Here is a 287,682-nt window from a genome sequence, read left to right on the forward strand (position 1 = left end):
CCTGTTTGGTTCAAACCACTTAGATTGAGTAGCTTGACCAACTCTACCTCTTTCTCAACTAATTCAGTTTCATCTGACTTAGTCTGACCTCTCGAAGGAAGGCTCGAAGCCAAAGAAGCAACCTGGAGCCGTTTCTTCCACAATTTGAAGTAAGTTCGCTTCATTAATCCATCTCTCTCAAGTATTTGATTGTTTGTATATATCATATACTTTCTAAAGTAGTATCTTGCTTTAGTTCTTGATTAAGCCCTTTTTGGACACTTCAGTGTTCACCTGCTCGTCTCGTAACTATCATCGGATATATCTATGTTCAAATACGCAGTATATGCATTTTAAAAATGATATCTCACTCTAGTTCTTGGTTGAGCCCTTCAGAACACTTCAATGTTCACCCGCTTGCCTCGTAGCTATCGTTGGATGCAGATCTAGGTGTATATCTGTTGATTCTGCCGACGCGTCCTATATCGCACAGACTATGTAATTTACCTTTGCCATCGCGTTGTATGATGCCAAGGCTCATGTTTTCTGCAATTTATCATTTCTGCACTTTCGATTATGTATTTACTTATGCTGTCGCGTCGTATGATGCCAAGGCTCCTGCTTTCTGCAATGTATTTATTTACGTCGTCATGTTGAATGACACCAAGACTTCTGCTTATACTAAATATACGGCACATAAATGAGCGTTCAAATAGAGATCAACTCCAAATCGCCAATGTGATTCTCTGACCGCTTCTCGTTCAAGATTCTGCTTGATGAAAGAAACCCCTATTGGAAAGGCTTCGTTTTTTGGAAAAATGCTCTTTACGTAAAGACTAAGTCAATTACGTATGGCCTGGCTATGGCCCAGGGTTCCTGCAATCTTGATGGATGCAAAGTACGCACAACAGTGCGCATCCATTTCCCGAGTTAAGCGTAACGATTTTCTGCCAAAGAGGGGAGATGCCGCTGAAATGGTTAAAAGAAACGTACGCTTTCTTCGTTAAAGAGAGGAAATGTTGTTGAAATTTCTGAAGAAGCCAAGAGTGGCTCAGAAAGAACGTAGCAGGATACTCTGTCATACAGTAGAGTGCTACCCAGTTCATGGAATGCCCTCTACAACGTAGAAGGGTTCGTCGCACCACTGTCGATGGAGCAGAGGAGGTGTTGATGAAATGGTTGGCAGAAGAGCTGCTGGAACCAGTTGAACGACATAATAATGTTCGTTGATGGAACGATGCCAGAATGGCTCGTATCCCTGTGCCTACGAGGACACCTTGCTCGTAAGGGCCGCTGAGCCAGAGTAGAGGTTGTGCCTTGACTAGGTTTGGACTCGTTGCGTAAAAATACGTCGAGTAGCAGATCTATTTAGATCAAGTCATATGCATGCTCATTGAGAACGGTTACACAACCAGACTCGTAAGGGCCGAAGAGCCAGAGTGTGTTGTTTCCACCCAAAAGAGGTGTGATGCTCGCGGTGACCGTAGTGCCAAGAGCAGTGTTCTGCATGCATATGAATAAGACTTAAAGTCGCACATACCCCGCGGTTGAAAATCCTGTTAGGGGTACCCCCTCAGTAATGACTGTGTTGGGGCGGACTGAATGGGGTCGGGTACATACTCTCGTAGTGCTAAAGCACGGACTGCCTGAATGGCATGCTTATATTTGTCCAAGTAATTGTAAGACTGGCAGACCCATTCAGAAATTATGCTCACTGTGGAATGACAGTGATGGTACAACCTTGAGTGACACGTATTTTAGTTTGGACCTGATAGAGTTCACGATGGTCTCAATCACTCATGGGTTTTGGGGTCGTGGTTATCTTTAAGATCTAAGGATTGAACCCAACTACTGCAAGTAGAGGATGCATCCGAATATGGGCCTAGTAGGGTTCTCCCAGTTGAAACACACTGCCCTACTATAGATATGGTCAACAGGTCTCTGGGGTATCTAAAATACATAGAATAATAAACCCCCAGAACGTCGAGTTGATGCCCGGACAATTGCTTCACCCGCGTACCAAGGGTGGAAGAGGTTAATTATCGAAACAATGCATTAGCTTAGGTTCAGCGATGCTTGAATGTATGAGTGAATGATGTTGTTGAGTCATTCCTGCATAATCTTTGTGAAGGTGTCATGTTCAATATACGACTGGACCGACTGGGCAAAGTCCCATGTTGTATCCGCACAACTAAGCGAAGCTCGAGGAGCTGTCCTTAGATGCGTAGGATACGGATGTGCCAAGTATGAAGACTTGAGCTAGACATCCCTTTGAGATCCGAAAGAGGTCATGGCTAAGTCCTGGAGACTTAAGCGGTTATCCAAATCACAACCCTGAAAAAGCTTGCTCTAAGTCATGAGGACTCGATCGGATGTTCAACTCATAGCCCTGAGAAGGCTCTTACGATATACGCTAAGTCGTGGAGACTAGAGCGTCGTTATTACGAATTGCGACCCTCAGTGGTCATCGTATATACTTGAGTTGAATGGACGTATGATTGCATGCTTACCAGACCATTAGTGGTTCTGACCCCGTTTAATGGGGATTTCAGGTGTTGGACCTGCGTGGCGATATGCGGAGCAAGGCGGCATCGAGTTCCAGAGTTTCTCTAGGCAGAGTTGTGTTGCTTCCTTTTATTGAACCTATACTGCTTTTCCAAGCAGTGATGTTGTAATAAACATATGGTTGTCGATAAAATGAACACTTCGGTGGTCAATGAGTTGCTTGGCCACATACCTACAACGTGCTTGGAGTTTTCTAAAACCGACGACTCATTATCGTCTAATTCGGCTGCTAAAAGTTTTTCTAAGTTCCGCTGCAAAGAAAAAAAAAGAAATTCATGAAATTTTTTGCTTAGCCTTGTTTTGGAAATCTGGGGCGTTACACTGGGGATGTTTGGGTTTATGATGAAACATATGACATAATGAAAGGCCTTGTCTAGCATAGCTTAACACTATAATATGTATAGAGGGATTCGGTATGCTAGAATGTGAAAAATGTATTTGATCTAGGACACAGTGAGTTTCTTACCTGGCTTGTGCAGGTATACATTGTGTTATCTTATTATTTGTAGGTTTAAGCTATTATGATACACTAACCGGTACATAATATGCCTCCACTCCCTAAGCTCACGGGGCACACGATCTAGTTGCCAGTATGAATTCACTATGTTATTCACCATATGAACACATTCGATGTTCCTTCTTCTAAGATTTCTTCCCATCATGTGCGAGTGGGAGAATGTTGGGTTGGGTATCGAGTCCGCCCATGATGGGCGAGATCCAGACCCGACCCATCATTTGAGAAAGGGGCAGTTTGATAACTGCCCATTATCCCTTCTTCTCAGGGGATTTACAGATATGTGTGAAGGACTGAAAATCCAAAATGAGAGAAGAAAGAGAGATATACAGGAAGACACAAAGGCTGGGTTCTTTTGTGTGTGCTTAAGGGAAAGAGAAAGCACTGTGTACGCTGGTACACAGTGGGTGACCGTGCATTGTCTTTGAGAGAGAGAAATCTCAATAGAGAGATCTCTGCACAGTAGAAAGGCCGAAAATCCAGAGAAGAAGAAGACAATGAATTTGTCTTTGTGGTGAATCAAGGTAGTGAGCACTTGAATCGTGGATCTGTCGTTCTCTCCAAGTGAGGGTGCGCATCCGTTGAGCAAAAGCAAGTATAAACAATTCTCTCACGCTTCCGTTTCAGTAAAAAGGTATGTCATATTCTCTTCACCAATGAATGCTAGGATCTTTGAAAACCAAAGTACCAAGATTGTTAGCCCCAAGAGGTTTGGTGCAGTGGAGGGGTCCTTGGCCAGGTGGTCAGGGTTCCATTCCCATAAGTGTCAAACCCCTTGCGTTAATGAGAGCAAGGAATAAGCCCTTGCTCGACAAAACCAGCCCACTCCCTTGGGGCAAGGGGTGTGCCACAGGTTTACACCATCGGAAAAGTAACCCTAAGTACGGCAGGTTTGGCCAGCATGACTAGGTAGGGTGGTTTCCCATCCTTAATGAAAAAAAAAAACTAACAGGATTGTTGACAGTATATAGGCTTTTTAGGAGCCTTGCATTAAGATGGAATCACCATTTTCACGTGCTGCCAAAATATGGGTTTTTCAAAACGTAGCATTGAGGATGGAGTTACCAAAAACATCCTCTCGTGAACGGTGTTGAATTGTGGTGCTGGTGATGCCAACTCCATTGCCAATGTCGTGTTTTGGCAAACAAAACCACTGCTCCCAAACTGCCCAAGTATGAATGCACTCAGCAATACACCACTGATTCAAGGCTCCCAAACAGAGTGTTGTATATATTCAACTACAAAGCTATGAAGTCATCTACGGCATGTGACTTAAGGGTGCTTCTACATATGACTAATGATGTCAACAGTTCTGATTTGGATCGGGTACCTGAAAGAATCTGAATCTGTTTAGTCAATATGGTAATAAAACATCCATTTAATGGGTTCAGTTTACAGTTTTACATCTGAATCCGATGACACTAACATTATTTGAATGTGGCATCTCGAGGGAACTTCATTGGAGTGGGGTGGAGGACATCATAAGAAGCAAAAACGGAAATGTGTGCAGCTCGTTTACTTTCACATGGGGTAAGGATCAATCCGGTAAGATTTAATAACGTGGAGAGGCTCTTCAATAGCGTATTCCAGAATCCAGGGTTTCATTTGGATTGGCAAGCTCGAGGGAAATTCAAAGAGGCCAAGATATGTTGGTTCATTATCTCGCAACCAGTGGCGGAGCCATGGGTGGGTCGGTCGCCCACCCCAGAATTAGAAACCGAGTCAAAATATGATACGACTCGGGTCTTCTTCTTCATTCCGCACGATTTGGTGGTTGCATTCTTTCCTTGCGAATGCTTGTCAAAGAAGATCAGAGCAGGGTGGTGCAGGAGTGGAAATCAAGCCTCCCTGCTATACAGAGTACCCTATGGCACCCAGACGCAGGAGACGGTGGACATGGGATGGAGCCAGCCGAGGGAGTTGCTCCGCCTCATGCTGTGGCGAGGACTGTCCCCTCCGAGAGGGAGCTGAGGAGGCACCTCAGTTGGAAGACCTTCGGCTTGCTGCTGGATCACCACCGAGAAGGAGGTGGCTCAACTACCGAAACAGGCTTTCGATCTCGATCTATGATCTTCACCACCACGGAGGCTTCGAGCCATTGTGCCACCGATAGAGGTCGATCATCACCACCCGAAGTCTGCCCACCCAACGAAAAACTTCTGGCTCCGCCACTGCTCTCCACCATTGGTGGTGGGGGCATTGGCATACATAAACCAATTAGCTTGACGATAAAACCTAGAAATCAATCACTGATCCAATTTGAGTACCTCTACGGGATAGACCTCAACAGAAAACCGAAGAGTAACGACAGTATTAGACTTTAGAGATATGGTAATATGGAGAAGACAAATTTGTTTGAAGCATAGATAGTACCTGAAGTGCTTCATTTAAAAAAATAATAATGTGGCTACATGTTAAATGCATGTCTAATTAGTTATTTAAGCTAATCAGATCTAGATCCAATTGTATTATTTTCAATGCAAATTCAAATCCGACTCTGGATCCAGTTTGGCCATATCCGCTTATGTAGGATTGCGAGCTACACCCAGGAGTCGGACCCTTTCACATCATTTTATGACTAAAATGATGCTCTTATCATATAAAATACACATTCTGTTATACGGTGCAAAACTGTTCTGAAAAGATCGTGCGCCGTAGGCATGTGGATATTAAGATAAATATCGAGTAATAATTACCCCAAAATTGAGTTAAAACTACCTAAATATAAAGATGGAACTTAAGGAGCTTTACGTGAATGGCATAAAAAGTTGCAGTGATGATGATGATGATGATGATGATGATGATGATGATGATGATGATGATGATGATGATGATGATGATGATGATGATGTTATCCAACTCCCCGCCAAAGTTTTTTTTTTTTTGAAAAATTATAAAAACACACCAAACATTTTGCATAATTACAAATACATGACTATCTTGTAAGAATTTACAAATATGTGTGTAGGTTAGTTAAATAATTCTCAAACACCCGCCTCCTCTCAATAAAAAAGAAGGCTTGTTCCCCAACCTTGAACAATGATCCTATCATTGAAGTTCATCTCTTCATGGGTGTAAACGCACGCTTGGTGCTCTCTCTCTCTCTCTCTCTCTCTCTCTCTCTCTCTCTCTCTCTCTCTCTCTCTCTCTCTCTTCATTCTTCCTATCCATCCATAGTGATGGATGGGAGCAAGCACTTATGAGTGGAGAAAGGAACTGTTTTTTTTTGTGGGGTGGGTAGGCAAGAACCCTGTCTTTAGTTTTTTGTTTAAAAGGTAAAAAAAATGAGGGTAATACCATAATTTGATTATGACTAACCATGGTAAACTTACCTTAGTTGAAGGAAGAGGGTGTTTAAGAATGATTTTGCTTATTTAGGCATGCATTTATAAATTCATAAAAGATAGGTGGATTTGTAATTATGTTAATTGGAAAGCATGTTTTTCAAAAAAAAAATATGATGATGCTAGGGGATTAAGGCCCCTCTCTTCGGTACAAGCCTTACCGATGGCGATACAACAAAGCAGTTATTCAACCACCCATACCAGTGGTGTTTGAACTTACAACGTCAAATCAAGTGGTTGCTTGCACAAACTGCTCCTACAAAACAAACGGAGCCCCTATTGATATCTCTCGTCAAGGGTCTCTCCAAAACAAGGAAAAAGAAATTTATGTTACTTGGCAGCATCTTAGAGGGAGGTGGGGGGAATCTTGAGATAAGATCTGATTATTGTTTGGCTAGGGCTGGACAATGGGTGGGTGGGTTGCGCTGGCCTGGCCTGTTTAGTGGACAGGTTTGACCATTTCGTTGATAGGCCGGGCCTGGTCAAGCCTGACCCGTTGACCAATTGGATCAGGCCTAGGACTGGTTCGGGTCGAGCCCGGGTCCATGTGCCTAATTTGGAAGAGGTTGCAAGTCAGTGTATATTTACAATACTTCTCATTCATTTTCTTGAATTCTTAGGTTTTGTAATAAAAAATTAAATGGGACCATTTTTTTATTCAGATAACCCGATTTCTACACACACACACACACACATATATATATATATATATATATATATATATATATATATATATATATATATATATATATATATATATATATATATATATATATATATATATATATATATATATATATATATATACCACGGGTAGCCTGTTAGCTCTACAGACCCAACCTGAGATTTTGTCAGGATGGGTTTAAGAGCGGTTCGGGTCCGGCCTTCTTCTGAAAACTAAGTCCAAGCCCGACCCATTCGGGCCGGGAAACAGGCAACAGGCTGGCCGCCCGACCCGTTGTCCAACACTAAGTTGGAAATACACGAAGAGAATTGTGGTTGGTCTTAGAAATCCTCGCTTGCCCCGTGATATCATTGATATTATATGCAAGTGTCCCTTAGCATACACCCATCTTGGCATATGTTGAGATGACCAAAATGACCTCTATTTTAAAATACTGAGACTACGCTTGAATTATGCCCCTTACCAATTAATGCCCCATTATTTCTTCTACTAACAAAATCATTTGGTTTGGCTTTGTCAAGTTCTTGACTATCTTCCCGTGTTTCTTCCAATACCAAGAAATATGTCAAAAAAATTTGCATATATAAAATCATTGATTCAGAATTATTTAGAACATTTTACCCTTCACATGATATTTTCTACTGACCTCCCAACATTCACACAAATTCACAAATTTATCAAGTGAAAAAATTTACATGATATTTTGTGTGAACCTTCTCAAATTAGAACAAATTTACAAATTTCTTGTAAACCTCAAAAAGATTAAAATTTAAGCAAGGAGTTACATGATATTTTGTGCGGACCTCCTGACATTCACGCAAATTTATAAATTTCTTGTGAACCTCCTTTGAAAGATTAAAATTCAAATAAGAAGATTCATATGATATTTTCTGTGAATCTCCTGACATTCGCATAAATCTACAAATTTCTTGTGAACCACCTCCAAAAGATTAAAATTCAATTAAGGAGACTCACATGATATTTTTTATTTACCTCTTGACATTTGCACAAATTTCAAATTTCTTGTGAACCTCCTCAAAAAAATTAAAATCCAACTAAGGAGACTCATGTAATATTTTGTACAAAAATCTTGACATTAGCATAAATTTGCACAAGTTTCTTGCAAACCTTCGAAAGATTAAAATCCAACTAAGGAGATTCATATGATATTTTGTGTGAGCCTCCTAACATTCTCATAAATTTTCACATTTCTTACAAACCTCCTCTAAAATATTCAAATTCAATTAAAAAAATTTGCTTGATATTTTTGCATGAATCTCTCAACATTCGCACAAACTCATAAATTTCATACGAACCTTCTTCAAAAGATTAAAATCCAACTAAGAAAAATTGCACGATAATTTGTGTGGATCTCATGACATTCACATAAATTCACAAATTTCTTATAAATCACCTCTAAAAGATTAAAATCTAACTAAAGATATTTGCATGATATTTTCTACGGACCTCTTGACATTCTCACAAATTCACAATTTTCTCGTGAACTTCTTCCAAAATATTAAAATCCAACTAACGAAATTCACGTGATATTTTTTGCACACCTCTTGGCATTCACACAAAATATAAACTTTATGTGAACCTTCTTAAAAAGATTAAAATCCAACTAAGGAGACTCACTTGATATTTTGTGTAGACCTCCTAACATTAGCACAAATTCACACAAGTTTTGTGCAAACTTTCAAAAGATTAAAATCCAATTAAGGAGTTTCTTTTATATTTTTTGTGAAGCTTCTAATATTCACACAAATAACATGCCAATCTTTTTAGTCGGATTTTAATCTTTCATAGGTTCAGAAAAAAATTGTGTGAATGTCAAAAGATCCGTGCAAATATCATACAAATCTCCTCAGTTGGATTTTAATCTTTCTAAGGAAGTTTGCAAGAAATTTCTGAATTTGTGTGAATGTCAAGAGGTTCATAGAAAATGTCATGCAAACCTCTTTAGTTAGATTTGATTTTTTGAAGGAGGTTCATAAGAAATTTATAAATTTATGCAAATATCAAGAGGTCTGTAGAAAATATCATGAAAATATTTTTAGTTGGCTTTTAATCTCTCAAAAGTGGTTCACAAAAAAAATGTGAATTTATGCTAATGTCAAGAGGTCCACATAAAATATTATGTGAATATCCTTACTTGGATTTTATTCATTCGGAGGTTCACACAAAATTTATGAATCTCCTCTATTGGATTTAATCTTTCAGAGGAAGTTTGTAAGAAATTTGTGAATTTTTTCAAATGTCATGAGATCTTCACAAAATAACATAAAAATCTCCTTAGTTGAATTTTAATCATTCGGTAGTTTGTAAGAAATTTGTGAATTTGTGCCAATATAAGGAGGTCCATACAAAATATCATATATATTCTTGTTGAATTTTAATTTTTTAGAAGAGGTTTAAAAAAATTGTGAATTTGTGTGAATGGTAAGAGGTCTGCAGAAAATATCATGTGAATCTCTTTACTTGGATTTTAATCTTTTAGAGATTCACAAGAAATTTGCAAAGTTGTGCAAATGTCAAGAGGTTTGTAGAAAATACCATGCGAAGAGTAAAATAGTTCTAAAAAAAATTGGAATCAATGATTTTGAATATGTAGAGAATTTTGACATATTTTTTAGTATTTGCAAGAAAATATGCCAAATTTTAAGGAAGTGTCAAGAGGTCTGCAGAAAATATCATGTGAATATCCTTACTTGGATTCTATTCTTTCGGAGGTTCACAAAAAATTTACAAATTTATGCAAATGTCAAGAGGTTTGTAGAAAATATCATGCAAATATTTTTAGTTGGCTTTTAATCTCTCAAAGGTGGTTCACAAAAAAAATGTGAATTTATGCGAATGTCAAGAGGTCCGCAAAAAATATCATGTAAATATCCTTACTTGGATTTTATCCTTTCGGAGGTTCACAAGAAATTTGTGAATCTCCTCTGTTGAATTTAATGTTTCAGAGGAAGTTCGTAAGAATTTGTGAATTTTTTTGAATGTCATGAGATCTGCACAAAATAAAATACAAATCTCCTTAGTTGAATTTTAATCTTTTGGTGGTTTGTAAGAAATTTGTGAATTTGTGCCAATGTAAGGAGGTCCAGACAAAATATCATATATATTCTCGTTGGATTTTAATTTTTCAGAAGAGGTTAAATAAAATTGTGTGAATGTTAAGAGGTTTACAGAAAATATCATTTGAATCTCTTTACTTGGATTTTAATCTTTTAGAGATTCACAAGAAATTTGCAAAGTGTCGTAGAAAATACCATGCGAAGAGTAAAATAGTCCTAAAAAAATTTGGAATCAAAGATTTTGAATTTGTAGAGAATTTTGACATATTTCTTAGTATTTGCATGAAAATACGCCAAATTTTGAGGAAGTGTCGAGAGGTCTGCAGAAAATATCATGTGAATATCCTTGGATTTTATTTTTTCGAAGGTTCACAAGAAATTTACAAATTTATGCAAATGTCAAGAGGTCTGTAAAAAATATCATGCAAATATTTTTAGTTGGCTTTTAATCTCTCAAAGGTGTTTCACAAAAAAATTTGCTAATTTATGCAAATCTCAAGACGTCCACAGAAAATATCATGTGAATATCCTTACTTGGATTTTATTCTTTCGGAGGTTCACAAGAAATTTGTGAATCTCTTCTATTGGAATTAATCTTTCAAAGGAAGTTTGTAAGAAATTTGTGAATTTTTTCAAATGTCATGAGATTTGCACAAAATAACATACAAATCTCCTTAGTTGAATTTTAATCTTTTGGTGGTTTGTAAGAAATTTGTAAAATTGTGCCAATGTAAGGAGGTCCAGACAAAATATCATATATATTCTCGTTGAATTTTAATTTTTCAGAGGAGGTTAAATAAAATTGTGAATTTGTGTGAATGTTAAGAGGTCTACAGAAAATATCATTTGAATCTCTTTACTTGGATTTTAATCTTTTAGAGATTCACAAGAAATTTGCAAAGTTGTGCAATGTCAAGAGGTATGTAGAAAATACCATGGGAAGAGTAAAATAGTTCTAAAAAAATTTAGAATCAATGATTTTGAATATGTAGAGAATTTTGATATATTTCTTAGCATCTGCAAGAAGATAAGCCAATTTTTGAGGAAGTACAACCATTTTTTGTTCTTTTTAGCGTGTTAAATTTCTAAGACCATGTTTGAGGGACACTCTGTATATAGGATCACATATCTAGGTGACAGGACACAATCCGCACCGTGACACTATATGACAATTCGAAACATTAGTGTACTATTTTTAATAATTTTATAAATATAATTTTATATAATAAAATAAAAATATACTTCCAAAAAGTGTTGTTCTCATCCTAGCTTTCAAAAAAAAAACACATATTCGTGTTTGGCAGCTCTATGATGCCATTAAGTGCCCCCCATCATCTCGAAAAATATGGGAAAGCACTGATATTTCATGTCATTCAGTGCCTATCATGTCAAAAGATATGAAAAAGATAGCAATTTTCAGTCCTAAGGTTGGGGGCAGACGCTTTTCCTCGTGGGACATCTATGATTCTATTGCAATCTAATGACGGCCTCACTTCCTGTCGACTCAACAACTCACTCTCCTACTGTTAAGGGGGGCTGAATTGAGGGATCCTGACCTGTGTGTTCCAGCTATTCATGTAGAGGTGGGATGGAGAGAAGGTAGAACTAGCACAGGCAAGAATCACTGAAGGGGGGGGGGGGGGGTCGAGTCTTCCTCCCTCTCCTGATCGAGGGGCTCCGCCCAAGATATTGAATAACTTGTCTCAGACACTCTAGTAGGTGACTCCTTTTTTAGTTAGACTCTCTGATAATCATCTCATGCCTCCTTTCATTCTAAACTGGGAAGAAGAAAAATAACTGTCATGTATATGTGGCATAGGAACAGAAAATGATGGACGAAACCACCATGCAAGTATTGAAAGCTCCAGCATTCCTGAACCGTCCAAACATTTGAGGCTTCAAGAAATATTGAAAATCTTGTTAGTTTTTCAGTCAGGAATATCCCACTTTCAAGAATTGTCAGTAGCAAACTGGAAATGAATAAAAAAAAAAACTTTTTTCTCCCATGCTTCTTCTCTTAAACAAAAAGTAAATAAAAAAAAGAGAAGGAAACCGCACACCTTTAGGGACTTCAACAATCCATCGTAAACGTAAAAGCTCTGGATACCTCGTTTGGACTTTATGAGGATGAACGAATACTTTTAAATTTTCAAGAGACGATACAAGAAACCAAAAGGGACTCACGTTTTCCAATACCATCGATGTTGACATGAGGAGGTTCCTGTTTGACAGTTTTAGGAAAAGTTTGGTCTATATTTGGAATTTCAAAAACATTTGATCCATATGTGAAATTAAGCTCAAAAGGTTGCCCCCTAAATGAAATTTTCCCACAAACAAAAGTTAATATTATCACTAAACAGTCCTACATGCAAGAAAAAGCCAACACTTTCACACCTTTCACATGAAGAACCAGCTCCCGCAACCCAGCTGCGATCTGGGCTCCCAAATCAGGTCATGTATTGGTGGGGCGGCTTGGTTAGAAATAGGGATGGCAGTGGACCAGGGGAAACAGAGTCCCACCCGGCTTTATTCTGTTTGGACAAAGGATGGAGGACATGAAACGGGGATGGAGGTTAAAATCAAAACTCGTGCAGGGATGGAGAGGGGGACCCCAATCCGGCCTTGCCGCCCCATTCTCAATCTTTCTATAGAGATGACGGTGGATCGAGGGGAACAGGGGTCCCGTCCGGTTTGGACCGGGGATGGAGGACATGAAACGGGGATGAAGGCGGGGATGGAAGGTAAGATTTTGAGACGGGGCTGGGGTGGAGACCTTGTCCCGCTCACTCTCCCGGTCCACAGACATCCCTGGTTAGAAACTAACCTGGCAAAAAAATGAGAGCGAGGCCTTGGCCCCGATCCCCATATGCATTAATCCGGGAAGGGATCAACCCCCCCGGATCGAGAAGAGATTGATAGCCGGAAGAAACAGAAAATTCTCCCGAGGTCAGGGAATATTCGGGTTCTGAAATCAGATCATACCTTGCACCATTGATGGCATAGTACAGAAGATGATCGGCGTCGCCTCGAGGGTCCCAATCACAATGGAGAGCCAACCAGCTGATACTTATTAACAAACCCTCATTTCGTTGACATATAGCCCACCACCACTTGGCCAGCAAAGCAGTATTGCGGTGCCGTATCGATCGAACCCTTTGATCCCACAGCGCGGGGTAGGCAGCTGAACCTTGGACCAGCCCACCAATGACTTAGCGCGGCTTTCATTGGATCCACCCCCACAGGAATGAGTGAAGACGTTTTTCAATGTCCTCAATTTTTACCGGCATCTTGTAAACGGACATATGGTAGCATGGGAGGAAAGTAAGCAGGCCTGTTTGTGGAACTAGTAAAGCTAGAGCGGTTCAATGGGGATGACTTAAAAAAAACAGAAAAGAAGATATTATCCAGAAATCTACAATTATTTCATAGATCATTAACCAAGTAGCACATTCAACCGTAGCATGCTACAGTACAAATGGACAATGAAAATTACCCTCATGCTTTAATTTCTTTTGGCTAATGTTGCTAAGCCTACCAGCTCAAGATTTTCATCAATGACAACTTTCCTTCTCCAAAACCAGTCGGACAGAACTGTAATGGGTTCACTACAGGGTCTCTTCATATACAATTGGTGCTTGTGTCTCAGTCTAGGAGTACATCTCAATGCTATTTTCATCTGGGTCTCTTCATACACAAATGGTGTTTGCACGTCTGGGAGTTTTTCTCAAGGCTCTTTTCATCATATGCTCAGTTTGCCAGATTTATGCACTTCCAAATGATAGCTGAAAGCAACTTCCAGTTGCCCATTTATCAGAATCTTTTCCTACTTCAAGCTAGCTAAAACTTTTACCCATGTAATTCCAGAATGGAAGAGAGTATATTCAGGATTACTACAACTTTCATCCGCTGCAAGATTTTTTCTTTAGCAGGACTACTGTGCAAGACAAGATGCACAATTCTATAGTTTAACACCGATAAAGTAATGTAATGTAATGTAATGCCAAAAGAAACAAGTAAAATTCAACGAGTTGATTTTTGACATTGACAAGGTCATATAATAGTAATTGTAGAATTAGAAATTAATGATATCTCATATATATTATTTTAACAGCTTATTGACCTGATTCTAACAGGTTAATCGAGCGATTTAGAAGAATGAAGTTTAACGCAACAGTTACGTTTGTTACTAATGGAGTTAGTGATGGTAATTTCAATATCACATTAGTAATGCACTATTTATCAAAATAACACCATTTTCAGTCAACTATGGCGGCTGTAAGTATCATGACTTCATGACAAGATTCTCAAACATGAAGGATGCCACTGGACAAAAACTATAACTGGCAAAAGTTTATAATAGTTCAAAAACATAGGGTGATTTTGGACATTACTTATAAATTCATGGATTTATTTTCTAAAATTTGTAAATTATAAAATCTTCATTCTATAATAATATGTTAAAGTTCTAAAGTTCAATTTGCAGATGTCCTCAGAGAGAGAGAGAGAGGGTGAGAGGTGAGAAGTGGGTCCAGGAGCGAGAGAAACTTTAGACATACTAGAGAGAGAAGGAAACCAGGGAAACAATTAAGATGAGAATGAGGGGATTATAAGAGTTCAAAGTTTTAAATTTATGTTTTTACCAGTAAAATCATTTTAAAGATCAAATAGCTATCTCAAACAATTAATGATTTTAAGTTATGATTAACAACAACAAAAAACATTTTTTGTTTCACAAACTTACCCACTGCTTCCTAGACAAAAAATGGTTTCCATGGATGCATCTGCTCAATGAACTTCCTTTAACACCAACAGGACACTTCTCTGCAGTGTGGTTTTCACACGCTAATCCATCAGCTTCAAATAAGAGCTTCCTACAAAACGTTTGTTGTGCTTCTGAGATTTCTTCTCTAAGGGCTTTCCACTTCCCGCTTCTACTTGCTCAATTTGATATCCACCATGGAAGCTTTGTCACAAAATATATTCAGACATATTCTGGAAGACCTTATGCACAATAAACTGTCTATTACCACAAACGCATTCGCTGAATCCAATCAGCTTAGCTAAATTGAACTGAGATGAGATGGCAATCAAGAGGAACTGGGTAAGATCTTATGCATTTTTTATCCAAATATCAAAGTCCATCAAGATTTCAAATAACATGCTAGCATCTGTATAAGTGGCCAACAGTTTGATGTCTTCCAATGAATACATTGTGGGAATGGTGATGACTATCACCACATCAGCCCATAAGCGACTTCAACAATGTTTGCCACAAACTGTGAGGTCAGTACTCCAAAGTAGCATCCTGAATCTGAAAATAAAACTGTTGGCCATGTCTCCGAACTACAGAGAGAAAAGTGTAGTAACTTTGTCCGGTTAAAAAGCACATTGAAGATCGGATGAAAAGCCACAATTTTATTAGCATAACAGGTTATTTACACAAAATCCAGCTTTCTGATTTATTTTAATAAAAGATACCGGCAGGACAAAGAGACAAGTTGCCCAAGCATCAAAGAATAAAACAAAACTGGATCATGACAAACTGCAGAGGACGGAGCTTCCAGTCACCAAGCAGCAACATATGCATCAGGGAAGCAGTTAATACCTTCTTTTGTGCTTAAGATTACCTTTTGGAATGCAGACCCATACCCAGAGATTCCACTGCCTATCACGAGAAGAAATCAATATTCAAATGAGCATTTCATGACAAAAATGTAGGGACATAATAACTGTAAATATGTGCTTTCGTACCTCTGGAGGTATCAAGATCATAAGGCTGACAGCAAGAAGACCACCAGCTGATGAATCATTAGGACCCTTTCTTCTTAATTTTCTGTTTGATGGGGTCCAGTCTGACCTAGTTCCTGCTATCAGTGATATTGAAGTCAGCATTAGATGGATTCCAAGAACATCTCAGAGACTACAAAGTTATTGCTCAATGAAGCAAATGTAATACCTTTGAGTATCGTAGATGTCCATGATTAACATTAGTGGATTTGATGATGGTTTCCCACTTTGGATCAACAGGTGCCTTTATGGCAATTTTCTTTGAGCGGTATTGGAGGAATGACGAGGCATTTTGTGTTGAAACAGTAGGCAACGCACGGCAGAGCCATGATTCAGAAGGAGATTTAAGCAATGGTGGTGGAAGTGGAGAATGAAACGGAGAAGAATTTCCTTCACTGTCTGTTTCTAAACGGTTCATATTCCCACTAATTTGTTCTTTTGAGAAGTCTCTATCTAAACCATTATCACCACCATTAATCTGCTCCACTAATGGCATTGAAGTCCTAGATTCCTTGACAACAGTGTCATTGCCATCCACAGAAGCATCATGGTCCCTACGATTGTGATTCGATGTATCAGCACAAGATGGCAGTCCAATGCCAGGAAGCAAACCAGAATGCGTGTTGACAGGTTTTGCAGGCTTGGATTTCCCTAATTCTCTCTCATGAGTTAGGTCCAGCTCAATGTACTTGCTTACAGCACAAAGCTCCAGAATTAATTTCCCTTGTTTCTGCTGCTCTTCCACCCAAGTATTTGGTTCTTTGTCTATCACATGAATTAGCTCTTTCATTTCCACTTTGCTGGACTTTGGATCTGATGCCTCCACCGCACACACAGAATCAACATATACGGTCTTCTCGATTGTTGGACTCATCGACCCTGATGTTCCTTTACTTCTGCGCAGAGATGTGCCCCTCCTGGTTTCCAGTCCCTTTAAGTTCATGTCTGAGCCATCAGAACTACAACTCTTTCCCGATTTAGGAACACCCAGAAAACCTGAGCCCTCACGAAAAGGAGAACTGGATGGTTCATTTCTGTAAGGAGATATTCCACCTGTTGAACACCTATAGGATGATGATCCATCTTGTGTTTGAGAATCGCTCCAGTATGCCAACTGAGTGTTTGCAGTGTCTTCATATACCGAAGGAGAACTAGCTGACTCACTCAGCCTGCTCCCGCCATCATGAACTCCAAGGGATAGAACATTGCGGACCAATTTATGTCTATACACAGCTTCCCATGTCAGCTGGAGTAAAAGAAAAGGGTCAAAGATAAGGCTTATAACCAGAGACTCCAACTGAAATTTGCAGGCAATCAAACAGATATGGTGAACCAGGATAAATCAGTCTCTAAGTGAACCTAAAGTTAAACACCAACTCAACAGACAACTGAGATCACCAGCTAACAAAAGGAACTTATGGAAAAACATACAATGGCACAGATGAGTAGGCCCAATCTTTTGGACTACTTGAGTCTAAAGTGAGCCTTAACTACTACTGTGGTCACCTCTGGTAGAGTTGTCCAAGGCCTGAGCATGTTACCAGGTCATCAACAACCATACCATTTGGATACACGAACTATCCAAGTCAATCAAAAGAAAACATTTCCTATCAGGGACTATCCCCCAGCTTGACAAAAAAACTAAAATCAAAATAACACATTCTTAGATATGATGGATCATGTATAAGAGAAAAGAAGTGGTGTCCAAATGTCTTTCCAACATTTATTATTAACAAGGATGGAAGACACCAATGAAGAATCCAAAAAGAAGCGGGAAGTTTACTATCTGTCATCATATACAAGGTAACCATAGCTATCGTATGGACTCCCACATGTTTCTGTTACAAACTTCCTTTTCGTTCTTGGATTCATCCTTAATTTTGGAAAACACCACCATTTTTTCCTACAAGATCCATAGTGATATCAACCCAAATCCTTTTTTTGTTTGGGACTTGTCACCCTAAGAAACTCGACACTAAGACCTGGTTGCTCTGGCTCAGCCTGCCATAGGTATCGTGCCAGGCCAGCAGCATAAAACTCCAAGGTGGGGTTGGCGTAGTGGGGTGGGGGCAGGCAATCAAGGTTCGGTTCCCATCGGCGTGGCCCACAAGCCGACGCCCAGCATAGGCCCTGGGGGCAGGGGTCCTAACCTAAAACACAGCCAATGTAAACCTACAGAAAAATGCTGCGGCAGTAGCATACCTCATCACTCCCACTGTAAGATCCACTATCATTACTCTTGGCAGGTATGCTACCCTTCCGAGAAGCAAAAGGCATTTGCTTCTTAGGGATCATCTTTGGAGCATGGAACAATGGATTCGTAGGACATAACGAATTCTTCAAGCTCAAAGGAAGAAACCCACAAGATTTAGCCATCGAAGACGCCGCATCTTCATCATCTTCATCGTCATCATCCTCTTCTTCCTCATACTCCAGCGCAATCTGCTGGATAAGGTATGGCTTAGGCCGGTACGGAGATGACTCCCCATCTCCGCGAACCATGTTCACCTGCTTCACTGGCTCACGGGCCAAGGGCTGCCTTCTAGGAGCATATTGGGGCGCCTCCGAAGCCATTGCTCTCGCGGCCGGCAAGAACCGGTCCATCATGAAACTCCGGCCCTGCAGATAGGCAGAATTATCCGCTCTCTTCAATTCCTGCCCGTCCAAATCACTTACATCGCTAATACTACCATTAAACAAACTGAATTCACCCAGAGACAATGTTTCCAACGCATCCGAAAACGCGTCCAAATCATCTTCTTCGTAATTCCCCTTCTCCCTATCCTCCTTAGAGCAAGAACCACCATGAGCCTTCACAACCAAACTCTGAGACAAAACATCCCGGGGATCAACCGGCGCTCTGTCCGTGCTCACGGATTGAGCGACGCGATCTCTCTGCGGCCTCCCCACCTTCTCAATTTCACGATCCTCGTCTCCCACGGCCTTCACGCGCCCCTTTCTGCCATCAACCACAGTCCCAGGCGGCGGGTTCGGTGCGGCCGGCGGCCGTTCGAGCGGCTTAGCATCAGAATTAGGGCTGGGGACAGGGCCAACAGCCGGCTTGTCCTTCGGCCTACCGGGCACCAGCTCCCAAACGAACGGAATGGTGCCGGGGTTCCTCACCGACCCCGACCTCAGGTCGCTCTGATAAACAGGCGGCGACAACTCCTTCGCTGCCGCCGCCCCCGATCTCCTCCCCCCGGTCTCACCCCCTGGGCGCAACGTACGCACCGAAAAGGCAGCAGCAGAAGAAGAAGAAGACGCAGCAGCATTAAATCTCCTCACAGAAAGAAGCGGCGCATTGAAATCTAACTGTTTCTCCATCAATCACACCAAGAAACAAAAAGAACACCCAAAAAAGACCCTAAAATCCCATCAATTACACCAAACGCGTGCTTCTGGACGCAGGAGAGGGATCTGAGGAACTGAAAGAGGAGCGAAGCAGGTAGCAGAACGAGGCAAGTAAACAGTTCACGACCCAAGCAAAGCAAAGAAAACGAGAAAAACGAATCACAAGAGATCAAAACCGAAAATTCACCGGAAAACTCACTTGTTGCGGAATCAAGGCATCAAATTACACCAGAAAACGGGAAAAGGACGAAAGAGGAAGCTGATGGCGAAAGGAAGAGACAAAGATCCGGACTGAGCAGAGGAATCGAAGGAAAGAGACAACGAAGAAGAAATCGATTGTAACAATTTGCAGCGGTTCAACAAGCAGCAGAAAATCTGGCCACAAAAAAAGAACGGAGAAGAGAATAACAGAGGGATCAAGCGCGAGAGAGAGAGAAGAAGAAGAAAAAGACGTCCGGTTTTATACGCATCGTCGTCATCGAAGGAGGCGTCGCTCGCGCCGGAGTGGACTGGAGAGTCTCTCTAGATATTCTGCTAGTAAATTACAGTTATGCCTCTAATCTTTTGTGTAATTTCTGTCCGGTTCGCGGCCTTCACTTTCCTTTGGTTGACTCGGTTCGGTCGTGGCTCGGTCTTAGTCTTCCGGGTGTAGTACGGCTGTTTACGGATCGGGTTTGGTTCGGATCTAGATGGAACCAGACCCAAACCTAATTTGAGATTATGGAACCGGGTCTGAACTCCGATCTAATTGGACTCACCATAAGAGAAACCATACCTGGATCCTACATAAAATGGATCCAGAAAATAATATTTTTTATCATTTTTGTATTGAAAAATTGTGGATAAACTCAGGTGGAGCACGAGTCTGATATGAAATTTCACAAATCATACCCGGACTCATATATTAATCGGACCATTCAAGTCTGACCTGGATTCTAAGAGTAGACCCAACTTGCTTGGTTGTATGGGGAAAGACAAGATCTTATCTCTTTCCCTTGAGTTCCACATAAGAGGAAGAGGTAGTGTGACTTGTTAATTGGTGAGGTAATCGTTGGCCTGATGATCAGACTAACCCGATCAACCATCGTGTGTTGGGCAATGATGATTGGTTTGTAAACCAAAATTTGAGGAACAAGGTGTACCTCCGGCAAAAAGGTTTGGGCCTTTTTATTTATCACCAAACCCTGACCCTATAGGGTTTAGTATAGCGCAAACCCAACCGATTGATACTCCTACCGGGTAGGGATGTCAACCGATTGGATTTTATCCAATATCCAATCGAATCTCTAACTCCGATTAGTTAGATTTAGTGAGCCGAATTGGATTTGAATTTGGTTTAGAGTTTTACTACCTAATCCCCGGTGGATATCTAGATTCAATTTTGGGTAACTCGGTCCGAGCAAACATCCCAGTAATTTCTGATATGAAGTAAAACCGAAAGTTGCAAAAAACCAGTGAAACTCATCAGAGCGGTGAGTTTTGCATGTTTTCTTATTTTATTTTTTAATATTACATATATATATATATATATATATATATATTATTTAAATTTTTTTTGATAAAATATACAAAAAAACAAGTCATCGACGTTGAGTTGCCGAGTCTTGAGACCCAAACGATTTTGGCCGAGTCACCCGATGGGCCAACTATGGGTCAAGGTGACCCGCAGCCCAATTGTGGCAAGGACATACACATCCCTCTCTCTCTCTCTCTCTCTCTCTCAATTTCTTTGATTAGACAATTAGTTTTTTTTATTTTCTGTTAGAATAAATTTATGATTTTTTTAAGAATTAAGGTATTGATTTGAATTTTTCTGAATGACATAAATGTTTAATTAGGGGTTATTTTTTTTTGTTCTATTTCTTAAGAATTATTTGATAATAGCATGAATATTTTGATTTTAAGGGTTTTATGTGCTTTTTTATCATGATGTACGAGGCTTGTTAGGGTTTTTTATTTTTTAGTTTATTTTTTAAACAACTTAAATATTTAATTATGTTTTTAAGTTTTTTTGTATAATTTAATTAGCAATTTGGTATGTTATGAATGTTTGATTTTAGTTAGAAAATTAGGGTTTTTGTTTTTGTTTTTTCAATAAACATAAATCCATGAAATTTTCAGAGACTAGGGTATTGGTTAACATTTTTTTAAATGATGCAAATGTATATTTATAAATTTTTTATTTTTTGTGTTATTTTTTATATATCGTTAAGCAAGATTCTATTACTGAATGCTTGATTTTATTTATTACTTATTAAATCCTTAAATCTTTGATTTTTTTTAGAATTTAAGTTTTTTATTTGGTTTCAGAGCGGTGAGTTAAAAACCAGTGAAACTCATCAGAGCGGTGAGTTTTGCATGTTTTCTTATTTTATTTTTTAATATTATATATATATATATATTATTTAAAATTTTATTGATAAAATATACAAAAAAACAAGTCATCGACGTTGAGTTGCCGAGTCTTGAGACCCAAACGATTTTGGCCGAGTCACCCGATGGGCCAACTATGGGTCAAGGTGACCCGCAGCCCAATTGTGGCAAGGACATACACATCCCTCTCTCTCTCTCTCTCTCTCTCTCAATTTCTTTGATTAGACAATTAGTTTTTTTTTATTTTCTGTTAGAATAAATTTATGATTTTTTTAAGAATTAAGGTATTGATTTGAATTTTTCTGAATGACATAAATGTTTAATTAGGGGTTATTTTTTTTTGTTCTATTTCTTAAGAATTATTTGATAATAGCATGAATATTTTGATTTTAAGGGTTTTATGTGCTTTTTTATCATGATGTACGAGGCTTGTTAGGGTTTTTTATTTTTTAGTTTATTTTTTAAACAACTTAAATATTTAATTATGTTTTTAAGTTTTTTTGTATAATTTAATTAGCAATTTGGTATGTTATGAATGTTTGATTTTAGTTAGAAAATTAGGGTTTTTGTTTTTGTTTTTTCAATAAACATAAATCCATGAAATTTTCAGAGACTAGGGTATTGGTTAACATTTTTTCAAATGATGCAAATGTATATTTATAATTTTTTTATTTTTTGTGTTATTTTTTATATATCGTTAAGCAAGATTCTATTACTGAATGCTTGATTTTATTTATTACTTATTAAATCCTTAAATCTTTGATTTTTTTTAGAATTTAAGTTTTTTATTTGGTTTCAGAGCGGTGAGTTAAAAACCAGTGAAACTCATCAGAGCGGTGAGTTTTGCATGTTTTCTTATTTTATTTTTTAATATTATATATATATATATATTATTTAAAATTTTATTGATAAAATATACAAAAAAACAAGTCATCGACGTTGAGTTGCCGAGTCTTGAGACCCAAACGATTTTGGCCGAGTCACCCAATGGGCCAACTATGGGTCAAGGTGACCCGCAGCCCAATTGTGGCAAGGACATACACATCCCTCTCTCTCTCTCTCTCTCTCTCAATTTCTTTGATTAGACAATTAGTTTTTTTTATTTTCTGTTAGAATAAATTTATGATTTTTTTAAGAATTAAGGTATTGATTTGAATTTTTCTGAATGACATAAATGTTTAATTAGGGGTTATTTTTTTTTTGTTCTATTTCTTAAGAATTATTTGATAATAGCATGAATATTTTGATTTTAAGGGTTTTATGTGCTTTTTTATCATGATGTACGAGGCTTGTTAGGGTTTTTTATTTTTTAGTTTATTTTTTAAACAACTTAAATATTTAATTATGTTTTTAAGTTTTTTTGTATAATTTAATTAGCAATTTGGTATGTTATGAATGTTTGATTTTAGTTAGAAAATTAGGGTTTTTGTTTTTGTTTTTTCAATAAACATAAATCCATGAAATTTTCAGAGACTAGGGTATTGGTTAACATTTTTTCAAATGATGCAAATGTATATTTATAAATTTTTTATTTTTTGTGTTATTTTTTATATATCGTTAAGCAAGATTCTATTACTGAATGCTTGATTTTATTTATTACTTATTAAATCCTTAAATCTTTGATTTTTTTTAGAATTTAAGTTTTTTATTTGGTTTCAGAGCGGTGAGTTAAAAACCAGTGAAACTCATCAGAGCGGTGAGTTTTGCATGTTTTCTTATTTTATTTTTTAATATTATATATATATATATATTATTTAAAATTTTATTGATAAAATATACAAAAAAACAAGTCATCGACGTTGAGTTGCCGAGTCTTGAGACCCAAACGATTTTGGCCGAGTCACCCGATGGGCCAACTATGGGTCAAGGTGACCCGCAGCCCAATTGTGGCAAGGACATACACATCCCTCTCTCTCTCTCTCTCTCTCTCTCAATTTCTTTGATTAGACAATTAGTTTTTTTTATTTTCTGTTAGAATAAATTTATGATTTTTTTAAGAATTAAGGTATTGATTTGAATTTTTCTGAATGACATAAATGTTTAATTAGGGGTTATTTTTTTTTGTTCTATTTCTTAAGAATTATTTGATAATAGCATGAATATTTTGATTTTAAGGGTTTTATGTGCTTTTTTATCATGATGTACGAGGCTTGTTAGGGTTTTTTATTTTTTAGTTTATTTTTTAAACAACTTAAATATTTAATTATGTTTTTAAGTTTTTAAGTTTTTTTGTATAATTTAATTAGCAATTTGGTATGTTATGAATGTTTGATTTTAGTTAGAAAATTAGGGTTTTTGTTTTTGTTTTTTCAATAAACATAAATCCATGAAATTTTCAGAGACTAGGGTATTGGTTAACATTTTTTCAAATGATGCAAATGTATATTTATAAATTTTTTATTTTTTGTGTTATTTTTTATATATCGTTAAGCAAGATTCTATTACTGAATGCTTGATTTTATTTATTACTTATTAAATCCTTAAATCTTTGATTTTTTTTAGAATTTAAGTTTTTTATTTGGTTTCAGAGCGGTGAGTTAAAAACCAGTGAAACTCATCAGAGCGGTGAGTTTTGCATGTTTTCTTATTTTATTTTTTAATATTATATATATATTATTTAAAATTTTATTGATAAAATATACAAAAAAACAAGTCATCGACGTTGAGTTGCCGAGTCTTGAGACCCAAACGATTTTGGCCGAGTCACCCGATGGGCCAACTATGGGTCAAGGTGACCCGCAGCCCAATTGTGGCAAGGACATACACATCCCTCTCTCTCTCTCTCTCAATTTCTTTGATTAGACAATTAGTTTTTTTTATTTTCTGTTAGAATAAATTTATGATTTTTTTAAGAATTAAGGTATTGATTTGAATTTTTCTGAATGACATAAATGTTTAATTAGGGGTTTTTTTTTTTGTTCTGTTTCTTAAGAATTATTTGATAATAGCATGAATATTTTGATTTTAAGGGTTTTATGTGCTTTTTTATCATGATGTACGAGGCTTGTTAGGGTTTTTTATTTTTTAGTTTATTTTTTAAACAACTTAAATATTTAATTATGTTTTTAAGGTTTTTTGTATAATTTAATTAGCAATTTGGTATGTTATGAATGTTTGATTTTAGTTAGAAAATTTGGGTTTTTGTTTTTGTTTTTTCAATAAACATAAATCCATGAAATTTTCAGAGACTAGGGTATTGGTTAACATTTTTTCAAATGATGCAAATGTATATTTATAAATTTTTTATTTTTTGTGTTATTTTTTATATATCGTTAAGCAAGATTCTATTACTGAATGCTTGATTTTATTTATTACTTATTAAATCCTTAAATCTTTGATTTTTTTTAGAATTTAAGTTTTTTATTTGGTTTCTTAAATTCTATAAATATTTAATTAAGCATTTTTTCCATTTTTATTTTAATCAACATTAAATATATTTTCTTGAATACATGCTTGATTTTGGCTAGAATTTTAGGGGTTTTATGTTTCATTTTCAATTAACATATGAATTATGTTGTTAGAATTTAAGGTTTTGAATCGATTTTCATAACAATTCTGGGAATTGACTGATTCTGACCTGAATCGATATGAATCCGCCAGTTTTCAACCAGAGAATGACATATGTCAGTAAAATATTAAAAAATAATTTAAAAGATTTGTAAGCATTTTTAAAAAAATAAAGCAAAACAACCATGTTTTGTATCGATTTTGTGCATATACATGACGAGTTGACCGATTCCCATTGTCTAGATTTGAAGGATATCTGAATCCCATTACATGTGAAAAAATGGATTTAATATGAGCTTTTCCCCGTCAGAATCTGAATCCAAACAGGATTCTAATTAGCCAGTATCAAAGTAATATTGTGACGTTGCTGGGGAGGGATGCCATGCGATCGGATTTAACGAGAATATATCCAAAAAAACAATTGCCATTTACCTGGATACCCTTCCAGACCCGATTAATTAGATGGGTCAAATCTGATTTATGTTTTTGATGGATTCCAAATCCAAGTATGTCAAACCAAATCCAAATGTTTCTCAAACTTGGTAGTCAACTCAATTCGGCCAAGTTTGGTTCTGGTCTAGCAAGTTGGGCACCAGCTACACCACCAAGTAGGCTGCCAAACACACCAATGTGTCTAGATTTCCGTAAGTTCCACTACCCTAAAATCAGATTGTCAGGTGCAATTGCATTTTTTTAAACGGATGGGATCCAAGGACATCCAGATCTCAGTCCTAACCATGGATCTCTTAACTATCTCCCATGTATCCAAATTATAATCACAAATCTTTTTATCAGGATTTTCTTAACGAAGGAAAATGTGGCGATAAACTAAAAAAAATTGTTTGTCTTGAGAAAACCTTGAAAATGTCTATATATTTAAAATTTAAAAGTATATAAGAAAAAGCATTACAATATCAACACACAAATATCGTGTTGATAACGTGATAAGATCACGTTGAAGATAAGATATTTTCATAACAAGCAATATTTTGAAACAACGAGGTAGATAGCTCCTGCAAAAGTAGGCACCTTTTTTTTTTTCTTGAAAGGCAAGCTGGGGTTAGGCAGACTCCTACCAGATATCTCTTAAGCCCCATGTGGTGAAGGGATTCGAACCTGGGCCTTCAGCTTGAAACAGGACCCCGCTTACCAATCAAACCATTTTGTCTATGTTGTCGCCCAAAAAAACTAAGAGCCATGTAAGTGTCACCTAGAAAAATAAGGCACCATGTAATTTGCTACCTGAAAAAATCAAGTGCTATTTAAGTTGTCGCCTGAAAAATCAGATGCCTAAATGTTTAAGCGACAAAGGGGGAAAATATCAAGTAAATAATAAATTGGCCATGTTCGTTATACTTTCTAAGTTGCAGTTAGCAATGGTATTTCTAATAAAAGCGAGGGTCATCTACATAATTGCGTTCGTGATAAAATCGCAAGATTTTTCAAAAGATGGCCGATATTTTGTGATATCCAAGTCCAGATAAGAACAGCAACAGCCCATATCAACACCTAGAAAATTGGGTTGGATTCTCAACACGGTCAACTGTTGGATCAGGATCCAACCCATTTTACATTCGACTGACCCTAATCCATCCGAAAAAAGTGATATGGGTTGAATCAGATCCAACCGATATTGACGAGGCATGCACATGGTTCGAACCATTGGAGTCCATAACTGAACCATATTTAAAGTATGAAACCCATTTATTGTGCTGGTCAATTTTATTGGTAGGTTTGGTTTACTATATGAACAAAAAAACTAGCCGAATTTTACGAGTCAATGGCCCTCTCATTTTTATTCTTTCACTTTACGACTTTGACTTGAATTTTCACAAAGAGAAGTTTGGTACATTATTTTATTGTTTTCTAATTGACATGCACCAATGAGCCTCTTCAATTTAGTTAAGTGCACTATGGGCCAACTCAATAAATTAAACATTGCAAAATCAAATATTAAATAAAGTATTTTGTTTGCATGTTTGAATACAATACTTCAAGTGCCTAAGAAATTGAACATGGAAAAAAATAATAATTAGCACTAAGGTCAGCAGTTTGTTTTAGAAAGAAGGGAATTGAATTTTTCAATATCTTAAAGGGGAATACTTTCATGAGATGCATGTGATATGTAATGTTTGGGAATGGGATGTAGAGACCAATTTGAGGGAATTCAAAAAAAACTATCAATTGTTTTATCATGCTTGTATCTAGGGATTGGTGGAGAAGAAACTCAAAGGCTTAAGACATTTTAAAGTTCCCATAGTACCCCATTTTTCTATTTTTGACTGTGGGCTAGTAGCCAATTCCCCTCAAAATTCTCCTTTGAAAAGTTTACAAAAACATGCTTAACTTTTGGCTTATCTGCAAACATCTGCCTAACTTTTGAAATATTACAAATATACCACTAAATTTTGAGAATTACTTTGTTATCTAGGCAGCTAGGCATATGCATAATATCTCAAAAGTTATGTATATGCTTGTAAATATGCCAAAAGTTAGGTGTGTTTTTTGTAAAAAAAAAAATCTCTTCACATATCTTTTTTACTGTTTTTTACCCCAAAAAAAACTGCATCTCTCAGCACCATGATGTAAACCTTTTCCTTGGATAGAGATGCATGGAATTTCCCAATAGGATATATATAGAATTTGCAATTCCAAAAATTTCTTAGAAAAGCAATTCTAAAAATGCGGCAATAAAGTGAATATATCCATATACTTGTTTCTCTCAAGTACATTAGTATAATTAAAGATATGTACGAAGGAGTAGTAACCAATGCCCGCACGTGTGGAGGGGCGACAACCAATTTTCCTATAACGGTTGGGTTACATGAAGGATATGCATTAATCCCTTTCCTATTTGTTATAGTGATGAATGAGCTTATGAGATCAATTCAAGAAAATGTGTCATTGTGTATGTTGTTTGCTGATGATATTGTTTTGATTGATGAGTCTAGAGCTGGGGTTAATGCTAAGTTAGAATTATGAAGACAGACATTGGAAGCAAGAGGTTTTAAGTTGAGTAAGAGTAAGACAGAATATATGGAATGTCGGTTTAGTAAGCAACGAAGTAGTGATGGGAGTGTAGTGAAGCTTGGTGAGCAAGAGATACCGGTGGATGATTGTTTCAAATATTTGGGATCTATCATTCAAAAGTATGGATAAATTGATGAAGATATAAATCATGAGATAAAGGTTGGGTGGATGAAATGGAAAAGTGCAACTGGAGTATTGTGCGATCGTAGAATGCCATTGCGGTTGAAGGAAAAGTTTTATAGAACGTCAATTAGGCCCACTTTAATATATGGTACGGGATGTTGGGCTGCCAAGAAACATCATATTCAAAAAATGAGTGTAGCTGAGATGCGTATGCTTAGATGGATGTGTGAAAATACAATAAAAGATAAGATTTGAAACGAGGAGATACGTAAGAAGGTAGGCGTTGCATCTATTGAAAATAAGATGAGAGAGAATCATTTACGATGGTTTAGACATATTCGGCGAAGGCCTAATGATGCTCCAATTAGAAGAATGAAGAAATGAAAAAATATATTAGTTAAAAGAGGTCGGGGTAGGCCTAAGAAGACTTGGATGAAGATGATAGGAAAGGATATGAATGCTTTGAACCTCACCGAGGACATGGCATTGGATAAAAATGATTGGAGGAGAAGGATTCATGTGAAAGACCCAGAATGATTTTCTTTTTTGGTTCATATCGCCGACCCCAATTGTTTTGGGATGAAGGCGTAGTTGTTGTTATTGTTGTTATCCATATACTTGCCTAATAAAGTTGTTTGTTTTCTTCGAGAGGAGGATTGTCTTACCATTTGAAAAAAATAGAAAATGCAAAAGAGGCATCTAATGGGTCCATGCCCTATGAAAAAGTGAGTTGTATAGGCGGTGCCCTCGGCCATAATTCTCCCTAACTTGCATGCACATATATGCCTTGTCTTTTTTTATATAAATTTATCAAAGAGAAACTTCGGTTCAGGTGGTGGAGCCTATGAGAGAATGCCAACCTACCATATCGGGGTTAGATGGGGGTGCAATCACAGCAGTACATTTGAAATGTGCAATGTGATTGCACCTGATCTTTTCTCTACCACATCACCCATCTCTAAACAATACAAATCATAGCTTAAAAACTGGCTGGGTCAACCCAATGACTCTGCTCAGATCACCCAATCATTGGGTCGAAAAACTTGCCAAACTCGGTTTTTACAAAACTCAGCCAAGTTATGGGTGAGTCATGCATATAAATATAGTTATACATATATTGATAAAATTATATAATAAATATATTCTAAAAATATCATATAATGCACATTATATATAATATATTGATAAAATATAGATAGTATGTGCATATAGTTATATATTTATTATAAAATATAAAGTTATCATGACCCGGCCGAGTCACGAATCACTCAAGGGTGAGCCTATTAAAGAGTCCCTGGGTTTTAAAACCATGGTACAAATCTCTCAGCGACCCTCCTTGCCTACCAAGAAGCCTACTACTTTGGCTTGGTGGCAAGAATCGTGCACCCTGGTATCAAACTTTTGATGTCTTTTAGCTTGAATGCTTCTATGCCTTATCTTACAATGTGTCACTTTCCATGTCCTTGGCAATCTCTCTCTCTCTCTCTCTCTCTCTCTCTCTCTCTCTCTCTCTCTTATTCAAAGCATGTGCCTCTCAATTTCATGAAAAATATTTGGTTTTTCAAGTTATTCAAACAGCTTATAATATATTATTTTTCAGGCTAGAAAAGAAAATCATTCACTTGTTTAAACTTTAAATAATGGAGCACTCGTAAGTCTACATAATATTATAAAGTTTAAAATACTAAAATATTGAGTGAAGACACTTTTGTAATTATTTATTATTATTAACAAATGATATGATAATTCTTGGGGGGTGAGAATATAAACACATGCTTTATTCTCAATTGAAGAAAGAAGGTTTTCCTTGGTATCTTTCAATCGACATGTGAACTCCAATTGCACTCATGAGGATTTTTTGGCTTTATTCCAAACTTTATCAACACATATCCATGCACATTGGAGACTTAAAGTCACACGAATCAATAAAGCCACGTTAAATAAGGGTAAAGAAATGTAAAATGTCTTTAGAAAAGGGAAACCCACAAAATCTACCTATATCCTCAACTAACCAAAGGACACTTTGTATAATTCTAATAAACAAAATAAAAAATTTTGAGTAGATGATAAGTTTGTCTGCCATGAAACCCTAATATGGAGACCTGATTCAGTTATTGTTCCAAGGATTGAAAAATGGTCAGCAAAAAAATACATATAGAAAATATAAGAACTTATGGGAAGGAAAACCCTGCCGTAATACTAGTGAAATTTCTGGAAGATTGATGGTATCTTCATTTTAGATCTGCCAAACAGTGATCAAACTACATGGTTGTAGATCGATTTGAATATAAACCTTCACAGAGAGCAGATCCAGTAATCGGACCGAGTAATTTTCAAGGTAGACGGCCACCGGAAAAGCGACACGCGTACTCCTGCCTGATTGCACTGCATGCACATTTTGCTTCAATGGTGTCTTTTACAAAAATCACTATACTATCAATTTCCAGCAGAGTGGTTGTGAGGGTGCTGAGATGAAGGCACCGGATCAAACCCTGCAGGTGCATGGGCGTGTCCATAGCTTTTAGAGGTGGGCACGTAAGGTAGGGTGGTCGTGGAGCCCCACCCAAGGTTTTCTTAGATTCGGCGAGGGTTCCTTGTCATAAAAACAAAAATCACTATACTATCATTTTTCATCTTACTTTTCTATTGAACAATTTTTTCACAAAAAAAATTTATTCATACTTCAGCAATTTTTAGAACGAAATCACTATTATGTTTAACATTTAAAACATCATTTTTACATTTAGCAAAGTTTCAAAAATCACCAATATGTTCACTGATTTTTATAAAAGACTGTGTTAATGTGTGTGTGGCACCAGCAAGTAGGACAGATGTTGCATTTTGAATTGGGATCAGGTGCAATCACATTGTACAAATGCAGATGTTGCATTTTGAATTGGGATCAGGTGCAATCACATTGTACAAATGCAATTGTGCCGCTGCACCTGATCACCTTCCACAACTGTAATGTGCCGCTGCACCTGATCACCTTCCATCTGCTGTTGCAGCCCATGAAAGGTGATCAGGTGCAATGGCACATTACAGTATTTGTGCAATGTGATTGCACCTCCCTCTCGCATTTTTGGTGGCCAAGTACCTTGAAAAGTATTCTCAGTTCAATTATTGGATTCAGTCTTACCTTGACAAGGCAACATAACTAGGTAGGGTCTAAGAGCTCTGCCTCCACTTGAATGTGGGTCTGAGGGGGGGGGGGGGGGGGCTTAATTCCCCTTGGGGTAGTAGCCATTGGCAAACTAACTTGAAAAAGACTTTCATCTACTAATGCTTAGCTCTCACCCACTTGCATTAATGGTAGTCTAGATTGGTGCCCACAATTTTGTAAGAAAAAAAAATTAGGGCCATATTTATGATTCAAAAGCTCCAGTGTTATGCTTGTTATCTTTTGTATTATGGATAATGGCATATTTAAGACAATCGTAAAATGCCAGTCACAAAATCTAGTAAATAGTGCATATGGGTTTAACTCTGTTTTAATTTTGTAAAAGAGTTCGGAAAGGAACATGTATATGAGATTTCTCCTTGAAAATCTCAAAGACCCAGTGAAATCAGATCCTTCTTTTGAAGCAATGTTGTCAGGATCTATCAGACCCTGAATCGATTTTAAAACAATTCAAAGAATCAGGCGATTCAAATTCTGAACCGAATCTAGCTGAATTGGTCAATTTTTAACCAGCAGAGAACATGTGTCAGGAAAATATACAACAACAACAACTACACCTTTATCTCAAAACAATTGGGGTCAGCGATATGAACCAAAAAAAAATCATTTTGGGTCTTCCACATATCCTTTTCCTCCAATCATTTCTATTCAATGCCATGTCCTCGGTGAGGTTCAAAGCATTCATATCATTTCTTATCATCTCCATTCAAGTCTTCCTAGGCCTACCCCGACCTCTTTTAACTCCGCCTGTGTATAACTGTTTAGTTATACACTGCCGGTCCCAAGCCCGGATAAAGGAGGAGGGTTGTGGTAGGCCTGTGACAGCCAGCATAAAAACTTAGTCATACCCTATGAAAATGAACCAATGTGTCAGGAAAATATAAAAAAAAAAATTTATTTTTACCCTTTTTTAAAAATTATTCTAAAAAATTAGCCGATTCAGCTAGTTTCGTATCAAAAAAAAATTATAGGCAGATCCCTACCGGTTATACAAGTATGCCATTGGGTTTTGAACCAGCAATGTCCCGACACAAGGTAACGTGCACTAGCTGCTACTACTAGACTATCAGAGCCCCGTTAGTTTTGTATCAAATTTTTTTGCCAATAGATTATTTTAAAGTACCTTTTTAAGTATAACTTTCTCATGTTGTAAATATTTTTAGTTTTACCAACGGGCGCTCAGGAGCAGTTAGTGCACGTCACCTTGTGTTGGAACATCACAAGTTCGAATCCCAAATGGTATGGATGTATAACTGGTAAAAAAAAAGAAAGAAAAAAACATTTTTAGCTTTGCCAATAGCATGAAAAGGCTGGAGGCTCTTTTTTTCTTCTTGGTTTCAAAGTTTCATCTAATAAGACCTTTGAAAGAGTACAAGAACTGTGATCCCTTTGGAGCAATGTTGTCAGTATCGGTATTCGGCACTGTATCGTTTGGCCAACTATTCAGGTGAATAGTTCTGAATTGGCCAAAAAATAATTAAAACTATTGTGTGTCGTTCAAAACATGACACATGTTAAAGCCATCAAAATAATATTAAAAATAAATTTAAGTATTTTAACATTTATTAAAAAATAACCAAGGGGTAAAGCTTATCGATTTTCTGCCTAAACGATACTACTAACACAGGCCAATAAGCACCGATACTGGCAACATTGCTTTGGAGGGAACAGTGATCAGCTTTACTCAAAGCATTTTTTTTCTTTTTATTCCAAAAACTTGAACTTGAAGAAAGGCATCTTAGCATTTCACTTTGCTCGTGGCAAGTGGTGAGCACAGTAAAAGGGCTAATGTCATTTCATCCAAACTGGTTAAGTGCAGCTTGCAGCCATTGGAAATTACTAAGTGTACTGTTTGCGTGTCCAGAGTCTCAAGACTTGTAGTGCCAAGATGACTAGGGCTGAAGGTAAGCAGAACCCCTCATATCTAGGGATGGCAGTGGACCGGGGTGGGGGCGGGGGACAAGGTCTCCACCCCCGCCCCGTTTCAAAATCCGAACCTTCATCCCCGCACGGGGATGAATTTCAACTTCCACCCCTGCCTCCATCCCCGTTTCATGTCCTCCATCCCCAGTCCAAACGGGGGCGAGGCCGGGCGGGGCTCCGTTTCCCCTTAGTCTATAGTCATCCCTTAAAGGATTGGGGACGGAGCGGGGATTGAGACGGGGATGGGGCGGGGCAGGAAAAAGCTTAAGTCCGTCCCCACAAGGGGATAGATTTTAACCTTCATCCCCGCCTCCATCCCTGTTTCATGCCCTTCATCCCCAGTCCAAACGGGATGAGGCGGTGTGGAGCCCCGTTGTCCCCCGGTCCACTGCCATCCCTACTCATGTCTCAGCTTGTGTTTGGTTCGTAAAGAGCTCGTTCAAACTCTAAAATAGGCTGAGAAAGTTGAACATCAAAAATAGGTATTCAATTCGTATAACTCATTAAGCTATAATAAATATATTTTAGATATTTACATTATATAATACTGTGTGAAACAAATGATTGAACTATTTAGTTTTGCAAACTTTAGATTTAAAGATAAAATTCTCATTGCTTTCAACTCTAAAACAATGTATATTTTTGTAAGCTTTTACCTTCGGTAACTGCACCATATATTTTACCACGGAGGTGGTATCCCATGTGGTAAGTGGGACCGTGTCAACCAGAAGACTCAGGATCGAATCCTTGGGACACATGGGGCGGCTGTTGGTAAGGGGTCGGCCTAACCCCAGCTTGCCTTTCGAAAAAAAAAAAAAACTACACCATATATTTTGGTGAACTCAAACTTGGCTTGGCCTACCATACGTACGAGCCAACTTTGAAACACTTGAAACTCAGATCTTTTAGCTAGATCCCTAAAAAGAACTCTCTCTCTCTCTCATAGACAAATCTTTTTTAATTAGCATGTAGTATATAAACAATGAAAATTCATCCATGTTAGTGTGTTCTATTTTCTTTTTTCTTCTTTAAAGGCAAGCTGGGGTTGGGCAGACCCCTACCGGTTATTATTCAATCCCACCAATGGGGTTTGAAGTGAGGCCGGAGCTGGGAATCTAAACTAGGGTGGACACAAATGCCTAATAAAAAAATAAATCAAAACCTTAAATTCTAACAACATAATTCATATATATGTTAATTGAAAATGAAACATAAAACCCCTAAAATTCTAACCAAAATATAGCATGTATTCAAGAAAATATATTTAATGTTGATTGAAGTAAAAATGGCAAGAAATGCTTAATTAAATATTTATAGAATTTAAGAAACCAAATAAAAAACTTAAATTCTAAAAAAAATCAAAGATTTAAGGATTTAATAAGTAATAAATAAAATCAAGCATTCAGTAATAGAATCTTGCTTAATGATATATAAAAAATAACACAAAAAATCAAAAATTTATAAATATACATTTGCATCATTTGAAAAAATGTTAACCAATACCCTAGTCTCTGAAAATTTCATGGATTTATGTTTATTGAAAAAACAAAAACAAAAACCCTAATTTTCTAACTAAAATCAAACATTCATAACATACCAAATTGCTAATTAAATTATACAAAAAACCTTTAAAACATAATTAAATATTTAAGTTGTTTAAAAAATAAACTAAAAAATAAAAAACCCTAACAAGCCTCCTACATCATGATAAAAAAGCACATAAAACCCTTAAAATCAAAATATTCATGCTATTATCAAATAATTCTTAAGAAATAGAACACAAAAAAAAAAATAACCCCTAATTAAAAATTTATGTCATTCAGAAAAGTTCAAATCAATACCTTAATTCTTAAAAAAATCATAAATTTATTCTAACTGAAAATAAAAAAAACTAATTGTCTAATCAAAGAAATTGAGAGAGAGAGAGAGGGATGTGTATGTCCTTGCCACAATTGGCTGCGGGTCACCTTGACCCATAGTTGGCCCATCGGGTGACTCGGCCAAAATCGTTTGGGTCTCAAGACTCGGCAACTCAATGTCGATGACTTGTTTTTTTGTATATTTTATAAATAAAATTTTAAATAATATATATATATATATAATATTAAAAAATAAAATAAGAAAACATGCAAAACTCACCGCTCTAATGAGTTTCACTGGTTTTTGGCAACTTTCGGTTTTACTTCATATCAGAAATTACTGGGATGTTTGCTCGGACCTAGTTACTGAGTCAACGGTTTGACTGGAACGAGTTTACCAACTATGCCCTGACCCATTTGGGTCAAGCACAAGTGGTGCCCACTCTGACTCGGGGCAATTCCCACCTGCAATCTGGCTCAGGGTGGGCACTACCCACCTGCGCACCCACCCTGACCCATTTGAGCATTTTTTCTGGGTCAGGGTGGGCACGTGCCCACCCTACCCACCATCTGGCTCCGTCCCTGGTTTGAACCTGCAACTTCCCCCTGGCAGCTCCTACCATGCTGAAACTCATGTTTTATACGCATGTCATCATTTTTTTAACCACGTATCGTGATTATTATGCTGCTTGAACTTGTAATGTGTGTGGGTTTCTTTTGTCTCTTGCTTTCTTGTTCTTATATTCCTTCTTTTTAAGAGGAAACTTAAATGTTTTATATTTTTAACTATTTTTTAAATAAAAAATTTAAGTCAAATGAGTTAACTCGTCTGAGTCACGAGCTAGGCCCCAAACAGTCTTTACCCGTGTCACTGAGTTGGCCAATTATGCGCAGAAATACCTGTAAAGTCAAAAGTAAGCTTACCAAAATATGGGCGTAGCCAACAAGCATTTATGACATGGAGAAATGACCCTCAAGATCTGAGACTTAGTCGCGCTGCCTTGGCCTACCACTTACAACCATCATCTCCGTACCTAAAAACTTCCTGGCGCACCCCCTCGTCCCCTAAGGCTAAGGAGACGCCTTGCTTTCTCTGTTCAGGAGAGTGATGCCCAGAGGATTTGAACCCTGACTACCCGTCTAGCGGCCTAGGCCCCTTACCACTACGCCAAACCCTTTGGGTACACTCGAAGAAACAGCTTCAGGCGCAGAGACCTAGCGGTGCTGACTCAGCCTATCGTACTTACGGTCTTTGTCCATGTCAGCATAAAACTCTAAAGGCTTATAACCCCTTAACCCCGAGGAGTTGTCAAGCTTGAGCTTACGCAGCACTTTGATTCATATTTATTGTTAGAAAACCATACCCGAGTCATACCCGGTAAAATACTATTTTTTATTATTTTTATATTAAAAAATTGTGAGTCTTAATCGAAACACTGGTTGGGGCCCGGGTCTGGTATAAAATTTCACAAACTAAACCCGGATCCATGTATTAATCGGACCTTCATGTACGGACCCAGGTCTTAATTGGGTCATCTTACTTATCATCATACCCTGATCCTATAGGGTTTGGTACGGGTCAGGTCCGGATAAATCGGATTCATTGACACCCCTAGCTATTAGTAGGGGTGTCAATGGGTCCTGTTTGACACAAACCTGACCCATACCAAACCCTACAGTGTCAGGGTTTGGTGATAAATAAGAAGGCCTAATTAAAACATGTGTCAGACCCAAAGTGTCCGATTAATATATGAAGCCGGGTATAGTTTGTGAAATTTTGTATCAGACCTAGGCCCGACTCGAGTTCTGATTAAGATCTGTAATTTTTTAATGTAGAAATAAGAAAAAATATTATTTTACAAAGTCTGGATCATGTAATCCTTATAGAATCCGCGTATGTTTCTCTTATGGTGGGTTCGATTAGACTCGGATACGGACCTAGTACCATCATCTCAAATCAAGTTTGAGTCTAGTTCTACCTGAATCTGAACCAAACCCAACCTATTGACACCCTATAAGTGGTAATTGTAAATGAGAGTAGATCAGTTCCAACTCCAAAGCCACCCATCAAAAAGATGAGAGGCATCCGCAACCTCTCAAGTGCTTCAAGTACTTTTGGACGAACTTGGGCCGTCCATTTCTAAACTATTGATGCCACAACACAAATTTTTGTAGGGACCACTCTTTTTGATGAGTTCTTGTGGCCGTTCATCTTTACAATGGATGGCATCCAAGCCTTGGACCGAAAACCGTCCAAGGTGCCTTGGACCTAATCCCCCATCATCATAAACGCCACTACAGACCAAGTAGTAGCATTTCAAAAAATATCACTACTTTATCAAGTAGTAATTACAAGTAGGGTTTGTAAATGAACCAAACAGCTCATGACTCAGCTCTGGTTCGACTCACCACGAAATTGCTGGAGATCAGCTCGTATAGCTGGTGAGCTTAGCCATGAGCTGCTCGTTTAGCTTAAACGAGTCGAGCCTAAAAACAAGGTGTTCTGCTCGGCTTGGGTGAGCTCGTGTGTGTGCACGTGTATCAAGTGTCATAGAGAAAAGGAGGCATAGAAAATATACATGTAAAGTGTGAATTATTAAGTTAAATATATAAAATATATTTATATTTAAAGTGTAATATATAAAAATACACATTTTTCATATATAAATAACATGAATTTTTTTTTTTTACACATGCATCTAATTCAGGAACAAGCTGAGCTAAAAAGCTGGGCTTCGTTAAACATGCATAAGCTGAGTCACGAGTTCAACCCCGATCCAGGGATCTGGGTCAATATATAGAACATAAAAAGAATGAATATAAATACATTTCAGTTGAAAATTTTCACCCCAGCACTTGCAAGTTTGACCCATATGGCACTTTATTCATAACCCATTGATCACATCAACATTTATCAAACAGAAAATGCTGTAGGACCAAAATAATGTGTTTTTTGAAATACCTTATAATTTTTTAAATTTGCTGATCTTTTAAATTCGTAAATTTTTTACTGTAAAAGGATCTTACCTGAATTTCCTTTGAATATGAACTTCTTCCCGAATATCCAAATATGTGAATTTTCTTTCACATACATGAATTTCCTCCTAAATATGAGAATTTTCTCACATATTTGTTGTGAATGTACCTCTTATGCCATTTTATTAAAAAAAGGCATTTTGAAAACATTCACAACCATGAGTTACGAAGGTTCCCAAATGTGTGCAACTTTTTTAAATAAACATCCTCAAAAAATTAAAGATTTATATAAGGTATAAATAAAAATCCACACTCTCCCAATAGTTTGCACATTTTGAGGACCTTTGCAACTCATGGTTGTTACTGTATTTGCAAATGTCACGACATGTTAGGCAAAAGGTCTTGCGCTGGTATTTGTAAAAGTGTCACTAAAGGTAAAAACTCATGGATTGAACCTGAAACAGAACGCGGTACCAGCACCTTAAATCATATTCAGGTCTGGACCCACCTGAGTTGAGACCTTGACACCCCAGTCATAGTACACAATAAGGTGACTCTCCACCTAATCCAACCCACATCATAACCATGGACCCACCCATGAGACATGTGGATTGGTGCATCTAATGCTAAATTGTTAATATCTAATATCATACATGTTTCCCACTAAGTAAATCTTGGAGGGCACCTTTCAAGTTCAAACTATGCACATACCTTTAATTATACTTGTTTTTAACCTTCCAAGATAGCGCCATAAGATTGAGTTGAACAAATGTAGTCAGATCTGGGTCGTAATCAGTTTAATCCAACCCATTTTAGCTTTCCCACTTGTAAATCAAAGATTCTACTTGATAGCGGATCCAGTACATATTCTATCCGGATATGTAACCCCACTATGAGATCCAAAAATGTATCCGGATCTAGAATTGGGTTCACCTTTCAAAAATCAGATCTAGTGTTGGGTCAATCATGACCCGACCCATATCCTATCTCTTTCATCTCTATTCCCTAAGCCACTCCCATGTGCCAACCGAATCGGTTTCAATCCAGTACAACTTGACTCAACCCAATTCAGATCGGGTTCTCTCAACCTTTTGTTACAAACATTGCCGATAATTGGATCAACAGCTGTGGTATTTTCAAAATATTGCTTATTTTCAAAATATCCTGATTTTATCATGGTATAAACACGGTAAAAACATTTTTGCGGTAATTTATATTATAAGTCTTTTATTTTGTTTTCACATATATATGCGGATATTTTCTTGGGATGTTCCAAAAAAAACCTGATTTTTTCAGTCTCGCAAGATTTTCATAGTAACGCGAATTATGACATTGATCTCATCTACAATTATAAACCCAAACCCAGTTCCTTAAGTCCAAGTACCCAAAACTAAACATCATATCATTCGTACCGGGTCAGACATCCGAGCCAAACCCGTATCGATCTGGGCACCAGCAAGTAAACCTCCATCCAATTGTTTGGGGACAACTTTATTTAGATCCAATTTTTTTCCATTAATCTCAAAAAATGACCTCATGTTTGTGAATTTTGTTACCGTGGCTTCTAATTTTTCGAAATCTGCCAAACAGAGATCTATTCTTATAATTGACTATTAACTCTCGTTAAATCTCAGTTAAATTGAGTCAAATGAAAATAATGCTGTCAAAATGACTAAAATAAGCATTTTTAGTAAGTTTTTTTTTATAATCCAAGGGTAAAACCCGTCGAACTCACATTGGCTGGCCTCCATTTGGTAAAAGTAAAACCCTTGAGGTTCCCCTGCCACAAAGGAGTATACCCAGTTGGACCTTGTGGGGGAGAGACGCCATCCATGGGTTTCTAACTTGTGATGTCTCATCAACTTGGTAACATGGTTAATGTTTGACAGATTTCAGAAAAAAAAGGCGCATCTCAAAAAAACATCGAAAAAAGTGAGGCATCTTTTAGGATTATAAATAATATAAGATTGGACTAATTGAAAATTCCCCATTATTTATTTTATGAAGAGTCAAAACTCAAAAAGGGCAGCTGCAATCCCAAAACCTTTTTCCCATCTTCCAATAGTGAGCATTCTGCCATGACCGCACTCTCACTCTCCCTCATCCTCCTCTTCACCACCCTCCTCCTCCAATCCTCACATGCACACCCACTAAAAACCAAACTCTTAACAAATCTCATAGACCAACCAGACTCACAAACCCTCTACTTTGAGGTAACAAGGCCCATCCAAGTCCCCAAAGAGCCCCCCTGCTCCTCTCTCATCCTCCAGCATGATTTTGGCTACACCTATGGCCAACCCCCTGTTGAAGTCCCCTACACCCCTCCCCAAAACTGCCCATCTCCTGATTGGTCTGTGGTTGTGCTGGAATGGTCTGCAACAAGCAAGGGGAGACAGTTTGATAGGATATTTGGCATCTGGTTGGGTGGGGTTGAGATCCTCAGAAGCTGCACTGCGGAGCCCAGTCCCAATGGCATCTCCTGGAAGGTTCAGAAAGACATCACAAAGTTCTCCTCTCTGCTCAAACTGAACCAGACCCTCTCTGTTCACCTTGCCAATATTGTTGACAAAACATACACTGGGGTTTACCATGTCAATCTCACCTTCCACTTTTATCCCAAGCAAGATGGTGGGAAAAGGTTGGGTGTGGCCTCTGGTTTGGATTCCCCTGCTGATTTGATCCTGCCCATATCAAGACCCCCTCCCTTGAATGACGGGTATTGGTTTTTGGTGCAGAATTCAACTGATGTGCAGCAGAAACAGTTCAGAATACCCCGCAATGTGTATAGAGCTGTCTTGGAAGTCTATGTTTCCTATCATTCTAGTGATGAATTCTGGTATTCGAACCCGCCGGACGAGTACATTCAAGCGAACAATTTGAGTGGTATGCCTGGTAATGGGGCTTTCAGGGAGGTTGTGGTGAGTTTGGATGATATGGTGGTGGGTGCAGTCTGGCCTTTTACAGTGATTTATACAGGTGGTGTTAATCCGCTTCTTTGGAGACCGATCACAGGAATTGGTTCCTTCGATCTCCCGTCTTATGACATAGAGATCACGCCATTCTTGGGAGAGATTCTGGATAAACATAACCATACCATAGAGTTTAGTGTCACTGATGCTCTGAATGTGTGGTACATTGATGCAAATTTGCATCTTTGGCTAGATGTTGGGCGTGAGAAAACAAAGGGGAAGTTGTTGAGGTATGACGCTTCACCTGTGCAGCGGAGTCTGGTGTCAGAGTTTAAGGGTCTCGATGGCATTTTCGACACGAGCGCTAACCGGTATATATCGGCAACTGGGAGTTTGAAGACATCTCTTGGTAAGATTACTACTCATACCATTCAAAGATTTAGATATAGAAACTGGATGAAATTTGGGAACAATGGCAGTGCACAGACTGTGCATCAGACAATCAATGCTAACTATGGTGTTTACTTCACACTCCCATCTTCTGATCTATACTCAATTCAATCAATCCGAACATTTCCACTTTACCTCTATACTGATACTGTGGATCAGAGCAATGGAAGCTACATAGATGTTACAGACGTGTCGCTGGGATTCGATGAGAATTCGTTTATAGGCGAAGAATTTGGTTTCTCATTCAGTTCACTTAGAAATACACAGGATGCTCGTGGTTATATGTTTGTCAATGGGAGCTTGGTAACTGGCGGATTGGGAAGGACTAAAGAGGTCTACAGGTATGACAGCACTGAAGGATGCTACTTTAGAAATGTGAGTAGCAGCAACTACACTGTTCTCTATGACGACTCAAGCTACCTTTGCAGCCAAAGGTCATCATTAGGGTCGAGAAATGCCGTCGGTGGAGAACCACACTCTCCTTTCACGAGGGCCTCTTTGGCATCTTACAATTATCCTCTAAATGGTGGGTTAAATTTGCCTGTATAAAACTTTCCTTTTCTGCTTGAAAAGATTGGGAATTGCATTGTGTGCAGTGGTTACAACCCTGTTCAAAAGGTTTGGCAAGTTCTAAAGTTGGATTCAATAAGTACACCAATTGTAGTACAAGACATTGGGTCATTTAAATTTTATGGAGTTTCTTATGCTAATTATATGTGCATGGAGGTTCCAATTCTCCCTACAGGTTGCTGCTTGTATGCTTCATCTTTTATGATATCTGCTGTAATCATCTGATGGAGTAGGTGTCCCATATTTTGTCTATATGGTTGTGTGTGTGTGTGTTTTAATGAGGGGCCTAACACAGGATAGTTCGGCTGTAATAATCTTAGTTATGGTGTTTTCAGCAAACAGGGCTGCCTCTCTCTGTCACCAAGTATGCTCTTACATGGGTTTGAACTTTGAGATCATTTCATATGTCAACAAGGGCAATCCTGTAAAGGCCATGGGATGTAGCCACACCATCATGCTTGCACATGGAAATGTCAATGCCCTGTATGTACATTTTCAATGAATCAGGGGGAGTTGCCTTGTTTATGAACGAACAAATGTAGGATGATGCTCTTTCACTTCCTTACACTTGTATTGCTTGTGTTCCTTCTTCCTTTCTCCCACTTGCGCTTTTCTTGTATCTTCCCCTGAACATATTGGGATTAGTTGGATTTGAAGAGTTCATGTCAGCTGTTGAGTTTTTCAGTTCATAGTAGAATTTCTCTATCCTAACTGAGTTATAAAACTCATTTCCCCATCCTAAAATTTTAGTTACCCTTTAGTCGGTTGCCTTCCTCTTCTTCTCACCCTCTATTATTTTTAAACTCCAAGACCATCATCCCTTTCTGTGATTGCTGGATTCAGATAACCTTCAATATTATGATCTTGAGGTGATGATATTTATGTGTTAAATTCTCTTCTTATTTTCCTTTTTTGTTTTTGTCATGAAATGATTGATTTTTTATGCAGCTAAAGTTAGATAAATGCACAGGCTCTGTGTTAATTACTTGCTAGTTCGTTCGGATTGGGAATGAGCATGAGCTTTATGAAGCATAGTTACTGGATTTTGGGTTCCATGGAATATATTTATTGATTTTGTTTTCTGCACTCTGTCAATGGCCAAATTCATTTTTAACATTCTGGAAATCTTCTCTTTTATTTGGCCATGTAACTGACTTCTGGTTGGTATGATGTGAATCTTCTCTGAGATCACCTGTGGATTTGGCAAAAACTGTGGCCGCAGACAGAACAGGCATAAGAAGGCTCATATCTGATTGTCTATGCACTTATCTCATCTCTAAACCCTAGGTGCATGCATTGAGGCTAACAATCTCTGTAGGTCTATATTGCTTCATAAACTACCACCAAGTTTGCCAACTGTGTTTTTCTTGTATCTTTCCATCTACATGATGACCCAAGCATGATGTTGAACTTGAGACCGTCTGAAAGCCTGCACTTTCTGGCATCATGGACAATTGGCTAAAAGATATTTCCAGTATTGAATTTGCTTGTTTGCAAGTTGCATGGGCTGACCTATGTCACATCACGCATGAATGCTACGGGATATGGCCAGTTTTTTGAAGTTCCCAGTAAATGGATATGGAATGGCAGCCAAAATGGAGTATCCGTGTGATATAGGGGCTGACCCATAATATCTTCTTTTTTCAAAGGTGGTTGATGATCATATGCAAGAAAAGCCTTTGCTTGTGGCAGTTTTCAGAGAAGACAGGAGTGTAATCAAACGGGACTCTGTGGTGAACAAACGGGGCAAAACTATTTGATGGGGTAAGAATTGATTTGCTCTCCAAACGCATGGTATATTACTGTTGTACATAGTGATTGTTACGCTGCACCAGAACATGTTTGATAAGGCTTGACAAATGAAACCCCTTCTTTCCAGAATATAACTTTTCTCTAAAAGTATAGTGCCACGCTAGTTTTTCTACAAATTAATGTTCTCTTTTCATAATGAAAAAGACTGGTTAATCATCAAATGCAAGCAAAAGCCTTTGCTTGTGGAGGACAGCTCTTCAGAGCAGACGAGTGCTATCAAATGGGCTATGTGGTGAACCCTCAACTGAGGGCCACAACCATTTCATGCAGAAGAATTCATTTGCTCCCAATCGCATACTATTGTAGTCATTGTTATGTTGCCTCAGCTCATATCTGAGAAGGCTAGTCAAATGATACCCATCTTTTCTTTTTCAGAATCCAACTTTTGGCTGAATATAAGGTTTCAAGCTAGCCTTTCTACATATATTCTCTTTTCATAATCTTAGTGGAAATGACGGGTTGATCATCACACAACTGCAAGCCTATGATTTTATCATGATATAATATGCATATGAAATTTGTGTTATTCCATTAACTCATTGCATCAACCTACAACCTGTTTAGAATATGTGCACAGGATGTTGATATTTGGTATTGTTGTTAAGAGCAGTTTTGTTTACTGAAAGAGGCAAATTGATCTTCTAAGTTCCTTTTCATTTCCATGGAAGTATGGACCAAAATGAATAAAAGTTCCAATGCAAGATGAACTCAATGACCACTTTTTTGAGATGGAACACAGCCTTCAGATTATAGAAAGAGATACCTCGCAAATGAGGATATATTTTGAGATGGAACAACTCTACTATGTATTTAATGGAAAAGCTCTAGGAAAAAAATGTAGCGAAAAGTTATATCTCCCACCCATTGGCTAAAGATCTCGAGTTAGATTGCCTCTTAGCGCATCCTATCATTTATCTACACATTTATGTTTTTTTTTCTGATTAATGATAAAGGGTAATACCTGAATGACACTGCCTATCTGGGTTTAATCCTCGAAATAAATGTTTAGCAGTGCGTCATTATAAATATTCAAGACACCCCATGGCTATTTCCTGCTGACAAGGAGATGATAAATGAGATTAGATATTCTCTTTTTTGCTTCTTATTCCGTTGCCCACAAATTTTTTTATCACCCAAAGAAATCGCTTCTGTGCTCGAAGACCTGGTTATGCTGGCTTAGCCTGCCATACCTACGGTCGAGGCATAAAACTCCGAGGCTAGGACCCTCACCCCCCCTATGCTGGACGTTGGCTTTCGCAAGAAACTGATGCTCACAAGAATCGAACCTCGACCACCAGTCTAACAGCTTAGGACCACAATTACTTAATTGTAAACATTTCCAATTTCCAATTTCCAATTTCCAATTTCCAATTTCCAATTTCCAATTTGCTATTTGTGAGTGTTGGTGGTGTTGCCAAAACACTGCATTGGAATGGAGTTGGCAGCACCAACACCATTGACAAAAGGATATTTTCAAACACCACATTATAGCAAAATTACATTTTTGAAAAACATAAAAATATTGTTCCATCTCAATGCAAGGCTCCTAAACGACGCCTTAAAATTTGCAGCCAATTAGCACGTCTTTATAACCGTCACATGGACATGCCATTTTAGCTGTGTTCCTGGTGACACCAGCGGACATGCTTGGACACGCTGACTAAAACACAGACACGTATGGCATTATTTTAATATTTTAAAATAGTATTTTATTACATTATAATTTTGTTTCAAAAAAAACCATTTTAATGTTAAAATATTCAAAAATTAGCTTTTTATTGATTAAAAATTCTATGTTCTCTAGTCCTATTTTTGAAAAAATTTCAAAACATGTCCTCGAGTCCATGAATCATTGTGACAGCTTTATAAGAGTAGACGCTGCACATGTTGTTATGACTACCAGCTTTTTGATATCTGTGATGCTAAGGAGGTAAGATACAGCCAACGCAGTGTGCACAGGGACGAGCAAAGTTACACATCATAACCAACGGAAGCTCCGCTAGTGTGGCAGGAGCAGTTAGTTAACTTCACCTTGTGTTGGGATGTTGCAGGTTCGAATCCCTATGGTATAATTGTATAACTGGTAGGGTCTGCCTAACCCCAGCTTTTTCTGTTCAAAAAAATAAAAATAAAAAGTTATATTGAAGAGTGGGCATCCAAAACACCATGGTTGAACCTTGTTTTCAGCAGTTTTTTGCAAACTCTAGATGAACTGTGTTTTGTTTGTTTGATTTCCTCTGACATTGTAATCAATCTTGACTATCTGGATTTCAGGGGTTCGATTTTGGGTCTTTGTAATTTAGGGTTTCATTGACTGCGTTGTAGTGGAGTGAGGAGTTGGAAGTTTTGATGGAAACTATATGGTTGGGAGTTGAACGGATTCACACTAAGCTTATTAAAACATATGAGTCGTACGATTCAAAACGAAGTAATCCAGCCCATTATCCATAACTGTCCAAGTTGTCCTCACAGTGTCGTCAAACAATGGCCATTTGCAACACATCATTCAAGTACAGTCCAAACAAACGTTGGACTTATAGTTGTTACAAAACCAACAAAATTAATGTTCTCTTTTATCATTTTTGTGCATTTGATCCCATCCTGGACAAGCCCATCAAACATGCCCCTAAGGAGCCCCCTGCTTCATCTTGTTGGTAAACGAGCCAACTTGGGCTGTTTGAGCTCGGCTAATTAAGGGTACACCCCTGCTCGGCTCAGCTCATAAGCTTGACACGAGCCAAGACGAGCCCAAGCTAGTTATGAGGTGAGCTTTGGGAGCTGATCAGAGCTAACTTCTTTTACTATATATATGTGTGTGTGTGTGCAGTAATGCGTTCTTTAGGCCCCCTTTTTTTTAGGTCTCTTTAGGCCCTTTCAAAAAATCATAGTTTTATGTATTTTTCTCAATTCTAACACCGTAGATGTGATCTATAGGTTTTGTTTAGCGGGAACCGGCTTTTGGATCGCCAAAATCTGATGTGTATACAAGTCTTTTCGGTGATCCAAAATCAATGACTATGAAGGTAGCAATTTTTCTCAGCTCATAAAAATATATTTTTTATCTAAAAATAATGGTCCAAGAGCCTATTTCAAATAATTTGAGCATGTTAAACACATCTAACGGTTCAGATCCATCACAAAACACTTAAAACCTATGGGGAAAACAAGAAATGAGGCCTAATATATATATATTTATATATATAAGTGTTTTTTAAATTTGATCATATATAAAATATATATATACAAAATACATATAATATATGTATAATACATGCATAAAATATATATAATATACACATTATTTATCAAAAAATGAAACCCAATGGAAAACCCTCCCAAACCTCTCCGTTTTATTGGATTTTGGTGTTTTTTTCAAAATTTCAATGATATGCTTGTTTTTATAAGAATCAGCTATTGGAGCATTTGATTATGATGCATGGATAGGTTTTTATAAATTTTAAAATCAGCGGCGTACAATTTTCATAAATTTTTGAGGCTCCAAATTAATATCATTTTTCTATCCAAATTTCAATTTTGAACAAAGCACCAAGAATTTTTCATTGAGGCTTGGGAGAGTTTTCATTGAGAAGATTTTCATATGAGCCATGCTTGTCATGTTCGTGCTCGGTTCATTAACCTTGGCCCGTAACTCGGCTCTTCGAGCTCAATTTCTGAGCCAAACCAATCTTCTCACGACACCGGCCAAGACGAATCGTTTCCCAGCCCCAGATGTGAGTGCCCACATGCGTATTCAACTATTGGATCAGGACGCTTGATCTGGTTGTGCCTAATCAGACCCTCTGATACACGGCATAAATCCTGAGATCCTGTCATGTAATCTGACCCAGCCATGTTTATGACCTTCAAAGTTGATCCCAATCCACATGCACATGATCCGATCCATTTACGGCTAACATGGTTATTTTGGTCCTTTTCATCTAATATTGTGTTGGATATAGGGATGGCCGTGGATCAGGGGAAAGCGGGGGCCCGCCTCGCCCCGTTTGGACCGGGGATGGAGGGCATCAAACGGGGATGGAGGCGGGGATGAAGGTTAAAATTCATCCCCGTGCGGGGATGGACTTACACTTTCCCCCGCCTTATCCCTGCCCCCACCCTATTAATGATATTACTAAATTACCCTAAATAAAAAAATAAAATTACAAAACAACCACATTCATAAATACTCTTTTCTTACTAACCCTAACCCTAAATTTTATCAATCGAACTCATCGTCGCCATCGCCGTCCAGAGGAGAGAGAAAGAGAGAAAAGGTAACTGTTTTTTTTTTCTTCTCTTATACCATCTTTGAGAAGTTGTAGCCAAAAGGCAGATAGCATGCAGGCTTTTGCACTTTTCAAGTGCTCCGTTACTATAAGCATTTTGCAAAGTTCATCGTTTCCTGGGTTGGCTGGATATGGTATATCTGATTGTTTGTTGTTGCTCAGTTGTTTACTTGTCTGAGCTTTATTTTTAGTTTTGTGTACCCATGGACATGTTCATGCATAGGTTTGTCATGGTTGAGGGTGTTACCAAGTTTCATCATATCTGCTTTTGTTCATATTGTGTCAAGTAGCTTATGAAAAATATTTTGGCTTCTTTATCTCTAATGGGATGCAATGCAATCATCATGATTTAGCCATTGAAAGGATGCATATGAAATTACTCGTGCACTATGTGCATGTGAATGGAATGAGAGTGAGGGCCTTCAATTGGAGTTCAGATGGTCTTTTGGGACTAATTTGGTGCACAATCTGTTATTGACTGGGTTTGCTTGATGAGTCTTGATTCGTCTTCTGGTTGAGCATGGTGTGGTTGCTGGACCGTTGTTCAGATTGCATGGTTTCATATTCAAGACTCTTCTACTCAGATGCTGATAGAGGTGCTTCAATTTGCTTATCTTCTATGTGAAATGATAGGTCTTAGCGATCCGAGTGGTTAGTTTATGAAATTAATGACCAGATTCGAAGAGATCTTGGCAGTGATCCGAGTGGTTAGTTTATGAATTGGAAATGCATGCCATGTTTCTTTTTTCACAGTGCATGTCATGTTTTATTTTCTCCTATTGTTAGAAATCAATTTTTTTATCTCTTATTGCATCATTATCGTCATCTAAAATTCTATTATGTCTTATTACCATACTTCTATTATTTTTATTTTGAAGCAAAATTTAGTAAAATTGCTATATGTATGTCAATTTTTTGTGGATGTTTTATAGATCTATAACTATAAGTTGGTAGACAGTAATTTGATTTGAAAGAGAAAAAATCAATAAGCAATAAATTAATTTCTCAACCTTCAAGTTCACATAGTATGTCTGAAGCTCCTGTATCACCAGTTGATAGCAACCATGTTTCAATGAAAAATAACAAAGATCAATCAACTAATTGGGGTACATTGGCACTTGAACAGGCAAATAGGCATAAATCAGTTGTATAGAAACATTTAACTAGGAAAAAAATTAGTGAAAATGTTAAGTCATAGTGCAATCATTGTCATAAATGTCTTGTTGGTGATGCTAAGGCTGAAACTACTCATTTACATGATTATATTAAGATTTGTCGTAGGCTTAAGCATAATAATATTAAGCAATATATTTTGGCTACAAACAAAACTACAGTAAATACCAAAAAAGTAATAGAGAATTGATAATTTGTTCAAGATGCTGAAAGAAGGGATCTTGCTATGGTGATTATTCTACATGAATGTCCTCTTTGTATGGTTGATCATTATGGGTTTAGAAATATTCTAATGTTCTTCAACCCTTGTTCAAAATGATTACTCAAAATACTGCGAAATTTATAATGTGGAACAAGCCAATTTATAAAATTTACTCGAAACCCTTGCTATTCCTGTCTCTTCAGTTGCTTCAGAGACTGCTTTTAGTACAGGTGGAAGGGTGGTGAATCCACATCATAGCAAATTTCTTCCAACTACAGTAGAGGCTTTGATGTGCTCTCAAAATTGGTTGTGGGTTGAAGCACGAGGTAATGAAAGTTTATTTTTTATAATTAGTGAATGCTTATGTTATAATGTTTAACTAATGCATTATTTGTTCATTTATAGGTTCATCATCATCGAAGGATCTACAATGCTACATATTTTTGGAAGATATGGATGTGGTAAATTTTATCATTTACTCACTCTTTTATCTGATACTATTACTTGCTGACAAAATCTATTTTGTTTGGTTGATAGGAAAGTGAAGTATAAGATACAAATGCTATCAATGCTGATGATATTTAGAGTTTAATGGGCTAATGGTAATTCTTTATTTGCAAGTTCATTTAGCAAATTGTTAGATTCATCATTCTTTACTTCTATATTGTGATATGTGCATTAAATCTTGTAAATTTTGTAGGACCTTAAATCGACAGCAAAAGCTTCAGCTCCATCTAAGAAGTCACCTTAAGTTGTATTGAAGAATGGTTCATTGTCAAAGAAGAAAGAGTCTGTCAATAGTTCAGAAAGTAATTCAAATTACGATGATCCAAGTTATTGCAATAGTGAAACTATATTGATCTAACTGATGCATGCATGCTATACGTGTAAATTGTTGCAATTATTGCTTAAGTGTGATTTTTTTCTTTTTTAGTAGAGAAATATGGTTTCACATTGTTATAGCCAAAGGATATAGATGATTATTGATAAGTGCTTTATGTGGCTTATGAGGCCTATGTTAATATTATGTTTTGGTAGAGAAGGTAACAAATTTGAGTACAACTTATAGAGAGACGGTTAGATTGCGCTTATTAGCTTGCTTGCTAGATTTCTTATTCTGTCAACATTTTGTGTCATCTATATCATGTCAAATTGAATAGAGATAAGCTGTCAATTATTTTAGCAGACATGTAACTTTCTGCTTTGGTATCTTGAAGTTGATGAACTCAGAGAACCTGACAATCATCCAAGTGAAAAGCCATTTGCAGGTTTGGATTGCTTCCCATTATGTGTTTTCTGTCATCCAAGAATAATATTGCTAGCATGTTCCTGCAATTATGAGACTATGCTTCATTTGCATATTATAGAAGTACCTAAGTCCCCAGAAATCTATAGTAGTAGGTAAACCTTATCATTCCATTATGCTCTTGGGATTTCTGTTATGCAATTGGCTTACCATGTCATAAGATGTTGTCAGAGTTATGTGAAATAACAAAGAGCAATGGGGACATATGGAGATAGCCATCATCGTTTTGCATTATCTAAATGACCCATTTATGGGGTGATTGGGTTTCCCTCAAGGATGTTGCTTGAGTGTATAAAGATGAACGGGACAACTTAGTGGTACTATATGAAAATTATCATACTACAAAAGCAAGAACATTACCTATGCAAGATTCAAATCATATTGTGTTAATTTTTCCGTGATTGCTATTATCTACTCATTGAAGATGCAAGATTCAAATCATAGTGGTAAATTTTCCATGATTGTTAAGTGGATGTGTATCCTTTTGTCTTAATTCATGTCAACTGCATTATGTATGATGCTTCTTTTTTCTTCATTTAAGAAGAGTAACTTGTATAAGTTATCCAATCAAGTCTGGTTCTGTCACGATATGCAGCCATTATTGAATGCTAGCATATTTTAACAGCCTGTCCATATAGTTGGGCTTAAATAAATCATGTTTTTATAGCATTTTTATAACAAATAAGATTAAAAAAATATAGAAGTATTTGTGTTTGAAACAAATTCTATCATATTTTGATTGAAACATACAACTAAAAAGAGATAAAACAAATGCTCTTTTTATTTTAAGATCCAAATTCAAGAATAAGATATTGGGTTCATATTGCTGGTCTGACCTCACACAATCCATTTGAAAACCTTATACCTGTATCTCAAAGAAGGTAATATGATTAGTTTTCAACTAATTTTTAAGTAATTATATTAGCAATTTTGAAGAAAAAACTAGTTTTTCTATATTATTTACAAGTTTTGAATGCTTGGATAACCCTAGTACTTAGGAGTTCAGACTATGTCTTTCTACCTTGGAAGCTCAAATAAATATCTAAAATAAATTATTGAGATACATAAAGGGATCGAGTTAGAAAATGCTATATGTCATATTTGGGTTGCATCAAAATTTATCTAATTCAATGTATTTGGTGAATAGGTTGATTAGCGTTAGCAATTTGGTTATATTTTCTTATATACATGTACGCACATAGTAAAACTTAAAAAGTTATAAAAAAAGTGCACAAATTTGGTTATATTTTATTATATACATGTTCGCACATAGTAAAACTTCAAAAGTTAAAAAGAAAAAGAGCACATCATGTGCAAAGACAGGGATGGGACATGGATGTGGTGGGGACGGGGTGCGAGGACGTAGACAAGGCGGGGGCAGGGCGGAGACGAGGCGGGGGTGGGGACGGGGATGGAGATTAATATTTTGAGACAGGGCGGGGTTGGAGGTCCAAAGTCTCCCCCGCCATGGGGATGGACCGGGGATGAAGGTTAAAATTTTGAGATGGGGCGGGGTTGGAGACCTCTTCCCCTTCCCCGGTCCACTGCCATCCCTAGTTGGATAACCGTAAAAGCAGAGTATGTGCTTTTGCTACATGACCATGACGAAGGTACCCCGTGGACAAAGAATAAACTAGGCTTTGACTAAGTCAAAGTCAAAATATATTTTTCTTAAACAATGATTTAGTTTGGTGGTAAACGTTTTCTTTGGTTGACTTTAATAAAGATGGTGAACTACCAACGAACCTTAGCTTTTCTTTCATTGTAATTCCATTTGAAGTGGCAAGTAGGACTGTCAATGTGCCGGTTTTGTATTTGGTATCGATCCAATGCAAACCCAAATATTTACGAACAAACATTATTTGCGTCATTCCTGTACTTTTAAGTAGGGTTGTTTAATCGGCGGCAACCCTGCCCGTTTAATGAATGGGCTTGATCGGGCTATTGACGAGCTAGGAACTGGTCAAGCCCAACCCGTTAACCAACCGGGTCAGGCCTAGACCCAGTTAGGCTCGAGCTTGAGTTTAATGCAATACCCACAACCCACCTGTTAGGCTCATGGTCCTAATTCAGATCGGTTCAGACCGGGTTACAACTCATGGTATATTCACATTTCTCATTTGCTTCCTCAAATTAGTAAGTTTCTTTAATAAAAATTTAAAAAAAAAAATACAAAAGAATAGATGGAACCCAAGATGAATCTACTTTTTAATCACATACTTGACCTAATATATATATATATATATATGGTTAATCTAAGTCTAACCCAGTTGGGTTTAATATTTGAGTTTTTAATCACGTACGTGGGTAACAAATATGTTTTGTGGTATAAACCAAGATTTTCATAGGTTCTTTTGCTTTTTTTGAAAATTTCACCATACTAATGTGATCTAGATGCTTGGTTTTATAAAAAACACTTTTGATCATCAAATTACGATGTATAAGAAAGATCTTTTAAAGGTCGAAAATCACTAACTTAGAATTTTTATAAAAAAACCGTATTTTTGATTTGATTCCAAGCAAACGGACTACGCGGAATACATCTACAATGTTAGATTTGTAAAAAAAGCTTGTGAAAATCTCATTTTATAATAGCATACATATTTGGTTCGTAAACATATTCCAGTTGGGTAAATCTAACAGTAAACTAGTTGGGTTGAATATTTGATGAATTCAATCCTATTAAAATGATTAAAATATTTTTGAAAAATAATATTTTTTTAATTTATGATTATTTTTTGTGGTAAAAAAGGTAAATTTAATGGATTCATAAAGTTTGTTTGTTTTTTTTTGAAAAAATGGTGTTTGACTTTTCAATTTCTTTCAAGTTCAAAAGATCAGCCCAAAAAATAACCATGCATTTTTCTAAAAGTACCATTCTTTTAAAGGTATTTTAGTTATTTGAGCCAGCCTGACCACAGACCGATTCACATTAGCCCATTGGTCCAATGGCCCAGAACATATGCCACACTGCCAGTGACACCAAGATTTGAATTGAACTCATAGCTGTGATCCAATGGCTGATGGAAGGAAGCAGAACATGAGGTGTTTTGCTCATGCCGCCATCGTGACCATACGATTTGCATTTTAAAAAGCTAAAAAGTCAGCAAAACCACGTGGCATTCATCCAAAATGCAAACAGACGGCCCACATGAGCAAAAACGCTCGTGTTCAGCATGACCTGATCTGCTTACCTGATGGAAGGCATCCCTGTCTCTTATCCTGAACCCTCTAAACCTTTTGTCTGACCCGAAGACCGCACCAATCTGGTTCAAAACTGACTCAGTTTGGTTGTATCATTCAAGACCCACTTAAATATGTTTGGCTTTGAACTAGACCTAGATGACTAATAAAAATCAATCTGCTTTACGCTTGACATGAAATTTTTGATCCATGGGTACATAAGAGGTCAGGTCAGGTCATATTTTATATATCTCATCTTTGGTCATATTCAATCCTTACCACACATCTCGTTTGGAAATTTTCTCTAACTATGTCTGACGTACTTCCCGTGGTGTAAACTGGTGGCATACTTCCCTCGAGTGAGGGTGTAACAAATGCTCGAAAACAAAGAAACCATGTGAAAGTAAAAGCTTATGTCATTTAGATAACAATATGGGCACGTTTGGAAGAGAGAAAAACTCTTATAGGAAAATAAAGTTTTGCTTACGAGAGTTTTTGATATCGAAACTTATTCAAATTAAAGTTTTTTCACTTGTTTGTGTAGCATGAGAAAAATAAAGTGAGAAAATGTGAAAAAATGAAAGAGAGGTGGAGGAGGGTAGTGGTAAGATGTGTAGTGGAGAGGGTAAAAATATATATATTTTTTTAGGGAACATTACTTCACCACTCTCTGTTAAAGAATGTTTCCTGTAAAAAAGTGCACTCTTTTAAAAAAACTAAAAAAGTCTCTCATTTATAAGGGTCAGAAAATCTTTACGGATTTTTCTATTTTGTATTACTTTTCCTATCTCTTTCTCGCTTCCAAACATGCCCTGTGAGTTAACGAGTAGTAAGGTTTCAAGACGCACGTTTGCCATGATGAGCCTTGTAGGGTTGTTACGTCAAATGGTCTTATCATACTTCAATTTAATATATGAAGTTTGAAACACAACCCATTAGGGCTAGGCAGTGGGCCACCTAGGCTGGTCGAATGCCTGCTCTGCCCGGACCATATGCCACACTGCCACTGACACCAAGACTTAAATTGAACTCAAAGCCGTGATCCAATGGCTGATGGAAGGCATCCCTGTCTCTTATCCTGAACCTTCTAGACCTTTTGTCTGACCCCAAGTCAGCACCAATCTGGTTCAAAACTGACTAGGTTTGGTTGTATCATTCAAGACCCGCTTAAATGTGTTGCATCGGCTTTGAACTAGACCGAGATGAAAATTTTGATCTATATGGGTACAGAAGAGGTCAAGTCAGGTCATATTTTATATATCTGATTAGGGATGTCAGTGGACAGGGGGAAAGCGGGGCCCCGCCTCGCCCCGTTTGGACCGGGGATGAAGGGTATGAAACGGGGATGGAGGCGGGGGTGGACGTGCACTTTTCCCCGCCCCGCCCCGACCACTTTTCCCCGCAATATCCCCGCCCCGCCTCATCCCCGTTTGGACCAGGGATGAAGGGTATGAAACGGGGATGGAGGCGGGGGTGGAGGATAAAATCCATCCCTGCCGCGGAGGCGGGGCGGGGGTGGAGGATAAAATTTTGAGGCGGGGCGGGGGTGGAAACCTTGTCCCCCGCCCCGCCCCTCCCCTCTGCCATCCCTATATCTGATCATTGGTCATATTCAATCCTTACCACACATCTTGCTTGGAAACTATGAAAATAAGGCCGGATGGCAGTGGACGGAGCGGACAAGGTCTCCACCCTCGCTCCGTCTCAAAATCATACCCTCCATCCCCACACCGGTTTTGATTTTAACCTCTATTCCCACCTCCATCCTAGGTTCAAACGGGACGAGGTGGGCCCCATTTTTTCTCGGTCCACTGTCATCTCTAAAGAAAAAGATCCAAGATGGGGCAGGGCGGGGGAAAGCATAAGTCCATCTCGCACGGGTTTTGATTTTAACATCCATCCCTAGTCCAAATGGGGGTGAGGCTAGGCAGCGCCCCATTTCTCCTTGTCTACTGCCATCCCTAGCCATGCACATTTCCATCAAGTGAGATGCATGGAGAGGATTGAATGTAACTGATGAATTGATCATATACGACATGACCTGATCTCTTTTGGTATAAGTTCACATGTAAAACCCGTCCCCCATATTACTAGAGATCCTCAATTTGGTCAACCGGCCATAGTTTTTAATCTAAGGGGGTGCTCTTGGTTAGGGATGTCAACAAGTCGGTCAGATCTAGACATAAACGAATCCCACTTAATCAGATCTAACCTAGTGGGATTTGGAATAAGAGTCAGATAGAAAAATATAGAACCGAATTTGGATCTGACTAGTCCAAAATCAGATATTTTACACTTAATTGGATTTGGATTTGGATCACAGGAAATTTCATGTTAGACACAGGTTGATCCACACATTTTTTTATAAAAAAATGATGGTTATAAAAAAAAGTATTAGAAGTTAATCTTTTCTTGGTTCGGTTTGTGTTATCCATATCCCGACCCGGCTATAGTTTTTGATATGTTAGGTCCGGTCAGAGCGAACCCAGACCCGTTACGAGCACTAAAGGTTCGGATCAGGGTCCGACTCGTTGACAGCCATTTTGATGAGAGAAGGAGAGGTAAAGGTCCACAATGGTCATTTAAAGGTCAAAGCCAAGGAGATAAAAAATAATGGAAAAAAAGGAAGTGTGCTTTAAAAACTTTTTCACCCCTCACCTCGATGGATCCAGCTGGCTGTCGGGGGGGGGGGGGGGGGGGGGGAATTAAGGCTCTCTCTCTAGAGACACTCACTTCACCGTCACACTCCTCACAGTGCACGTGACAAAGGCGCGAGAATGCGAATGGCGTCATTTTCTATCAAAGCATCATCTCGCTCCTCTCCCCGCCAACGCATTTTACGCCAGCCAGGTCCTTAACAATGTAATTTACTTAAAAATCAAGCCCACTTCTTATGTCTGCGAGTTTGTAGGTATATATGAAGTTAAGTAAAAAGATTGAGGTATTTTTGGAGAGAAGAGTCGTTTGTTTAAACGTGGCAGAAGAATAAAATAGGATTTATTTTTAAGGATGAATTTTTTTTCTTCTGTTTGGTTTTATTTCTATTTCTTTTATTCCCCCCACCCTCCTTTCTTTAAAGATTTCGCAATAAATCCCAAAATGCCACACTCGTCTTCTCATCTCTCTATCTCTCTCTCCGCCTCCGCTCTTCCTTCTCGCTCTCTTTCTCTCTTCTTCGTCGTTGTTGCAGAAGTGGGGGAGATATCTTCCTTGTGAGTATCGCGTGGTTTCTCTTCGGCTCGTTGTCTTTAACGTTTCTCCCTCTCGATCGATCGTTCAAGAACGTGGGCAGAGTTTCTCATGTTCAGATCTGAAGGTATGGGTTTCGTTTCCGTTTTCTTGGTGAATTTCGTCCGGCGTTTTCGGAGTTCGTCGCTGCGCCGATTTTAGGGATCGGAGTACGGTCGGGGTTTTCTGATTCACGAGCGTAATTTTGCAAGTTTTCTTTGGGAAACGCCTGATCTCCGTCCGATTCGATGCGCACTGTTTCGGTTGTTGCTCTTTTAGGATTTGCGTCATTTTGTTTATTTTATCATCGATTTAGGCTATGTTTGGGAGCCTTGAATCGGAGGTTGTGTCGTGGTTTCTGCTTCCGCCATACTCTCTTGCTGTTTGGGAGCAGTGGCGTTGCCGAAACAATGCGTTGGGACTGGTGTTGGCAGGACCAACACCACATTTCAGCACCTTTTATGAGAGGATGGTTTTGGCAACTCCATCTCTCAACATCACACGTTGAGAAAACGATATTTTGGCAACACACTGAAACCGTGTTTCCATCCCATTGCAGGGCTCCCAAACATAGCCTTGATGAGAGCGTTGTATATCTTTTTGTTTTTTGGATTTGGGAGCTTTTGCTCGTCTTTCTTGCTGTTGGTTATTGTTTCTGCTTCAACAGATTGGTCTTAATGCGTAAATTTTCCATTGAGATCACGCGGAGATGCGTTTTGAGGGCTTTGAATTGTGCATTATATTCTCTGGCGATGTTCATTGAGATATTTGGGATTGCATGCGAGTTAGTTGATAAATTATGCTGATAACGTGTGACACTCGTTTTTAGGGTACAGTGGCATAGGTTTCTGACTGCTAATTGGAATTCATATACAAAAATTGTTACAGAAATGCACAGGGATAGGATAAAACAGTGAAGCTCTGATCCTTGGGCATTAATCATAGTTTCAATCTTACATGTCTGCAAAGTTTCAAGCGCAATTGGCAGCATTTTCCATTGAGTTTGATTTGAATGGGCTTTCATGATTATGTATTTTGCACATGATTTTAGTTAGTTCCTTTTTTCTTTTCCATAAAAATTCATGTTCGACAATCCTAGTGGCATATGCATTGGCTCCGCATGCTCCTTTAGCTTGGCCTGTGATACTTGGCCAGTATATATAGAGGAAATTTTCTAATTTCTTGTTGATTCATCATGGATGATGTTCGCTTGTTCGTTCTTTGCTGGATACTTTGAATTGATGTGATATAGTGTAACTAGGCTGGATATGAAAGGAACAAAAGTTGGAGTATTGCATTCTTCAGTATGGTTAAAAGCGGAAACTCCTGTTACATACTATAATCCCATCATACTTTGCGGTTAGGTTGGTTGTTTATATGAGGCTTTGACCAAAGCGCTAAGAGAAAGGGTTTGTGATGGAAAATAAATGAATTATAAGAAAAACATCATTTGGAGAAAGTGAAACATGAGAGCGGTGTGCAAGTGGGAGGACTTATTGAAGACAACAAATTTGGTGTAAAAGATATAGGTGTAAGCATCTGTAAGTTGTAACTAGAGGCACGACTCCATTCATGAGACTGGTAAAAAATCACAGGTCATTGGGAGAAGAAGCAATAAGGACAAAAAGATGGTTCATTGTAACAAACATTAAACGAAAACTACAGGACTAATTGGTAAAGGAAGAGAGTGAATTGGATAAGAAGGGAGCGTGCCTTCAAAATTATTAGGTCATCCTTAGTCCCATGCAATGAACAATTGTTATATATATATATATATAAATAAATAGGAAAATATGCGGCATGTGCATATCGGACAAGAGCAGTATCCAAGATGACAGATGAAGTATCCAACTGGATTGGAGTGAGAACTACCACCTGGAACTGATCGTGAACCCACAAGTTAGTGAGAAAACTCTTTTGGGCTTGTGATTTTACAATGTCTCTATTTGGTATTTGTGGAGCTCTGATGAGTAGCCATATAAATAATGTAGATGATTGCACGCCATTTGTACTCTTCCATGAATATGACCATTACTCATTAGTTGAAAAAAATCAAGGTAACAATTAGTATAAATGAAAAGCAACTTAGATGCTATTTCATGAATAAAACCAGATAATGGTTGGAATAATCTTCACATTTTCTTTTTAGGGAATAATATTTAATGAAGCATGAAAGAAGTCCATACTGTAGAAAGCAAGGGTTGGAGGGCTAATGAATCAAAATGATTGTGTGTATTTGGCTAGATGAAATAGATTCATTAGGAAAAATGAGGCAGCATAAAGTTTGTAATGATGCATTCAGTGCATTCAAGTGATTTGTTAAACACTGAAATGGTTGAAACCCATATACTCTAAGGAACTAAATTATCTAAGTGTGGAGGGTAGATCTTGGGAAGCAGTAATCCTACACTTCAGGCAAGGAATCATAACTGGAAGAAGAGCAACTTAGGGATGTTGGATCCAAGGTGTAGGTCATCTTTGTGGTGATGATTGATTAGCTTATGCTATAGACTTATAGTATATTGCCTTATTTTCATATGATTCAATTTGTTACAATAATCAGTGGTTTTGAATCACATATTAGTCTTGGTAATATCTATAGTCTATTCCCAGCAATTTCTTGAGATCTTATAGTAAATATTGGGATTTAAAAAAGAAAAAAAATGCAGTGTAAAAGGAGGAACAATATATTGGGAAAATACCATTTTGTGATATTGTTGCATTATTTTCAGAACTGCTGATATTTTCACTTTTAAGTTGTTTTTCCATTGTATCACGATAATATTGTGCAATATTTTCAGAATCTCAGGAATATCTGTGATTGCTTTGAAGTTTGAACAAAATGACTTAGGATGCTAGGAACACAGCTAAGCCAGAAAATAGAAAGCAAAGACAACAATACTGCACTGTGAATAAATTCGACTTTGTTTACGCATTTTGTGGAAAAGGCCACTGTGAATTCAGATGGAATGACTCTGGAAACAAAGGTGTGTCCCCTGCTGATATTGTGAAAGTGGGAAGTCTGATGGTGAATTTCCAATCACAACCATAGTTTATAGTATAGACCAAAGTCTTGGCATTCGACTTGCCTAGATATGCATATTGTTAACCTAATCATCAAAGTCAAACCGGAGAGGCCTTTCTTTCCTAAAGATTGTCCTTCAAGTTACCGGGATATGCATCTTTTATACTAACCATCCATATCAGCAAAGAGAGGCCTTTCTTTACTAAAGGTTGTAGCCATCAAAAAAATTGTAGGATGGATAAGTAATTCATGCCTTGCAATGCTGATGGGAAAGTTTTCCATATTTGGACTTCCTGTTATAATCATCAATCACCAGAGAAAATTAATAATCTTTTGGTGAGTCTATTGTAAAACTGAATAAAAAAAGTCCAACAAACAGGATTTGTCATCTCTTGTGGGACAAAATAGTGGACATAAGACACTCTGGACAGTAGGAGGGTTGACACTTGACAAAGCGATTGATTTTATGACCTTGGTATATTATCAAAGCGATTGATTTTTTTCTTTCTGCTGTTAGAACCCCCTGATAATCTATGGCCTGGAATAGTTTTATTTTGGCCCTGATCGAGTTAACTCAGACTTTATTTTCCCAGTGACTGACATCTGCTTTTGCCACCTCATTTTTCCAGATTGTTCAATATTTTGCTGATAGAAGCCTTTCCTGTGAAGCCTTTTGTTGATATCATTATGAACTTTGAGATGCTTCTCATGGGGTGACTGGTGGGACGAGATGTTAATATATAGCCAATCCGCGAGGAGATGGAGGAAGCAACAGGAGACACTGGTCCATCTGAATCAGAGACTTCTAGTGCCAGCTGGTGGTCTCCTGGTTTCATGGAAAGGTTCCAGTCTGTTTCTTTGGGTTCTCCGGAGGAAAACTTGAGTACCAGAGATTTTGCTTGTAGTCATGAACAAAATCAGTTGTCGCCTCTAGCAGCATCTCAGATACTGTGGGCAACTGGAGTTTTTAGTGGAGTAATTCGTGATGGGTTTTATTCTGTACTTCCTGTGAGTGATTTTTTTTATCCCTCTCTTGCTTTCTTGATGCATCTGACCTCCTTCATGAATTCATTACTCTTTCCTCATGGACCTGTCAGTTCTAGCTTACTTCACATTTCATTAGAGTAGCAAAGACTTCATTTGCTTTCTACCGTCTTGTCTTTGATTCCTTAATTTTATTGGGTTTATGAGTTGATTTAGCCTTGGGTTTGAATATCCCTTTTTTTTTCATGTATATTGATGCTTACCAATGTCTCACAATTGGTGCATATTGTGCATCCATATCAGTTTATGCCATCATGGATTTGATTATGGGGCATCATTGGTTCTGGCTGATAACTTTTAATTGTTCATACATTGTAAATTGTACATTGGTCTGCTTGTATGATTTGCTGATCCATCGATTGCCAGCCCCATTAAATTTACAAGGACAATCATTCAGATCTTCATTATACCTGTCAAGCTCCCAGCGCCTGGGTTTTCCTCTATAGAAAAGGATGTGTTGGGAGCTTTAATTACCAGATACCTATTGACTATCCTCAGGTCATAAGATAATAAACCCTACAACCTAGCTTTTTTGGCTCCCTTCTTTTCTTCTTATCCTTTGTATTTCTTAATATCATTTTCAATTCAATCATCTACTTAAGATTTAAGGGGAATGAGTATTGATTTGTGAATCTTGTGTCAATAAGGTTAATAGGGTTTAATTTATTCATAAAGTATTTGCCACCAATTAGAATCTTAGGTTTCTTTTAGTTGCTTCTTGCTTGCTCATTTATAATGACAAATTTGAGTTGTAACTTAACTAAATGTGTAGATGTTTCATTAACATTGAATCTTGATTCTGTTCCCACTTGTTCTCAGTTTTCTTCTAACTTATGTATAGTATTTTGTTAATTTCATTTGTTATGTGAAACTTTTTTGTTTTTTTAAGATGAATCAATTCATTCTGATTCGATTTAACAAATTTGGATCTTGAAATAGATCCAAGGTTGGATTTTTACAACATGGATGTTTCCTTTCTGAACATTCACTTCGACTCACAATTATATTGTGTAGTCACACCATGATGCTTATGTTCCGAACATTCACTTTGACTCACAATTATATTGTGACTAATAACAGTTGGTTATATTATGCAAGATGGTTGATTTTATGAGGACATTGCTAGTGGGATTTGTTTATGATGAATGGGTGGAGGCAAGAAAGGGTTCATTGTCACTGCTGCTGTTTTTTTTCTGCCCTTCAGTTTGTGAAAAAGTGCATTTCTGCCTTTCATCTCGTGCACACGACAGATGGGACAGTGCTTGACAATGGCAATGACAATGATGAATTAAATGACTTTTTCAAGTGCGCAAATCTCATCCACAGCCACCACATCTAACATGTTCTCAATTTACAGTCTTAGTGGAACTTAATAAAAACAAAGTAAATGGCATATTATTGCAATATATTGAAGACTGTAATACTATGATATGCTCTGGGTGATAACCCTGTTGCAACTTTATATTTTGCAATTTTGAAAAACTGAAATATTCATGGTGTTACAAATATGAAAAGAGTAACAAAATTTTTTTTTTGTAAAAAGATAATGATCTGACCCACAAATTCTAAAAAACTGATGGAAGATCTTTCAAAAATACGACAAGATTCTTTAATTTTTTAATTTCACATTATTTGGAAAGAATAAGTTATAAGACCTAAGATTTTGAAAAATTATATACTAACCTTATTGATAAAAAACTACTTGATTGTTCAAAAATCTCATCATGATTGCTTATTGTCAAAGATATTAGAAAAACCCCAAATTGACTATAATTAGATGTGTTTGGAGACCTAGGTTTCTTTTCATAACCAAACAAGGAGGAAGAAGAAGAAGAAAGAGAGGAGGATGGTAGGAAACAATAGAGAAAGGAAGAGGAAAGAAAAAATGAAAGGATGAAAAAAAGTTTTAAAGATGTTGACATATGATTCATGACTGAAGAAGAAGAAGAAGGAAAAGAAGGGAGGAGGCAGAGAGAAGAAAAAGGAGAGATGGAAGGAAGGAAGAAAGAGAGAAAGCAAGAGGGAACAAAAAGATGAAGAAAGCAAGAAGAAGAGGACATGGTGAACATGAAGAATATTTGGAACTTTTAGATGGTGTTTTTTCTTTTTTGTGTTTTGTTTTTGCAAAGTGTAATATTAAAAATTTGATCATGATACTTTATGACTAACATTGTGGCTTTTTGTTATGACGCTCATAGTTCTTTATTTACAATCCCTAAAGTAACTTGCTTTTTAGTTGTTACTTGTTATATTTGGTGTTAATTGTTAGTTTAACCTTTTCTTGTTATTTAGTTGTTATGACTATGCATTATGTTATCGTCATTCATTTATTGTCTCTTTTTAGGTCCTTTTGTTATTTATCTATTTTATGTTTTTTCCGGTTGTCATTTTTTTAAAGTCCCCAAATGTTTTTCAAGAGAAAGAAACATTTTTTAAATTCTCCATAGAAGAACTCTTGCCGGCATTATTGTGATACTGATATTGGTGATCATGATATTATCTCATCTAGTTTGAGAAAAGTTGGAAAATTAGTTGTGCTTGATTAATCACTCTTTGTTGTTTGAAATGAATGGGTATATATTCATGTCTTGTATTCCTTGCTATGTTGCTTACTTACAACTCTAGTTATCAGCGCTACATGTTATTGAGCTTGAAAAGCAACATTAAACCACAACCATGTTCTTCAAGCATTATCTTGATATATTTTGGTGATCTGTCATCACCTCTTACTAAACTGAAAATCTAATAAAAGTTTTTTCTTCTCAAAAACAATGTTTTTCAAGCATTGACAATGTCCATTAGATGCACCCATCATCCGATTTTCTTGATTAAACCAATATTTATGCTTTAAAATGTATGTAAAAGTACACCCATTTTTTTTTATTTTTTGCACTGATTGATGGCAAGTGCGCTTGAGCAATGTAGATATTGTGTGTACTTAGGAGAATGGTGTCCAAAGTTTTTTCTGTGGTTAATTTAGTATTTATGCAATTGCTGACAACAATTGGGCTCACCTATCTGCAATTTGTAACAAAAGAAATGCTCTAAAAGACACATATGGAAGAAATACATATACAAATACATAAACACATGTACAAATACACACACACATATATATGTGTCTGTACTCATATACATTCATGTGTGGTTAAGTATTCAACATTGCATGTGCGTATATACTATGTAAGTGCACATATTTATTATTATGCAATTACTTGTATATACATGAGCTTTTTATTGTGGGTCATCATTTACCGTCATGAGGATCCCTGCAAAAAAATATTGTGAGATGAGGTGCTCTTAGTTGTCAAAGGCGCTAGGCGATGAGCCCCTAAAAAGACTAGGCGGGGCTTAGGCAGACTAGTGGATACCCCAAATAAAAAAATTAAAAATACACAAAATATGTAAACAAACTACTAAAATTAATAACAAACAAGTATACAACATAAAATCAATCAACAATATGCAGTAGAGAAAACATAACATGTTGTCGAACACTGTAAAAGAATTACATTCAATAATCTGCTAAAAAGATAAAGAATAAATGAACAATTGAATAAAAAACAATACAACTAACAATGTGAATGCACAATATATAAAAAATAAAATCATGTATACAAAAAAATTAACAAGTCAACAGTAGGCATAATATAAGCAATAGATAAATAAGAAGAAAAAATGAACAATTGAATACACAAACCATGCATCTGCTCAAAAAAATTAAGAATAAATGAACAATTGAATAACCAAACCATACAACTAACAATGTGAAAGAACAATATACAAAAAATAAAATCATGTATACAAAAAAAATTAACATACATAATATAAGCAATAGACAAACAAGAAGAAGAAATGAACAATTGAATAAACAAACCATACAACTGCTAACCTACTCAATGTAAATAAAAGGCAAGTAAACAACTACATAATTTAAAGTTTTAAACACAATTAAAACCTTACCAATATTAAGTTCACATCTAAGTCATACTAAAATGTCATAAGTCATAATTAAACCATTGAGAGTTCATGATAACTAAAAACATCATATATAACAAATGTCTTATGACTCTTCTTTGCTAATCTTCAGCACTAAAGTCTAAACTATAAAGATCCTATTTTTTTATTAGCCAAGAATTATGACAGAAAATCTCCATTGTTGCATCCAACTGCCACACCACTGCATCTTTATATTCGCGAATTCTTTTGTCAAGTGAAGTTAACCGAGCCTGCCGTGGGTCATCATCATCTTTAGAATCTGGAACAATGGTTGAAATGTCTTATTCTTTGCAAATTTGCAACCTTCTTTTTCTTTTAGTTTTTTCTAGTTCAACAATAACATCATTAAAAGTGACAAAAGTAGATGGATAAGGACATGAACATACAATTTGAAGAAGACCTGCAATATGTTGCGGAAACCTATGCAACCTCTGATAATATAACCACAAAACATAGATTTTAATGATGACCTTGGTCCTAGTACATTATCGATGCTTCTGTAGTATTGCTATGCATGATCATCTCGTGAAGACGACGTCGAAAAAATCTAAAATAAAACATAACCAATTAACCACAAAATAAAAGCCCCTTCGGAAGAAACCCCTTCTATTATTGTTCTAAATAATCTAAAAAAATATAAATTTGCTAAATTAAAGGGAGTAAGCAACAAATAACGTAAACTCATATATTAATATATATGCTGAAATACAATAATATATATACATGCTGCAGTACATAATACACTGAAATGCATATATATTCAATTACCCAAAGCATATCAGTATAATCAACAAAATATGAATTCAGCCTTTCACACACACACACACACACATATATATATATATAATATTACATAATAAGTAATACTAAACATGCTTTTGAGATTTTATAAAAAAGTTCATAGAAACAAATAAAAATTCAGAAAGTAATAAGTATGCATACATCAACAAAATTAACATGCTTTCGGGCTGTAAAAGACAAAGAAAATCAACAAAATTAACAATGCATGCTTTCACAGAAAAAAAATTCAACTAATAAAAATTCAGTTAATATTGTAGAATATGAATAATTACATATATATAACTGTGTATACATATATATTCCATTATTCATAATGTATCACTGTCATTAACAAAATATGAATTCAGCATTTCACAGAAAAATCATAGAAGCACAGTAACTCGCCCACACACTCACCCACACATAATATTACATAATAAGTAATGCTAAACATGCTTTTGGACTTTTATAGGAAAATTCATAGAAACAAATAAAAATTCAGAAAGTAATAACTTTGCATTTATCAACAAAATTAACATGCTGTAGAAAGTCAAACCTCTTCTTCTTCTTCTTTTTCTTGCTGCAGAGAGAGAGAGAGAGAGAGAGAGAGAGAGAGAGAGAGAGAGAGAGAGAGAGAGAGAGAGAGAGAGAGCACCGTACTTCTTCCTCTTCTTCTTCTTGCAAAAAGCGAGAGAGGAGAGAATGCGAAAAAGAGGTCCCCTTTTTCCCTTTTATATGAGCCATATGGGTCAACAAAAAAGACCGATTTAGGCTTACGCCTAGGCGGTCCCAGCCTTGGCACCGCCTAGGCGCTAAATTAGTGCCCCACCGCCCCAGCCTAGTCACCCAGGCAGTGAGGCTTCGCCTAGGCACCACTTTTGACAACTATGGAAGCATCCACTTCTTTTATATACTAGATATATGCCAGTTTTTTGGCTGTTACTGTGGGATTTGGGCTTCTCATGAGTTTGTTGATCTTTCATCTTGTATTTTTATTTTTCTTAGGATCCTTTATAGTTTTATGGTTTCTTTCATTCTTTGTTTTATAAATAAAGTATGGAATATCAACTGCTGCATGTTTGAACTTTGAAGTACCTTCATCTAAATCTTCTTAACTGCTAAAAACCATGGAGAATATATAGCTAAAAGAACTATTCATCATCAATCCTTGGTTGGTCAGGTTCAAGCCTTTCATGGGAACAGATGGAAAAGTAAAATGTCCATGCGATAATACTTTACAGTGTGTAAAATAGTGCTTAATACATGTCTTGGCTTGTCTATGACTTGTTGCCTGTGGCATGACCTATTGTCCAGCATTGGTACAGAAGGAAAATATACAGTCTATGTGATATGATTTACAATTTATAGTACTCATGCTTAATACATACGTTGGTTGTGCTTCATGCTATTTGATGGGCATGTTGTGGTTCATGCTTCTGCTTACAAAATTTCACTCCTATAAATACATATAAAATTTTATTGTTATTGGTACTACTAATGCTTTGCTATGGTACCTCTCTTCTAACTCATAGATCTTTTCTGTTATCATGCAGGAATCAAAACTCAAAGAGCTATTTCACAACATTCCTTCTGTTGATGAGCTTTACTCTTTGGGTCTTCAGGGCCTCAAAGCAGATGTTATCCTTGTTGACTCAGAAAAAGATAAAAAGCTATCTAAGATAAAGAATTTTATTGTAGCATTGGTGAAAGGATTGCACTCAAATCCAGCTTCAATGATAAAAAAAATAGCAGGAGTGGTCAGTATTCTAAATTTCTAACATTGGTTGTAACGATTCTGTCCATTATGCTAAATTGTATGTCACTGCTATGCATTCCTGATCAGACTTTCATGATCAGAAAGTAGTCTTTGGGTCCTTTTACATATCACTGCTGATAATTGTTGCAATAGAAATCCATATTGATGCAGAATTCTCTAAACTTTTTTCCATTCTAGACCTTCTAGAACTCTCTACATGACTCTCCCTAGTGTAAAACGTGTACCTTCTGTTCGATGAAATTATGAAACATGCCTAATTGTTTGAATGGTTGAATTACACAAAAGTAAGTCCCATACTCCTTATCTATGTCACAGGGATTCGGCTAACCTGCACACACACCCGCGTCGATGCGACGCGGGTGCGCGTGCAGGTGTGGCACTTGGTGCGGTCAACCTGCCCAGGGTCATTTATGTAGTTGTAGGAGGAGGAGGAGGAGGAGGAGGAGGAGGGTATGTTTTATTGGATCCGTCCAAATTCGACTTTTTTTTGCCGCACCCCCGCACCCATGTTTTTTTAAAGTGCCGCATCCCCGCACCCATGTGACATAGCTCCTTATGTACTTGTAGTATGGGTTTTTTTGCAGAACAATGACGTGGTGTTCTTTTCTTCTTTTGGATAAATGATTTTTTATTTTTATTTTTTTTATTTTGTATATCACATTTATGTATTGGTGACTGTCAAAAAGTACAACAACAACAACAACTACTACTACTACTTCGCCTTCATCTCAAAACAATTGGGGTCGGCGATATGAACCAAAAAAGAAAATCATTCTGGGTCTTCCACATGAAGCCTTCTCCTCCAATCATTTCTATCCAATGCCATGTCCTCAGTGAGGTTCAAAACATTCATATCCTTTCCTATCATCTCCATCCATGTCTTTCTAGGCCTACCTCGACCTCTTTTAACTAATGTATTTTCCCATTTCTCCATCCTTCTAACTGGAGCATCATTAGGCCTTCGCCGAATATGTCCAAACCACCGTAAACGATTCTCTCTCATCTTATTTTCAATGGGTGCAACACCTACCTTTTTACGTATCTCCTCGTTCCGAATCTTATCTTTTATTGTATTTCCACACATCCATCTAAGCATACACATCTCAACTACACTCATTTTTTGAATATGATGTCTCTTGGCAGCCCAACTTTCCGTACCATATAGTAAAGCGGGCCTAATAGTCGTCCTATAAAACTTTCCCTTGAACCGCAATGACATTCTACGATCGCACAACACTCCAGTTGCACTTTTCCATTTCATCCACCCAACCTTTATCCTATGATTTACATCTCCATCAATTTCTCCATACTTTTGAATGATAGATCCCAAATATTTGAAACAATCATCCACCGATATTTCTTACTCACCAAGCTTCACTACACTCCCATCACTACTTCGTTGCTTACTAAACCGACATTCTATATATTCTGTCTTATTCTTACTCAACTTAAAACCTCTTGCTTCCAATGTATGTCTCCATAATTCTAACTTAGCATTAACCCCAACACTAGACTCATCAATCAAAACAATATCATCAACAAATAACATACACCACGACACATTTTCTTGAAGTGACTGTCAAAAAATATATATAATAATTCTGATATGAAGTATAAAAATGCAGTTATGCACTGTTTAGACATATAGAATTTGATATCTGAATTTGGATGTGATCACGATAGCCCTTATTCTTAACATGCATCACCACAAAATTAGCTACACTCTGTCACATAGGTGTGGGTGCGGTGATATGACACTTTAAAAAAACTTGGGTGCGGGAGGGTATATATATATATATATAAATCTTGGACTCAATTATTGATGAGATATATTTGGTAGAAATAGAAATTTATTGTTGTCGTACTATAGGGCTTCCCATGTTTCTAAATACCATGTTTGTGACCAGCCTCCTTGATTTTTTATTGTGCACACAATTTTCACAATGTTGTTAACATTTAGTCTATGTCACAAAGCCATGAGGACGCCTTGCGGGTTTGACTCACAAGTTCATTAACATTTAGTCTATGTCACAAAGCCACACAGATGCCAGGACGCGTGATGCGGGTTGGACTCACGAGTTCATTATTTTCATTATTTTTAGAAAATGGGACACGAGGACATGAGATTTTTTAAAATTTTAATCAATAAAAACTATTTTTTTGATATTTTAATGTAAAAAATATATTTTTATTAAAATACATTAAAATAATAAAAAGCATTATTCATACGTGTCAGTGCATGCCTCTGTGTGTTCAAACTTATGCCATGTGACATAGCATTTAGTGCTGAAAGGAATGTTGTAAAATATGTATCGTAATTGCCAAAAAATATTTCTGTACTGTAAGAATCATAAATTTGTGTAAACATAAACTTTAAAAAATAGAAAGATTAAAAAAATCATATAATAATTATGCAAAAAGCCAATTAGTGTTGAAAGGAATGTTGTAAAATATGTATCATAATTTCCAAAAAATAGTACTGTACTGTAAGAATCATAAATTTGTGTAAACATAAACTTATATGCCTAAAATGTGTAGAAAATAAAGTTGTGTGTCTTAAGAGGTCAAATGACCCTAATATGCCTAAAAGGTCGGGTCAAAATTGGCCAGACTTGCTGCCATAAAAAAAAAGTCAAATTGCAATTCTGGCAGTGTTGTCATCATATGATACACCCTGTATCAGGGTATACTTCATGATACATGTTAAAATTGTATATACATATAATGTGTATATATACAATATATATGTATGTATCTACATGTATACATACTTATGTATGTATACATATTTGTAGATGTATATACATATGTTTATACATATATATTTATTGTAAATATTTTTTCTCTTTTTTCCTTTATTTTATTTTATTTTTTGTCATTTGACTAGTCAACACAAGGTGACTAGCCTTTGGCTAGACGTTGGAGCTAGTCCAACGCCTACAAATAGAGCCGTTGGACTAGCTCCAACAACTCTTTTTGCTCTCTCTTGTGTATAAAAGGGGATGAATTACCTCTTGTAATCTAATGCTTCTAGCATTTTTGGGTTATTAATAAATTAATATTTTTTATGTTTGTGAGCCTTCTTTGTGTACTCCCTTTGTGGGATTTGTGAGTGTGCCCATTGTGACCACTTTTTGTGCTTGTCCACTTTGTTCCTTGGTGGACTTTTGTTTGTGATAAAAGGCTCTTTTGGTTCTTTACAATACACTCTTGGAATAGTTTCAGGGGTGTGCTATATAGTTTTCCTTAAAATTATTGTATCATAATGTGTCACAAGACATGTTACAACATTGTAACAAGAATGGCTGACCCAATAGCAGATTCCGCTGCTGCCACCGTTGGAACCAATGAAGCAAATGATTGACCCATCATGTCATCAGAAGAAACGGAAAATACCAAAAAGTTTGAATTGACAGCTAGTAACATTGATTCAATTGGCATTGACATGATAGGAATATTGCGTCTATTAAGGGGGATTCCCCGAATACCTAAGAGAGAAATTATCACTGATAACGTGAAATATTTGATAGGATCCGTTTCGGGAACGTGGAATGTAGGATAAATTCTGGAAGGAGAACTGATTGATGTGTACTTGTGTGGTTAACATGATCCGCAAGAATCCCACCTCACCGCCATCTGGCTATAATGAAATTGAGTCGGAAATACCGACTGTTGAGAACTGGTTGATAGAATGCAGAATGTTCCCCCTGAATTAGTATTTCATTCAGGAGGTTGTGAAGGCATTGTGACATTTGGCATTAGAAGAATTGTCAGAAAAACTTTCATTTCCTCCATTTTCTAACTGCTAAAATATTTTTTTCTGTTAAAGCACTTATTTCTGATTCAATTGTTGTATTGTTCATCATTCAAAAGTTTTTGGGTAAAAATATCATTCTCAAGTTTAAGGGGCATTGATGCATTGTATTGTAATGCTAATTATAAGTATTTCCTTGCCAAAACAGGCACATGAATATGCAATACTTAACAGAGTTTTTCAGCTGAAGTATGGCATGGCTTTGTTGTATTTGGTAGCTAAATATTCTAGATGAGATATTTATGTGCATTTCAGGATACTTGTATCTGATATTCATTTCCATGCTTTAGAAAGGCAGTTAAACTGTAATTTGTGTGGGTTTAGTGTTCAAATCTCTCTGTACAAAAAATTTGGTTCATATTTACAATGTGGTGCTTCTGTGATAGGAGTTTTTCATTCTGAAATTTCTTTCCTCAAATAGTTGTGCTTGATTACTTGTTAGTTGATGTCCAGGTCTCCAATTTCTATAAGCGCCCTGCCTCTGAACTAAGTCCTGCAAAAGCATCAGTGGAGGATCTTTCTCTTGTATCAGATAATCATGTTGTCCAGCTGTTAGGGCAAATAAAAAATGGTTTATGCCGGCCTCGAGCAATTTTATTTAAGGTTCTTGCAGATGCTGTGGGCCTCGAATGTAAACTTGTGGTGGTATGTTTTAATTAGATAATATGTTATCTCTTTCTCTCTCTTTCTTGACCACGTTAACCTCTTCCCACTTTGACCCCATACATGTGTTCAGCGTGGTTTGTTGCTAGGATTCAAAATGTGGATCACATTTTTTTGAGCATAACATTTTGGCATATTATAGGTTAATTTTTGTGGCCATTGAAAATTCTTTTTATGCATTGCAACCACATGACTAAAAGCCTAATTTTCACTAAACAAACCATGTAGGTCACATCTGTAAGGGATTTTTGATTGTCTAATCATTTAATTGGATGATGCAAGGTGGGTGCACACAAGACAAAAAACTTGGTGTGGTCCTGGCAACTTTTCGTGTATAGTGTGTACACTATCTAGTAGAAAACAGTGCATTTTCATATTTTTCAGTGTTTTTTTGTGGATTTGACACTGCAAATATGATCTACATGGTGTGTTTAGTGGAAAATGGGTTTTGGATGATGAAATTCTGCAATGTATGCAGGTTTTCAAGAGATTTAAAAATCAAAGGCTGCACAATGTAGACAAATTAATGATTCAGAAAAATTATATTTTTGCATTGGAAAAACATTAGTTAAAAGAGGTCGGGGTAGGCCTAGGAAGACATGGATGGAGGTGATAGGAAAGGATATGAATGCTTTGAACCTCACCGAGGACATGGCATTGGATAGAAATGATTGGAGGAGAAGGATTCATGTGGAAGACCCAGAATGATTTTCTTTTTTGGTTTATATCGCCGACCCCAATTGTTTTGGGATGAAGACGTAGTTGTTGTTGTTGTTGTTATTGGAAAAACATGATCCAAGGTGCAGTCTCTAGCATCTACAGGATTCAGTCAAGTCAATAAAGCCTGCAGCTATGATTTCCAACTAGATCTGTAATGCCCCGAAATTTTTAACCCAAATTGATGTGATTTTTTTTTATATAACAGCAGAAAGAATAACGAACATAGGGTTAAGCATTTTAGAACATTACTTTTGAGAGAAAACTCAACACATGCATTTCATCTCCTTATGATATGAACATTTAACTTACCATAAACCCAAGGAATCACTTGAACAATAAATCAACAATCGCGATCCAATGCCTCATCCCGCAACCGCTCATAAGTCTGCTCGTTTACCTGAAAAATAGTAAAAATTATAGGAATTAGACTACCACGTCTAAGTAGGACAACTGTAACTTTTAATGCAGGTATATCATGAATCTAGCATGTGATGTGGGTGTCAAAGGTGATTTTCGACATATTCTAAACAAGTAAACAGTTTGTGTCACAGAAACCAACATTCATATACATGAGCATGTAAATAGTTATCCAACAACCATAACTGAGCAAGTAAAGCATCATGTTCAATATTAATAAGCAAGTGAATGTGTATTGCAACAGTTATAACAATAACCTGTACAACTCTCAGATAATTCTTCAACTACTTTATATCTACACATTTCCCAATTTTATATCTTCACAAGCTCAGAATATGCAGCACATTAAAGAACATAACCACAATACCTCCAGTATTTTCACTCACTGTGATACATAATTTCACTAAATTGTGTTTAAATTATCTTACCCCGCAGGTACGCACGGGCACAGGTGACCATCTTGTAATGAAATATGCGGAAAAACTAAGAGTGCATTAAGCACTTACAACATTCACTAATGAACAAACAAAAGGGCTAACACCCAAACCCACGAGAGACAACACAACATAAAAATATAAATGTCTCTTATTGAAAAAGAGAGAGAGCTCTCAAGAGTGAAGAATACAAGAGGGGTTCACCCCTATATATACAGAAATGAAGGAGAGGGGGGATGGCTATAAGGCCTTAAAAGGAGAGCCACCTAGGGGCTCCCCATGTAGTCGTTGGGAGCCCCCAACGGTCACAAATATGACCATTGGGGGCCCCATCGACTCCATAGTGGGGCCCCTTTTGTGTGAGCAAAAAACATAAAAACAAAAAAATATAAATTACAAAAAATAAAAGGGAAAATAAAAGAAGAATAACAAGTACCCCTATCGGGTACTTGTGAAATGACTAAAATACCCCTATCGGGTATTTTAGACAATTACATATATATATATATATATATATAAACACACACATATATATATATATATATGTGTGTGTGTTTATATATATATATATATATATATATATATATATGAATTACATGTATTTTAACACCCTCCCTCAAGCTTTACGGGGATATAACTGAAAGCTTGTTAAGGAGAAACAAAAAACGAGGAGCATGAAGGGCCTTAGTGAAGAAGTCCGTCAACTGGTACTCAGATGTGACGTAAGGTAGTGCTATGGTTCCTCTTAGGTATTCATCACGTACGTAATGGCAGTCCATCTCAATATGCTTAGTACGCTCATGGAAGGTGTGATTGCTTGCAATTTAGATTGCGCTTTTGTTGTCACAACACATCTTCGAAGGAGTGGAGATGACAATGCCCATATCACTGAGGAGACTTCTTAGCCACACAAGTTCCATGGTTGTAGTGGCCATAACACGATATTCCGCTTTCGTTGAGGACAATGATACTTTGTGCTGCTTCTTGCATCTACAAGAAATCATAGTCACCTAAGAAAACACAAAATCCCGTAGTTGAGACCCGGTCATTGGGATTTCCTCTCCAATCAACATCAGTATAAACAATTAAATCAAGTGACGAGGCAGAGGAAAGAAAAACTCCCTTAGTTATGGTGTTTTTGATATATCTGACGATCCTTAAGACTGCACTCATGTGCACGGTTGTAGGAGCATGTTGAAACTGACTGACAGAGTGGACAACATGACCTATGTCTGGCCGAGTGATGGATAAGTAGGTTAGAGACCCAACGAGTTGCCGGTAGGGATTAGGATCCTCGAGAGGTGTTCAATCTTCCAACCATAATTTTGCATTGATGACTTCTGGGGTTTCTGTCTTCTTATCATCGGAGATACCAGATTTGGAACAGATGTCAGCAGCAAGTTTCATTTGAGAGAGAATGTACCCTCGAGGAGAGTACGCTACTTCAATCCCTAAAAAATATCTTAAGAAACCAAGGTCAGACATGTCAAAATTTTCTTTCAAAACCTTTTTAATATCATTAATGCCTTGCTCATCATGATGATCATATCATCAACATAAAATAGTAAAATAACTACTGAAGACCCTGCACTTTTCACAAACAAAGCAGTGTCAGTATAACATGAACGAAAATTCAAACTTATCATTACATTACTAAATCTATCATGCCAAGCCTTTGGGGCTTGTTTTAAACCATATAATGCCTTCTTAAGTTTGAGAATTTTATCTTTACCAATAAACACTCCTGGTGGAGGATGTTAGAAAGTGACTTGGAATACATTGGGTTCAATAATGAACCCATACTTATGCACGTGGAGTGCAAATATACCCATTAAAGGGAAACAACATAAGCACATAATGTGCTAACACATAAAACCCATAAAAAGGGAAAAATATGACATAAAGTCATAAGTTGCATATCATTGAAGAATAATGGAGAAGGGGTAAAAACCCCATTACAATGGAGCATAAGCTCCCTCAAGAAGTATCAAATACAAAGGGGGAGACCCCTATTTATAACACAAGAAAGGAGCCACTTAGGGGGCTCCTAAAGGAGTCGTTGGGAGCCCCCAACGGTCACATTTGTGACCGTTGGAGGCTCCCCAACGACTCTTTGGGGAGCCACCCTAGGTTGCGCAAACCACGAAAAAGGAAAAAAATAAAAAATAAAATAAAAGATAAAATTACAAACATATTCCAAATGGAATATGCGTAAAACTGGAAATGTCTAAACTACCCATATGCCTATAAATAGAGAAATATATATTTTATATATATAATTAGGATAATACATATGCATATATACCATATATGAATATGTATTATACTTTATATATATAAAATATATATAATATTACAAATGTTGAATGATACATTTTAACACCCCCCCTCAAGCTTTGCGTGGGGGAACAAAAAGGTTGAAGACGGCAAGAAGAAGAATCTCAAAGCTTCAAGAGCCTTCAGAACGAATGCCATTGTAAATATCTTCCTCCAATGTCTTTATCGATGAGCACCTTCTATCCAAGGGACTTCCTTTTCTCTTATCTACAAGATCCTGAGAAAAGAAACCAACAAAGAACAAGTAAAAAATACCTTTGCACTTTACTTAAAAAGGAACATTCTTAACAAGGTGCAAAATTTATGTATAATATGATAATTACTTTAGCATGAAACGAAAAATTTAGAAAACCAAAGTTTCTAAATCATACATTATGTTAAAACAAAACATGAGCGGAAGCACATTATGCAAAAATAAATTGCAAGAATGCATAATGCATTCAAAAGGTCCAGCATTGGACAAATATAACCCCAAAATGAGGAATAACAAAAAAGATCCACGAAGGGATACCACAAGAAGCCTACGAAGAGGCATAAAATACATATGCTTTATTGAATGAGGGCCAAAAAAGGCCATAAAGAGCATATGCATATACTTATCATGAAATGAATTAATACTCAAAGAACTCATTAATGAACATGCTTCAAACATGTAATGAAGTGCCAAATAAGAGACACAAAGTCTCCAAACATACTTTAGGCAAAATAAACCCAAAAGTTCACAAGGTTTTAAAATCATTTATGAAAGACATACATAATACTCATTTTGCATATAAGGGTGGCAAAAACCATAAGCACTTAATATATAGATTAAATGCTAAGAAATCAACTTGATATGCATATCAAAAAGATGATTTACTTGAAAAACACAAGTCATGAATGGAATTTTGCAAATTTCAATAATAGTTTATTCATTACAAACAACTTCCTCATTAGCCCTCCAAAACCCATAAATCAAGTGTATAAGCTACTAGATCAAGAATATAAAGCCATTAAAGGCAAAAGACACACACAAAGGTGTGTAAACGAACCTCTTGTCTACATATAATAATACTTGAAATAAGTGCATCTACGACAAGAGCAAGAGAATACATGCCAACATGGACTAAAAAGTATCTCTTGTCTACGTAAAAATACACTTAAAACCAAGTATGTTCAGCTACTAGAACAAGAGTAATAAGCCAACCATGGGCTTAACACATAATACATCTCTTGTCTATATACGATAGCACTTGAAATGAGTGAAATAAGCCAACCATGGGCATACATCTTAAGCGACTAGAACAAGGACACAAACGCCAACATAGGCTAAAAATCACACACTATGGTGTGAATCAACGTGCCTTGTCTACATATAAAAACACTCAAGACAAGTGTGTTCAACTACTAGACCAAGAGAGCAAAAGCCAACAAAGGGCTAAAAATACACGAAGGTGTAATAAAATTCTTGTCTACATATGATGACACTTAGATAATGGGCATAAAAGGAAAAGACTTTTGAGGCAATAAATTTGTAATGAAAATAAACCTCGAATGAAACAATATTCCTTTTAAAACATGAATACTCATAACAATAACATTTTGGAATAAATGCATGTAAAAGTATCTTCAACAAGATACTTTAGTCGAATTAAACTTCTTCATTTAATTCGCCATTTAGGAAAGCATTCTTAACATCTAGTTGATAGATAGGCCATTTTTTGACTGATGCCACGGCGATAAGAGTCCTAACACTGGTCATCCTAGCTACGGGTGCAAAAGTTTATTCATAATCTATACTGTATTCCTGAACATATCCTTTTGCTACTAATCGGGCTTTATAGCGTTCTAATGAACCATCACTTTTAGTTTTAATTTTGAAGACCCATCTACATCCAATCGATCTCTTTCCAGTGGGTAATGAAGTTATTTCCCAAGTTTTTGCCTTTTCAAGGGCACTAAGTTCTAAGTCCATGGCTTCAACCCATTGGGGAATGTTTTTGGCTTCATTATAATGTGAAGGTTCATGAAATGAGTGTAATGCAATTAGACATGCTCTATATCTTGGAGTTAGAGACTCATAGGAAACAAACCTATTAGGAGGATTGGAGATTCGGCTGGATCTCCTTAAAAAAGTTTCTTCTATGTTGGACCCTTGAGAGTATTTTTCTAAGGCGCTCATTTGAGCTTGTTGACCACGCCTAACATAGGTTTGGGTTGGTCTATCACTTTCATCTTCAATATTGTCAAGAGGAACATCCTCTAGGTCATTCAACGACTCATTAGAGATTTCCTCTTCTTGAGGAGTCTCATCTTCTTGGGAAAGAAGATCAAATAAGAAAGCATATTCACTTTCGTCAATATCTTTAGTTTTCATAAAACCATTTTCATTTTCCAAAAAGGTTACATCTTTGGATACATAGAGTTTGTTATTTTTCAAGTCAAAACATCTAAAACCCTTTTGATTTTCTCCATATCCTAAGAAAACACATTCAATAGCTTTAGGAGATAATTTGTCTCTTTTATGAGTAAGGACAAAACATTTGCACCCGAAAATTCTTAATCTATTGAAATCGGGTGTTCTTTCAAATAGTTTTTCATATGGAGATGTATTTTGTAAGGATGAAGATATCATTCTATTTATCAAGTAAGTTGAGGTTAAGGTCGCTTCGGCTCAAAAACTCTTTGGATTTTTTTTGGAAATAAGGAGTGTCCTAGTGGTTTCCATGATGTGTCTATGCTTTCTTTCGGCTAAACCATTTTGTTGAGGAGTCCTAGGACACGATCTTTGATGACAAATTCCATTTATTTCTAAATAATTTTGAAATTCATTTGATAGATATTCTCCACCTGAATCGGATCTAAGAGTAGAGATATTACTTGAAAATTGATTTTTGACTATCATATGAATTTTTTTGAATAAGTCAAAGACTTCTGATTTTAAATTGAGAAAGTAGATCCACACATATCTAATGTAGTCATAAATGAAAGTAACTTAATAGGAGTATCCTCCTTTAGACATGACCGGGGAAGGACCCCAAACATTGGAATGGACTAACTCAAAAGGTCTTTTGGACACAAAGATTCGATTTGGAAATGGGGTGGATTTCATTTTGCCAAAAATACAACTCTTGCAAACAAAATGTTTCTCATTACAAAATTTCTTTCCAAATGGAAATGAGTACATTTTTGAGAAACTTGGATGTCCAAGTCTTTGATGCCAAATTTCAATGTTTTTATCTTGGACATGGTTACAAAAAGAGTTGGTGGGAAGTTTCAAGTTGCTCATGTAATAGAGATCTCCCCTCTTATGGCGTTGCCCAATCTGCTTCCCGGACCGAAGATCCTTTATAGAGCAATTCGAGAAGGAGATTTCACATCCATGATCACATATTTGAGCAACAAAGAGGAGATTTAAATTAAGTTGAGGTACCACTCTCACGTTTGGCAAAAAAAAATCTTTAGAAAAATTTAAGGTTCCAAAACTTTTTACTTGTAAAGATGTACCATCGACGGTTAAAACATAGGAGTTTTTAAAGTTATTACACAAATCGGTTGAATCAAGGATCCAAGAAGACATACCTGGAGGAGAGGAAGAAGCTATGGCGGCACCCGAGGTTGATGGAATCTTGAGTAGAGTTTGTAGTGCTTCCGATATTTGGGCAAGAGAAAAAGACTCATTCCCTTTGATAGTTTCCTCCTTCTTTTGAGTAGCTTCTTCAATGGAGGCAACCTTGTTTTTAGGTGCTTCATTCAACTTAGGGCAATTAGGTCTTATGTGACCTGATTCTTGGCAATGATGGCAAATGGCTTTTCTATAGTTGCCATTATAATTATTTTGCTTTCCAAAGTGTGGAGGCTTATAGGTTTTTACATGATTGTCGGGTTTAGATACGACCAAAACATCATCTCCTCCTTTAATCATGCCAAGACGAGTTTCTTCTTGACATATTTCGGCTATGGCATCTTCCAAGGGAAGAGACTTAGATCTATGAAGAAGGGAAGATCTAACTTGTTCATATTCGGGCCTAAGCCCGTGTAGAAATTGGAAAAAGTGTTCTTTTTCCATTTGTTCTCTTCTTAGTTCCACGTCCACACTAGAAACCCACTTTGGTTCTAGTAAAGATAACTCATCCCATAAGGGTTCAAGAGTGATATAGTAGTCTCTTAGACTCATTTCTCCTTGCTTGATAGTCCGGATTTTTTCTTGAAGAAAGAATTGACGAGCACGGTCTTTTTGAGTAAACATACCTTTCATAAAGAACCATGCTTCATTAGCCATCCGAAACTTAGCAATGTTGGCGCAAATTTTGAGCTCCACATTGTTCATGAACCAAGCAAGAGTCTTCGCATGCTTACTTTCCCAATCTTCCACTCTAGATTGGTGATCTTCAATGGCCTTCATGCGAGCATTTCCTTCAAGAGCTTTCGCTTGATCACCATCCATCTTAGTGAGTTGGAGTTGTGGTTCCGGAATGGTGCCCATAACATATCCCCAAAGTTTTTTTACCTTTGAGGTTGTTCTCCATGGCGGCGGCCCACATCATGTAGTTGGAGCCATTGAGCTTGAAGGAGAGATCAATCTTTTGTTCCCCTTCCATTTAATCACTCACAAGAGAACAAACGAAGAGAGATACAAAAACAAATAATATAACTACTCAACTAGCTATATTAAGAAGAAGAGCATACACAAGGCTCTGATACCATGTAATGAAATATGCGGAAAAACTAAGAGTGCATTAAGCACTTACAACATTCACTAATGAACAAATAAAAGGGCTAACACCCAAACCCACAAGAGACAACCCAACATAAAAATATAAATGTCTCTTATTGAAAAAGAGGGAGAGCTCTAAGAGTGAAGAATACAAGAGAGGTTCACCCCTATATATACACAAATGAAGGAGAGGGGGGATGGCCATAAGGCCTTAAAAGGAGAGCCACCTAGGGGCTCCCCATGTAGTCGTTGGGAGCCCCCAACGGTCACAAATGTGACCGTTGGGGGCCCCATCGACTCCATGGCGGGGCCATTTTTGTGTGAGCAAAAAACATAAAAACAAAAAATATAAATTACAAAAAATAAAAGGAAAAATAAAAGAAGAATAACAAGTACTCCTATCGGGTACTTATGAAATGACTAAAATACCCCTATCGGGTATTTTAGACAATTACACACACACACACATATATATATATATATATATATATATATATATATATATATATATATATATATATATATATATATATATGAATTACATGAATTTTAACACATCTCAGAAGTGAACGTTCGGGGGTATATTATTCAAGAGTATTTTATTAACCCGAACATTCTAACTAAGACTGAATCTCTAAGGGAGCGATTAATAGTCGAGAGAATCTCCCAAGGGCTCAACTCAAGACAGGATGCATCCCTAACTTCTGCAGAAGACATGGAACTACCACCTAGGACACATAGATAGTCGTGATCCCTAACTCTGAGGACGGGGACCAACGAGCCGATTCACGCTCGTAACACAACACAAGTCCTCAAAGTTTTGTACCACCTACCCTCTCCAAGGTAAGCCTCAGAAACTTGTTTCATTGTTTAGTTATTGTTCTGAAGTTCAGGGCATTTCCCACTTCCTCTTACTACCTTAGAAGTTGATCACAACCTTAGTAACTTTACCAAGGTGTATAAAACAGTCTCAATCATTTATGATATTGATTTCATAAACCCACTTAAAATGTTTTGATGCCTTTTAACCGGTCAAGCACACCACATTTACAATTAAGTTTTCATCATTTGATTGTCATAGCACAAGCTAATAGTCTAAGTACCTGCGTCGGGTAATCCATTCATATATTGCCCTCTTAGGCAACGCATATATGCATATGTCACTAAGTGCACCCTCATATATTTGTAACCAATATAACAACCTCATTCCTCAAACACAGATAACAAGAGCTGCATACAAGCAATTCCAACTACTTGAGGTTAATACTGATGATGGAAAATAAGTTAACTTAGAACTCCCGTCTAGCAATAGGTAATAGAATAACTTGAAATCAAGCATGATAATAGGTAACGAAAAGATAGGTATTCCATTTTAATATCCGTTATTAATTCAACATTACAACAGATTTGATATAGTCAATAAGGTGACATATAGTTATCTTGGATATTAGTCAACCTAAAATAAATAAGTTTGATGACAGAACCAAGAGATCATATAATCAAATTTATTCATCGTCAATAAAATACTAGGAATTCAGATTTGATACCATTCCTAAAATAACATATTACTCATGTATTTAACTGTCAACAGATCATCATATAGATGGAATAAAATGTTTCCAATAGCATGCGTGTGAATAAGCAATGCTGCAGAACCCCGATTCATAACACTTAAGAAAACAATAGTTAGTGCAGTTTCATTTCCAACTCAATGATTTAATCTGATTTTCCTTAATTAACCTAGACTTAAAACAATTGTAACTATAAATCAACTACAATCATATAATGCACCATATAGTAACCAAAGATGCTCGGTATATCCAGAATTCAAGCAGACACATTCGGCTTGTCCAAAAAGAGCGAATATAAGGATGTGTGGTCAAAGTGTAACAACCACCATGGGCTGTCAAAACAAATGTACCCTAATTAGTGACAGTCTTACGCAAGCATGGATACCCAAAGCCCAAACAATATGTTCAGAAATACGTGGTAATGTAACCATGGAAGCATACCCCAAACATGTCGGGACATGAGCATTCCAAATATGAGCCCATATATTTTCACAAACAGAAAACTAATCAGATAACAATGTGAAACAGAACATATCGGGGAATTCATTTCAATATGACGGAAAGAATTCTAAGAAAATACAAAACAAAATTTCTGAAAGAATAAAGTATTCATCAGATCTAGATTCATCCAGTAGCCAAAAACCCCATCGGGAAGACACTGAAATCGAAAAAAACTGAAAACCCCAAATCGATGATTTTGGTTTTTTTTTTGTAGCTTCAGCCCCAAGATGAAATCCAAGGCATAGACACCCAATTTGGGCTTTCCCAACAGTCTAACCCCCAATCATCTACTGACTGTTGATTCCTGGCAGCCAAGAACCCTTTCAAGAAAGACCGAGCATGCAATGTCTTGCTTTCTTGACCGACCCACAACCTACACAAGATACATTCCACACCAAACAATAAAGCTGCAGAAATCCTACCTCTCTTTTCCTGCGATGGATGAAGAAGAACAAGGCTGTCGTCCGAGCTCAGACACCTCCAAGATCGCGTTTCTTGCTGCACCCTGATGCTGTAAAAGAAAGAGGAATGAGATGCGAGAGGTGGAAAAAATACGGAAGGAGGGATGCATGAGAGCCCAACCCTCTCCACCCACCTCCTTTATAGCGGCGACCCTCCCCTCGTCCGATGCCCTAGGAGATTTGGTTACCGTGTTGTAACCCCTCCCCTCCCCCGATCTCTGCTATTTGCACCCCTTAGGCAAGAATCGTGCCCTAGGCACGATTCTTATGTTCGAATTTTATTTAAAAGGGGAACGGGTCCGGGTCCGAACCCGATAACCACAGTACCGGATCTACTCTACAGTGGGTCCGGGCCTGTAATGGGTTATGAACCCATTCAAACCTGTGAATTTTTAAGTGGATCCACTGACGTGGGTCCATTTGGCTCCAATGTGGGTCCAAACCCCAATTACCAATTCTTTTATTATAATACTTTTTGATTATTTATTTATTAAACCTTACTATTACGGATCCCGGACCCAATATGAATAAAATCACTCAAATTTTACGGGTATTACAAGATGGCTTGTACAATCGACTGTATAATGTAATCTGTAACATTTATTCATGTCATTAGTATTGTACTGTCCAGTGAACCGTGCCACTTTTAATGTTTTTCTGTTATTTTTTATGACTTTGTGATCTGGATCTACAAAAATCATCTACATAGCTTGTTTATTAAGAAAGATGTTTTGGATTGTCAAATTGTGATGCACAAGCAGACTTCTGAGAGCTTGAAATCAACTGCCTGTGATGCTCTGAAATTTTATGATAAAAAAATCAAGGTTTTATGTGAAAGCAACTGGTCCAATGTGCATTTCCTACTAAATGAACCATTCTGAACACATCAATGAGGTTAAAGTTTTTGGCTATGATTTCCCACTCGGTGGTATAGCATTAGCCACATGACCAACTATTAGCCCACATAAGTACATGTGTGTGTGTGTTGCCAGCAACTTACAACCTTTGACGACTGATTTTCAGGGTCTTCCAGGTGATAGTTCTGGGTGCTTTGACCAGTATAAACATATGTCAGTTACAGTTGAACTGAACTCAGTTGAGTTGCTGGTTGATCTTATGAAATTTCCTGGTCAGCTGATACCCCTTTCAAGTAAGACAGTCATCATGTACCATATATCTGCTACTGGAGAAAGTGACTCTGCAGAGAATGACTCATGTGATTCTCCTCTTGAACCAAATAGTCCTCTATGTGGATTTTATGAAAAGATTGATAGTGAAGGGTGAGAACTGGTCCATTCTAAGTGTTCTCTTTTGCAACTTCCTTTCTGCCTGTGCATGCTATATTTTTATATTTTAAATTATTTTCTTCTGACCTCTTTATACTTGTGTTGCTTTATTACTGATAGAATTGTCTTGCTACTTTCTCCTTGATTTTGTTTCATGTGCACATGTAGACCCAACCCACTTTATTCTGTCTTTTGTTTTAATCATCTACCATTATGCTTTTCAGTTTTACTGTAGGAATTTTGATACTTATAAATCCAAACTGAAACATACAAAATTTCTACTGAAATGAGACACACATTTCATAGAGGTAGTTTTTGTCTTTTTGCATAATGCATGCTTAAGGTTGGAGTTCTTATGGATTGGGGGTTGATGTTTCCTATTAGCTTTTCTCTTCGGTAAATATAGAGCATTGAGGGAAAAAAAAGCCTTGGTGGTTACCCAGGAATTGATAAAGGGAAGCCAGACCTGCTGACTCACGAAGCTTGGAGAAAGTCTATTCCATGTTTTGCTATATTTTTATCTCTGATACACAGGATGTACATGGTGTGCACTTGTTATCACTTCATCAAGGGATTAGTCTGGCAAAAGCAAATTTGCATTAGCTAAAATCAGCTGATTCAGAATGGCAAGATTTGATAAGAACGTTTTCACTTTGATATGTGGTTGACTGTTTATTTCTTAGCTCCTAATTTGTTAAGATAAGGGATACAGACATCTGATTCATGTTGTTCATGAACTGGGGAATAAAAGGCAGTGAAGGCACCTTGATGAGGTGTTTGATTCGCGGATAGGGGAGGACAAGGACACCATATGTAAAACCCACGTTTCTTTAAAAAAAAATTGTATTGGACCCGGGCTGGGTCCGAACCCGACCCGGGCCCCTTTTCATTAGGGTTTTAGTAACCCGACTCAGGAAATCCTCTTCCCGAGCGCCGCAACACCCCCCCCCCCCCTCCACCTGCGATTTCGAGGAGATAAGGGGAAACCCATTGGGGTTTCCCCATTCATCGCCCCCACCTGTGCCTTTAAGACCTGGGTAGGAGGGCGAGGGGAGGCACACCTCCCTTTCGCAGCCCTTCGATCCCCTCACGACGACCCACCTTCTTTGCTGCGCTCGCCACCAGCACCGTCGCTGCAACCCACACCGACGCCGACCACCGCCTCCCAGGTATGCCTCTCCTCCTCTCTCTTTCCCCCCCTTTCTCTTTCACCTCGCCGGGAGGCCGACAGGCGGCGCACGACCCCTGCCGCGCCCCCCCTCTCCTCTGTGGCCTGCGAAGGGGTCGGCAGGAGGTTGGTGGTTCCTGCCGCTCTGGTCTCTCTCTTTGGCAGGGGTTAGTCCCCCTGCCGCCTCTCGATCACCGGTAGGCAGGGGCAATGCCCCTGCCGCTTCCTGTTTCCCGGCAGGCAGGGGCTCGCCCTGCTGCCTCTAGGGTTTTGGCGCGCAGCAGTAGTGCCCCTGCCGCCTTCTTGTCTCGGCTGGCAGGGGCAATGCCCCTGTCGCCCTTTGTTTTGCTGGGCTGGCAGGGGCTCGCCCCCCCCGTCGCCTCTTGGCTTCTGGGAGGGCAGGGGATATCCCCCTGGTGCCCCTTGATTCTCGGCACGTAGGGGCTTGTCCCCCTGTCCCGAGCTCTCTCCCTCTCTCTGTCGGCAGGGGTTGGCCCCCTGCCGTCTCTCGGCAGGGGTTGGCCCCCTGCCGCCTCTCGGCAGGGGTTGGCCCCTGCCTCCTTGTTGCTGTCGGCAGGGGCTAGCCCTGTCGTCTCTTGGCTGTTGGCAGGGGCTCAGCCCCTGCCGCTTCATTGTTGTCGGTAGGGGCTGCCCCCCTGCTGCATCGATGCTGCCAGCAGGGGCTGGTCCCCTGCCGTCTCGTGCTGTCGGCAGGGGCTGGCCCCCTTGCCGCTTCGATGCTGTTGGCAGGGGCTGGCCCCCTGCCATCTCGTGCTGTCGGTAGGGGCTGCCCCCCCTGCCGCTTCGATGCCGTCGGCAGCGGCTGGCCCCCCTGCCGCTTCGATGCCGTCGGCAGGGGCTGCCCCCCCTTGTCGTCTCGTTGCTGTCGGCAGGGGCAGGCCCCCTGCCGCCTTGTTGCTGTCGGCAGGGGTTGGCCCCCTGCCGCCTCGCTGTTTTCGACAGGGGCTCATCCCCTGTCGCCCCGCTATTGTCGGCCGGCAGGGGCTCGCCCCCTGTCGCTTTTCTGTTTTCGGCCAACAGGGGCACACCCCTGCTGCCTCTCTCTTTTTCGATCGACAGACTTGACTTCTTTTCTTCGCATGATAAATAATGTAGTGCTGAATACTCATACTTTTGCAGACTTCGTATCGAACCCCGCTCTGGCTCCGCGGCCTGAGCCTCGTATCATCTACACTCGTAGACGCACGCAACTGCACGACATCCCGAGGTAGGGTAAAGTCGCACAAGGGGCAATAAATGAACCTATTTAAGTTGAAATAATTAAGATGCCCATGCTAGATATGCTTAGATTTATATTGCTTCTGCTTTGCATATGTTCTTGTCTGCATATTTATGAGTCGATGTATGATTTTACTCTTTGAGTATTAATTTGCGTATTTGCTTATGTGGTTGAAGGTGGTTTCGTACTTTTTGCAATACTTATGCCCTTAATTGCTTGCATATATACTTGCCTGTACGTTCCTATGGGTCGATGTACAATTTCATTCTTCGATCATTATTTTGCATAGTTGCTTATGAGTTGAGGTGTGGTTTCCTATTTCTTGAAATACTTATGCCCTTGTTTACTTGCATCCATTTTTGCCTGCACGTTTCCTTTGAGTGAGGTACGACTTCGTGTCTCGTGTATTACTTATGACCTTATGTGTTTGCCTATCTAAGTGGTCAAGGTATGGTTTTTGTACCTCGTGTATTATTTATGTGCTTTTCCCTCGATGTGCGGCATCACAAGTCGAGAGTTGCTTGTTGTCATGTTATAACCTGCATATGCTCACATTCATGGTAAATATGTACTTACATAAATGTAGTCTGATGCCTATCCTGATATCACTTGTTTTCAAAACACTAGAAGTTGTGCTTGTGCATTGCAGTTCTTTAAAAGCGAGTTTCCTTCTGCCAACCCAGTGCTCTTCAAATTGCACAGCTTTTGCAAAGTTAAGTTTTAAGTCTCGCAGGATTGCGAAGTCACATTTGGGCCCTCCCAAGTCTACACACTTGGGAGAAATGTTTTATAACCTTGATTCAAGTTGCGACTCAATTTAAATAACCCCGATCAGGGGCATGAGCCTATGAATGAGTGGGGTTCTGTTGAATGACCCATTCTTCATTTATCAATCTAATGTCGCATGTCGATACTAAGATAAATTTTGGATGCAAGATTAATAGTGATGTGCCTTGTCTGAATGACTCAATGTGGCATTGTGGCTTTTAAGGATGAATCGTGCCAAATGAACACTCCTATATTCTTTGGATCGTTATGAAGTTGTGTGTTGGGTGTTCCTTTTGAGAAGCCTATGCACCTCCATTTTTCAGTGTAGCGTACTTTTAGACATGCACAATATGTTAAGTACTTTGTTGATCGAACGAGAGATCCGAGACGACCTTGTATCATGAAATAAGCAAAATATTGTTGAAATGAACTCAAGACTTATCTTGCCAAATTGTGTTGTGTTACTTCTTATGCAAATAATATCTATTGGGTTTTCTGTGGTGAAACCACATCCCTTTCATCGTAGTCATACTTTTGACAAGTACGATCGTACTTTTTGACAAGTACGTCTTCTTACGTTGCGATGCTTGGATGAGTAGGTTGTGGCAACCTCGATGAGTGCAAAAAACAGAATGCTGAGATCACCTAAATAAGTGATGATTTCCGCCTTCACCGGCAAGATACTCGAGTTGGGTCGAAAGACCAGAGTATGTAGAATGGGTCTTCAGTTAACTATTCTTGATGTACTCATTCGAACCGCTGACTCCTTTTAGGAGAGAGGGCGGGAAGGTGCAAAAACTTCGATGGACATGCCATTAATGGCCGTTACGAGCAAAAGACTCGGCTTCCCCAGTCATCGGAGTTAGGGGAAAGGGACTACCATAATTATCCTAGGTGGTAGCTCTCCATGTTCGGGATGCATGCATTGTTTATACTGCTTTGGGGATTTCTCTCTTGGTCACTGACCGTCCCCTTAGGTGCAGACTCAGTCAGCTATCCGGGTTATCTTAAAATACATAGCATAATAAACCCCCGGATCTGTCTAGGCTGTTTCTAAAGTCGTGCTTTGTGTGTCCCACTTGGCCAATTAATATCGAAACATAATTTAAATCCGATCACAGAATTTGTTGAGTTATGCACGTATGAAAGCTGTAGCATGCAACGAGTTTCAATACTTATGAAATTGTGTGTGTGGTTGATGTAGCATCGTATTTTGCTTGCTTATGCAGTGCTTTGCTTATAATAATTAGCCTACTTGTGCCAGTGAAATGCTTGCAATAGTTTTTGCATTTTGCTCATGATAGTTACTCCATGAATCTGTTGAAATTAAATTGTTAGATAATTGCCTGTCTACTTGACATATTAAATTATTTTGCTTAACTATGTTCTATATCGTCCTGTATGTGCACCTACCAGTTTTTAGTGAAACTGACCCATTTTATGGGCATGTGATGTATAGGTGATACACTCTGCGATGGCACGATGAGATCAAGATAGAACTCTTTCCCTGACGTTTTGCTTCTGAGGACATATTGGTAAATTTGGTATAAAATGTATTTCAAAATTTCTCTTTTTATTAAACCTTGAGTTACTAAAACTATTTTAGTAAACTTCTTTTTGGTTTCAACAAACAAATTCTCAATCATTGAAATTGCATTTTAAAACCATTTGATTTCAATAGTTGTGCGGAATTCGGTAAAGGAAAGTTTACGCTGTAATGCGCTCAAGGTCCATCGACTTGTTGTTTTAAAAATATCATTTTTTCGCTTAAGTACTATTTAGACTCTGATAATTGTATGATTTCAAAGCTTTGGGCGTTACACCATATCCTGTCCTGTTAGCAGACATCGCTGGAAAAGGACAGAAGGGGCACATTTTTTTTAGTTGTCATATCCCGTCCTGTCCTCCCCTGTTTCAGGGGGGCGGGGAGAACACTTTGCGACAGCAAAACATGCCCCAAATGGATGCGTAGGATGTGTTGTCCTCCCCATCCGTGCGTTGCTTGTTTGTGCAGGCATGGGCTCCACGCGTTTTGTGTCCTATGGACAGTGCTGTCCGTAGGATCAAACACCCCCTGAAGATCTGCAAATTGTAGGACTAGTGGTCTTTTCTAGAATCATGAGAGATTTCTTATGTGTACCAGGTTGCCTTTGTTTCTTCAAGCAAAGTCTGAACCAGTGTTATTAAAAGCGCGCCTCACCTCAAGGCGAGGGACTTTGTGCCTTGAGGCGCAGACATAAGGTGCAAAAGCCTTGAGGCGCACGCCTCAGGGCAAGGCGTACACGCCTCACCTTGTTTTGGTAAATTTATATTTTTCATCCATTTTACATTGAAATTTGAGGATCTCAGTTGGAACTTGGGTCTGGCCCATGTATGGTATGAAAGTTCACAAACCATATCATATATTAATTGGACCCTTCGGGTCTGACCCGAATTCTTTTTTAACCTTTTTATTTATCATCAAACCCAAACCATTGACACTCCTAGGTGAAAGGTGCTTGCCTGAATCAACTTGATTGATTGAACTTGAAAGGTAAAGTTCTTGAATTAAGTTTTGAGCCTGAAGGGGACCTTGTTGGGACATTTGCACAAGAGCTCCAAACCAAACCAGTTTTTGTCCTTTTAAATCTCTTTTTTTTCTTAATTAGCCATGGAGACGCTGCTGCTATAGCTTTGACCTGAGTCATTGTCTGCAGTATAAAGCTGCACGAGTGCTCTTCATCTTACCACTGAGGATAGTTTCTCATTTTCCTGTCATTGCGAAATAAAATAATTAATAGAGAAGCGTTTGTCTTTCTATGTTGTTTTATTGTAAATGAGTATCAATTTTTTAGTATATCTTAACTTTTGTTGGTTAATCTCATATATTTTTCAGTTATTTCAGTTATGTAATTAGTTTTTGTTAGGCAAGGGCGACAACCCTAAACCTAAACAAATCGGGTCTGATCCATAAGAAACCGGGTCCCAAACATAAGCCCAAGAAAAAAATTTGCCCCCCCCCTCCCCCCACACACCTCTGTAAGGGCAAAAACTCTAAATCAGGCTCCACAACTCATCAGTTTCTTAATATATTTTAACTTTTGTTGATTAAGCTCATATATTTTCTAGTTATGTAATCAGTTTTTTAGTTACTTTTATATGTTAATCTCATATTTTTTAGAATAATCTCATATATTTTAACTTTTGTTGGTTAATCTCATATATTTTCTAGTTATTTCAGTTATGTAATCAGTTTATTAGTATATTTTAACTTTTTTTGGTTATTCTCATATATTTTCCAGTTACGTAATCAGTTTTTAGTTGCTTTTATATGTTAATCTCATGTTTTTTAGTACTTATTTGAGATTTTCTATTTCTTATTAATTGTTATTTAATCAATAAAGCATTTCTTTATTTATTTGTATTTTTAGATATTTTTTATAATAGTTTTTAAGTTTTCAATTTTTTTTTGAGGCTTAGGCTTTACGCCTCGAGGCTTACGCCTGCCTCGGTTTTTGGTGGAGCGCCTCGCTACGAACCTTAGTAGTTGGGGGTGGAATCACCAAGGATGTGGCTACTTAAAAAATATTCAAAGCAAATAAATGGGTATTTGTTATGGAGTCGGAACATATTCTTTAGTTGCATAATAAACATGCTTATTTTTTACATACTGTTCCTACAAGAGCTACATGTTCCTTTTATTTCTATTTCGCTGCATTTCCTTTTTATTTTTTATTTGACATGGAGAAACCACCACTATGGATTGGACGTCCTGTTATGGGGTGAGAGGTGTCACGTTGACTGTGGACCTGAGTTTGTGTCCACATTGTAAAATCCATGAGTACTCCTCTGCCCACCGGGTGCTGCATTTTCTTTTGCAAGCTCAATATTTTAAAAAAGTAGGAATGGATTCTATAGTTGTTTATGATAAGGGTGTCTTTTTTTTATATATTGTTCCTACAAGAGCTATATATTCTGTTTATTTATTTATTTATTTATAATCTGAAGAAACCGTACCCATCACAAAGACCTGGTCGCACTGGCTCAGCCTGCCATACCTATGGTCGTCGTGTCGGTGGCATAAAATTGAGTCTATGACCCCTGCCCCCGGGGCTATGTCACAGGGACTCGGCCAACTGGGTGCGGTCAACACACCCAGGGTCATTTATGTCCAACTTTTGGACTTTATATATATATATATATATATATATATATATATATATATATATATATATATATATATATATATTTTCTGCACCCCTGCACCCAAGCTTTTGAAAGTGCCGCACCCCCGCACCCGCACCCATGTGACATAGCCCCGGGGCCTATGCTGGGTGTCAGCTTGTGTGGAGGAGAGACGCCCATGGGAATCGAACCTTGACCACTCGTCTAGTGGCCGAGGCCCCACCCACTATGCCAACCCCCTTGGGGCAGCTATATATTCCTTTTATTTCTATTTTGTTGCATTTCCTTTTGCAAAGGCAAGACTTTCCAGTGACTGCAAGATATTTTTTTGTAAAGTTTTTTTTTACATCTATGGCTTTTTGGTCAAAGGTAAATTATTTAATGGAATGTTAGCCATTAAATCAACTTCACCAGCTTGTGGCTGGAGGATATTCTGGTATCTGACTTGGCACTAAAATGGTGTCATAAGTATGGACTGCTGATATTGGCATTTTAACATTATCAAATACCTTGTACATATACAATTTTAGGAGATTTTCAATCTATTTGTTTCTTTTTAGACATGACTAGTTTTGTTTGTTTCTTTATTTTAATCATTAGCACACATGTGGATGATATTTTGAAAATATTCAGATACAATAAGAAATCATGTTTTAAATATTGAGAATATAAAAATATCACAATCTATGTTACCTTGACATTGTTGGAGGGCCAATGTGTCAGTGTCTCACACTTGGACACTTAGACACCATCATCGACACTCCTAGACGCTTTATCTTTTAGCATATAAGTGTCCAAGAAAAAATGGACACTTGGTGTCACGTGTCTGAGACTTTTAAGTGTCTTAAACACGAATTGTCTGACGTCGAACAATTTGTGTCAACCTTGTTTAAGCCCTATTTTCTCTCCATATATTTTATTGGGTTCCAACCCCACAAAAATGAGTTGGCATGTCTCTTTATGATACAGAAAGGTCTCTCTCTCTCAATTTTATTTGATGGAGTCAAGCTAGGTGGCAAAAAGATTCTCTCGCTGTTACCACAACCGAGCCCTATTCACTCTCATTTAAGAAATAACTCTCCTTTTCTTTCACAATTTTGATGTATATTAAATTGCGTGGGGCCACATACAAGGGAAAGAGAATCAAGAATGTTGCGTTATTTTTTTTCCGAAAGAGTTCTTTTATTTTTTACTTAATTACTTTTCTCTTTCTCTCTTTGCCTCATATATATATATATATATATTTTATATCATACATAGATATCTGCAATATTGTCAAAATATTGCAATATTATCACTGTAAATTCAAAAACCTTTTCTAAAGGAAAATAGTGATATTTTGAAAATATTGGATATATATATTGCAATATATAGGTGTCTTTTCTGGCCTTGCATTAAGTGAAAAAGGAACATAAAAGGAGGAAAGAAGGAAAAATGAAGCAAGGAAAGAAGGAAGAAAGGAATGAAAGAAGGAAGGAAGAATGAAGGAAGAGGGAAGAAGGAAATGAGAGAAGGAAGGAAAGAAGGAAGGAAGGAAAGAAGAAGTGTAAAATCAGATCGAGTCACCGAGAGCAGGAAGGACAATGAGAGAATTGAATAGGAGCTGCAGCAAATTGATTTCCACACCTATCCTTGGTAGGTCAACTCGTGGGTCTCCTTATATCATTAATTATGGAATATTACAGTAATACCCTTATTTAATCTACACAATAACATACATAAAAGGGGCAATAATGGAAAGTTATAAACTGTTACAAATAAAACCCAAAGATCCAAAGACGTCAACTTAGATCTGGATCCACACTCGAAACCTCATGTCCCAATAGGAAGGAAGGAGGGAAGAAGATAATAAGGAAGGAAGGAAAGGAGGGAGGAAAGGAAGGAAAGAAGAAGGAAGGAAAGATGGAAGGAGGAGAGGAAGGAAAGAAGATAGGAAAGGAGGGAAGCTTGTCCAAATTTTTTGTTCTCTTTTTGTTTTCATTTTATTTTTTGTATATCGAGATTTTGATAGCATACCATTTTGTTTAGTCTCTTGTATGGGATGGGTCTTGTATAGCCTTTCACATCTTGTCTTTGGATCCAAGGATCCATAGATCCATGAAGGGTGTATGAGGTTACTTGGGACTAGTGAGGGGTAATCTAGTATATTAGGCTGCATGGGGTCTATATATACCCATTCTTGGGTTTTTCCTTGATCATTATCGTACTTTCTAATGAGAATTACTCTCTTTTGGCCTCTTTCTTTGTAGTGTGGATTGGCTCTTGCCTTCTATGGGCTTGAGATTGGCTCATTAGGGTCCTTTCTTAGTGAGAATTCCCCTTCATCTCTTCCATTTCTCCCATCTCCACCTTCCCATCTCTCCAATTCTCCTCCATTCAACCCATCTCCTCCATGATCAACTACCATTTCTAGTATCAGAGCATGGTTCCTATTCCATCATATTAGAAAAACTAAAAAAAAGTGTTTGTGTTTGAGTTCGAGAAGGAATTTCACCATTTGGGGCTAGCCGATTGGGAGTTCTTATCAATTTAATGTGAAACCGACAATCGCTGTGGATAAATCAATCATCCGAGCATGGATTCATGTAAACCGACCTCAAATCGTGTGAAGGAGGCCATATTTGAAGCTATGTCACACGGACTCGGCTAGGGAGGCGCCGCACCCGAGTCGACACGCCCCGACACGGGTGCGGCCTCGGACACGGCCTGGACTCGGTCAATGAGTCGAGGCCGAGTCTGTCCTTGTTTTGGACTCGGTCAATGTTGACTGAGTTCAAAAATATCCATTTTTAGGGCAAAAAAATGATTTATATATATATAGCATGAGTCTCAAACATAAGCCCCAGAGAAAAAATTATTCTTAAATATTATCATTTAATTCTCTCTCTCAATCTTAAAAGCTAATAAATTCTCATCCACGAGTACCAACACTTTTCATCCACCCAGTTCTCTCTCTTATAAAAGCTAATAAATTCTCATCCACGAGTAGCAACACTTTCTCATCCACCGAGATCTCTCTCTCTCTCTCTCTTTTTCAAATCTAGCTTTGAAAAATTAAAAGCTTTTAATGCTTTTAATTAATGTTATGAATTTTAGCAAAACTGCAAAAGATGTTTAATGCATTTACCAGAACATGCTTTTAGTTAATGCTTTTAATTAATACCTTGATGATGTTTTATTCCCATGGTAGCTAAGACTCGGCCGAGTCAGTGATAAACTCAGCCGAGTTTGGTTCTAACCCCGTTATACTACTATTTTAACTCTGTTAGTTTAGGATCTGAGACATCTCGGAAGAGTCACGAGCCGAGTCCCCGTGTCCAAAATTTATATAGATATATGCACACACTGAATATATATATATATATCTATATATATATATACACACAGCCCGTGTCCAAAAATTTTAAAATTGCGCCGCACCCATGTGACATAGATTTGAAGTCATTGGACCAGTGTATTTGGTGCTTATTAGTCCATGATCCATAACCTATGACTTTGTCATTTATTTGACCTGCCACACTAGGTGTTCCATGAGTTCTGTTAATGTTTGTTTGTTATACCAAGATCATGCTTGGATGAAACGGACTGATTGTATGTCATTATCTCAGTTGAGAACTCTTAGGTTCAAATTCCACTGGGAGTAATTCCTGAGCTTACTTAGTAGAAGGCTCAAAGGAACAAATGGAAAGAAGGACGTAAGAAATAAATGATTTCTGGACCTGGATTTGCTTTCAACTATAGGCTTTCCAACTGTGCTTATAGCCTCAGATATTTCTGTTGAACATTTGGTTCGGTGGTGCAACTGCATTCCTTATAATGCTTTTTATATGGGAAGAGTTTCTTCTGCCTTCATTTTGATTTTCTACTAAGGCCCTCTCATTTTGGGTCTGTAAGCTGTTGTGGATTTGTAGAGATGTTAGTGCTTTTCTTTGTGATAACAACATAAGATGCTTAAAAAATGTCCTACTTATTTTCATCTAACTTAATATATAATGATGCAGAGGAGATCAAGATGATAATAGCCCTCATGGTTTTGGTCAGAAAAGGTTGGAAGGCATGCCAAGTGCATCTGGTACTCAACTGCGTCCAATGGCTGCAATTGATAGTAAATTGAGGTAGTACATGTTCTAAATTCATACATTGTGTTATTGTGTAAACTTAATTTTTCCTGATTCTTGTGCTGCTTTTCCATTTGTTTGTGTTATGGTATTTCTATAGTATGATTCCTTGGAGCACTTCCATAAGTTCAGCTTATGTGTGCATTTTCTATGGTATGATCTCATTAAGGTTTTCCATTTGAACAGTGTGTCACATAGTGAACCAAACATTGCAAATGCTTTTTGGCGCCGCAGCCGCAGGAAAGTCATTGCTGAACAACGCACAGCTAGTTCCAGGTTGTTGTTCTTAGAGATCTATAATACTTGGATTTATGTTTAAAATGGATATGCAGTGTTAGATAGGATAGTCATTTGTCAAGTGCTAAGTGAGTTCCAATAAGTCTATTGTATACTCTGAAAAACTAAAAAAATTACTCAACAGTTTCTGCAGCTCCTTTTTTTGCTATAAACATATATATTTTTAAGTGAGAAATGAAAGTTAAACTAGTATAGCACGTGCTAATCTACAAAAAAGTTTTACATGAATATTAAGGAAAAGTAGAATTTATGTTGAAATATGATATTACAAAACTAATGTAATATAAATGGTGTGCGGGATTGAAGATTGAGCAGATAATCCCTCTTCTACAGAAGTTTGAAGTTTCCTTTTCAAACTTAGAAAAGAATTAGATGCTAAAACCCTCTTTATTTTGCCAAATATTTCTAGAAAGGAGAAGTATAAATAAGTGCTAAAACTCTTTATTTTGCCAATTAGAATGGTTGTAAAACTTTAATTTGACAAAGTAAAATGCAAAATGCAAAATGTGGTGCAACATTAGTTGTTTATATAGCCACATTGATGTGCTACTAACCCTGAATTTCCTGCTGGATCTTTCTCTCAAGTTCAATGTGTTACTCTATATGAGGCATTTGTTTCAGACATGTTCATGTCAAAATGACTTCTAATAGGAGAGTCAAATACTATGAAAGATTTTTTGTATGAAAGAGTATTTAGAGATGTTTTCGTGTCACATGTGAAAGGTGCGTGAGAATATATAATTAGCGACAATTAACAAAATAAAATAATTTATATTAGAAAGTCCAGCTTGTCTCTTTGTGTTGAAGCAGATAATATAGCTGGAAAACAATTAACAAAAACTATAATACAAATGCAAACCACAAATTACAATTCAAATAATAATTAAAACAAAACAACAAAAAATGTCAAAAACCCAAAAAGAAACTTCTATTAAGGAAGACACAAAACCCTCAATCCCACTAATCTCTTACATTGAAGAACCCCTTTGACTGCGATTACAATGGAGAGAAAGCATTCCTAAGCGCTCCTCCTTGCCCCCTATGGAAGATGAAATTTCCATCATGATGCTAACTTGGTTATCGAGGAACTATAGAAATAGTTATAATGGAGTAAATCTGCATCAGATTTTAATCAAGTAACGAGTCATAATTCTACCTGCTTCTGCTTTTCTTTAGTTAGAGCTTCGAAGGATGGTGTTGCAAATAATAAGTGGTGTAAGGGCTGGAAATCTGACAGTACTAGCTAGTGACAAAGTATACTCCCATGTTGTGCCTCGTTTTATACTATTCTGAATATGGAATTACACAAGAATAGTGTGTCCACCGAATCTTTGAAGGTTTAGTTTAAATTGGCTGAAATAAGAAAGGAAAAATTCCATTTAGGGGCCAACCTTTTGCCCCTAATTCCAGATATGAGCCACACTTTTCTGGAATTTCAAATATGGAAGCCAAACTTTTCTTGAAAAAAGTTAAATAGGGACCTCAGGTCAACATCTATCATCTTGGAAAACGTGATTCCCTTTTTGGTTTCTTGTATTGTCCCTTGAAAATTGACAACTACTCATTCATCCTCATAAAAGAGAAAAAGTAAACAGTTTGAACTCTTAATGTTGAAGGACACTGTTGTAATTTGGCTTGTGATATAGCCTGAGTTAAAGGACAATATTAAATGCAGGCCCTTGTTTGGCAGTTTCCAGGGAAAGTTTGGCCCATGTTTGGAATTAGGGGAAAAGGGTTGGTCCCTAAATGGAATTTTCCCAATAAGAAATTATTGTCCTTGACATTATTTTTTTGTGTCTTGTCTTATGCATAAGCAGACACCATCATGCTTGTTAAGTTTTGATTTTCTTGGGTGTCAGATTTTTGTAGTGCTACCGACCTACTGTTTTTTATTATGCTTTGACACTAAGTTCCAAGTATACCTTATTATATCTATAATGAGCTTCCCTTCTCTCTCTCTCTATATATATATATGTATGTATCTATGTCACACGGACTCGGCTCCAAGGTCGCCGCACCCGCGTCGACACGCACCGACACGGGTGCGGCTCGGACTCGGTCAACCCGACCCTGGGTGTGGTCAACGCACCCAGGGTCATTTTGGTCCATTTTTTGGAAATTTTTTTTTTTTATTTTTATTTTTTTAAAATTTTCTGAGCTACAGATGTAAGGAAAAAAACCCATCACAACTAAAAAACCTGTACACTTTCAAGTTTTAAGTACAGAATGGGCACAACTCAAGTTTTTGTGGTTTTTTCCTGTATGAAGAAAGTGAATTATTACAGTGTATGAAGAAAGTGCCCAAAAGTGAATTATTCCTGTATGAAGAAAGTGTACAGAATGCCTTCACAACTCATCACCTGTCCCCTAATGGGCACAACTTTGACCGAGTCTTTTATATATATATATATATATATATATATATATATATAGCCGAGTCCCCGTGTCCAAAATTTTTGAAATTGCGCCGCACCCGTGTCGCACCCGCACCCGCACCCGCACCCGCACCCATGTGACATAGGTATGTATGTATGCATGTGTGTATAGAGTCTATAGACATCCACACACATATGTACACATGCCTTTTGGATCATTACTTTCATTTTATTTATGAAGTGCTGCTCATAACTCTTGCAGCCCAGAGCATCCTTTATTTCGTTCACGTGGTCGGTCTATGCTTGGTGGAAATAGGCAGACATTTGGAGAAGATATTCTCACTACATCAAGGTGATTAAATATACTGATAATTATCTAATTTTCAATTACTTGAGCAGTGTCACCCAATATTGTGTGTTCATAAATAATTGTGTATTCACTTTGAGAAAACATTCCCTTTTTGATAGGCCAAACTATGTTTCAACTTTTAAGCTGTGCATTCTATAGTGGCTCAATAGCTGTCAACATTTGGTGGTGAAAGTGGGCATGTAAATTGAGTTATTCTGAGAAAAAAATTACTCATAAGCTTGAAGGATGTTATATTTCTTGATATAAAGGATGCTTGTTTAGAAACATCACATCTAAAAAATGTGTTTCTCCTGATCATGGCATAATTGCTTGTTGGGTTGAGATTTTAATACACAGAGAGGGAGATTGCATGTTGCACGGGCATATTCATGGCTTTTGCCTCCTAATGGATTAGTTGCTTACTACTCATCATTATGTGTACGCACTCCCTTTTGGTAGTTGCAAAAAAGGTTCTTATTGTTTCTTTTTCACGGTCTTAATTGCATAGGCACCTTTGTGGTATTTTATTGAACTTTGGATTAAAGTTTTAAATTATTATTATTCTACTTCCAAGAGTGCAGTTCTGATATGGTTTGTTTCAAAAGGAATTGCTGTTTATTCATCTTATCTTTTTCTTTGCTTCCCTCATTCAGATTTACAGCATCTAGTTGATATTTATTTTTCTCTGTCTGTTTCCTGAATACGTGAATCCACATGTTTGTCATAATATTATGAATACAATTTAATTAGAAGCTACTCTTCATCAACTGTGGTCAACTTAAGGTTACTCTAGAGCTGCACAGAAGCAGAAAGGGAAGGAAAGAGATGCTTATGCTGTGCAGCTTATAGTAAATAAATGCGATTAGATTCATACAGTGCAGCACCATGTTGCATGTATACTAAAAAAATATGATCATACATATGACTTCAAAGACGTGCACATGCACACATGTATATATGTGTATGTATCTACACATCTTGCTGTTTATGGAAGTATACAGAATGCTCCAATGTAAGATAAATATCATTGATTGTTTCAAAATAAGGATATTTTTGTGTGATATCTTATGAAATGAGATTTTGATGATATTTTTTAAAATATTTCAAAATAGTCACAACAAAATAGGAAAATATCATGATATTTGTTTTATCATTCAATTTAAAAATTTCTTTTTCTTTGTTTTCAACTTTTCAGTATTGTTGCAGAAAATAGGTAATGGAATTTATTTTGTTTTTCTTTAACTTTGTAAAATTCATTTTTTTTTTTGAGATTTTTCTGAGAAATTGCTGATACTGTGGTATTTGTGACTGGGACACACATGCAGGCTATAGTCATATAACAGGCTATAAATATGTGCACGACTATTGTAGGTAGCTGCACATATATTTACAGGTTTGAGATGTACTCGATAGCGTAACTTGGGTTTAGGTTCCCATGCTCTACTCGTATAGGCATGCTGTTTTATGATTTTATCCATCTATTACAAAGTTATATTCATAGTTAAATATTGGACTGCAATGAGTTAATTATTGCTGCAAGCATGTGAATACATAGTTGATAATTAGGTTTTTGAGTTACTTATTTGGTCGTGTCAATATAACCTAACTGTGCCGAAAATTGTTATTGATTCATGTTAGCTATCTTACAAAGAAATTGACTATTTTTTCTTCAACATTTTGACAGATCGGATGGTGCATCAACATCAGAGCCTCGTAGAATAAGAAGAAGAAGCATTAGCATTACCCCAGAGATCAGTGATGACATTGTCAGGTTATTTTCCACATTTGATCTCTTTGTAACTTTAATGGTTGTATTTTTTTTTCATTCAATCTCTGTACTCATGTTTATATTTTCCATGTCTTGTTATTTCAAATTCTTAATTTTCCCATATGCTGATATTCGTTTTTTGGGTTATTGGACCATAGTATTGCAGTCTTTTTCATTACCTCAGCTACTATATAAGTGTGCTCTATATTATGAAAATCTGGTGCCAATCCTGAATCCGGAGAGAGAGAGAGAGAGAGAGAGAGAGTTCAGCCAATTGTGGGTTTTCTTTTCTCTAAAATGGAATTTGTCATAAAAAATCGTGCCCTAGAACTCCACATCAAAATAGACTGGCAGAAAGAAAATATAAGCATATTATCGAAACCGCTAGAACATTGATTATCTCTAAAAATATTCCAATTTTTTTTTTGAGCCGAAGCCGTCTTAACCTCAACATATTTAATCAATAGAATGCCTTCTTCTAAACTAAAGAATGTCTCTCCATATGAAAACTTTTCAAATTTTCTCTTGACTTCAATCGCCTTTGCATCTTTGGTTGTAACTGCTTTGTCCTCTTACATAAGAGAGATAAGTTATCCCCAAAGGCGATTGAATGTGTCTTTTTAGGCTACGGGGAAAATAAAAAAAGGCTATAGATGTTTTGATTTCAAAAATAACAAACTATATCTTTCAAAAGATGTAACCATATTCTGAGTTATAAGATAAGATATAACACATGGAAGAAGAAGAGGCAATAACAAAGGAAGAAGAAAAAGACTTGCTTCATTCAGTCTAAAAAATGAGAGAGTATACATCTTACAAGGGGGTGATCCCTTTGGTTACACTACCAGACAAAATCTGTTGACCTCTAACCTGCTGAGAAAATACAAAAGTGCCCCTATTAATAATTCTATGTACATTTGAGTATGTGAAGCACTAAAGATAGAAATACATATTATACATTCCATCTTACTCTTCAACAGGAAAATCATTCATATAGTTCAAAATCTGTAATAAAACTTCTTTTTCTTTTTTAATATAAACTTATTCGAAGAAAACGGATACTGAAGTTTAACTTTGCAAGTAGTATTTTGGACATGCAAAAAGAACTAATTCCTCTCTGCACAAAGAAAGGCAAGGAAAAATTCTGGAATCAGTGTGGATTACTATCATAAATGACAGTGAACAAAATGTCTACATGGATGAGGTGAGAGTATTGCCTGTTGTGTCCTCTCAGCTGTTTGATATGAAGCACGGATTCTTAGGTGCCCATGATACTAATAGCCTGGATGAAGACATGTAAAGACTAGCATGTGTTAAAGTTTTGTTGTTCCTGTAATATGTCTTCACCTATTGTAAAGTGTTATTTTGTTCTTGAATTGCTCTTTAGGGCTGTGCGGGCAATGAATGAAACACTCAAGCAAAATCGCCTTTTGAAGGAACAAACAGTTGAGGAACCGATTAGGCATCTTATAGACAGAAAGAACACTGGTATCAACCGACCCAGAAGTGTATGTATCCATTACTACTTGAATTCTTGAACTATGTACCATCTTATGTTGCATGCTTCTCTAATTTGCTATTTCTAGTGTAACTATTAACCCTTCCCTATGGTTTAGTTGTTCAAAATTTCATTTGAGGGACCACAAGATGCATATAGCAATTATTACCAGTCATGATTCATTTGTTTTGTTTTCTGCCTGCACGCCCTTCTCAAAGGCAACTAGATGTATAATCGTTCTTAAATGGTTATGCACTTGGCTTTTGTATATGTTTCTATTCTGGTGGATATTTTGATCTTTTTCCTGCTTTGTGCACCTTTATACTGTTCAAGGCACTCTTGTACTCTTTGCTAATTAGTGAAACCATTTATCTGAAAGGAACTCTCCCCATGTCTTTCTTGTAACACTATCCAAGTATGGTGTACCCTCCATGTCACACAGACACTCCATTTTTCCCTCCGTACCTGTGTCAACACATGTGTCCCCTTGTCGACACACATCAACACCTGGACACACCATTTTACCCTCTGTACATACAAGTTTGTATTCAATTTATAATTTATAATTATATTTTCAGTTTATAACTTTATATTTTCAGTATATAATATATATTTTAGATATGGCATATATATTTAGATTATATTCATTTTATTTTGAATTTATGTGATATTTAACATATATATATATATAGTCATGTCTCCGTACCCACTTTTTTTTGGAATTGCCATGTCGTACCCTCCGTACCTGTACCTGCACCCTTAACCAGGTGACATAGTGTGCCCTCCAACGTCTCAGTGACTGATGCCATCGTGTTACTTAAACTATATAAGGAGAATCTGTTGATATCTGTCACCTGGGTACGGGTGCGGGTATGAGTACGGGTACTGAGGGTACAACAAGGCAATAACAAAAAAATGGGTTTGGGTGGGGACACGGCTAAATATATACTGAAAATATATATATTATATATCTAAAATATATATTATATATTGGAAATATAATATAGGACACGGAAAATGCAGCACGTGTCACCAGGGACATGCAGCCATTTTTTCCATTTTTTTTAACACACCATGTATGACACTGGCATGTATGGTCCTTGTTTCCATTTTTTTTTTAATTTTGAAGAAAAACTCGAATTCTGTGTCTTCATGTCCACAAGTCATTGTGACATAGATTGCAGCACTTGGAAAAGCTTAGTGCAATGCGAACAACCTTCTAATGATCACTTCAACTTTTCTTATCCTTATAGCTTGCTTTGTTTTTTTCCTGTTTCTTTGATCAGTTCAATCAGTATTTGTTTCCTAATCAGTTTCTTGCTAGTTCAGGTTGCAAGCTTCCATCCGGATAACCATGATTCAGTTACTGGAGAAAGTAGTGCTTTCTCTAGGAACCAAATCAGTTCTTCACAGAAAGCTGTCTCATTACCTTCATCCCCTCACGAATTTAGAAGTCAAGCTTCAGTGAGAGGAGTGCCCTCAGAATTTGATATGGTATCCACTTGGAACAGAGTATTGCAATCTTCATCCTTCCTGAACAAGCCTTTGTTGCCTTTCCAAGAATGGAATATTGATTTCTCAGAACTGACTGTTGGTACACGTGTTGGAATCGGTATGTGCTATTGCTAAACTTGCAGTTCTTTTCAGCAGTTAGACATCTGAGACTTGTTGTGGATGTATCATGAAATGCTGAGAATGCAACAAATACATCCAATATTGGTGTCATGACTACAGATGAACATTTTATGGTTTCCCTGAATGACTGCTCAACTTACTGAACGTTATTGTGCATTTTTTATACCACCTGTTTCCTCAGAGAAAGATGTACTATATGAATAAGAATTATATACCAGGATCTTTAAACTTATTTTTACTTTCATCCTGTCAGAAATATGAAATATGTTAATGTCAGCATGCAAGACATTTCAGTACTGTACTAGCATGTCTATACAGTGTGATCTAATCAGTTTTCTGGTTAGAAAATCTTGTGCAATTTGTTTCATTAAATACACAAAGTTTTATGGTTAAATAACTGATTGTTCTCCATAATATCTTGGCATGATTAACTACAACTAATAACATAGAAACATTGGATGGTGTTCTCTGATTTTGGCTGTGATCTGCAAACCACAACCTATTTTACCATAGCATATCGTAATGAAATGCAAGTGCCAAAAAACAATGTCACAAAGTGACTACAAGAAGGCACAATCACATAATCACAATGTATCTAATGGACAAGATACAATATGCGACAAAGGGCAAACACCAAACACACACAAGGAAGATGAGAGAACTTAAAAATAATAAAAAATATATTATTGAAATGCTTGAAAAAGCATTGAAGAGAGATGGGGCAAAGACCCCATATTTACTCCCATAGAGTTGTTGGGAGCCCCCCAATGGTCACATTTGTGACCGTTGGGGGGTATCCCAACGACACTAATGATGCCCCCTTTTACATATTTAAATGAAATAATAAAAAAAAAACAATAAAAAAAAACTATAAAATAACCCTATTGAACACATATTTTTCACGGAAAGGAAAAGACTAAATTGCCCTTAGTGGGCATTACAAGGGATTAAGGAAAATAATATATATATATATATATATATATATATATATATATATATATATATATATATATATATATATATATATATATATATATATAAACACCCTCCCTCAAACTTACGGTGAGATCACCAAAAGTTTGCTTAGAAGAAGGAAGAGCCTAGGGGTTGGTAAAGCTTTGGTTAAGAAATTTGCAAGCTGGTACTCTGAGGTGACGTATGAAAGTTCAATAGTGCCTCATAAAAACTCATCTGGAATATAATGACAATCCATCTAAATGTGCTTTGTCGGTTTATGAAATGTATGATTGCTAGTAATGTAGATTACACTTTTGTTGTTGTAGCATAGCTTCGAAAGAATAGAGATGATAACTCCCATATCTTTGACCAGACTCCAAACAAGTTCAGTTGTAGTGGTGGCCATTGCCCTATACTTGACTTCTATGAAAGATAGAGAAACCTTCTGTTGCTTCTTCCATCTCTAAAAAATTAATGTTTTTGCAAGAAAAATACAATAACCTGTGGTAGAAATACGATCATTGGGGTTTCCACCCTAATCAGACTCAGTATAAACAATTAAATTTCGAGATGAAGAAGATAAAAATAGCCCTTTTGTTATAGTTTTCTTCAGATATCTGATAATTCGCTTGACAATTGCCGTGCGAATAGTAGTAGAAACATTTTGGAACTGACTCGCACTGTGTACAACATGAGCAATGTCTGGTGTGGTAATAAATAAATATGTTAGAGATCTGATTAATTGACGATAAGGAGTGTGATCTTCTAAAGGAGGTTCATCATTGACTCTCATTTTAGCATTGATTACTTTTGGAGTCTCCACTTTCTTTTTGTCAATCAAGACAGACTTAGCAATAATATTTGATGCAAGCTTCATTTCGGACAATTAATATCCTCGAGGTGAATATGAAACTTCAATCCTTAAAAAATATCTTATAAATCTAAGGTCAAACATCGAAATTGCTTTTAAGAACATTTTTAATAAATTCAATGCCCTTTTTATCATTACCAGTGATCATATCATCAACATATAACAATAAAATAGTTATGTGATTACTTGCATTCTTAACAAAAAACAATATTAGTATAACAAGTAAAACCACTATCAAGAACAACTTTACTAAAACGATCATAACAAGCTTTTTGAGCTTGTTTAAGACCATAAAGAGCTTTATTAAGTTCAAAAATTTTTCCTTTCCCAATCTCAGACCCAGTGGAGGATTCATGTAGACTTCTTCACGAAGGTCCTCATTTAAAAAAACATTTTTGACGTCTAATTGGTAGATAGATCATTGTTTAATAGATACTAAGGCTATTAAAGTTCTTACACTAGTCATCCTATCAACAAGAGCAAAGGTTTTCTTATAATCAATTTTATATTCTTGTGCATATCCTTTAGCAACTAACTTAGTTTTGTAACTTTTTAATAACCCTTCATTTGACTTTATAAATCCATCTACATCCATTAGCTTTTTTTCCTAAGGGGAGACTTATAATTGTCCAAGTGTTAGCTTTGTTGAGTGTTTCTAATTCAAGTTTCATAGCATCAATTCAATATGGATGTTGCTTGGCTTCTTTAAAATTGGAAGTCCCATGATAAGAGAGGATCATCATTAGACAAGTTCTATAATTTAGGAAAAAAGAATCATATGACAAATCTTTGAGGAGGTCTACTACTCCTAGATCAGATAGGTAGATATTATTCTACTTGGTCTTCTAAGGAAATGTTTTGTGAGTACATGTCAAAAGCATTTTGATGTTCATTTCTCTCGTCGAGTATACACATGGATAGCATTGGGATTCTCATTAGGAGAATTATCATTTTGGTGAAGCAAATCATCATTTTGATGAGAATTGTCAGCATAAATAGTATCATTAGAATCTTTAGACTCATTTCTAGGTAATAAGTCAAAGATAAAAGAATAATCAACATCTTCCTTGGGTTTTTAAGATTCAAATCCATTTTGTTCTTTAAGAAAAGTCACATTTCTTGAAATATAAAGTTTTTTATTTTTAACATCATAACACCTATATCCCTTTTGATTTTCACCATAGGCAATAAAAGCACTTTCATGAGCTTTTTGGTGAAAGTTTATCTGGTCCTTGAAAAAGAAAAAACATTTACAATAAAAAAATCTTAATATTTTGAAATTCAGAGGTATTTTAAACGACTTTTGAAAAGGGAAAACATTTTTTAAGGATGGGGATGACATCCTATTTATAAGATAAATTACGGAAGGAGCGGTTTAGGCCCAAAAGTTTTTTGGAACATTTTTAGAAATAAGAAGAGTTCTTATTGTTTCTGTAAGATGCCTATGTTTTCTTTCAGGAATGCCATTTTTTTGGGGAATTTTAGGACAAGATCTTTAATGAATAATGCCGTTTTGTTTAAGGTAGTTTTGAAATTCATTTGACATATATTCTCCTCGAGATTCGGATCTAAAAATTGCTATATTGTTTTGAAATTGATTTTGAATAAGGATATGCAATTCTTTGAAAATAAAAAAAACATCGGATTTGTTTTTAATAAAGTAAACCCAAGTATATCTAGTGAAATCATCAATAAAGACAACATAATATGAATATCCTCCTTTAGACATAACAAGTGTCAGTCCTCATACATCCGAATGTACTAATTCAAATGATCTCTTAGAAATAAAGTTGCTATGTGGATAATGAATAAAATACATTTTTCTAAGAATACAATCATTGTATGCAAATTGTTTTTCATTACAAATTTTCTTTAAAAAAGGGAAAAAATAACTTAGAGACATTAGGATGACCAAACCTTTTGTGCCAATCAACAACTTTAGATTGGACATGATAACAAAATGATTTGGATGATAAAGACAAAAAATCCATATCATATAAGTTTCCTCTTCTATGGCTTTGCCCAATCCGCTTTCCGTACCGGAGATTCTGCACATAGCAATTGATAGGTGAACAAAAGATACTACATCCAAAATCCGTTATTTTAAAAAAGGAGAAACAATTTAAGTTAAGTTTTGGAATAATTTTAATTTTTGGAACATAAGATTTTGTCTTTGCTTAATTCTTTTTTAAGGTTTCCCATTCCTTTAACATCTAATGATGTTCCATCGATCGTAGAAACAAATAATTTAAAAGAATGAAGGTTTTCTTTGGATAAAATAGATGCATTTGGAGTCATATGAAAAGAGACACCCGAATCAAGTATCTAAGAGGACATATCAGGAGTTGATGAGACCACGACACCGGATGTGGAAGGTGTGGAAGAGTTGTTTCTCATGAATTATTGGAGAGTTTCCATAAGTTGAGCAATGGAGTCTTTTATATCTCTATCTCTTCTTGATTCTTCACTTGAATTGCTTGAACTATTTTCAACAAAAGCTACCTTTTAAAGCTTAGGACAATTGGGTCTAAGATGTCTTGGTTCATTACTAATAAACTATTTTTCTTTCTCCATTGTTATTTTTTCAAAAGTGAGGAGGTTTATTGTCCTCATGTTATTTCTCGGTTTAAATACCGCGTATACCTCGCCAGAGTCTTTTTTAAGAGTCAAACGAGTTTTTTCTTGGCATAAATTAGCAAGAAATTCATTAGGAGTAGAAGCCCTATGAATAAGGGATCTTCTTTGTTCAAATTTCGGATGAAGCTCATGAATAAATTTAAAAAATCTTTCTCGCTCCATTTGTTCTTGCCTCGTTGCAATAACACTTCTTTTTTATTGAGGTTCAAGGAGAACAAGCTCATCCCAGAGGAGATAGATTATTATAATAGTCTCTAATACTAATGTCTCCTTGCTTGGTTCTTCTTACCTTTTCTTATAAAAAGAAATGCCTAGCAAGATCTTTTTGAGTATACATACCTTAGAATCATGCTTCATTTGCCTTCTTAAATTTGGCTAGATTAGCACAAATCTCGAGCTCCACTTTATTCATGAACCATGCTAATATTTTGGCATGCTCACTTTCCCAATCTTCAACTTTGGATTGGTATTCTTCAATAGCTTTGGGTTTTTCTTCATCACTCAAAGCTTTTTCTCCGTTCCCTTTCTTTTTAGTGATCTTTAATTGTGGTTCCGGAACAATGTCGCATGCATATCTTCAAAGTTTCTTGCCTTTGAGGTTGTTTTTCATAGTGGCCACCCACATTCTATAGTTGATCACATTCAATTTGAACGAGAGGTCAATCTTTGCATCTTTGTTGGCCATTGCGGAAGAGTTGAAGAAGAACAAGAGTGTGGAGCTTAATCACACTAAAAACAAAAGAAAGAAGTCCCAAGAGTGTTCGAACACTTAGGAGCTCTGATACCATCTAATGAAATGCAATTGCCAAAAAACAATGTCACAAAGTGACTACAATAGGAAACAATTACATAAGCACAATGTCTCTAATGGACAAGATACAATACCCACAAAGGGCAAACACCAAACACACACAAAGAAGATGACAAAACTTAAAAATAATAAGAAATATATTATTGAAATGATTGAAAAGGCATTGAATAGAGATGGGGCAAAGTCCCCATATTTATACACAAAATGGGACCCAAGGGGGCTCTCATAGAGTCGTTGGGAGCCCCCCAACAGCTCTAATGAGTGCCCCTTTTACATATTTAAATAAAATAATATAGAAACTAAAAAATAACCCTATTGGATGCATATTTTACATGGAATGGAAAAGACTGAATTGCCCCTAGTGGGCATTACAAGGAATTAAGGGAAATTTTATATATATATATATATATATATATATATATATATATATGGTACATGTATTTTAACACATATATGATGCGACCAAACCAAAATCTGGCTCTCGACTCCACCCTGCGTGTGGCTCTTACACATGCACAACCCGAATAATTCCTTTCTAACTCCAGGAGCCCCAGTTAACCTTCTTGAAGAGCCAAATAAACTTCCTAAATGGGTACTTAGCAGTGAAAAACTTGCTCCAGAGAGATGTGGTAGTAGCTAGCTTCCACGCCAACATCGCCATCCAAGCGAGGTTGATATCCAAGGGTCTCCTATTACCCACCCCTGCTTGCTACTTAGTCTTGCTGATGGTACTCAAACTTAGGATATGAGTGTGCTTGCCATAGGCCCCTTAGGTAAATGATTCATTCCATTGTAGGTGGGTCTTTTGCCACTTGGTGACCCATGATCCTCAACTAACGACCTTTTATAGTATAGAATATCCTTGTCATGATTATCCTGTATGATATGCACATGCATTGATGGCAAAGCAAGATGAACTACAATCCTCTTTATCTTTCTTTCTATTTGTTAGGCTTGGAGACCAGAAAATGATTTTGAGGATTCCAGCTTTCTGGTGGAAGTTGGTGATGACTTGAAGTTTTTGCCTGCAATTTACCATCTCTTGAACAAAACGAAATGCAGTTTTCTGGGTGACTAGGAGTTTATACAGCTGCTTATGCAATTGCATGCTTTGTTCTTCTATGAAAATAGTGGATTTTTAGGTGTATGAAGGACATGCATGTTGGTACAGCTGATTTCCTTCTGTCATGGTTACCTGGATTCTGTTTTGGAAGTAAGCCAGAGAGTTAGGGATGATCTACTTAAGTCAAGGTGGACTAAGCCGAGTAATATAGAGTGACCTCTGTCTATCGATTGTCTGACCATGATCCTTTGACTCGAAGTCTGATTAGCTAGAGCATTTTGTAAGCTTGCAATCACTTTTCCTACAATCCATCATGCCATGTTGGTAAGTATGAGAGAACGCAAGATCCACAGTTGATAGTTTATAAGTCCAGAAGTTCCATCTTTTTTTCTCGTGCTCCCAGATGGAAGCAAAGCCACTTTTCTGATTTCTTTTCTTTTGTGCGGGTATCTAATCTCCATCACTCCAACACCAGAAAATATGTGTGGCTGATGTTTTTAGAATTTCGGCATGAAAAAGGTCTGCCAAGTGGAGATGTGTGGAGAAAAAGTTTTTTTTTCCTTGTTCACTGACACATCAAAGGGACGTGTGCATTTTTCTTTTCCCCTTTGTACTTGGATCCCTCCATGAAACTTACTAACTTGTTTTGGCCATCAACAATCTAGAAGATTGTATTTGTCAATCTGGTTCTTTATCTGAAACTTGTTTTGTCGCATATTTTCTTAAAAGTTTTCTCTGCATAAGGCCTTTAGGCATTCTCATGTACATTCCTGCTTCAGGTTTTCTCTTTAATTGTCACTGATTTGGGAGATGAATTGGACTGCTCAAGTCCTTTATTTTCCTATCCATGAGAAAAGATCAAAGCCTCAAGAAGGAATAATTTGATATGGATGGAAGTAACCCATAGAGGCAATGTTGTTCTTCCATGTATTTCTTATAAATTTTCATTTTTTATTGGAATTTTGGTCATTCCAAACAAGAAAAATAATATTTTGTTTAATACAAAACCTAGAATCACATTCATGTGAATGCATAATGATGTACATAGTCCCTGAGTTTTAAAAGTTGAAACTATCTTTTTGCTCGTGTGTGTGTGTGTGTGTGTGTGTGTGATATCAAGGAGAATGTTCAACCTTTATCCTTATCACTGGATGAGAATTGGGCGGTTTTGGTTCTCTTTCTGTAGGACCCATATTTCTCACTTAACAGAAATGCAATTCCCATGTGTTACTCTACCCACTTAATAGAAGTGTGTTTTCATGTCATGATTATCATTTTCTTTTCCAGTTTTCATTTGTGATGCAGCTTATGCTCTCTGCATTGTGTTTGATTTAATCAGAAATTATTTAAGCTGCAGGGTTTTTTGGAGAAGTTTTTCGTGGCATTTGGAATGGCACTGATGTTGCGATCAAAATTTTTTTAGAGCAAGATTTGACTGCAGAGAATATGGAAGACTTTTGCAATGAAATATCACTGCTAAGGTGCCTTTAAAATTTCAAGAAATTAAAATTTCCAGCTTCTTGAACATGTTGATAATTGATTCCCTTTGTTATCTCTTTCATTTTTCATTCTGACTTGTTCTTTTCATTGTTTTGCAGCCGCCTGCGGCATCCAAATGGTAATGTTTTATTTTTGCTGTTGCACATGCCTTTCATTTGCTTTATTGTTTTGTGCAGGGTAGACTTCTTTTCAGTTTTCACTTCTACTTTAGATGCATATCTTGTTCTTTCACTGTAAATAGTTATGAATTAAGTCTACCTGCACTGATAGCATGTATTATTCGTCTTGATCTGCTAAATATGTGGATCCAAATAATATACGCCAGAAACTCTTTCCTTTTATGCTTTGCACATTTTACTAGTGGCTGCTTATCTTTAGCATTCTGTTTTTTTATCCAGTCATACTATTCCTTGGTGCATGCACAAAACCCCCACATTTGTCAATGGTTACGGAATATATGGAAATGGGTTCCTTGTATTACTTAATTCATATGAGTGGTCAGAAAAAGAAGCTCAGCTGGCGCAGGCGACTAAAGATGCTCCGTGATATATGCAGGTTCGTTCATTTTATTGTTAAATGTCAATATAGTCGCTTTCATATGTCTACTTACCTCTATAAAAAAATTTCACATTGTAAAGCTATTGTCTTGTGCATTCTTTTGGTACTACAATATGTCAAGGTATTCTGCATCTTTCAACAGTACTGCAGATGAGCCATTTCCTCCTTTATTTTGTCCTTTGATGTTCAGAAGTGTAGGTGTTTCTTCCTCAAGTTTGGTCACTGGATGCTTGTAAAACCCGAAAATTTTGATTATAAAATTTTTCAAATTTTGCAATTTGGGCCTAGATCCACATTACGGATCTAGGACCCATAAAGGGGGTAATTAGGATTTATTCATTTGAAACCTTGATTTAATGATAATAATGAATAAATAAATTTTTAAATTTTAAAAATCTAATTTAATTCGAGGATCCACAGTGGATCCATTTGGATCCACTTGTGGATCCATTTGGATCCACTTGTGGATCCATTTTGACTTGGGGCCTGGTTGCGGGTCTCGGGTTCGGACCCGAGCCCCACCCCATATCTCTGCCCTGTTAAATGAAGAGGGCAACCCGATAAGGGTTGCCCGATAAAAACCCTTGCAGAAAATGGAAGGGGGGCAGGGGGGGTTACGCAGAGCGTAACCACACCGCGCCCATCTCGGCAAAGAAAGGGGGGCCTGGGGCCGATAAAGGAGGGGAGTGGAGAGGGGTTCTCGCCCTCTTCACTCAGCCTCGTCTCTCTCCCTCATCTCTCTCCCTGTCTGCGTGCGCGCACCGGAGAAAGAAGAGGCCGCCGGAAAAAAAAAACTGCGGCAACCCACAGCCACCGCAGCTTCAGCGAGCATCCCTCTTCACGACAGCAGCCGTGAGTGGAGCTTTGGCCACCAGCCACCACCAAAGGCCACGACAACAGTGAGGCGCGTCAGCCACGATTCCAGCCTCCGATCACCGGAAAGATCGCTGGAAAACCAGCGAAAAAGGTACGGTTCTTCTTCGAACCTGGGTGAGGAATCGAACAGGGGTTCGATTCCATACGTTGATTTGGGGGTTTTCTTGATAAACCCTAAATACCCAAATCAAATTGATTTGGGGGTTTTCTTAATAAGCCCTAAATCTTGAAATCGGAACAGTTTGGGGGTCATTCATTCCCTTAATTAAGTCATTCTTTGGAAAACATTAATCGTATATGCTTATGAAGAAAAAAAAAATGTTGTTTCATGCTGCTGGCCACCAGTACATTGGTAGGAGGCGACAGGCCCAGCCGACCCAGTCGGCTGGGTGCTGTGTTAGCAGGGCCCCAGCCGACCCAGTCGGCTGGGTGCTCTACATCTTTTGGACCGGGCCATAGCAGGCCCAGCTGACTGGGTCGGCTGGGTGCTGGCCTGTGACTCGTATGATTCAAAAAAAAAAATAGGTATGCTGTATACGTGAAATCCACAGGGGCTGATTTTAATTTTTAATTTAGGTTGAAGGCTTAGATTAAGATGCTGCATAAAAAAATTTTGGACATCACAAGCTCATATACAAGATTTATTAGTGGTGCATTATTCATGTTGTTCTATGAACATGATTGAGTTTCATCAGTAGTACATGGTTTATGCATCCTATTGATTAGATCAAATTGTATTTTCTGTATTTCACAAGCTTATTCTCTTTCTTATATTGCGTAGTTTAAGTAATTGTTCCCTGGTGGTGTCTTGGAACAATTGCTTTTTGGCTATTGCATTCATTCTAAGGCTGAATCTACTATGTAAATGAAGTTTGCGTTTGACAGTATGAAGTCGATGTGCTTAAATAGTTCTCTGTGCTTTTAAAACTTAGCAAGATTAACTTTCTTTTAATATTTTACTTATTATTGTGGACCTGTCCTGAAGAAGTCCAACTTAGGTTGCCTTGGGTTTTGATACCAGTATATCCTGAACCAGGTATTCTTTAGTGTAACTGAAATTTCTGACTGGGAAAAATACTTGTGAGGTACCCACCTCCCGTGGGTTGTTTCAATGCCGAGCAGTAAATGAAACTTCTGTTATAAAACTGTGTGTTGTGCGTGGGCTGTACTGACACTGAAATTGTGAGAGAAACAACTTGAATGCGTGTTGATACACGTGCTTTAAGCAAACCATGTTTGTCATGGTTGGTGCTGTCCATAATACTAATTCCATACATGTGAAATAAATGAAAATATTGCTTATGCCTGAGATTTTTTTTCCAGTTCTGTTCCTGCAACATATGTATATAGTTGGGTCGGTCGAGAGGCTATTTTTCGGCTGGGAGGATGTTAGGTCCGGGATTGATAAGCCCGACCAACTTCTCTAGCATATGCAGAAACTTACACTTCTGCCCGATGAATAAGTGAAATATTATCTTAGTATATCAATTTGCTGGTTGTGCAATCTTGAATGAGGTCATGGATCGGTTATTGATATTATTGTGAGCATGTGTTGTCATTTAACTGGCAAGTTATTGATATCGTGCAATTAATATAAGCATGTACACTCGATAAAAATGTGTAATTTATGTGCACATGCACACACTCGTAGGAGATATGTATTGGTGGATACCCATATGTGATGTAGGTAACACACACATGTTGAAAATGCATATGAATGAATTATGACATGCATATGTTTGGGTTTATGATCACATGAGTGCATTATGCTTTTGGCATTTTGGCTTAGTGTTGTAAAGGAAACACTGTTTTGATTTTGTGATGTGATGCGTCGATGGCCTAATTGGATCATCATCGGCCTGGAGAGCCGTGGGTTTGGTTTGTTTTCACATATGTTTTTAACTGCATCACTTGAACCACATAAGATGGTTTGGCACATTACTACACTGTTCTAGTGGTTTATACGGGCTGGAGTCCCGAATGGGTTCCTGCAAGGGAGGATGCAGGGTTTTCACTTTACTTTTGCATATGTGTGACAAACTTAAAGAAATGGACTTAATTAAAAATATTATGAATAAGAACAATGTAATATACATTCTGGGATATCTCATCTGGAGTATGAGAATCCTAGTTATCCGGTCTTGGGGAGACTGTGAGGATACAAAAACTCCGTGTGTGTTGTTGCCCCTGAACCCGATATTGAGGTTCTTCTCCTGGCCACGGTTTTAGGGAGAACCCGCCACTTTACCCGGGAGTGGTGTGTTAGTCACAGCTGTGAGTTTATGGTACCAAGGAAGTGGCACTTGTGGGCGTGGGGTGTCCCCGACATTAGATGTGGAGGTCTAATGTTCCGATGGATGATGCTGTTTCCTGATATCGGTCGAGGGCTAAGTGGGAACCCAGTAATAAAATACAAATTGTGTGTTAAGCTACCCTGGGAACCTACTTGACCTCGGGGTTTGTACCCGTTGGTGTATCCGCGGGCCACGGTAATTAAAAAGAGGAACTTAAAGATGTGTGCATCTAATAGGGCATGCATATGGAAAGATTAAACCTAAATGAAAGATAACAGAAGAAATCATGCATTTTTCTATTATGCATTAGATCATGACATCATTTTGTGACATCATTTGGTGGTAGCATATGACTTTGTGAAATCATGCTGAAAGGTTTGATCATTTAGTTGTTGATATATGACACTGTTTACTGTTATTGACTGGTGAGTAAATGCAATTATTGATAGTTATGGATATTTAAATGTTGCAAATTTTATATCTGCACTCACTCAAATCATTGCATGAAAGCTTATCCATGTTCTTTCTCTCACCTGGTTTCTTTAGAAGTAGCTGTGCTCAGAATTTCGGTTCTGACACCCTACTTTGTTGGTTTTTCACAAGAAATGGTGAACAGTGAAGTTGGACATGCGTCTGGGGATGGATGAGTTATACTTGAGCTTGTCAGCTTCAGTAGAGGACATAATGGCTCTTTCTTTTGTCTTTTAGTTCTTTTAATTTCTGCAATTGTTACTTTTCTTTCAGTTGAAGAAAACCTTGTCTTTGAAATTTTCTTACTCATTAATAAAAGAGTTTTAGTTGGTTGATATGGATGGTAATTGCAACTTCGTTTGTGGTGTGTGGTTATCCAACTGAAATTGGAACTGTAGGGGCCCCAGGTCTCTGGGAAGTTTTCCGCAACTCTTATGGATTGGGGTCGTTACAATGCTCCATTTTATTCTTGGATAGGCAATATATTCATCTATCTTACTGTTATATCTGATTGGATCAGGCTGATTTGATGCATGTGTTTTTAATTATGGAGCATTGTACCAGATTATAGTACCTCATATGGGTGATTTTGTAGCAGAATTAGAAGCAGACAGAGGAAATTTGAGGAGTTGAGAATGGAGTGCACCCACACACACACCATATCTTTGTTTGTTTAGTTTTGTTCAGTACATATAACTATACTGTGTAAACATCAGTACTTGCATGATGTATGTTTGGCATAGCCAATCAGCAAAAGTCTAAGAAACAAAAGAGGGCAACATTACCTAATACTCGTGGGCTTAGTCCTAAATTACCAAAATAGTACAAATACCATGTTGCACATTGCCAGTTAACTAGATTTAGCTTCATTAAGCTACAATGGTACATGCACTGTCACATATATTAGTTAAAAGGATGGAGAAATGGGAAAATATATTAGTTAAAAGAGGTTGGGGTAGGCCTAGGAAGACATGGATGGAGGTGATAGGAAAGGATATGAATGCTTTGAACCTCACCGAGGACATGGCATTGGATAGAAATGAATGGAGGAGAAGGATTCATATGGAAGACCTAGAATGATTTTCTTTGTTGGTTCATATGGCCGACCCCAATTGTTTTGGGATGAAGGCGTAGTTGTTGTAAGCTACAATGGTACATGCACTGTCACATGGGTGTGGGTGCGGGGGTGCGGCAGAAAAAAAAAAAATATATATATATATATATATATATATATATATATATATATATATATATATATATATAGCAGGGTGGGGGTCTCGGCCCCTCCCCTGCCGAAAACTGGGAGGGGCTCGGCCCCTCCTCTGAAATCAGAGGGAACAGGGAGGGGGGCTCGGCCCCTCCCCTGCTGACCCAACAAGAGAGCGAGAGGGAGCAGGGGGCCCGAGGTGGATGGTACTATCGAGCGATACAAAGCTAGACTGGTTGACAAAGGTTTCACAAAGGAGCAAAAACAAGACTATGACGAGACGTTCAATCCAGTGGTGAAATTGGGCACTATCAGAGTCATACTATCTTTGACTATTGAGCACCAGTGGACCCTCAACTAACTGGATGTGAAAAATGTGTTTCTACATGGAACTCTGAAGGAGGAAGTATACATGGAGCCTCCCACTGGGTATGCAGAAGGGAAGTCTAAAAAATACGTGTGCAAGTTAAAGAGAGCTATATATGGCTTGAAGCATGCTTCTCGATCTTGGTTTGACAGTTTCTCTCTTGAAATGGAAAAACATGGTTTTAGTCGGTCTCTTCTTGATCATTCCCTTTTCATATTCAAATGTAAGGATATAGTTACCCTGTTATTTATATATGGTGATGACATTATCATGACAGGTAACTCTAATGGACATATTGATCAGGTTAAAGAACTCTTGAATCATAGATTCAAGATGAAGGATCTTGGTAAACTGCGATATTTTCTTGGAGTAGAAGTTGATAGAACTACTGAAGGCATGACACTTACCCAACATAAGTATACCATTGATATTCTTAGCGGGGCAGATATGACAGATTACAAGCCCTTGAGCACACTTAGTGTACTTCATCAGAAACTCAATGTATCAGATGTCCCAACATGTGAGTCAGAGTGAGTATGCGGAAGGGTGATAGCTAGTTTGCTCAGTCGATTGTAGGCTTATGCAAGAGTTGGGACATCTGATGTTGTCAACATTTGAACCTTTGCAACTGCGAAATCAGATAATAGTTCAGTCAGGAATCTTGCAACCATGGTTTGCTCCTGATGGGACTTCTGTGTAGTACATCAAAGGGGCCTATGTGCATTCAGCCTTTTAAACACAAATTTTACAGATGCATAATATTGGGCTAGCGACTGATTTCCTTGTTGCGGTTGATAAATTTCTTGCTCGACTTGTAAGATGCGGCTCACATTGGTCTCGTGAGAATACGTATCTCGAAGGGTGTCCCATATTTCTTTAGCAGTGTTGTAGTAAATAAGACCATCTGTGATATGGGGCAATACGTTGTTCATCATCTACGACATAACGATGTAGTTTGAGTCATCTAGCTTGACAGAGGACCCATACGAGAAAGGGTTCACAAATGCTTTATACTCTCCAACCAGTTTCACAGGCCAATTGCTCAAAGAGCAATACATGTCATGTATGAACCAAAAGAATCATAAAACATTATATGTTGCCCTCTCATCGTAGTTGTACCTCTAGGTGGGTACGATAGTACTTTTGGACAAGTACGTCCCATGTGTGTTACGATGGTTGAATGATTAGGTTGTAGCAACCTCGATGCGTGCATTTAGCACAATGCTGAGATCACATAAATGGTGACAAGTCGCCTTTACAGGCAAGATGCTCGAGTGAGTCTAATAGACCAGAGCATGTAGGATGGGGCGGCGGTTAAGAAACCCCCGTCGTACCCATTCGACCTTCACGGTTCATCAAGGGAGAGGATGGATGGTACAAAAACTCTGATGGACAAGTTGTTAACAACCACTCCACGGGCAAAAGACCCGGCTTCCCCAGTCATCGGAGTTAGGGGAATTGGGATTACCATAAATTATCCTAGGTGGTAACTCCCAGGTACTTCTGCAGAAGTTGGATGCATCCATGGGCCACGAATGCCTTTGGGGATTTACTCTCTTGGTTACTGTCCGTCCCCTTAGGAGCGGACTCAGTCAGCCATCAAGGTTAATGAAAACACCTGACATAATATACCTTCGGATCGGTCTCGGCTGTTTGTACGTTTCGCGTCTGTGCGTACCCACAAGCCAGTTAAGATCAGAACTTAAAGATTATCCTTTTGAATAGTTGAGACTTACACTGCTTGAAATGCTTCAAACAATAGCTCTTTGCACATATTACACTTGTTAGAAACTTAGAATAGATTACAATTGTATTGATTGTTCTCATAAATGTCCTGCTTTATTTTCATTCTACTTATCTATTCGTGCATCTACTGGTTTGTTATGAAACTGACCCATTTCATGGGCAGATGATGAGTAGGACTTCTCAAGCGGTCGATGGCGTGGTGCAACATGGCTCAAGATTTATCTTCTTTCTACTGGTGGCTTGGCTCTGAGTCTTTTTGAGTTTTTCTTTAGATTATTGAACTTTTGGGAAAATGCTCATTTTGTAATAAACTGCAGATTTTTAATCTATTGCCTTATTTCCTCAATCTCTTTAAGTTGTTGTTCATGTGAATGATGGTTTTTCAGCTAACGTACACATGATTGTTGACTTGTGCTCCTTTCTAAATATCTTCCGCTGTCGCTTTTAAAAGTGAAAACTTTAAATCTTTGAAAGGTTTTTCGATAATGTTTTCGAAATCACAAGTCAAAATTTTGGGGCGTTACATAAACAGTGGTAAGCGATGCTTCAGCCCAAAATTCTTTTGGAACGTATTTTGAAATAAGTAGAGTTCTAGTGGTTTCTGCTATATGCCTATTTTTTCTTTTGGCCAATCTATTTTGTTGAGGGGTATTGACGCAAGATCTTTGATGTACAATACCATTAATTTTCAAATACTTTTTAAAATCATTTGACATAAATTCTCTCCTTGAATCTGAGCGAAAATTAGATATGTTGGTCTCGAATAGATTTTTGACTAGATTGTGAAAAGTTTTGAAAATTTCAAAGATTTCATATTTGTGCCTAAGAAAATAAATCAACGTATAACGAGAATAATCATTTACAAAGATCACATAATAAACATAACCACCCTTTGAGGCAATAGGTACCAGATCCATACACCTGAGTGGTATAAAAGCAAAAAAGGTTCTCTCCTTAAAAGGAATAGCTTTCATGTTTCCAAGAATGCAATAAGTGCAATTAAAACTTTCATTACAAAACTTTTTAAAATATGGTACATTGGATAATTTATATATGCTAGGATGTCCTAGCCTTTGATGCCACAAACGAATATCCAAAATTTGTACATTACAAAAAGATGTGTTTTTAGGAATAATCTATCGATCTATATAATAGAGGTCTCCTTCTCTAGGGCCTTTCCCAGTCTGCTTCCTGGAGTGGGGATCCTACACCAAACATCAGTCTAGTGAGAAGGAGATACTACAACTATGGTCGGCTATTTGAGAAACGGAAAGAAGATTTAATTTAAGTTTTGAAAAAAATTAGAGATAATAAAGTTTGAAGAGTTTTTAAATTTTTTAAATTTTTTAGTTTTTTAATTCTTTTTATCTCAAGAGAGGAGCCATCAATGGTAAAAACATTAGATCTACTTGGATTAATAACACAATCGGAAAGCAGAGAGTTATTATGAGTCATATATGTAAAGATGCACCAAAATCTAAGAGTCAAGAAATCTTACCGAGAGGTGAAGAAGAGGAGACTGCGACACTCGTAATGGAAGAAGATGAACTTTTGAGAAGCAGTTATATGGCCTCCACTAGTTGGGACAATGTCATGGTTTCAATGGAATTAAAATTTTCATTGGTTTCACTCTTGTCATCTTGTGATGCATCTATGGTCACCAACCTTTTTTCATCCCTTCCTTTGAATTTGGGGCAATAGGGCTTGATGTGCTCTAGTTCTTCATAATTATGACACACAATCATCTTTTTCCCATCATTATAGTGTTGCCTCTCATAGTTAGGTTTGGTGAAATGTGGAGGCTTATAAGCATTTGTGTTGGTACCGAGTCTAGAGACCGTCAACACATTATCCTTGGCTTTTTTGGGTTCAGACAGTTTTTAATCTAGTTTCTTCCATACAAACTTCGGCCAAGACCTCATGTAAGGGTGAAATCTTCTTGCGGTTTTTTATGTGACCCGTACTTGTTCATATTCAGGTTTTAGGCCCTTCATGAATTGAAAGAATTTATATTCAAAGCTTTGGTTTTTCCTTAGAAGAGCATCATTGTGTGTATCCCAAATAGGCTCCATTTTAGCCATTTGGTTCCATAGCCTTTTGAGAGTTCCATAATACTTTCTAATATTCTTATCCCTTTGTTTACAATTATGAATGTGATCACGCAAGCCCCACTTGTGTGTTATATCTTTTCGCATCTAAGTTTACTTGATAAAGTCCCATGCTTTATCCACTCTTTCAAATTCCAAAATGTTGGCACACAGTTCTTCACATATACTCCCCATGAGGAGAGAGTACTTTTGCATGACCAACCTCCCATTCCTCGTAGGCGTTCTTATAATCGAAGAGAGTTTTTTCTCTCTTACTCCCTTTTAAGGGTTTCTTTCTTTAGTCACACCATCTTCTCCCATAGTGGGCTTGGTGATAATAGATTGAGGTTCTAGTGTGGAACAATCAACGTATTGCCATAACTCCTTTCCCACTAGAATCCTCTTCACCGCGGAAGCCCATGTGTTGTAGTTGGTCCTGAAACACTCCAAAATTTCAACCCTAAAATTTCAGAGATTTTTTTTTAAAAAAGTGAAAACAACCATTTTCTTTGGGTTAAACATTCTGGGCGGGTTATAGTAATAATCAATCATCATAACTGAATTAAAATGTGAATAACATTACGATTTAATTCAGTTTCAATAATTTAAGTACATATCAGAGTATTTTGATAACAATAATTATTTTTTCAAAACTATCCCCGAGAAAGGAAAAGACTGGTTCTCGACACTGCCTAAGCATTCCGCATCCGCTTTGCAGTTGCACATCATAATCTACTTGAAACCCCATAAAATGGGTCAAACTCGTGAAAGCCTAATAAAAAATAACATACTTGCAATAAATGCACGATATCATAATACATTCAGACACAACCTCGTATACAAATCATGTAACACACATTTTAGCAGGCAATAACATAAAATCATGCTAACAATTAAAATAACAGGTTAATTTAATGCACATCCACTCATGTTAAGATTCACATCAATACAATAAATTATTCATATGTGTGAACATTTGCAAAATGCATGAACATATACAATATGCATGAACTTATCATTCCTGTGCTCTGAGTCCTTCGTGCATGAATATGAATAACTTCTTATCTTCACTTATTGTTTTCTTGCTTAAATGATGAATGCTATGTTCTATCTATATGCAATTCACGATCTTGTTTCACTTGCTAATATATGTTTGTGGGTACAACATAAACTCTCTTAGATGGCGGTATGACCTAGGTTTGTATTTTCAAACAATTGTGTCTTATTAACCTGCTTGACACCCCAACTATAAAACCCACTAAATAAAAAAAAAATTGTATTGGACCCGGGCCCCTTTTCATTAGGGTTTTAGTCACCCGACTCCCGAGCGCCGCACCCCCCACCCCCACCCCCCAATCGGGCGAATTAGGGAAACCCATCGAGGGTTTCCCCATTCATCGCCCCCCTATGCCCTTTAAGAACTGTGTAGGAGGGCGAGGGGAGGCACGCCTCCCTCTCGCAGTCCTTCGCCCCCAACGCGCCGACCTTCTTCCCTGCGCACGCCACCAGCGCCGCCCTCGATCCCCTCGCGACGACCCCCCTCCTCCCCTGCTGCGCACGCCGCCGACGCCGGCCACCGCCTCCCAGGTACGTCGTTCTCCTCCCTCCTCCCTTCCTCACACCCCCCTCTCTGTCACCTCGCCGGGAGGCTGACAGGCAGCTCACAGCCCTTGCCACGACCTCCCACCTCCTCTGTGCCCATCGAGGGCCCGACAGGTGGCCTATGGGGCCCCTGTCGTTCCCTTTTCCCACTGGGAATTCATCGGAGTGCCGGCAGGGGAGCGAGGCCCCTGCGACACCCACCCTCACCTTTGTGGGTGATAGGGAAACCGACGGGAGGTCGGTTGCCCTCCCTGTCGCCCCCCGCCCCGGTCTCTCTCTCTGGCAGGGGTTAGTCCCCCTGCCACCTCTCGATCACCGGTAGGCAGGGGCAATGCCCCTGCCGCTTACTGTTTCCCGGCAGGCGGGGGCTCGCCCCGCTGCCTCTAGGGTTTTGGCGCGCAGGGGTAGTGCCCTAGCCGCCTTCCTGTCTCGGTTGGCAAGGGCAATGCCCCTATCGCCCTTTGTTTCGCTGGGCTGGCAGGGGCTCGCCCCCTGACGCCTCTTGGCTTCTGGGAGGGCAGGGGATATCCCCCCCGCTGCCCCTTGATTCTCGGCACGCAGGGGCTTGTCCCCCTGTCACCCTCGTTCCGAGCTCTCTCCCTCTCTCTGTCGGCAGGGGTTGGCCCCCTGCCGCCTCTCGACTGTCGGCAGGGGCTGGCCCCTGCCTCCTTGTTGCTATCGGCAGGGGCTAGCCCCTGCCGTCTCTTGCCTATCGGCAGGGGCTCAGCCCCTGTCGCTTTGATGCTGTCGGCAGGGGCTGGCCCCCCGCCGTCTCGTGGTGTCGGCAGGGGCTGGCCCCCCGCCGTCTCGTGGTGTCGGCAGGGGCTGGCCCCCCTGCCGCTTCGATGCCGTCGACAGGGGCCCAGCTCCTGTCGCTTCGTTGCTGTCGGCAGGGGTTGGCCTCCCTGTCGCTTCGATGCCGTCGGCAGGGGCTCATCCCTTGTCGCTTCGTTGCTGTCGGCAGGGGCTGGCCCCCTGCTGCCTCAGTGATTTCGATAGGGGCTCAACCCCTGTTGCCCCGCTGTTGTCGCTTTTCTGATTTCGGCAAATAGGGGCACACCCCTGCTGCCTCTCTCTTTTTCGATCGACAAGCCTGACTTTCTATTTCTCCGCATGATAAATAATGTAGCATTGAATATTCATACTTTTGCAGACATCGCATCGAACCCCGCTCTGGCTCCGCGGCCTGAGCCTCGTATCATCTACACCCGTAGACGCACACAGCTGCACGACATCCCGAGGTAAGGGAAAGTCGCACGAAGAGTTTGTATGAATGAAATAAGATATAAGGATTTCATGATCGAATAATTTATTTGGCATACAGGCTTACCTATAGGATTACTTAACAGGTGATTGTTTGTGTTGCGTTTTCGCATCTGTATTCTTTTGAAATTACATGCTTATTGTGAGCTCTACGAGTAGACTCGTTGCTAGAAAGATCTTATTACTGTATTTCCGCCTTGCTCACTGTTGTAAGTTACTGTAGATGCCTTATTGGTTATTGCCTGATGAATCTTGTATGAGACTTCATGCTTCTTAGTATTCGAGCATGCTAAGTATAATACTGATTTTATGAAACACTGTGATGGGTTATCTATCGAGAAACCCACGAACTTACTATCGTAATCAGACCTTAAGATAGGTATGATACACATAGTACGGGAGGTCATTGAGTACCTCGAAGTGAACTATCAACACTTTATTGATATCAATGAGATAATACCGGCTTCCACAGGCCAATTGCTCAAAGAGCAATACATGTCATGTATGAACCAAAAGAATCATAAAACATTATATGTTGCCCTCTCATCGTAGTCGTACCTCTAGGTGGGTACGATCGTACTTTTGGACAAGTATGTCCCATGTGTGTTATGATGGTTGAATGATAAGGTTGTAGCAACCTCGATGCGTGCATTTAGCACAATGCTGAGATCACATAAATGGTGACAAGTCGCCTTTACAGGCAAGATGCTCGAGTGGGTCTAATAGACCAGAGCATGTAGGATGGGGCGGCGGTTAAGAAACCCCCGTCGTACCCATTCGACCTTCACGGTTCATCAAGGGAGAGGATGGATGGTACAAAAACTCTGATGGACAAGTTGTTAACAACCACTCCACGGGCAAAAGACCCGGCTTCCCCAGTCATCGGAGTTAGGGGAATTGGGATTACCATAAATTATCCTAGGTGGTAACTTCCAGGTACTTCTGCAGAAGTTGGATGCATCCATGGGCCACGAATGCTTTTGGGGATTTACTCTCTTGGTCACTGACCGTCCCCTTAGGAGCGGACTCAGTCAGCCATCAAGGTTAATGAAAACACCTGACATAATATACCCTCGGATCGGTCTCGGCTGTTTGTACGTTTTGCGTCTGTGCGTACCCACAGGCCAGTTAATATCAGAACTTAAAGAATATCTTCTTGAATAGTTGTAGATGATTGAGACTTACTCTGCTTGAAATGCTTCAACTAACAACTCTTTGCACATATTACACTTGTTAGAATAGATTACAATTGTATTGATTGTTTTAATATCATAACTGCTTCTCTCATGAATGTCCTGCTTTATTTTCATTCTACTTATCTGTTCGTGCACCTACTGGTTTGTTATGAAACTGACCCATTTCATGGGCAGGTGAGGAATAGGACTTCACAGGCGGCTGATGGTGTGGTGCAATATGGATCAAGATTTACCTTCTTTCTGCTGGCGGCTTGGCTCTGAGTCTTTTTGAGTTTTCTTTAGATTATTGAACTTTGGAAAGATGCTCATTTTATAATAAACTGCAGATTTTTAATCTATTGCCTTATTTCCTCAAATCCTTTAAGTAGTTGTTCATGTGAATGATGGTTTTTCAGCTAACGTACCCAGGATTGTTAACTTGTGCTCCTTTCTAAATGTCTTCCGCTGTCGTTTTTAAAAGTTAAAAATTTAAATCTTTGAAAGGTTTTTCGATAATGTTTTCAAAATCACAAGTCGAAATTTTGGGGCGTTACACCAACTGTGCATACTCCGGAGAGGAAATATAATTTTATAGAGAGAGTTCCCAACTCTTGCAATCTCGATATATTAGATTTTTCTCATGAGTCTTACCTACCGCAATGCGGACAAATCATGGTAGTTTCCCTGGTTAATGGTCTTGTGGATGGGGGACAAAAACAATCTTTCATGCTAAGCCAAATATCCTACAGAACCGTCGGTACCATGCTTACTTTCTCAATAAGCCCCAAAAGAATTAATTTTATTTTGATTTTTTAATTAACTCTCTTGTAAATCATACCAATGTAAACATGCAACCACATTCATCGCACTCTATGCATGCTTTTGATTAGTCTCTAATTTAAAAGCAATACAATAATGCAATCATTATGCATTTACACGGTCAAGGTAGGCTCATCATTGATATTTATGCATGCTCAATTCAATCAATAATAAAATGCATTCATTTAACATGCATATCAATCTAGTATCCCATTTAAGCTATGTCACATAGGTGCGAGTACGGGTACGGATGCGACTTTGCGATACTTTAAAAAACTTCGGTGCATGGAGTATATATATATATAATTTTTAACAGTTTTAAGTTAACACTATTTGTGTTTGTGTGCATTTATGTATTTATATATATAATATAGATAAAGACGAACTTGATTAGGGTTAACTGAATCTACTTTTGGATAGAAATGGACCTCAGTGTGGTTGACTTCACCTAACATAAAGGAAGCTGTGTCCAAGTGTCGCACCCGCTTAGGTGCGGGTGTGATGCGGGTGCGGTGCCCTGTTAGAAGAGTTTGTGTGACAACATTTAAATATCGACAAACATGTTGCAAAAAGTAAAATACAACCCGACATTAATACATGTTGTATTGTGCAATTCGGATACCTGTTAACCTGATTTTAGAAAGCCCACCAAAAATCACTGGAACTGAATTTAACTCTCAAAACTTTACTGGGATTGCCCCCGTCATCTTAGGAACACAGCCCAAATAACAAAATTGCAAAATTCGTTCTAATAAAATCAAGAAAATTTTGGGACTGAACCTTGTTTAGGAAAAATATCAGACCGATCTTATCAGCTGTAGAAATTTATTTCGGTTTGAGGATTTTTTCAAGATTACAGAAAACTCTTTTGACAAAAACCTTTTTACAAATCTTGTTAAACATGTTACCTTTCACCCAAATTTTTTATAATTTATTTTTGATAAGTTTTGATTAGGGTTTTAGAGCTTTCAAAATCTTTGATCGGAACAGTCCTGCTGATAGGGCAGAAAGTCTGTGCTTTGTTGCAATGGACATTTCGGCCTCAAAACTGAACCAAACGAAACAAAACAAGATTCTAAATTCAAGCCCTGGATGTGTAAAACACTTCAATATTTTTGTTTTATTTATTGACCTCGTTTTCATAGAGTTATCGATTTGTTTCTGAAACTGGTTGGAACAAAAAAAGAGGACAAAATAACCAAGATTCAAACTCATGCAAAATCTATTAGGCAAGAATAAGAATCATGGTGAAATTCTTATAATCACGATTTTCGATGATCAAAATATATTTACAACATCATACCACATATCTTTGATCATATTTAGGTTAATCTTGCTAAAATATTAGCAATCACAATTCAAGAATTACAAAGCCTTCATGGAATATCTCAAATACAATTTTATCTATGTAAGAATCACAAGAAACACTAAAACAATATGGAATCATGATTCATCTATACAATAGCATGTTGTTTAATCAAGCTACACATGAACTAATCTACCATATATGATCAACCTAACTTTCTTTAATATGAAACATCAAAACCTTAAAACATTTTTGCCAAAGCCTTCTTTAAAAGGATTTTTGCGTATCTTTAGCCAAGATCTATACAAGAGACAAATTTACAGCATCAAGCTCTATGAGAAAACACTAAAAAACATTCTTTTATATTCATTATATATGCTAAACAATCCAATAAAATACATATCTAACTATTCATACGATTTTTGCTTTTTAGGGTTTCAAAACGAGTTTTTTCCAAATCGTTTTTCTCAAAATCAATATTCCAAAACACTGTTTTGGGTTTTCGAAAGTCTTTTTCATATAGATCTAATAGCCGTAGATGTTCTAAGCATAGATTACATGTAGATCCAGCCCTGGATAAAAAAGACGGTATGCTAATTTATCCCAAAATCGAACATCATGAAAGTAGAGATTGGCTACCAAAAATGTGCTTCTCACAACGATACCGTTGCTATTTCCTCCTCTAGCACCTCGTTCCGGGTTGGATTAGACTTTCACCAAGGTAGTTGGAGGTCTGTAATGAAGGTCTAGACTACCTTAATGGTCGAAAGCAAGGAGATGTGAAGAAGAAAAAAGAAAAGATGCACTTCATTAGAGAGAGAGAGAGAGAGAGAGAGAGAGAGAGAGAATTAATAATCTTCCTCGTGAAGACCATCTATTTATAGATGAGCTTAGGCAAGAGTCTCATCTCTAATATAAGAAATTATTATGTATTAATTTTTTTATTAATAAAATAACTAAATAAATTATGAGTTCTAACTTATTAAATTTCGAAATTGATTAAGCTAGATAGGAAAGGTGGGGTCTTCTTACACTGACTTGGGTTCTAGTGACATAATAACTTTTCGGGAGGCCTACAAACCCAAAGACTCAATAGAATTCAACGTTTAAATAGTTGATTTGATAGCCCTCGAAACATAGATCGTCATGGTGGTCTTAGATTTAATCATATGCACACAGATCGATAAGAAAATTTAGTCGATACCCAAAACCGTTAATTTTCGACCTACAATTAGGCATGAATTTCGGTCGATGATAAAACGCTCAAATCAACACCAATTTAGGCGTGTAGATAGTTGATTTTGATGCCATCGAAACGAGGAACGTCAATGTTGATTTCGATTTAATAGGTGAGCCATTGATCAACTAAAATTTTTGTCGAAACAATAATGTCGTTCGAAACGTTCTAACTTATGGGTCCCAATCCAACGAGATTGGATCCAAAAATCCTAAGTTATATCTAATCCAATACATCCCTAGTTAGATTCAAATATCATGGATTATATCTAACCTAATTGGGTTGGATCCAAAATTCAATATAATCAATTTTAAACAACCAAATTCTGAACTTTATCCAAGTTGGAAAACTCAAAATGAAGGCCGGTTAATTTAAAAAATTACATTTTTAAACCAACCCATTACCAAAACCACCAAATATGTTCTCCTACGAGATCTACGGTTCACAATGGACCTAACTAGAGTCCTTGTTCAATTTTAACTTTTAAATTTTGCCTGAATTTAACTTGATTTTAACTCAAATTTAACTTGAATTTCGCTGAAATTTAAAAGTTAAAACAAAATTCACAGGTGTTAAAGGTTCCATCAAATTTGATGAGAACAATGATCACAACTTCTTTGTCGGCCATGGTAGAAAAGAGGAGAAATTAAAAAAGGACAAGATGAAGAATGTTGATAGCTTTGATACCATGTAATGAAACAAAAGTTCCCAAATAGATGCCTCTTATGGGCTTCCAAACACTCAAGAATGTGAACACACAATGGTCCGCTTATGGGTCAATGCAAAACACAATCACAAAGCCACTTAAGGGCAAGAACAACTCATAAAAAATATACATGTATTTAGTGAGAAATGCTTAAGACAAGCATGATACAAGAAAGGGGATAAATCTGAAAAAGGTGAACAGTGTTTTGGGTCTGGATCGTGTACCAGACCCGAGTTCATTCATGTATAAGTTTGTATTTTTACTTGTATTCGGGTTCGGATATTACACCAGACCCGACCCGACCCACAATGTAAACTTAAGTATATTAATACAACCATTAGGTCACGATTTCTGTACGAAGAAATCGTGACAGCCGCAATCGCCATTTTGGGTTCTCTCTGTCTCTCTTCTCTCTTTCTCAATACAGGTACAAATGAAAAACTTTCATGGTATCAGAGTCAGATTCCCTAAAGGCTGAAAAGGAATTCCGGCAAAGTCAACAATCTGAAAATCCAAGTTTTTTTGTTCCTCTCTTACTCCCCTTCCTTGTCTATTTTTTTTTCTTTTTCTGAAGTCCCCTGTGTTCTCACTTCTCGTGTGGAACTACTTCTGTCAATCTGTGATTCACGTGAAATCCATTCACGTGAACCCAGATCGTGCAAAAAGGGGGGCTACAGGATTCCACGTGAACCGATTCACGTGAACCCATTCACGAGAATCACTTTTATTCATTGTTTGATCATCTTTTGCCCTACCTTTCCAAATCTATCTCTGCATATTCGAATGCTACAATTTTTCCCATGATTTCTCATTGCTTCGCTGTGCAATCTATCATTTGATTACTCGTTTCTACACTTGTCAAAAGGGAGAGATATATTTAACGCGTGAAGGTGTTTTTCACACGTCGTTGAATATCAGTTTTCACAAGTTGAACATCAGTTCCTGCATCCTTCGATTCTGACCATTTACGACCCTCTGTTCCAAAAAAAAAGGAAAAGAGGGTTAAAATTTTTCGTGGATACTCCTGTTGATTCTCATTCTCAATGGATTCTTATCACTCTCAATCAAACATTTCTTCAAGTTTTCTTAACCAGCTTGTTTCTGAAAAGTTTAACACCTCAAATTTCTTGATTTGGAAGAGACAAATTATTCCTTTCATAAGGAGTCAAGGTCTCTTAGGTCACCTGGATAGAATCACTTTAGTCCCACCAGAATTTGTCCCGAGAGAAGAAAAAGATGATCAAGGGATGAGTTCAATCGTGTATGTCAAAAATGTTGAATTTCTCAATTGGGAAAGGAAAGATCAATCAGTTGTTGCATACATCACATCAATTTTGTCTCAAGAGATTCTCGTTGCCATTCCTGACAACTGTACAACACTACAACTCTGGGAACGACTGGTTCAGACGTAGTCGCAGGTTTCTCAAGCAAGGGTGATTTTTCTAAAAAGGAAATTTCAGTTGCTAAGAAAAGATTCTATGACCATCATGGAATATTTGAACAAGATAAAGATCATCACAGACCAGCTTGCAGTTATAGGGTGTGCCGTTAGTGATAATGACATGGTGCAACAAACTCTGAGTGGATTGGGATCTGACTACAGTATGATAGTCACTTCCTTCCTGTTCTTCCTACCTTCGATGAGCTACGAGCCAAATTGATCCAGTATGAAATGACTTTGAAGGGATTCTCTGAAGAAACTCATAATCATCCAAATACTCAAGAAGTTTTGACCACAGGAGTGACTTATGGTAGAGGACGGGGACGAGGAGGACAACAACGAAGTAGACACGGAGGGCGTGGTCTGCTTCCCACTCCAAACATGTTAGCTCATGCGCAGGGACCAAGATCCATTCTTACTTGCTTCCTTTGTAACAAGAAGGGGCATATCAAGGCGAATTGTTGGCATAGTCAAGAGAATAAAGGAAAGGGTTCACAGACAGAAACCAAAAGAAAGTTCACAAATACCAGAGACAGTGGAGAGATTAAAGATTTGCTGATATCTGCCTTGTTAGAGTTAAAATTGAAGCAGAGTTATGAAGGCACATGGTTTGTCGATTCAGGGGCAGCAACTCATGTAACCGGCGATGCAGGTAAAATTTCTAACCCTATTCTTTATTTCGGAAAAAGTAAGATTGTCACTGGAGACGGATCCCATCATCCTGTTTCTCATGTTGGAAAGACTGTCATTCCCATGTCACATTCCACTCTTACTCTTTCTAACGTTCTTCATGCTCTTGACATTAAGAAAAATATTGTCTCCGTCTCCAAACTTATTGATGATAATAATGCTTCGGTTGAATTCACTCCCTTCTCTGTGCAGGTCAAGGACCTACGCACGAGGAAAACATTCGCTAAAGGAAAAAGACGAGGCAACATGTATGTCTTTGAAGAAGCTCCATGTCATGATGTTCGCCTTGCTCACCTGATTTCGAAGCCTTCATTAAAGTCGTGTTCATCCTCTTCTGCCAGTGTTTTTAGCATCTCTGAATGTAATAAGCCATTCTTATGACATAGTTGGTTAGGACATTGTGGGAGTCATTTTATTGAGAAACTTGTTTCTAATAATCTCATTCCAAAAGAAAGTCTTAATGGGGATGAGAGCAGTCATCAATGTTCTAGTTGTCTTTCATGCAAGAGTCATGTATTGCCTTTCCATTCCATTAATAAGAGAGCTTCAAAACCTTTTGAGATTATTTGTTCTGATGTGTGGGGACCCGCCCCAGTTGTCTTTGGGTCTGTAAGCAGATATTATCTAATCTTGGTTGATAGTTATTTTCGATACACTGGATATATTTCATAAAAAATAAGTCAGGAGTCTTCTCTTTGTTTCAAAATTTCCTTTCCTTGGTCAAAAATCAATTTTCTGAGTCCATTCAATTTTTCTAATGTGATGGAGGTGGGGAATTCTCATCCCGTGATTTTATTTCTTTTCTTTGAAATAACGGAATAGGAAGAAGGGTGTCCTGCTCTCACACCTCAACAAAATGAGATTGTTGAACGAAAACATAGACATATCGTTGAAAGTGCCATGAGTATGCTTCATGACAGTAATCTTCCCATCAACCTATGGACAAAAGCTTTTCATTCTGCCGTGCATGTGATAAATAGATTGCCCATGGTCGTTCTGGAAAATAAGTCTCCTTATCACTGTCTCTTTGGAGCTCATCCTAGTTATCATGATCTGCATGTTTTTGGATGTGTTTGCTATATGCATATTGATCGGTCCCTGAGAAACAAGTTTCAGGACAAGGCCCAAAAGTGTAGGTTTGTGGGATACGCAGATGACTATAAAGGATATAGGTGTTATAATCCCACCAACAAACGTATCAGAATCTCAAGAAATGTTGTCTTTGATGAACAAAATTTTGATGACAGAGCTGATGTAACGAATATACCAACTGAAGTTTACTAGCCTTGGTTGAGTTCAGAACTTTTTGCTGGCTCCAATAAAGCATGTTCATCAGATTGCGTGCAACAAGAAGAAGAGATGTCTGAGAACACTGAGACGTCGGGGCCACAGAATTCAGAGAAAGTACCGGGTAGATACAAAGGCATTGTCTATTCTAGACAGAGACCGACAACATCAAGCCATTCAGATCATGTCTCAGTCAACAATCTGACTCCTTCTCATACTCTTGATGTCAGAAAATCAAGCCGCATACGACATCCCATTGACAGGTGGGTTAGCTATAACAACTTCTCCTTGGATCTTCAACTCTTTTTAACTGCTCTCAATAAGCAAGATGAGCCCACTATGTACTACCAGGCAGCCACTTCTACCAAGTGGGTAGAAGCCATGAATGGTGAAATGCAAGCCTTGCATGAATGTGGAACCTGAGAAGTTGTTCCCAGACCTCCTGACAAGATAAAGTACAAACCAGATGGAACCATTGAACGATACAAGGCAAGGCTCATGGCAAAAGGATTCACTCAAGAAGCAGGGCAAGACTATGACGAGACTTTTAGTCCGGTTGTAAGAATGGGAACAATTCAAATTATTATTTCTCTGGTTGTTGAACATGGATGGAAGTTGAGTCAGCTTGATGTAAAAAATGCTTTCTTGCATGAGGACTTGAAGGAGAAAGTGTACATGGAGCAACCCCTTGGATATCAAGAACAAAATTGTAAAACTCATGTGTGCAGATTAAAAAGAGCTATCTATGGTCTGAAGCAAGCATCTCGCTCTTGGTTTGATAGCTTCTCGCTAGAGATTCAGAAACATGGATTTTCACGTTCCATGCTGGACCATTCATTGTTTATTTTCAGAAGTCAGACTGTAACCACTCTGTTATTAATTTATGTCGATGGTATTGTTATCACACGAAACTCTGCGACCCACATCCAAGAAGTAAAAGACTTACTAGGTCAGAGGTTCAAAATGAAAGATCTTGGAGCTCTACGCTATTTTCTTGGTGTAGAAGTTGATTTCACATTCTATGCTGGACCACTCATTGTTTATTTTCAGAAGTCAGACTGTAACCACTCTGTTATTAATTTATGTCGATGATATTGTTATCACAGGAAACTCTGCGGCCTACATCCAAGAAGTAAAAGACTTACTAGGTTAGAGGTTCAAAATGAAAGATCTTGGAGCTCTACGCTATTTTCTTGGTGTAGAAGTTGATAATCAGGCTCATGACTTGACACTCACTCAGCACAAGTACACTGTAGATGTTCTCAACAAGGCAGACATGAAAGGCTGCAAACCTCTGGGAACTCTGAGTGTGCTTCATCAAAAACTTGGCACTCATGATGAAGATCTGTGTGATGACCCACCAGGTATCGAAGCATAATAGGAATGTTACAATACCTCACATTCACTAAACCTGATATTGTTTATTTAGTCAATCAAGTGTGTCAATTTATGCATGCACCACGTACTGGACATATGGAAGCCGTCAAGAGGATCCTTAGATATCTGAAAGGGATTGTTGGGGATTGATTGATATACTCACCACAGCCATATGACAAAGATGAGCACATACTCGTTGTATATTGTGATGCAGGCTGGGCTGGAGATCCTGATGAACGAAGATCTACATTAGGATATTGTGCCTTCATTTGGAAGAAATTTAGTTTCTTGGAGCAGTAGAAAACAAAAGGCTATCGCTAGATCAAGTACTGAGGTTGAGTATAGATCTATGGCTGCTGCTACTGTCGAAGCCACATGGATCAGACATCTACTAACTGAAGTAGGAGAAAAGATCTCCCACACTATCTTGCTATGTGACAACCAAAGTGCTATGAACATGTCATTCAATCCAGTACATTACAGTCGTGCTAAGCACATTGAGATTGACCAACACTTTGTGAGACAGAAAGTTGAAGAAAAAGAGATTGAGCCTGAGTTCGTCAATACTGAAAGACAAGTTGCAGACCTATTTACGAAAGGGTTAACAAAGGATCGTTTTTGGATGCTTAAAGGCAAGTTGTTCATGGTCCATAACCATGATCAACTTGAGGGGGGGGGGGGGGTGAAAAACGTGAACAGTGTTTCGGGTCTGGATCCTGTACCAAACCGGAGTTCATTCATGTATAAGCCTGCATTTTGACTTGTATTCGGGTTCGGATATTATACCAGACCTGACCCGACCTGACCCACAATGTAAACTTAAGTATATTAATACAACCATTAGGTCACAATTTCTGTATGAAGAAATCGTGACAGCCGCAATCGTCATTTTGGGTTCTTCTCTCTCTCTCTCTTCTCTCTTTCTCAATATAGGTACAAATGAAAAACTTTCAAGATCCCCTTTATATAGGCAAGAGCGATCTCAGAGAGCTGTTGGGAGCTCCCAACAGCTCTATTTGTCAATAACCAAAAAGTCTATATTTATTATAAAAAGGAAAAAATAAAAATAAAGACTAAAGTGACCCTAATGGGAACAGCCTATTATATAAACTGAAAAGACTAAAATACCCCTAATGGGTATTACCTATGACAACAATTTAGAAATACATATAATTATGTATTTATATACATACACATTATAAAGGTATATATCTATGTATATACACCTATATATATACAACTTTAACATGATATTGGTATGCACTCAAGCCAAAACTTAGCTTTTTCATGATCTTTCTCCCACCTCCATTTTGAACTTTTTTCTGGTGATGCTAATAGTGAAAGATTTTTTTTGCTTGGGAATCAATTGATATGTTAGTTATTTGCTGCACAAATTCGTTTATTTGGTACAAACCAATATGTTTAGCACATGGTTGCCAAACTATGAAGTGGAAGTGGAAAATGATGTGGAAAGCGGAAGCAAGAAGCGAAACATTTTTAAAATTTGTAGGAAGCAAGGAGCGAGGAATCAATTTGAAAGCGAAATAGGAATAGAAAAAAAAAACGATATGGGAATCAAATTGGAAGCAAAATGGGAATTGAATGGAAAGCTAATGGCTAAAACAAAAATAACTATTCTTTGATTTCCAAAAAAATAGTAAATTAAAATTTTCAAAATCTAAAAATGAAGTGTGTGGAAACATAGAAGCGTGGGACAATTGAAATTCCATCGAGTTTCAGAAGTGAGGAGCATCGTGCTTCTAAAGCGAGTTTTTGGAGAGCACACTTCCCACTAATCTAAGCAGCTTCTGGTAACTGTGGTTCAACATCTTTGCTAAGGCCATGGTTTTCATCTCCACTACAATATTTTAGATCTGCTAAGCAATCAAGGAAATTGGTTTACTAATTTTCTGTTCCAAAGTTTTGATTGTTGCATGTTATGCTTCAGTAAGAGACTTCAAAATAGCCTTCCCAACCATGCCATTGAATTTAGATAAATTGCATGCTATTTGATTGTGCTTGAAAGAAAATTAGTTTTTTCCGAACTTTTTGAAGTTCTACAAGTTTGTATGGTTTAATGAACATGCTAGGAACTCGTTTCCTTTGTGGAATTTATTTAAAAAATTTCAATTACGCTTATGTTAAAGCTGTAGGAGCTTTGCATAATGCATTCATTGTGGTGCGGATTTAATTTGCTTTAAGATACTGGGCTAGGTGGCAATTAGTGAAAAATGTGATGGTTAAGGAATTGTAATTTCATTTCTGTAGCTGAGTACATGTGAATACAATGTAGTCTGATCTTTCTGTAGACAGGGTGAATAACTTGAACAGTTAACCATTTCAGTTGATGTATGTGCTGGCAGTGTTAGGCAAAACGCCCAGAAGCTTAGCTTCTTTCACCATGCCTGTTTCCCTCAATTTTTCTTATGCATGATTTTGTGACATTAAAAACACCTGGAGTTTAGATTTTGACATAATTCATAATTCTTTAAGAAATTCTGGGAAGTGAACGTAATAGCCTGATTCTTGTTTCTTCTCTTTCTGGCTTTTAAAGAGGATTGATGTACATACACCGGATGAAAATGGTGCATCGTGATCTTAAGAGTGCAAATTGCCTTGTGAATAAGCACTGGACTGTTAAAATTTGCGACCTTGGGCTTTCACGGATGATGGTTGATGCACCCATGAGGGATTCCTCTTCTGCAGGAACCCCTGAATGGATGGCTCCTGAACTCGTACGCAATGAACCTTTCACTGAGAAATGTGACGTGTTCAGCCTTGGTGTGATTATGTGGGAGCTTTGTACCTTAAAGAGACCATGGGAAGGCATATCAGCAATGCAAGTAAGTACCATTTTCATCTTTCATAACCAAAAGTAGAAATTCTCCAGGCCTTGAAGATCTGTCAATCCTACTTCTCCAAAGACTTTAATCTTGGCTAAAAGAGCCTGAACTCAGCATCAGCTTGGGCAGCCCAAATCGACCTACGGGAGATCCTGCTTGCAAGGCCCAAGTTGGTTCTTGCTAATAAGGCCCAGAGTTGGGGCACATGTTCTCTATTTGAAGTGCAAGTTTAAATTTGTTCTGGATTGTGTTGTCTTTCAGGTCATCTATACTATTGCACACGAGGGGATGCGGCTTGAAATTCCTGAAGGTCCCTTGGGCAAGCTGATTTCAGGTTTTCTCTTGTCCAAAACCCCCCTGCTTAATCTACTGCAATGATCAATCTTTCTCTTGTTCCTTGAGATAGTTCTGTTTGCAATTTACACAAATTGATATACAACTGCACGAGCATTGACTGCAGATGGTGACTGATCGACGTAACCATTTAGAAAGAAAAAAAATCTAACGTAGTTGTTTGATGCAGATTGTTGGGCTGAACCCGAACAGAGACCTAGCTGCGAGGAGATACTTTCCCGTTTACTTGAGTGCGAGTACACACTCTGCTGATACCGTTTGTGTACATACAGTATGTTACATTTACGGTGAATTGCTCTCTGCTTGAAGAAGGGGAGGTGCACCTAATGTCTGGCTGTCTCCATTCTTGTATCTCTGGTAGAGTTCAGAAAGCAATGTCACTGTTATGAAATCTTTGAGGATTTGTAAACGAACTTTGAGATCACGCTGAGAGTTTCAAATAAATAGCGAAAGGCAAAAGTTTTTCTATGCTTTGCAATCCAGTTGTAAGCAATTGTTTTGGCCTAATCAAACTGCAAATAATCAGTTGATAAACACTCGTAAGCTTGTGGAATGACCACAGTTTATTTCTCCGAGGGAAAGAGAGTTTTGAAATGTTTACGGGTTTCTCATAATGGCTCAATGTTCCGGTTTCCTATAAAGTTCCATATCATCCATCGAAGCACCTCTGTTATCTTCCAGATCTCCTTTTTCTCAATCGCAGATTGCCTGCTGGTCTAACTCGTCTTCAAACTGTCTGCATGAGTCCACTCATCTTAGCGTTCATGCCGACTCTGGCACCGGGTTGTAATCTTCCCTGAGCTGCATGTCCCGGTGTTTCGGGAGCATTTTCATGGACTGTTTCTTTGCTGTCCCATGTATGAAAAGTTTCCTCAGTGTGGAGCAGTCTGGCAACAGGCCCACTTCCGGAAACGTTGAACTCTGGCTGTTCAATGCCTATACCTGGGTAGCTATTTATCTGATTCGTTCGGCTTCAATTCTCCAATCCCATTCAAGTAAAACCTCTCCTGCAGACTTTATCCATCTACCGGGTCAGTGTACGTTTGTGGCAGATGACATTCCCACAGTATAGATTTATCTTCGAAATGTCAGCTTACTGGGCCAGCAAGTTCAATCCAGATGCACAAGCGCTGAGCTTAGTACAGGCCAGTCACCCTCCACTTTGATCTCTCTCTTCTAGTGCTGGGCAGCATTCCAGACCTGCTGTAGTCAGCGGCATTAGGAGTTTGTCTAATCCTGTCCATAATGACAGCAAGTGCAGTCTGAGGCCAATGTCTTGCCCGCACTGTTTATCCCTCCTCTAGAACTTTACTCTCTCCTTCCTGGGGCTCTCAACCCCATCTGTTGGAATGCTGGAATTCTGTCCATACGGTGCTGTTCTGGATATCGAGCTTTGAGAGGTAGGGCAGCCATGGGCGATCATGATATCACCCAAGTTATTGATTCCGAGTGACCTCGAAGCTGCTGTACATTGGAAACCCATCTGGGTGAGGCCCGTTGCCTCTGCAAATGTGGATCACAATTTTTCAGCTTTGAGGGTTTTTTTTTAGGAACCCTTGCCGAGAATCAGTTCACTTAATGTGCCCGCTCCCATGCAAGGTAAACCTCGGGTGGGGTCACCAACATCCAAGCCCTTAAGCAGCCCACCAGTTAAACACACCTGCACATCTAGTGGGAGTTGAACCAGGGATGGTCAGCATGAGGCCTGCGCAAGGATTCCGTTCTCACCTCTTATTCGAGCGATTCAAATCCCCGTGTAATTGACATGAAGTCCAATAGAAATCCTTGTGGCTCAGTGGGCTAGAACTAAGAGAATGGGCAAGTGGGCCATAGTCCAAATGACCGGGCGTGGCTGATTAAATAGTGCCTTCAAAAAATAAAGACTTGCCAATTTTTGTGTTTGATTCTTCAAGCCGCCTATGACATAGGCAACTTGACATCACTGCACCTAGACCACTTCATTAGTGCAATATACGGCCAGCCAACCACCAAGGGCAGTTAGTGAACGTCACCCTGTGTTGGGACCAATGTTATTAAAAACACACCTTGAGGTGCAAAAGACACCTCTTTGTGCCTCAAGGCGCTAGCCTGAGGCGTGAAGAAGATATATTTAATTAGTTTCTTAGTTACTTTTTATATGTTAATCTAATATTTTTTAACTTTTACAGGTTAATCTCATGTTTTTTAGTACTTATTTGAGATTTTTTGAGTTTCTTAGTTACTTTTTAAATGTTAATCTTATATTTTTTTAACTTTTAGGTTATTCTCATATTTTTTAGTACTTATTTGAGATTTTTCATTGCTTATTTGTTGTTGTTTTATACAGTTACTTTTATATGTTAATCTCATATTTTTTAGTACTTATTTGAGATTTTCTATTTCTTATTGGTATTACTTCATCAATAAAACATTTATTTATATATTTTTTTAAGTTTTCAAAAAAAAAAATTTGAGGCTTACGCTTTTAGGCCTGGCCTCAGTTTTTGGTGGAGTGCCTCGCTATGCCTCAACGCTTTTCACTAACACTGGTTGGAACTTTGCAATTTCAAATCCGTATGGTATAACTGGTAGGGGTCAGCCTAACCCCAGCTTTGTCTGTGAAAAAAACATACGGCCAGCCAACCTACCAGATTTGGCCGGGCAGTTTGCTGGAATTTATGTCACATGAGCACGCAGCTATAAAGCACGTAAGACACGATATTCTTGTGTAAATTTCCATTAGAACAGTGTACAAGAAGACACGACAGGGAGGTGGATTGGAATATCCTTGTGAGCGAAGCACTGCAGCTGCTTGATAGTTGATAGGTGGGCTAAGCGACAGACGTTTAAAACGGAAAAATAATGGCAGATAAATTCTCGTGTGAAATTGGAAAAAGTACATATTTATCGTGTTTTTATCGGTAAAACAATTTCAAAATATATTCTTTATGATGTTTTCAATATATCTCCGATATTTGTCACTGATGATGGGCTGCTCTAGTTCTCATATTCTAGTGGCCCAGAAATTAGGTATTATATATCAAGCATCTATGATTTATTTCGACGATCCATATTCTTAAAGAGGATATGGTTGCCATTACTAAAAAAATTCCATATCCTACCCAATTCCGGCCATATTTTGAGAGGGACATGAATGGTTGGACTCCTCTTAATGCATGTTTAATTACATGTAAATGCAATTGGGTTTAGTTGGATCTAGAGTCAAACTTGGATTCAGACATGAAACCGCAAAACGGAATCCAACCCACTTGTGTAGTCATGCAGAACTCTTTACTGGATCCGATACAAAGTCGGATTCGAGATCTAGATTCAAAAACTCAAAGCCGAATCCCACCCTTTTATCTAGTCGGGATCTGAATCTCTTTACCTATCGTATTATATTTTAACAGTTTCTGGCGTATCAGATATACCTCCCATTATTCCAAGCGTCTCTCCGAGTCGAATCGGTATATGTGTATCGCCTCCCTCAGCAAAACCCCCTACCTCCCCTAGTATCAGAGTTCTCAGCATCACCGCCTCCTCCTCTACCACCACCACCACCACCACAATCGCCGGCGTATCCCGGAGCGCTACCACCAAAGCTTGGAGCGTCACCGGAAGCCGGGGGAGGATGCCGGCGTTCAAGATGCCCTTCTGCGGCTACGCCGTGCGGTTCAGCCCCTTCTACGAGGCGCGCCTCGCGGTGGCGACGGCTCAGAACTTCGGCATCGTGGGCAACGGCCGCCTCCACGTTCTCGACCTCTCCGCCGCAGCCGGCGGCGGCGGCATCGTCCCTGCGGCGGCCTTCGACACGGCGGACGGCGTCTACGACTGCGCCTGGTGCGAGGACAACGACCAGCTGCTCGTCGCGGCCGTCGCCGACGGCTCCCTGAAGGTTTACGACCTCTCCCTGCCCCCTCAATCGAACCCGGTTCGATCCATCCACGAGCACACCCGCGAGGTCCACGCCATCGACTGGAACCCCGTCCGCAAAGACTCGTTTCTCTCCGCCTCCTGGGACGACACCCTCAAGCTCTGGACCCTCGACCGCCCCCTCAGCCTCCGCACGCTCCGCGGCCACGCCTACTGCGTCTACTCCGTCGCATGGAGCCCCCGCCACGCCGACGTCCTCGCCTCCGCCTCCGGCGACTGCACCCTCCGCGTCTGGGACGTCCGAGAGCCCGATGCCACCCTCGTTCTCCCCGCCCACGAGCTCGAGGTCCTGGCCTGTGACTGGGACAGGTACTCCGACTGCGTCGTCGCCACCGGCTCCGTCGACAAGTCCGTCCGCGTCTGGGACATCCGCAGCCCCCGCACCCCGCTCACCGAGCTCCTCGGCCACAGCTACGCCGTCCGCCGCCTTCGGTGCTCCCCGCACCGGGAGGGCGTCATCGCCTCGTGCTCCTACGACATGAGCGTCAGGCTGTGGGACTACCGGGCTGCCGACGACCGCGGCGCGGCGGCCGCGAAGTGGGATCACCACACCGAGTTCGCGGTCGGGGTCGACATGAGCGTGCTCGTGGAGGGGTTGATGGCCAGCGCCGGGTGGGACGAGCTCGTCTACGTCTGGCAGATCGGGACCGATCCCAGGGCGCCCTGATGCCGGTGACAACCTGAATCTCTTCCTCCTTTTTATCCTCTGACGATGATGCGCTGTAGCCGTCGCCGTGAGTGAGTTCCCCTAATTTGCGCTTGTTCGTCGATGATTTGGTTTCGAGGAATTCGTTCTTCTCTTGCCCTGATTGCTTGTTACGCATCTCGATCCAATTGTAATGATCACTTTTTTCCTTTTGGACGTATCAATAAAAGTTTGTGATAATGTTACTGTGTAGAACTTCCTGCAATCTGATGTTCACATTTCAAAAATTTCTCTTCTACTCACAATTTGAACTGATACCATATGAATTCCGTTCTCATCTTCTGTGAGTATATGATTATGGATTTTACTTTTTGTTCTGCTTCTGCTTCTGCTTCTTGATTAAATTCTCCATGTAGAATATAGACCGGTTTTCTTGTCATACTGTCGCTTAGCTATGTCCATGTGGGAAAAAAATTTGTGCATAGAAGGTTTGATTTTATAAAGGTTTCATACCTAGGAAGTTTGGGAATTGAATGGTGTGAAATTTGATTTTTGGGGTGTATTTGGGATTTTAATGATAGGACATTTTGAGCTGTAGTTCTTGAAAGAAAGATCCCCCCAGATAACTTGTTTAAGAAAATCTTGAATTTAGAATGAGATGAAAAGATGAAGACATTATGCTGAGACTTTTGTGAAGAGGCTTACATGGGTTTTAATTTGTAGACATTGCTTTGGATTCATTGTAGTGGTTAAAGAGAACATGATGTGAATGTTCGATTTCTCTTTTTCTGCTGGATTAGATCACAAATATCAGGGGATCATCCTAAAAAGCTGCCACAAATGTTCTAATTCTTATTAAAATGTAATCATTTGAAAGTTGATGGTCGGGCAAGGGCCTCTGTGCCGTTTGTGGATCAGATTGTTGATAGGTTAGCAGCAATACTTCCGGTATAGGTTCAAGGGATTGTTTTCAAATTTTGAACTCTGTTTTGGGGTTTTCAAATGGAGTTACGTCATACAGAGTTTTCATCGGTCTGAAAAACGCCTCACAGCATCCACAATATGATAAAAAGTAATAGTAAAGTCCTCCTATCTTGAACTCTTGATATATTTTCTGCTGAAGATGGCAGAACACTAAAAGTTTGGGAGATGACAAGCTTTTAATGAGGGCGGTATCTACAGCATGTGAATAGCAAAGCTTACCCCAAAAGTAGATCCCAACAAGCCTGACCAGTTCGGACCAGTCTACCATACCCGGTCCAAGACCAAACCTAGTGAGTCAACAAATGGTTGTTTTAGGTGTCAAGAGTTAGGACACGTGGCCTCAAAGTGTCCCACCATGAATAGGAACGCCCATTTCATAGAGGGTATCGTCGAGTCAACGTCAGGTAGTGAGAGTGAGGGAGAGTCATCGGCTGAGGGGGAACATGAAAGGAAAGTCGTCGAGTTCGATGGTAACGTCGAGAATTTATTGTCTATTCGTCATGTCCTAACTGCACCCCGAGAGTCGGCCCCCGCAAAATGGTTGCGAAACAACATCTTTAGAACAAGGTGTAATTGTGAGGGCCATGCATGTGATGTCATCATTGACACTGGAGCTTGTGAAAATATGGTTTCTAAAAACGTCGTGTCCACTCTCAATTTGAAAACGGAAAAACTTGCTTAACCATACAAAATGGCATAGTTCAAAAGGAGAAATGAAGTACCCATCACCCAACGATGCCTAGTCAGATTCTCTATGGGAGAGCATTACCACGATGATGTGTGGTGTGATGTGGCCCCTATGAGTGTCTGTCACGTTCTCTTGGGGCGTCACTGGCAGTTTGATCGTAAGACTATTCACAATGGTCGTAGGAACACATACTCGTTTGTTTTCAAAGAGCATAAAATAATCCTCCTTCCTATCAAGGAGACCGATTTTCCCACTGTGGATAAGCTTGAGCGAGTTCCCCGGCTCGCGAGTCTATCCTACCAGACTTTCTTGAGTCACTGCAGGGAGGACGATTATTGCTATGCTCTGGTGGCCAAACCGACTACGAGTATGTCTCTGCCCGTTTTTGCGGAAATCGCGCCCCTTGTCGAGGAGTTCCGTGATATTATGCCAGACGACCTTCCCGATGGCCTACCTTCGATGAGGGTGGTGCAGCATGCCATATATTTTGTCCCCGGCTCCAGTCTACCAAACTTACCCGCGTATCGCATGAACCTGTCTGAGCATGCCAAATTGTTGAGACAGGTCCAAGAGCTACTTCAAAAGGGTTTCATTCGTTAGAGTGTTAGCCCTTGCGCAGTGCCCACCTTGCTCACTCCCAAGAAAGATGGATCCATGCGCATGTGTGTCGATAGTAGGGCAGTCAATCGCATCACTGTCAAATACCGTTTCCCCATTCCCTGGTTGGATGACATGTTTGATATGTTGGCTGGTGCCTCAATTTTTTCGAAAATCGATTTAAAAAGCGGGTACCACCAAATTCGTATTCGAGAAGGAGATGAGTAAAAAACGACCTTTAAGACACGTGATGGGTTGTACGAGTGGTTAGTCATGCCCTTCGGGTTATCGAATGCTCCAAGTATTGTCATGAACATGATGACCCAAGTGTTGCGTCCTTGTATCGGACGATTTGTCGTTGTCTATTTTGATGACATTTTGGTGTACAATTCCTCCTTGTCTGATCATTTGCGTCAAGTCCTAGAGATTTTAAGGAAAGAGAAACTCTATGCGAATGCCAAAAAGTGTGAGTTCATGACATCAAGCGTGGTGTTTTGGGGTTTTATAGTGTCGTCTGATGGAGTGAAGGCTGATCCTGCTAAAGTCTGAGCTATTGTAGAGTGGCCCACCCCACGGACTATATGAGAGATCCGTAATTTTCATGGGTTGGCCACCTTCTACCGTCGTTTTGTGAGAAATTTTAGCACTCTTATGGCCCCTATCATGGAGTGCCTAAAGGGTACAAGTTTCCATTAGACTTCAGCCACGGACAAAGCTTTCGTGCTCATCAAAGAGAAAATGAGTAATACCCCCATCCTAGCCCTTCTTGATTTTATAGCAGTTTTTGAGGTTGAGTGTGACGCCTCTAAAGTGGGGATTGGTGCCGTTCTGAGTCAGAACCGCAGGCCTATTGTGTTCTTTAGTGAAAAGCTGACTCAGTCGAGATGCCAATATTCTACTTATGATGTCGAGTTTTATGTTGTTGTACAAGCCCTTCGTTATTGGAGGCACTATCTCATTTATAAGGAGTTCGTCTTGTACACAGATCATGAGGCGTTGAAGTATTTAAACAGTCAAAAGAAGTTGAGTGTGAGGCACGCCAAGTGGGTCAATTTCTTGCAAGAGTACATTTTTACGATTCACCATCAATCAGGTACTCTGAACAAGGTAGCTGACATACTTAGCAGGAAGAATAGTCTTTTAATGATTATGTCCGTGCAGGTCATTGGGTTTGAGCAGTGCAAGGAGTTGTACCCGACGGACCCTGATTTTCAGCAGGTCTGGGAAGGGTGCCTTTCCTCTACCAGCACGGCAGACCCACGGTTCACTATACATAACGGTTACCTTTTTCGAGGTAAGAAGCTATGTGTGCCCGTATTCTCCCTTAGGATACTATTGATTTCTGAGTTACACGAAGGGGGACTAGCTGGTCATTTTGAACATGATAAGACGTTCGCCCTGTTAGATGAACGCTACTTTTGGCCCAAATGCGTAAAGACGTTGTCAAGTTTGTCCAGAGTTGTTTTGTGTGTCAAGTGTCCAAGGGTCGACGTCAGAATAGTGGTCTGTATACTCCTTTGCCCATCCCTGAGCGGCCTTGGAAACACGTCTATATGGATTTTATTGTGGGTCTTCCCAAGACCTCGCGTCGTTTTGACTCCATCTTAATTGTGGTTGATTGGTTTTCCAAAATGACTGTCTTTGTCCTGTGTAAGCGAACCATTGACGCCTCTTTAGTAGCCTTGTACTACTTCAAGTATGTGGCCTGTTTCCATGGGTTGCCTCACTCGATCACCTCAGATCGTGACACTCGCTTTATGAGTCATTTTTGAAAATCATTGTGGGCCTTGTTGAAAACCAAGCTCCAGTTCAGCAGTGCATACCACCTGCAAACCGATGGCCAAACCGAAGTCGTGAACCGCACCTTGGGAAACCTGCTGAGGAGTCTCGTGGGGGAGAATGTCAAGACATGTGACCTAGTCTTGCCACAAGCCGAGTTCACCTACAATAGTTCCATCAACCGATCCACAGGCAAGTCTCCTTTTCAAGTGGTTTATGAACTTTCACCAACACGTGTGGTGGATTTAGCTCCCGTGACTAGCCTCCAAGACCCAGCCTCAGACGCGTTTGATGCCGTTGAGTACATGCGTGATATTCACCGACAGGTCCGAGCCAAACTTGTTGAAAATTACGAAGCTTACAAAGCTTTTGTGGACCAAGGTCGTCGTGATGTTCAGTTTCAAGTAGGTCAGTTAGTATGGGTTTACCTGCGTCCTGAGTATTTCTCAGTGGGTACTTATGGTAAGTTGAGTCTGAAGAAGCATGGCCCTTTCAAGATCCTCCGGCGATTGGGTCCGAATGCCTACCTCCTTGAACTGCTCGACGATTGACACATTTTGCCTATCTTCAATGTGTCTGATCTATATGCTTACTGTGGTGACAAGAAGTCGTCAAAGCCGACTTCTTCCCAACCAGGGGAGAATGATGCAGAGCAGGACCGAGCCGAGCCGGGCCTATACAGTGTGATCCGGGCGTGGCCAGGGATCTCGGCACCAATGGGATGGATGATCGGACCCAGGTGATGGATCCGACCTCGAGCACGGTACCACGATTCAGGGACGTGCCCCTGCGTACCTATTCTAGGCGAGCGAAGGCCTGGAGCACGCACGTCGACAATGTTCCAACACATGGGGTGATCCAGCACGTCAACAACATTGATTTAATCTCGAGTCCAGGGACTGGACCCGAGATCCAGATCCATTATGCAGCCTATAAATACTCAGCCTAGGGTTACGTAGGGAGAGAAGATTAATTATTCTTTTTGGACTTTGTTTCTTTTCTGTCAGCATTTGTTTCTTGCTACAGTCGTTATTTTTTTCCTCAATTCTTTTCTTCATTGTATTTCCTTTTCAATAAGTGAATCAACGTAGATTGATTGGTTTACCGATCTCCGCTGCATCAGTGTGTGTATATATATATATATATAAAGCAAGCTCCCAATGAAAAAATCTGTTTTTCACCAGAAATAATAAAAATTAGGATCCAAATTCAGATAAATTAGAGCAAACCTCTCCCCATTTAATGCAGAAATCCATTCCAATGCAATATTCATTTTTTTTATTAATGCATTTATGACAAAGTTTTGTATAAAGTATAAAAGAATGTACATGGCTTAGCTTTTTATGACAAAGTTGTGTAAAAACAGTAAAAGAATATAGATGGCTCAGAGCATTTAATGCACAACATTTTCGGCTGACATTGGGACAAAACTTTAAATATTTTTAAAGTAAAGCATCTTTTATGACTGTCTATAAAAAGTATAAAAGAATGTACATGGCTCAACTTTTTATGACAAAGCTTTGTGAAAACAATAAAAGAATGTACGTGGCTCAAAGTATTTAATGCACAATGTTTCAAAAACTTTGTAAAATACACGGCTGATGCTGGGACAAAATTTTAAATATTTTAAATAATTCTGGGTGCAGGTTGACCGCACCGGGTGCCGCACCCACGTCGCATTGCATCGATGTGGGTGCGGCGGCCTCTATGCCGAGTCCTTGTGACATAGTTCATACATCAAATTGTTTATGCCAAAGACAAGTGAGCATAAAATTATGGGTTCAAGTTAATCACAATTAAGTTCGTTTTCTATAAAATATTTTTAGCGTCTGAAAAAACAAAAAAAAAGTATGCTTTAGTTGATAGAGAAAAGAAGAAGAAAGAGTGTGGTCAGGCCCCTCAGCACATGGAATTCCTTAAACCAAATTGATGGATGGTAGAAAGATCATAAACTCATTTAGTGAATGTGGACTCCTGTATCATTGATGGATGGTGGAGTTTGCTCACAAGCAACTAAAAGGAACCATTCTTCCTGTTTAATATTTACACGTTATTTCTTGGTGTATTCTGATTGCCACCAAATTGAGATTTCCCTTCAACTTCTCTTTCACAACCTTTAATATTTGGATTTACTAGTTGATCAATCTAGTTGAAGTTTTTGGGTACATCTTGTTTTGGAATTCCACAACTCTTGATCAAATTATATGACCAACGTTTCACTTGAACATGGATGGATTGCTCCTTCCGCCCACCATGTTTGGGTATATAGGCTTGCCATCTACAAGTGTAAAAAAGGTTTGTCTAGTACATCACCATCCACATTGTGTCTTATTGCTGTTGTTAGTAGCTAGATTGCTCATCATTTATGCTAACAATGCAGTTGCTTAATTCAATTCACTACTTTTCATCTCTTTGGTTTTGTGTTAGTAATGCTCCATTCCCATGGTTGGAGTGCGTCATGTTTGGTTGGGCAAGAACATGATATTGAAATTGCTTTGAAACCAAAATGCATGACTCTATTTACAGACCATAACCGATTTTGATGTTGGCTTTTTTCATCTCATGGTGGAATTTAATTTAGGCATCGCCACTTTGTAAATCGGTTAGTGTAATATCTAGTGGCATGTGAACCTGTGTTTGATCATGATTTTATCGATGAATTCTCCATTGCGCACATCCATCAAGTTCCTTTCTTTATCTAAGGAGTTTATTGCCGTGCTTGTGTGGCTTAGTTTACAGAGTAGGGCTTAATATTATGCAGATTGAGTTGGAAGAGGGGCTTTTGTTTGAAGCAAATGGTATGTTAAATACCACGTGTAGTTGGAAGTTCTTGAGGGATAAAAGACTTGAAGTTGGCGGTTTCTTGGATTCTCCTAAGCATATTAAAATTTATATTAACAATTGTCTATTAAAGCACTGCACTGGATTCCCACAGTCAAACTGATGACATTTTAACTGAAATTTTCATCAAAAAGTCCTTTCTACCTAATGTGTTTTCCCTATTAAAAGGCTAATCATGCCTTGAAGTGATCAGAACTTTGTTCTCTCTTTTCAAGTATGAAATCTTCTTCTGAACTAGTGGTTTTAAGCTTGAGTTGCTTTTATTAATTAACCTCTTCACAATGCTATTTATATTGTAACCACTTCTATGATGATTAAACTCACCTTCCAACAAGTCAGATAATCACAAGATGTTTTTCTCTAACCACTTTCCTTTTTAGATTCTGGTAATGTTGTAACTCTTTGAATTACAAGACTTTTGGTGCTTTTCAGCTTTGAAGTTAACCACTTCCTTCATTCTGGTCATCTTTGTTTCAAATCAGTCAATTTCAATATCCAATGATTCATTCTCAAAGTCTCAGTTGCCACTAGCACCAATCCATTTTCTGTTACCTCTTGCGGTACTAGAGCTTGATGGAGCTTGCCTTTTCAAATGTCAAGTCACCATCATCTTTTAATTTTTGAGTCTTGAATGCTTTAAAAAAAAATTGGTTAAGACTATTTGATATGTTACGAATGGTCCTTGTGCTCTTAATAGTTCATCTTGGATCTGCTTTTTGAAGTCTCAAGTCTCAACTTATAACAGGTTGCTGTTGGTTCATTGAATTCCTACATGATATGTCAAACAAACATGATCCAAGGGTCGATCTACATTCATGGATTCCAAACACACCACTGGAAAACACTTTCACTTTTTAGATTAAACCTTCCAGATGTGGTCTACATGTTTGGTTGAGCCGGGGCCAGCCCTTGGATCGTGATTTTATGTTGTGTATGTACATTTTTCTGGAGCTTGAAAAATCAATGGCCTGCAATGAACCAAAATTTTACCCCTTGAAAAAACATGTTTTTTGCGTTGAAAAAACACAATCCATTGGTCGATCTCTAATAAACTGTACGTTTTGAACACATTTAAGGGGTCAGATACGGTCAACATGACCTGCCCCTATGAGTTTTAACTAGGGGCCTTGGAACTCCCATGTGAAAACAATACTCTCTCTCTATGTGTGTGTGTGAACCATCACTTATGCTGGTATACTCGATTTACATGTCTAATATTTCCAAAAGCAAAGCCATTGGATCATATATATATATATATATAATATATATATATACAACAAACAACAACAACTACGCCTTCATCCCAAAACAATTGGGGTCGGCGATATGAACCAAAAAAGAAAATCATTCTGGGTCTTCCACATGAATCCTTCTCCTCCAATCATTTCTATTCAATGCCATGTCCTCGGTGAGGTTCAAAGCATTCATATCCTTTCCTATCACCTTCATCCATGTCTTCCTAGGCCTACCCCGACCTCTTTTAACTAATATATTTTCCCATTTCTCCATCCTTCTAACTGGAGCATCATTAGGCCTTCGCCGAATATGTCCAAACCACCGTAAACGATTCTCTCTGATCTTATTTTCAATGGGTGCAACGCCTACCTTCTTACGTATCTCCTTATTCCGAATCTTATCTTTTATTGTATTTCCACACATCCATCTCAGTATACTACACTCATTTTTTGAATATGAATTCTCTTGGCAGCCCAACATTCCGTACCATATAGTAAAACGGGCCTAATAGTCGTCCTATAAAACTTTCCCTTCAACCGCAATGGCATTCTACGATCGCACAACACTCCAGTTGCACTTTTCCATTTCATCCACCCAACCTTTTGTTAAAATGTATCTAATATATATATACATATATTAGATATATACATACTGTATATTACATTAATACCTGATAGGGGTATTTCTGTAATTTCACATAGTTGTTTTAGAAAACAACTATTTTCTTTTTTTCAAAATGTAATTATTTATTTTTTGTTTTTTAAATTCTTTTTATTTCGGTTTTTGAGGACCTAAAGGGGCTCCAACATAGAGTCGTTGGAGCCCCCAACGGTCACAAATGTGACCGTTGGGGGCTCCCAACGACTCCATGGGAGCCCCCTTTTGGCTCTCCTTTTGAGGCCCTTTGGCCCTCCTTTTTCCTTCTCTTCCTCTTGTATAAATAGGGGTGAACCCCTTGTGTATTTTTATCCTTGAGAGCTTTGCTCTCTTCTCAATAAGAGGCTCTTTATATTGTTGCCTTCTTAAAGGCTTGTGCTTGTATTATCCCTTTGTGGATTTGTGATATTGTCTCTTTTATTCATTGTTGTAAGTGCTTGTATGCACTCTTTATATTTCCGCAATATCTCGTTACATGGTATCAGAGCCACTCGATTCTTGAAGGAAAGGTGTGGTTCGTATATCTCATATTTTGTGTACATCTTCTCACTTCTTCGCAACATCATGGAGACAAAGATTGATCTCTCTTTCAAGCTCAATTGAAAGAATTATATGATGTGGGCATCGGCTATGGAGAATAATCTCAAAGGAAAGAAGCTTTGGGGTTTTGTCATAGGGACCGTTCCGGAACCGAAGCTCATGCTTACAAAGATGGAAGAAGGTCAAGAAAAAGCTCTTGAGGGAGATGCTCGCCTCAAGGCCATTGAAAGTCATCAAAAGGAAGTGGAAGATTGGGAAAGCAATCACGCAAAAATCCTTGCGTGGTTTATGAACAATGTGGAACTTAAGGTATGTGCCAATATAGCTAAATTTCAAAGAGCCAATGAGGCTTGGTCCTTTATGAGGGGTATGTATACCCAAAAGGATCTTGCAAGAGCATACTTCTTGCAAGAAAAGATTAGAACCACCAAGCAAGGTGATTCTAGCATTCAAGACTATTATAGTGCCCTAAATCCACTATGGGATGAATTGGCTCTCTTAGAGCCAAAATGGGTTTTTATGGAAGATATTGATTTAAGGCAAAAACAAATGGAACAAGAGTGATTGTTTCAATTTCTTTTTGGGCTACGTCCCGAATTTGAGCAAGTGAGATCTTCACTTCTCCATAGATCTATTTTTCCTCCTGTTGAGGACGCTATTGCCGAAATCACTCAAGAGGAGACAAGGCTTGGCATGAGTAAGCATGTTGATGAAGTCCTTGTCGTATCCAAACCGGGTAACAATGTTAGAACCTATAAGCCTCCTCATTTTGGGAAACAAGGAAACTACAATGGAGGAAGAAAAATGATTGTTTTTCATTATTGCAATGAGCCGGGACATATTAGACCCGCTTGTTCAAAGCTTATTGGAACCTTCAAGCCTAAAGTGGCCTCTCTTGAAGAAACCACCACCAAAGAAGATGAAGGCAAGAACAATGACATTAAAGAAACACTTGGACAAATATCTATGGCTCTTCAACAAATGTTAAAAGTTTCTTCCTCCACATCGGGTGCGGCTATTGCTTCATCATCATCACCCGGTATGTATTCTTGGATCCTTGATTCCGGAGCTTCTTTTCATATGACCCCTCATGAAAATGCACTTAGTGATGTTTGCACCAATTCAAAGGACTCTTGTGTCTCTACGGCCGATGGAACCTTTTTGAAAATTTCAAGTATCGGTTCTTTTAAAGATTCACAAAAGTTTTGTGTTCCAAAAGTAAGAGTTGTTCCCAAACTAAATTTAAACCTTTTTTCGGTTTCTCAAATTGCCGACCATGGATGTGAAATATCTTTCTCATCTAATGGTTGCTTTGTGCAGGATCTCCGGTCCGGGAAGCGGATTGGGCAAGGCCATAGAAAGGGAGACCTCTATTATATGGACCATCTTGATCTCCCTACAAACTTTTTTTGTTCTTATGTCCAAGAAAAAACCATGGAAACTTGGCATAAAAGACTTGGCCATCCAAGTTATTCCAAAATGTACCTTTTTCCTTTTGGAAACAAATTTTGTAAGGAAAAAGAAATTAATTGCAAAGATTGCATTTTTGGAAAAATGAAGTCTATTCCATTTCCAACTAGAACTTTTCTCTCATCAAGGCCTTTTGAATTGGTGCATTCGGATGTTTGGGGGCCTTCTCCGGTCATGTCTAAAGGGGGCTATTCATATTATGTTACATTTATTGATGACTTTACTCGGTATGTTTGGATCTATTTCCTTAGTCATAAATCGGAAGTATTTACTTTCTTTAAAGATTTTCATAAAAAGGTTCAAAATCAATTTCAAAGTAACATATTTATTTTAAGATCCGATTCCGGTGGCGAATACTTATCTCATGAATTCCAAAACTATTTAACCCAAAATGGCATTTGCCATCAAAAGTCATGTCCTAGGACTCCTCAACAAAATGGCCTAGCGGAAAGGAAACATAGGCACATTATAGAAACCGCTAGAACATTACTTGTATCTAGGAATATTCCAAAGAAGTTTTGGGCCGAAGCCGTTCTAACCTCAACCTATCTAATCAATAGAATGCCCTCTTCTAAGTTAAAAAATGCTTCTCTCTATGAAAAACTCTTTAAATTTTCACTCGATTTTAATCGTCTTCGTATTTTTGGTTGCAAATGTTTTGTCCTACTACATAAAAGGGATAAGTTATCTCCAAAAGCAATTGAATGTGTATTTTTCGGATATGGTGAAAATAAAAAAGGGTATAGATGTTATGATTTTAAGAATGATAAACTATATGTTTCAAAAGATGTAACATTTCTAGAAGAAGAAAACGGTTTTGATAAAATAGAAGAATCAAATGAAATTGATTATATATTCTTATATGATCTTATTGATGACATACAGGAAGATTTTATTGAAAACATAAACGATACTTGTGAGGTATCCCCTCCTGACATAACAATTTCAAATGATAATGATTTAAATATAAATATTCATGGTAGTGATACCAATATAAATGTTTACTCAAGAAGAAATCAAGAAAAACCTATTAGTGCCCTCGAAAAATACTCTCAAAATTCTGAATCCACTGAGGAACCACCAGTTAGGCATTCTTCTAGAATATCAATACCCCCAAATAGGTTTGTATCCTATGATTCCTTAACTCCCAACTATCGGGCATGTTTGATAACCCTACACTCTTATTTTGAACCGGCCCACTATAATCAAGTCAAATCTATGCCTCATTAGGTTGAAGCAATGCAAGTTGAACTAAACGCTTTAAAAAAGGCCAATACTTGGGAAATAGTTAATCTACCCTCACACAAAAAACCTATTGGTTGTCGTTGGGTCTTTAAAGTTAAAACTAAAAGCGATGGCTCTCTAGAACGATATAAAGCTAGATTAGTCGCTAAGGGATACTCCCAAGAATATGGCATTGATTACGAAGAAACATTCGCTCCTGTAGCTCGAATGACTAGTGTCAGAACCCTAATTGTTGTTGCATCAACCAAAAAATGGCCTATTTATCAACTTGACGTAAAAAATGCTTTTTTAAATGGGAGTTTAAGTGAAGAAGTTTATATGGATCCGCCACCCGGAATAAATATTAAGCAAGGTCAAACACTTCGGCTTTTAAAGGCATTATATGGTCTTAAACAAGCCCCTAAAGCTTGGTATGATCGTTTTAGTGATATCATGATAAAATTAGGATTCCATTCTTGTTATACTGACATTGCTCTTTTTGTTAAAAATGCAGGTTCTAGTATCGTAATTTTGTTGCTTTATGTTGATGATATGATTATCACTGGAAATGATCAAAGTAGTATTGTTAATGTTAAAAATATGTTAAAAGATAATTTTGATATGTCTGATTTAGGTTTTCTCAGATATTTTCTTGGAATTGAGGTTGCATATTCTCCTAGACGATATATTTTGTCACAGATGAAGCTTGCTGCAGATATATGCTCTAAGTCTTGGATTTCTGATGATAAGAAGGTAGAGACTCCCGAGGTTATTAATGCCAAATTGCGATTAGAGGATGGGGTTCTTCTGGAAGATCCCACACCTTACAGACAACTCATTGGGTCTCTTACCTATTTGACCATCACCAGACCAGACATCACTCATGTGGTTCACTCCGTCAGTCAATTTCAGCATGCGCCTACAACTGTGCATATGAGTGTTGTTCTCCGGATCATCCGCTACATTCGGAATACCATCAATAAAGGGTTATTTCTATCCTCCTTTTCTTCCTTGAATCTTCTTGCTTATACTGATGCAGATTGGGGAGGTAATCCCAATGATCGAGTCTCAACTACTGGTTTTTGTGTCTTTTTAGGAGACTCGTTGATTGCCTGGCGATGCAAGAAGCAGCAGAAAGTTTCACTATCATCCACTGAAGCTGAGTACCGGGCGATGGCAACCACGACAATGGAACTTGTATGGCTTCGCAGTTTGCTTAAAGACATGGGAGTTGATATTACTGAAGCTTCAAAGCTATGTTGCGACAACAAGAGTGCCATCTATATTGCGAGCAATCATACTTTCCATGAACGTACGAAACATATCAAAATGGATTGCCACTATGTTCGTGACGAATTCTTACGAGGAACTATTGCTCTGCCATATGTCACTTCAGAATATCAGTTGGCGGACTTCTTCACTAAAGCTCTTCCGGCTCCTCGCTTCATGTTTCTTCTTGGCAAACTTTCTGTCATTCCCCCGTAAAGTTTGAGGGGGGGTGTTAAAATGTATCTAATATATATATATATATATATATATATATATATATATATATATATATATATATATATATATATATACATACTGTATATTACATTAATACCCGATAGGGGTATTTCTGTAATTTCACATAGTTGTTTTAGAAAACAACTATTTTCTTTTTTTCAAAATGTAATTATTTATTTTTTGTTTTTTAAATTCTTTTTATTTCGGTTTTTGAGGACCTAAAGGGGCTCCAACATAGAGTCGTTGGAGCCCGCAACGGTCACAAATGTGACCGTTGGGGGCTCCCAACGACTCCATGGGAGCCCCCTTTTGGCTCTCCTTTTGGCTCTCCTTTTGAGGCCCTTTGGCCCTCCTTTTTCCTCCTCTTCCTCTTGTATAAATAGGGGTGAACCCCTTGTGTATTTTTATCCTTGAGAGCTTTTCTCTCTTCTCAATAAGAGGCTCTTTATATTGTTGCCTTCTTAAAGGCTTGTGCTTGTATTATCCCTTTGTGGATTTGTGATATTGTCTCTTTTATTCATTGTTGTAAGTGCTTGTATGCACTTTTTATATTTCCGCAATATCTCGTTACACCTTTATCCTATGATTTACATCTCCATCAATTTCTCCATACTTTTGAATGATAGATCCCAAATATTTGAAACAATCATCCACCGGTATTTCTTGCTCACCAAGCTTCACTACACTCCCATCACTGCTTCGTTGCTTACTAAACCGACATTCCATGTATTTTGTCTTACTCTTACTCAACTTAAAACCTCTTGCTTCCAATGTCTGTCTCCGTAATTCTAACTTAGCATTAACCCCAGCTCTAGACTCATCAATCAAAACAATATCATCAGCAAACAACATACACCACGACACATTTTCTTGAATTGATCTCGTAAGCTCATCCATCACTATAGCAAATAGGAAAGGGCTTAAAGCAGATCCTTGATGTAACCCAACCGTTATAGGAAAATTGGTTGTCACCCCTCCACAAGTGCGGACATTGGTTACTACTCCTTCATACATATCCTTAATTATACTAATGTACTTGAGAGAAACCATGGTTTTAAAACTCGCCGAGTCAACTCGGTGACTCGGCTCGGCTCGGCCCTCCAACGAGTCAACTCGGCAAGCTAAACTCATTCTGCGAAAACTCGGCCTTGACTCGGATTGACTCGGGCGAGTTTTGGGCACTTTTTTCTTTTTTCATTTTTCAAAGGCTATGGGCATTTTTTTCATATGTAAGTGTTCATTTTTCAAAGAACAAGTAGCATAATAACAATAGGCTTACCAACTTAATATAAAATCACAAAATTAGTAAAAGTCAATCAAATTTCACATGTCCATCATTCATTCCTTTTGGTAGCTCCAGGTAAGGAATCAAACCCAGTACCCTTCAATGAACATAGAGTGAATCCACTAATCCAGCTAACATAACTGATCCCTCATGCAACCATCTCTGAGACCTACACACTAGTTGGCAGCCAGCCTGTTCAAAACCAACAGCATAAAATGCCCACATTTATCATTATAATATATATACATCACAACATTCTCATTATCCAAAGCTTATATGCATTTATGTGCAGATATATAAGGCATGGTCCAATCAACTCTACATCAGAAACACACTTACAAATATCAAGATAAAGTTCAATGTTCCCAAAATTTTGCAAGGATTTTCTGAGGCCTTGCAACACAACAACTATGTCCATATATTCAGGATGTAAACCATGATCGAGCATGGCTAATAAAGTTCTTGAAGCTAGTAATTAAGTCATTCTTTATATATTGTCTTGAAAGACTTGCTCCTGCTTGTGTAGTTTCTTTAGTAAATGTGAGATTTGAATTAAAAGCAGTTTTACTTGATGTTATTTTACTTATTAATCAATTAAACTAGTAATTAAGTCATTCTACAAACCTTTATATGTTTAAATGACAATTTATATATTGTCTTTGTTTTAAAATCAAAAGTTAACAAAACCCGGTCCGAGTCACCGAGTTGACTCGCCGAGTCACGAGTCAATAAAGAACGAGTCGAGTTCCGAGTCACGGGTTTTAAAACCTTGAGAGAAACATCTTTCTTCATCATTGTCCATCAGAGAACGTCCCTAGGTACTCTATCGTATGCCTTCTCCAAATCAATAAAAACCATATGCAAATCTTTGTTCCTCTCTCTATTTCTCTCAATAAGTTGTCTAAGAAGATGTATAGCTTTCATAGTTGATCTTCCAGGCATAAAACCAAATTGATTCTCCGATATCATGACAACCTTCCTCAACCTAGACTCAATCACCCTCTATCAAAGTTTCATAGTATGACTCATGAGTTTTGTACCACGATAGTTTGTGCAATCTTGTATATCACCCTTATTCTTATATAGAGGCACCAAAGTACTCTTCCTCCACTCATTAGGCATCTTATTTGTCCGCCAAATCTTGTTAAAAAGATTTGTCAACCATTCTAAACCTTTTTCTCCCAAGTATTTCCAAGCTTCGATAGGTATACCATCTGGGCCAACCGCCCTTCTTGATTTCATTTTCTTCAAAGCCTCTGCAATTTCTTTCTTTTGAATCTTGCGCATGAAGTCACGATTCATCTCATGAAAAGGAATGGAGAAGTCTCCAAGATCTTGAGCATGACTTTCATTAAATAGCTTATCAAAATAATCTTTCCATCTCTCCTTAATCTCCTCATCTTTGACTAAAACCCTTTGCATTTCATCTTTGATACATCTAACCATACCCAGATCCCTTAATTTCCTATCTCTCATCTTTGCAAGCCTATAAATATCCTTCTCGCCCTCTTTGGTATCCAACTTTTCATAAACCTGCTTATATACTTTATCCCTCGCGTTCCGAACTACTTTTTTTGCTTCCTTCTTTGCTATCATATACTTCTCCAAATTCTCATTATCACGACTCTTAGATTTCTATAACACTCTCTTTTAACCTTAATAGCTAATTTGACATCCTCGTTCCACCACGATGTATCCTTACCTAGCGTTGCACCGCCTTTAGACTCACCCAATACCTCCTTAGCCACCTTTCTCGTTCCACCCGCTATCTTATTCCACATTGATTCTGAATCCTCCTCGAGACACCAATCATCTTCCTTAACTACCTGCTCTACAAACATTCCTTGTTTAGCTCTTTTCAGTGCCCACCACTTAATTCTAGGATTTATCCTATGTCTATCCCTTTTGCGGCATTGTCTAATTCTAAGATCTAAAATTAAGACTCTATGTTGTGTAGCTACACTTTCTCCTGGTATAACCTTACAATCGATGCAACAACCCCTATCTCTCTTTCTAAGTAGAAAAAAATCTATCTGACTCGTATTAACCCCACTTTTAAATGTTACTAGGTGAGACTCCCTCTTCCTAAACCAAGTGTTTGCTAAGATCATATCATAGGACAAACCAAAATCTAAAATCCTTTCTCCACTTTCATTTCTTTCTCCTATACCATAGCCTCCATAGATACTCTCAAATCCATCCATACTAATGCCTACATGCCCATTAAGGTCATCGCCGATGAAAAGCCTTTCTCCATAAGATATCCCTTGTACTACTCCATCTAAATCTTCCCAAAATTGACGCTTAATGGAATCATCTAAACTTACTTGAGGTGCATAAACACTAATAATATTAATAATATCCGAACCTAATACTAATTTAATAAGTAAAATCCTATCACCCTTCCTACGGACCTCAACTACATTATCTATAAACTCACGACTCATAACAATCCCTACTCCGTTCTTATTCCTATTTATTCCTGTATACCAAATCTTATATCCCTAAGGTTCTATCACTTTTGCTTTCTCACCTACCCATTTGGTCTCTTGTAGACATAAAATATCAATCTTTCTCCTACACATAACATTTACTAACTCTACCAACTTACCAGTTAAAGATCCTATGTTCCAAGTGGCTAACCTAATTTTATGGTCTTGGACTAACTTCTTTACCCCCACCCGTCAAACAAAGTGAGGGAACCCTTGCCTATTTGACACCACACCCGGGCGCCGGTGTGACGCATCGCTTCCGGGCAACGACCTAGCAACCCTTGCCCATTTATCACTGCCTCCGGGCCTATAGAGTACAGCGCGTCGCTCAGTAGGGAATGCCCCAACGAAATTCTCATATTGGTTCATATATATATAGGTAACTAAAATATGTAAACTGGTATGCACCAAGATTTTCATAGGTTTTTTTTTCTAAAACTTCACCGTACAGATGAGATCTAGATGCATGGTTTTATAGAAAGAGACTCTAGGATCATACGGATGAGATCTATATGAATGGTTTTATAGAAAGAGACTCTTGGATCATCCGATTATGATGTATAAGAAGGATATTTTAAGGCTTGAAAATCAATGGCTCAGAATTTTCGTAAATATGCAAGCTTAAAAAATCACATTTCTTGATCCAATTACAATGATCCAATAGTCGATTCCAAGCAAGTGGACCACACGGAATGCATCTGCAGGGTTAGATTTGCAAAGAAACCTATGAAAATCTCTGTTCATACCAGTTTAGATATTTCAGTTTATATATATATATATATATATATATATATATATATATATATATATATATATATATATATATATATATATATATATATATATATATATATATATAAGGGGGACTGTCCAACCAAAAGGTCTAAATTCTACAACTAATGATGATCGGATGGCTCTCCTTCTCTAATGTTTGAGTGGACCTTATATGTCTGTTCTTTATAATGTATTAAGAAGTATGTTTTACATGAAGATTTTACATCTAAACATGTTTTTCAAAATGTGAAAAATTGGCAGATCACAATACATTTAAAATTTTACAATACAAAGTATTGTGGGCCATCGATTTTTAGCACTTTAAACAACACATTTAATTATCGAGAATTCATAATCTGAAACATGTTGCTTACTAAATAAATGATAAAAGTCTAATATGTAGAGTTTGATCGATGAAAAACTCGATCATTAGAGAAGGAACACCATTCGATCATCAATGATTGTAGATTTTGGACCTTTCTTTGGTGGGATGGTTCTTATATATATATATATATATATATATATATATATATATATATATATATATATATATATATATATATATATATATACACACACACACACACACGAAAGGGGGTATCATCAGATCCCCCTTTCGTCAGTCGAAATCGGGCACGAGCTCATTAAGCGTGCATCCTTTTTTTCACGTTTTTTAGCTTTAGCGGTGGTCACGACCGCTGCTAAATCTCCCTTTGTAAAAAAAATGTTTTCCGCCGCTGATCTTGCGCGGTCAGCAGCGGAAACGCGTCTGGTGTATCATGAGACACTAAAACTTTAGTGTCTGATGATACCTCTCTCTCTCTCTCTCTCTCTCTCTCTCTCTCTCTATATATATATATATATATATATATATATATATATATATATATATATATATATATATGCTAAATTAATTTCCATACCTAGAGGCTCAAATAGGGATGCAAATGGGTCGAATCCAGGATGAAGGTTTTGCCATTTTTTGGCTGTTCGAGATCGACTCTCCATGTATTTAGCTGTTCCACATCCAAACTGTTTGCATCCCTAGGCTCAAATGACAGATTGGTGACTGTGGAGACATCATAATTAAGCTTCTACTTGTGGATTCTTAACGCACACAGAAATTTTTGCATCCACATGCTTCTCGGTAAGGGCATTATATCTCTCGCTTTCCAATCTTTTGCCCTTGTGGCTTTCTTACATGATGGTTCACTTTGCTGTCTCAGCTCTTTATTTCTCCATGCATTGTTTGTTCATCTGGACTAGACTTTCGGTGGATTCCGTTTTCATAATAAAAATAAGTAGATTGATAAGAAATTGCAATATTGGAGAATGTTTTGCTCATCATCCGTTTCTAGATTATTTTAAACCTTGAAAAAATGAAAACTCTTTTAATTTAGGCTTCACTTTCAGCTTTTCTTTCTTTCTTACTGCCTGCATTTGCTATTGTCAGATTGAAAGTGATACTGATCTAAATTTTAGCAAATTTGTGTTGTGTCATATCAATGGAATCTCATCAATCAAAATTATAATGCATATTCTAGTTATCCCAGCAGGAACAAATCTGAACTTAAAAATTCTCGATTGGTAATAGTACCAGTTAGTAGCTTTTCTAAACAAATTCAACAATATAAATATCAGCCCCTAAACCATGTAAGGATTATCTCCAAGTTCTCCATCCTCTGACTGCTCATTACATTGTGCCATCTTTGAGTATATCTAGCCAAATTGAATAGTTCGGTTGATATATCTACAACTTTTCCAGCTGTTGGGAGATGGATCAAGTCATCTTTAGTTCAATAAAGTAATGCAAAATCCTCTTTTACCCCACTCTACTTTCAAAGTCGGATTGTCCCTGGTTTGTTTTTTTTGAAAGGCCGGGCTGTCCCTGTTTTGCTAAAATTATTTTGTTGAATCTCTCTCTCTCTCTCTCTCTCTTCATTGACCCTGAAGGGCATATATCAGTAAATGTGTTGGGGTACACATTAAAGAAATCTGTCTTAAAGTACAGCTGATAAATGTGCATTTTCCTTTATATAAATTTGTTTAGTCACCTCTGATGGTGACAACTAGTGTGTAATGTGATGATGGTATTATGATATTTCAAAGTTTGTTAGGGGCAAAAGGAACTCACCCAGTTTTGCTGGACCATAACAAGTATATCCGCCATTATTTTGTATGAAGAATTTTAAAATCCTCTTGGCGTTTCCTCATGTTGGTTGGAGGCATCATCATGTTCGGTGTTTTAGTAAACTTTGAACCACCTTTGTTATTTGTGATCCTTTGAAATGGGATAGCATTTGCTACCCTCGTGGGTAAGGACCCCCTTAGCTAGAACTCATAGGAGGAGGTTGTTTTGATCAAATCTGACATCATGGATGTGTTAAACATGGTCAAAATAGTAAGAATCAACTCTTGAGTAAAAAAAAAAAAAACTCTTGAATCATAGTTTTTGGATATAAAAACATGTTTTTTGAGGTTTGAAGTTTTGAAACATTGTAGGACGTTGATTTTTCAACCCTCATAAAATCAGACATATATGTTAGAAAAACATGATCCAATGGGCAGTTTCTACTAAAATCACTTTGGAAGGTCAGATGTGCAAAAGAAATGAAAAAGTTACATTTGTTCACTATGGGGTTCCTTTGAACAAAAGGAACCCACGAGGGAAGCAAACATTACCCCCTTTGAAATTATCATTTGCCCTTTGAAAAGTTAAATTAACCTTCTTTTTTTAGGGAACGTGAAATTTTATAATTCGAATTTTATAAAAGTTAACTTTTACTGTTCAAATTTACCATTAACGATGCCAACCAATGCAAGCCCCAACAGGGGATTTTTTAATCTCCTCTCCCACCACACACGCACACACAACCCCCACTCGTGTAGATTGCACAAGCACCTAATTTGTACCGGCCATACTTGAAATTTGGTAGTCCTGAAGTGGAAGAGAGTGTGTCTATGATGATGATGATAATGACAATAGTAATATCGATAATGGTGACAGGAAGGCCATATCATTTTGAATATTGAATTGATTGCATGTAAAATCGTCAGTGTACGTTATTTCTTTTTGGGGGCAAATCTGAACATGCAGATGTGATCTTACATGGTCCGTTTATTGAGGATCAGTTTTTGGATCACCAAATTCCTCCATGTAGGCAGGTTTTTCTGAGAATTCGTAGACCGATGGCCGTAAATGCCCTAAAATTTCATTATTCATATAAACATGTTTTTTCATCCAGAAAATATGATTCAAGTTGATCCCTAACAAATCATCTATGTTGAACACAAATATGCCATCAGATCGAGTCTAAAGTCGAAACAATTTGCACGAGTTTCTAGATTGATTGTACATACAACTTAGAGAAAAAACTATTTGTTTACATTTTTTTTTAAATTTTCATTCTAACCTTAAGGATATGATCTACCTAGTTTGCTTTAGTAAAAATTAGGTTTTAGATCATGTGTTTTCAACATGTAAGCAGGACTTTCAAAAGCTTCAAAATTGACGGCCACTACAATGTGCAAAAAAATCATCGGTCAAAAAGTTGTATTTTAGGTCGAAAGAAACATGGTTCAAGGTGCACCATTGACAGTAGCAAATATCTCCATGAGCAAACTTATGTTCTAAAAGTAAAGCCATCGATTGACCATTGTCATTTTAGGGAGTAGCATATCCATACTTTTTGTTTTTTTAATGGGCCAGTTGGGGATAGCCTTCGAACTCGAGACCCCTTGATTATAATAGTGCAACCTTACCATCCAGCTATCTCATTCGACCCCCAAATATCCATATCTTAATTCACATGTGAGCTTGCTTTTCAAGTGCTACATTTGTTTCACAATTGTTTTCAAGGAAATGAAGAGATTGCATGCCCCAAAACAGGGATTTTTCTTTTTCAAGTTGAACTTTTTTTTTAGAAGGAAAAGTTGATGAATATGAGATTCTGAAGATTGTGAGCTCTCAAAAAAGGATTTCTTTTGACCAAACTCCAAAACCCCACATCTCACCCAGACCATATTCTTCTTTGGGAGGGCAATGATAGCTTGGAATGATAAGGAGAGGAGAGCTCATCCATGCATCCACGTGATCCTTCATTAGCCATTCCACCACCATATCTCTCTCTCTCTCTCCTTGCAATTTCAGCAAAGCGACAAATGTCGCTCAACTTTACCCTGGCCCCACATTCTTACCCAACCCAGACGTGGAAGGACAAGTGGCATGTAGTGAGAGTAGTCCTCCCCTTGTGCACCTTCACCTCCGTTTCCAATGTCTAACAAGTGTCCAAATAGAACTCTTCCACATAGGTCTTATCTCAGCGCATCCTTTTACTGGATCCAGGTTTAGGTTTGACTGGGTCCGGTATCATTGAGTTTGGTCCAACAAGAATAGGGTTATTGGATCCCATTTGTTACCACCACCACCAGCACCATCATCAATCATCATCATCAATGAAGTTTTATCCCAACAACGTGGGTCTGGCTTAAGAGGTTCATCAGAAAGACTTTGTTACTCGTCTTATTACTACTCTTACTCAAGCATGCCTAATTTTGGAGTTTAGCTGGGATCTGATCTATCAGTGCCCATTGGCTGCAACATTAAAGGTTTGATCTGTACCTGCATCTGGTTACTACTTAACAAGCAACACCTAGCTTCTATGATGACTTCGATCCTATTTAAATGCATAAACCGGATGGATTTGGACTGGGTATCTCGCTAGCCATATTACTTAATTTGAGTGTGGATCCAATTCCTATCAGGATTCAAAGGTTATATACAAAGGGAGAGTACGTGGAGTCAGATACACCTAGGTCAAGAAATTTGGTTCCAGCCTCATCCTTAATCCTATCAGGTCAAAGCCAAGGTCCAGCTGACCCATTTAGTTGTGTCGAAGCTCCAGATCCAGGTGATACTGGATCGAGAAAGGGTCAGACCAGACCCATTCACAAGCCCACTCTCACCATCTCCACCTCATAAAAAGCAAAGAAGAGGAGTGCGTGCAACAGAGAGTTCTAAGTATCAGAATTGAAAAGCTCGAGAGAGAGAGAGAGAGAGAGAGAGAGAGAGAGAGATGAGGGACACCATCCGGTGCTGCATCTCCTGCATCCTTCCTTGTGGATCCCTGGACGTGATACGGGTCGTGCATCTCAATGGTCGGGTCGAGGAATTCTCCTCATCTGTGAGCGCCGGCGACATCATGAGGGCCAATCCCAAGCACGTCCTCCGCCGGCGCCGGACGTCCGACGATGGTGTTGTCCACCCCATCATTGTCCTCCCTCCCGACGCTGAGCTCCAGCGTGGCAAGATCTACTTCTTAGTACCCGTCAAGGCCACCTCGCAACCAAAATCCCACTCCTCCTCTTCCACCTCTCACTATAACCACCACCAGAAGAAAAAGAAGACACGAGAATTATCGAAGACATCAGAAAAGGCCAACCCTTCGACTGCTCAACTCCTGGTTTCCGATAGATATTTATCCGATATCTTATCGGAGAACGCAGCCATATCTCGGGATCAACGCCGAGGACGTGTCGGCGTCTGGCGTCCTCATTTGAAGATCATATCTGAAGCATCTTCGGATTTTCAATGACAAACCAACAAAGCCCAAAAGGTAAGAGCTCAAGAATAACACACCAAGTGTCAAAAAGTCCACTATCTTTTGCAGCTTTCAAGTGTGGCCGGAAACCAATGATGGCCTGCCTGAAATATCATTTTCCGGCATGGTGGCTAGGGTTGGCTTGTTTGTACAATGGTAAGTAGCTTATTCTTTATGTTATCAAAAGAAACAGTGGGTCAGATTCCGGCGTACGAGTTGCTTGAGTTTGTCGTCGTTTTCCAGTGGTGTTTTTTTTTTTTTTTTGAGTGGGGTAGAGAGAAGACTTGAATTGGAGGCCGTAGTTATCTTTTTATCTTTTCTAGTGTCTTAATTGAGTGATATAAGTATCCCTATTGGGGTTGCGTTAAAGAGTTAATCTCTATCATCTAATTGTCTTGCGTTACCAGCCATCAGGATGCACAATTGCTCTTTTCTGATCCTGTTGCTGCTTCTTTAGCTTCTGAAGATTAGGGTTATAAACGGTTCAGATTCAGGTCAATTAATAATAGGATTCGGATTTGGTATATGACTAATTATTTTTAAAATTCAAATTTGACTGATATCCGAATGCTAAAACATGTAGCAGCAGCGATATCTGATGAGCTATTTGAGCTAGTCGAATCTGAACTCGGTATTATTTTTTTCTTTGGAATTCGATCCGACTCCAAATCTGGATTAGTCCGATTAAGTTGAATTAAATAATTCCTACATTTCTTTTTCTTCATGGGGGAAGATTTACCAATGTTCTTCACGTTAGCATCAATATGTAACAGGCTACAAGTTGCCGATGTTAACTGCTTTGTCGAATACTGCCCATTCTTGAGATGGACGGTTGGGGATGAAGTTGGAGTTATTTCTTGATAAGGACGTTTTTATGTTCTCATTATTGTATTTGAGCACTTACTGTTTCAACAGGATATGGTTATTGCTTTTACTATCACATTCTAGCACCGTCTTCCTCAAAAGGAAGGGCAAGAGGTCCAAAATATACAAGTTAGAAATGTAAATGGATCGTCAAATTCGGGTTGGACATTGAGTTCTAGCCATTTAGATCTAGGCCAGTCGATCCCGGCCATTTTCGAAAAAATTGTAAAGTTGACAACCATTTTCACTGGCGCGGTACATGCAGAACAACCATTTTCAGTGGCACTACATAAAATAGTACCAGTGAAAATGCCCTTTTACTGGCGTGTCAGGGGAAAGCGACAGTAAAAGAGGTTTTTCTTGTAGTGTTATCTTTTTTTTTGTTAGGTTAAGGGAAAAACTCTCATCACAAAACTGCACCTTGGCATACCTGCGATTGATAAAATCCTTGAGGTCTCTCCTGCCATCCGGGAAGTGCATCCAGATTCAACCTTGTGGCAAGGGACGCATCGGTGGGTTGAAATGGGGATGCAAATAGGTCAGATCCAAGATTGGGGCTTTATGATTTTTGGCTGTTATGACTTTATCCAGATCCGACTCTCATGCATTTAGCTAATCCTGATCTGATCCGTTTGCAATCCTTGTTTTAAACTGCGGTCATCCCATACCAGGTGATCACAAACCATGGCTGCCCCTAGCTAGGAAAGTGGAGACTTTATGGGCATGTTGTCATATTCTCATTATTGAACGTAGACCCATAAGTGATGCAGGTTTGAGACTCCATCTGACTAATTGTATGTTTGGATCTGGATCGAATAAGCAGACTATGATTTGAAAAAAAAAAAGATGGTAGAAAACTGATACTTTTTACGTTGCTCTGTAACATATTGGATCTGGTCCCCAAGTACTTGGAGTCCATTTCAGAGTGCAGTAATGACCTTATTATCGTGGATTGGATCTGATATGCTTCTTTCTTAAAGATTTGCCATCTGTCAATTGGTTAGACTTGACCCAATGCTAGAATCAAGCCGGGACCAGCATTTTTCAAACAGGAGCAAAAGATTAACCGCACCGGTCCAGCCGGGTTGGAACCTAGGCAAGGCTGAACACAGACCTGGATCCGACCTAAACCAGCCCATCTGTTAGATCAATGCTGATCACAAGGTATATATGTTGTGCAACCAAATCCTATCTTCGGATACTCGATATAACTCAAGGATGTGGTCAGTTCGGGTTTAGTTGGGATATTGGTACCAACCAAATTCGAGTTAACAGACTGGACCTGGCTAATTGGATCTGGAATCAGAGAAGGGTATCCTTTCCCAGAGTTCAACCGTTACCTTCAATAATAAATCTATCGATATCTAGCCATAGTGTGAACCTAAAAAAAAGGATACAGGAGCAGTAGTTAACTGTGTTAAAATAATTTCAAAAATAAAGAGATACTCTTAAATTGAAAAGGTTTTGCATTTACAGATATGGACTTCAAAGTGGCCTATACTCCACGTGATTACAGCTATATGTTACGTGTGATGCACGAATTCACACACCTGCACACACACACAAACTATATATGTGTGTGAGTAAACCCATTTTCTCGTTCTGCCCCGTTAGGCTTCTTCAAAAATAGTGGCTTTTGATATTTTTTTCACATTTAATACCATTAGGGATGGCAGTGGACCGGGGCGGGGGACAAGGTCTCCATCCCCGCCCCATTTCAAAATCCGAACCTTCATCCCCGCACGGGGATGGATTTCAACCTCCACCCCTGCCTCCATCCCCGGTCCAAACGGGGGCGAGGCAGGGCAGGGCCCCATTTCCCCTTAGTCTATAGTCATCCCTTAAAGGATTGGGGACGGGGGCGGGGCGGGGCTAGGCGGGGATTGGGACGGGGATGGGGCAGGGTGGGGAAAAGCTTAAGTCTATCCCCGCACGGGGATAGATTTTAACCTTCATCCCTGCCTCCATCCTCGTTTCATGCCCTTCATCCCCGGTCCAAATGGGGCGAGGCGGGGCGAAGCCCCGTTGTCCCCCGGTCCACTGCCATCCCTAAATACCATAGAGTACCAGTTTTGTTTAGTAGGAACCGGCTTTTGGATGACCAGAATATGACCTGTATACAAGTCTTTCTGATGATCCAAAATCAATGGCTATGAAGGCATCAAGTTTTCTCAACTTATAAAAATATATTGTTTCACCAAAAAACATGATACAAGAGTCAATCCCCACAAAATTCAGCATGTTAAATAGTCTAACGGTTCAGATCTATCATAAAACTTCAAACTATGAAACCTAACGGGTAGAACGAGAAAGGAGGACTTCATATGTTCAGCTCTCTCTCTCTCTCTCTCTCTCTTTGATCCTCTATCCGGCTACCCGAAGCAGTCTCTCTCTCTCCAGACAAGGGGTCACCGGCCGGACAACTTCTCCGGAACTCTCTCTACCTCTCGGGAGGAACGCGTTGAAAAGTGTTGGGGGTTTTTCTGGTTATACTGTCTCTAAGGCACATGGGTCAGTAACAAAATCTCTCTCTCTCTCTCTCTCTCTCTCTCTCTCTCTCTCTCTCTCTCTCTCTCTCTCTCTCTCTCTCTCTCCGTCAGAGGAGCTGAGAATTGCCAGAGACCCAACCCTCGCAGACGGGCGCCCTATTCACCCTCTGTGAGCGATCGTTCTTCTCCTCTGGAGTGCTCAAACTAGAGAAAAAATTGAGAATCGACGGGCGTATTCACCCTCTGTGCGCGATCGTTCTTCTCCTCCGGACATTGGTTTATGATCCCGTACATCTCTTTCTTACCGAGCCCCAAAACCCTTATCAACGTCGAGACGTAGCAGCTTTCCACACCATCATTGTCGGAGCGACCTTGGAGGTTTTGGTTCGTTCTCCATGCATTAGTAAAGGAGAACCAAGCTGAAGCCCCCATCCCTTGCCCAACTTTTCTTCCCTTCAGCCACCGACGATCGGCGTTTGCGATCACGTCTTGTAACACCCATGGGAGTTTCCTCTGTCTTCTTCCAACGCTGCTGAGCTGCAACGCCCCGATGCCAGCGATGCGGGTGAACTGCTACCGTACGGTGAGCGCCACCCTTCCTCTTCATCTCCAAGGGCAAGAACCAGAGGGTCGATTGTCCCCAATCTCTCTCAACCCTCGCCTTGCTTTGCTCTAGTTGTAGCATGTGATCGCACCTAGAGGCCCTCTCGATACCCCTCCCCCCCCCCCTTCCCTTTACTTTCTTCTTGCACTCTTCCAGCCCTATCCTGCTTTTTCTGGTAACCCCTGCTCCCATCGACGCCGGAGAAGTTTCAGTGATTCTTAAGCGTAGTGACCTCTGCAACAACGTTGTCCCTCGCCGGACCTACCATCGCCCGACCTCTCGACCTCCTTTGCAGCGACGCCCCTAGTTGCGCAGGAGCCACCTTCGTCCCTCCTCCTCTGCTGTGGCGCCCCTAGCTAAGTTGGAACCTCCATCGCCCAACCTCCTCTGCAGTGACGCCCTTCTCCGTGCGGGATCCACCATCGCCCGACCAACTCTGCAGCGACGCCCATCGCCGCTCAGGATCCATCATAGCCAGACCTCCCCTCCAGCTTCGCTCTGCCTTCTCCCGACCTTAGGGTCGTCCCTCACCGCATCGAAGTCACCATCGTCTGACCTCTACAGCGTCGTCCCTCACCACAACCGGAGCCAACACCAGCTGCAATCGCCCACCATCCCTCAGGCAGCAAGTTCTTTGTCGTTTTGAGTAGTTTTATGACTGCTGAAAAGGTCGACCTCCCACTGCAACCGTCCACCATCCCTCCGGCAGCCAGGTGCTCTCTCTCTCTCCTTTCTTCCTCATGAGTTGCTCGTCACATGTTTTCTGGGATCTTGCTTCTGATCACTCTTTGGGAGCAAATCGAAGGGCCCTTCATATCATTCAGGATGCTCTTAATGACTGGGCACAGCATTCACCCTTCGACGGTGGAGTTTCGATGTTGAGCTACCGTTTAGACTCAAGCATCAATTATTTTTCAATCTCTCGGATGTCTTCGGTTCATGCCTGGATGCGGTCTCTCTTCATATCTCGGACGTCAGAAAATTTATCCGTTCCGTTAGAAGAGAGCCTCTCGAAGCATGTTCTGTCATGGCGTTGCTTGATCCACCTTCCTTTTTTCGAGAGCTTCCATATTGGGTCACTGATCGAGGCTGGCAGCAGGTTCAGCCTTCATGACAACGCTCTTTTTGTGCCCTTCGCACAAGATCTCAGTTGTGTCGCGCTAGACCGGGAGATTGGTGGTGTGCTTCATGTTTTTCTCTAAATTTTTAGAAACGCTCTGATTGTCATAGGTGTGGTTCATCTTTCCTTGCTCGTCGTCATCCTTTTTGGAAACGAAGGCGAATAAGTGTTCCTCACAACCATTCAACCAGAAAGCCTCTTGATTCCCACAAATCTCCTGTGTTGAGGAGCCACTTTGCCCGTCAGAGTTCTAAGCGGCCTTCGCGACATACTTCTTTTTCGCCAGTGGTGCAGATTGAAGATCTTCAGGAGCCGAAGATTTCTTTTCGTCCCATCAAGATTGGGACTATCTGGGTCCCGATACAATTATCACATTCTCTGCTCAGGGAGTTCACCGAAAAATCCTTTTCTACTACCGCTTTGGCGATATCATCTACACATTCGGTGTACGTAGCCAAACCCAGCACGTCCGTTCGACTTCTCGTATCTTGCTCTAAGCGACCGCCGAACGTACTGTCGGGGGGGGCATGATTTCTGTCGCAACCAGTTTTGATTATTATCCTACCGATGATAAGTCCGTTATTATTTCTCATGCTCATGCCCATCATGGTTTCTCTGTCAGTGACTCTGTGCCTTTCACAACTAGGGCCCCTTCTCGAGGTGGATTGACAGCTTAGTTAGACAGTCATGCAAAAGGTGGAAAAAGGTCAATTTTGCCATCGTCCTTCATTATTTTTCCATTGAGGCGTTTTGATTATATGGCGGTAAACATTATGGTGTTTAATGCTAGTTCCACTGAGGCTAACAAATGCATGATTATTGGTCTATCGGTTCATTTTCCTTTATCGTTGGTCGTCAATGAGGCCACTACTACTACCTCTATATTCACTGATTATGTGTGTAGTTTTTGGAGGTGTGTGGCTCTACATTCCGCTCCACCAGTTCCTAGACAGTCCCCTGCTTTGTCGCCTTTGGGTGTAGAGGTTAAAGAGGCAGCCCGGATGCTTGATATCTCTCTCTCCTCATCGCAGTTGATTCATATAATTGTCGATATGGTATCTACCATCTCGGCAGTCTCTACTATCCTAGGTGGCTCCTTAGATCCTTCACTTGATGTTGTCTTTGGTCTAAGAGGTGATTCTCGAGGTTCTTCGAGGGCTACTAAGCGTACAAAGGTTGTTCAGCAACGGCATGTCAGCAGTGGCAGTAGAAGCAAGAGGAGAAACCCTCTCAATGTAACGACTTTTGATGACAGGTCTCCACGAAGGTCGGCGAGGCCACACACTCCCTGGATTTTTCCAGATTGTGTGTCATGAAGTCTCTTTGTTGGAATATCAGGGGCTTGAATTGCCCCTCTAAGCGTTCATTTTTGGCTAATTGGGTTAGACAGAAGAAGCCTGACCTGATTGCTATCTGTGAAACTAAGATGGAAGAAGTTTTTCGTTCTGTTGTCTCTGGTATATGGAGGGGTGCTAACTATTTTTTTAAGCCTGCGGTCAGCCATGCTGGTGGTATCCTTATTTTGGGAAAGCAATCTTTAAATATTTCTCAACTGAATATGGGTTTGTTTTCATTGTCTGTTGCCCTCACTTTGCGGGACAGTGGCAGGAGGGTTGTGGTCACTGTTGTGTATGGCCCTAATCACGCTGCCATGAGGCCTGCTTTCTGGAATGACTTAAATAGGATCGTCGCCTCAAACGGGAAGCATCATTTTTTTATGGGGGACTTTAATTGCCTTTTGTCTATTCAGGATTCTAATAACCTCGTTCTTCTCAATCCATCCATCCGAGGTTTTCAAGATTTTGTTAATCAGCATCACCTTTACCCAATTCCTTTTATTGAGGAGCATTACTCTTGGTCGAATATGCGGATTCGCCCATGCTGCAGAGTTCTTGACAGGGTTTTCGTCACTCCAAATTTGCTGGATCTCATTCCTGATGTCAAATGTGTTTTGTTGGCTCCCTCTATCTCGGACCATGGTGAGTTAATCACTATTTGGGGGGATGGTTTTAAACACGCCAAGAGTTTTGTGTTTGAACAATGGTGGCTCCAAGAGCCAGACTTTCACACTATTATTTCAGACTCTTGGAACAAGCCTTCCAATGAGCAGAGGGCAGTTATCCGGTGTCATGAGAAGTTGTCTCGTCTCGCTAAGGATATCAAAGCTTGGCTCCATAATCGAGATGTGGCTAAATTTCAGCAAATGGCTACTTGGGAACAAGAGATTTTAGTATTTTATCAAACTATGTCTTCCCCAGAGTCTCTATCTGTTTCTCACCTGCAGAGTTTGCAGGGCAGATCTATTGAGCTATCAACGCTTTTGAAGAACTTGCGGGTCAAAGAGAAAATTAGATGGAAACAACGGGCAAGGGTGAAATGGCTTGCGGCCGGAGATGATAGTACTAAATTTTTTCACTCATATGCTTCTCATCGTCATAGGAGGAATGTCGTCCCATCAATCACCATTGAGAGTGTTTCGTACCTTAATCAACACGTTATTTCAGCTGTCACTCAGTATTTTAAAGATTTATACTCTGTTTCACTTACTGCGAAGGGTGTCATTGGTCATGTTTCTGTCAGTTCGATTCGTCAAGATCAAGCCAGAATTATGCAAATGAAGTTCTCTGAAGATGAGATTTTTAGGGCCATCAAAGGTTTGTCGGGGTGGAAAGCTCCAAGTGCTGATGGGTTTCATGTGGATTTCTTCAGAATTTTTTGGTCTTGTGTGAAGCTTGATATTATTAACATGTTTGATGAGTTCTATCGCAACTCCAGATTGCCTATTCAAACCCACTTGGCAATTATTTCTTTAATTCCGAAAGAGGATGCTGCCACTCATATCTCTAGGTTTCGACCGATCTCTGTTATGAGTGCCCTTTATCGGATGATTGCTAAGGTATTGGCTAATAGGTTAAAGGTCGTGGCTAACCAAATTTTTTTGAACTCTCAGTTCGCCTTTATCCACAATAAGAGGATTCATCATTCATTCATCTTGGCCTCTGAAGTCATTCACTCCTTACATCTTAGTGGCCAGCCCTATTTTTCTCTTAAATTAGATTTTCATAAAGCCTTTGATTCTGTGCATTGGCCCTTCTTATTTCAAATGTTATCCAATTTTGGCATTGGTCATCGTTTTTCTGGGTGGGTGAGGGAATTGGTCTCTAATGCTCATGCCATGATTAAGATTAACGACACTAGAGGTGGCCGGATCAAGTTGGGGCATGGATTAAGGCAAGGCTGCCCTCTCTCGCCTTTGTTGTTCAATGCCATTGCTGAGAGCCTCGTCGTGTTGCTCAAGCGTGCTGCGGAGAAGCGCCTGATAGATCCTCTAGATGTTCCAGATTTTTCGGACCATATTCTTATTTATGCTGATGATATGATTATTTTTGGGCGAGCAAACGTGCAACAGATGCTTAGATTCAAGCTTATTCTCCAGTTCTTTCTTTCTCTTTCTGGGCTTTCCCTAAATGATAGCAAATGCTCTCTTACTATGTTCAATGTTCAGTCTCATATGCTTGCAGTGGGTCAACAAATTTTTAATTGTGCAATCTCTGAGTTGTCGATGACGTATTTGGGTTTGTCGTTACAAGTGAAGCGCCTCTCTTCCGCTGCTTGGGCTCCAACTATTCAAAAAGTGAAAAACAAGCTTTTTTCGTGGCAGGCGTCTTATCTCTCTATTGCTGGCTGTCTGACTTTAATCAGACATGTTCTTTCTTCTATCCATGAATTCTTCATGTCAATATTCGTGATGCCTGTGGGCGTGGAGAAGCAAATTTGTCGTTTAATGACAAATTTTCTTTGGTCTGGGTGTCAACTTAAGAGTAAGCGTCATTTGGTTGGTTGGCGAACGGTGGTGTTACCTAGGCATATGGCTGGCTTAGGCGTTTTTGCTCCAAGACAGAGGAGTATTGCTCTTGTGGCCAAGCAATGTTGGATGACCCATCAACTAGGCTCTCCATGTGCTCGCTTGCTTCATGCTAAATATGGTGCTCCTGATTCATCTCACTTTTGCCATAGAACCCGGGGGTTGGCGATCTCGCACTTGCGAAGCATGTGGCTGAGAGCCTTATCGTCCTTCAGAGATCAAACTGGGGATGCTGGAAATTATGATCAGTGGTTGCAATGGGCGCTTGCACCAAATGGTGCGTTCCACACCCACAAAGTGTATAGATCGTTGCTCCCCCGAGGGGCAGATTGGTTTCCTGAGTGTGCATTATGGGGTAAGGGCCCTTCTCCAAGATCTCGGGTCTTGGCTTGGTTAATTTTGCATGATAGGGTCCAGACTCACAGTTATTTAAAGAAGTTGGGCTTTCAGTTTTGAAGTTGGTGTGTGTTGTGTCAAGCTGCTAAAGAAACTACTTTTCATTTATTTTGGTCCTGCCCAATCTTTGTGGCTCTATTTAATAGGGCGTGGAGATCTCCGAACGTAATTGTCAAAGAGGAGTCTTTTGCGCTTGATCTGCTCTTGGGCCCTATTCAAATTAGACGATGCAAGCGGTGGAGACTGATCTGGAAGACATGATTGCTTACTACTTGGTGGTTTGTTTGGATGGCTCACAATGATGCTACTTTCCGTCAAATTCCAATCATCCTTAATCATCTTGTCCATAAAATCCTGGTTGACGTATATGTGATTTTACGTATGTATCTTAGAGATCTCTCCTTTCATCTGAACAACGTTCACTCAACGGTGGTTTCTTCTAATCCAGCAGATCCTGGTTGAGCTGGCCTTGTTGTTTGTTGCTAGTTGTCTGTAGTTTCTTTTTCTTTAGCTTTTGTTTTTTCTATAATTTAGTTTTGTTTTCTATTTTGTTCGGTTCATGGGTTCAACAATTTGTTGATCTTCATGAGTATTAATGTTGATTCTCTCTCTCTCTCTCTTTCTATATATATATATATATATATATATATATATATATATATAATATATATATAATATATATATATAGAGAGAGAGAGAGAGAGGGAGGGAGAGCATGTGCAAAATAACTAAGTTTGCAATATTATGTCATTCGCCATCACGTGTATTCGTGAATAGAAAGAGAAGATTTGCCATATAATCTGACTCGTGCGGATGCTGCACGAGGAAGCATAGCATTTGTGTGTGTGGGGGGGGGGGGGGGGGGGGGGAGAGAGATGTTTAAAACAGTAAACACGTGTAAACAAGGCCAACCTTTTTCTTGTGAGAAATTGAATTTTTTTTTGTGTTTTTATCAGCCAAATGTCACTGATAAAATTAACAAGAAATAAGAAATTTAATTTTTTAAAAAATAAAAACAAAAAAAATCAGAAAATATAATTTATGCTTATATTTATGTTTTTATCCGCTAGGTAAAGTGTATTTTTTTTTTAGAAAATAGCACCGATATCTGTCACTTTCTAGCATTGGAAAGAGAGAGAGACCCTTTTCTTTTTGTCCATTTGTGAGACCGAAAATGATGTAAATGGTGCTCACTTTTGACTAGGGGTGCACGGCTCGGCTTGACTTATATTAAAAAAAAGTTAATTGTGGGCAAAATTTGAACCTCAAGACCTCACACGTACACGGTAAACATGTTACTCACTTAGCTAAAAGCGAGATTTGTTTTTATTAGCCAACAAAACTACTACTTATCCTAAAAGTAGTCCCCATATGTCTCTATTAGCTTAGCTTTATCGGGCTAATCTAGCTTAATCAAGCTCGAACACCTGATGAAGCTCAGCTCATTTAATTACTTAGACAAGTCTGAGTCGGGTTTAAGAGTCGAGCCTGAGCCGTGTGTGCAGCCCTACTTTTAACACAATTATTGTGGATAAAACATTTCACTATTCAAAATATGTCAAACATGACCGGTAGAATTTTTTTGACAAGTTTTCCCTTTTGTAGCATAAAGAAAATTATATGCCTTGGTCAAGAAATATGCTAAGGAGTCTACTCAAAATATGCCAAACATAGCCAATTCACTGCTCAAAATATGCTAAACATGGCCACTTGATTTTTTCTTTACAAATTTAGCTTTTTGTCGCAAAAATAAAATAGATGACTTGGTCAAACTACTTGTCTAAGTCATCACCTAAAAAATCAGGCATGTAAGTTGCTGCCTTGAAAAGGTGCCATATAAGTTGCCTGAAAAATTAGAGACCTAAGCTTTTAGGCAACAAGGAGCAAGTGTCAAGTAAATAGTAAATTGACCAAGTTAGTTTTATTTTTTGCCAGTAATGATATTTTGAATAAAAGCAAGGGTCATTTAAGTAATTGTCCATCTGTTAAATGACCTATAGTAAGAGAAATGTATTACCTTACTAAACTTAAGTTTACAGACCAACCTGACTTTGTTAGATGGACCAAACAATTGCACGGTTTTTTGGCATTTTAGCTTAGTAGAAGTGTTCATGATACCGGATCGGATCTGCACATCACTGACCCATACACATGGCTAGAGTGGTGCATGATCGTCCGAGCTCTCCCAGACATCCCATGTTGGTTTTCATGAAGAGTCCTGGTGGGGGGGCCTTTGCAGGGCCAGGGTTCTCACCAGAGGCCGAGCCAGAAATCCAAATTAGGGTGGGCACAAATGTGTGTATGTGCACACGTGCGCATGTGTATACATATATAAGAGAGAGGGACAACATTCATGTCATGGTAGGCACTTCTTACCCTGGCTAGTATGTGGCTCCGCCACTGGTTCTCACCCGGGGGTGTTATGGTCCAAGATGGGGGGCAATCAAAGAGGTTTGACATTCTTAGACAGGTTCCTGTCATTTTCAAAAGAGAAAAAGGAAAAAAATGGATCAACCATATTTGATTTTTTTATAAACCTGATTATTTAAAAAAAAAATGTTGAACATTGGATTTTTTTTCCTCTGATTTATGGTGAATAAAATGTAGCACCAAAAAGGAGAATGAAAAAATGTACAGTTCCAATAGTTTAACCACTTATTCTCCTTTTCCATGCACTGTACACATGACCATCTCCAACTTTGCTTTGATTTCAAGTCCCATGATGTTCATCTTTTTGGATATGTTTTTCACTTTCTTTTGGTAGGCATTGAGGCATCTTTGAGTTCATGGATGGTAGCATAAACTAGTCATGGAAATTGATGGCATGAATTTCCTTTGTAAACACATGGCTCAACTAAGGATGGCAGTGGACAGCGCGTCTCAAAATCCTACCCTCCATCCCCACACGGGCTCCATACCGGTTTCATGTCCTTCATTCCTAGTCCAAATGGGGCGAGGCAGGGTCCCATTTCTCCTCAGTCCACTGCCATCTCTAAAGAATGATCAAGGATGGGCGGGCGGAGATCGAGGATGGGGACGGGGCGGGGCGGGCAGGAGAAAGCGTAAGTCCATCCCCGCATGGGTTTTGATTTTAACCTCCATCCCCTTTTCATGTCCTCCATTCCCGGTCCAAACAGAGTGAGGCGAGGCAGAGCCCGTTTCCCCCAGTCCACTGCCATCCCTAAGCTCAACCCAAGGTGCTACTACTCCACAACATCACCTCTATAGTATATACATTTTATTTAATGAACTTATATGAACCGAGCCAAGTACCCCTCAGTAATCCTTTAGAAGTTGCTCATTGCTTGGTTTGATTAATGTATCCCACAAGGCTGGTAAACGAGCAGAATGAACCCGACAGAGGGTGTTCAAGCTGGCACCTTTTTTTGTCGAGCCGAGCCAAGCTTGAGCTAAACAAGCTGAGCGTGAGCTAGTTCATTTACAAAAATATAATATTTTTTAGAGTTGAAAATAATAGAATTTGAACCCTAAACCTACTAAGCCAAGCTCAAACTGGCCAAATTACAAAATAAATAATTAATTGTTTCAAACTTGCAAACAACATGATTTGAAGTCTAAACTTATTTCTTGCAAGTAAAACACTTCAACAATATTCATCGTATGATATAGAATATATATGTAAAATATATTTATTATTAATTAACAAGCCTATACAGGCCCAACCGAGACAAACATTGGTTGTTCGTGATCGAGCTTAATGAGCCGAGCCATGAGCAGATCATCTTGTTTCCCAACACTACCTACACACAAGCATCAATGAGCTTTCCCCAAGCCATTTACTCAACATATGCAATTTTTTTTTTTATGGAGCAGACCAAATTTGCACACTATCATCCCCATTGGAAAAAAGGTTTGTTTGTATGGTTGATGCAGACAGACACATTCACTAGACGAGATTCTAGCAAAGAGTAGTGTTAGAAAACAAACCTAGCAGCTCATGACTAAGATAAATTTGACTTGTGATGTGCTCATTCGAACATGTAAAATAAGTTCGAGTTGAGTCACGAGACACCACAGCGGGGGTTGCCCGCGTGGTCAGTGGGGTGGTTGTGAAGGTGCTGAGATGAAGGCACCGGATCAAACCCCACTGTTGCATGAGTGTGTCCGTCAGAGGTGGGCCATGTAAGGCAGGGTGGTCATGGAGCCCCATACCGGGTTTTCCTCGGTTCAGCGAGGGTTCCTCATCATCCAAAAACAAAAGTCGAGTCACCAGACGCTCCCAAGCTTGTCATGAGCTTGAGCCCAGCTAAGCTCTTCACATGCCCAAACCTGAGGTAAATCTAAAAAATAAAGCTCATTCGCCAAACCTAGTCAAAGGCAAAAGCTTTACACAAGACAGTTGGAAGTAACAAAGAGTAGATCAACTCAGCCATACTTTTATTTTCAAGGATGGGAAGCCACCCTCAGGATCAGAGACCTAGTCGTGGTAGCTGAACCTGCAGTACTTATGATCGCTATCTCAACGGTATAAACCCATGGCGCACCCCTTGCCCCTAGGGAGTTGTGAAGCTTCTGCTGAGCAAGAGCTTATCAATTGCCCTCATTAATGCAAAAAGCCAACGATCATGGGAATGGAACCCTGATCACCAGCTTAGTGGCTAAGGCCCCCTCTACTTAGGGATGGCAGGGGATCAGGGGAAAACGGGGTCTCGCCCCACCTGGTCTTGTTTGGACGGGGGATGAAGGCGGTGATGAAGGTTAAAATCAAAACCCATACAAGGATGGACTTATGCTTTCTCCTGCACCGCCCCGTTCCCGATCCATGTTAATAAAATAACTAAAATACCTTTAGGGATGGCAGTAGACTGGAGAGAAACAGGGCTCCGCCCCTCCTTGCCCCGTTTGGACCGAGAATAATGGATATGAAACAGGGATGAAGGTTAAAATCAAAAGCTGAGCGGGAATGAAGGTGAGGATGGAGGGCAGAATTTTGAGACGGGGCGGGGGTGGAGACCTTGTCCCCTGCCTTCACCCTGGTCCACTGCCATCCCTTCCTCCACTACACCAAACCCCTTGAGGCTAAGTCAGTTGTGCCTTGATAACAAATGTGTCAATGGTCCTTGGATAACTTATCATCTATGGAATGAATAAATTGAATGAAGGTATTCAAAGGAAAATTCTATTTAGGTTTCTACCTTTTGTTTGATATTTCAACTAGAAAAAACCAGAAGCCAACTTTTATTCAAAAATGTCAAATCGAGACTTAAGGTTTGTGTACCATGATATTACATGGTAATACATACCCCTGTTTTGTACAGAAGAAGCTATCAAATGTTAAATTTAACCACGTGAGTATTAGTATGTGCAAGATTTGATTTATAAAACCGCAAGAAAATCAATGGCCCACAATTCATAAAGATAAAAGTTGTTTAAAAATGACAAGAAAAATCATGTTGAAGTCAGCTTTATTACACAAAAACAATAAATAAAACATTCTAAATAAGATTCAGAGGTTAGATTTTTGCTTTTGGAGATTAGATCTATACAAATCAAGTGTGTATTCGGTATCATAATAGAAAATATTATCCTTTTCACTTTTAGGTTGAAAATCGTATAATTTGTATATTTTATTAAATAATAGAGGCATTTTAATAATTTTATTATACGGCCTCAGTTACTCCAACTAATGTTTCTATTTGACAGTTTCATTCACACGTTAAATGATAATGTCTTTTTTAAAATTCACAGACCCATTTTTGTAATATGAGGCACACTTCGGGTTTTCAAGCAAATTATTTTCCTATTAAAAAAAATGGAAACCTTGTTTTATTTTTACTCGAAGAAATTGTCTTAGGCGTAGAGACCTAACCGTGTTGGCTTGGCCTGCCTTACTACTGTCTCTGTCCATGTCGTTGTAAAACTCCAAGGGCTTACCTCTTGACCTCAAGGAGTCACCAAGCTTCAGCTTAAGCAAGGAGTGATGCTCATTGGTGAGTGTAAGATCCATAAATTTTTAGGTACTTTTAATATTTTTCTTCATATGAAAATGTTGATTCTACCTGCTGCTTGTATATCTAGAGTATAGGATGCTAAGTTAGTAGGACTAATAAAATTTTATTAGTTATTTTAGAATTTTAGAAAAATATAATCTTGAAATAGAATTTTTAAAAAATATGGCTTTGTACATGAATTTTGGAAAAATATAACCTTGTAAATAAATTTTGAAGAAATATGGCCTTGTAAATAAATTTTACAAAAATATAGCCTTGTAAATGAATTTTAAAAAAATATAGCCTTGTAATTGAGTTTTGAAAAATATGGTCTTGTAAATGAATTTTGAAAAGTATAGCCTTGAAATTGAATTTTGGAAAATTAAAGACTTATTATAGAATTTTGAGAAAAATAATATCCAATATGAAATTATAATTAATTGAGGTTATTAAATGAAATATCTAAGAAGTAATAAAATAATAGTTAGTTAAAGTAAAGAGAAAAGATAACAAAGAAGTAATGATAGTTTGAAATCTAACTAAATAAAATAATAATTAGTTAAAGTAAAGAGAAAAGACAACTAAGAAGTAAAACTAAGTTTGATTCTAACTAAGGAGGGCAATTTTTCCTAATAATTAGATATAAGATTTCATAAATCTAAGTGAGATGTACTAAATCCAATAAGAATCTTCAAATATTTCATAAATCCAAGTGAGATGCACTAAATCCAATAAGAATCTCCAAATATTTCATAAATCCAAATGAAATGCACCAAATCCCATATGAATCTCCAAACATTTCATAGGTAGAACAAATAGAGTATAAAGGCTAAAATATCTAGCTTGAATAAGTTTTTATATTAGGAAAATTCAACATGAGATATGAGGGTCAAGGATCATGCTTGGGAGAAAATTTTTATGAATTGAGAAGATTTAATCTCAACCCTTTATTCTTTGTAATTGATCTTAGCCATCCATTTATAAAGTAATCATTATTTCTCCCCTATAAATACTTCATCAATTTAAGAGTTTTAAGCATTCAGGAGTTCATCTCTTCCTTCTCTCTCTTTCACATTTTTAGAATTCTTCTTTCTTCACTTGAGAGTAGTGAAGGATGCCTCTTTAGGAACTCTTCTCTACTCTCTTAGTGCTTTAAAAGATCCAAAGCAAGAAAAAGCTCAAGCCAAAGTTTCCATGTCAAGATAAGTAAATTTATTATTTATGCATCTTGATAATTATTAAATTTTCTTATCTCTTCTAATCTCTCTTTCTCTCTCCTCAACTATATAAATATGTGTTTCCATAACACATGTGGATATGGAAAAGGTATATACGCATAGCTATTCTTTCTCTCTCTTATATTTCTCTCTTGATTTACTCGATTATTAGAATATTTATGTTTGAAAGAAGAGAAATGTAAATTCCAATGATTATTCTTTATTCCAAGAGCCATGATCAAACCATGAAAGATTAGCCGATTTTATGAAAGTCCACTTTCAAGAATTCTAAGCATTCCATGAATTTTAAATTCATCAATCCTTACTTCAGAGAGTTATGCAACTTCCCAAATTGGGCGATTTTGGAAAATTCATGTGAATGTGAAAATTAAGAACCTTGATTTCATGAAAAAAATTGTGAAGATGATAATGTTTGTTTATAAGAAATGCATTCTTGAAATTAGATAATGTGAATATGGAAAATTGGATTTTTGAAAATTTGTATAGATACAATTGAGAAAAATCAATTAGGGAAGATCCGTACAAACATGATCAAAATTATAATAGAGGTCAATATTTTGAGTAATTCATGTTAGTCATTAGTTTTAGTTTTTCCAAATTCTTAGATCAATTCATAGTTTTGAAGAATTTACAAACAAGGGGAATGCTATTTAGAATATCATATACTTAGAATATGCACTAATTGATGAAAATGAATTTGAATTCGGATGATTACACTTCAATCAATAGAAATGAATTTAAAAATTTTGAATGACTATACTTCAATCAATGAAAATGAATTTGAAAAATTTGGATGACTATGATTTAATCAATGAAAGTGAAATTAAAAAATTTGGGTATCTAGGATCCATTCAATAAAAAATGAATTTGGAAATATGAATAATTGTGATTTGCTCAAATGAAGAATGAGTTTATGAATTTAGATTCACTCAAATGGATTTGAAGAAATTCGAAAGATTGTAATTCAATAAAAATAGATTTTTGAAAAATTAGATTCACTCAAAAATTTGAAGAAATTTGGATGATTTTGATTCAACAACAATTAGATTTTTGAAATTCGGATTCACTCTAAGATATGAAGCAATTCAGATGATTTTGATTCAACAACAATTAAATTTTTGAAATTCGGATTCACTCTAAGATATAAAGCAATTCTAATTATTTTGATTCAACAACAATTAGATCTTTAAAAAAATAGGATTCACTCAATGATAATAGAGTTAAAAAAAATGGATAAATTATGTTCTCTCAAGGAAGAATAAAACTTTGAAATTTGATAAATATAGAAGAGTGATTTCTTAGAAAATAATTACTCAAATTTCAAATTCTTTCAATAGAAGGAAACCAAGAACCGGATCTTGGGAGAAATGTCAAAAATATTCTACCAAAAAAAATCTTTTTAAAGCTAAAGTCATATGCAATTTTTAGAAATAGTACATTACGAAACCCACACACTTTAAGGGTAATATGCTCAAGGGGATGATGCTATTAAGAGGTTCACATCCAATACCCGATTTGACATGGTTTCAATCATTATGTGATTCACGAATATCGTTGCCTTAGGAATGACTAGATATGTCTAAAATTAGATTTTAGTCAAACATGACTTGAAAAGAGTTCACAAGAGTATGCAAGAGGCAACCAAAACTCTACGAAGCTCACGATAAGGGCTAGGCGACAATACAACAAAATTACGTATGTAAATCATGTACATATACTTGTAAATATGTCAAATATGCATTGACTTAGACTAACAAACTTATGCTTGAAGTACAATACATACTTGTCTATGCATGGGCCAAATACCATGTAGATATATATGCAACACTCATACTATATTGTGATATATTGCCTACGAAATAAAAGGTTAGGCAAAGAAGATGCATATGACAAATACATACATAAGTAGCATATGTTGCATAAAGGCTAGTGATTTTTGATAAATTGTCTTTAAATGACTATAATACCTACATTAGAATGTTAGTATATCCATTTGCATCTAAACTACTATGCTATGAATTGATGCAATAGGGCATGATGATCATGTCTTGACTTATGTGTGAAATGAACTAATTGCTTAAGGCATTAGTGCTCTAACGAGAGCTTGGGCAACCCCATGCTGTGAGAGGAAGTCTCGCTACATGTACTAACTACCACACATTAAATCTTGAATATATACTGTCACCGGCAAGATGTTTGTTTGAGAAGCATATGACTTGGGTTGGGCATGAACCTTGTCATGACATACTGCGCTCCGAAGAGTATGGAGCTATTGAGCCTAAACATCTCATATGACATGAGAGCATGCCTACTAATGTTACCCATGATAAAGATGAAGACACCCACGTCACCCACTCATAAATTATTTCACTTAAGCGATGGTGGATGATACAACCTTGAGTGACATAATTAGTTGTAATTTATTTGAAACTATGAGCATGTTATTCTTATTATTATTGTTGAGATTATGATTATATGATTCTTATTATTATTTCATTATTATGAACATGCTATTGAGGTTGCTATCAAGCTTATGAACATGTCATTTCACATTTCTGGCATGTTAGTCTCATCGACATCGCATATTCGAGAACATGATAGATATTTGATTTCTTATCGTAATGCATAATACTTAAGTTTGCTTACTTACTTGAAAGAGTTTGACCCCGTTGTTATGGGGCACATGTGACAAAGCAAGATACTGTGCGAGAGCTCGATGCGCGGTAGAACCCTGATCCAACCTTCCCTAACTATATTCATGATCTTGGAATCAACTATCAGATGTCTCATTTTAACGAGATCTTTTATTAAATCTTCAAAATTGTATAAACTTTGATTTATTTACAATGCATGAAATTATCTTTACTCTTTATGGTTTGTGATGAAACTTTATTTCGAACATTCCTCTCATCTCTGGAACCCGTCAGAATTGTCTGACTTTTCAAAATTTAAACTATTTCCAGTGTGCTATTTCAAAAAAAAAATGGAAGTTAAAATTCTATGTTTTTAAGTTAAAAAATTTGAAGCGTTATAGTAAGAATGACAGTGAACTGGGGCGAAGGCAGGGGACAAGGTCTCTACATTCACCCATCTCAAAATTTTGCCCTTCATCCTTGCCTTCGTCCCAGCATGGGTTTTGATTTTAACCTTCATCTCCTATCCATTAATTTTCCATTTCATGTCCTGCATCTTCGGTCTAAACGGGGTGAGGTGGGGTGGGACCTTGTTTCTTCTATCCTTCTGCTTTTCGTTGTTAGAGAAAGAAGAGTAGATAAATTAGAGCTTGTGAAGCTTGTTAGAGAAAGAAAACACGAGAGATTAAAGAAAGGATTTTATGTTAAAGGTTAAATATGTATAAGATTTTATAATATATATAATGGTATAATCATAATTTCCTTAACGGAGATTGGGGATAGGGTAGGGGTGGGGTGAGGCGGGGTGGGGTGAGGCGGGGCGGGGGCAAGAGTAAGTTCATCCCCATCTCCATCCCCACACGAGCTTTGATTTTAACTTCAATCTTAGATCCATTTCGCATTTCATGTCCTCCCTCCCCAATCCAAATAGGGGCGAGACGGGCCCGTTTCTTCCCAATCCACTGTGATCCCTACCTATGGGATTTGAACCTGGACTGCCCGTCAAACAGTCTAGCCCCCAATCCCACTGCCCCAAACCCCTTGGGTCTGTTCTTATCATTCAAAGGATGACGACACCCAAAAAGAAAAGAGAAGGTGATGGGGGCGTTCATCATGGCCGTTGGATAAGGCACCGCCACTCCGTCCCGATCTGATGTTTTCTGCCAAACTCTTTTATTGCTTTTGTTTACTTTTCACAGAACCCTTTATGGTCGTCCTTCGGGTCACCTTTGTCAATATTCCCCCATCCATCATGGAAATCCAGTCAACTGGGCCAAGCTCGGTCTCTATACTCCGTTGACTACTACCAGTCTTGTGAGACGACTCATCTAAGGGGGTGGACGCAGTGAGTGGGTCAGACCTAACTGGGTCTATCTCGAACAATGGGCCAAGCCAAGAGACAAACTCTAGGCTCGGCTTGAGTCTAGTGGGTTCGAACCCCAAACCAAGATGCCTAAACCAGGAGACGGTCTCCATCACTACTCGCTTAAACCACATAACCCCCAAACCAATTTCCCCTTTTATCCTTCAACCTAATCACCCACTCTCCCTTTATCCAACGTCATTAACCATAGTTTACGAGGGTAGTTTCGCCATTGACGATGCCGGAGTCAGTCAACACGTACGGCGATTCCGGTGGGTGGCTCGAGGGAGACGAGAGGTTCCGCGCCCTGGGACTCGTTCCCGGCGATGTGCGATCACGGCCGTCCGTCCATCGGCCGGAACGCGGCGATGCGCGGACCCGCCCCCCTGTACCCACGGCGTGGACCGCCAACCCTTTCTCTCTCTATCTACCCCCGCCGACGACGCGGCACACGTGCGAGAGGCCGAGTGACCGGAGAAAAAGCGAGAGAGCGACGCTGCAACGTTACATCCAGCCGCCGACAGGTCGGACTCCGGACGCCTGAAGCCCCCCCCCCCCCCTTCTCTGTTCCCATTTTTAATCCTCAGCCTCAGATCCGGCCGCGCTAGAGAAGGCGATAGAGGAGAAAGATATGGAGGAGGCGGAGGCGGCCGGAGGGACGCCTGCGAGCGGCAGGGCGCCGGCCGGACGGGAGGACTGCTGGAGCGAGCGGGCGACGCTGGCGCTGATCCATGCGTGGGGCGACTGGTACCTGGAGCTCAACCGGGGGAACCTGAAGCAGAAGCACTGGCAGGAGGTCGCCGAGGCGGTGAACGACCGTCCCAGCGACGGACGCGTCAGGAAGACGGACGTCCAGTGCAAGAACCGGATGGACACGCTCAAGAAGAAGTACAAGGTGGAGAGGGCTAGGGTTTCGGCCACGAACGGGGCGTTCGTGAGCAAGTGGCCGTACTACGCTCGGATCGACGACCTGATCGGGCCAGCCGCGGCCGCGACCGCCAATAAGGCGTCCCTGGCGCAGCCGGCGGGGAAGGCCGACCCGCCGATGGCCCTGCCGCTGCCCTACCTTGGGGCAGCGGTGCCCGTGGTGGCGGTGAGGGCTGCAGCCGCGGCGGCTGCGGCGACTGGGAGGGAGAAGCGGCCCGCGGCGGCGGAGGAGTACGTCTTCCGGCGGATCCCGGCGTCGGACGCGCAGTCGGGTTCGTCGAGGACGAAGACGAGCCCGAATAGCGCGGAGAGCTTGCGGGAGAGCCGGGGAAGGGGCGGCGGAGGGCTTCGGGAGCTCGCGAGGGCGATCATGAGGTTCGGAGAGATCTACGAGAAAGTGGAGGCCTCGAAGCAGAGGCAGATGATGGATCTAGAGAGGGAGAGGATGGAGTTCATCAAGGGGTTGGAGTTCCAGAGGATGAAGCTCTTCATGGAGTCGTCGCAGATCGAGCTCGCGAAGATGAAGAGGACAAAGCGTGCGAGCTCAGGTGAAATTTTTCCCTTTTCCTTTATTATTCAGAATTTTCTAACTTTAACATGGTGAGGAATGACGATGACCATCATCTTTATGGGCATTATCATCAACGTTTTTGATTGATTTTGTTGTGCTTTGTCAGAAATAAATTTAATTGAAGTGATTTGGTGGTGGCTGATGAACTGTGATTTGGAGGATGGATTAAAAAAAGAGGATATATATATATATATATATATATATATATATATATATATATATATATATATATATATATATATATATATATATATATATATATATATATATATATATATATATATATATATATATATATATATATGTGTGTGTGTGTGTGTGTGTGTGTGTGTGTGTGTGTGTGTAGAGAGCATCATCTTTGGATTGAACCGTTTATTGGACGTGATACATAAGTTTAGATTTTGGTTTGGATGGGTGGTAAATCATCTCTTGGAGATCTTAGAACGGGGAAGCTTTTTTTTTTGTGGTTTGAATATGATAGTTCTAACTTCTGATTATCAAAAGGTTTTGTCATCGTTCCTTTTGTAGTTGGGGTGTATCAAGTTGAGATTAATGATGATAGCTATTACTGATTTCTGTTTCCAGTCAAAAGTATTTGTGATTTAGATGTTTTCTGGACTTTGTGTTATTTTTCTCTTACTTTTCATTTCCCTTCCTGAGAGAGTTTGGGATATATATATATATATTCCATGATACTTTCAAAAGCTCATACATTTCCATGAAAAGTGCAATATTTTAAAATGCAGCATATTTTCAAAATATTGTGTTTTTACTGTTATTGATGCAACAAAGGCACTTTTTATGTTTTTTACATTGCCTATATTTTATTTATAGTTTTGTATTTTGATTTTTTATGTTTTGTATGCCAATATTTTCCCGAGATTTTGTCAAAGGTTTAATATATCAAGAGATTTTCTCAATGCAACATCCTAGGCATTGGACTTCAATGAGACTTTTGTATTACTGATAAGTCTTAATAATTCTGCGTTAGTATGGCTAATTAGTTTTGGTGTGATTTGTGATGTGAGACCAAGTGGAGACCAAGCTATAATCCTAAACTAGGACGTGAGTGATGGCTAGTAACTTAACTTCAGCATGCCTGGTCTTCAAAAGTCTGATTTGAGCACCTAATGGTTAGCAGACATCACCAACCGGGATTTGTTCTCTTCCAATTGATGGAGAATTTTGTAGATGATTGTTTGTCTTGAGACTGAAAATGATTTGTTTCTCAATCTCTATTATGTTGGTACCATCTTGTTCATGTATTGTTACTGAAACACGTCTTTAATATTGTTGTTCACTGATGTCACAAGGCAGATTTATTCATCAAGCAGCGAGGTTTGAGATATTCTACAGTTTTAGCCAGTGTAGCCTTTTGTTTCACAATTTATTATATTCAGCATTCGATGTTACATGATCTTTGGTGATTGATGTCAGTCCAATGGGTCTGAAGGATGCATTCTGGATGAGTCAAAATGATGCCATTCTTATCTTTGGTTCAAGCTTTTGTTCTCTTAGAATGTCCCTTCATTGGCATGAAATGAGAAAGTCCATTAGCAGGCCATATAGTGGGTCAAGTTGAACTAAACCACCAAATTGTGTTCTAATATGGACTAGAATGAAACAGCCTTCTGTTATTCAATATCGCTAATCCTTCCATTTGTTAAATAAAAAAATCTGCTACTCATACTTTCTAAGAGTTATGATGTTTGAATACCAGTAGGATGGTATGAGGATGATGAAGGATTTTTTTTTTTTTTATAACTTGAAGAAACCGCACCTGGCACAATGACCTGGTCATGCTGGATGAGCCTGCCATACCTACGGTCGTCATACCGGTGGCGTAAAAGTCTGAGGCTAGGACCCCGTCCCCAAATAGTCTCAAATACTAAAAAAGAGATGGTTGGCTCCTATGATTTTGCTGATTTTGGTGGCAATAGTTTATTCTTCTCTTTTTAGATTTTTGGTGGTTAATTAGGAAAAGGGAGCAAGACATCTGTCCTGCAGCCACTATTCATTCATATTGTTGCATGACTTCCTCCTCAAACATTACTCTCTGCGGTTTAACTGTTTTCCTTGTTTCTTTATTTCAACCATGTGTTATTAGTAATGTTCACATCACATGTTCAATTGAATTCCAAAGCCACTTCTCTGGTGATTTAGAAGGATGCTCATCTCAAGGTTTGCTGCTATGAGCTCCCGCATAACTATCAAGCATTGTTTTCTCTTGTAAAATTGATGCTTTTGGCAGTTCAGGTTTGACATTAAATAACAACAATTTCAGTGCTTGCTTGATTCATACTTCTCATTTCCAGGTTGTCATGGGTCTTCTGCATTATTCCATGGGCATGCTATAGATGGCTTTACATAAGGATTTTATTGCACAAGGCAGTATAGATCGTACTTCTTTATTGAAAGCTGAAATTTCTTTGTGGTGTCTCTTTTCAAAAGAATGAAACTGATTTGTGTTGAAAACAAAATGTGGTTTTCTGTGTGGAGGTTGGCAATTAATGAGGATGTGTTCCACAACTTCTGTCATTTATTTTGCTTTTTTTTTCCATGAGGAAGAGGGAAACCACCCCCCAAGATCAGAGACCTAGTCGTGGTACTTATAGTTGCCTTCCAGACGGCATAAATCCGTGGCACACCCCTTGCCCCCAGGGAGTCGCCTTGCTTCGACACGAGCAAGGGGCATAATGCCCTTAGGCCCCTTACTGATTCTTATATCCAAGGGGCTGATGTCCATGAGAATGGAATCCTGACCTCCCGCTTAGCAGCCAAGGCCCCCTCCCATTGTTAAATTATAAGTGTGTCCTTATATATATATAATGAAAACCTCCCCAATGAAAACGGTCCCAAACTTACCCAATGAAAATTTTTATTGGATTTTTGGTGTTTTTTTCAAAATTCTGACTGTACAGTTGTGATCTATATGCTTGTTTTTATAAGAATCAGTTCTTGGAGCATTTGATTCTGATGCATTGATAGGTTTTTATAAGGTTTCAAAATCAATGGCGTACAATTTTCATAAATTTTTGAGTCTCCAAATTCCATTTTTTCTTTAAAAAATTCATGATCCAAGATTTCTAGTAAATCAATCATTTTTTAACACATCTGTACGGTCAGAATTAAAAAAAAATCCAATAAAAAATTTCATTGGGTAGGTTCTCAAAATCCTATATATATATATATATATATAGATAGAGAGAGAGAGAGAGAGAGTAGGTGCCTGACCACTTTTTGAGCCTGACCGAATGGACGTGCACTGATGCTCAGCGCCCGTCCAACGTCAGAAAATGATCTTTAGCAGCGCTTTTGAAGCACCGCTAAAGGTCTGGGTGGAAAAATGACCTTTAGCGGCGCTTCAAAAGCGCAGCTAAAAGTCATTTTTCCACGCTGGACGCACGCGTGATAGATGCTCAGCGCGCGTCTATTCGATCAGGCTCAAAAATGGTCAGGCACCTACCCCTTTTTGTGTGTGTGTATATATATATCTGTTTTATGTAAACTGAAGTACCCATCAGGGGTATTTCAGTCATTTTCCCTTGTAATAGGTGCCAGTCCTTTAGGGACTGACCTGTCTTTTTCTTTTCTGTATTTTTCTTTTCTTTTTTTATTATAGTTGTTGGGCTGGTCCAATGACTCTTTGAGTCCTCAAGTGCCTATTTAAAGGCACTCTCTCCTTGTATTCCCTTAATGCTTTCTAAAGTATTTCTAAGTTAAACAACATATTTTTTTATGACTTGTGCTTGCCCATAGTGGCTTTTGTTGTGTTTTTTTATTGTGTTTCACTTGATTGTATTGTCCCTTGATGGACTAAGTGCTTTTGCACTTTTTTTTTATTGTTTACCCTTATTGGGTTGTCCATTGTAATTTAGCTTTTTTTATTACATGGTATTAGAGCCTAAGGCTCTTGGGATTGTGTAAAGCTTCTCCATAGATTGTGGTTGCAATAGAAGAATCTTTTGTTAAAGCATATATATATATATATATATTTGTTGTAATAAGTAGTGTCCATCATGGACATTTTAGTTTTTTTACTTTTTTTATCTAGATCTGTCCTATAGGGACAGTTTTGTAAATATTTTTTTGTAATTTCATTGGTTTTGAGGGGCCCTATGGACTTTAACCATAGAGTCGTTGGGAGCTCCCAAGGCTTCTTGCCTTTGTTCCTTTTATATATAAATAGGAACTACTTGTTCTCATTCTTTCTATGTTTTTTCTAAGCATATTATCAATAAAGATTATTATTTTTTAAGTATTTGTTGCATTATATTAAGCCCTTGTTGGCTCTTTGTATTATTCATAGTGGACTTGTGGTTGTGCACATTGTGATTGTGCTCTTGTATTCCCTTAATAGGTTCTTATTTTTATCTTCCACTCATTTCATTACATCCTTCACAAGCCTTGTTTATATCCATCAAGATGGGTAAAAAAGAATCCATGACAGTGATCATGTTCAAGCTAAATGACTCCAACTACTTGATGTGGGTTGCCACCATGGAGCATCATATCAAAGGCAAAAAGCTATGGGGGTATGTGAGTGGTACCATGTGTGAACTACAACTCATACTCGCCAAAAAGGATGGTGATCAAATTAAAGCTCTTGGTGATGAAGAAAGAGAGAAAGCACTCAAAGATTTCAACACTAAGGTGGAAGATTGAGAAGATGAAAATGCCCAAACTCTGTCTTGGTTCCTAAATAGCATGGAACTCAAGATTGCTGCAAATATAGTTAAATTCAAAAAGGCATGTGGGGCTTGGTTTTTTCTCAAGAATATGTTCGTGCAAAAAGATTGGCTAGGGAAATATTTTTTCAAGAAAAAATTTGAACCACTAAATAAGGAAATAAGAGTGTGAGAGATTATTATGATACTCTCTCACTTATTTGGGATGAGTTATCGTTGCTTAAGCCTAAGTGCGAAGGACTTTTTATTAAAATGAGGCAAAAGCAACTTGATAAAGAACATTTGTTTACCTTTATTTTTGGGTTAAGACCCAAGTTTGAGCAAATTAGGTCCAACATTTTGCATAGGACCAATGCCAACTCTATTGATGAAGTTCTTGGAGAGGTGTACCAAGCCAAGACTTGACTTGGAAGTGATGAGGTTCTCGTTGTGTCAAGACCCGACAACAATGTTAGAACATATAAACCTCCTAAATTCTGGAAAAATGACAATAGAGGAGGAAGAAAGATCATTTGCCACTTTTGCCAAGAGCCATGACACATTAAACCAGAGTGCCTTAAGCTCAAAAAGAAGATGGCCACCGTTAAAGAGAATCCTAAAAAGAGTGAGGGTGTTAGCATAAAAGGAAGAGATCTTAAGGATTCTATTCATCATCTAACAAAAGCATTACAACTATTTCTTAAGACATCTTTCACCTCTGCTTCTACTTCTGGTGCCACCGTATCTACCTCTTCCCGTTCAGGTACGTTCTCTTAGATTCTTGACTCTGGTGCCTCTTTTCACTTGACTCCTTTAGAATCCTTTGAAATGAAATGGTGGTCTTTCACAAATGCGCAAACAACTCACAAATATGTGTCTATTGGAGACACTACAAGCATGACCTTTGAAAGGGTATAAATGGAAGAACACTTGAAATAAATAATAATTTATTCATAACAAAAATTCTTAAGATGCATTTAAATTACAAGGGAGGGGTTCACCCCTATTTATACAAGAAGTAGAGAAGGAGAAATATATATTATATATTTATATTTTTTATTTCTTTTTTATTCTTTCTTTGTCATTTTTTTATTTTTATTTTTTCCTAGTTCGCTTTGAACTAGATGGTCAAGATCATCTATAGCCGTTGGACCTAGTCCAACGACTCTTAGGAAGAGCGAAAGTTTGTCTAAGAGAAAGTAAAATCGGGGAGCAACGAGAGGCTTTGTGAAGAAATCTGCTAATTGATATTCGGATGTAACATATGGCAGATCGATGGTTCCATGTAAGTATTCCTCTCAATGTGTTTGGTGCGCTCATGGAATGTCCGATTGCTTGTAGTGTAGATGACACTTTTGTTGTCACAACACATTTTTGAATCTTGCGTCGCTTCAACTCCCATATCGGCTAGCAATCGTCTGAGCTGAACAACTTCTATAGTGGTAGTTGTCATGGTTCTGTATTCAACTTCGATGGAGGAAATAGAGACCTTCTGCTGCTTGCATTTCCACGAAATCAAGGATTCACCTAAGAACACACAAAAATCAGTGGTTGAGTGCCTATTATTAGGATCACCTCCCCAGTCAGCAGCATTAGTGTATGCAATTAAATTTAAAGATGATGAAGCAGACAGGAAGAGTCCTTGTGAAAGGGAAGACTTTAAATATCTAATAATTCGCAAGACTGCTCCCATATGCACAAAGGTGGGAGCATGCTGGAATTGACACGCAATATGAACAACATGAGCTATATCTGACCTACTAATGGAAAGATAAGAAAGAGCTCTAATAAGCTGTCGGTAAGAAGTAGGGTCATCAAGAAGTTCTCCATCATCAATCTTCATTTTAGCATTAACAACTTCTGGAGTATCCACTTTCTTATCATCTGTAGTTTCAGACCTGAAAACAATATAAAAAAATTAGATTGAGATATCAAGTACCCACGAGGGAAATAAAAAACTTCAATGCCTAAAAAATATCTTAATGAAGTCAGTCATTTCAAAGTGAGTTTTAAGAAGAGTTTTATATTTGCAACTCTCTGTTTGTCACCGCCGGTGATAATCATATCATCTACATAGAGAAGAAGAAGAATGATGCCTTCATCAGATTTCTTAATAAACAAAGCAGTGTCAGTCAAACAAGGTTGAAATCCAATATCAATCATAACATGACTAAATCTGTCATACCAGGCTTTTGGAGCCTGTTTAAGACCATTGTGAGTTTTTTCTAGACGAAGAGCTTTACTCTTAGGAATACTACTACCAGGTGGGGCTTCTATGTATACTTCTTCAATGAGATTTCCATTTAAGAAACATTTTTAACATCTAATTGAAAGATAAGTCATTTTCTAATTAAGGCCAAGGCTATTAAAGTGCTGACAGTGGTCATACGAGCAACAAGAGCGAATGTTTCTTCATAATCGATACCATACTCTTGAGCATATCCTTTTGCCACTAATTGGGCCTTATATCTTTCCAAGGTTCCGTCACTTTTGGTTTTGACTTTGTATACCCATCTACATCCTATAGGTTTCTTACCCGGAGGAATATCTTGGATAGTCCAGGTGTTGGCCTTTTCTAATGCATCCAATTTAGTTTTCATGGCTTCTATCCATTCTATATGATTTTTGGCTTGTGAATAAGATGATGGTTCAACATATGATTGTATTAATGCAATGACTACCCTATAAGTGAGTGAAAAAAAATCGTAAGACACAAATTTTTCAGGAGGTCTAGAAATTCTAGACATCCTTCTAGGTGGAACTTCAACGTATTTTTCTAAAGCACATGGAAGATTTTGCTCTCTACGTCTTGAATATTGTAGGCTAACATCCCTATGAATTTGCTCTCTATCATCATCATCATTTTCAATAGCAATCAAACTTTGATCATTGTCAAGGTCACGTTCAAAATCATATTCATTGGATTTTGAAGTATGATCAATTTGAAAATAATATTCAGTGACATCATTGGATTTTTGAATTAAAAAAAACTTGTTTTTTCTAAAAAAGATACATTTCTTGACACATACAATTTTTTATTTTGAAAGTCGAAACACCTATAGCCTTTTTTATTATCAGCATATCCTAAAAAGGCACATGAGATTGGATGAGGAGAAAGTTTGTCATTTTTGTTGGTGAAAACAAAACACTTGCATCCAAAGACTCTTAACCTAGAATAATCTGGAGCTAACTTAAAAAGTTTTTCTATTGGAGTTATATTCTTTAATGAGGAAGATGGCATCCTATTGATGAGGTAGGTGGCAGTTAGGACCGCTTCAACCCAAAATCTTTTTGGAACCTGATTTGCAATCAGTAAGGTCCTAGTAGTTTTCATAATGTGTCGATGTTTACGTTCGGCTAAGCCATTTCGTTGTGGAGTGTGTGGACATGATCTTTGATGTGTAATGCCATGTAGATTGAGGTAGTCTTTGAATTTTTTGGATATAAACTCTCCCTCTGAATCAATGTGAAAGATGAAAATATCATTTTGAAACTTATTTTTAACCATTTTATGAAATATTTGGAAGTGGGCAAAAACTTCATATTTATGTTTAAGAAAATAAATCCAAGTATTCCTAAAAAAATTATCAATAAAAATAACATAATATGCAAAACCACCTTTGGAAATAATTGGTGTCGGGCCCTAAACATCTGAATGAATTAACTAAAGTGGTCGTGAGAAAACAAAAGTTCTACTAAGAAAAGGTAATCTTTTCATTTTGCCAAGAATGCAGTCTTTACAAGAAAAACTTTCAGAATTACAAAATTTTTCCAAACTTGAAAAATATTGAATTTTAGACATGAGAGGATGTCCGAGTCTTTTGTGCTATAAATACAATTCTAATTTCTGAACATTATAACAAAATGCATTCTTGGGCAATTCCAAAAAGTCCATATAATAGAGTCCTCCTTCTCTATGGCCTTCCCCAATCAGCTTCCCTGACTGGCGATCCTGTACCGAACAACCATGAGAAGAGAAGGAGATATTACATCCATAGTCAAATATTTGCAAAACAGATAAGAGATTCAAATTTAGTTTGGGGATATATTTAACTTCTGGAATAACAAATTTTTTGGATTTTTGAAATTTTTCAAAACATCCTACTCCTTTTATTTCAAGAGATATGTCGTCAGCTGTTAAAACTTTTGACACACTTGAGTTATTTTTAAGGCATTCGGATAGGCAATTGACATTCGGGGTCATGTGAAAAGAAGCAACAGAATCTAAAAGCCAAGAAAAGTTATCTGGATCGGAGAAAGATGCAATAGCCGCTCCAGTTGATGAGGATACCCCTTTGAGAAGAGGTTGAAGAATTTCTATCAATTGAGCCATTGATACAGGTGCATCTTGATCTTTTGACTCAGATTCAACAGATGCAACTCTTTTTTCTTCTCTTCTTTTTAACTTTGGACATTGAGGCCTATAATGCCCCAGTTCATGACAATGATGACAAATAACTTTTCGTTTGTCAAAGTCACCATTTTGCCTTCCAAAATAAGGCGGCTTGTAAGTGCGAGTATGATTTCTCGGTCTAGACACAACTAGAACTGAGTCATCATCAACTTTTAGAGTACTTTTTCTAAGTCTATTTTCCTCTATAGTGAGCTCTTTTATAGTATCAACAATAGAAGAAATTTTTCCATGATGTAAAAGGGCCGATTTGGTGGATTCAAACTCCGGTCTTAGACCATTCACAAATTGATAGAAATGTTCCATATCGAGTTGCTTTTGGCGAAGCTCGATATCTTCGGCACAATGCCATTTGGGCTTAAGAAGAGTCAACTCTTCCCAAAGTTCGGACAACTCATTGTAATATTCTCGAATAGATTTATCTTTCTGAGTCATTGTTCGAACTTTGTCTTGAAAATTGCACACATGTGCAATATCTTTAAGGGAATACATATTTTTAAGGTATTCTCAAGCCTTATCGACATGCTCAAACTTAGCAAGACTAGAACATTTTTTAATGTCTACGCTATTAATTAGCCATGACATAATTTTTGCATGCCCTATCCTCCACTCTTTCCATTTTTTCTCATACGTGGCTAATGCCTTGCTCTTCTCCTCTTCTGTTAGAGGAACCTCTTTATCGCCCTCTTTCTTAGTAAGAGATAGTTTAGGTTCCGAATCGGAACCATCCACTATACCCCATAAACCCTTTCCCCAAATGTGGTGCTTTATAATCGAAGCCCACATTATATAATTAATATCATTTAGCTTCATGGGTATGATGGTGATCTTATCATTGTCATTCATCTTTTACAAGGATAAGAGAGAAATAGATAAAAGGAGAGAGAGAAAAACAAGACGATAAGAGAGGATACAAAACCAAAATTTGTAGCACAAGTCTTCTTTTCTTCAAACAAATCTTTTTGAGCCAAGAACAAGGTGATGAAACACCTTTTGCAAATGAGGCACGAAAATCGAGGTGAAAGCAATTCAAGATCTAAGGTCTCTGCGGCTCTGATACCATGAAATGAAATGAAATGGTGGTCTTCCACAAATGCGCAAACAACTCACAAATATGTGTCTATTGGAGACACTACAAGCATGACCCTTGAAATAAATAATAATTTACAGATAATTTATTCATAACAAAAATGCTTAAGAAGCATTTAATTTACAAGGGAGGGATTCACCCCTATTTATACAAGAAGTAGAGAAGGAGAGGAAGAGCTCTTTCTAAGAGTTGTTGGACCTAGTCCAACGACTCTATTTGTTCCAACGGCTATAGATATGGTCAAGATCTAACGAGATCTTGACCATCTAGTTCAAAGTGAACTAGGAAAAAATAAAAATAAAAAAATGACAAAGAAAGAATAAAAAGAAATAAAAAATATAATATCTATATATATATATGTGTGTGTATTTACATTACATGTTACGTTTTAACATCCTTTTTATCTGAATGCACAAAATCCTTTTATAATTCTTGTGTTTCTACTGTCGTTGGAACCAATTTAGAAATAAAAAGTATTGAAACATTCACTGACACCTCAAAAGATTTTCAAGTCCCCAAAGTCAGAGTTGTTTCAAAACTCAATATAAACTTCTTTTCAGTTTCTCAAATCTTGGATTATGGGTACGAGGTTTATAAAAAAAATGTTGTGTGTGTAATAAAATATGCGAAAAATTAAAACAAAAGCCTCAAAGGGCTTACAGTGACATAAACACAAAACACACATGCACAAGTCCACCAAGAGACAATACAAGGTGCCAACATAGGCAATACAAACAACCACTCAGGGCAATGCCATGCATTAAGGCACAAAAGCAAGATTAAAAATGAATAACATTTTATTCCTAATATACTCATAAAATGAGTTAAAATGCCTTAGAAAAGCATTAGAGAACAAGAGGGGGTTCACCCTTATTTATACATCAGAGGTGGATTGTTCCAACAACTCTATTGACTAGTTAACTCTATGTTGCGGTGTAACTTATAGATCTCTTGACTAAAGGTGCCTTAACTGCAATGTATCTTATAAACTGGATGCCCTCATCCTCTTTTTAAAACCTCTCTAATAAAAAAACTTTATCAAACCTCTCTTGATTTTATTAGATTGAGTTTCACAAGACCATACATTGCTCATGCGATACACTCAGCTAGTCAGTTTCAACATGCACTATCTATGGTGCATATAAGTGTTGTTCTGTGAATTGTCAGATATATCAAGAATTCTATAATCAAAAGGCTATCTTTATCCTCATATTTTCTTTTAAATGCAATTTCTTATATTGACGTATATTGGGGAGGTATCCCTAATGATAGAGTTTCAACTACTGGTTTCTGTGTGTTTTTAGGACTCTTATATGCAGCAAAAGGTCTCTTTGTCATCCACCGAAGCTGAATATCGAGTGATGGCAACAACAGCAATGCAGATTATTTGGTTAATGAGTATTCTCAAAGATACGTGCTTAGTCATCTTTGGTCTAACGAAGATGTGCTATGACTGTTTATATTGCAAGTAACCACACCTTCCATGAACGAACCAATCATATAAAAATGGACTGTCGGTACGTTCGAGAGGATTTTTTGCAAGGAACTATTGAATTACCTTTTGTGACTTCAAAATGTCAACTGGCAGTATAATAGGTGTCAATCATTTAGTGACTGACCTGTCTTTTTCTTTCATATATATATATATATTTTATTATAGTCGTTAGACTGGTGCCTCCTTTGAGTCCTCAGATGCCTATTTAAAGGCACTCTCCTTGTATTCCCTTAATGCTTTCTAAAGCATTTCTAAGCGAAAGAACATTTTTTTTATCACTTGTGCTTGTCCATAGTGGCTTTTGTTGTGTTCTTTTGATTGTGTTTCACTTGATTGTATTGTCCCTTGGTGGACTAAGTGCTTGTGCACTCGTTTTTTATTGTTTACCTTATTGGGTTGTCCATTGTACTTCCACTCTTTTGATTACACCCACTACACCAAACCCCTTGGGGCTTGTCATTTATTTTCTTTGAAGTTATCATTTCATTGAACATGAGAAGAACTAGCAATTTCATTATGTAAACTCATGTATTCAATCTCTCTTCATATTTAAGGACTCTTCAAGTTAATTTTATGAGAACTCATCAGTTTTGACACACCTAATCATATATATCAACAATCTGGTTGTTTCTCTATATTTCAAGTGATGCTTCTGAGGATAATAGCAGACTGATTATAATTCTTCGGACTAATCAACATATTTAAGGAGAAGTACAGAAAGTGTAAGATACTATGTTGCAATAAGAGGACTCCCTAGCGATTCAAGAAAAAACAAGAAAATTTTGTGTTGGCTAATGCCGATTTTAGTGTTTGAAGCACCTAAATTCATGAACTTTCTTTTAAAGTGTTCCATTCAAGAAAAAAATCTAAAGCATTTTCTTTTTGAGGTAATAAGAGCATGTAAATTATGTTGATCAAAAGTCTTTAATTAATTAAAATATGTAATTGTTTCTTAATGAAAACAAATAGTAAGATAGCCTAAATGTTCTCACTGCTCTACCAAAGGAAATGAGAACCTCCAACAATGTTCTTCAAATTACCAAAGTGGATACACAAAAGAGTCATAATAAGCTCCACTGAAAACACCACAAAGAACCACAAAATAGGCTCACACACAAAACCCATTCAATGGGCACACAAGGAACACTAAAAAATATAAAAATATTATTTTGTTCAAGAGGAAACCATGCAAGAAGCATTACAAATAGGAGGGGGTTTCACCCCTATATATACACAAGCAAGAGAGACGTTGGGAAGGTCCAATGACTCTATTTAGAGTCGTTGGGCCTCTCCCAATGTCTCTTTTGGTTTGACTAATCAACGAATGTTGACTAGTTTAATACTAAACAAAAATTAAAAAAACAAACTAACCTATATATATATATGTGTGTGTGTATAGATATAAATACATATATATTTACGTATGTATATACATAATACATACATATTGTATATATACATTTTTAACTCTCCCTCAAACTTACGATTAGATAATCGAAAGTTTGTCTAAGAGAAAGTGAAATGTAGGAGCAACAAGAGGTTTGGTGAAGAAATTCACCAATTGATATTCGAAAGTGACATATGGAAGATCTATAGTACCATGTAAATACTCCTCTCGTACATAGTGACAGTTCATCTTAATATGCTTGAAACGTTCATGAAAGGTTCAGTTGCTGACAATGTAGATGAAACTTTTGTTATCAAATACATCCATAATGTTCCTTTAATCTGGACTCCTATGTCAACTAGCAATCTTCTTAGCCATATCACTTCCATAGTGGTTGTAGCCATAACTCAGTATTTTGCTTCAGTTGAAGAAAGAGAAAGACCTTATGCTGCTTCTTACACCTTCATGAGATCAACGATTCACTTGAAAAACACACAAAAATCAGTGATTGAGTATCGGTTATTGGGATCACCTCCCTAGTTAGCGTCAGTATAAGCAGTTAAATCTAATGATAAAGAAGCATATAAGAAAAGTCCTCTGAAAATAGAAGTTTTAATATATCTAATAATACGCAAAATTGCTTTCATATGAACAGAGGTGAGAGCATGCTAAAACTGACTGGTTGTGTGAACTGCATACACTATGTTAGGTCTCATAAGACAGTGCCCCGATAAGTTGTCTATACAGTGTTGGATTTTCAAGTGGTTTTTCATCATCAATTCTCATTTTGATATTGACAGCTTCGGGAGTGTCAACTTTCTTATCATCTGAGATTTCAATCCAGACAACAATATCTAGAGCAAATTTAGATTGAGTCAACAAATAACCTCTAGAAGAATAAGCAACTTCAATACCAAAAAGATATTTTAAAAAACCCAAATCAATCATTTCAAAATGTGTTTTAAGAAATTTTTTAATGTGTTCAATTCTCTATTTGTTCCCTCCGGTGATGATCATGTTGTCCACGTAGAGGAGAATAATAATAATACCTGCATCATAAATCTTAATAAAAAAAGTTGTGTCGGTCAGGCAAGATTGAAATCCAACATCAAGCATAACTCGACTAAATCGGTCATACCAAGCGTTTGGTGTTTGTTTAAAACCATACAGGGCTTTATCTAAACGAAGAGCCTTTCTTTTAGGAATAGTTATTCTAGGTGGTGCTTCCATATAAACTTCTTCAACCAAATTTTCATTTAAAAAACATAACTTGATTAAATCAGTCATACCAAGCCTTCAGTGCTTGTTTAAGACCATACAGGGCTTTATCTAAACGAAAAGTCTTTCCTTTAGCAATAGTTATTCTAGGTGGTACTTCCATATAAACTTCTTCAACCAATTTTTCATTTAAAAATGCATTTTTGACATCCATCTGATATATTGGACATCTTCTCACAGAGGCAAGGGCTACTAAGGTCTTAACTGTGGTCATACTAGCAACTGGCAAATGTTTCTTCATAATTTATTTCATACTCTTGGGAATATCTCTTGACAACTAATCTCACTTTGTACCTTTCAAGAGTTTCTTCACTCTTGGTTTTAACATTATACACCCACCGATAATCTATATGTTTCTTTCTGAGGAGAATATCTTGGATAGTCCAAGTATTTTCATTTTCGAAGGTGTTTAACTCTACCTTCATGGCTTCTACCTATTTAGAATGTTCTTTTGCTTGACATAGGTCGAAGGTTCAATGTAGAAATGTATTAATGCAATGTAGGTTTGGTACTGTAATGAGATATGCGGAAAAACAAAGAGTGCGATAAGCACTTACAACATCCACCAATGGACAAACAAAAGGGAAAACACCCAAATCCACAAAGAGACAACACAACATAAAAATATAAATCTCTTATTGAAAATAGAGAAAGCTCTCGAGAGCGTTTAGAATACAAGAGGGGTTCACCCCTATATATACACAAAAAAAAAGGAGAGTGAGGGGTGGCCTTATGGCCTTAAAAGAAGAGCCACATAGGGGGCTCCCCATGGAGTCGTTGGGAGCCCCCAACGGTCACAAATGTGACCGTTGGGGGCCCCATCGACTCCATGGTGGGGCCCCTTATGAGAGTAAAAATAAAAAATAAAAAAAGGAAAAATAAAGTGTAAAAATAAATACAAAAGAAAGAAAAGAAAAGGGAAAATAACAAGTACCCCTATCGGGTACCTGTGAAATGACTAAAATACCCCTATTAGGTATATTAGACAATATATATATATATATATATATATATATATATATATATATATATATATATATATATATATATATAAACACGCACACATATATATATATATATATAGATTACATGTATTTTAACAGGTACTTGGGTGAAAATAAACCATAAGACACAAAATTTTCAGGAGGTTTTGCTTATGGTTTTCATTATCAATATATTTTTCAAGGGCACATGGATGTTCAGAATCACTACGCCTGGAATATTGGATACAACTTTAATCCTTATAAAGTTGTTCTTCTCTAATCTCATTAGCACAAGATTGCTCTTTACTTACTATACTTTTTGATCTTTATCAAGATCAACATCACAATCGTCGTCCTTTGGAATTATATCCAATAGGAAAGAATACTCTGTTATTTTCTTATGTTTTTTAACTTCATAAAACCTTTCTTTTTCTAATAAGGACACATTTCTTGAAACATATAACTTTTTATTTCTAAAATCAAAGCATCTATAGCCTTTTTGGTTATTTGCATATCTCAAAAAAATACATAAAATAGCACGAGAGAAAGCTTATCATTCTTATCAAGAAAAATAAAACATTTACACCCAAAGACTCTTAATCTAGAATAATCAGGAATTAGTTTGAAAGGTTTTTTATTTAGTGATACATTTTTTAAAGAAGCGAATGGCATTCTGTTAATGAGGTAAACTACAGTTAATGTGGCTTCAGCTCAAAAATCTTTAGGGACTTGGTTTGTAATAATCTAAGTTCTTGTGGTTTCTATGATATGCCTATGTTTTATTTTATCTAATCCATTCTGTTGTGGAGTGTAAGGACAAGATTTTTGATGTGTAATACTGTTTAATCTAGTCCATCTTTAAATTCCTTTGATAAAAATTATCTCCTTGAATCAGTGTAAAAGATAGAGATCATTTTTAAATATATTTTTTACCAATTTGTGAAATATTTGAAAATATAAAAATACTTCAGATTAAATTCATAATATGCAAATTCACCTTTAGATACAACAGGAGTTGGGCCCCAAACATCTGAATGTATTAACTCAAGTGGTCATGTCGAGATAAAGGTTTTTTCCTGAAATGACAATCTCTTAATTTTGCCAAAAATAGAATCTTCACATGTAAAATTTTTAAAATTATAAAAGTTTTCCATCTTTAGAAAATACTGAATTTTGGATACATTAGGATGGTCAAGCCTTTTATGCCATAAATATAAATCTAGTTTTTGAACATTATAATTGTTGTAGTCGGCTAGGGTTTCAAGCAAAACAAGAGAGAGAGAGAAGAATAAATCGTGTTTACTCATTAGGGCTAATCTCACTTAAATAGAGAGATTAGCTAGCAATAAAGTATATACAATAATACCCTTTGACACAATAAGAAAATACCAGACCCGACCTATTAAATAGTTACTAAACTACCCTTAGTTGCATAGAAACGTAGACTGCTTCTCAACACTCCCCCTCAAGCTGGAGCATATATATCAATAATGTTCAGCTTGTCACAACATTTTGAAAAATTAGAACTATCTAGGGGTTTAGTGAAGACATCTGCAATTTGGTTCTCTGAAGGTGTGGGATTGATACAAATGTACCCAGTTTGTACCAGGTCACGTACATAGTGACAATCCACCTTAATATGCTTTGTCCTTTCATGAAACACTGGGTTATTAGCAATATAAGTAGCAGCTCTATTATCACATACCATCTTCATAGGTAATGAGACTTTCATTTGGAGATCAGTCAACACATATTTAACCCACATCATCTCTACAACAGTTTGAGCCATAGTCCGATACTCTGACTTAGCGTTTGACCTGGCAACAACAGTTTGTTTCTTACTTTTCCAAGTAACCAGATTTTCTCCAACAAACACACAAAATCCAACTGTCGACTTTCTATCAACAACCGACCCTGCATAATCTGCATCTGAGTAGGCAGTAACATCTAGAGAAGGATTTTATCTAAACCATAGTCCTTTACCAGGAGATAACTTTAGATATTTGAGAATCATCATTGTTGCCTCCCAGTGAGCCTTTGTAGGTTTGTCTATAAACTGACTTATCTTGCTCACGGCTAAAGATATGTCGGGTCTGGTTACAGTCACATATAATAGCTTGCCAACTAAGGAGCGATAACGGCTATTGTTCACATACTCTGATTTTTCATCAAACAGATGAGCCTTAGGATCCATAGGAATCCTTGTAGGTTTGGTACTTAGCATCCCTGTCTCCTTCAGCAGATCCAAGACATATTTCCGCTGTGACAAAACCAATCCTTCTTTACTCCTTGCGATCTCTATGCCTAAGAAATATCTGAGTGGTCCCAGATCCTTAGTCACAAAGTGTTTCTGAAGGTGGGACTTTGTCTCAGAGATGTCTTTTTCACTACTTCTTGTGACTATAATGTCATCAACATATACTATCATAACCACAATCCCTGTAAAGTCTTTTTGATAAAAAGAGAGTGGTCAGAGGCACATCGGGCAAACCCAAATGCTGACATGACCTTAGCCAGCTTGGAGAACCATGCACGAGGACTCTGTTTGAGACCATAGATTGCCTTGTTCTACTTGCATACCTTCTGACACTCCCCCTGAATTTCAAACCCCAGAGTTTGTTGCATGTAAACTGTCTCTTCCAAGTCTCCATACAGAAAAACATTTTTCACATCAAGCTGACATAGAGACCAACCATGGTGCATTGCAACTGACAAAACAAGACGAATAGTCCCAAGGCGAGCAACAAGAGAGAATATTTAAAAAAAGTCCACTCCATAGGTTTGAGTATAGCCTTTAGCAACCAGGCGGGCTTTAAACCTTTTAATCGAGCTATCTGAGTTATACTTAATAGTATAGACCCATTTACAACCAACAATATCAGCCTCATGTGAAGGATCGACTAAGTCCCATGTTTTTTGAGAAAGCAGTGCATCCATTTCATCCTGCATGGCCTGCGCCCATTTAGGGTTCAGAAGAGCTTGATGATGATTGAGAGGAACTGATGCAACAAATAATGCTAATACAAAATTCGTCATATTAACACCAAGCCTTGCCTCGGAAACAAACTGAGAAATATGGTGAAGTATACACTGCCTTTTTCCTTTTCGAAGAGCAATAGGTAAATCATTATCAACAATAAGCTCGTCAGCAGTGTCAGGGACACTCACCTCTGGAGAAGCTGATGGCAAAGGCATAGAGTTGGGTGGAGCTCGATGGGTGTACACCACATGAGGATTTTTGTAACGAGACAAAGTCAGACTTGGAACAAAGAGGCTCAGGGCAGACATACTCTAATGGAAAAGGAGGAACAGGAAGAGAAAATGAATCCCCTTGACTGGCATGTAATCTCGGACAAGTACTAGAAAAATATGGGATAGACTCAAAAAAGGAAACATTCGCACTGACATACTCTCTCTGGGATATGAGATCATAACAACGATATCCTTTTTGGTGCTTGGGATACCCAACAAAAACACATTTTATAGATTGAGGGGACAATTTATCTAGATTGGGACCAAGTTTATGAACAAAGCACACACAGCCAAATACCTTTGGAGAGATAGGGAAAGGAGGAGCTTCCGGTCTAAGGATTTGAATGGGAATACGATCCCCCACAGAAGTTGAAGGCATACGGTTTATTAGATATCCTGCAGTTAGAACTGCATCTCCCCAGTAAGATGCAGGCATATTAGACTGGATCATGAGGCAACATGCAACATTTAGAATTTGTCTATGTCTGCGCTCTGCTACTCCATTCTGTTGCGAGGTATGAGGACAAGTAGTCTGAGGTTGGATTCCAAGATTTTTTGTAAAATTATAACAATTCAGAGGATTTGAATTCAAGAGCATTGTCAGTGCGAACAACTTTGACACAAGAATTAAACTGATTTTTTATTTCAATAATCAAAGATTTGAGAATAATGGGGGCTTCAGCCCTATCTTTTAACAAGAATACCCAAGATAATCTGAAAAAATCATCTACAATGACTAAATAATAGCGACACTTAGAACGCCTAGGAATTTTACTTGGACCCCAAACATCAACATGAAGAAGATCAAACAGATTTTGACTTGAAGGACTCTGACTAGATGAAAATGAACTCCTATGATGCTTCCCAAGTTGACATGCTTCACACAGCAGGGTAGTGGACGGCGAGATATGAGGAATAACTCTGCGCAATTTAAGCAACGGGAGATGACCAAGACGATGATGCCAAAACAGCGGACTAGAGGAGGACTCAACTGCCGAATGAACATATCCAATTGGTTGATGTAGATAATAGACTCCATCTTCCTCATAGCCTCCACCAATCGTCTTTCCAGTCAGCAAGTCCTGTAAAGTGCAACTGGATCAAATATTACTCTACAATTTAATTCTTTTGCAACACGACTAACAAATAACAAATTTTGAGGGAATAAAGGGGCATGGAGAACATTTGATAACTGAAGAGTAGGGAAGATGGAGATATTTCCCTAGCCAACAATGGGAGAGGAACTTCCATCGACAGAAACCACCTTTTTATGGTTAACAACACTATCTAAATTGGAAAATCACAGACATTTCCACACAAATGTCTAGATGCCCCTGAATCAATAATCCACCTACTATCTTGGCAAGATAAAGCATCACCTACAGAACATGCAACATCAGCCACGGGGGAACTAGACAGACGATATGCCAACAAATCATCATACTCAGCACGAGTGAGTGTAACCGAATCACTAGGAGGTACAGCAGGAGACTCGGGTTTGACAACTTGAGTTGTAGGAACAACTTTAGCTGAATGTGCAGGAGGTCGCCCATTCTTGTCAAAGCATATATCTGTTAGAAATCCACTTGTACCTGCATTGAGAGAGAGAGAGAGCAAGAAGGGGTCTGCGGCTGTCACGATTTCTGTATTGAAATCGTGACCTAAAACAATTCATTTATAACTTTACTTTACACAGGTATGGATCCGGGTCTGGTGTATTCAGACCCGATTAAAAGGAAAAGACGTATAACGTATATTATACACAACCTTTACATGGTTCGGGGCAAATCCTTTTGCACCTTTTTCACCCCCCCTCAAGTTGATCATGGTTTTGGACCATGAACATCTTGCTTTTAAGCATCCAAAAACGATCCTTTTTTAACCCTTTGGTAAATATGTCTGCAACTTGTCTTTCAGTACTGATGAATTCAGGCTCAATCTCTTTTTCTTCAACCTTCTGTCTCACAAAGTGTTGGTCAATCTCAATGTGCTTAGCACGACTGTGATGTACTGGATTGAATGACATGTTGATAGCACTTTGGTTGTCATATAACAAGGTAGTGTGGGAGATCTTTTCTTCTACTTCAGTTAGTAGATGCCTGATCCATGTGACTTTAGCAATAGCAGCAACCATGGATTTATACTCAGACTCAGTGCTTGATCTAGCGACAACCTTTTTGTTTTCTACTGCTCCAAGAGACTAAATTTCTTCCAATGAAGACACAATATCCTGATGTAGATCTTCATTCGTCAGGATCTCCTGCCCAGTCTGCATCACAATATACAGTAAGTTCGTGCTCATCTTTGCCATATGACTGTGGTGAATATATCAATCCATCCCCAATAGTCCCTTTCAGATATTTAAGGATCCTCTTGACCGCTTCTATATGTTCAGTACATGGCGCATACATAAATTGAGACACTTGATTGACTGAATAAACGATGTCAGGTCTAGTGAATGTGAGGTACTGTAACATTCCTATTATGCTTCGATACCTGGTGGGGTCATCACACAGATCTCCATCATCAGCGCTAAGTTTTTGATGAAGCACACTCGGAGTTCCTAGAGGTTTGCAGTCTTTCATGCCTGCCTTGCTGAGAACGTCTACGGCGTACTTATGTTGAGTGTGTCAAGCCATAAGCCTGGTTATCAACTTCTACACCAAGAAAATAACGTAAAACTCCAAGATCTTTCATTTTGAACCTCTGACCTAGTAAGTCTTTTACTTCTTGAATGTGGGCTGCAGAGTTTCCTGTGATGATAATATCATCGACATAAATTAATAATAGAGTGGTTATAGTCTGACTTTTAAAAATAAATAATAAGTGGTCCAGCATGGAACATGAAAATCTATGTTTCCGAATCTCTAGCGAGAAGCTATCAAACCAAGAGCGAGATGCTTGCTTCAGACCATAGATAGCTCTGTTTAACTTGCACACATGGGTTTTACAATTTTGTTCTTGATATCCAGGGGGTTGCTTCATGTATACTTCCTCCTTCAAATCTCCATGCAAGAATGTATTTTTCACATCAAGTTGACTCAACTTCCATCCATGTTCAACAGCCAGAGAAATAATAATTCGAATTGTTCTCATTCTTACAACCGGACTAAAGGTCTCATCATAGTCTTGCCCTGCTTCTTGAGTGAATCCTTTTGCCACAAGCCTTGCCTTATATCGTTCAATGGTTTCATCTGGCTTGTACGTTATTTTGTAGACCCATTTACATCCGACAACATTTTTGTCAGGTGGTCTGGGAACTTCCCAGGTTCCATATTCATGCAAGGCTTGCATTTCATCATTCATGGCTTCTACCCATTTGGTAGAAGTGGCTGCCTAATACTACATAATGGGCTCATCTTTCTTATTGAGGGCAGTTAAAAAGAGTTGAAGATCCAAGAGTTGTTATAGCTAACCCACCTGTCAATAGGATGTCGTATGTGGTTTGATTTTCTGACCTCAAGAGTATGAGGAGTTGGATTGGTGACTAAGACATTATCTGAATGACTTGATGATGTCGGTCTCTGTCTAGAATAGACAATGCCTTTGTATCTGCCCGATACTTCCTCTGCATTCTGTGATCCCGATGTCCCAGTGTTTGCAAACATCTCTTCTTCTTGTTGCACGCAATCTGAGGAACATGCTTCATTGGAGCCAGTAAAAGCAGCCAAGGATAGTAAACTTTAGTTGGCATGTTCGTTGCGTCAGCTTTGTGATCAAAATTTTGTTCATCAAAGACAACATTTTTTAAGGTTCTGATGCGTTTGTTGGTGGGATCATAACACCTATATCCTTTGTAGTCATCTGCATATCCCATAAACCTACATTTCTGGGCCTTGTCCTGAAACTTGTTTCTCAGGGACTGATTAATATGCATATAGCAAATACATCCAAAAACACGCAGATCATGATAACTAGGATGAACTCCAAAAAGACAGTGATAAGGAGACTTATTTTCCAGAACAACCATAGGCAGTCTATTTATCACATGTACGGCAGAATGAAAAGCTTTTGTCCATAGGTTGATGGGAAGATTACTGTCATGAAGCATACTCATGGCACTTTCAACGATATGCCTATGTTTTCGTTCAACAATCCCATTTTGTTGAGGGGTGTGAGGGCAGGACACCCTTCTTCCTATTCCGTTATTTCGGAGCAAAGAAATAAAATCACGGGATGAGAATTCCCCACCTCCATCACATTGAAAAAATTGAATGGACTCAAAATTGATTTTTGACCAAGGAAAGAAAATTTTGAAAAAAAAAGAAGGCTTCCAACTTATTTTTTATGAAATATATCCAAGTGTATCGAGAATAGTTATCAACAAAGATTAGATAGTATCTGCTCTCAGATCCAGAGGCAATCGTGGCGGGTCCCCATACATCAGAACAAATTATTTCAAAAGGTTTTGAAGCTCTCTTATTAATGGAATGGAAAGGCAATACATGACTCTTGCATGAAAAACAACTGGAACACTTAGGACTGCTCTCATCTCCATTGAGACTTTCTTTTGGAATGAGATTATTAAAGACAAGTTTTTCAATAAAATGACTCCCACAATGTCCTAATCGACTATGCCATAAGAATGGCTTATTACATTCAAAAATATTAAAAACATTAGCATAAGAGGATGAACATGACTCTAATGAAGGCTTCAAATTCAGATGAACACGGCGGACAACATGACATGGAGCTTCTTCAAAGACATACATATTGCCTCGTCTCTTTCCTTCAACGAATGTTTCCTTCGTGCGTAGGTCCTTGACCTGCACAGAGGAAGGAGTGAATTCAACTGAAGCATTATTATCATCAATAAGTTTGGAAACAGAGACAATATTTTTCTTGATGTCAGGAGCATGAAGAACGTCAGAAAGAGTAAGAGTGGAATATGACATGGGAATGACAGTTTTTCCAACATGAGAAACATGATGGTGGGATCCATCTCCAGTGACAATCTTACTTTTTCCAAAATAAAGAATAAGGTTAGAAATTTTACCTGCATCGCCTGTCACATGAGTCGCTGCCCCTGAGTCGACAAACCAAGTGCCTTCGTCACTCTGCTTCAATTTCAACTCTGACAAGGCAAATATCAGCAGATCTTTAATCTCTTCACTGTCTATGGTATTTGTGAATCTTCTTTTGGTTTCTGTCTGTGGACCATTTCCTTTATTCTCTGGATTATGCCAACAGTTCGCCTTGATATGCCCCTTTTTGTTACAAAGGAAGCAAGTAGGGATGGATCTTGGTCCCTGCGCATGAGCTAACATGTTTGGAGTGGGAAGCAGACCACGCCCTCCGTATTCACTTCGCCCTTGTCCTCCTCGTCCCCGTCCTCTGCCATAAATCAGGCCTGTGGCAAAAACTTCTTGAGAATTTGGGTGAATGTGCATTTCTTCAGAGAATCCCTTCAGAGTCATTTCATACTGGATCAATTTAGCTCGTAGCTCATCAAAGGTAGGAAGAACAGAAAGGCACAGTAGTGAAGTGACTATCATATTGTAGTCAGATCCCAATCCACTCAGAGTTTGTTGCACCATGTCATTGTCACTTACGGCACATCCTATAACTGTAAACTGATTTGTGATGATCTTTATCTTGTTCAAATATTCCACGATGGTCATGGAGTCTTTTCTTAACAATTGAAATTCCCTTTTCAGAAAAACCATCCTTGCTTGAGAAGCCTGCGAATACGTCTGAACCAGTCGTTCCCAGAGTTGTAGTGTTGTATAATTTTCGGGAATGGAAACAAGGACCTCTTGAGACAGGGTTGATGTGATGTATGCAACAACTGATTGATCTTTCCTTTCCCAATTGAGAAATTCTATATTTTTGACATACACGATTGAACTCGCCCCTTGATCATCTTTCTCTTCTCTCGGAACAAATTCTGGTGGGACTGGGGTGGTTCCATCCAGGTGACCTAAGAGACCTTGGCTCCTTATAAAAGGAATGATTTGTCTCTTCCAAATCAAGAAGTTTGAGGTATTCAACTTTTCAGAAACAAGTTGGTTGAGAAAACTTGAAGAAATATTTGATTGAGAGGAATAACGATCCATAGAGAGTGAAATTCAGCAAGTGTTCACGAAGTGCAAGAGTTTTCACGAAATGCTCAGCCCTTTTTTTTTTTTGCGGCTGTCAAATTCAGAGAATAGAGAGACTGAACCTTTTTCTATGCACTCCAGAAAACTGATATTGAAGTAAAAAAAACTTTCCCACGTTAAATATATTTTCAAACAAGTAGCAAAAAGAGAAACAGGAGGAAAACTACACAGCAAATATATATTTGAATATGTAGAAATAGATGCGCGGAGGGGATTGGACAAAGGGAGATCGAACAAACGATAGCAATAAAGGAGGTCAAGCAAGCAATATCAAACCAAAAACTGAAATGGGGCACGCGATTGGTCTGATGTTTCACGTGAATCGATTTTAGTGATTCACGTGAAATACAACCACTTGTTTTTCACGGTCTGGGTTCACGTGAACAGGATTCACGTGAATCTCAGATCCAAGAGAGAAGCAAGCCCACGTGAGATGTGGGTACACAGGAAAAATTCAGAAAAGAAGGGAAGAATGAGAGAGGAAAGAAAATAAAGAAGAGTAGAAAAGGAGAGGAACAAAAAACCTCAAAACTCCGATTGTCGCACCTGCCGGAAACCTTTTTTTTGCCCTTAGACAAATCTTAGCTCTGATACCATGTTAGAATTCCACCTGTACCTGCATTGAGAGAGAGAGAGAGACGAAGAGAAGAAAGCAAGAAGGGGTCTACGACTGTCACAATTTCTGTATTGAAATCGTGACCTAAAACAATTCATTTATAACTTTACTTTACACAGGTATGGATCCGGGTCTGGTGTATCCAGACCCGATTAAAAGGAAAAGACGTATAACGTATACTGTACACAATCTTTACAATCTTTACATGGATCGGGTCAGATCCTTTTCCACCTTTTTCACTATCTTCTAAATGCCCAAATCTCTCGCAGTAGGTACACTGGAGCTTGCCATGTCCTGTGCCTCGACCACGCCCACGACCTCGTGTATTAGGAATAGAACCTCGGGCTCGGCCATAGGAGACAGACAGAGCAGAGGTTTGTGATTCTGACTGGGATGAAGGAAGAGACATGACAAGCCTGCTCAGTCGATTATATGCCTCAGCAAGATTGGGAACATCTGAGCCCGTCAACATCTAAACTTTGGCAACTGAGAATTTAGTTGACAAGCCAGTAAGGAACCGCGCGACCATGGTGTGCTCCTGGTGTAACCTTTGTTTATCACATCATAATGGTCTATGTGCATTTAGTCTCTCAAACACTGCTTTTGTGAGAAGGGAGCAACTTTCTATCCAGATCTATCACCGAGAAGAAAAGAGAGAGAGAGAGAGAGTGTGCGTCAGACCCCTTGTGGCTGCGCCTTTCATTCTATTTAATATGTTGAGTATAAAATTACTAGGGTACAAAAATAGCCCTTAATAACATGCTGATTTACATTATACATAGATTGGGTCTGGACCCGATCCAATATATAAAGCGGGTCGGGTCCTGCATATACATAATGATGACTTGCCTTTCAGAAACCAAAATCTGTCCTTTGTCAACCCTTAAGTAAGAATGTCAGCAACTTGTTCTTCAGTCGGCACATACATGGGCTCAATCTCTTTATCTTCAACCTTTTTCCTAATAAAATGTTGATCTATTTCAATATGCTTTGCTCGACTATGGTGGATGGGATTGAAGGACATGTTGATGGTACTTTGATTGTCACACAATAGTAATGACCGAGCAATCGGTTCTCCCATTTCTGTCAGGAGATGTCTTATCCATGTAGCCTCAACCGTAGCAGCAGCCATCGATCTGTATTCAGCCTCAGTGCTTGACCTAGCAATCGCCTTTTGCTTTCTACTGCTCCAGGATACCAAGTTTGGTCCAATGAAACTGCAATAACCGGATACTGATCGCCGTTCATCTGGATCACCTTCCCGATCAGCATCAGCATAAATGACGATCTCATGGCCCCCGCCTGGATCTAATTCTCTTTTCTTGTATACCAACCCATCACCAACTGTACCCTTCAAGTAACGAAGTATGCGTTTGACTGCCTCCATATGTGACATACGAGGTTCATGCATAAACTGAGATACCTGATTAACCGAGTATACTATATCAGGTCTAGTAAAAGTCAGGTATTGTAACATGCCAACTAAGCTACGATACTTAGTGGGATCTCCATATATATCTCTTTCCTTTGAACTCAGTTTCTGATGGATGACACTTGGAGTTGTTAACGGCTTACAATCTGTCATGCTCGCTCTGCTGAGAATGTCCAACGTGTATTTGTGTTGAGTAAGGGTGAGTGAATCACTTCTTTTATCAACTTCTACCCCAAGAAAATATCTTAACTCTCCCAAATCTTTTATCTTAAATCTCTGATTTAACAACTTCTTCACCCGCTCAATGTGACTTTTACAGTTCCCTGTGATGATGATGTCATCTACATATATCAATAGAAGAGTAGTGACACCTTGTTCATTGTGAATAAATAATGAGTGATCTAGAAGGGACCGAGAGAAGCCATGCCTTTGTATCTCTAGAGAAAAGTTGTCAAACCAGGAAAGAAAAGCTTGTTTCAAACCATAGAGTGCTCTTTTTAACTTACATACATATTTTTTGGCGTCTCGTTCTGCATATCCAGTGGGTTGTTCCATGTAGACCTCCTCTTTTAAATCCCCGTGTAGAAATGCATTTTTTACATCCAGCTGGCTCAATGTCCATCCATGTTCAATGGCTAGACTCAACAAAATGCGAATAGTCCCCATTTTAACTACAGGACTAAAGGTTTCATCGAAGTCTTGTCCTTCCTCTTGTGTGAATCCCTTGGCTACAAGTCTAGCCTTGTACCTTTCGATGCTCCCATCAGGCTTATACTTTATCTTGTACACCCATTTTGACCCAACAACATTTCTGTTTAGTGGTCTAGGTACAATCTCCCATGTCCCACATTCATGTAAGGCTTCCATTTCTTCATTCATTGCTTCTACCCATCTTCTAGAACTCGCAGCTTGATAGAACATGAGGGGCTCATCCTCTTTACTTATGAATGTCAAGAACAACTGAAAAACCAATGAAATTTTTTTATAACTTACCCACCTATCAAGCGGATGTCGAATCCGTGAGGATCGTCTGATATCCATCATCTGTGAAGTGGGATCAGATGGTTCCGTACTTGTACAAGAAATGGATGAAGGCTCTTTCTCTCGTCGGGTGTACACAACACCCTTATACCTTGTTGGCTCCAAGTCATGTGTAACAGTCTCTTCCGTTTGAGTTTCATTGGTTGATGCCTCATGTGTCTCTTTCTGACTGCAATTTGTTGGACAATCTACTTTACCATTGGAAAAGAGTTCTGAATTTAACCATGGGTAGTATATCTCAACGGTGGGGCTTGAGTTGTCAGCATGAAGAGTTGAACTAGCACTCTGATCATCAAAATTCATTTCATCGAAAACTACATTCCTTGATATTTTGACACGCTTACTCAGGGGATCATAGTACATGTAGCCTTTGTAGTCTTCTGCATATCCTATAAACTTGCATTTTAAGGCTTTATCTTGGAACTTGTGCCTTAGTGAGCTGTCAATGTGAACATAGCAAACAGACCCAAATCAGGTTGTGTGCCGAATAGAGAAAAATATGGTGACTTATTCTCTAAGATACTCATGGGTAGTCGATTTATCACATGAACTGTAGAGTGAAAAGCGTCAGTCCATAATGATACAGGGAGATTGCTCCCGTGTATCATGCTCATTGCAGTCTCAACAATATGTCGATGCTTCCTCTCAGCAATCCTATTTTGTTGAGGTGTATGCGGGCAAGACACTCTTCTCTTAATTCCATTGTGTTGAAGGAAACTAACAAAGTCACTTGAGGAGAATTCACCTCCTCCATCACACTGGAAATTGAGAATGTTGGTAGAGAAATGATTTTGAACAAAAGAATGAAATCTCTGGAACAATTCAAAGACTTTTGATTTATGCTTCATAAAAAATATCCAAGTATAGCGCGAGTAACTATCAATGAGAATAAGATAGTATTTACTGCCAGAAAGAGAAGTAATTGGGGCAGGACCCCAGACATCCGAACAAATGACCTCAAATGGCCTTGAAGCTCTTTTATTAATAGAAGCGAATTGTAAAACATGACTCTTACATAAATGACAACTAGAACACTTTGTATCAACGACCTCTGAACTCAGACTGGACTTAGGAATAAGATTATTCAAGACAAGTTTTTCAATAAAATGGCAACCACAATGGCCAAGACGACTATGCCAAAGTTTTGGCTTATTATATTCAGAAATAGTAAATATAAAATCAGGATAAAAAAATTGACGTTGGTGAGGCTTCAAGGATGAATAATCAGAATGAATGGAGGAAGGATCTTCTTGAAAGATGTACATGTTGCCCCATCGTTTTCCTTCAGCGAATGTCTTCCTCGTGCGAAGATCATTGACATAAACAGAAGAGGGAGTAAATTCAACTGAAGCATTAGCATCATCAACGAGTTTTGAGACAGAAACAATGTTCTTTTGAATATTAGGTGCATGAATGACACTCAGAAGTTTAAGAGAGGACTTTGACATGGGTATAATGGCATTTCCAGTATGTGAGATTGAGTGATGAGATCCATTTCATGTGACTATGCTATTTTTACCAACATAAGGGGTAAGAGTCAAGAGTTTACCTGCATCACCCGTGACATGAGTAGCTGCTCCGGAGTCAACATACCAAATGCCTTTATCATTTTGCTTCATATTCAATCCTGCCAAGGTTGCCAACGACAGGGCTTTTAACTCGGTAGGAATATGAACAGATGGATGGACAGACTGAACAAATGATAGGGGTTCAGTAAATGTGAAGAAAAGGGATTTATATTGCGTGCGACAAGAAGGAATAGAAGAAAAGGGTTCAGTAAATGAAATAGAGGAATCTCGGGGATCGATAAATGAGAAGAAAAGACGTAAATGAGAAGAAACGAAACTTATATTTCGTGCGACAAGAAGGAATAAAAGAAAGAGTACAGCTTCAGCACAAGACCTTATGGAGCAGCTTTTGCATTAGGATACTGACAGAGTTTGCAGACTGGTTGAGCAACTTTTGCAGACTGGCAGGGTACAACTTCAGCACAAGACCTGATGGAGCAGCTTTTGCATTAGGGTACTGACATAGTTTGCAGACTGGTTGAGCAGCTTTTGCAGACTGGCAGGGTATAGCTTCAGCACAAGACCTGATGGAGCAGCTTTTGCAGTAGGATACTGTTCACGGGACACACTGTTCACGAGACACTGTTCACGAGACCTGCTTTTGCAGATTGGCAGGGTACTTGACCTGATAGGAAGAGGCTGAGCAGCTTCTGCAGACTGGTTGGGTACAGTTTTTGCAGATGAAGCAGCTTTCTTACTCCCAGATACGTCACTGCTCTGATACCATGTGAGAAGGGAGCAGCTTTCTACCCAGATCTATCACCGAGAAGAAAAGAGAGAGAGAGAGAGAGAGAGAGAGAGAGAGAGAGGTTCCAGAGAAAGTGTGTCAGACCCCTTGTGGCTGCGCCTTTCATTCTATTTAATATGTTGAGTATAAAATTACTAGGGTACAAAAATACCCCTTAATAACATGCTGATTTACATTATACGTAGATTGGGTTTGGACCCGATCCAATATATAAAGCGGGTCGGGTCCTGCATATACATAATGATGACTTCTTTTCAGCTTTCACATAGGCATAGTACTGGGCTAGAGTTTGCTCTCCTTGCTGCAATTGATAGATCTCTTGTTCCACTTTAAGAATGTGACTTATATTATTTTCTTGTAAGTATCTTGCAAATTATTCCAAATTTGTTTTGCAGTTGTGTAATAAATTAGCCCATCAGCGATAGAAGGTTGCACACTGTTCATAATCTATGACATGACAATATCATTGTCCTCTTCCCATGTCTCATACTTTCAGTTTTGTCTTTAGGCTCACTTTCTAACAAAATATGTTTTCTGCGATGCCCTGATATAGACATCATGAACGTACGAGACCATCTAGCATAGTTGGTCTCATCAAGCTTTACGGATGATCCATAGGAGAATGGATTAGCAAAAGCCTTATAATCAGTCACTGAGTCGTTCTTCAATTTTTTCTGCGTTTCAGCCATGAGATTGGGTTGTATATGTGTTCCACTTCACAGACACTCCCACACACACAGTCTGCCGCAAAAAAAATTATACTATTCTGAGAAAGGGTGCAGCCAATAACCAGTTATGGCTTAGTTAAAACACAACCTTGAACTCCGATCTGAGATGTCCACCAACGACTATGTATCTGACCAACACCGATATGCAACTTCAACACTAATAGATCTAATCAGATTTAAGAGACGCTGATCAGATCTGATTTTTCACACGATCGGCAACTTCCATTGTCATATTTAAAAACACCACCCACAAACACTTCCATCGACCCAACAGATCTGATTTAGATCACAAAGAGGAAGGCCGCTACATGCAACATGAAACCCACAACCACGACAAGTAAATTTGAATCACCCAAAACTGAACGCAGACTTGAATCATAAAAAAAATTGCATTATTCAACCTCAGATTGACACCCATATCTGAACGCATAATTGGATTAAAAAAAAATTGTATCATTCAACACCAGATCGACTCCAAGCAACGACTGCAATCTTTGTTTTTTTTTTGTTTACATACCAGATGACCGCGACGCAGAAATCACGTACTTGCATCCATCGACTGGCCTCCACACTGATGTCAACAACAAATCTATCCTCTACGACACACCAAGAACAAAGCCTGACGTCGGATCCAAGAATCTGGCATCAGATTCAAGCCGTAGGCCGAAAAAAAACTTTCTGCTCCCACGCGTAAACCTGGTTTCTACAGATGGGTTGAGCAACTAGGTTGCCTCCAAAGGAGGAGGAGCTCGATCAAATCACACGCCCAGGTCTGCAACCTGCTTTGATACCATGTAGTCGGCTAGGGTTTCAAGCAAAACAAGAGAGAGAGAAGAATAAATCGTGTTTACTCATTAGGGCTAATCTCCCTTAAATAGAGAGATTAACCAACAATAAAGTATGCACAATAATACCCTTTGAAACAATAAGAAATTACCATAGACCCGACCTATTAAATAGTTACTAAACTACCCTTAATTGCATAGAAACGTAGATTGCTTCTCAACAATAACAAAAGGTATTCTTGGGTATTTCTATAAAATCTATGTAGTATATAACTTCTTCTCTATGGCCTTCCCCAAAGAGCTTCCCTGACTGGCGATCCTGCACCCTGAAATGGAATGAGGATCTTCGAATCACGAACTTAGATTCACAAAGAAAGTGTCTAGAAAGACACTAAATCATAACCCTTAAAAAGGGTATTATAGGAAACAAATAGGAAATAAAATAAACTTTATTGATATGAAAACACCTAAATGCTTAAGAAGCATTTTGGAATCCATTACAAGAGGGGTTCCACCCCTATATATACACTGCAGGGAGAGGGGGCTCAATAGTGTTGTTGGACACAATCCAACGACTATTGCTAGTCAAGTCTGGAATGAGACTTGACTAGCAAAGTAAGTCTAGTTCAAACTGAACTAGACGACTAAAAGAAAAACATAAAATTACAAAAAAAAAGAAAAGAAAAAATATTTTATTTATATATATATATTTACAATTTTACATTTTAACACTCCCCCTCAAACTTACGGTACAATGAGCGAAAGTTTGTCTAAGAGAAAGTGGAATCGGGGAGCAGCAAGAGGCTTTGTAAAGAAGTCTGCTAACTGATATTCTGAAGTAACATATGGCAGATCAATTGTCCCGTGTAGTTATTCCTCTCTGATGTAGTGACAATCCATTTCGATATGTTTGGTGCGTTCGTGAAATGTTCGGTTACTGGCAATGTAGATCGCACTTTTGTTGTCACAACACATCTGTGAAGCTTTTGTTGCTTTAGCTCCCATATCAGCAAGCAGTCGTCGGAGCCAAACTACTCCCATGGTCGTGGTTGCCATGGCTCTGTATTCAGCTTCAGTGGATGAGAGAGATACCTTCTGTTGCTTTTTACACCTCCACGAAATCAACGATTCACCTAAAAAAACAGTGGTTGAGTGTTTGTTATTGGGATCTCCTCCCCAATCAGCATCAGTATATGCAATTAAATTAAGAGAAGATGAGGAGGATAAGAAAAGTCCTTGTGAAAGGGAGGACTTGATGTATCTGATAATACGCATGACTGCTCCCATATGAACAGAAGTGGGGGCATATTGAAATTGACTTGCTGTGTGAACAACGTGTGCTATATTTGGTCTGGTAATGGATAGATAGGAAAGTGCCCCGATAAGTTGTCTATAAGGAGTTGGATCTGCAAAGAGTTCTCTATCATCAATCTTCATTTTAACATTTACCACTTTTGGAGTATCAGCTTTCTTATCATCAGTAATACCAGACCTGAAAACAATATCAAAAGCAAATTTAGTTTGAGATAATAAATATCCTCTAGGAGAATAAGTAATTTCAATGCCTAAAAAATATCTTAATAAGCCTAAATCAGTCATTTCAAAATGAGATTTAAGTGTTTTGATCATTTCAACTCTCTTTTTATCGCTTCCGGTGATGATCATATCATCCACGTAAAGAAGAAGCACAATGATTCCTGCATCAGAATTCTTAACAAACAAAGCAGTGTCATTTAAATAGAATTGAAAACCAAAATCGATCATAACACGACTAAACCTATCATACCAAGCTTTTGGTGCTTGTTTAAGACCATAAAGGGCTTTTTCTAAACGAAGTACCTTATTTTTAGGAATACTTAAACCAGAAGGGGGTTCCATATATACCTCTTCAACTAGCTTTCCATTTAGAAAGGCATTTTTGACATCCATTTGAAAAATGAACCATTTCTTAATAGAGGCTAAGGCAACTAAGGTTCTAACAGTTGTCATACGAGCCACGGGAGCAAAGGTTTCTTCATAATCAATGTCATATTCTTGAGCATAACCTTTGGCTACTAATCAAGCTTTATATCTTTCGAGAGTACCATCACTCTTGGATTTAATTTTATAGACCCATTGGCATCCTATATTTTTCTTTCTTGGAGGAAGATCTTGAATAGTCCATGTAGAAGCCTTTTCTAGTGTATCTAATTCAGCTTTCATGACTTCTATCCATTTGATATCATTTCTTGCTTGGAAATATGTGGATGGTTCTTCATATGAGTGAATTAATGCAATAACTGCCCTATACGTAGGTGAGAAGGACTCGTATGACACAAACTTTCCTAGAGGCCTCGAGACTCAGGATGATCGTCTAGTTGGAATGCTAGAATACTTTTCAAGTGCACATGGAGGATTAGACTCGTCTCCTGAAATATTGAATACTAGTATCCTTATGAACTTCTTTATCATCAACATTATGATCAACAATTCTTCGATCATCATCAAAGTTACATTCAAGATCATATTCATCAGGTGTTGATGTTAGATCTAACAAAAACGAATACTGAGTGACTTCCTTTGGTTTTTCAAAATCAAAGAAACTCTCTTTTTCAAGAAAAGAAACATTTCTAGACACATATAGTCTGTTATTTTTGAAGTCAAAACATCTATAACCTTTCTGATTTTCAGCATATCCTAGAAAAACACATAGAATCGCACGAGGGGAAAGTTTATCATTTTTGTCGGTAAATATATAACATTTGCACGTAAAAATTCTTAGTCTAGAGTAGTCTGGAGAGACTTTCATAAGTTTTTCAATGGGAGTGATATTTTGTAAAGAGGAGGATGGCATCTAAATAATGAGATAGGTGGCGGTTAAGGCAGCTTCTGCCCAAAAATCTTTCGGGACTTGATTTGCTATTAATAATGTCCTAGTGGTTTTCATAATATGGTGATGTTTTCGTTCAGCCAGCCCATTCTATTGAGGAGTATAGGGGCATGATTTTTTATGTGTGATGCCATGTAATTTAAGATAATTTTTAAAATCAGTAGATAAAAACTCTCTTGAATCTGTGCGAAAGATAAAAATATCATTTTGAAACTTGTTTTGACCATATTATGAAAAATTTGAAAGTGTGAAAATACTTTAGACTTATGTTTAAGAAAGTAAATCCACGTATGTCGAAAAAAATCATCGACAAAAATAACATAGTAAGCAAATCCTCCTTTAGAAATCACGGGTGCAGGACCCCAAACATCCGAATGTACTAATTCAAGTGGTCTTGAAGAGAAAAATGTTCTGTTTTGAAATGGTAATCTTTTCATTTTGCTAAGAATACAATCTTTATAATCAAATAATTCAAAGTTACAAAATTTTCCTACATTTGAAAAATGTTGGATTTTGGCTATATATGGGTTCCAACTCAATTTTCTGAATATTATAGCAAAAAGCATTCTTCGGCATTTCCAAAAAATCCATGTAATAGAGTCCTCCTTCTCTATGGCCTTCCTCAATCAGCTTTCCTGACTGACGATCATGTACCCAACAACCATGAGAAAAAAAAATATTACATATATAGTCAGAAATTTGAGACACAGATAGAAGATTTAAATTTAATTTTGGAACATATCTAATTTCTGGAATAGAAAATTTCTTTGTTTTATTAATCTTTTCGAAATTTCCTATTCCTTCTATTTCAAGGGAAGTCCCATCGGCTGTAAAAACCTTTGACGCACTTGTTTTATTTTTAACACATTCGGATAGACTTTGATTATTTGGGGTCATGTGAAAAGATGCACCGGAGTCAATGAGCCAAGAAATTTTACCTGGATCAGAAAAAGTTGAGGCTGCAGCGCCGGTTGAGGCTTCAGATGAAGAAAAGGCACCTTTGATGAGAGGCTGAAGAATCTCCATTAGTTGTGCCATTGAAATTGGTGCATCCTGATCTTTGGACTCCGATCCAGCCATTGCAACTCTTTTCTCTCTTAGCTCCTTGAGTTTGGGACATTGTGGCCTGTAGTGTCCTGGCTCATGATAATGATGACAAATAACCTTCTTCTTATCATAGTCACTATTCTGTCGGTTAAAGTGAGGAGGTCTATAAGATCGAACATGATTCCTTGGTCTAGACTCAGCTAAAACAGAATCATCTTCAGCTTTAGAAGAGTTTTTTCGGAGACGGTTCTCTTCTATTGTTAATTCTTCAATAGTTTCAACAGTAGAAGAAATTTTTTCACGGTGAAGGAGGGCCGATTTAGTGGTTTCAAATTCCAGCCTTAATCCAGTTATAAACTGGTAAAAATGTTCAGCATCGAGTTGTTTCTGACGAAGCTCGATGTCTTTGGCACAATGCCACTTTGGTTCTAAAAGGGAAAGTTCTTCCCAAAGTTCAGACAACCCATTATAATATTCACGAATAATTTTGTCTCCTTGGGTCATCATTCGAACTTTTTCTTGGAGGTTGCATACATGTGCAATATCTTTAAGGGAATACATATTCTTAAGGTATTCCCATACCTTATCGGCATGATCAAACTTGACAAGACTTGAGCATTTTTTAATGTCAATGCTATTGATAAGCCATGACATTATCTTCGCATGAGATATTCTCCATTCTTTCCATTTCTTCTCGTAAGAGGCAAAAGCCTTTATGTTCTCTTTTTCTGATAGAGGAACCTCTTTATCTCCCTTCTTTTTAGTAAGAGATAGCTTAGGTTCTGAATCAGAACCATCCACAATCCCCCATAGGCCTTTTCCCCATATATGGTGCTTCATGATTGAAGCCCATGTTACATAGTTCGTATCACTTAATTTTATAGGCATGATGGTAACTTTATCATTGTCATCCATCGATTACAAGGAGAGAGAAAGAGTAGGGATAAAAAAGAAACAAGAAGAGAAATGAGAAAAAAGAAAGAAATACAAAACAACAAGATGTGAAATCTTTCCCAATGAAGTGATACAAAACTTCTCTTCAAGTGGCGAACACTTTTGCAAATGGGCATAGAAACCGAGGCAACTTTTCTTCAAGATTTAATACTTCCGTGGCTTTGATATCATGAAATGAAATGAGGATCTTCAAATCACGAACTTAGATTCATAAAGAAAGTGTCTAGAAAGACACTAAATCATGACCCTTAAAAAGGGTATTATAGAAAACAAATAGGAAATAAAATAATCTTTATTGATATGAAAACACCTAAAAGCTTAAGAAGCATTTGGGAATCCATTACAAGAGGGGTTGCACCCCTATATACACTGCAGGGAGAGGGGACTCAATAGAGTCGTTGGACACAGTCCAAGAGCTCTATTGCTAGTCAAGTCTGGACTGAGACTTGACTAGCAAAGTCAGTCTAGTTCAAACTGAACTAGACGACTAAAAGAAAAACATAAAATTACAAAAAAAAAGAAAAGAAAAAATATTTTATTTGTATATATATATAGATATATATTTACAATTTTACATTTTAACACACCCAACAACCAATGAGGGAGAAAGAAACATTACACCCATGGTCAGATAATTGAGAAACAGACAAAAGATTTAGATTTAATTTAGGATTATATCTAATTTTTAAAATAGAAAACCTTTTTGAATTTTGAATAATACTTTTGAAATTCTCCATTTCTTTTATCTCAAGAGATGTCCCATCAATAGTAAGCACATTTGACTCACTTGAGTTATGACATTCAGATAAGATATCACTATTTAGTGTCATGTGAAATGAGATACTTGAGTCAATAAGCCAAAGAGATTTAATGAGATCAGTGATGCCAAAGGAAGAGATCGCGACTCCAGTTGATGAAGCTCCTTTGAGTAAAGGTTGAAGAGCCTCCACTAGTTGAGTGAAGAACATGTTCTCAATAGATGAATCTTGAACAGATTTGAACTCACTTGACTCTTGTGCAATTGAGGCAATATTTTTCTCATAAGGTCTTTTAAACTTAGGGAAATCGGTTTTGACGTGTCTCCCGGTTCATGACAGTAATAGCAAATATTTTTTTTCTTTTCAAACTTGTTGTCTTGTTTTCCATAATGATAATTGTTTGGCCTTCCATAGTATAGTGGTTTGTAAGTATGGACATAGTTTCCTGGCCTAGATACGGGTAGAACCGAGTCATCCTCACTCTTAGGAGTCTTCCTTTTAAGCATATTTTCCTCCATACTTAGCTCTTCAATCGTGTCTTCAATAGAGAAAACTTTTTCTCTATAGAGAGACGATTTTGTGGACTCAAACTCCGGTCTTAGGCCATTCACAAATTTATAGAAGTGTTGTACATCTATTTGTTTTTGGCGGAATTCTATATCTTCAAAACAATGCCATCTAGGCTCAAGAAGAACCAATTCATTCCAAAGATCGAATAATTCACTAAAGTATTCTCCAATGCTTCTTCCTCCTTAGGTCATAGTACGAATTTTGTCTTGTAAATTGCACGTATATGCAATATCTGAAAAGAATCGTTTATGGATTTGGATCCAATCTAGACCCGTATCCATATAAGGGTTGTGTTATGTTGTAATTTTAAATATTCATTAAAGGGTATTTTTGTACCCTAATCTTTGTAATCTTTTATATACGTATGCCTTGAATAGATCAGTCGTGCATGCTAGATTCAGTCTTGACCTTCTGCAACTCTCTTTCTCTTTCACTCGTTTTCCTCTTTGCGCAGGTAAACTTGGAGTTCACCTCTTAACATGGTATCAGAGCAATAGAAAGCTGGGCCTGGGATTGCTTCTCCAAAAGGACTCTCCAAAGAGATCTTAAGTTCCCAGCCGAGAAATCCGTGAGTTCAGTATATCTAATTTGTGTCTTCTCTAAATCCTTCTCTAAACCCAAAACTGCGTCTTCTTCAATTTGCATTCTTTTTCTAAACCCAGAATCAATCTGCGTTCTTTTTCTAAACCCAGAATCAATCTGCGTTCTTTTTTTCTCAAACCCAGACCTCTAATCAATCTGCGTTCATTCCTCCTTTTTCCTTAAATCAGCGTCTTCTTAAATCAGTGTCCTTTTAAATTTGCGTTCTTTTCTAAACTTATACCTACGTCTCTTCTGAATTTATATCAGCGACATATTTAAATTTGTGTTTCAACCTATAAATTTTTTTTGTGTTAGTTAATCAGCGTATTCTTGTTTCTTTAATCGCCGATTTCTGAAACTTTTTTTTTTAAATCAGGAACGTCTCTCTCCACGTCGAAATATCGACTTCTATCTTCTTCTTTTGTTGCCAGCAATCTTTGCTCATTTAAAGGGATCATCGATCTGCTGCCAATTTGGTTTACTTGAAATTTTTCTGTGTTATCTATATCATTGATATTCGAGATTACAGGATTTGTTGAAGACTAGTTATATTCATTCAACAAGGGATTTTTTATCAATCTGAAACCGATTCAGTGTTGACAGCTTCAGACCACTTATGTCACGACAGGATATAATTTTCCTGGTTAAACTTCTGCAAAAAAAAAAGGGCAGAATAATAAAAGTGGTTGATTCTTTTATCAATCGACTGAATCTGGTCTAGTAATTCTTCTTTTCCTTTATCACCAATCTTCTGTGTTACCCTCAATGGATTCCTCATTCTCACAAACGCCTCTTTCTTCTAATTTTCTTAGTCAACTCGTGTCTGATAAGTTAAACAATAACAATATTTTGACTTGAAAAAGATAGATCGTCCCTTTTATAAGGAGTCAAGATCTCTCTGGACGTCTGGATGAGTCAATTCCAATCCCTCCAGAGTTTATCTCGCAGGAAAAGGAAGATGATAAAGGGGCATCTTCTACTGTGCTTCTCAGAAATCCAGATTACATCGCGTGGATGAAGAGAGACCAAGCATTGGTGGCATACATCACCTCTACATTGACGCAAGAGGTTCTTGTAGACATTCCTGATGATTGTTCAGTCAGGGAATTGTGGGATAAATTACTTCAGACATATTCACAAATATCTGAAGCTAGAGTTGTGTTTCTTAAGCGAGAATTTCAGATGTTGAGGAAAGATTCCATGTCGATCCTGGAATACTTAAATAGAATGAAGAGTATCACGGAAATGACAAAGATAAAGTACAACAAACTCTAAGTGGGTTGGGGCAGATTATCATGTTTTGTCAACGTCCTTATTGTGTCTCCCAGAGCTTCCTAAGTTCGAAGATATACGTGCAAAATTGTTACAATATGAGATGAGTCTGAAGGGGTTTTCTGAAGAAAATCATGTGCAATCTGGGACTCAAGAAGTTCTTGCTACAGGGCTGACTTATGGCAGAGGAAGAGGAGGTGGTGCTTTTTTATTCCTATCTGTTTTTTATGTAACAAAAGGGGACATATTAAAGCAAATTATTGGTTCAATCCCCAAAATAAAGGAAAATCTTTGCAATTAGAAGCCAAGAAAGACACAAAAAATTCAAAGGCTGGGGGCAGTGTTGTTAAAAGCGTTGAGGCGTAGCGAGGCGCTCCACCAAAATCTGAGGCGAGGCGTAAGCCTCGAGGCGCAAAGCGTAAGCCTCAAATTTTTTTTTTTTTAAACTTAAAAAAAGCTATAAAAATGATCTAAAATTATAAATAAATAAGAAATGCTTTATTGATGAAGCGCCAACTAACACGAAATAAAAAATCTCAAATAAATACGAAAAAAATATGAGATTAACATGTAAAAGTAGCATTAATGCAACAACTTGATCTATATAAGTATCTAATTGCATAAATATGACCATTCATTCAATAAAAAACTAACATTAACAACAAAATGCATATTAGCACTAACAACATCATGTCATAATTTAAAAATGCATGTTAACATTAACAACCAAATGTTAATGTATTTGTCCAGAATTCTTCAAAATGAGAGTGTTAACATTCACAATTACAACTGAAAGTCCCAAAAAACATATAAATGGCCAATAGCTCTATGATATGAATTAGGGCCTAGGCTCTTGTTGTGTCTCGTCATCATCAATATTTAAGTCTTCAATATCATCATCTGAAGAATCCATATAAATAGGTTCTTCTTCATCTTCATTCTCTGACTCTTCATCATCTACACTTTCTTCATCCACGTCCTCAATTACTTCTTTTGCTTTTCTTTTTCCTTCAATAAAAAAACATGTATTAAATATTTAGGTTATGTAATTAAAAAAATACATTTATATTCATAGCTAGGTAAAAGGAATATAACTTTACCTCGATCTCTTGAAGACATGTCTTGCCTAGAACCACTTTGTGAAACATGAGGTGAAGTGACTTTTTCAATAGGAACATGCTCAATGGCATTTATGTCGAAGTTCGGATCCAACCATGAATCCTCCAACCAATTGGGATCACTTGGCAACACTGGATCTTCCTTCTCCACAATCCACTCATCGTCTGAGTCTATATGATCTAGACATATAGGGTCTTTGGTAGCCCTCCTCTTCATATTTCTCTCTCTTAATTTCATATTGTACATTACAAAAACCAATGCATTCATCTTCTCTTGTTCAAGTCTATTCCTTCGTTTTGTATGCACCTATAATTTCAAATCATTGATAATCAAATATAAGATAATTAAAATATAAAAATGTATTTCAAAAATAAAATACAAAGTCACAAACCAATGAGAAAGTACTCCAATTCCTCTCACAGCCCGATGCACTGCATGTCAAACTTAAAATTCGAATTGCAAAATTCATCAACTCAGGATTTTCGTGCCCAAATGAACTCCACCAATCAGCTGCATTCAAATAAAATAATAAAAAATTGATAAAAACATTAAGAATGTCATAATTAACAAAAACATAAAAAAATATTGACAAATAACAACATAATTGCAAACTTACCAGGACTTTTTAATTTTCTTGTTGTAACAGCTGCCTCTCTGCCAAACAAGCCATTTGCCTTTTTAAATGCATCGATTTGTGTTGTAATTTTCAACCGAATATTTGCATCAGAAACTAATTTTTCAACACAATCATAAAAGCCACCCATAACTTCTCCATCAGGGTTGAAGTTGTCAGCATAATGAAAATGTGGATTTAAATAATAGGCAGCTGCATGCAAAGGCTTATGAAGTTGCAAGTCCCATCGTCTATCAATGATATCCCAAATAGGTTTATATTTTCTTTGGACATTGTCAAGGTTTGAAGCAATTTCCTCCTTCGCTCTATCCATTGTCTCATACAAAAATCCCATAGCAGGTTCGTCTGCATCAACGAGTCGCAACACTTTGACGAGAGGTAGTGTAGCTTTAATTGCATATGATATGGCAGCCCAAAACTTATGATCATTAAGAACAATACAAGAAATGTTCTTAGCATCAGATTTCTTATAGTAATTAGATGTTCTAAAATTTGAAGATAAGAACATCGACTTTAACTCTTTCTTATAACATCCAATACTATGAAGTGTAAGATATGTTGTGGCAAAACGAGTGACGGCTGGACGCAGAAGTTCTTTCTTCTTTGTGAATTTTCTCATTAAATTTAATACCCATGCATGACTATAAATGTATCTTGTAATTTTTTTTGCCTTTTCCACTGTATCTTTAAAAATTGATATCTTTCCAATATCTTCTAACATAAAATCCAAGCAGTGGGCTGCACATGGTGTCCAAAAACATGTTTTTCCTGCTGTTAACATATTTCCAGCTGCCACATAATTTGGTGCATTATCTATAATGAATTGCACCACATTACTTTCACCAACTTCTTCAAACAACTGACACAAATTTGCACCAGTTTTTTCCATGTCGCTGATGTCAACGGACTTCAAAAATACTGTCCCAGATGAGCTGTTCACAAGAAAATTAATTAAGTTTCTTTCTTTCCCATCTGTCCAACCATCTGCCATAATACTGCAACCAACCTTTGGCCACTCTTTTTTGAACTCTTTCAAAATTTCATGAGTACAATCTACCTCGTCCTTCAAAATCCACGTTCTGATCTCATGATAAGAAGGTGGTTTGAACCCTCGCCCATAATTTGCAATAGCTTCTACCATTGCACCAAAATATGGACTGTTGCAAAGATTAAATGATAAAGCATTTGCATAAAAAAATCTACCAATGGCACGACATGCATTTTTTCTTTCATCCCTTTTGAAAGCAGTGTTTATTGTAGTTTGCCGTGCTTCTTTGTTCACAAAAAGGTCCATAGGACCAGCTGCACTTGTTTTTGCATCACTACCTGATCTACTAGCTTCTTTATTCACATTATCGCCGGTTGATGATCCAAAACAAACACTTCTCCCAATATCCAACTTGGTTTGCTCTAACTCTTCTTTCTTTAGCCTCTGATCCTTTAGATGATTCTGAAAAAATCTTTTCACGTCAGGTGGAACCTCTTCGCACATGCTTACACCATGCTTTGTGCCAGCTAAGTGATGTTTTAGCCTATAGATGCCTCCTGTAGTCTGTTTATGACAGTAATTGCAAATTACATGTCCTACAAGTTTGGGATCTTTAGTAGGATTTGAAACTTTAACTCCATGATCCCATCCTACATCTTTTGCCATTTTTCAACTGCAAAAATACATAACACAAAATATATATTAACATCATGCATTCTGCTGACCACATTACATGAAAACAAATGCAAAATAGACAATCTTGGTGTATAAGCTATATACGAATCCTAGAAAAAAACATAATTGACGAGAAAAAAATAATAAATATAATTAGGTCAGTTTTTTAATTGGGTCTCAAAGTTCATTCAATAATGCACACTTATAGCCACACACACACATAGTAGAGATAGAGTGGAGGTGGTTTGGATCCCAGATTTCTTCTCAAAAACAAAAAGAAAACACCAACCAACTCCGGAGATCAACCCCAAGAAATTGTGAAAATGCCGAAAAAAAAAAACATATATTGAATATGCTAAACAGAGGTCACCATTATGTTTGAATATTTCAATTGTGTGTTCTACCTCAGTTTACACAGTAGTGAAAAGAAACCTACAACCCTACAATCTGTTTTAGTTTGCTTCATTATCCTATTGTAAAAGCACTCAAAACTGAGACTGTTTTCATACTCAAAGATGTGAGCCAATAAAAATCACAAATTAATTCAATTAAAATGGGTTATAGTGTAAAATATCCTATGGATCAACATCTAGATAGACCTAATAGCATCTTGAGAGATCCTTAAATAGTCAGTTTGAAGAAAAAGTTGCTTTTTATTGTTTCATTCAACAAATTTATTTCCAAAATGTAGGTCGGGTGGGCTCCTATACATCAGAAACTGATTGAAATAACCATACAACTGCTCCTTTATGTCCAACTTTTATCTTCAAGAGAAGTTGCGCTGAAGTGACCACCAACATGACAAGGGATACAAGTTCCATAAGAGCCTTTTCAGTTCCTTTCTTTTCAAAGCAGATTGATATTCTCCACCATGAAAAGCAAATGATGCTTTCCAAAAGAATAATAAAATATGCAAATTTAGCAGCAAGGAATTAATTTCTGGACTGTATTCTGCACAAGATGTCCAGGCTCTCTCTCTCTCTCATATGCCTCAAGTAAGCAAGCATTATTGACGAAAAACCAAATCAATGCATGCTTAAACAATTCAGGACATCGCATATTTGATTGCACACCAAGAAATCATCATCGCTACAGTTATATGGACAAAAAAGGAAAACAAGGGACCGCAGTCATATGGACAAAAAATGGCTACAATTATTAATAAAAATCTATTTCATATGGACAAATCAAACTATTTGCTGCAGTCAGGGCTGGGCTAGGACTGGGCTGAGCTACAAAAATGGATAAAAATCTATTTCATATGGAATCAGGGTTGGGGTAAGACTGGGCTTTTAAAAAAAAAAAATTTAACTGTTTCAGGAGGCAGGACTGGGCTACAGCTCAGTCCTGCCCCCCCTAGATACGCCCCTGGTTAATAAAAAAAAAAAACGAAAAAGCCATACCTGAAGGAAAACGATGATCGGCGACGGGTGGTGGCGGTGGCGAGTGGTGGCCGGCGACAGCAGTGCCGACGGCGAGTGGTCGCACGGCGAGTGGTTGCACTGCGAGTGATCCCTTCTCAGCAGAGGCGGCGAGTGGTGGCCGACGACAGCAGTGGCGGCGGCGAGTGGTCGCACGGCGAGTGGTCGCACTGCGAGTGATCCCTTCTCAGCAGAGGTGGTGATCGGCGAGTGGTGGCTGGCGGCGAGTGGTGGCCGGCGGCGAGCAGTGGCGGTGGACGAAAGGGGACGGAGTGGAGAGAGAAGGGGCGAGGGCTTTCCCTCGCCCCGAAGCACCTGTGTCTTTTTTAAAGACACAGGTTCTCGATCTTTCGAGAATACGGGCCCGGATCCGGGTCGAACTCGGGTCCGGGCCATCCGATGTTTAATGCGCGCCTCACTTTGAGGCGCGCCTCGCCTCAAGGCGTACGTCTCAAGGCGCATGAGGCGTACGCCTTGAGGCTGTTGCGCCTTTTTACGTGCGCCTCAAGGCGAAAAGGGTCTCGCCTCGAGGCGAGGCGCGCTTTTTGCGCCTTGAGGCGCGCTTTTAACAACACTGGCTGGGGGAGAAGTAAAGGAGTTACTATTGACAGCACTGGCAGGGCTAAATATGAAGCAAAATGATAAAGGCACTTGGTATGTTGACTCAGGGGCAGCAACCCACGTTTCAGGTGATGTGGGTAAACTCCTAAACCTTATTTCTTATGTTGGTAGAAATAGCATAGTCACAGGAGATGGGACTCACTACTCCATATCACAGATTGGAAATGTTGTTATACCCATGTCTAAGTCTTCCCTTCAACTTTCAAATGTTCTTCATGCACCAAATATTCAGAAAAATATTGTTTTCATCTCAAAACTTGTTGATGATATTAATGCTTCAGTTGAATTTACTCCCTCTTTTGTTTATGTCAAGGATCTTCGCACGAGGGAGACATTCGCTGAGGGAAAAAGGTGAGGCAATATGTACATTTTTCTAGAAGATCCTTGCTCCACAATTCATTCCACTTGTTCATCGAAGCTCTATCAGCATCCATCATTAGTTTCATCTGAGTCTGTGTTCGCTATTTATGAATATAATAAGCCAATCCTTTGGCAGAGTCGATTGGGTCATTGTGGTTGTCATTTCATTGAAAAACTTGTCTCAAATAATTTGATTCCTAAGTCTAGTCTGGGTTAAAAAACAAATGAAATAAAATGTTTGAGTTGTCATTTATGTAAGAGTCATGTTTTACCCTTCAATTCAATCAATAAAAGAGCTTCAAGGCCTTTTGAGACCATATGTTCTGATGTCTGGGGCCCTGCTCCAATCGCTTCTGGTTCTAGAAGTAGATACTACCTTATCTTTGTTGACAACTATTCACGTTACACTTGGATATTCTTCATGAAGCATAAATCAGAAGTCTGGATTATTTCAAAAGTTCTATTCCTTTATCAAAAACTATTTCTCTGAAAACATTCTATATTTTCAATGTGATGGAGGGGGAGAGTTCTCTAGTGATTTTATTGAATTTTTTCAGCATAATGGAATAAGGAAGAGAGTGTCTTGCCCACACACACCTCAATAAAATAGGATTGATGAGAGGAAGCATCGACATATTGTCGCCTGCCTATGTCACTGTTGGAAAACAGATCACCATACTTTACACTTTTTGGCATTCATCCTGATTACCATGAATTACGTGTTTTTGGATATGTTTGTTATGTGCACATTGATAGCTCATTAAGGCATAAGTTTCAAGACAAAGCCTTGAAGTGTAGATTTGTGAGGTATGTGGATGAATATATGGGGTACATGTGTTATGATCCTTCGAGTAAACGCATCAAAGTGTCTAGAAACGTTATTTTTGATGAGATGAACTTTGATAATCAACCAACTAACCTCTCTGGCTCAGGATCCAATGTTGAGGTATATTATCCATGGCTAAGCTCTGAACTCTTCCCCAACATTAATACTGAATGCCCTCCGGACTGCAGTAAGAAGGAAGCATGTGAGGAGTCAGAAGATGCATCACAATCAGAAGAGGGTTGATGGTCAACCCTTGGAAACAGGAAGGTATAAGGGCATCATCTACACTCGACGTGAGAAGGAACTTTCACCTGTCTCTACTCCATGTCCGGACCTTAATATGCCTCCTACTTCCTCACAGATGTTGCCCGTCAGGAGGTCTACTTGGGCTCGACACCCACTTGACAAATGGGTCAGCTACAAAAAAATTTCACTCGATTTTCAATTGTTTTTTATAGCCATAACCAAAGAAGAAGAACCTCTCACCTTTTATCAAGCTGCCAACTCAAAGAAGTGGATTGAAGCGATAAATGAAGAAATGGAAGCTCTACATGAATGTGGTACTTGGGAGGTTGTTCCCAGACCACTCAATAGAAATATAGTCGGATCAAAATGGGTGTACAAGATTAAATATAAACCTGATGGGAGCATTGAAAGGTACATAGCTAGACTTGTTGCAAAAGGATTCACACAAGAGCAATGGCAGGATTTTGATGAAACTTTTAGTCCTGTGGTGAAAATGGGGACCATTTGAATTGTGCTGGGTCTAGCTGTTGAATATGGATGGATATTAAGTCAGCTAGATGTTAAAAATGCCTTCCTGCATGGAGATCTGAAGGAGGAAGTTTATATGGAGCAGCCCGCAGGATATACAGAACAAGATATTGATCAATACGTGTGTAAATTGAAACAAGTGATATATGGTTTGAAACAGGCATCTCGTTCTTGGTTTGAGAGTTTTTTGCTTGAAATACAGAGACATGGCTTCTCTAGATCTCTTCTTGATCATTCATTATTCATCTACAAGAAGCAGAGTGTGACCATACTTCTATTGATATATGTAGATAACATCATCATTACAGGTAACTGCGAAACTCATATTGAGGAAGTAAAAAAATTGTTGAATAAGAGATTTAAAATGAAGGATCTCGGAGATCTACGATATTTCCTTAGGGTGGAAGTCGACAAGACATGTAATACACTTACTCTCACTCAACACAAGTACACAGTGGATATTCTCAGTAGAGCGGGTATGATGAATTGGATGTTAAAAGGCAAGTTGTTCATGATCCAAGATCATGTACAACTTGAGGGAGGGTGAAAAGAATCGTTTATAGATCTGGATCCAATCCAGACCCGTATCCATATAAGGGTTGTGTTATGTTGTAATTTTAAATATTCATTAAAGGGTATTTCTGTACCCTAATCTTTGTAATCTTTTATATATGTATGCCTTGAATAGATCAGTCAAACGTGCTAGATTCAGCCGTGACCTTCTGCAGCTCTCTTTCTCTTTCACTCGTTTTCCTCCTTGCGCAGGTAAACTTGGAGTTCACCTCTTAACATGTGCAATATCTTCAAGAGAATACATTCTCTTAAGATAATCTCATGTCTTATTTGCATGTTTGAATTAATCAGACTAGAGCATTTCTTAATGTCAACACTATAAGTAAGCCAAAACACAATCTTGTCTTGCCCCATTCTCCATTCCTTCCATTTCTTCTCATAGTTAGCTATTGTGTTGATTTTTTCAACCTTCGTAAGAGGTGCTTTTTTCTTACCTTTTATTTTAGTAAGGATTAATTTGAGTTCCCGATCTGTCATATCCACTAGTCCTTGTTAAAATGTAAAACTGTACATATATGTATATATAATAATATTATATTATTATATATATATAAATACATTTTTAATTTCTTTCTTTTCTGTATTTTTTTTCCTTTATTTTTATTTTTTGTCTTTATGTCATCTAGTTCAGTTTGAACTAGAATGACTGTTGCTAGTCAAGTCCTGTCCAGACTTGACTAGCAATAGAGCTGTTGGACTGACACAGTCCAACAGCTCTTAATAGAGCTGTTGGACTGACACATTCCAACAGCTCTAAATAGAGCTGTTGGACTGTGCCCAACAACTCTATTGAGTCCTCTTTCAGCTGTGTATATAAAGGGGTGCAGCCCCTCTTGTATTTTACTCCAATGCTTCTTAAGCAATTGGTTTTTCATATCAATAAAGAATACATTTTTATTTTTATTTTGTTTCCAGTTATACCCTTTTTAAGGGTTATGCTTTAGTGTCATTCTTGACACTTGCTCTTGTTAATCAAAGCTCGTGTTTCGAAGATCCCCATTTCATTTCATGGTATCAGAGCCGCGGAAGTACTAAATCTTGAGGAAAAGCTGCCTCGATTTCCGTACCCGTTTGCAAAAGTGTTCGCCACTTGAAGAGAAGTGTTTTATCACTTCATTGGAGAAGATTTCACATCTTGTTGTATTGTTTTTTTTTTTTTCTTTTTTTCTTTCTCATTTTCCTTGTTTCTCTTCTATCCCTATTCTTTCTCTCCTTGTAATCGATGGATGACAATGATAAAGTCACCATCATGCCTATGAAACTAAGCGATACGAACTATGTAACATGGGCTTCAATCATGAAGCACCATATATGGGGAAAAGGCTTATGGGGGATTGTGGATGGTTCCGATTCGGAACCTAAGCTATCTCTTACTAAAAAGGAGGGAGATAAAGACGTCCCTCTATCGGAAGAAGAGAAAATCAAGGCTATTGCCTCATACGAGAAGAAATGGAAAGAATGGAGAATATCTCATGCGAAGATAATGTCATGGCTTATCAATAGCGTTGACATTAAAAAATGCTCAAGTCTTGCCAAATTTGATCATGCCGATAAGGCATGGGAATACCTTAAGAATATGTATTCCCTTAAAGATATTGCACACGTGTGCAACCTCCAAGAAAAAGTTCGAATGATGACACAAGGAGACAAAACTATTCGTGAATATTACAATGGGTTGTCCGAACTTTGGGAAGAACTTTCCCTTTTAGAACCAAAGTGGCATTGTGCCGAAGACATCGAGCTTCGTCAGAAACAACTCGATGTTGAACATTTTTACCAGTTTATCACTGGATTAAGGCCGGAATTTGAAACCACTAAATCGGCCCTACTTCACCGGGGAAAAATTCCTTCTATTGTTGAAACTATTGAAGAGTTAACAATGGAACAAAATCGTCTCCGGAAAGGTTCTTTAAAAATTGAAGATGATTCCGTTTTAGCCGTGTCTAGACCAGGGAATCATGTTCGATCATATAGGCCTCCTCACTTTAACCGACAAAATGGTGACTATGATAAGAAGAAAGTTATTTGTCATCACTGTCATGAACCGGGACACTACAGGCCACAATGTCCCAAACTTAAGGAGCTGAGAGAAAAAAGAGCTGCAATTGCTGGATCGGAGCCTAAAGATCAGGATGCACCAGTTTCCCTGGCCCAACTAATGGAGATCCTTCAGCCTCTCATCAAAGGTGCCTCTTCCTCATCTGAAGCTTCAACCGGCGCAGCAGCCTCATCTTTTTCTGATTTAGGTAAAATTTCTTGGCTTCTTGACTCTGGTGCATCTTTTCATATGACCCCAAATAATCAAAGTCTATCCAAATGTGTTAAAAATAAAACAAGTGTGTCAAAGGTCTTTACTGCTGATGGGACTTCTCTTGAAATAGAACGAATAGGAGATTTTGAAAAAATTTATAAAACAAAAAAATTTTTTATTCCAGAAATTAGACATGTTCCCAAATTAAATTTAAATCTTTTATCTGTATCTCAAATTTCTGATTATGGGTGTAATATTTCTTTTTCTTCTCATGGTTGTTGGGTATAGGATCGCCAGTCAGGCAAGCTGATTGGGGAAGGCCATAGAGAAGGAGGACTCTATTACATGGATTTTTTGGAAATGCCGAAGAAAGCTTTTTGTTATAATATTCAAAAAATAGAGTTGGAACTGTGGCATAAGAGACTTGGTCACCCACATATAGCCAAAATCCAACATTTTCCAAATCTAGGGAAATTTTGTAACTCTGAATCATTTGATTGTAAAGATTGTATTCTCGGCAAAATGAAAAGATTACCATTTCAGAACAGAACCTTTTTCTCTTCAAGACCACTTGAATTAATACACTCGGATGTTTGGGGTCCTGCACCAGTAATTTCTAAAGGAGGATTTGTTTACTATGTTATTTTTGTCGATGATTTCTCCCGACATACGTGGATGTACTTTCTCAAACATAAGTCTGAAGTATTTTCATACTTTCAAACTTTTCATAATATGGTTAAAAACAAATTTCAAAATGATATTACTATTTTTCGCACAGATTCAGGGGGAGAGTTTTTATCCACAGATTTTCAAAATTATCTTAAATTGCATGGCATCACACATCAAAGATCTTGTCCTTATACACCTCAACAAAATGGACTGGCAGAACGAAAACATCGCCATATTATAGAAACCACTAGAACTTTATTAATAGCAAATAAAGTCCCTAAAGACTTTTGGGCAGAAGCTGCCTTAACTGCCACCTATCTCATTAATAGGATGCCATCTTCTTCGTTACAAAATATCACTCCCATTGAAAAACTTATGAACATTTCTCCAGACTACTCTAGATTAAGAATATTTGGGTGCAAATGTTTCATATTTACTGACAAAAATGATAAACTTTTCCCTCGTGCGATTCCCTGTGCCTTTTAAGGATATGCTGAAAACCAGAAAGGTTATAGATGTTTTGACTTCAAAAATAATAAACTATATGTGTCTAGAAATGTTTCCTTTCTTGAAAAGGAGAGCTTCTTTGATTTTAGAAAATTAAAAGACGTCACTGAGTACTCCTTTTTGCTAGATCTAACATCAACATCTGATGAATATGACCTTGATTGTAACTTTGATGATGATCCAAGAATTATTGATCTTAATGTTGAAAATGAAGAAGTTCATAGAGATACTAGTATTCAATATTCCAGGCGACAAGAGTCTAATACTCCATGTGCACTTGAGAAATATTCTAACATTCCAACTAGACAATCATCCCGAATCTCGAGGCCTCCAGAAAAGTTTGTATCATACGAGTCTTTCTCACCCACATATAGGGCAGTTATTGCATTAATTCACTCATATGAAGAACCATCCACATATTTTCAAGCAAAAAATGATATCAAATGGATAGAAGCCATGAAAGTTGAATTAGATGCACTTGAAAAGGCTTCTACATGGAATATTCAAGATCTTCCTCCAGGGAAGAAAACTATAGGATGTCGATGGGTTTATAAAATTAAAACCAAGAGTGATGGTACTCTTGAAAGATATAAAGCCCGTTTAGTAGCCAAAGGTTATGCCCAAGAATATGGGATTGATTATGAAGAAACCTTTGCTCCGGTGGCTCGTATGACTACTGTCCGAACCTTAATTGCTTTAGCTTCTATCAAAAAATGGTCTATTTTTCGAATGGATGTCAAAAATGCTTTTTTAAATGGAAAGCTAGTTGAAGAAGTATATATGGAACCCCCTCCTGGTCTAAGTATTCCTAAGGGTAAAGTCCTTCGCTTAGAAAAAGCTCTTTATGGACTTAAACAAGCACCAAAAGCTTGGTATGATAGGTTTAGTCGTGTTATGATTGATATTGGTTTTCAATTCTGTTTAACTGACACTGCTTTGTTTATTAAGAATTCTGATGCAGGGATCATTGTGCTTCTTCTCTATGTGGATGATATGATCATCACCGGAAGCGATAAACAGGGAGTTGAAACAATCAAAACACTTCTTAAATCTCATTTTGAAATGACTGATTTGGGCTTGTTGAGATATTTTTTAGGCATTGAAGTTGCTTATTCTCCTAGAGGATATTTATTATCTCAGACTAAATTTGCTTTTGATATTGTTTTCAAGTCTAGTATTACTGATGATAAGAAAGTTGACACTCCAGAAGTTGTTAATGTTAAAATGAAGATTGATGATGGAGAACTTCTTGCAGACCCTACTCCTTACAGACAGCTTGTCGGGGCACTTTCCTATCTATCCATTACCAGACCAGATATAGCACATGCTGTTCATACAGCAAATCAATTTCAACATGCTCCTACTTTTGTTCATATGGGAGCAGTCATGCGTATTATCAGATACATCAAGTCCTCTCTTTCACGAGGACTTTTCTTATCTTCCTCCTCTTCTCTTGATTTAATTGCATATACTGATGCTGATTGGGGAGGTGATCCCAATAACAGACACTCAACCACTGGCTTTTGTGTCTTTTTAGGGGAATCATTAATCTCGTGGAGGTGTAAAAAGCAGCAGAAGGTATCTCTCTCATCCACCGAAGCTGAATACAGAGCCATGGCAACCACGACCATGGAAGTAGTTTGGCTCCGACGACTGCTTGCTGACATGGGAGTTGAAGCAACAAAGGCTTCACAAATGTGTTGTGACAACAAAAGTGCGATCTACATTGCCAGTAACAGAACATTCCACGAACGCACCAAACACATCGAAATGGATTGTCACTACGTCAGAGAGGAATATCTACACGGGATAATTGATCTGCCATATGTCACTTCAGAATATCAGTTAGCAGACCTCTTTACAAAGCCTCTCGCTGCTCCCCGATTGCACTTTCTCTTAGACAAACTTTCGCTCATTGTACCGTAAGTTTGAGGGGGAGTGTTAAAATGTAAAACTGTACATATATGTATATATAATAATATTATATTATTATATATATATAAATACATTTTTAATTTCTTTCTTTTCTGTATTTTTTTTCCTTTATTTTTATTTTTTGTCTTTATGTCATCTAGTTCAGTTTGAACTAGAATGACTGTTGCTAGTCAAGTCCTGTCCAGACTTGACTAGCAATAGAGCTGTTGGACTGACACAGTCCAACAACTCTTAATAGAGCTGTTGGACTGACACATTCCAACAGCTCTAAATAGAGCTGTTGGACTGTGCCCAACAGCTCTATTGAGTCCTCTTTCAGCTGTGTATATAAAGGGGTGCAGCCCCTCTTGTATTTTACTCCAATGCTTCTTAAGCAATTGGTTTTTCATATCAATAAAGAATACATTTTTATTTTTATTTTGTTTCCAGTTATACCCTTTTTAAGGGTTATGCTTTAGTGTCATTCTTGACACTTGCTCTTGTTAATCAAAGCTCGTGTTTCGAAGATCCCCATTTCATTTCAGTCCTCACAACCATTTTTCCCATATGAGGTGATTCATAATTGAAGCTCATGCTAATAATTTGAGTCATTGAGTTTAATGGATTTTATGGTGACATTTTTATTGTTATCCATTTTTACAAGGGCTAAAGAAGATAGAACAAAAAAAAAAGAAAAAAAAAGCAAGGTTAAGATTAAGAGCACTCCACCACCAAGCGAGCACCACTGATAAAAAGCACAAACACTCCTCCACCAAGTAAGCACCACCCATCTTTTACTTGAAATACAATCACGATCTCACAGGCAGTTGAATAGGAATTGCAAAAGAGCTTCAACTCTTTTAAATTTTGAGTAGCACACTTCCCAATACACCGAAAACAATTTCAGCTTGATCGCCAAGCTCTAATACCATGAAAGGAAATGAGAACCTCCAACAATGTTCTTCAAATCACCAAAGTGGATACACAAAAGAGTCACAATAAGATCTACTGAAAACATCACAAAGAACCACAAAATAGGCTCACACACAAAACCCACTCAATGGGCACACAAGGAGCACTCACAAATATAAAAATATTATTTTATTCAAGAGGAAACCATGCAAGAAGCATTACAAATGGGCGGAGGTTTCACCCCTATATATACACAAGCAAGAAAGATGTTGGGAAGATCCAATGGCTCTATTTAGAGCCATTAGGCCTCTCCCAAGCCGTTGGACCTTTCTCAACGTCTCTTTTGGTTGTTGACTAGTTTAATACTAAACAAAAAGTAATAAAACAAACAAACCTAGTTATTGACCTAGTTATATATATATATACACACACACATATATATGTATGTATGTATACGTATGTATGTACATAATACATATACATTTTTAACACTATACCTATCTGCTGATTCTATAGCTTATCTTCAATCAGTCAGTGATTTGATTCTTGAAATGCTGAAGTCTTGCAATGCGATGAAAAGAAAAGTTGAACCCTTGTAAAGAACCTTTGCCGAAGTGCAACATTTTGTACATGTTAATTTTTTTGTGTCATCCCTGATAATCCCAATAAGCCCCTCAATTATCCTCATGAGCGTCTTTCTAAAAAAGAAACAAAGGAAAAGAAATATTTCCTTGGCTTCCCAAGTCTTTTTTTTCTGCTGGATCTATGTAAATTAAACTAGTCGAGCTTTGTTCATAAGATTTGTTTAGACAACACAACTGCCTTGTGTCCTTACCTTCTAGGTTGTATCAACTATCAACGAAGTTTGTCTCCTGAAAATCATGTTTTATGACAGTTCAATTGTAGAACATAATGTAAAGCTGTTTCTCTGTCACTATCTTGTTTCCTGCTTTTTTAAATCTGTAATCAACTTTATGAGAAAGTAAGCTGCTTCTGAGTTTGGCATAGCTCCAGCACAGGTTACATCAGAACTTCTCTCAAACTTTTTGAGTCGCAGAAAGTTGAGAACGCCAAACTGGCTGAGTTGCAAGATGATCTGTGCTGACAGGTCCATTTTGGGCTATCGTTCAAGTTGGTATGTTTCTGTGATGTTGTTAGTGCTGTGGAGGGCCAGACTAGGAGCATCTATCTCGTGAAGTTGATGCAGTTGTGTAAGGACTTCTTTGATCCATCCCAAAGAGGTTGTGAACCTTTGATACATGTTAGGTCAAGTTGTCTTTTATTTGAAACAGATGGTTTCCCTATTGTCTTCAGGCCCCTTCCTATTTGAAATTGCTTGCTTGGAAACCCCTGTTGAAGGATCTACATGTTCTGCTGGCTACCATAGTTGTCATTAATGCCATTCATCTTGTATGGATGACATGCTAATATGCTATCCATGGTTCTGACCTAGTTTGAATAACATAATAGCATGTCCAAGCCGCTTTGCTTTATGGATTAGTTGGACAATATTCTCCTTCTGTTTGTAAGCCAAAAATATGAATAGGCGTGCAACTATTTTGGTTCTGAACCACTATAGGTTTTGCTTTACATAGATCTAAGCTTCAATCTATTTACTATTTTCTTGTATTAATGTTTACTCCAGCATGATATGTTGGGCTATTTTTAAACCATCCTAATCTTCATGAGTTGTGGGATTTTGTTTTTTATTTGTTTTCACCATCTCGAAAATTGAATTTAATCATATATTAGATGTGACAACCTACTAACATAGTAAATAAGCCATGTTGGATACATCTGTATGGTTAGATCAAACATTGTGGTTAAATTCATGGAAACAAGACCATGACCACTGTATGGCATCGTTGTTCATAATCACAATATATTGCCCCATAAATATGATACATATTACTTATTGTAGCAGTTTTTCTCAAAAGAAATTATTTCTCATGTTCCTACATGCAATGTCCGAACCATGAATTAGTTACAATTTAAGTGTTATTCTCTGTTTTTTGAAGGTGAGATTTTAATATCCACTGCTATATTTTCCATTGCAGAGAGTTACTTGTAGCTAGCTATAACGACAGTGTTTTTGCATCACTTCATACGACTTCAGCCAGCCAGTCTGCTTTGGGAAATAAACACGGCGGATTTGCATGGTTGTAAGTTGCAACTCTTGTTTCAAGAAATAATCTGAGCTAAATGTTTCTAGTGCATGTAGTACAATTTTCTTATGATTTGTATATTATCAAATTATTTATATAGCATGCTGAATCACGTTTATGTTGTCTGTATTAAGGTAAACTTCTGAGTTGCTAGGACAGTTGAATGTTTCTTTTCAAACATCTGCTGAAACATAAATACCAAGAGAGTTGAGCTGTTTCTTTCTTTGCTCCCTACCTTTAGATGAGGCTATGTAACTCCACACGGATGCATCTTATAATTGCTGCACTTTTTTTTCCATATTTTGCTTGCGGAAACCGGTCCGGAACAAGAGACAGCGCCGCCATCCAAGCAGCATAAAACTCCAGCGCTGGGACCCTTACCCCCAGGGCTATGCTGGGGGTAGCACCTGCAAGAGTCAAACCCCAACTGCCCACAGTCGAGGCCCGCTCCAGTTATGCTAACCCCTTTGGGGTTAGAATTGCTGGCACTTTGATACAGAATAATTGTGAATCTCTCTCTCTCTCATAATTGTTTTTTTCTCCTTCCGAGTTTAATTTTTATTGTTATGTTCTCTTTTAGGGATGTAAACAGTTCAGATTCGGATTTGATGTGGCCAATATCATATTCGACTAGTCGGATGTTGGCTAAATGGATTTAGATTCGAATGGTGAAAATGCTCATACCATATCCACTTTTTTTACATGTATCGGATACTTGTCAAATTTAGTTGCAAAAAATCAAAACCATATTGGCTCCCGATTATAATCAGATATGGTTTTCGCTTTCAAATGATATTGGATAAAATTTGATTCATTGACAGCCCTACATGTTCCTCCACTAACTATAAAAACCTTAATTTCCCCCTACTTCAAAGTAAAGGAAAGCCACACCCATTTCATACTCTTAAATGATTATTATCCAAAGCCAAGCGATTTCTGCTTTATATAATAATGATAGTAATGAAACTAATAAAAAAGGTATCTCTTTTCTTTTAAACAAGGAATATCAGCAACCCCAACCTTGGGCCATCATTGTCCATGTGCAAAGCTTTCTGCTTTTCTACTATTATAGTCAACAGACGCAGATTTCAGGGAAGTGAAACCAAAAACCCATGGGGCTTTGCTTGTCTGGTAGGAATAGCTAGTGCACGTCACCTTGTGTTCGGGCGTTGCAGGTTCAAAACCCAATGGTATAGTTGTATAACTGGTAGGGGTCTGCTTAACCCCAGCTTGCCTTTCAAGATAAAAAGGAAAGTTGTTTTTTAAATTTTACCCTTTTATTATTATTATTATTATTATTATTATTATTATTATTGTTATTATTATTATTATTATTATTATTATTATTATTATTATATGATGATGCAGGATTTTTTTCTGGGGGCGAGTAAGCCTTCGGAGTTTTATGCTGCCAAGGCAGCCACTGTAAGTAGGTTAGGCAGGGCCAGCGTGACTAGGTCTATGATCTTGGGGAGGTTTTTTCATGGTCAAATATGCTTTGAATTGCTTTGAAATTTCTATTCTACACTTATTCATTAAAACTACTTGAATGCCCTTATTAACACCTACACTTTTTACATCTTATAAACTTACCTCCACCTATTTTCGGTTTAGGGAAATTTGCATCGGATCCATGATAAATATATTTGGGTCTGGGTTGGACCCAAGTTATCATTATAGTTGAATTAAAATCAGGCTAAAATCACCCATTTTTTCACATGAAAATTGTTAATTTGTATCTTTTTTAGCAAATACCATATCATAAAGTCCAATTTTCTAACTGAATTTAAAATTTCGTTATGATACCTGAGTCAGGTATGGATATAAAACTAGAACCAAATTTGAATAACAAATGTGGAACTAGATCTGACCCATATTTTCATACTGGACACCATATATACCAATTTGGACTAGATAGTTAACGGATACATTTGGGCTTGGTCAGATACATGTTAGAACCGGCAAAGTATTAAAGTTGAGTTTGGTAAAATTTGGGTCCAATAACGACCCTTTTTCTTTTTACTTGAATTAATACGTCTATTTTGAGATGAGATCCAAAACGGGATCCGACATTTTTTGTATATGTGCAAGTTTGGGTCAGATCTAAGGATGTCAAAGGGTGGATATTACCCAATCAATGAAAGTCTGACCCGTTGACACTCTAATCAGATCAATAACAAATATACTATTAGTTAGTGAAAAGAAAAAGGGGAGAAAGATACTTTTGGCAATTCAAATATTTTAACTTATGCTAATTGAGTAAGGGTAGTGAAAGGTTAGATCAGGTCTTTATTTGACCATTGTCTAAAAAATTTAGGTCCATGTCAGAAATTTTAGAAAAGGGGTATCTGACAAGGAATTTTAGGAAAAAAGTAAGTCTGTATCAGAAAGTTACCGTAATCACAAATATCAGCGAATACAATAGTTTAAAAGAGTCAAAAGGCCATCATTTTTATCATCATATATGCAGGAAAGGATAATAATAATGCAATAAAGAAATACTGATATTGTAATAAAATCGTGATATTTTTGAAATATGACGTATTTTTATAGTAACATGTTTTAATACTTATTTAATTTGCACATTTTATATTTCCTTTATGTTTTATGTATTTTTTAAGCTTTTGATATTTATATATTTGCAATATTTTCTTCAGATTTTCCCGAGAAACAAATTATAATTTATCACAAGTTGATTAATCACCTACTTGCCAAATTAGTTAACGTCATTTTTAAGGTGTGCATGCATACACGGGAAGGGCATGATTTATAGATTTACGAATAAAAGGTGGGGAGGGAACTGGTTTAAGTACTTTAATAATCTTAGATTATCTTCTAAGATGGATTTCAAGAATATATTAATCATGTTTATGTATGTTGAGTACTCAGTAGGTAATGAACTTCATATTCATAATGACACTTATTGCCCTTTGCCATGAATATAGGAGTTTTTTTTATTTTAATCTCTATTTTGCATTTTATTGAGTGAATGATGCTAAATCTGTTTTTTTTTTGTTTTGGATATGCCTTAGATTTTAGGCATTTTGTATTTTAATTCATATTTTTTTAATTTATTGAGTGAATGATGTTAAGTCTATTTTTTTTTATATGCTTTAGATCTTAGGGGTTTTGTATTTTAATCTCTATTTTTCTAATTTATTGAGTGAAGAATGCTTAATCTGATTTTTTTCGGATATGCTTTAGATTTTAGGGGTTTTGTATTTTAATACTTATTTTTACAATTTATTAAGTGAATGATGCTAAATGTTTTCGGATATGCTTTGGATTTTAGAGATTTTGTATTTTAATCATTATTTTTATAATTTATTGAGTGAATGTATACTAAATTCAAATTTTTTTGTCCAAATTTTTATGCTTAAAATATGAATTTCTTTTTTAATCCAAATACATAAATTTTAACATTTGTATCCAAGTTATCCACGATGATGAATCAAACGTGGGGCATATGTGCAGTAGTCTTCTACCGTGGTCAATGCAAACGCTGGACATAAACCCGTTGTCCGCGATGATGAATCAAACACAGGACATATGGACAGCAGTGTTCTACCATGGTCAATTCAAATGCTAGACATAGACACCTTGTTACTGTCCTAAGCAGGGTCAGAGGACAGAACTAGAGAGAACATAATGTCTCTATCCATGGCTGGCCGCAAATCAAACGCCTCTTAAGAGGCTCTTTCCAAGAACAAGAAGTTGGATGAAATGTGTTGTCCTTCTAGGATTGTCCCTATGGATCGTGTCCTATAATTTGATTGTTGTAAAGGAGACGTGGTTAGGTTGGGGAAGGCACCGGGGCCCTATCTTAGGGGAGGGGGGGGAGCCACTATGCAGCGGTACCTGGTTTGGGAAACCTAGTAATAGTAACAAACCAATTTCATCGAGATCATACATAATCAACAGCATAAATACAAGAAGTGGTCCTGCATGATAAATATGTCTGGTAAAGCCTAACATCAAAGTCAATTTCTTCATATTTCTGTATTTAATGCCCAAAGATGTGCCAACAATTTAATCTTCTCACTGAGCTTTCCTAGGCAATATTGGTTGTTGATAAGGGATCTCAATGGGTCGGGTTTGTCTAGATACCCAACTCAACCCCAAACCGGATACCTGCCTGCGGTTATAAAAATTGCCAACCTGAATGCGACTAACGGTAACATGTGGGTCGGGTATGGGCTAGGATTTTTGGAGGATATCTGATACAACTTGGCTCACTTCAGTGTTTTCATATCCTTTATGGGGTTGGGTTTGAGATTCTATATTTTCAACCCCCCATAACCCAAACCGGAGTGCTTGTCATTTGAATGGATTTGGGTGACCCTGATTTGGGTTTTTTTTGTTGGACCTTAGGCTAGGACTCTTGCCTCCAGGGCCTATGTTGGACATCGGGGTGACTCCTGCAGGAATCGAACCGTGACTGGCCGTCTGACAGCCAAGGCCCAACCCCACTACTTGACCTGTTGACAGCCCTACACCTAGACCCATATTGAAGGCCATACCTACATTGACCTATGCTGAGCCATTTACTATAAGCACTTTGCCTTAGTTAAGTTCTCTGGCAAGTCTAGTTGCCCAGTCAGAGGATATTTGGTCTTACTTAGACTCCTCCAAGACAATTTTGAATTTTGACTTTGGCAAGGCTATCTCAGTCAAAGACCTTGGGTGGTGCAGTGAGGGCTCAATTCGCTGACTGTGCCCATCTTGACTTTGACCGAGATTGCATTTTACAGTACAAGGTTCAGCAAGTGTTCGTGTCCCAGATCCCATTAGGATTCATAGAGTTTACAAGAGACCCTCATTTTGGATGGGTCGGTGTCAAAACTTCAACTCAAAGGAACCAACCTAGGTGGTAAAGCTCACAGTTGGGTTCATCATCTTTGGATGGTTGTGCTCGAGGCTTCCATTTGATATGGTTCATGGATCTAGATCATGGACTCATATCATTGTTCCTGGCCCTGTCAAAGGGTTGAGTTGTTGGAATTGGATGTCGACCATGGTGATAATAAAAACCGAAATCTCTTTGTAAACCAAAGTTTGGAGGCCCGCATCAATGGCGCTTTCTTAAAAGCGACAGTTGACCCACTAGAGATTAATTCAAGTGCAGTATAGTTAAACACAACCTTGCTTTTGTGACAAAATTAAAATTTTAAATATATTACATTAAATTTTATGGTGGACCAAGACCCTTATGTAGTTAAGCACTAGTGGAAGAGAGAGAGAGAGATTGTGTGGGTCATTGCCATGTCATGGTTAGGGGTGTCAATGGGTAAGGTTTGACTCGGACCCGACTCATACCAAACCCTACAGGGTCAAGGTTTGGTGATAAATAAGAAAGTCCGATTAAAATTTGAGTCAGACCCAAAGGGTCCAATTAATATATAGAGCTGAGTATGGTTTGTGAAATTTCATACCAGACCCCAGAGCGACCCGAGTTCCGACTAAGATCCTCAAATTTTCAATTTTAAAAAGATAAAAAATATTATTTTACCTGGTACGGGTCTAGTTCATGTAATCTGATTGGGGTATGGTTTCTCTTAAGGTGGGTTATATTAAACCCGAGTCCAGACCTGGTACCATCATCTCAAATCAGGTCTGAGTTTGGTTCCACCAGTCCGAACCAAACCCGACCTGTTGACACCCCTGGTTATTGTGATTAGTAATTACAGTTTGCCTTTCAATTAAGACAAGACACAAAAGTAATGATTAAGAAAAAACAAAGCCACAAGTGTGATTTGAGTACTAATTTATCTCACCAACCCGGGGTGCCACTGGTATGGGGTGATTGTATAACTAACTGGTTATATAGCCAACAGTAGGGCTTGTCCCCCAGCTTGTTCATAAAAAAAATGTATTAATTTATCATTCACATTATTAAATATTTTTCTAATACCTATCACACTTCTTATCAACCCATCATAGTTTTCACACTTCTCAAATTTCCCTCAATTTTTTGCCACTTTTAAGCAAATGGCCCCAATTCTCTTCCACAATTAATTTAATCTTGAAACTAATCATGATCATAGGGTTAAAAATATGATGTCAACCCCATAAAATCAGATACACAAATTTTCCTTTACGTCCAATATAAATTTATTTTTTTAACCTTTCAGAATGCAAATTGTTCATTGTCATCGAGTGTGAAGATTACTAGAGCAAAGTTATTTTATTTCAACATGTTTTATTGTTTGACGAGAAGTCAGTATAAGGATGAGTTCAAGATTCAGGACAAAATAGGCTTTAGTTATTTTTAGAATCGTACATTGATCATTTTAATGCTAGTTGAGTTATTTGCTTAAACCATGTTAAGAGATTGAGGGGATATTTGAAAAATGAAAAGGGCTAGTCGGATATATTAATTAGAATTAAAAGTTTGGTGGTCATCTGAAAACTTGAATTTCTTTAAGTAGGCTTGGAGTTTTGTGCCTGACTGTACTGAATCACAGCGATTCACTTATTTATTGGTGCGTTTGGAATGCCTAACAGCTCACTTATACCTAAGCTTCCACCTTGCGACAAGGGATGCCACCCATGTGTTTCAAACTAGTGACTTTCGGTCAACTTGGTGACATTCACAAGTCACTCTTACCAGATGAGCGGAGCTCTTGCAAGCCCTAACAGCTCACTTTTTTTTTTTTTTAAAGACAACCTGGGGTGAGGCAGACCCTCACTAGTTAATTTATTATTCAAGGTACCACTAGGGTTTTGAACCTACAACGTCCTACCACAAGAAAACGTTCACTGACAACTCCTACCAACCACGGGGAGCCCTGGGTGGGCGTCACGGGCACCCAGGCCCTTGCAAAACTCACTAATTAAAAGCACCCGCATACCCTACCTTTTGGATATAATTAAATTATTCATTTTTTAATTTTTTAAATACGATGAAAAAAGGCTTTTCATTTTTTTTTTATGACGTGAAACCCTTATTGAGAACCAGGTCACTTCCACCCTCAGTGAGGGGGGGCTCCTACACCTTGTGTTGAGACGTTGCAAGTAGGAGTGTCAACGAGTAGGGTTTGGTTCGGACCTAGGTAAAACCAGACTTAGTCCAATTTTTGAGTATGGTATCAGGTCCGGACTCAGATCTAATCAGGTCCACTATAAGAAAAACATACCCTGACCCAATAAAAACTACTTAAACCAAACCCGAACCATACCCGGTAAAACCATATTTTTTATTATTTTTACATTGAAAAATTATGGTTCTTAATTGGAATTTAGGTCGGATCCAGCTCTGGTATAAAATTTCACAAACAATACCCAGGTCCATGTATTAATATGATCTTCAGGTCTGGACTTGAGTCTTCTTATTTCTCACTATACTCCGAGGAAGCAGATCAGGTCATGCTGAACATGAGCGTTTTTTCTCATGCTGACATCGTGGCCATCTGATTTGCATTTTAAAAAGCTCAAAAGTCAACAAAACTACGTGGCATTCATCCAAAATGCAAACAAACAGCCACGATGTCGGCATGAGCAAAAACACTCATGTTCTGCATGACCTGATTTGCTTCCATGCTTGGACCCGCCAATCCGCTTACCCGACCGACCCGTTTATTAAACGGGTTAACCGTGTTGTGTTGGATCACCCGTTTAATAAATGGGTCAGTTCGTGTTTGCCACAGCTGACCCGTTTAATAAACGGGTCAGGTTCTGCATGACCTGATTTGCTTCCATGCTTGGACCCGCCAACCCGCTTCTTAGCCGGGTTCGGGTTTGGCTTAAACGGGTTCATGTCATAAATGGGTCGACCCACCTAACCCATTTATTAAACGGGTCAGGTTTGTGTTAGGGATATGCCAACCCTAACCCAGCTAACCCGCCAATCCGCTTACCCGACCCGACCCGTTTATTAAACGGGTTAACCGTGTTGTGTTGGATCACCCGTTTAATAAATGGGTCAGTTCGTGTTTGCCACAGCTGACCCGTTTAATAAACGGGTCAGGTTCGTGTTGAGGTATGTTGACCCGCCAACCCGCCCCGATTGCCACCCCTACCTATAGTGTTTGGTTAAGGTCGTGTCCGGGTAAACCAGACCCGTTGATAGACCCCTGGTGGGGTCTGCCTAACCCCAGCTTGCCTGTCAAAAAAACAACCTCATGAGTTAACGGGTTTATAGACTTGTATTTTTTGAAACAAACAATTTACTCTTTTAGAACTAACTAACTACCATTCAATGCCAGCCTTTCAAGTACATCTTGTCTAGACCATTTCTGTCACGGGCCTATTTCCTTCAATGGGCCAGCGCGGCGCGACGATCCCTCCTCACCGCCGCAAGCCTACTTGTCAGCTCGCTTGCCGATCGTGGAAGCTTGTAATCATAGTGCAGGAGAGCAGGAGAGAAATTGCAATCATAAGAAGCAATCACAACGAGGGTGAACAAAAGAAAGCTCAACGCATTTACTTCATTCACAATTTTGCCCGCAGGCCATTACAGTTCAAGTATACAGGCTGCCCCTTCGGGGTATTGATTCACCTGTACCGGGCAGCTTACATCAGACTCAACAAAAGCAAAACAGACTCTAAGCGCAACTGTATAATGTAAGTTGCAAGGAAACATGCTCTCCCCTTCAAATCATGCGTCGTCCTCGGCGCCATCTATTTTGTGGTAAGCTCTGACTTCAGCCGGGTAGCGGTTGTTCATTCAGAATGCAGGCTCACATGTTGGTTCCGCTGCCTCCTCCCACTGCACCAAGTATTTCTTTGTCTCTCTCAAGTAGTTGACTTTGTGGCGAAGGATCTGACTGAGGTGCTTTTCGGCCAGTTGTGCTGCCGGGGCCCTCTGCATAATGGGAGCGCGTTGTGGCACACTGCATTCCGGGTCTCCATCATCCGGATGAAACTACTTAAGGTTGCACACGTGAAACACCGGGTGCACCTTGAAGTCTAGGGGCAACTCTAGCTTGTATGCCAGCTTGCCCACCTTCTTTGTGATAGTGAAGGGTCCTTTATACTTTCTGAGCAGTCCGCGGTGTCGCCCGTGAAAGATGCCTGTACGACCAGGATATAGCTTCACCAACACTTAGTCCCCAACTTGGAAGCGATGCTTGTCCACCCACTTCTTCATTCTCTTTGCTGCCTTGTGTAAGAATGCCTTCGTCAACTCATTCTGCTCATGTCAGTCGCGGACAAACTGATAGGCGAAGGATGATCTTCATTTTTCTTGTGCGGCAAGAGTGTGTGGGGTCAGTGGCTGTTGCCCCGTAGCTATCTCAAACGGGTTGTGGCCTGAAGACTCGCTCTTCTGCAGATTGTAACAAAATTGTGTCACATCAAGGAGCTTCACCCAATTTTTCTGATTGACACTAACAAAGTGCCTAAGGTACTGTTCAAGTATCCCGTTGATGCGCTCTGTCTGCCCATCTGTCTGTGGATGGAAGCTGTTGAAAACAGCAAATCAGAGCCGAGTAGTCGAAATACTTCACGCCAGAACTTGCTCGTGAAGCGAGCATCGCGATCACTCACAATGCTCTTTGGTATGCCTCAGTGTTTCACCGCATCTTTACGAACAAATCTGCAGTCTTCTCTGCAGGGCACTCCTTAGAAGCTGGGATGAAGGTGGCATACTTTGAGAAACGATCCACCACAACCAAAATAGAACTGAGACCCTCTACCTTCGGCAGACTAACAATAAAGTTCATGGAGATGCTATCCCAAGGACGTTTTGGAATTGGTAGAGGCTCAAGGAGACCGACAGCCTTTTGGTTTGTCCTCTTATCTTGCTGGCAGATGAGGCATGTCTGCACATACCCCTCAACGTTGTCTCTTATCTGCCGCCAATAGTAGCCGCACTCAAGGAGTGCTAAGGTTCGCTCCTCACCAGGATCGTCGGCTCATAGTGCATCATGACACTCCTTAAGTAGTTCTCGGCAAAGGCTTCTTCATCGCGGCACGAAGATGCGTCCCCCTTTTGTTACGAGGAGGCCATCCTATAGCCAAAATTGCCGAGTCTTCCCTGCATACACCAGAGAAACAAGGTGTTATGCAGTCGAATCCTGCTGCGTATCTTCGCGAATGCGGCTCAGCAATGCGCCCTCCAAGTGCACTTCAGAAGGCTTCGCACGCGCAACTGTCAGTTTAGCCCTACGACTCAGGGCATCTGCCACAACATTGGTCTTTCCAACCTTGTATTCCAAGGCAAAGTCGAACTCAACCAAAAACATCTGCCATCGAGCTTGTTTAGGCGTTAACTTTTTCTGCGTCTGAAAATAGCTCGTGGCCACATTGTTTGTCTTGATGACAAACTCAGTACCCAAGAAGTAGTGCCGCCAGGTCCTGAGGCAATACACAATGGCGGTCATCTCACGTTCATGCACTGTGTAACGTCTTTCTGCATCTTTCAGCTTGCGGCTCTCATATGCGATCGGATGACCATCTTGCATAATAACTTCGCCAATGGCAAAGTCTGAGGCATTCGTGTGGACTTCAAAGGGTCTCGAATGATCAGGCAGTCGCAGCACTGACTCCATCACTAAGGCTTTCTTCAAGCCATCGAAGGCATCTTGACACGCTCCTGTTTAGAGCCATACCCGATTCTTCTTTAACAAATCTGTGAGGGGCGCAACAATGAGGGAATAACCTTCGATGAAACGCCGATAATAGTTTGCCAAATCGAAGAATGACCGCAATTCTGGCACTTTGCTTGGCGGAACCCATTCATGAATGACCTTTATCTTCTGCCCATTCATACGCAGCATACCACGCCCCACAACGTGGCCAAGGAAGTTGATCTCCTCCTGCCCGAAGAGATACTTCTCTCGTTTGACACATAGGTCATTTTCCTTCAGCACCTGAAACACTATTCGCAAGTGTCTGACACGTTCCTCCATGTTGCTATTGTAAATCATAATATCATCCAAGTAGACTACCACGAACTTGTCTAAGTTAGGGTTGAAGATTTGGTTCATTAAAGTCGTGAACGTGGCTGGAGCATTTGTCAACCCGAATGGCATTAATAGGAATTTGTAAGCACCATAGCGGGTGACGCAAGTTGTCTTCGGCTCATCACCTTCAGCAATCCTCACCTTCAAGTAACCCGATCGCAGATCTAGCTTGGAAAAGATACAGGCACTGCCTAGCTGATTGAACAAGTCCGCTATCAGTGGCAATGAGTACTTGTTCTTCATTGTGACCTTGTTCAAAGCATGGTAATCCACACATAACCGTTTGGAGCCATCATGTTTCATCTAGAAAAGGACTGGGGCACCAAATAGAGCTTTTGATGGACGAACAATGCCTGCATCCAACATCTCGTCTAGTTGTATGCGCAACTCCTTTAGTTCAGCTGGCCTCATGCGGTATGGAACCATTGCGGGAGGCTTCGCTCCCGGGGTCAACTCAATCTTATGGTCGACCTCACGTCTTGGCGAAAGACGCTTTGGCAATTCCGAAGGCATCACCCCCCGAAACTCCTCTAATAGTGGGGCTAGGGTCGGCGACACTGCTGCTTCTACCTTCTCTTCTTCTGCGCGCACTGCCACTAAGAATGTCTGCTCCTCATGCTTGATACCCTTCTTCAGCTGCATTGCCGATAACACCGAAGACTTGCCTTTATGCGTAAGGCACTGCAATGTGTGGGACAAGTCTGACCCCATAATCGTCAACATGGTAAATTTTGGCTGCATCATAACATTCTGGCTTCGTAGAAACTCCATATCCAAAATCATCTTGAAATCGTCCAGGGGCACCATAGAGAAGTTGGTTTTGCCGACCCAACTCCCCACTTGAATAGTCACGTCTCTTGCTTCACCAAGGATGGGCTTGGCCTCAGAGTTTACTGTCTTGATGGTCCTCTTCTTTGGCCCAGGCTTCAAGCCCAACCGTTATACATCTTCCCGCGAGACAAAGTTGTGTGTGGCCTCAGAGTCTATCATTGTTGAAGTAGACTTTCTATTCATAATGACTTTCAAGTACATAAGTTCCTTACTGACCTGCATGTTCTTAGCCGCGCAACTTCTAGCCACGTTAATCGATCGTATGACCTCCATCCTTGGTTGCATTGCTTCAGTGTCACTGCATTCAGTATCGTTGCATTATTCCTGTGCAGCATTAGCTTGCTCATTTTCCTTTACGAGGAGCTTTGGGCACTGCCTGACGATATGTCTATCGCCGCAGAACCAGCATGTCACAACCGCACCTTTGTTGTTGTTATTATGCTTTGTGAAGTTTTGTTTCTTTTCGGATTGATGGTGTGTCGACGCCTCACCATTATCATTGCGCTGCTCATCCTTCTTGCCTCCGTGGTCAGGCTTCTTCCCGACTTTGGTTGATGGGGTGAAAGGCTTACGCTGAGTGTCAACTAAGCGCTCGGACGCCACATATGCATCTTCCAAAATACGAGGGCCGCCACATATGCATCTTCCAAAATACGAGGGTTGCTCTTTTCCACTTCAGACTGTGCTCATGGTTGAAGTCCCACAATGAACCAGTTGAGCATGTCGTCTTCTGGCATGTTAGGTATCTTCAGCATATGCTTCTGGAACGTTCTGATATAGTCTCGCAACGAACCAGAGTGTTTGAGCTCACGAACTATCCAGTATGCCTGTCTCTACGCATTTCTTGGCATGAAGTAGTTGCGCAACTCCATTTTAAAGTCATCAAAGGTGTGTATCACACATTGGCCCCTCTTCATGTCATTGCGCTTCTGCCTCTACCAAGCGATAGCATCTCCATCAAGTAAGACCGCTGCAGCCTTAATCCTCAGATCTTTAAGGGTCACATTCTGGATATCCAAGTAGTCTTCTACTTGGAACAAGAAGTTCTCAATGGCCATGCTGTCATGAGAACCATTGAATTTTGCGGGTCTTGGCACATCAATCCTTGATGGCCTCTCACCATTTCCGCCATTTAGGATCATCGTCCGCTGCAACATACGGTTCTTCAACTAAAGTTCCCCTACTTCAGTCTTCAAGTCGGTCGTTGTAGTCGTCAACGAAGTGACCTACCCCATTAATAAGGTTACCTGCTCTTGCAGGCTCGCCACCACATCATTCAGACCATTGAATGATTCACATGCGCGTGAAATCACTTTCTCATGCGAAGTCACCTCTTCCATCAGCTTGTTAACAGTTGCAGTCAGCTCTTCTTGGCACCGAGGTGAACCCATCTCCTCAGCTTCGACAACTGTCTTGCCTTTGGTATTGCACAAGTTTTGAGAAGACGCCACGATGTCTTGCTCACAAATCGCAGTCTGTCGGCGTGTCTGTCGACACCGACTCTGGAGTCCCTTCTCCAGCACGAGAACGGGCTCTGGTACCATTTGTCACGGGCCTATTTCCTTCAATGGGCCAGTGCGGCGCGACGGTCCCTTCTCACCGCCATAAGCCTACTTGTCAGCTCGCTTGCCGATCGCGGAAGCTTGTAATTAGAGTGCAAGAGAGCAAGAGAGAATTGAGGGAGAGAAATTGCAATCACAAGAAGCAATCACAATGAGGGTGAACAAAAGAAAGTTCAACGCATTTACTTCATTCACAATTTTGCCCGCAGGCCATTACAGTTCAATTATACGGGCTGCCCCTTCGGGGTATTAATTCACCTGAACCAGGCAGCTTACATCAGACTCAACAAAAGCAAAACAGACTCTAAGCGCAACTGTATAATGTAAGTCGCAAGGAAACAATTTCATTACAAGCAATAAAAAGAAATTGACAATTAAGAAACCTGTTTTGCTCTAAGTAATCTTTGTTACTCGAAAACAATGAATATTTGATATGTTATATTGTATAAATATAAATTTATGTTGAGCATGAGTGGAAAATTATATATGTGGTTTTATAGAGGTAATATAGTAGTTTTAACCAATGTTGTAAATATCGTATCGGGCGTTGAATCGTTTTGAAAAGGATTCAGGTGAATCAGTCGATTCGGATTCAGAGCTGAATAGGCCAACTTTCAACCAGAAAATGACATGTCACAAAATATTAAAAAGTATTTAAAAGTGTTTTTAACGGTTTTTTGAAAATTTTAAAAATAAGCTGAATTTCTGAACGATACTTGCACCGTTAATTACAACAATGTTGGTTTTAACTTTATAATCAACATCAACCAAAATTAAACCATGGGTGGTACATGGGTGAGCAACTGAGCTTTTCTTTTTTCTTTTGTAGATATAATCTCCTTACTTGTGGACTAATTTGTTCAACTTATTAATGGAGTTAATAAACTTTTTTCTCTTTTTTTTGTAGATGTAATCTCCTTGACTTGGTGGACCAGTTTGGTTAATTTGTTAATGATGGACCCATTGAATTTGGTAAGAACTTCGTCGGGATCCGATCCGATAAATTGTTAGACTTGCAACAGAATCTTAAACACAAATCGTTAAATATGACTTTATCAGGAATGTAATGAAGAACCGAATCCAATTGCAGTATTATGTTTGCAAACTTAGATCCAATTAAGTTTGGGAGCTAATGAGATTCGAACTTAGCATGGTGTCTCCTCAACTAAGTCCAAGTGTAGTTTTCGATCCCGATTTGATTGTACATGGGTCTGGAGTGCCTCAAGACCCGTTTAACTCGTCTATGGGGCTTCTATTTGTGGCACTGAATTACCAATAACTTATGATGACACACACTTGATTCATATAGATCTAAGCTCCAAAACCAAAACTAACCTTTGGATCATATTTTGCATGTCATATTAACTATCATATGTTAAAGTTGATTCCAACTAGGGATGTAAACGTTTGGATTTAGATCTTATGTGACCAATGCCATATTGGACTAACTGGATATTTGCTAGACCGGCAAAGCCAACGTGACTAGGCCTCTGATCCTGGGGAAGGTTTCTCTATGTAAATATAAAAAAAAAAATAATAGGGTTTGCATTCCGTTGGATATCCGATAAAATCCCATTCATTGAAGTCCCTAACCATTTTAAATTATCCTCATCTTTAAAAACTGTGAGCGGTAGATTTTTTAGTATATCCTAAATTAAATCTTACGGTACGTTAAAGACAAGGAAACTTGATTATATAATAAATAAATTTTTTTAAAACATCCGTACATTTACATTTAGCATTTGGTGGCTTGATTCATGCAAAAAAGATTGTGTTTAGAACTTTAGAAGCATTAAATATTCTCTTTTAATAATGTTTTTTTATTATTAACGGACAGACACCAATTATCCACTACTGTCAACCATTAAAGTATATTTAATATTTTTTTTTTTAATTCAATGACACCATTCCAGGAATGCTGACTGAAATTGACTCTTAAGAGCCCGTACAAATTTCACAGAAATTTCTGTTCCATGTGGCTACTTTGGTCCCATGAACGTCTTTAAGTAGACAAGTACCATTTCGTAATTTGACATCTTTTCTAACGGAAAAGAGACGGCCACGTGGCCCCCCAGGTTTCATTGTTTGGGTATTTATCTGCGACTTAGTTTACTAAAATAGCCTTGTCTATTTTCCAAAGTACCTGAATTCTTTGATCCAACTGGTAAATTCCTCACCGAAAGTGTGACCTGTTTATAAAACAACGCAGAACCAGACATGACTGGAACGCTGCGCTATCCTTTCCAAACACTAGTAATCAAAAGAAGCCACGTTTGATGTTCTTTCAATCTTGGCCGAGTTCATGAACTACGTTCTAAATAGTCACTTGGCGGTGATTTTAATCGTGAACTTAACTCACCAAGATTATTCTTCCAAACAGTCGCCGTCAAGCCAGCGATGAAGTTTTTACCAAATGTACCAACGGGGTCTCCACTTGTATGGTAGGAGCAGTTAGTTCACGTCACCTTGTGTCGGGATGTTGCAAGTTCAAAACCCAATGGCGTGAGTTGTATAACTGGTGGGGGTCTGCCTAACATCGGCTTTCTTGGTCAATTTTTTTTTTTTATCAAATGCATAACCTCTAGTATAAACTACCAGTCTCAACGAGAGGGAGGATCAGGTGCAATGTGATTGTAAACTTTTAGTGTGCTGATGCACCTAATCACCTTTCATATTGGAGATACAGCCTGTCAGTCGTGCGGCTCAACAGTAGATGGTAGTAGGGCTGGTAAATGAATTGGATGAACCGAACAGGGCATGTTTGGACTCAGTTTTATTTACCAATGGATTGAGGTCGTGACTCGGTTAGTGTTCATGTTTAGCCGAGCTGATATTGGCTCTCACCTTAAAAGAGACTAACTGAACACGAGCTGGCTCATGTAAAAACAATCCATGTTATTTATACATAAAATATATATATATATATATTAGACATAATCGTTCATATTTTGTGTATTTTCTATGCATCGTTTTCTTTGTATATATATTTTATGCATTTTTTAATATATTATATTTAAAATATATATTATACACATGTAAACAATGTATATATTTTTATATAAAGAAAAACCCCATTCACCCACTACATATTGGCAGGCCTTTAGGTAAGGTTTGGACGATACCCAAAAGCCAGTTTTAAATTAGGTTTTGAACAAAAAGCCCAAGTTTTGGTGTCGTTTGGGTGACACTAAAACCTGGTTTTAAAACTATTTTTGTTTGCCAAAACTTAGTTAATTGAAAAAACCCTCTCCCCCACCCCAAGTTGGAAACTTGGTTTAAGGACCAGCCGGGTTTGGTATTGGCTACATCCGACCAGCACCACTATCTTACAAGGTCTCAAATTGGATCTGATTCAAATCTAGATGAAAAAAGTATCACTAAATCCGTATCTTACCAGGTCAAAATAGCAGCTAGAATACAACTTTTGCATAAAAAAATCTGGATTCGAATATCCCTTAGGTTCATATTTCAATCCAGATGTAAACTGAATCCGATTCAGATTGGTAATTAGATGCTTCTTTGCTCTTAACAAATCGGATAGTCACCCAAACCCGAACCGTTTGATATCCGTACGAGAACAGAACCAAGGTTACCAAACCATCATGGTGAGCTTCCTCGACTACGAACTCACTCACGGCCATAATGGTAAGTTTCTTTTTGCCAAACCCGCTAGATGGCTACCAACGGGGCTCCCCGTGGTTGGTAGGGGCTGTCAGTGCACGTCTCTTCGTGGTGGGACGTTGCAGGTTCAACCCAGTGGTACGTTGAATAATAACTGGTGGGATCCGCCTAGCCTCACCCCAGCTTGCCTTTAAAAAAAAAAATCCACTAGACCGCTGAGCGCACGGTATTTTGCTACAAGTGAGGGGCATTTTCGTTAATGAGAAAGTAAAACATGCTCTGTTGATAATTACCTTTCTGGAGTTTACTTGAAGAGCTGGCAACGGTGTGTTTCACAGAGAGAGAGAGAGTGAGTGAGTGCGGGATTAGGTGCGGTGAGAGCGTCGATCGCCAAATCTCCACCCGCCATGAAAGCTCTCTCCCGATCTCTCTAGAACAGACGACCAAGTTCAGTTGCACAAATACAGGCAGAGAGCGAGGGAGAGGGACAGGGTTCGATTCCCCATTAACACTGGACTCAAAGTTCTGTGCAACCACTTGACTCCACGAGGATTCGATTCCGAGCTCTCTGAGAGCATCAATCTCCAAGAAGGCTCCATTCTGAGCCCTCTTGAAGCAGCACTCTCCGTGAATCCGCGATTCTTAGCTCTCTCAGCGCATCAATCTCCAAGAAGACTCGATTCTGAGCTCTCCCGCAGCATCAATCTCCAAGAAGGCTCGATTCCGAGCTCTCTCAAGGCAAGACTCTCCGTGAAGTGTCGATTTGGAGCTCTCAGAAAGCATCGATCTCCTCGAGCGTCCGATTCCAGGCTCTCTGAGAGCATGAATCTCCTTAAGACTCGATTCCGAGCTCTCTGAAAGCGTCGATCTCCATGAGAGTTCGATTTCGAGCTCTCGGACGTGTTGATTTCGGTGAAGACTCAATTCCGAGCTCGCAGAAGGCAAAAAGCTCGCAAGAAGGAGGAGGAGAAGAGAAGAAGCCGACTCTCGCTAGGTTTTCGCAGAGTGAGCCTCTCTGGAGCTCGCTGAGAGAAGTAGGATGTGCTCGTAAGGGAGAAGGAAGAGCAGTCTTGCGTCGCGCTCTGTCTCTTAGTGTTTGCTGAGAAGGAGACGCCATGCCTCTGGTCCGGTTCGAGGTGAGGAACGAGTACGGATTGGGAGATCCTGACGTCTACAGGACGGCGCAGAAAGATGACCCGAGGGCTCTCCTCGAGGGCGTCGCCGTAGCCGGACTCATCGGGGTCCTCCGGCAGCTAGGCGATCTTGCCGAGTGAGTTTTCCAAGCCCTATCTGTTTTGCAGAATTACTCGTTTTCCTTTCTGGATTTGAAGTTTTTGTTACTTTTCTACCTGGATTTGAGATTCATGGATCGAAGGATTTTTATGACATCCGTGAATTAGTGTCGAAACTGCTTCCCATTTCAAGTGTAATCGCTACAGAATTCTTGAAATTTCACAGATTCCTGCTTTTATGGCCATCGTTTTGGATACATTCTACCTTATTTGACCAGAACACGAGGAATTGATCCCAATGTAGTTTGAAATTATGAGTTTAGATGCTCTATGTTTGTTGATGGAGGTGTTTTATGGTTTAAACTATGATTTAATTTACAAAGTTTTTAATTGGAACATTGAGAGTTTCTTATGTGAATTCAAATCTCAAATTGAGTAAATCACAGAGTTATAACTCAATATAGAGCATTTAGTATGTGAAATTTGTTTATGATCGTGGCTGATTTAGAAGATATCACGTTTTCACCTTGGGCCTGCCATAGTTGAAATTTGGAAAGTGCTATTGTTCTTATTGAGGTCATATCACCCACTCCATGTTGTTTCATTTGATCGACATTGATGATATTTTCAGATTAGAATAAAAAGGAAAAGTGAAACAACAATTTAAAGGTAACGGAGCCAAAGTTCGTTTGATCAATGTTATCTGTATGATTCACATCGAATCGGAGTATTCATCCCCGATTCAGACTAAATCGGCTGATTTGGGCTGAATCAGGGTTGAAAGAGCTGGTTCTGGCCTTTTTTTAATATTTTCTTTAATTTTATAATTTTCAATGAATTTTTTAAATTAAAAAAATGACCAATTCAGCTCGATTCAGTTCGAGTCTGAATCAATCAGGTCTGAAACGGATATTGACAAAATTTGGTTTGATGACTTAGTGCGAATGGCTACAGGCCCATCACCACTTGTTTCCTCACAGCAGTATTGTGTTCATTTGTTTAGTCACATCATTAGTCTTGACTGAATCACTGCGAATGCAGTTGATGACTTAATTTATAGAGTACAATGTTGCTTCTAAAAGATTGTGAAAAGAAGTGCAAAAAAAAGAGAAAATATTTGGATGGATTTTTTTTGTCTGAAGGGGGCCATGAAGCTGCTTATGGTGCAAGAGAATTACCAGAGAGGTTAGCACCTCTTGTATGATGTCTAGGAGACAGTGACTCAAATTGCGATAAATGAAAGTACAATTAGGTCATACTATATGCTAGACTTCCTAGGATGTGTGGCACTTTTTGGTCAGAACATTAGATCAACCTTATATATATAAAGGAATTGGATCCTCCTAACTGTTCATAAGGTGTAGACACTACTGATTTTCAATGTTCCAAGCCATGTTTGATAAATCAGAGCCCACAGATGTGTAAAAATATGTTTTTATGAGCTTTAAGTTTTATAAAAATTTTGACCCATTGATTTTTTAATCCATATAAAGACCTGCTCACATGTCATAATCAGATGATTCAAAAGCTGATTCCTACTAAAAAAGCCGAGTTGACGGAGATCACATCTGTAGTGATCGTAAGAAGTATCGAAAAAATGAAAATTTTAGACCGTCCACACCCTCCTACTGTTAGGAGGAACCAATCTCTCTCTCTCTCTCTCTCTCTCTCTCTATATATATATATATATATATATATATATATATAGTGAACCTTGCTTTTCGAGATGTCTTTCTTTCTTGGGTCCCTTCACTAGCCCGTACTTGTGGTTTTTGATGGTTGACCCCTGCTTGTATTTTGTCAGATGTAGGTTTTCTCACTAATAGCTTCACGTATTTGAATGTGCCTTATCTTACAATTCATCTTGTTTTCTGGACTATCTTCTTCCCTCAATGCCACAAAAATTAACGAATGGTGGAGCAGGGGCTGTTAACTTTATCTAGATCGAAAATCAAATCCAATGTGTGCATGTATACCCCATGAACTGCTTCTAAGGGATTGCTCTAATTCATACATTTTCCCTTGTGTTTATATTATAAGTATACACAAAATCTAGCATGCAAAGGACCATGACCAGGCTGGTTTCTGGAAGATATCCCAAATACCACAGAACCACCTTGACACACTATTCTGATGACCCCATTTGATATCTTCAGATTCAAGTATTGGAAGTTTGACTCTGGACTGTCCAAAAAATTTCAGTTATTATTTGTCACCACTGGTTGCTATCTCGAAAATTTGCACAAGCACAGTCCACTTGTGCCTTTCGGGATAGTAGGGTTGATCACGATTCACATCTAATTTAAATCAAATCAACAAAGTATTTTATTTCTTTTAAGCTTTGCTAACTAACCCAGTCAACATGATTATTCAATATCGATCTTGTCTTTGGGCACATGCACATCTGAACACTAAGTTCCATCTTTCCTTTTGTAGATTTGATCTGTGGTCTTCTGTGGTATGTAAAGTTTAGCTAATTTTATTGCAGGTTTATCGGTGCTGATAATTTTTTAGTAATGCTCATGTCTAGTGAGTACATTTAATTATCTTTATTATTTTTCCCATTTTTCCCCATTTGTATATGTGGTTTTAAATTCATGAAGCTTTGAGATCATTTGGCTTGTGATATGTCTGCATTTTATGCATAACTTCATGCCTGTAGTGCACAATTTAAATGTAGCTTGCAAATGGCTTTTGAGGAAGCCTGAGTAGTCACTATGGCCTGTATTCAGTGGTCTGAAAGCATTTAGTAAACAATGTTGACATCAATTATATTTCTGGATCTCTTTATTTTAGTGAGTGTATATTATGTTTTCCTTCAAAAATTGTATTTATTACTTCTGTATCGTCAATTAGTTTCTCTGTTCCTATACAGTAGCATCCCCATGTTTTTTCAATCCTATTACCCATGTGTTTTTTTTTTATGCTTTTGTAATCACAGTAACTGCAATCTGTTCATTGTTGGGGGTCTCATTATAGAAGTTTTTATATGTCACTATTTTGTATACTTTCTATTCTGTTTTGAAACTGTCCTTTTGAATCTTGAATCATCCTTCTGAATAATTGTTTAAAATAATAGTGACTTCTTTATGCACCTTGGCACGTATTGGTAATGTGCTACGAGCCTACGACTAATATCAGATTTATTTTTTACTTTTTTCTTGACTAGGTTTGCTGCTGAAATTTTTCATGATTTACATGACCAAGTGATGGCCACTGCTGCAAGAGGCCAGGACATGATGGTTCGTATCCGACATTTGGAGGCAGGCCTTCCTTCTCTTGAGAAGGCTGCTTTGGCTCAGACTAGCCATATACATTTTGCTTACACAGCAGGTGTGGTTTTAAGCTATGTACTATCTCCTGATACTTACTAATATTTTACTTTAAAAGTAACTGATAATATCATGATGTATATATAAATTTTTGATATTTTCAAAACAATGCAAGTTTTTTTGCTTTAATATCGTTATATGCATTTACAGCGACATTATCGTGATGTTTATAAAATATCGTTTATATCTGTGACTGTGGTATCAATAATATCTGGACCTTACTACAGGTCATCTAAAACATCTTGCTGGGAACAGAGGGAACCATAAATCATTGACATAGATAAATCATCCCAGAATTAATCAAATTCTTTGCTCACCAAAGGAAAGTCTATGAAAGCCAACCACATAAATTGGGTGATCTGTGTGCATCTTGTTGACATACCAGGGTTAGGAATTTGGTTTTGGGGAAATTCTTTTCTTAATTTTTAGACAATATGTTTGATGCAAAGGATGTAGCATCAGATTTAAACAGAATGGGCTGCAAAAAAAAAGGGGAACCATAAAAATTCACTTAGTTCCTTATTTTTATTAATAAGAAATAAAATGGTTAGGAAAAAAAGAAAAAAAAATCTTCTTTTCCTTTTTGTGGGAGCAGTTTTTTATTATTTAAGCAAAAATTCTGGTACATTCTACTTTATGTTATGATTTTTGTGTGGTATAGACACATTTAATGTGATTTGTGTAAAAAATATGATAAGTTTGTGTTATGTGATTCAATGGGTTTGCTTAATCAATATTTTCTAAGATATTTAAGGATGGAGTATGATAGATATTACAGGTTACAACATGATTTCACAACAATGGGAACAGGGGATGCTGATAAAGCACAATTACAATAGGCTAATTGTAGAAGGGAGCAGCCACATGTAGAGAGAGAGAGAGAGAGAGAGAGAGAGAGAGAGAGAGAGAGAGAGAGAGAGAGAGAGACGGCTGCACAGAAAACTAAATCACGTTAAATTAGATTAGGGCTTCTCTCTATATTAAATAGAGAGAGGCAAAAAGGAAAAATTACATCTAAGTCCTTATGAGAACAAAATTTCAGAAAACCTCTAATATAAGAGAACTTAACCTAAAACCACCTATTCTCAACACTCCCCCTCAAGCTGGAGCATAGATATCAATCATGCTCAGCTTGTCACAACATTTTGAGAATTTTGGCCTAGCAAGAGGCTTTGTAAACATATCTGCAACTTGGTCTTCCGACTTTAGGTATTTGGTAGTGATATGACCAGCTTGAATCATATCTCTTACATAGTGGCAATCAACCTCAATGTGCTTTGTTCTCTCATGAAAGATAGGATTGTTTGCTATATATGTTGCCGCTTTGTTATCGCACATCATGGTCATTGGAGAGGAAACCTTCACCTGGAGATCATGAAGAACAGTGCGAAACCATATCAATTCAGCAGCTGTTTAGGCCATAGCCCGATATTCTGATTCTGCACTCGACCTGGAAACCACATTTTGTTTCTTACTTCTCCATGAAATCAAGTTGTCTCCAAAAAACACACAGAATCCTGTGGTAGACTTTCTATCTACTACAGATCCAGCATAGTCAGCATCAGAATAGGCTACTATCTCCAGAGTTCCACCTTTCCTGAACAATAACCCCTTTCCAGGAGAGGATTTTAGATATCTGAGAATCATTATGGCTGCATTCCAGTGTATCTCAGTTGGTTTGTCCATAAACTGGCTAACTTTGCTTACTGCTAAAGCAATATCCGGCCTGGTCACAGTTACGTATAATAACTTCCCTACTAGGGAGCGATAACTTTTGCTATCAACTGGTTTTGACCCTTCTTCAAACAACTGAACTTTATGGTCCATGAGAATATTTGCTGGTTTAGCTCCCAACATGCCCGTTTCCTTTAATAAGTCAAGAACATACTTCCGTTGAGACAAAACCATCCCTTCACGGCTTCTAGCAACTTTTATACCCAGAAAATACCTGAGTGAACCAAGGTCTTTTGTAACAAAGTGTTTTTGAAGATGAGCCTTTGTGGCTTCAATAGCTTTCACATCATCTCCTGTAAGAATGATGTCATCCACATATACCACCATAACAACTATGCCAGAGCTAGTTTTCTTTATAAAAAGTGTATGATCTGCTGCTGATCTATTAAAGCCAAAGCTTGACATCACTTCAAACAATTTTTGAAACCATGCACGAGGACTTTGTTTCAAGCCATAAATCGCCTTTCTCAATCTACACACCTTCTGACACTCCCCCTTAACCTCGAATCCTGGAGGTTGTTGCATGTAAACGGTCTCAGATAGATCCCCATATAGAAATGCATTTTTCACATCTAATTGGCACAAGCTCCAACCATGCTGAACAGTTACTGAGAGAACAAGACGGATGATACCCATCCGTGCAACAGGAGAAAAAGTTTCAAAGAAGTCAATTCCATATGTCTGAGTATACCCTTTCGCGACTAATCTGGCCTTGTACCTTTCAATAGAACCATCAGATTTGTACTTTATTGTATATACCCATTTACATCCAACAATGTTAGCATCTGCTGGGGAATCAACTAGATCCCAGGTATGCTGAGATACTAAAGCTGTCATTTCTTCTTGCATAGCCAGCTTCCAGCGAGTATCAAGTTCTGCCTGTTGATAGTTCAGAGGAATAGTTTCAGCAGATAAGGCTGAAATAAAAGACTTCATCTGATGTTCAATTCTGGCATGGGAGACAAAATGAGATATGGGATATAAGGTACATTGTCGTGTCCCCTTTCGTAGAGCAATAGACCTGTTATCATCATCCTGAAGATCACGATTGTCAGTAGAACTTACCTCAGGAGAAGAAGAAGATGAAGGCTCTTGCGGAAGTGGAGCTCTACGCACATATACCAATGGAGGATTATTAAATCTGAAGGAGGATGAAGTTTGGTTCGGTAATGAGGCACAGATTCCAAAGGAAAAGGAGGTATAGGTAATGAAAAAGACTCAGCTGGATCAACCTGCAGCAGGGAACCAGAAATAGAGTAATATGGAGAGGATTCCAGGAAAGATACATCCGCAGTGACATACTCTCGACGAGAAATAGGATCATAACATCGATAGCCCTTTTGATTTTTTGGATAACCGATAAATATGCATTTTGTAGCTTGAGCGGCTAATTTATCACGGTCAGGGCCAAGTTTGTGTACAAAACAAACACATCCAAATATTTTTGGTGATAAAGAAAAAAGTGAAGCATTAGGTTTTAGGATATGTAATGGAATTTGATCACCCATAAAAGACGAAGGCATGCGGTTGATCAGATAGCAAACAGTGGTAATCGCATCACCCCAGTATAACGCAGGAACATTGGATTGAATCATAATGGTCCTGGCAACATCAAGGAGGTGCCGATGTTTTCGCTCAGCCACCCCATTTTGTTGAGATGAATAGGCACAGGAAGTTTAGGGTTGGATGCCATGATCTTGGTAAAATTGTAACAGACCTTTTGATTTAAACTCGAGAGCATTATCAGTGCGAACAATCTTGACAATAGATTCAAATTGAGTTTTTATTTCAAGAATTAGGGATTTGATAATACTTGGAACTTCAGATTGTTCTTTTATTAAAAATACCCATGACAACTTAGAGAAACCATCAACAATAACAAGATAATAATGACACTGAGTCCTAGTAGGAATCTTACTAGGACCCCATACATCTGCATGAAGAAGTTCAAAAACTTTATTACTAGACTGACTCTGACTCGAAGGGAACGAACTTCGATGATGCTTGCCCAACTGATATGCTTCACACTGAAATGATGTGGTGGAAGGAATCTGAGGAAAGACCGGCCGAAGCTTTGACAATGAAGGATGACCAAGACGACGATGCCACTGAACAGGACTGAATGAATGTTCCACTGCAGCATGAACAGTACCCATTGGATGATGTAGGTAGTAAATTCCATTTTCTTTATAGCCTCCACCAATCTTCTTCCCCGTTAGCAAATCCTGAAAATGACAACCCATTGGATCAAATATTACTCTACAGTTTTGTTCTTTTACAAGGCAACTAACAGAGATTAAACTTTGAGGAAAGTTTGGAGCATGAAGAGCATTTTTCAACTGTAATGAGGAGGATATAGAAATATTTTCCTGACCAACAACCGGGGAGGAGCTCCCATCGGCTAAGGAGACTCCAAGCTGAGCCTTAATATCCTTTAGATCTGAAAAAACACGTGAATTTCCACATAAATGTCTGGATGCACTAGAGTCAATAACCCACTTACTATCAGTCGGATGAAGATGATTTTCGGTTGAATATGCAACAACAACTACAGGAGAAGTGAAACTCAAAGGTCGAAGAGCTATCAACTCATCATATTCCGCACGACTAAGGGTGATACTACTTTTATTTTCAGCGATATTCTTTTGTACATTTGTTGCCTCGATAGTAGTCACATTTGCTTTAGGAGTATATGACTTTTATGAAGAAGAGGTTGGCCGGCCATGCTTATCCCAGCAACGATCTTCTAAATGTCCAGATTTTCCACATAATGTACATTGAAGCTTTCCTCTGCCTCCCATACCACGTCCACGTCCTCGTCATATGATATTCTGAATATTTCCACGCCCATAACTAGATGAGACAACACGAGCAGATGACTGAGTCAAAGGCTGAGATTGTGGCAGAGAGATCGCAAGTCTACTCAGACGATTATAAGCATCAGCAAGAGTGGGAACATCTGATCCAGTCAATATTTGAACTTTTGCAACAGAAAAATCTAAAGAAAGACCTGTAAGAAAACGAGCAACCATGGTTTGTTCTTGATGATCCTTTTGCTTCGAGCAAGAAAGAGGCCTGTGAGCATTAAGTCTTTCAAACGCAGCTTTGACAGAGGCATAGTACTGGGCCAAGGTCTGATCTCCCTGTTGCAAATTATATATTTCCTGTTCGACTTGCAGGATACGACTCACATTCGTTTCTTGTGAGTATGTATCACGAAGATTGTCCCACATCAGTTTGGCTGTATTATAGTAGATCAATCCATCTGCAATATGGGGTTCGACACTATTCATGATCCATGACATAACTATGTCATTATCTTCATCTCAAGTAACATATTTTCCCAATTTCTCAGTGGGTTCGCCTTCCAACAAAATGTGTTTTCGACGATAACCAGATACCGACGTCATAAAAGTTCTGGACCACCTGACATAGTTGGTTTCATTCAACCTTACGGAAGAGCCATACGAGAAGGGGTTGGCAAAAACCTTATACTCCCCAATCTGTTCCATTTTAGAACCACATTTCGAATTTTCAGTCATACTGCTCACTAGAATTTTCCAACACGGTAAGGAATCAGCCCTGCTGTTTCCAAAAAAAGAAAACAGCCCACAACCAACAGGTAATCACTCCTGCTGCTTTCACGACAAAGGGATAGCTGAAACTAACACAGCACGAAACAAAACTCGACACAGCAGGGAGTCACGACCATTGCTGCACCCAAACACACCACGACCAACAATAATATTCAGTTGCAACACAGATGAACACGACAACTGTTGTTCCCCAAACATATAAAGCATAACGGCCAATAAGTCTTCAGAAGACAATTAAATAGATCAATCATATCTTGATCACACGCAGCAAACACAGAAAAAAAATTCCAGAATCACGGCAGACACGCAATCAGCACAGAAAACATGACAATCTCGGCTGACACGCAGTATCACAGAAACTTGATGCGTGACCCAAACAGCAGGAACAACCAACAGCTCACGGCTGGCACGCAGCAGCACAGAAGCCTGCTGCGTGACCCAAACAGCAGGAACAACAGGAACTCGTCAATCACGGCAGGCACGCACCAGCAAGAACTCGTCAATCTCCAGAGAATCACGACAGGAGATGACAAAAAAAAAACCCATGAAGAGAGAAAAAAAAAACCAGATTCAAAAGAAATGGTTACGGCTCCAGGAAATCACGACAGGAGCTCCATCCTTAGATCTGACGACAGATCTGGGTAACATCTCAGATCTGTTATCAGATCTTCCACACTAGTGCAACAACAAACCTGATTTTCACGCAGTCTGAATTTTTTTTCGTTGGTGAAGATCAGTCCTCTTCGTGATCACGCTCCCGAGATCGAGGGTTTTGATACCATGTAGAAGGGAGCAGCCACCTGTGTAGAGAGAGAGAGAGAGAGAGACGGCTGCACAGAAAACTAAATCACGTTAAATTAGATTAGGGCTTCTCTCTATATTAAATAGAGAGAGGCAAAAAAGAAAAATTACATCTAAGTCCTTATGAGAACAAAATTTCAGAAAACCTCTAATATAAGAGAACTTAACCTAAAACCACCTATTCTCAACACTAATCAAAGACATGGGCTTAATCAAAGAACCATTAACATAAACCAGACCTTGGAAACACATGCACCTTCACAGAAGGGAGATTGTAATCATGTAAATAAGCACTACTCGGTAGTACAATACCAAACAGCTATGTGGAATTAAACTCGCTTGAATAAATCCAATAAACTAGATGAGTTTGCTGTTGCAGAAGCTGGTATGAAATACTGTGCACAATTTTTCAATTTTTGAATTGACTGTTATATTATTGCTATGTTATATATATATATATATATATATATATATATATATATATATATATATATATATATATATATATATATATATATATATATATATAGGGAAATGAAAACCTCCCCAATAGAAAACCCTCCCAAACCTCCCCAATGGACGTTTTATTGGATTTTTGGTGTTTTTTTTTCAAAATTCCTACCGTACAGTTGTGATCTATATGCTTGTTTTTATAGGAATCAGTTCTTGGAGCATTTGATTCCGATGCATGGATAGTTTTTTATAAGTTTCAAAATTAACGGTGTACAAATTTCATAAATTTTTGAGTCTCCAAATGCCATTTTTTCTATCCAAAATTCATGATCCAAGTGTCGATTTATAGTAATCAATCATGCTGAATACATATGTACGGTCAGAATTAAAAAAAAATACCAAAAAATTTCCATTGGGGAGGTTTTCATTCCCCTATATATATATATATATATATATATATATATATATATATATATATATATATATATATAAACAAACACAGTCAGATAAAGATAAAGGAACATTTGATCAAGATACAGAGTAAATAATGTAACTTATATATTAAATAGGCCTTCCGTTGCTATGTATGCATGGTATTGTACATCCACGAGAATGTAGGAAAGATAATAAGTGGGCATGAGAAGATACATATCCAAATTGACATGAGGTTGGTAAAGATATTCTTTCTCTGTGGTGGTTTTGGTCTTTCTGTAGCTATTAAGAACAAGATGAATGTCTTCTAACATTCAACATCAGATGAAATATACTACAAATAGTGATAGTCTCTTTCTATTTCTTTCATGTGTGGTGTGTGTTTGTGTCTTTTGTTACGGTTCTCTTATTTCTTTTCTGAAGGCCAATCATTTTGGTAATCAGTAGATGCAACCACAAATCTGGCACTGGCAGGAATCCATTGATTGAAATGGCGATCAGTCAAATCATTCACCATAAACAACTCTATTGGAATGTCTCTGGCTAAACCATCTACCTTTGCCAAATTGTTGGTGTTCAAGCTTGTAAAATAAATTTGATTTCTTTGTCTACCAAAAAGTCTCTCCAAGGACCACACCTTTGTCAGCAGTGATGTCAGTGAAGACATACCCGTCCACTTCATTCTGAATGTTTTAATACCACAGAGATCAGATTTCATTGTCATACAATAGATAAAATTGTTTTTCTGTTTAGTACAAAAGGAAATTGCCTGCTGATCTTTTTATCATGCCATAGGAATCAAAACATTCTTCATTTGGATAGTCTGTTCTTTATGATCCCATATTATGTTGCTTTACTGCTCATCATTGACATCTTATGGAAAATACTTTTACAGGTTCTGACTGGCACGTTAGTGTCCGAACAGAACAAAATCACCTGACTCGAGGTGATCTGCCTGGGTTTCTTATGGATTCTTATGAAGAATGTCGTGGTCCACCTCGTCTATTCCTGCTTGACAAGTACACTTCTTGTTACTTGCTGCTTTTGTATTTATTCTATTTGCCTTTCAATGCATTCATGTGTGGGTGGACGAACACATTTGCTGAAGGCATTTTCTCATGTCAGGTTTGATGTTGCTGGTGCTGGTGCCTGTTTAAAACGTTATTCAGACCCATCATTCTTTAAGATGGAATGGGCTTCCTCAGAACTAATGAAAGCAGAGAAGGTTAAACGGGAAAAGAAAATCCTTAAAAACAAGGTATACAATATCCATAATGTGGAAAGAACAAAATGGTATTACTTCACGTTGCTTACAGTTTACTAAGAACTCTTTCTTACTAAGGTTTTGTATGCATAGATTAATGTTATCAATAATATACGGCCTTGAATCAACCAGTTGCGCTCTTTTATACAGCAAAATGATGTTACTGAAGTATGAGAATGTGTCTCTTACAGATTTAGGAAATAAACTTGTTTGAGGCATAATAATACAATAGAATTACAGTGAAATTAATATGAAATAATCATGAACCCAGTGTTTTGCATTGGCTATGTTTTTAGACCTTGGGGACAGATAAAATACTGAAAGTTTGGTTTTGAAATAGCTTCTAGCTTAGAGAATTTGTTTTCCTATTTTAATTGGTATGTATTTGTTCTATCTATTTTTTTGATGACTTTTAGATTTCTACCTTAATATTTAATTCATAACGCACTCTATGATGATGATGTCATGATCATTGACCATGCACTTCTTGATGATATAGTTTTAATATTTTTTAACTTGATTTTAGTGGAACTCTGGATCCTGCTTGGCCATGGTATTGCAAAGCCTTTTTTTTGGGGGGTGTGGGGGTGTGGGGGAGACAATGTGAAATTAGCATGGATTAGTGTTTGCTATTAGCTGTTTATCTTCTAGCTTATGCCTTAGGCTCTTTATTCATTGTAAGTTCTTATCTCCCTCCTAGTTGCTAGGAAATTAGACAATATCTTGCAACTTTGCAAGTATAATAGCTATGATGTTGCATTTTCTTGTGTTTTGATTTCTTTTTTCCTTCAGAAAAAATCAAGAAGACAGAGAACTGGAGAAGCATTGGATTCTGGCTCATTGTCACGCAGGTATGCTTTCATTTATGTTGCATACGTGTGTGTGTGTGTGTGTGTGTGTGTGTGTGTGTGTGTGTGTGTGTGTGTGTGTGTGTGTGTGTGTGTGTGTGCGTGTGATAACCTATAGGAGTTTGAGAACACGTTATTATTGCAGAATGCTTTATACTTCCTTGGATTTTGATGAGCAAAGCCACCATGCTGAGGATATATCAACATATGATGTGAAATCTAAGTTCAAGAAAGAAAGCCGATCCCTATCGTTTACCCCGAGAACCAAGAAAAGCTACATGGAACATTTGCTTGTGCCATCTGAACCTGGAAATACAGAACCCAATGAATTAGCTTCTTCACTTCTGAACACACAGTGCATTAATGTTGGGAGTTCCGTTAATTCTGATGATCAAGCTATATCAGATGTAGAAAACAAATTTCTGCATGAATCGTTGCACAGGGGAAGCAAAGCTGAGTCACCACCTGTTACTTGGGATGAGAAGACTGAAGTAGTGGGACCTGCCACTAGTTCAGGTATCGGTGTTCTGAAGGATGGGAATCAAGATATGGAGGATAGAACGTCAGATTTTTCCAAATCCACCTCAGAGGTGAGCCGATTTAACTCTGGAAATATAAATCAATGTGAGTTACCGGTTGATGATGAAAAAAAACCAGAGTCATGTTCTGGTGAAAGCCAGGATAATGATGTAGCTAGTGAGCCAGACAATTATGTGGATGCACTTAACACCATGGAATCAGAGGTTGAGACAGATTCTGAATGTAGGGTGCTGAAACAAGAAGTGGTGTTCCAGTCTGCTCATCAAGAACCAGGGATGAAATCAGGAACCGACAAGCAAGAGCTCCCTCCTTGCATTTCAGGCCATTCTGATGTTGAAACTCTCAGTATACCTACCAGTTTATTAAACAAAGAATTATCTGAAGGTTTCTCCCAAGTTGATATTCCAGACAATAATGTTCCTAGAAGTCATGTCCTCGACATCCAGTCTGCCTGTACAGAAACATGGCTTAAATCAGGAGCTGACAAGCAAGAGCATCCTCCTTGCATTTCAGGCCATTCTGATGTTAAAATTCCTAGTGTACCTACCAGTTTAATAAACAAAGAATTACCTGGTCGTTTCTCCCAAGTTGACCTTACAGACAATAATGTTCCTAGAAGTCCTGTCCTTGATATGTTTGAAAATGAAGTCTACACTGCACTTGATGTTGAAATGACAAAAGAAACCATTTCCAGTTCTATTGAGGATGAGAATACAGCTGGACATGTGGTTCCTGATAAACAAACAACATCAATTAAAATTGCTCTCACTGATTCATGCATTTCCACAGAATCAACTTTGGTTAAGTTCTCTCAATCAACCTCCGTGAACTTCTGGACTAATGGTGGTCTTTTGGGGGTTGAACCATCAAAGCCTCCAGATTTTAGTGCAACAACTAAGGCTTCTGAAGCTGGTTATGAGACACATGGATATGAGTCTCATGCAATTATCCACTCTGATCTTTCAAAGTCACATGATGTCGAGTCACTGAACAAAATTTGTGGTGCCATGGAACAACCACAGAAGCCCAAATCAGGAAGAGAATTAAATGGGTTACCTGTAACCCACGCTGATGTCAGTGAGCTGCATAGCAATGAGTTGGTTCAAGAAGCAACTTACCTGGTTGACTTGCACGCTGATAAGTTTCATAATCATCATGCACGGCAATATGATGGGTTATTTGAGCAAATCTCCCAGGATTCTTCTGTGGCTGAATCATCTGTGAAGTTTGAGGATTATGATAATGCTAACAGAATGAGGCTAGAGGAAGCAAATATTTTATTTTCTGGAAGTGAACTACCAGTACTTTCCAACACAGAGGTCCAATCCACTGTATCCATTCCTAGTGATGGATGTCTGATAAATGGTTTCCAATGGGAACCATTGGTTGGTCAACTTGAATCATATGAAAAGTCAAGGAGTAACAGTGCTTTGAAGTTGTCAGACAGAGCTGTTCCTATTGATACAATGCCTGACAAGCCAAAACAACAAAAGGCTGAAAAAATTGATCAGCCCTCTTATGCGAACATTGATTCCAAATCTACATGTATTGTGCAACCAAATAGTGAACTAGGATCCCCAAGAAATTCAGATTCTGCCAATTCACTTTGTTCTGGATGTTCGTCTCCTCCATTGGAGCACATGAAGATATCATTTCACCCTATTAATGACCTGGAGGCTTCCTCACTGAAACTGGACTTCCCTGTTGGGCATAATCTTCCTGAAGGCATTAAAGATGCCCTTTCCCCATCTCTTTGTTGGCTTCCTGAGCCCATCATTCCACTAAGGGAAATTGGTGAGAAAGGAACCGGTGGTGAACTTAGTTTTCTTTCTTCGAGTTGCCGGACCTCCCAGGGCATGCCTTTGTTTGAAGAATCAGTAATGTCGAAACAAGTGGACAGTGAAATTGATTCAGATGATGATACATTCTGCAAGCCATCTCTCAACTTCTCAGAGGATATTTTTAGTCAGGAGTCGGAGTCGAACTCAGAACAGTGGGAGCATAATGAAATAAATGGAATCAAAGATGACTTATATGATGGTTTACGTAGAATTTCCTCAGCTGCCTCAATTTCTAGTTCCATAGGGCTTGAGGAAACAAGTAATCACATTGTTGAACCAAACTGTCAATATGAGACCCAGGATGTAAGGTATGACTGTTCAAAATCAAGAAAAAGCTCGGCAGCTGAATCAATAGATCTTTCTGCTTATGGACTTCAGAATTCTCAAATTCAATTGCAAGAGAAAGATTCAGGGCAAAAGCAACCTTTGGATTCCGTATTGCCTAATGCCGTTGCAGCGATGCTGCCCTCTCCCTCACCTCCACCACAATGGAAGCACACAAAAGTCCCAGTTTGTTCAGTACAGGATCAAGACACCTGTTCCCTTGTTTCTGTCAGTCAGCCAAAGGATGTGCGGGATTTAGAAGCTGTAGATCTTTGTCAATCCAAGCCTCCTGTACCAACGTCTCTAATTGAATCTATTTCTTCCCATGGCAAGAGCAAGGTAATCTCCCTATGTTTTTGGTTTTTATCTCCTTTTCATGTGTTGATTTCTTACCGCCTTAAATTTTGTTGTTTTAACTTTTAACACTATATGCAACACATACAGTTGAAGCAACCTAAAGTACTGAACAGGAGTGCAAGTATGCAGCAGCCAGATGAACGGGATATGTTGCTAGAAGAAATACGAGCCAAGGTTTGTGCCATTTCTATTTCTGTAAGACTAGTTTAGTTTTAATTTTTGGAAATTTCATGAATATGTGTAGATTATGTTGACAAATTTCATGTTCTTATCTTTCTGAATGAGGATTTAAGCATGTGTTTGTATTAATGTGGTTAGACCTTGAAATTGATGTTTAAAGCTTGAGAGAAACTTTGAGAATTTAATAAACAACAATGTACAAATCATATTTGCTAACTCTGTTTCATAGTTCTAGAAGTAGAGGACAGAATATGGCCTCTAGATCGTTAAATGGATAGGACCAAAGAAGAAAAAAGGATGCTAATAGAAACAGTCCAAAAGTTTATTCCAGTAGGTTCTACAGGCTCACTAATGTCCTGCTTTAGTATGTACTGCCAAGAGTCATTTTGACAGAAGTGCACTTCCCAAATTTGAGTTTGAAAGTCCTTGCTTCCTGCTTCGCTTGCCCGATCGCTTCCTAATTCTGTTTCCCTTCCTGGCAACCTTGTGTTTGCCTCTTTTCACCAAGTCTCATGCATGCACTTTATCTAGTATCTATATAATGAATCACCCTGTAGTGAAAAAGTTAGGTCAGCCAAAGCTCCAAGTGCAAGAAAGCTCTGCTCTTATTGTTTTTTCGAAAAATATTCCACTGTTATTTAATGGTTTCCAACTTGCCCAGGATTGATTCGCCCTGCGATCACACTGGTGGCTTGCCTTGGGTGCATTAAGTGACCCTGTTCCTAGGTAGATTCCTCGTCATTGAGAAGAAAAAAAACTAATTTTTGTCTCATATAAACTACAGTCAAATGTAGACATGATAAATTGACAAATTTACCTTTATACCCTTTTTCTTTACGAAGAACTATTTCCTTTTAACCTTTCATTTTTATCTTTATCCATCTGAAGCCCAAACCCCTTAGGTTAAACTCTACTTGACTGCCTCACATCCATTGTTCTTATCATTGTCCATCTGGTGTGCCTTCAGTCATTCGCCTGTTATGTTTTGAGTGACCCTTTTCCCATCATGCTATCTTGGAGGAAGGAGGATGCTCTCTCTCTCTCTCTCTCTCTCTCTCTCTCTCTCTCTGCAGGGATGATATTGGAATAGTTAGCCAAATCACAAGGATCTTTCCATAAAAACCTGGAAATTGTTTTCAGTTTAATGATAGGATTGGGACTTATTTGAGGAAAATGATAACCTAACAAATTAAATGAAGTTCAATAATGATGGCTAGTTCATCTTAATGTCCTAAGTTTTACAACTGCTACAGTACCTACAAAATTTATGTTTAAAGCATGAGCACATTTAAATGATCACATGAATGTCATGATGTGTTAATCCTGTCATGTATGATTCATAGATTACTTGATCCCACTATGTCTGTGCACACACATACACACACTTTTGGCATAAGAACTAATCTGCTACATTCAAATTCCATTTTTGTGAGTGCCCCAAAACCTGGCTCACAGAATCCTTGTAAACTTGTTTCATAATTTATCCCTGGAACACTTCCCTTTGATTGCTCTTTATATCGTTTTTCATGGATTTTGTGTACTAGACGGGTCCCTAAATAAATTTTCTTCTGCCATTGTTGTGAAACTTCCAGTCATTCAACTTGAGGCGCACAGCTGCGACAAGGCCTAACCTCGTTTTGCCAAGACCTACAACTAATATCAACGTTGCTGCCATTTTGGAGAAAGTGAATGCAATCCGCCAGGTTCAGCAAACTTCTTGCTCATTTGCACTTTTTCTTTTTTCCTCTCCATTTCTGTGCGTTGGAGGCTTGGAACCTGGACTTCTATTTGCTAGAGCGGTTAACCCTATAGAAATTGCTTGCAATAGGTTGTCACAATTGGTCTTCTAGGCTGTTCAAAGTGGTGCTCATGCAATTTTTCACACAGCAGGCTTGTGTTGGTAGCGATGATGGAGACGATGATGATGAAAATTGGAGTAATTGAATTTCACGTAAGCGGTGAGATGACAAAGTTGAGAACCCTGCTCCCATGCATGAAGCCGCTCGGCAATAATGAATGTGTTGAAGGATGGGCATGATCTGTAAGTCAGCCCAAGCTGTGATAAATATGTGAGTAAATATATTGTATAATATTATAAGTTTGTAGCAATCCCTTATATGCCCTAGTGCTCATTTTAGCATTTTCAAATTGGTTGACGTATGAGATCTCGAGTTTTTTTTTTTTTCAAATTATATCATGTTCTGGAAATCGTGCATGCCATGAAATGAGGCCAACATTGTTCGAGTTTTCTGCGCTACATTGGCAGCAGCAGCTGCAGCTGCAGCAGGAGTTTCTAATGTTTCATAAACTTACTAATTGTTACTGATTTTAACAAAAAATATATATTTTTTTTATTTTTACTCGGAGAAACTGCCCCAAGCGCAGAGACCTAGCTGCCGCTCTGGCTCAGCCTGCCGTACTTACAGTCGCTGTTCTGTCAGCATAAAACTCGGAGGGCTTACCCCTCGACCTCAGGGAGTCACCAAGCTTTGGCTTATACAGGGGGGTGATGCCCATGGGATTTGAACCTAGACTGCCCGTCAAAGTCTAGATGCCAAATCCCTTGGGATTTATATGAGATTTGGTTGTTCATGGCTCTGGTTCTGACTATGTCACAAATTTTGTTCTTGGGGTTTCTCTCGGAAATGTTGGCCAATCTCGGTATGTATGATATATAAAAAATGTAAGGAAAAAAAATTTGGTTATACGAATTTTGCAATAGTGTTCACATAATATGCAGCGACGATGCATCATGCATCGCCCACACAGCCATCCATCTTGGCATTTCTCGGGATGGGCATGGTCTCCAGCTAGAGAAATGTGTGGCTGCATAGAAAATATCCTCATATGCAATATATTGCAATCCCTGTGGATTGTACGAGCTGTCAGTGCACTTCTCCATGTGGTGGGCGTTGCAGGTTCAAAACCCAGTGGTACGTTGAATAAAAACTGGTGGGGTCTGCCTAACCCCAGCTTGCCTTTAAAAAAAAAAGGTAAGGTGATATCTCGATAAAATCAAGACAATATTAGTAAAACGCCTGATCCTTTTGAAAAAACGAAGGGGCGAGAGGATCAATGGTCCAAGGAACCTTCGATGTTGTTCATAGCCAAGATGAACCGCACCCAAGGCCGCACCAAATGAATCATTTTTTCAAACAAATGATAGTCATTCATCGTCCTGCCCGCAATGCCCTTGATCTAGAAAGTAGACGGAATCGTGAAATCTTGTGGGGCCCATACAAGGTAGAGGCCGTGTATGACGAGGAGACGGCCCCTTTTGGCTACCAAAAAGGGTATGTTCCTTGTTTTCAAGATAACTACCAAAAAGGTTTTGTTAGTTGTGTGACAATTAATCCTAATACAACAACAACTATACGCCTTCATCCCAAAACAATTGGGGTCGGCGATATGAACCAAAAAAGAAAATCATTTTGAGTCTTCCACATGACTCATCCAATCATTTTTATCCAATGCCATGTCCTCGGTGAGGTTCAAAGCATTCATATCCTTTCCTATCACCTCCATCCATGTCTTCCTAGGCCTATCCCGACCTCTTTTAACTAATATATTTTTTCATTTCTCCATTCTTCTAACTGGAGCATCATTAGGCCTTCGCCGAATATGTCCAAACCACCATAAACGATTCTCTCTAATCTTATTTTCAATGGGTGCAACGCCTACCTTCTTACGTATCTCCTCGTTCCGAATCTTATCTTTTATTGTATTTTCACACATCCATCTCCGCATACACATCTCAGCTACACTCATTTTTTGAATATGATGTCTCTTGGCAGCCCAACATTCCATACCATATAGTAAAGCGGGCTTAATAGTCGTCCTATAAAACTTTCCCCTAATAAGGCTTTTAAATTGTTTTGTTTTTTTACCGATTTTATCATAATTTAATTGTGATAAACTGGTAGGGGTTTGCCGAACCGCAGCTGGCTTATCCCCACCTTCTCCCGACAAAAAAAGCGAGTTAAATTTTGGCTGGCTGTCAATGAATTTATCATGATAAAATCACCATAAATGCAAAAAATCACCCATATTTGTGGCCATGATTCTATCCTGTTAGAGTTCTACAGTGAAAATCGGTTCAGTAGAACTTGCTAGCTGCTTTCTTAATCAAAATTTGATTGTTCGGTAACCCAGCCTAACTTGTGGTTGAATTTGGTGGTGGTTCTGAAACTTTCTTAGGTTCCTTCGCTCTTTGCAATTCTTGACAAATATTTGTTTTCTGATTATGGATGTTTCAGTTTTACGTGGCATTCTACAGGCTACGTGAGAGGAGCAATAACCAATGTAGACAAGTGATCCAAACTGGGTTTACCAATGTTGTCAGTGTCCGTATAGGCCCTGAATTCGTTTGGCCACCTATTCAGCTGTATCTGCCCATACCGATACTCAAGTGAATCGTTTTGTATCTGCTTAAAAATAATAAAAAATATTGTGCCAATCATAACGTGACACGCGTTAAAACTATTAAAATAATTTTAAAATATATTATTTTACATTTATTAAAAAATAGCCGATTCAGGTTTTCTGCCGATCCGATACCCCAAAGATCTCTACCTAAGCCTGGTCATTTTGCTAAGCAGGTCCCATGCACACTTGCAGGTTTGGTTGGATCATCTGATTTACTTTCTCATTTTGAACGATTTGTATAAGCAGCAGAACATAAAAAGTTAAGCTGTGCTCATTTGCCTTTGCAAATTAGGGTCAATTTGCTTGAGATTCAAAATCACATGAGACCCCATGTGATTCTGAATCTCAAGCAAATTAGAAAGTGATTTTGAATCATGTTTTTGAAAGGAGCAGCCGAACATACCCTTTGAGTGTATTTGAATCCCTCAGATCTCAAAATTGAGGGAGATCTTTTGAGACCCGAGGATATGAGAATGGGCTCTCCCCAATCCATTCTCAATTTCAGGACTTGAGCTGCACTCACGTTTGAGAATAAGCCAAGGATCCTGGTGTAGGGCCCTTGCCACATCAGCTTGTCACATGCCACCTTAGATCCTCAATCTAAGATCCTAGGCTCTCAAATGCCCCCTTAATGTTAGGTGGATTTTGTAACACACTCCAGATTTGATTATCTAAATGGGTCGGTTTTGGTTTTTAGAGGTTGGCATTTGATCCTTTGGAATCAAATACATGGTCATACTAGTCTTAGTTGTTGAAAAATATTAACTAAGTGAATGAGACAACTGAGTTTGAACCAGATGCGCCGCACATTACACACGTTGTCTTTTAAGTATAGTTGCTCAACTTAAAATCAAATTCTTAGTGCAATGGTATTCGTGCAACTTCACTCCCAAAATACAATTGAGTTTTTGCCTTCTCACATAGATCAGCCCATGGCTTGCACTTGGTGAGGCCGAGCAACTCAACATGTACCGCCTTGAATAACCTTTTGATTAAGGTTAGGTTGACTTATGCTCAACTATAGGCTATACCCTAGGCTCGACTAAGCATTTGGACTCACTATAAAAGAGAACCAGAGAGAGAGCTTGTGCAAGCTGAGCACAGGGGAGTAGGGAGCTCGCAAGGGATAGGAGGGATAGATTAGAACTCTAAGGAACACACGAGAGACAAAAAAAGGTGAGAGTGGGAGTAAACTTGTCGAAAGAGAAGAGGAGGCCTGAGTGATAGAGAGAATGAAAGAGGATTGGGATATATATAAGCCCCAGCCCAACAGTAATTAAGGTCCCCAAATGACTAGCAATGAGTGATCATGATTGGTCAAACTGTTACAGAAACCCAAAGGCTAAAAGTCTTGGCCAACAAAACAAGCAGTGTCTTATCCAGGTAAAAAACATTCAGAACCTAGTGTGCCATCAAGAGTCAAAGGGCTTGGGCAATACAGAAAATGTGGAGCATCCAATGTTCATGCAGGAATATTGGGTCAAGGTCAAGGACTGGTTTTAGGCTTAAAAGGTTAGTCAACATGGTCCATCTAAGACTTGGGGGGATAAAACCATTCCAAATACCAAAAAGAAAAGGCTGACCAAACAATTAGAAAAAACCAATAACTAAAAGTCTTGGTCAGTAGGACAAACATGGTCTTATTGAGGTCAAAAACAGCCAGAACCTAGTGCACGATCAAAGTGCTTGGGTGGTACAAGAATGTTGCAGCATTCAATGGCCATGCAGGAACATTAGTTTAAGATCAAGGACCGGTTCATGATTCACAGATGGGTCTAAGCTTAAAACGATTGGTCAACATGGCCAATCTAAGACTTGGGGGATAAAATCGTTTCAAGTACAAAAAAATATGATCAAAGACCAAACCTAACCAAGCCAAACCTGTCCGAAACAAAACTCACATCCAAGCCCAAAGTTCAATTAATAGGCCATCAATGAACCTTGCCTATTGAGGCAACTAAATAAAGCCAAGTAAATTCTCTCTTTAATATGAAACTAATCTTGTAGGAATAAAATGAACACCTTGAGCCAAAAGCCTGAGCATTAGCTTGTCATACCTGTTGTCTAGCTTGTCATACCTGTTGTCACCGCCTCAACAACATAAAACCACAGTGTACTTCCCTCGACCCCATAAAGAACCAGCATTCTCTGCCTTGGAGAAGTACCCACGTGGGGATTCAAACTTAGAATTGGAGGAAAGCTCTCTCCCCCAAGACCGAGAACAAGTGGGCAACCCCTTTACGTCTTGATGCCCCTAATAAGTTACCGAGCAAATTACCCTTTTTTCGTGAAAGGATGCAATGTTCACATTGAGAATGTTATGTGGCTCACAAGTCACAATGTAGATATGGACTGTGATCTGTGATTGGGATGAAGGGGGAAGGTCAGGTGTTGCTCACTTTTAGTGTGCTGCTGCATCTGAATACCCACCGTGATCCACCTTTGGAATACGTCCTGTCAGTTGTGGGGGCGCAAACAACAAATGGTGGGTGACCGTGCAGCAGACACATTGCACCTGATCTCAATTCTCGATGAATGATCCATCTTTACACCTGGCACTTGTATGTACTCTGCTTTTCTTTCTCCCGAGGACAAAGCTAAAGGGCAACCCTATCCTATTCTATTGTCGGTGACACCATGGCTGTCATCTCTGAAGCTACATTTGTATGTGCATTGTCATGGGCCTCCATGATTCTGCACTTAGCCCCAATAATAGAATATGTTGTAGCCCGCTGGATGCTTGAAGTCTAGGAGTCTCTTCATGTAACTCCAAATTTGGCCATATATATTCTATTTTATTTTAAGATCCATATCTTAGAATAATGTGTCAGATTTAGATCCGGACCAAAATCAGATCCATTTGCACTTCTATACATATTGTGGACCTATAATATATATATTCATGGATTTAGGATTGGGGTGTGTACGAAAAGACTTGAGCAGGAGAGGATTGATGATTGATTAACAACCTGCATCAGTGGGAATCCTTGAACCTCTTCAGTTGTATTATGAAGAGGCAGGAGCTGAAGGATTTAACCTTTTCTGGGTAGCCGTTATCCAGCCTAACTATCTCATTGAATTCTCAAACATGCTGGGAATCCAATGTGTAATGGACCCCACCATTATCCTGGTGGTGCATATCTTAATGATCCACATTGGATTTCATGTGAGACCCATTTGGCCACACTGGATCCATACCAAGATCCAACATCTCTCACTTGGTCATATGGGGCGAATACCAATATTTTATCATAACCAGTGCATTATGTATTGCACTCATGACATTATGAGATTTACATACACTAATTGGATTTTTTCTTCATGATATATCTCTATCATGAGGTTATTCATAAACTAGGTTATTTTTCATCATGTCATAAATTTTAAGTATTCATCATTCAATGCATATTAAGTCATGGAGTCCATGAATACATTATAATGTGGGTTTCACATAGTTATGGAGTTCTTTAGCTCTTTCATGACTATTCCACATGCATGCACACTAGTGGAGTAATATAAAATTTATTAATTCATAAATCTGTGATTTGCCAAATATAGCAAATACTCCCACTTTCCATGTGTATTATCATATATTGATCACTACCTGATCATTTCAGATCAGTATATCCGGATCCAAATAGTCACTAATGTGACTGACTAACAGCATTTAACATTTCATGTAGAAACTTTAAAACATGAAAATTATCATTTCATGTATTTATACAAGCATACCATAAGAAACATTGTTATTTAGCATTATATACACATAAATATGTTCATATGCATGTGTAAAATTATAATCTCGCTCTCACTTTTCTAATGCATTGCATTTAAGGAATATTTGCATTAAGCCATGACATCATGTGATTTTACATACACTAGTTGGATTTTTCCTTCATGATATATTCTTATCATGAGGCTATTAGCAAACTAAGTTGTTTTTCCATCATGAAGTAAGTCATAAATTCATACTCAAATCCAATTTGGATATACACCAGATCCATTATATCATTTAGATATGCCAAATATAATACGCCAATTACCAGGCTTTAATCAAACTACAAGTTTGAACATTTAAGTTCAAATCCATTACCGAATTCACACACACACACACACACACACATATATATCCAATTTTATTGAATTTATAGAATTTCATATCCAAATCCGACTTGAGATGTTCTCTATCAAGTCCAACACGGTCCATATTAAAATGGATCTCCATAAAACCATAGATCTTATATAATTTCACCATAATCCAAGTCAATATCTGAAACCATATATTTCAAATGCCAATGGATCCATATTACACATCCAATGTTTCACTTATCTGGATCTAACTGTGTAAATTTTTGTTCCATACAAAATATATCATTATTAGATTCAAATATTTGGCCTAATATTATCTAGATTCAACATAAAACTTGGATCAAATCTAGATCCATATAGTATATGTATATCTATTTAGATTTGTCTCTTAATCAATTCTGGATCCATATCCCATATATACTTATTTGGAGCCATCACAAAACTGGATCAAACTAGATCTATATCCCTTATCCGGGTATCTGAACCCAACACTAGATCCGTTTAAGTTCAAATAACAATGTCTGGATTCAAAACTAATTCAACTGAATCTATACCCAATAAATTTAAACTATCTAGATCCATCCAATATTGCTTTATTGGATCAAACTAGGTTTATGTTACCTTACTAGATCCAAACATCTGATCTGATACGGATCATATCCAATTTTGAACCAAGCATAAGATCAAATGGATTAGAGACCAATATTGACCCAAACAACAGATCTTACAATTAAACTTGATCTATATAAAAGAAAATTGGATCAAATCATACTAGATCCAGATATTAACATGAATCAAAACATAAATATAATACTAAGCATAAGAACAATGCAATAACTCAAAGAACTTCTAGATCTAAAAGTTTTATCAAATCCAACTAGGTCTTTTATAAAAATACACGTACCAACTGGATTCAAACCTGTCAAGATGATGTTCTGGGAGGTATTCTGCTAACCAGAAGCACTTTTCTGTAAAATCAGAAAAGTTAAAAATAGTTTTGAGTAAAATAGAACATTAAAAACATAATATCTCTGAGTTAAACAAAAAACTTCAAGTGATCGTCTGTAATTTTAGAAAATATGTCCTTGTCTTGGGTATTAACCAGAACATTAAAAGAATTTTTAAAACTTTCTGAATTAAACAGAAAATTTAAAAAAACTGAGGTTGTTCTGTAAAAG

General features: G+C 38.3%; 6 protein-coding genes and 2 pseudogenes across 12 annotated transcripts; 6 read left to right on the forward strand and 2 right to left on the reverse strand.

The window, feature by feature from the left end:
- Positions 1–15,552: 15,552 nt before the first annotated feature.
- Positions 15,553–19,645, reverse strand: LOC149836590 (uncharacterized). 4 transcript variants are annotated; one of them, XM_090005461.1, is made up of 4 exons: positions 18,154–19,645; positions 16,121–17,197; positions 15,916–16,028; positions 15,553–15,829 (listed from the first exon to the last, which is right to left on the reverse strand). In XM_090005461.1, the coding sequence occupies exons 1-3, from the start codon at positions 19,273–19,275 to the stop codon at positions 15,990–15,992; spliced, it is 2,238 nt and encodes a 745-aa protein (XP_089861587.1). In that variant the 5' UTR covers positions 19,276–19,645; the 3' UTR covers positions 15,553–15,829; positions 15,916–15,989. The 4 variants fall into 4 exon arrangements, with proteins under 4 accessions (XP_089861587.1, XP_089861588.1, XP_089861585.1 ...); XM_090005462.1 differs by having other exon boundaries at positions 15,553–15,825; positions 18,154–19,634; XM_090005459.1 differs by having other exon boundaries at positions 15,916–16,031; positions 18,154–19,634.
- Positions 19,646–40,352: 20,707 nt separating this feature from the next.
- LOC149836591 (peptide-N4-(N-acetyl-beta-glucosaminyl)asparagine amidase A pseudogene) lies at positions 40,353–42,375 on the forward strand (annotated as a pseudogene). Its single transcript, XR_016432011.1, has one exon. The product of XR_016432011.1 is annotated as a peptide-N4-(N-acetyl-beta-glucosaminyl)asparagine amidase A pseudogene (transcript).
- A 14,891-nt stretch (positions 42,376–57,266) lies between these two features.
- On the forward strand, positions 57,267–138,321 carry LOC149836592 (putative serine/threonine-protein kinase SIS8). Its single transcript, XM_090005466.1, has 17 exons — positions 57,267–57,481; positions 61,048–61,426; positions 67,795–67,998; positions 72,286–72,477; positions 84,656–84,912; positions 96,260–96,373; positions 96,563–96,652; positions 99,311–99,400; positions 101,082–101,168; positions 102,553–102,673; positions 103,993–104,275; positions 111,995–112,118; positions 112,236–112,255; positions 112,536–112,692; positions 137,201–137,489; positions 137,751–137,823; positions 138,013–138,321. The coding sequence occupies exons 2-17, from the start codon at positions 61,178–61,180 to the stop codon at positions 138,093–138,095; spliced, it is 2,433 nt and encodes an 810-aa protein (XP_089861592.1). The 5' UTR covers positions 57,267–57,481; positions 61,048–61,177; the 3' UTR covers positions 138,096–138,321.
- Positions 138,322–141,326: 3,005 nt separating this feature from the next.
- On the forward strand, positions 141,327–142,653 carry LOC149836593 (peroxisomal targeting signal type 2 receptor pseudogene; annotated as a pseudogene). Its single transcript, XR_016432035.1, has one exon. The product of XR_016432035.1 is annotated as a peroxisomal targeting signal type 2 receptor pseudogene (transcript).
- Positions 142,654–165,549: 22,896 nt separating this feature from the next.
- On the forward strand, positions 165,550–166,068 carry LOC149836594 (uncharacterized). Its single transcript, XM_090006954.1, has one exon. The coding sequence runs from the start codon at positions 165,550–165,552 to the stop codon at positions 166,066–166,068; it is 519 nt and encodes a 172-aa protein (XP_089863080.1).
- Positions 166,069–187,047: 20,979 nt separating this feature from the next.
- On the forward strand, positions 187,048–244,359 carry LOC149836595 (trihelix transcription factor ENAP2-like). Its single transcript, XM_090005468.1, has 2 exons — positions 187,048–188,072; positions 244,031–244,359. Exons 1-2 carry the CDS (start codon positions 187,229–187,231, stop codon positions 244,042–244,044), a joined length of 858 nt encoding a protein of 285 aa, XP_089861594.1. The 5' UTR covers positions 187,048–187,228; the 3' UTR covers positions 244,045–244,359.
- On the reverse strand, positions 228,449–230,686 carry LOC149836596 (uncharacterized). Its single transcript, XM_090005463.1, has 4 exons — positions 229,465–230,686; positions 229,240–229,358; positions 228,830–229,154; positions 228,449–228,737 (listed from the first exon to the last, which is right to left on the reverse strand). Exons 1-4 carry the CDS (start codon positions 230,621–230,623, stop codon positions 228,568–228,570), a joined length of 1,773 nt encoding a protein of 590 aa, XP_089861589.1. The 5' UTR covers positions 230,624–230,686; the 3' UTR covers positions 228,449–228,567.
- A 17,173-nt stretch (positions 244,360–261,532) lies between the features above and the next one.
- On the forward strand, positions 261,533–280,243 carry LOC149836597 (SCAR-like protein 2). Of its 2 annotated transcripts, none has more exons than XM_090007049.1 (9): positions 261,533–262,326; positions 265,458–265,621; positions 273,532–273,655; positions 273,762–273,894; positions 274,693–274,751; positions 274,894–277,792; positions 277,898–277,984; positions 279,583–279,693; positions 279,881–280,243. In XM_090007049.1, the coding sequence occupies exons 1-9, from the start codon at positions 262,172–262,174 to the stop codon at positions 279,932–279,934; spliced, it is 3,786 nt and encodes a 1,261-aa protein (XP_089863175.1). In that variant the 5' UTR covers positions 261,533–262,171; the 3' UTR covers positions 279,935–280,243. The 2 variants fall into 2 exon arrangements, with proteins under 2 accessions (XP_089863175.1, XP_089863174.1); XM_090007048.1 differs by having other exon boundaries at positions 279,819–280,127.
- The last annotated feature ends 7,439 nt before the right edge of the window (positions 280,244–287,682 follow it).

This window comes from Nuphar pumila, chromosome 5 (assembly GCF_984573655.1).
Source record: "Nuphar pumila chromosome 5, dmNupPumi1.hap1.1, whole genome shotgun sequence".
Classification (NCBI taxonomy): domain Eukaryota; kingdom Viridiplantae; phylum Streptophyta; class Magnoliopsida; order Nymphaeales; family Nymphaeaceae; genus Nuphar; species Nuphar pumila.

What these genes read in the sequence shown, in the direction of transcription:
- LOC149836590 (XM_090005459.1), bottom strand. Translation starts at nt 19,275, where the DNA reads ATGGAGAAACAGTTAGATTTCAATGCGCCGCTTCTTTCTGTGAGGAGA. An exon ending in CTTACAGTGGGAGTGATGAG is followed by an intron (nt 17,198 to 18,153) that starts GTATGCTACTGC and finishes CTTTTACTCCAG; the next exon opens with CTGACATGGGAAGCTGTGTA. An exon ending in GACATCTACGATACTCAAAG is followed by an intron (nt 16,032 to 16,120) that starts GTATTACATTTG and finishes TATCACTGATAG; the next exon opens with CAGGAACTAGGTCAGACTGG.
- LOC149836592 (XM_090005466.1), top strand. Translation starts at nt 61,178, where the DNA reads ATGGAGGAAGCAACAGGAGACACTGGTCCATCTGAATCAGAGACTTCT. An exon ending in TAAAAAAAATAGCAGGAGTG is followed by an intron (nt 67,999 to 72,285) that starts GTCAGTATTCTA and finishes GTTGATGTCCAG; the next exon opens with GTCTCCAATTTCTATAAGCG. An exon ending in CTTGGGCAAGCTGATTTCAG is followed by an intron (nt 137,824 to 138,012) that starts GTTTTCTCTTGT and finishes TGTTTGATGCAG; the next exon opens with ATTGTTGGGCTGAACCCGAA.
- LOC149836594 (XM_090006954.1), top strand. Translation starts at nt 165,550, where the DNA reads ATGAGGGACACCATCCGGTGCTGCATCTCCTGCATCCTTCCTTGTGGA.
- LOC149836595 (XM_090005468.1), top strand. Translation starts at nt 187,229, where the DNA reads ATGGAGGAGGCGGAGGCGGCCGGAGGGACGCCTGCGAGCGGCAGGGCG.
- LOC149836596 (XM_090005463.1), bottom strand. Translation starts at nt 230,623, where the DNA reads ATGGTAGAAGCTATTGCAAATTATGGGCGAGGGTTCAAACCACCTTCT. An exon ending in ATTGGAGTACTTTCTCATTG is followed by an intron (nt 229,155 to 229,239) that starts GTTTGTGACTTT and finishes TTGAAATTATAG; the next exon opens with GTGCATACAAAACGAAGGAA. An exon ending in CATGTCTTCAAGAGATCGAG is followed by an intron (nt 228,738 to 228,829) that starts GTAAAGTTATAT and finishes TTTTTATTGAAG; the next exon opens with GAAAAAGAAAAGCAAAAGAA.
- LOC149836597 (XM_090007048.1), top strand. Translation starts at nt 262,172, where the DNA reads ATGCCTCTGGTCCGGTTCGAGGTGAGGAACGAGTACGGATTGGGAGAT. An exon ending in CGTCTATTCCTGCTTGACAA is followed by an intron (nt 273,656 to 273,761) that starts GTACACTTCTTG and finishes TTCTCATGTCAG; the next exon opens with GTTTGATGTTGCTGGTGCTG. An exon ending in AGAAAATCCTTAAAAACAAG is followed by an intron (nt 273,895 to 274,692) that starts GTATACAATATC and finishes TTTTTCCTTCAG; the next exon opens with AAAAAATCAAGAAGACAGAG.